Source organism: Marmota flaviventris, chromosome 1 (assembly GCF_047511675.1).
Source record: "Marmota flaviventris isolate mMarFla1 chromosome 1, mMarFla1.hap1, whole genome shotgun sequence".
In the NCBI taxonomy this organism is placed as follows: Eukaryota; Metazoa; Chordata; class Mammalia; order Rodentia; family Sciuridae; genus Marmota; species Marmota flaviventris.
The window spans coordinates 29,676,805-29,965,162 of record NC_092498.1 but is presented as its reverse complement, the minus strand read 5'-3'; the positions used below and the strand labels follow the sequence as shown (position 1 = coordinate 29,965,162).

At 35.9% G+C, this 288,358-nt stretch overlaps 3 protein-coding genes, 1 long non-coding RNA gene and 1 other non-coding gene across 14 annotated transcripts; 2 read left to right on the top strand and 3 right to left on the bottom strand.

Annotated features, from left to right (window-relative positions):
* The first annotated feature begins 10,584 nt into the window (after positions 1-10,584).
* Positions 10,585-34,854, top strand: Cyp51a1 (cytochrome P450 family 51 subfamily A member 1). Its single transcript, XM_071612228.1, has 10 exons — positions 10,585-11,183; positions 12,989-13,087; positions 17,556-17,732; positions 19,171-19,297; positions 20,804-20,978; positions 22,722-22,841; positions 23,253-23,448; positions 31,407-31,502; positions 32,056-32,224; positions 33,476-34,854. The coding sequence occupies exons 1-10, from the start codon at positions 11,010-11,012 to the stop codon at positions 33,652-33,654; spliced, it is 1,512 nt and encodes a 503-aa protein (XP_071468329.1). The 5' UTR covers positions 10,585-11,009; the 3' UTR covers positions 33,655-34,854.
* On the bottom strand, positions 15,316-17,692 carry LOC139705764 (uncharacterized). Its single transcript, XR_011707575.1, has 2 exons — positions 17,604-17,692; positions 15,316-16,046 (listed from the first exon to the last, which is right to left on the bottom strand). It is a non-coding gene; the product is annotated as an uncharacterized lncRNA (long non-coding RNA).
* A 15,135-nt stretch (positions 34,855-49,989) lies between the features above and the next one.
* On the bottom strand, positions 49,990-188,337 carry Akap9 (A-kinase anchoring protein 9). 10 transcript variants are annotated; one of them, XM_071612189.1, is made up of 46 exons: positions 188,073-188,337; positions 168,020-168,265; positions 167,453-167,497; positions 164,001-164,054; positions 163,451-163,624; positions 162,347-162,502; positions 161,385-161,582; positions 153,406-155,763; positions 145,565-145,778; positions 143,682-143,844; positions 126,873-126,972; positions 125,640-125,732; positions 124,616-124,822; positions 122,717-122,941; positions 121,521-121,661; positions 120,946-121,049; positions 118,285-118,490; positions 112,900-113,132; positions 99,262-99,424; positions 97,717-97,929; positions 95,012-95,244; positions 93,898-94,017; positions 90,859-91,035; positions 90,398-90,502; positions 84,720-84,872; positions 84,204-84,383; positions 82,745-83,815; positions 74,466-74,606; positions 73,499-73,987; positions 73,041-73,104; positions 72,792-72,913; positions 71,745-71,936; positions 71,335-71,523; positions 67,958-68,102; positions 63,858-64,077; positions 63,016-63,166; positions 60,875-61,540; positions 60,439-60,638; positions 60,025-60,130; positions 58,008-58,190; positions 56,712-56,912; positions 55,568-55,797; positions 53,387-53,472; positions 52,308-52,437; positions 51,653-51,792; positions 49,990-50,541 (listed from the first exon to the last, which is right to left on the bottom strand). In XM_071612189.1, the coding sequence occupies exons 1-46, from the start codon at positions 188,118-188,120 to the stop codon at positions 50,504-50,506; spliced, it is 11,073 nt and encodes a 3,690-aa protein (XP_071468290.1). In that variant the 5' UTR covers positions 188,121-188,337; the 3' UTR covers positions 49,990-50,503. The 10 variants fall into 10 exon arrangements, with proteins under 10 accessions (XP_071468290.1, XP_071468292.1, XP_071468318.1 ...); XM_071612191.1 differs by having other exon boundaries at positions 52,308-52,392; XM_071612217.1 differs by having other exon boundaries at positions 73,829-73,987.
* A 53,086-nt stretch (positions 188,338-241,423) lies between these two features.
* On the top strand, positions 241,424-249,447 carry LOC139705756 (transcription termination factor 1, mitochondrial-like). Its single transcript, XM_071612187.1, has 2 exons — positions 241,424-241,517; positions 246,868-249,447. The coding sequence occupies exon 2, from the start codon at positions 246,899-246,901 to the stop codon at positions 248,048-248,050; it is 1,152 nt and encodes a 383-aa protein (XP_071468288.1). The 5' UTR covers positions 241,424-241,517; positions 246,868-246,898; the 3' UTR covers positions 248,051-249,447.
* On the bottom strand, positions 245,229-245,354 carry LOC139702939 (small nucleolar RNA SNORA28). Its single transcript, XR_011705509.1, has one exon. It is a non-coding gene; the product is annotated as a small nucleolar RNA SNORA28 (small nucleolar RNA).
* Positions 249,448-288,358: the final 38,911 nt, after the last annotated feature.

Here is a 288,358-nt window from a genome sequence, read left to right as displayed (position 1 = left end):
TGAGGTCCAATCCTGCACTTCCCGGTGTTCCCCTGGGGAGTTCCCAGATAGAAAGGGGTTGGTCAGGGGGAGGCGGCGGAGACGCCCACTCCCCGGGGCACTATTTCGTCCCTGCACTGCCCCGTACACTTTGGCTTCCGGGGCCCGGGGCGGGCCCCTGCTCCCGTTTCCCGAAGGTATTGGGTTACCCTGGATGTCAAATTTTGACCTGCACTCACTACTCCAATGATTTCCTTTATGACATCGAGGACAAATTCCAAGCATCCCTCTGCCAGCACCCTCGCTCCTTTCCGGGCAGTTTCTCCTTATATGTCCCTCTTTCCCACACTTAAAACACCCCTTAGAGCGCGTTCCCCTGTTATCAGATTTTTGCATTCCAGTCTTAAGGGCAGCAGCCAAAACCTGACCAGTAATATGAGGCCCATCTATATCTTTGCATGCTTGAATCATGTCATCTATACTTTTGGCCCGGGAGGACTTAATAGCATTGTGGCAGTAAGTGTTAGCGTTTTCATATGCCAGTTGTCTAATAAGTAGCATAGCCTGTTCCAGATTAGGGAATATTTTTCCAGCCGCCTGCATTAGGCGGGCTATAAAGTCCGAATAAGGTTCAGAGGGCCCTTGAGAGATCTTGGAAATTTTTGCTTCAGTCTTAGAAACGGGCAGGGCTTTCCAGGCATGGACCGCAGCTGAGGCTATTTGAGCATAAACACCTGGGTCATAACTAATTTGTTGGCCTATGGTGGCATACTGCCCAGTTCCTGTTAACATTTCAGCATTTCGCTGTTGATGGCCCGCATTCAGGTTAATCTGAGCCAGCTCGCGGCACCTTTCATGATATTCACTTTTCCACAATAAGAAATCCCCTCCAGATAACATAGCCCTGCGAAGCTGTTGCAAAACTAAATCCCAATCATTGTTATTGAGAAAACCTCCTGTCAGAAACCAAGGACAAGCCTGGGCGATAACTTCAACGAATTCGGTTGCAGTCTTAGTTTTTATTCCTGTTCCTTGTGTATTTAACAGCTCTTTTAATTCGTTGGCCAGAAGAACCTTCGCTGTTGAGTTACCCATGGTACGTACCCTGTCTCTTTAAATTATCTTTAAACCAATCCTCCCCCTTCTACCTTTAGAAGGTGAGCCCCGTCCGCTTACCCCTACTTTCCCGATCTCGGTGCGAACCTCCAGATGCCGCGTCCGGCTAACGGAGCCGAGTCCGGCGAGGGACGGTGGGGTTAAAAATACACAGGACACCAAGGTTCTTCATCCAGGAGGGAGCGTGTGCGCGCTTTATTGCCAAATTTGTTCCCCTTATATATCTTTTTAACAGCTGCGGGAAATCACTCAAAAGTGAGGAGGGAAGAGTAATAACTGCGTCCTTGGGTTACCATCATGTCACGTCACCTTCCCCTATCGGGAGGCTCGAACAGGTCAAGATGTTCCCGAGAGACACATATGCTCGAGGCAGATAAACAGGGAACCGCAAGCCTGCGTCACGGCCTTGTGAGCTGGCCACATTGACATGCATAACAAAGAACTGGGGGTTGAGTCCCCAGGGGCCAGGGCGGGCCTGCTACCAGCAGGTGTCTAAGGATATACAGAAAAAGGCATCCTTTAAATCTAACACAGTGAACCAAGCAGTGGCTGCTGGAATCTCAGATAACAGAGTGTATGGATTAGGAACCATAGGGTGGAGTGGAACAACTACATCATTAATTATTCTCAGGTCCTGAACTAGTCACCATTCCCCATTGGGTTTTTGAATTCCCAAAATGGGTGTGTTACTTGGGCTGTTGCAGGGCACTAAAAGTTTCTGTCTTTTGAGGTTCTGAATGATCTTCAATAAGCCCTTTTTTGCCTCTGGACATAGGGAATATTGTCTCTGATGTGGAATGACAGAAGGGTCTTTTAAGACTATTTTGATTGGAACTGCACTTTTTTGCTCGCCCAATTTTGCCTTCAGTAGCCCACACTTCAGGGTTTATATTACATTCTAATAAATAATGGCCACCTTGGTCCTAAATTCATTGTAATGGACATCTGAAATTTTGAAAGTAAGTCCCTTCCCAATAAAGGGGTAGGACATTCTGGGACTATCAGAAATGCACAAGAAAACATCACCCCATCCCACTCATAACTCAGGGGAGGAGTAAACTTTCTGGTGATCAGCTGTCCAGGCACTCCTTGTATGGTTATAGTATTAGAAGAAAGAGGTCCCGGGTAAAAGGTGAGCACAGCATAACTGGCATCAGTATCTAAGAGGAAGTTGACCTCTCTGCTCCCAACAGAGAGGCATATCCAGGGCTCATGTGTGGTGATACAGGAGCCAGAGTTGAGCCTGGGCCCGTCAGGCCTGTGTGGAGGAGTCTTGCTTCAAGGACCTATGCCTCTGAGGACAGTCACTCTTTTAGTGATTGCCTTGACATTTAGGGCAGGGCTTTTGAGGTGGTCACTTGGCTCTTGGGCAATCCCATTTGAAATGTCCTTCCTCTCTGCAATGGAAACAAGTCCCTTTTGTGGATTGAGGAGCATTTCATCTTCCTCCTTCACCCTGGGAGCTTACTCCTCTAAGAGCAAATACTAGTGCTTCAGTTCTTTTTCTGTCTCTGAGTTCTTTTTCCTTCTTTTCCTCTTGATCTCTATTATAAAAAACAGAAGTAGCAAGTCAGAGAATGTTATCTAAAGATTGATTAGGGCCATATGTCAATTTTTGTAACTTCCTCTCAATGTCTGGGGCTGACTGAGTGATAAATTTGTCCTTTAAAAGTAATTGGCCCTCTTTCATCATGTGGGGGCAGGCCTCAAATTTCTTAATAAGACACCTATAGCACAAGAGTTAAAACCAAGAATTAACAAATGGGATGAATTCAAACTAAAAATTTTTTCTCAGCAAGATAAATAATATGTGAAGTGAATAGGGAGCCTACATCCTGGGAACAAATTTTTACCCCTCAAACATCAGATAGAGCTCTAATCTCTAGAGTATACAAAGAACTCAAAAAGTTAAACAACAAAAAAGCAAATAACCCAATCAACAAATTGGCCAAGGACTTGATCAGAAAATTCTCAGAAGAGGATATACAATCAATCAAAAAATACATGCAAAAATGCTCACCATCTCTAGCAATCAGAGAAATGCAAATTAAAACTACTCTAAGATACCATCTCACTCCAATAAGATTGGCAGCCATTATGAAGTCAAACAACAATAAGTGCTGGCGAGGATGGGGGGGGGAAGGTACACTCATACATTGCTGGTGGGACTGCAAATTGGTGCAGCCAATTTGGAAAGCAGTATGGGGATTCCTTGGAAAGCTGGGAATGGAACCACCTTTTGACCCAGCTATTCCCCTTCTTGGACTATACCCAAAAGACCTAAAAAGAGCATACTACAGGGACACAGCCACATCAATGTTTATAGCAGCACAATTCACAATAGCTAGAATGTGGAACCAACCTAGATGCCCTTCAATAGATGAATGGATTAAAAAATGTGGCATTTATACACAATGGAATATTACTCAGCACTAAAAAATAATAAGATCATGGCATTTGCAGGCAAATGGATGGCATTAGAGCAGATAATGCTGAGTGAAGTTAACCAATCCCTAAAAAACAAATGCCGAATGTCTTCTCTGATATAAGGGGGGTGACTCAAAATGGGATAGGGAGGAAGAGCATGAGAAGAAGACTACCACTAAATAGGGAAGAGAGGTGGGAGGGAAAAAGAGGGAGAAGGGGAGTTGCATGGAAGATGGAAGGAGAACCTCATTATTATACAGAATACATATATGATGTTGTAATGAGAAAAAGAAAGAAAAGTGTGTCACATTAGATTGGATAGAGAGAAAGGATGGGAGAGGAGGGGAGGGGTAAGGAGGATAGGAAGGACAGCAGAATAGAATTTACAATATGATTGATGTATGTACATTCCATGTATGTATTATATGTCAAAATTCATTCTGCTGTCATGTATGACTAAAAATAAAGAAAGAAAGAAATAATTAAAAAAAAAAGTAATTGGCCCTCTGTGGATTCAGGATCCATGGTGGTGTGTTTTCTCATTGCCTCTCTGAGTTTCTCCATGAAAATAGCAGGGCTTTCTTGGGGTCCCTGAATAATTTCTGAAAACTTAGAATAGTTTATGGGCTCTTGCTTGATTGTCCTGAGGACCTCAAGGATCAACACTTGGAAATGGCTAATTTTCCAAGCATCTCGCCCATCCTTTGGGTCCTGCTGGTAGCAGGCCCGCCCTGGCCCCTGGGGACTCAACCCCCAGTTTTTTGTTATGTGGGCTTGCGGTTCCCTGTTTATCTGCCTCGAGCATATGTGTCTCTCGGGAACATCTTGACCTGTTTGAGCCTCCTGATAGGGGAAGGTGACGTGACATGAGGGTAACCCAAGGACGCAGTTATTACTCTTCCCTCCTCACTTTTGAGTGATTTCCCGCAGCTGTTAAAAAGATATATAAGGGGAACAAATTTGGCAATAAAGCGCGCACATGCTCCCTCCTGGATGAAGAACCTTGGTGTCCTGTGTATTTTTTAACCCCGTGGTCCCCCGCCGGACTGGGCTCCGTTAGCCGGATGCGGCAGGGTCCCACTCAGGATCATTTCTGGGAACTTCCTGTGCTCCAGATGGGTAATTGGGTTTCCTCCTAGTCTGTTCTGCTGGGGAAAGAGCAAGGTGTAGATCATCCCCAAATTCCTCAGCTGCTCTTAGGGCTGCTTCCTTCTCATTAAAATTCAAAGACTGGTTGAGTAATAGCATAATATCTTTCCAGGTGAAGTCAAATACCTTTATCTGGGTCCTCTGAAAATCTCCCCAAGTCTGTTTTTATCTCCCTTAGGTCTTGAAGGGAGAAGGGGGTATGAATTTTGATTGATCCAAATTCTCCTCCTGGCATCTCCTGGAGAGGTAATGTATTTGATCTGTCTATTGGGGCAAATGCAGAGAGGCCAGGATATGGAGGACAGGAGGGCTGCTGTTGCACACCAACAGCAGATGGAGATTTTGTGGGTCCTCCTGATTCTTTCTCCTCAGTAGGTGAGTCCCCAAGATTTTCTCTCTTCATGGCAGATATCATAGCTAAGTCTACTTTACATTGTTGGCATAATTTAGGGATTTCCCTTAGGGCAAAGAAAACCTGAACATATGGCACCTCACACCATTTCCCTTCTTTTTTTCAAAATTTATCAAGCTATAAAATTATATTAAAATTGATACTTCCCTCTGGTGGCCAGGTTTCTCCGTCAGGGAGTTTGTATTGAGGCCAGGCCTGGCGCAGAAGAAAATGAGATGCTTTTTCTTGAGCGTCTGAGGGTCAAATCTATCCCAATTTTTCAATATGCAGGTTAGTGGTGCACCTGGCATATTGGAGAGAGAAGCTCCCATCTGAGTGAGAAGAGAAAAAAACAGGACTCAGGCGCCCGCGCTGGAGAAAACTGTTCTCATTAGGGACGTCTCCCTAAGCTTGAGTTTCCTAAAAGGTCCAGAAAACCCGTCTCTCACCTTGCTTTGCCAAGTGTTTCTGGTCCCCTTTGGCAAAGTGCTAGGGTCTCAGTTTGCCCTGTGCCAAAGACCCTGGGAGGATTCAGACTTAAGGGCATTACTGCTTTCCTCCTTGCCACTAAGAACCCACAGTAAAAGAGAATCGTGCGCTCTTCTTGTTGCCTTTGCTCTGTAGACTAAAGGAACCTCCTGAGGGTAAGGGATACCTCCTGGTTGTGAGATAGCGCTTTCTATTGGAGAGACTACCAGAAGAGTTGATTCTAAAAATGCCTCCCTCTTGCAGCTTAAATAGAACACAGCACATTTTAAACATCTGAGCGGTAAAACAGACTAGTAAAAGTTACCTATGCACATTAGGGAACCTGGGAAGCTGTAGAGCATGATCTAACATTGGTGCATATTGCATCAGAAAAGAGGAAACCTAACTTGCTACCCGCTTCCAGGTCCTGGGACCATATGTGGCTAAGATAGCCGCCTAGGGATCAGCCAGAAGGTGTTGCCTGGGTTGTGATGAAAAATCAGATGACCTCTAGGATAGGCTCAGAACCCTTCTGCCCTCGTGGATAGCTCATGTCACCCATTACGGCCTGTAGGATGGGTATACACGTGAACTCTCTCCACCCTGTTGACCTTTATCCTGATTGGCTCCTGTAAATTATATTAGCTGTGTGTGTTTTCTCACACAGCTTTGACTGGTCTCCCTGACGTGTCTGATTGTCCTCCGGTCAGAGGTCAGTCGACCCTTGACCCTTTCCTTTCTTGGTTCGTCCTGGTAGGGGCTTGCTCCCCCAATCTCTCTCGCAGGTCAGGAGGGAACGGGGGCTAAAAACCCCAATAGGCAGCTTTTACTAATCATCCCATGTCTTTCTCTCAGTCCTACAACCTGAATTGCTAACATTTCTGACCTACGAAGGAAGGGGAGCATCCAGGAGGGAATGGATGCAGGGTTGGGAGTGTTGTGTAGCCCACATGGAGGCAAATGTGATTGGGGATTTCCCTCAGTGCCATTCATCTACCGATCACCCTAGATACCCCTTAGGGCTGTCGGGAGGGGGCTCAAGAGAAAGGAATCTTAGGAATAGGTCTGAGTGTAGCCCAGACCGGAATTCCACAGTTGTTCCAAACTCCTTCCTCCACCTCCATGCATCTGAGGTAGATTGGGATTAGGGATACTGTGTACTCACGCCAATTGCTCTCTGGGCCCAGACAGAAAAGTGGGAAGTGGCTTTGGCAGAACCCAACATGCCTGCTCTGAATTGAACAGGTGATTCAGAGCTGCCTAGGCTGGGAAACCTCTCACCTCAGTCTTGAAGAGTGGCGGCTGCACTAATTGTGTCTAAATAGCTGTCAGGTGCCCACATCACCCTCCAGAAAGAGAGAGAAAGATGCACCTCAGACAGACGTTGGGTGTGTGGAGAGGCGCTTACCTCGGTGTAGATCTCGATGGGGAACTCCAATCTGTTACCGCTGTTTAACGGTGAAGAGTCCTTGCTTCCCCAATGTTGAAGTATAACACCAGAGAAGCACACCAAGGCAACTTTAGAGTGGAAAGTAGAAGCTTTATTAAAGGTCAGCAGAAAAGACTTCTCCCCAGAGGAAGAAGGGGACTCAAGAGGTGGAATCTGTGGAAGGGTGATGTCTCCCGTCTTTTATAGCTAAGGTCTTCTTTCAGCTTTTCCGCATTTCTGTCCCATTCCTGTCCTTTGTTCTGTTATTTTTCAGTGATGGAATATAGGTGGGAAGGCCCAAAGGGTGGGGCACACTTGGGCCAAAGGAGTAATCTGGGCAGGAAGGATTTTTGGATTAGCATCTGCCATGTTTGTTGGGAGTTGTTTCATTAACATTTCTTTGGGATGGGCTCTGGGGCTTGGGAACATTAACATTGCAAGTGTTGTTCTGCTTTTCTGGGACTCCATTCTCAACATGGCCTTCATTTTCGATTTTACTGGATAGTAGACCCATTTACCTAACTACACTAACTACCCATCTTTAAATCTGGCTTCAATAATAAACACTCATCAAAATTTTAAGAATTTTTTTTTTGGGCTGGGGATGTGGCTCAAGCGGTAGCGCGCTCGCCTGGCATGCGTGCGGCCCGGGTTCGATCCTCAGCACCACATACAAACAAAGATGTTGTGTCCGCCGAAAACTAAAAAATAAATATTAAAAATTCTCTCTCTCTCTCTCTCTCTCTCCCTCCCTCTCTCTCTCTAGCTTTAAAAAAAAAAAAAAAAAAAAAAAAATTTTAAGAATTTTTAATGGCCTTTTTAAGCTTTATCATTCACGGACCATTTTGATGTCCTGATAGCTGTTGTATGCAATTATAATCCTAAAGTTCTTTGTCTTCATGGATTATTCAGTAGATTCAATGAAAGGAATCTGAAAAGTTTCTAACTTCAAGATCTTATCATTGTACTAGGCAAGAATTTCCAGAATGCTAATGAAGAAACTGGTTGTTTCACATAACTGCTAACTCAACATCAAGCACAACAAGAATTAATAACATGGGATGAATGGACTGCTGAACTAAAATTAATTTTCATGATCTTTTGTTTGACACAGTTCTGATTCTTTAACAGATTTAAGAAAAACATTTCTTTTTTCTTCCTCTTACGTTATCTAGATCTTTTAGGATTTTAGATCTTTCATGATTTTCAACATTTGGGATTATGGTGTTCACGATTATGTCTCTTGGGATTATGCCCAAACCCACTTTGTCGAGAAGTATCAGGATGAAGACAGGTCTAGAAGTAGGAAGCTCAGATACATTGTAGTAATGCCAACAAGAGAGGATGAGGGTTTTAACCTAAGGCTGTGGCATAGGAATGGAGAAATTTTAACGTGGGAGAATTAAAGGATTTGATGACTGATTAGACATGAGAAAGCGGGATGCAACAATTTGGTAAAGCATACCTCTGTGAACAAGATAAAATAATTATTTTTTCTCTGTGTCTTATCCCTCTAGGATTTGGAAACTATTAGTGAGATTCTTATTTTCATGGCAATATAATTATTTGTGTAAGTTTTTTTTTAAATATTTATTTTTTAGTTGGACACAATATCTTTATTTATTTATTTATATGTGGTGCTGAGGATCGAACCCAGGGCCTCGCATGGGCTAGGCGAGTGCTCTACCGCTGAGCCACAACCCCAGCCCCTTGTGTAAGTTTGATTACAATGCTTCTCCCTATAACAGGACACAAATGGAAACATTAATTAAATTCCAAGCCTCTGATTGAAATTTAACGATCAAGAAAGTTGGCCACTTGTTATGAACTATCTTCACTTGATAATCTGTCCCATAATACATTTTTTTTTCATTTTTCAATTTATTTTATTTTCAAATTTCTTTGTTTTAAATTTTCAACATTATTTTTTACCACTTGCCACACTATGTCTTTCATCTTTGCATTATTTCTAACCCTGAAGATATAAGATATATTGACTTTTAGAAAGTTTTAATTCATTTTATGCATTTATTATTATTTTTTGCATATTTGACTCTGCAAAAGCAAATTACACTTTGACTTTGTGTGTAAATAATGTGTGTGTATGTAAGTATCTTGAAACTTCCTCAATGAATGAAGAGATGTCCTTTGAGATCTTGGCTCTTTGAACCACACTGCACATGCAGTGGTAGCTAGTAACTCATAGTTTTTGACCAATTTTATCAAGACTTGAGTTGTCATTATGGCATTTCAGATGACAGCAGTTATAAAGTTGAATGTATGTACACAATTACCAATCATAATGATATTCATTTATAGAATTCCCTTTTTTTTTTGTTTCTTTATGAATATCATCCATCTGCTAATAATTGTTACAACAGCGCAACTGTCATTAGCATACCTGAATGTTTATGCTTGCAAAAATGTTATTGACTATTTTATTCTGTAGTCTATGAAAGTTCTGTCCTGTTTTTGTTTTCCTCAAATAAATTTCTCTTAAATGATGTAAACAAATGTGTTTTTAAGAATTTAAATTTTTTCCCCCAGAATTACATTTTTTAGGGTTTTGATCTTTTAGGATTTTAGATCTTTCATGATTTTCAACATTTGGGATTATGGTGTTCACCACCATGTCTCTTGGGATTTGGCCCAAACCCACTTTAGTGACTCAAGAAGTGTCAGGATGAAGACAGTTCTGGAAATAGGAAGCCCAGATACATTGCAGTAATGCAAATAAGAGAGCATGAGGGCCTTAACCTAAGGCTGTGGCATAGGAATGGAGAAATTTTAACGTGGGAGAATTAAAGGATTTGATGACTGATTAGATGTGAGACATGAAGGAGGAGGAAAGCAGGATGCATAGAGGTCTACTTCCTACAGAGACATTATAGGAGGGCAGGTTGGCAGAAGGGTGGGAGAAGACAAGCAGTTTAGCTTTAGATTTACTGACTCTGAGAAGGATGTTAGATCTCTAGGTAGAAGTATTTAGTAGGCAATTGGATATTCTTATTCATTCCCTGAGGGCCTTGCTGTAACCCTAGGCTTGGCACAAAACCTAGCTCTTAACCTTGATGGAATAAACAAACGAATCTAGTCAAGTGTTAGTAATTCGTAAGAGTTCAATTTGGTGGTCACCTTAGAGCTTATGGGACATCACAGGAGTGAATGAGATCAGTTTGATGATGGCTTCAGGATTGAACTCCCGCTTCCCAATCTTTCTGGATAATAAACCCTCGGAATGACGGGCAATCTTGGAAATGTGGCCTCAAACAGACCACTACTTTTTATAACATCTACGTTTATTTTAAAGACTTATCTTACCTAATAACTTTTGTTAACTAATATCTGTGAAAGTGTTTTTAATTGGGATGGGGCGGGGTTGACCTCCCTTCAGGTGCTGTCGGCATCTGCACGCCTCAGCTTTTCACGACTCCGAGTTCCAAACGCAATTAGGGGCTGTCTCCCAGTGCCCGGGAAGGGATACCTGAGGGAGCTAGGAGCGGCCGTTCCGCGAGCCCAGGCAGGAGGCGGCGCTTGACCCACTCCGCCTGCTGACGCGACATAGGCTGAGATCACCTCAGGGGCGCGCGGTGCAATCACAGAGCGCGCCTCCGCCGCCATTCGGCAATCACACCTCCCGCCCCGAGATCCCTCCGCCGAGCCCCTCCCGCGCCGGCTGCCGGCTGGCCGCACCCCAGGGGTGCAGGCCCGAATGGCTCGCCGTCCTCAAGGAATGATCGTCTCTTAAGCCGACTTCTGTTTACTCCCTGGATCCCTTGTGCCACAGACGCAGCCCGCTTCCTCAAGTCCTATCTCTGGCGCAAGGAGACCTCGGTGTCGTAGAGCACCTCTGAGGGCGTGGTCAGATGTAGGCCCCGCCCCCTTTGTGACGCACGTGGTGGCGCGCGGGCGAGCGGTGGGTGTGGGTGGTGGGTTTAGTAGGAGACCTGGAGGTCTGGCCCGTCTGTTAGCTGCTCTCGCTCCGTCTGCTCGGAGGAGCGGCGGTACCTCGGCCTCCAGTGTCTCCGGTGGAGCGAAGCGGCGGCCAGGATGGTGTTGCTGGGCTTTCTGCAGGCTGGCGGGTCCGTGCTGGGACAGGCGATGGAGCGGGTGACTGGAGGCAACCTTCTGTCCATGCTGCTGATCGCCTGCGCCTTCACACTCAGCCTGGTTTATCTGTTCCGCCTCTCTGTCAGTCACCTGGTCCCACTGCCAGCCGGGGCGGTAAGTGCACCCTAGGGGACAGGGCGCGATCAGCTACCTCGACATGTACCGTGTTCGCGGCGCTGACCGGCTCCCTGGCCAGGGCTGCGGGTCTCGGGGAGGCAGTCGTCTCGTGGTACTGTCGCTGGTGGCGGCCGCAGTGACGACATTGCTGCTGGTGTCCGTGGCGGTCTCTACCGCCGTGGCCTTGTGCTGGGGGCCGTGCTGGCCATCGTGATTCCAGAGGTGTCCGTGGCGGCTCTGGCCGCGTGTCTGGTACTGGCTGGTGTTGTACTTGCTGCTTGCTGCATTTGTGGGCATAGTGATAACTGTGTGGGCTGCAGCCTTAATGGTGGTGGCTGGTCTGCAGCCCTGGCCCTGGCCTCGGCTCTGAGTGTCCTGTGGCTCTGCTGGCCTTTATTGCTGCATTGGGGCCCTTGGTGGGGGCCCTTGGTGAGGGCCTTAATGGAGATGCTATTGGTAGCTGCCCTGTTCCAGGAGGCGGCTTTGTGTGGTTCAGTGACTATGGGGTGACTAGAATGTGGTAAAAGCTTTCCTTTACTATCAAAATGTCAATTTCTCGAATTTAGCGACTTCTTTGATCACTAGTTTAAGATCTCCCAAATAGTTTTTAGATTTTTTTTCGTGGTTGTAGATGGACAACATACCTTTATTTGTTTAGTTTTATATGTGGTGCTAAAGATCGAATTCAGTGCCTCACACACGCTAGGCAAGCGCTCTGCCATTGAACTACAGCCCCAACCCTCCTCCCAAATATTTTTGATCAGTGTACCCTTAACAATTGAAAACTATTCTGATAATGCATTATATAAACTAAGTACATTGTATTTAGCACTAAGTTCTAAATAGCTTTTAAAATAGTTTACCATAACAGGTAGGAGGCAGAGTTACTACTGCTATTTTTCTTAACACAGGTGATTTTTGAGGAAGTGGTATTTGTCTTTGGAAAGACAGGTGAGGTGGTGGTGCTCTTTTCTGTTTGAGGCCACCAAATATCTGAGGAGGATCATCTTTTTCATCAGTGAAGGTTTGTTTTTCAGGAGATTTACTGTTGTTTCTATGGGTCTCACTTTGTGGCATCTAAAGAACCTTTTATGTTAGAAAAAAGGTAGGATTGATCTACTTTATAAATCAGAAGCTGGGCATGTAGCTCAGTGGTAGAGCACTTGCCTAGCATGTGGATTGAACCCTGGGTTTAATCCCCAGTAACAACCACAGCCTGTCCCCACCCTCCCCCACTATAAATTAAAATTAAAAAAAAAATTAAAGTTAATGGATCTAGTTCATTTGCAGAGAGCAATGCATAAAATATATTCTTTTCACTGTAAATGTCACTTAAATAGTTCTCTAATTTCTATACCTCAAGTTACTGTTTGGCTTTTTCTATTCCTTCCTTAGGCAAGATTCTGGGATTAAAATTGTGAGTGGTTGAAGTGAAGAAACAATGACGTGATTTCCTTGTTTGCTTGCTTGCTTACTTGTTTTTTCTTTTTCTGTTAAATAATTAGAAATGTTGCCTGGAAGCCATCAGTACTGGACATACTTGATAGTGTCATTTAAAATTGTGATATCTTTCTGTTTCTCTAGTCATTTATCTTATACCATGTTTTGAGTTTCTCTTCATTTTAACTTCAGCTACTCTCCTAAGATATTGACAGTTTGGCTGTTCTTAAATTACTTTGGATGTTTCACTTTTTGGTGATTTTTTTTTTAAAAGTATTAACAGCAAATTTCATTTAATTGGTCATGAAACTAAAATGGATTCTTAAAATGAGAACTTATTATTTTTTTGTTTTCTCTTGCAGAAAAGTCCACCATACATTTTCTCTCCAATTCCATTCCTTGGGCATGCTATAGCATTTGGGAAAAGTCCAATTGAATTCCTAGAAAATGCATATGAGAAGGTAAGTCTTCCAGATAATTAGAGGAAAAAAATTAGGAAAATTAGATAAATAGATAAGTGTTGAGAGCCACAGCTTAGTCTGAATGAGGCCTGGCATTTTGCTAGAGGGAATGGTTGAAAGGTGACCCTGCTCTGGGATTAGGGCTGCTCTGGTATTAGGGCGGATCCTGGGGGGGGAAATAAGGCAGCTCCGGATTAGGGCGGATCCTGCTGGGATTAGGGCGGATCCTGGGCCCACTACTTTGGAGTTCTTGTGGGGTTCAGAGAGAATTGACGCACTGAGCTGGGTGGAGGGAGTGTGTTCTCGGGAAGTGTGTGTAGAGTGCCGGTGAGAGTTTGGGAATAAACGTTGCTGTTTGAACCTACAAGGCTGTGTGCCCAGCCAGACTGCGGCAGATAAGTGCTTTTCAAATTTTTTTTTTTCTTTATAAATGGCAGCACAGTGAAAAAAATGTGATCTTATGCTTATTGACAGTATAGAAATCATAAAATTGAAGCTGCTGTGATCTAAGGCATTGGAGAGACCTTTAAAACCTAAAACTCTTTTTAGTTTCTCCCCTTGTCCTGGGGGTAGTTCTCTGAGACACCATTAAGGAAACCTGTAGTTCTGATGACTTATGGTATAAAAATCACAGCTCTAAAGTTTGTTTGCACTGAATATAGTTAAAATTGATAAAATTGAGCCTCATTTTTCTTAATCACATATCTGAAGTTTTCTAATCTGCTCTATACATATTCCATGATTTCCTTCCCCCTTGGATGACCCATATGACATCATGGGCACTCATCTCTTTGCCCTTCTCTTTTCTAATGAGCTTTCCTATATTAATTCAATTATTTACTCCACAGTCCTACTTTATTTATTTTTTTTCACAGTCCTACTTTAGATCTATTAACTATTGCACCTAACAATCTTAATTTAGGCTCCCAAATAACATGCCTTCTCCTGATTTGCTTGTGAGTCTCCTTTGATTATAACCATTCTTTAACTTCGTTAGATCTTCTACTCCATTTTGTTCTCATTTACTCTTCTCATCTGTCAGCCTTGTTTCTTCCTTTTTCTACTTTGGGTCTGGGTCCCATCATTCCAGTTATGTTCTTTCTAATAGCTCAGTTTCTCTCCCCCTGGATCCTATTTCTGGGCTTACTTGGCAATATTAACTGGGGGGCTGGAGAGGCACTTATCATTTTGTTCTTTTCCTGTGCTAGATTAATTTCTTCTTATTGCCTACCTTGCATGAAATTTGAATTCTGCTCAACAATTCTGTGATGTTTCTGTAAATGCCTTAGTTTCCCATTCATCTCAATAACAAATTCATACCTTCACTTTTCTAAACTTTTGAATCTTTCTACCTTTCCAGCAGAGTAGATGACTTTGTCTCCTATTTAAAGAGTGATTAAAAGCTTTCCAATGAGCTGGGCATGGTGGCATATGCCTGTAATCCCAGCAGCTCAGGAAGCTAAGGCAGGAGGATTGCGAGTTCAAAGCTATCCTCAGCAACAGCAAGGCGCTAAGTGAAAAGTAATTCAGTGAGACCCTGTCTCTAAATAAAGTACAAAATAGGGCTGGGGATGTGGCTCAGTGGTCGAGTGCCCCTGAGTTCAATCCCTGGTCTGCCCCTAAGCTTTCCAGTGAGAGCTCACTTTTTTAAAAAAAATTTTTTAGATGTTGATGGACCTTTATTTTATTTATCTATTTATATGCGGGGCTGAAAATTGAACCCAGTGCCCCACACTTGTTAGGCAAGAGCTCTACCCCTGAGCTACAACCCCAGCCCGAGAACTCACTTTTGAACATACAAACCTAATTGTCTCTATTCTCTTTCTTTTTATCACAGTAACAATTTAAAAACATTTACTGGGTCATGATTTGATACTTTACATAATTGTTTTCACTGAAGTACCACAAAAACTCTTTCAGGTATATTTTATATAATTTGTTCTTGAACTCTTTGCTAGCCAGTGGCAAGTTAATATTTACACAAAGTCTGATTTCTGGGCCTATGCTTTTAATAATAATGATTGTAATAATAATAATCATCAAAAATAAGTCATATTTGCTATAGTCAAAGCATTTTTTTGTCCTCTATGTATAATTTATATAAATTATGAATATAACATAATTTTGGGCTAGGGATATATCTCAGTGATAGAGCACTGGCCTAGTATGTGTGAGGAATCCTGAGCACTGCAAAAAGAAATAAACAAATAAGTAATCTTGACAATAGATCTGTTAACCAAGTTCTGTTTTTATTATTACCATTTTCTAGATGAGGGAAACTGAAGCCCAGAGAGGTTAAGGTTTCTGATTTAAAGTCACACAGCTAATAAGTGGAGGACCTGGAACTTGAATCCAGGCAGTCTGGCTTCAGAATCTTGTGTTTTAGCTTACTATGTACCATCATCTTAATTTTATAAAACTGTTGCCTCCTATTGGAGGCCAATATCTTCATCCCTCATTTGTCTCACAACAGTATACTATTTCTTCTCTCAATATATATCTTTTCTCTTGAATGGCTCTTTCCCTTTTTCTCTGAAAAATTTTCAGTGACTTGTATCTAAAAATCAAAGCTTCTCTTAACCTCTGTCTTCTTTCATGTGGCTCCCCTTCCATGAGCTGTCTACTTGCTGTTTTCCCTACTTCTGTTTACCTAATTGTTGGTCCACTCTAGTCTCCTCTCACCCCTTCACCAGTGACCTCTGTTACAAATCCAGTGAACTTGGCTTCTTTGACTACTTTTTTCTCAGTTGTGGGTAGATGACTGGCTGTTTCCTGTTGGGGTTCTCCGAGGTTTGGTCCTACATCTGTTTTCTAGGAGATCTTGTCTTCATGGAGCTTCTAGTTACTGGCTATGTGTAGATAGCCAAATTAATTTGTGCACGTTGGGTCTTTTCTCTGAGCTATAAACCTGGATATCCAACTTTCATATGATTCCTTCTCTTAGTTGTCTCCAAGGCATCTGAAATCCAATATTTCTAATGTTTATTTAACCACTGACTTTTCTCTCTGCTATCCTGATTATTCTATTCTACTCTCTTATTAATTTTTTTATAGTTTTGTAAAGTACCAGAAGTATAAAATTCCTTCTTTCTTTAAATTTTTTTTAATTATAGATGGACGCAATATCTTTGTTTATTTTGTGCCTCACATGTGTGAGGCACTCTACCACTGAGCTACAGCCCCAGCACATAAAATTCCTTCTTGATAACTTTGCTCTCTATCAATCTACCACCATGTCTGCAGATTCTGTCTTTAGAACTACTTGGTTGTCTGTCTCTGTTTCCATTATTTCACTATTACTTTTTGCTAAGTGCTTATCATCAGATTTCTGCATGTTCTCTAACTACAGAAACCCTTTCTGCTCCTGTCCCTTCATTCTTTGCACTTAGCAGACACCTTTTCAAATGTATATAGATCAATGTGTTTTCCTCACAGTTTCCTATGCTTTCAAGGAAAACCGTCTTTAATATGATTTATAAGGCTCTTTGTAGTCTAGACATTACTTAACTCTCATTTCATCCTCTCCTCTTTTTCTCTCATCTTTATGTCCTTTGTGCATTTTTGACTGCCAAGCTAACTCCTGCTTATTCTTTAAGTTTCAGGTCAGGTGTCTTTTTCTCTTTAGGTGCTCCCTTTTTATAGGCTATCTCATCACAGAGAGTTGCTTTCCGTTGTGTAATGTTTGTCCCATTTGCAATTTTATATTTGTTAATATTGATTATTTGATAAGTTTGTGTGTTTTCCAAGGGAAAAGAGTCTTAAGACAATATATTTGTTTATGATTATATTCCCAGAGTATAGTCTTTAATAATAATAAAAACACTGCAAGGTAAAACTTTTAATACCTCACAAAATTTAACAATAGCAACAAGAAAATAAAATCATTCATGTTGATGAAATAGTGTAAAACTGATAACTAAATAAACTTTTAGAGTATTCACATAGCAAGTACTGTAGAAAATACTTTGGCTATCCCTGTAAGTTTATTATATTTTTTAAAAATATTTTTAGTTGTAGTTGGACACAACACCCAGGGCCTTGCATGTGCTAGGCAAGCGTTCTACCGCTGAGCCACAACCCCAGTTGTAGAATTATTCATAATAAAAACAAAAACAAAAAGAACCCTGATACATTATCCATATGTGCAACAATAATAAAGCAATTTAAGTTAACATTGTGATGTCTAATGATAGAAAGAAAGTAGATATCTAATGTTTTAGTGATAGAAAATATTTTCAATATAAACAGTGAAAAAAGCGGAATAAAAAGTTGTATTTATACTACATTTGCAACTAGATGAATATAATTATAAATTGGACAATGATAGGAAGGGAAAGTATGGCAAGATGAAAAAAAAGTGTTTTAAGGTTTATGAATGTTTTATGTTTTTTCTATAATGTGTGATTTAAGAAATTAATATCTTGGTGCTATGTATCTTTGTGTAACATGAGTACTCTTCTCTTTCTAGTATGGACCTGTATTTAGTTTTACCATGGTGGGCAAGACGTTTACTTACCTTTTGGGGAGTGATGCTGCTGCACTGTTTTTTAATAGTAAAAATGAAGACCTGAATGCTGAGGATGTTTATAGCCGTCTGACAACACCTGTGTTTGGGAAGGGAGTTGGATATGATGTGCCTAATGCAGTAAGTAACACTTATTTAGAATAAAGACCATTCTATACTATAATAGTTTTATGTAGTTTAATATTATACATTTAAAATGTAGAAACAATTTATTCTTTGGTTAGAAAATATGAATAAAGGGCTGGGGATATAGCTCCGTTGAGAGTGCTTGCCTTTTGTGTACAAGGCCCTGGGTTCAACCCCCAGCACCACACACACACAAAAAAAAAAAAAAAAAGAGAGAGAGAAAATATGAAGAAACATGATATATTTCAAAGAAGAATAACCGTATGTAACTCATAAGGAATTTTGCATTATATTTGCTGACATAAGCAAAATAATTATAAAAGGCTTCCTACACAAAGAAATGGAATCAACAATCACTTAGCATATTGGGATTTGCTCTGAGCAGCAAACAAGGAAATCCTATTGTTTCATCAAAAGGATTTCCTATCTACCCACTCCTGTCTGAAATTCTAGCCTAAGAACTTAGAGTTGGAAATTGCTGACGACTTCACAGGTCCCCCCCACCGCCCCCTTTTTTTTTAAACAGTGTAATGATGTGCTTTTTGTTTTTTTTAGTTGTAGTTGGACACAATACCTTTATTTTATTTATTTTTTATGTGGTGCTGAGGATTGAACTCAGGGCCTCGCACATTGCTAGGCAAGCACTCTACTGTTGAGCCACAACCCCAGCCCCACAGGTCCCTTTTTAATGCAGCTACTTCAGGTGTGAGATATGTTTGTGTTTTTCCCATCTAAAGTAAAAATTAAGGTGTTATAAGTTGGTATAGAACATGAATTAGATTAACTGGTCAGCTGCTTTGTGTAGGTTCTGGCTGTACTTTTATTATACATAACTCAGTACCTAAGTATAGTATTTAAGAATAGACAATAAAATGTTGTTTTGGGGGTTGGGGAAGTTGTGGAGGAATGAATGCTTCTCAAGTTCAAAAGCAAGGGCCTTGGAAAATCCTTCTGCTTGGATTTATGTATAAATGCCTTCGACGGTTTACCATTAGTTGTCATAGTATAAATTTATGTTTTCAGACTGTTCTAATTAAACTTCTGGAAAATAGTATCAGTGAGGGATGACAACTTTTTTGGGGGGGAAATAAAATAGGAGAGTATGCAAAGGAGGATAAAAATAATGTCAAAGTATAATGAGCCCTCCAGTATCAGGAAAAGGGTCTGTAAGAACAAGGGATTACCAGTAGATTTCTCTAGGATTCTGGAAGCAGGTACCTTTTTTCTACTTGTTACTTCAGATATATGTATGCATAGGTGTTCTAAGTTACTCACATCTTATATAGTTCAAAAAAATTCTTTAATTCTTTCTTATTTTCAATTTTCTAGAATACTATTTTACATGTTAGAATAACCTAATGGATCTTATGATAAAACAAGCACATATTTTAATGGCTTATATCCTTAATTTTTTTTTTTTTTTAATTTGAAGGTTTTCTTGGAGCAGAAGAAAATGTTAAAGAGTGGCCTTAACATAGCCCACTTTAAACAGTGTGTTTCTATAATTGAAAAAGAAACAAAGGAATACTTTCAGAGTTGGGGAGAAAGTGGAGAAAAAAGTAAGCAAAATGTTTTACATTTGTCCTATTATTCTACTTTTCTGTGAGTTATGTATGTGTGGATATATAAAGCAAAGTACCAGGTGTATAGAACTACCTTGAATTTAATGAGAGGGACATTTTTTGATTACCTGGAGTTGCAACTGTGAATCCAGTGTTTATACTGGCCTACAGTATGTGTTGCCTTCAGAGGCATTTGTCATATCTATAGCAGGAAGCAGCATCTGTTCACAGGGCAGCAGACTGCCTCTTCTGGGTTTGGGCTTCAGCTTCTACAAAGGGTCTAGAAATTTGTTTTATTTTTAGGATATCTACAGTCAATGATATGTATATGTATTTATACACACATAGCTCACATGTCATGTTATATATAATTATATATATGTTACATACAATTTTGCATATTAATACATAGGCACATACATATAAAATTATAGATGGCTTATAATAAGTATATAATGTACAATATATTAACATAGATAATATATTACTAAGATATATAACACATATTACATACCGATGTAATTGTTTTGATGTAATATATTTTATAACTATACAAGAAGCTGATGTGTACATTAGAATGCCAATTTCATAAATACATGTGAGACACAATATTTACTGATCTGTTTTTGGCAAATCTAATTGGAAAGCCAAATGCTAACTTGAAGTTCGTTTGGTGAATAAAGAATAGGAAATTTATTGGATTAATTTATGACTTGGAAGCATCATCAAATTGGATGCTGAATGCATGTCTCTGATGTTGGGATGTGCCAATGGGTGATTAAAGTTTTCTTTTATATATAGCCAACACTTCAATTTTTAGTCCTAATTTTCCTACATTGGACTCTGGAGAAATTAAGTCTTGGGTCTTTGACTACCATTCCCTGGGAAGTGTACCGCATTATTGTCCTCATATGTTCTAAATGACCTTTTTGTTGCTTTTTTTGTGTGGTGGTGACTTGGAAATAAGATAACCACATTTATTTTAATTTCCATTTTATCTTTTCAAGATGAAGAAGAACTCATGAATGAGGTTTAGAGATGCCTTTGTGGCTTCTACTTTGGATGAACAGAGGGACTAGGTGTGTCCCATAATTTAGTTTATCTCTTTCAGTGTTCTGCATAGCCATGTCATCAGTCAGAAAACATTTTTGTTACACGAATGGGATCTTGTTTGTTCTTGAGGTTTTTTTGGGGGGATACTAGGGATTGAACTCAGGGACAGTCAACCACTGAGCCACATCCCCAGCTCTATTTTGTATTTTATTTAGAGACAGGGTCTCACTGAGTTGCTTGGTGCCTCACTGTTGCTGAGGCTGGCTTTGAACTTGAGATCTTCCTGCCTCAGCCTCCAGAGCCATTGGGGTTACCGGCCTGCACCACTGTGCCTGGCCTGTTGAGTTTTTTAAATTCTTAATTCTCCTTCATAATCCCTTTACAGCTTCAAGAAAACAATATTTAAAGACTTTTTGGAAATAGTAATGAGAATGTTCTTTTAACCCCTAGATGTGTTTGAAGCTCTTTCTGAGCTCATAATTTTAACAGCCAGTCATTGTTTACACGGAAAGGAAATCAGAAGTCAACTGAATGAGAAGGTGGCACAGCTGTATGCAGATTTGGATGGAGGTTTTAGTCATGCAGCCTGGCTGTTGCCAGGTTGGCTGCCCCTGCCTAGTTTCAGGTATGGATAAAGAAGATAATCACACCAATTTAATTTTGTGCAATTACTCTAATGTTGGTATGCTTTTAAATTTGGGGAGAATATGAACTGTTATTCTTTTGTAAGAATTGAGAAAACAAAAAGTTGAGGACAGGTTTTTTTTAAATGGAGTGAACTCATTTAAAGTAAGTTTTAGCTTATTAAAAAGGTGATTTGATGTCTATTCTAATATTTTAAAGCCTAATTATCTGACATATTCCTTGTATTCAGGAAAGTCTCTGAATTCTGATTTGGCTCTCCTTTAAGTACTTGTTTTGAAGTTTTCTGATGGTTTTTTAGTATGTATATTATGACATTTCTTCTGAAGATCTGTGACTTTATTTAATTTTTTCTTTGTCTTCTTCCTAACTGTACTGTAATGCTAAGAAATATTGTCCTTAGGACTTGTATGTATCTTGCATATTAGTCTTTTTGTACCTTTGCAGAGTCATTTCTATTTAGGTGAGAGATGCGGGGGAGTTGTGAATTGGTATTTCCTTTTCCTTCTGCTTCTACCCCTTCTGTGTAGTTGCAGAATAAAAGAGGGTGGGACTAAACAGGAAAGCTAGGAGAGCTTCTCGGCGACTCTTTTTAACACTTCATATTTGTAAGAAACCTTGTAGTTTTTCGAAATGCTTTCATTCATATATATATATAAATAAAAGCATGTGTATATGAATGAACACACCCAGCACATTTTTTGGCCTATTGTAGGTTTTTCATAAAAGTGCACCCCGCCTATTTTTACCTGCCCTATCTTCTAGATGAGGTCAGAATCCTTGAGCTTAGTACGATAGCCTGCTTAGCTTTCTGTTTTACTTGAATCAACTGGTTTAGTCAGATTCTTTGATTAGCTCTTTAAAAATTTATGTATGTATTGGTTCTGGGGATTGAACCCAGAGTCTCACACATACTAAGCATGTGTTTGAGTTGCACCACCAGCCACTCCATTCGCTTTCCTAAACAGGCCTTGTGTTTTCCTGTCTCTGCTGTGTTCACTGTCTTCTTACTTTCTGTACGTAGTACTGCAGTTGATCCTCAGCAGGTCTTGCAAGTAAAATAGGGCAGGGCAGGATTTTTTATTAGAGGACTTGATTAAGAGGGGACGTGGGAGCGAGATTGACTGGTTTTTAAATTCCAGCTCCATTGTTAATTGGCTGTGTGATCTTATGCCACTAAATGTGAATTGAGGACAGTGCTATCTGTGTCACAGTACTTGTGATACACAGTGAGTACCCTCCCTGTTTAAAGGTTAAGTTTTGGGAGTTGAAGCTTGTTTTCTGACTATATTACCATTTTTCTCCTGCAAAACGAATATTGTTTAGAAAACGAAAGTATCAAATTATTTAGATGGACCCTTCTCCTTCAAGAATTGATTTGGTTAAAATTGGAATTTCATGTTAACTTGAAAGAGTGTTCTGTTTTCTGTTGAGCTGGAAAATGCTTCTAAAGGAATTTCATGCTTGTTTTAAGCTTTTAGTTAGAAAACAGTAAGTTAAGAATTTGAGCTATATATGAATATGCACTCTTCTTATATAAAAAATTTTAACCATATAAGATGTTTATGACTTTTTTCTCTTGGCTCTGAGTTTTTGCCAATTATTTTAGGGTCATTAAGTTAGTTAAAAATGGTTGCTTTAATAAACTAGGTCTGAGTTTTCAAAATGAATTTGGTCTTGGAAAGTGTGACTTTATTTTTAAAAAAATATTTTTATGTTTAAATAGACGCAGAGACAGAGCTCATCGAGAGATCAAGAATATTTTCTATAAGGCAATCCAAAAACGCAGGCAGTCAGAGGAAAAAAATGATGACATTCTCCAAACTCTACTAGATTCTTCATACAAGTAAGAGCTGTTCAGATCACATATTAAGTTAAAAGTTGTAAACTACACATTAAAACATAGTTAAATAACATTGCCAGGTAGAAAATAAGGATGTTGACAAAGTAAGTCACTAGCTATGACCTTTGGGATTTTTACAGTTGTTGAGATATATGATATTGAGGTCTCATGCCTTACTGGCATCCTATTGACTAGGCTGGTGAAAATTAATGGTAGGTAAGATGTTTGGAATCAAAATCATGTTTTCTACTGGTTGAGTCTTTGAGGGGGAAAAATACTCTGACTTGTGGTAGGCAGATGAAAGAGGTTTTTTTATACTTTTATAAAGTATTTGTTATGACCCTTTATTTAAAGGTTGAGGCATGAAATGTGTCTGCCAAAATGTTAAGTTTGTGCATGTGATTCATTCTGTAGGGATGGGCGTCCTTTGACAGATGAAGAAATAGCAGGGATGCTGATTGGACTCCTCTTGGCAGGACAGCATACGTCTTCAACTACCAGTGCCTGGTTGGGCTTCTTTTTGGCCAGAGATACAACACTTCAAGAAAAATGTTATTTAGAACAGCGTACAGTTTGCGGGGAGGATCTTCCTCCTTTAACTTATGATCAGGTTGGTTGGATTTTTCACTTTCATTGCTGCCTTGTAACTTCCGAGTATCTGTGGCTAATTTGTCCCCTTTAAAGGGGGAAGTTGAGGTTTTGTGTATTTACACTTCAGCTTAAATTGATAAGCTTCTCTATTTTTAGAAAATTCCCCCTTTCCTTGTCTACGATATCCTATTACTGCTGTTTTTCGTAAACTTTATCATATACGTTTTAGATGATTCCTGAGAGATATCTCTGGTTGTTTCTTTAGTACTTACTTCTTGACTGTATTGTAGAAGCCTCTGAACGACTTAGAATTCTGTGGTCTGGAAAGGCCTGTGCTTGAGCAAAGTAGTAATGGACTCTAGAACTCCACAAACCCTGCACCTGGCTTGTTGGCAGAAAAGAAGTGAGAAGGACTGACTTGAGGTTCCACCTTTGAAGCCGAATATAGCATATTACATTTATTTTCAGATATTCTTATTTTCCTGGGATAAATCCTACTTTGTCTTACGGTCCTCTTTATATGTTGCTGTATTCTGTTTGCTAGTATTTTAGAGAGGATTTTTGTAGTTTTATTATGATGTCTTTGGCTTTGGTATCAGGGTCTTAAAATGAATTTGGAAGTATTTCCTTTATCCGGTTTTTCTGAAAACTTTGAAAGATTGGTATTAATTCTTTTTTACATATCTGATAAAATTTACCCTTGAATCCATCAGTTTGTGCCTTTCTTTGTGGGAAGTTTCTTGATTATGAATTCAGTTTGATCTCTTTTACTTGTTATAGGTATATTTACATTTTCCTTTTTTGTGTGTGCATGCCAGATTTTATAGTTTGTGGCTTTTTAGGAACTTATCCATTTCATCTTGGCATACAGTTGCTCATAGTATTATTTTTATAATCATCATTATTTTTGAAAGATCAGTAGTGATATCCTCTTTTTCAATCTTGATTTTAGTAACCTTTTAAATACCAGATTAAGGGATTTAAATTAACACCAAAAATCTATCCATTTAAAGTATAAAACTTAGTGGTTTTTAGTATATTCAGAGTTGGGAAACCATCATCACAAACAAATTTTATAACATTTACATCATTCCCCAAAGAGTTAGTACCCTTTAACAGAAATGTTCTATTCCCCTGTCCCTTATTTCCAGCAACCAAGAATCTATTATTTGTTTGTTTGGGTTTGCCTATTCTGGACATTTCATATAAATAGAGTCATAAATATGTGGTATTTCATGACTAGCTTCTTTCACTTAGCATTTGTTTTAGTCAGTTTATTATAATGAAATTCTTGAGGTTGGGTACTTTATAAAGAAAAAGGATTTATTTAGCTCTCATAGTTATATATCTGTGCTTTTTTTTTTTTTACAAAAACGGGAGGATCAAAATCCAGATAGCATGCACTGGTTATGGCAAGGGCCCCCTTGGCTGTACTGATATATCATGGCAGATGGCAGCATCATGGCAGGAGTGTTAGGAGTGAGAACTCACATAGTGAGACAGGAAGCCAGAGCAGGAGTAGGACTTGTCTTGCTGTTTTTATAACAATGGTCTCAAGAATTAACTCGGGGTCTCTTGAGAACTATCTCAATCCCTTCCAAGGACAGTACTCCCACATAAATGTTTTTCAAACCATAGCAGCATGTTAAGTTGCATCCATGTGGTAGTGTGTATCAGTATTGCAGTCTTTATCATCAGTAATATATGGGTGTGCTGCATTTTGTTTTTCCATTTGTCAGTTTATAGATATTTGGGTTGTTTCTACTTTTGAGTTTTATGAATAATGTCATTCTAAATGTTTGTGGACTGATTTTGAGTGGACATTTTTAATTTTGTGGGGTGTATTGTGTATGAGTAGAATTACTGGGTCATCTGACATTTTTTATGCTTAACATTTTGAAGAACTACTAGATTTTTTTTCCAAGAGATTGTACCACTTTTGAATCTCACCAACAGTGTATGAGGGTTTTGATTTCTATATACCCTTGCCAAACTTGTTATTGCCTTTTTGATTATAATGGTGTAAAGTGGTATTTTATTCTGGTGTTGTTTGAGTATATTAATGTCCTCTTTGGCCTTAGTGTATCTTCTTTGGAGAGATGTCTGTTCAGATCTTGACTCTGTCTCTAAATAAAATACAAAAAAGGGCTGGGGAGGTGGCTCAGTAGTCAAATGCCCCTAAGTTCAATCCCTAGTACGCACCCCCCATTCCCTAATCAAAAGCTGCAAACCTTTAGTCCTATGTTTTCTTTTTAACATCTTGTAATTTCATCTCTTACCATTTGGGCCTTTGATCCATTTTGAGTTAATTTCTGTATATAGGTAAGGTAGACAACCAGCTTACTTTTTGTTGTCATATGGAAATCCAATTGTCTCAGCCTATTTGTTGAAAGGCCCATTCTTTATCCATTGAATGGTCTTTTGTAAAAAAAAAAATCAATCATCAATTTAGGACTTTATTTCTGAATTTTATTCCGTTGATCTATATGTTTAGCCTTATGCCATTAATTACTGTATTTGTGTATTAAGTTTTAATTTGGAAATGTGAGTTCTCTAACTTATTCTTTCCAAGGCCGTTTTTAGCTATTCTTAGTTCCTTTCATTTCCACATGAATTTTAGAATCAACTTGTCAATTTCTGCAAAGAAGCTAGGGTAGTGATTGCATTGTATCCACATGTAAATTTGGGAGCATTTGCCTTCTTAACAATCTTAATCTTTAGACTCATGAACATGGGGTGTTATTCCATTCTTTTTTTTTTCAGAGTAGAAATTAGAAGTTTATTAAAGGACAGCAGAAAAGACTTCTCCCGGAGGAAGAAGGGGACCCAAGAGGTGGAATCCGTGGAAGGGATGTTGTCTCCCCTTTTTATAGTTCTTTCAGTGATGGAATGTAGGTGGGAAGGACCGAGGGGTGGGACACAGGTGGGCCAAAGAAGTAATCTGGTCAGGAAGGACTTCTGAGTCAGCACCTTTTTGCTGGGGGCTGTTCATTAACCTTTCTTTGAGGTGGACTTTGGCCTAGGGCCTTTTCGGGACTTCATTAACATTCCATGAGTTGTCTTGTGTTTTCCCTGAGTCATTCTCCGCACGGCCTCCATTTTAGATTTCACTCGATATTAGACCCGATTTATTTATCTAACTACACTGACTACCTAACTTTAAATCTGGCTTCATTCCCCCCTCTAATTTGGGAACTCCTTACTGCTGTAAGGAAGGGGGACGAAGAAGATCTTTTGGGGTGGTAAAACAGACTAGTGAAATTTACCTGTGCATCTTAGAGAACCTGGGCAGATTTTACTAATTATCTCATGCCTTTCTCTCAGTCCTACAACCTGAATTGCTAACATTTCTGACCTGCGAAGGAAGGGGAGCATCCAGGAGGAATGGATGCGAGGTTGGGAGTGTTGCATGGCCCATATGGAGGCAAATGTGATTGGGGCTTTCCCTCAGTGCCATTCATCTACCGATCACCCTAGATACCCCTGAGGGCTGTCGGGAGGGGGCTCAAGAGAAAGGAACCTTAGGAATCATCTGAGTGTAGCCCAGACCGGAATTCCGCAGTTGTTCCAAACTCCTTCCTCCACCTCCACGCATCCGAGGCAGATCGGGATTCGGGACACTGTGTACTCACGCCAATTGCTCTCCAGGCCCAGACAGAAAAGTTGGAAGCAGCTTTGGCAGAACCCAACATGCCTGCTCTGTATTGAACAGGTGATTGAGAGCTGCCTAGGCCGGGAAACCTCTCACCCGAGTCTTGAAGAGTGGCGGCTGCACTAATTGCGTTTAAGTAGCCTTCGGGTGCCCACCTTACCCTCCAGAAAGAAAGAGAAAGATGCACCTCAAACAGACATGGGGTGCGTGCACTTACCTCGGTGTAGAATCTCGGTCTGGGACCTCCAATATGTTACCGCTGTTGACCGGTGACGAGTTCTTGCTTCCCCAATGTTGAAGAATAACACCAAAGAAGCACGCCGAGGCAAGGTCAGAGTAGAAATTAGAAGTTTATTAAAGGACAGCAGAAAAGACTTCTCCCGGAGGAAGAAGGGGACCCAAGAGGTGGAATCCTGTTATTCCATTCTTTTAGGTCTTTAGTAAACAAGACTTACACTTTCATTAAATATATTCTTTATTTTATTTTATTATTTTTTAAATTTTTTATTGTTGGCTGTTCAAAACATTACATAGTTCTTGATATATCATATTTCACAATTTGATTCAAGTGGGTTATGAGCTCCCATTTTTACCCCATATACAGATTGCAGAATCACATCAGTTGCACATCCATTGATTTACATATTGCCATACTAGTGTCTGTTGTATTCTGCTGCCTTTCCTATCCTCTACTATCCCCCCTCCCCTCCCCTCCCCTCCCCTCCCCTCCCCTCTTCTCTCTCTGCCCCCTCTACTGACATTCGTTTGTCCCCCTTGTATTATTTTTCCCCTTCCCCTCCCTTCCTCTTGTATGTATTTTTGTATAACTCTGAGGGTCTCCTTCCATTTCCATGCATTTTCCCTTCTCTCTCCCTTTCCCTCCCACCTCTCATCCCTGTTTAATGTTAATCTTCTTCTCATGCTCTTCGACCCTACTCTGTTCTTAGTTACTCTCCTTATATCAAAGAAGACATTTGGCATTTGTTTTTTAGGGATTGGCTAGCTTCACTTAGCATAATCTGCTCTAATGCCATCCATTTCCCTGTAAATTCTATGATTTTGTCATTTTTTAATGCAGAGTAATACTCCATTGTGTATAAATGCCACATTTTTTTAATCCATTCATCCATTGAAGGGCATCTAGGTTGGTTCCACAGTCTAGCTATTGTGAATTGTGCTGCTATGAACATCGATGTAGCAGTGTCCCTGTAGCATGCTCTTTTTAGGTCTTTAGGGAATAGACCGAGTAAATATATTCTTTAGTATTTTATTCTTTTTGGTGTTATTCTTCTGCCTGTTTACGTCTACTATTGAGTCACTCTAGTAAAATTCTTTTTTTTTTTTTTTTAATAAGGATTAGACCCATAGGTGCTCAGCCACTGAGTTACATCCCCAGTCCTTTTTATACTTTGAAACAGGGTCTTGCTAAGTTGTTTAGGGCCCCATTACGTTGCTGAGGCTGGCAATCCTCCTGCCTCAGCCTCCCTAGTCTTTAGGATTACAGATGTGTCCTACCATGCCCAGCTGTTGAAATTTTCATTTCAAAGTCCTTATACTTTCTAATTCCAGAATTCCTACTTAAGAAAGCAAAACAAGGGCTGGGCTTGTGGTTTAGTGGTAGAGTGCTTGCCTAGCATGCATGAGGCACGGGGTTTGATCCCTACACCACATAAAAGAATGAAGCTAAATAAACAAAATAAAGGTATTGTGTCCATCTACAACTAAAAATATTGAAAAACAAAACAAGACTTTATTAATACTCTCTATTTGCTGAGTTTTTGTTTCATACTTTAATTCTTTAGACAGTTTTTTGTTTGTTTTGTTTTTCCTTTTTTGGAACTAGGGATCAAATCCAGGTCTTTGAGAATGTGAGGCAAATGCTTTGCTGCTGAGCTATATCCCAACCCTAGTTTCTTTATTTCCTTAATCCTGCTGATAATAGCGCATTTAAATTCTTCTTCTAGTCAGTCTAATGTCTGAACAGTTTTTTTAAAACTATTTTTGTCCTATATTTCAGCCATATTTTCCTTTTTTTTTTTAATGTGTGTGTGTGGGGGGGGTGTATTTCTAATATTTTTGTTGAAAACTGTACATTTTAAAAATAATGTGACAACTCTGGAAATCAGATTCTGTCTTCCATTGGTTTATTGGTGCTAGTTTTTTTGGTAAATGTGTATATTCTTCTTTGTTTAGTAACTTTTCTAGATTAATTATATAAAGTCTGTCTAGTGAAATCCCTGAATTCTTTGCCTATTTACTGTAATGGTCACCTAATTATTAAGTGATTTCTAGTAATGTTTTGAATAGTAAGTCTCCTAACTTTTACTAAGGAGCTGTATGTGTTAGAGAAGATTTATCAACACCTTAATAGGCAGTTACAACTCTACTTACCCTTCACTCTTGGAAGATGACCGCTCTAGCAGATCTTATCTGGGCATGTGCAAAGCTCCCTATATACTTGTGGCCTTTCAATTACCTTATGTGGAACTTCCCAGTTTCCTGTAGGTGTCAGTCCCTAGTTTTTTCTTTTATTTATTTATTCAAGTTGTAGATGACACAATACCTTTATTTTATTTGTTCATTTTTTAAAAATGTGGTGCGGGGAATGAACCCAGTGTCTTACGCTCTCCTAGTTTTTTCTTTTAAGCGTTTTGCCCTTGTTAGCATCAACTGATATCTCCACCTCAGATACATGGCATTGTTAAACAATTTCTATAGGATGTTTTGAAATATTTGTCCTGGCTCCTGTATAGTTGTTAGGATGCTGTAGCTGCCATGCTCTTCATTTCTGAGGCTATCATGGATCTGGACATAGCATAAGTTATATGACCACAAAGCTTGTTCTTTTCACCAAGATCCAGCTTTTTTGTTCTGAATTAGATTATTATAAGCCTTTAGTTAATTTTCTAGATTTTTTTTTAACTGAGAATGCAATTTTATTTATTTTTTTTAAATTTTTTTACATGACCACAGAATGTATTACAATTCTTATTTTATATCAATCACATCTCCAGCTTAACACTTTTGCTCTGGGTGGACTTAGGAGATATTTATCTAATAATATGAGTGCTCTTAAGTTCTGGCAGATGATTTAATAACAAAAACAAGAACTAGAGATAATATTTAGCAAAGTAGCAGATGTTTTACAATATTAAGATACTTCTGTGTTTTATTTTTCCTGTACTTTGTCTTATATTGTTCTACTAATAGAAAGAAAATTTTAAATCTTAAATTCCAAGTGATCAATTTAAGATACCTTGATTTTTTTTTTTTTTTTTTTTTTTTGTAGCTGTATTAATTTGAGAATCATTCAAAACATGATTCAAAGAAAATAGGTTGGCATATTTGCCGAACTGTTTAGGAAAAACTTCCACTTAGTTTTTTTTTTTTTTTTAAATATTTAATTTAGTTGTAGTTGGACACAATACCTTTATTTTATTTATTTTTATGTGATGCTGAGGATTGAACTCAGGGCCTTGCACATGCAAGGCGAGTGCTCTACCGCTGGGCCACAACCCCAGCCCAATTTTCTATAGTTTAAAAACTTGGCTGGGCGCAGCGGCTCACACCTGTAATCTCAGTGGCTTGGGAGGCAGGAGGATCGTGAGTTCAAAGCCAGCCTCAGCAACAGTGGGGCACTAAGCAACTCAGTGAGACCCTGTCTCTAAATAAAATACAAAATAGGGCTGGGGATGTGGCTCAGTGGTCAAGTGCTCCTAAGTCTAATCCCTGTGGCACCCCCATCCCCCCCAAAAAAGATGACTTTGATTTGTTAATGTTCTCATTTTTTTTACATATTTTGTTTATTTATTTATTTTTTTTGTGGTGCTGAGGATCAAACCTAGTGCCTCACACGTGTGAGGCAAGCACTCTACCTCTGATCCACAACCCCAGCCCATGTTCTTAATTTTTGATGGAGTGAATTTTGTAGGTCCTTGCAATGCTGTTCTTCAGGGTGAAAGTTCCTCTTCCTGTTGGCCTGCCCTCCTTTTTTCTCTTGTTGATGGTAGACAGTGGTAGGACATTTTAATCCCAGCTCTCTTTAAACAGTTACCTCTGTACTTCTCCCAGGAATACAAGCTATCTTGTGTTAATCAAGAAGTGAAGGGCTGGGGTCGTGGCTCAGAGGTAGAGCGCTCGCCTCGCAGGTGCGAGACCCTGGGTTCGATCCTCAGCACCACATACAAAAATAAACAAGTGAAATAAAGGTATTGTGTCCAACTACAACTAAAAAATAAATATTAAAAAAGTGAAAATAATTTTTTTATGCTGCTAAAGTATGTTAAATATTTGTAAAAAATCAGGAGATTTTTCTTTTTTTTTAGCTCAAGGATTTAAATTTACTTGATCGCTGCATAAAAGAAACATTAAGACTTAGACCTCCTATAATGACCATGATGAGAATGGCCAAAACTCCTCAGGTAAGTCTCTTGACTAAATCTCTCCTTCTTTGTTCCCAGAATTTATTTATCAAAATGAAGAAATTTAAGTATCAAAGAGAATTTTTTAAATTAAAGTAAAATAATCATCAACTTCTACATAATTTTAACTTTATACTAAATATGTGAATTTTTTTACATAATTATAGATAGCATACATGCTAATTTTGAATGCCAATTATACTCTTTATTTTCATTTAACAGTTAAGGTTTTTCCCCCTTGGTTTTAAAAAAAAAATTTTCTTATATAAAAAAATTCTAACAGTATAAAGTATATAAATCAGATAGTAACATGCTCCCCCAAATTCCACTCTTCCTCTGAGGCATTACGAATTTGATTTGTTTACATACTTCCAACTTAATGTTGGCTTACTTGAAAATCATTTGGGATCAAAATAATTTTAGCTGGTCTACCATATAGCAATTTTTAAAATAAATGTATAACCCATGTATGTAAATACTTTATTATACAATGATTTGATTATTTGGTAGTATTTTAAAATTCTTTAAATGAAATATGTTGTTTTTCTTTGAGACTGTGGCAGGGTATACCATTCCTCCAGGACATCAGGTGTGTGTTTCTCCTACCGTCAATCAAAGACTTAAAGACTCATGGGTAGAACGTCTGGACTTCAATCCTGATCGCTATTTACAGGATAACCCAGCATCAGGAGAGAAGTTTGCCTATGTGCCATTTGGAGCTGGTAAGATAATGATTTCTTGGGTTTGAAATGTTTGTCTCCCCTATGATAGTCCATGTGAATTTTATTTATAAATATACTTCCTTTTCATTAAAGGGATATTCTTGCAGATTTTGGTAGGAGTAGAATCTAAGTTGGAAAAATGTATTTCATTTGTAGTAAGGGAAACTGACCTGTTAATCCTTGTACTATGCTGTATTACCTTCTAATCTAGATAGTTAATATTAAGTCTAATTTTATAGTCCATTCTTGTTTTCCCTTATAATTGTATTTAAAGCTCTTTGCAGTTTTTATTTTAAAGAACCATTGGAGTTTAAATATAATAACAAAGTATTTCAGAAAACAGATTTGAAGCTTTTCTGGGTTGTTTGTGAACATTTTTGCCCTCTGTGAATATCCTCCTAGTAAGAAGGTCTTTAAGTTAGGAAATTTGAGCATAGATTTGAAAACTTAATTTTCATAAGATTCTAGAACAAATCAGGCAGATTCTTATTCCTCCAATCTTTTTTCTCCATCCATTGGTACTTGGTATAAATTAAACTGTATTATATGGCTTCTTATTTGGTCTTTCCAGAGAGATAATTTAAGTGCCAGATGACTTTTTCATCATATAAAAATAGTCTAAAATTTGCTGGGAACTTCTGATCTTAGCTTTATTTAATAAATAACTTGAATAATGCAGTATATAACATAACATAAAAGAATAACCTGATTGTTAATAATTGGAAAATGCATTAGTTATGTAGCCCAAATTCTGCCCCAGGAGAGGAATAATTTCTAAACTGGTAATTATCTAGCATCCTCTTCAGGAAGTGGGTTGTTCAGCTATATAAACAGCAGCTTATTTCATTTTCAGCCAGCTGTCATTTTTAGAACTTTATATTAAATCAGTATTCTCTTAATAATTGTTCTTAATCATGGTCACTGAAACTATATTGTATTATCTATGAAATGTTTTATGATTCAAACCTTTTGTATGTTTAACCAAGATAGATGTTAAAACTCAAAAAAAAGTCATTGGAAAGGTCTTCATAATTACCAAGAACCATTTTCCTAAAAACATTGAAAATATTCTGTAATTCTAAATAAACTGTTTATATTCTTAGTTTATGTGAAGTAAGATTCATTTTTTTAATTATACTGTCTATGTATTTGCTGCTGATCTAAAATGTATGTAAACAAATATCACTTTAGGCTAAAAGAGATGAGGAAGAATTTGCATTGATTCTGATGAAAAAAATGTTTTTTAAATAGGACGCCATCGTTGTATTGGGGAAAATTTCGCTTATGTTCAAATCAAGACGATTTGGTCCACTATGCTTCGTCTATATGAATTTGATCTCATTAATGGATATTTTCCTACTGTGAATTATACAACTATGATTCATACGCCTGAAAACCCAGTTATTCGTTACAAACGAAGATCAAACTGAAAAAGGCTGCAAGGAACTAATGTGATATATTATTGTAAGCTGCGAAAACATTTGAAGAAAATGAAGTTTACGAAACAGCTCTCATAGTATACTGTTTGTAATTCTAAAAGCCAGTTTAATTTATGATTTTAATATTTTATTAACTGAATGTTTCTATCAAATCTAATGGCATTTGCAACATTTTATAATAGTTTTGATACTTACTACATGTGCTTTGAGGAAGCCAAAGTTTATTAGTAAAAATAATTGTTTTGGGGGATCTATGTAATTAGCAGACTCCAAAATAGTACAATTTCCAGCTACTAATTTTAAAAGCTATAGACAAATAGGTCAGGAATTTCAAATCTGGTACTAGTTATACAAGATACAGAAAGCCCAAGGAAATATTTGGAAGGTCTTAGTTATTCATTTATCTGGGAAGTTTTTGTGTGTAAGGATGGAAAAGTAGGGAATAAACTCACAGTTATAGCCTGGGATAAAAGAGAATATTATTAATAAGTTTTGGTATGATGATATTGAGCAGTGATAGAGATAAGTTATAGAAAAATACATCCTTTTTAAGTTTGAACTGGAAGCACTGTTGGAAGTTGAGAGAGATGTAGGACCATGCTTTGGTAATCATATTTCTGAAAAATAATAAATACTAAAAAAGACTACCCATGTGTCTTCATATACTAAATATTACATACGTCTCCATCTGATAAATAGGTGTCCTGTTCCACAAGGTCATATCTATGTGCAAGTCCAAAATCAAGTCTGTAGGAGATATAATTTTCGTTTTCTTCTTTGGCTCAGTGTTATTCCCTGCCTCCTCCAAAGTCCATTTATATATGTTTCTATTACTAGTTCCATTCATTCAAGTAAATAAACTTTTTAAAAGTACAGGATATGAGATCAGGGAACTGTGGCTTTAAGATAAGGTAATATGAAGCAGGTTCTTGGTATTATTGGTCATATTTTATGAAGCCCTATGTTCAGTAATCAACCTAACTCAAATTATAACTGGGGGCCTAATTATAATGAGATACCTGTAATTTGATCACATAATCTGCTTGTACTAGATGAAGCCAAAATATTTTCCCTTATGTATATTACAGTTCTGCTTAAGAGGCTGGAAGACTTGTGTTAAATTCTAATTGTTTAGAACAAATCTCTGCTGTTAAAAAGTTTTTCACATTAAAATTCTCCTTGAGAAAAATACAGTCTGTGTTCATGAATTGTGTGTATTTCAATGAGTTAGAAATCAGGAAATTGAGGAACCTGGAGGGGGAAAATTGTATCCTTATTTGCACCAATTTCAAACTGCAATTTAGTATTTTCCATTTGTTAAATTTAGGCAATAAGCTAGTCACATATTAGCAGTAACCTATAGATTTGTCAATAGAAATCAGATATTTTCATATCAAATTACACATCCTTCAGATCTCTTGAAGAATCTTAAGTCTCAACACTAATTTGAAGATTATCATAATTAGGCCCACTGGTAGATTCCATTAATGCCTTTTTTTCTTTGTATCAGGGCTTGAACTCAGGGGTGCTTAACCACACCCCCAGTCTTTTTTCTTATTTTATTTAGATACAGGGTTTTGCTAAGTTGCTGAGGCTGGCTTTGAACTTGTGATCTTCCTGCCTCATCCTTCCAAGTGGCTGGGATTACAGGTGGCTCACAGTACTTTAATGTTTTAATATATACTATATCACAATTTGAAGTAATTACTTAGTTTAGTAATTATTTGTGTATAATTGGTTTTCTTCACAATCATATGTATAAATGATATATTTATATCTATATTGTCTTTAAAAGCATTCTGAAAAGGATTGATAGCTTCACCAGACGGCTAAAGAGATCCATGGCAAGGGACTGGGGTTGTAACTGAGTGGTAGAACGCTTGCCTAGCATGTGTGAGGTACTGGGTTTGATTTCTCAGCACCACATATAAATAAGTAAAATAAAGGTCCATTGACAACTTAAAATTTTTTTAAAAAATTTTAGCTTATTTTTTATGTATACACAGCAGAATGCATTACAATTCTTATTACACATATAGAGCACAATTTTTCATATCTCTGGTTGTATACAAATTATATTCACACTGATTCGTGTCTTCATACCTGTACTTTGGATAATAATGATCACATTCCAACATCATTTATAACCCCATGCCCGCTCCCTTCCCTTCCAACCCCTCTGCCCCATCTAGAGTTCATCTATTCCTCCCATACTCCCTCTCCCTATCCCACTATGAATCAGCCTCCTTATATCAAAGAAAACATTCGACATTTGGTTTTTGGGGATTGGCTAACTTCAATTAGCATTATCTTCTCTAGCTCTATCCATTTACCTGCAAATGACATGATTTTATCCTCTTATTGCTGAGTAATATTCCATTGTGATATATGCCACATTTTTTTTATTCATTCGTCTACTGAAGGGCATCTCGGTTGGTTCCACAGTTTAGTTATTGTGAATTGTGCTGCTATAAATACTGATGTGGCTGTGCCTCTGTAGTATGCTGTTTTCAAGGCCTTTGGGTATAGACCAAAGGAGAGGGATAGCTAGGTCAAATGGTGGTTTCATTCCCAATTTCCCAAGAAATCTCCATAGTGCTTTCCATATTGGCTGCACCAATTTGCAGTCCCACTAGCAATATATGAGCGTGCCTTTTCCCCACATTCTTGCCAACACTTATTGTTATTTGTCTTCATAATAGCTGCCATTCTGACTGGAGTGAAATGAAATCTTAGAGTGGTTTTGATTTGCATTTCTCTAATTGCTAGTGATGATGAACATTTTTTCATGTATTTGTTGATTGATTGTACATCATCTTCTGAGAAGTGAATCTTCATGTCCTTGGCCCATTTATTGATTGGGTTATTTTATTTTATTTTTTTTTTTGGGTATTTAGTTTTTTTGAATTCTTTATATACCCTAGAGATTAGTGCTGTATCTGATGTGTGAGGGGTAAAGATTTGTTCCCAAGATGTAGGCTCTCTATTCACCTCACAGATTGTTTCTTTTGCTGAGAAGAAACTTTTGTTTGAGTCCATCCCATTTATTGATTCTTGGTTTTAATTTTTGCGCCACAGGAGTCTTATTAAGGAAGTTGAGGCCTAATCTCACATGATGGAGATTAGGGCCTACTTTTTTTTCTATTAGATGCAGGGTTCTGGTTGTATTCCTAAGTCCTTGATCCATTTTGAGTTGAGTTTTGTGCATGGTGAGAGATAGGGGTTTAATTTCATTTTGTTGCATATGGATTTCCAGTTTTCCCAGCACCATTTGTTGAAGAGGCTATTTTTTCTCTAATGCATCTTCTTGGCACTTTTGTCTAGTATAAGATAATTGTAGTTTTGTGGGTTAGTCTCTGTGTCCTCTATTCTTTACCATTGGTCTACCAGTCTGTTTTAGTGCCAATACTATGCTGTTTTTGTTACCATTGCTCTGTAGTATAGTTTAAGGTCTGGTATAGTGATGCCACCTGCTTCATTCTTCCTGCTAAGGATTGCTTTAGCTATTCTGGGCCTGTTAGTTTTCCAGATGAATTTCATGGTTGCTTTTTTTATTTCTATGAGGAATGTCATTGGAATTTTGATCAGAATTGCATTAAATCTGTATAGTGCTTTTGGAAGTATGGTCATTTTGATAATATTAATTCTGCCTATCCAAGAGCAAGGTAGATCTTTCAATTTTCTAAGGTCTTCTTTGATTTCTTTCTTTAGGGTTTTGTAATTTTCATTATATTTATTCCATTATAAAATACTTGGAAATCACCTCTTAAGTTGATTTCCAAGTATTTTATTTTGAGGCTATTGAAAATGGGGTAGTTTTTCTCGTTTCCCTTTCTGAGGATTTTTCACTGATATACAGAAATGCTTTTGATTTATGGATGTTGATTTTATGTCCTGCTACTTTGCTGAATTCATTTATTAGTTCTAGAAGTTTTCTGGTAGAACTTTTAGGGTCTCCCAGGTATAGAATCATATCATCAGCAAATAGTGTGAATTTGAGTTCTTTTTTTCCTATGTGTATTCCTTTAATTTCTTTCATCTGTCTAATTGCTCTGGCCAGTGTTTCAAGAACTATGTTATATAGAAGTGGTGAAAGAGGGCATCCCTGTCTTGTTCCAGTTTTTAGAGGGAATGCTTTCAATTTTTCTCCATTTAGAATGATGTTGGCCTGAAGCTTAGCATAGATAACCTTTATGATGTTGAGATATGTTCCTGTTATCCCTAGTTTTTCTAGTGTTTTGAACATAAAGGGGTGCTGGATTTTGTCAAATGCCTTTTCTGCATCTATTGAGATGGTCGTATGTTTCTTATCTTTAAGTCTATTGATGGAAGGGGCCCCAGCACTCCCCCTCTCTGTTTAAACAACAAGCATGTGGCTTAGGGACCGTGCCTGCCTTCGGTTGTCCACTAGTACATATTATCCTTACCCGTTAGGTTGGTACCATTGCAATTGGATCTTACCCATCACTGACTACCGGTCCAGTATACAGCCACACCTGTGGAGAGGTCTTTGTACCAGCGGGGGGGTGAGGTTCTTTGCCTTACCTCTGTTGGCCCCCAAATTTTAGCTGGACGATCATGACAAGCAGAAGGGAGGAAGATACACCAAGCCAATTGACGGCTCCTTTTGGAAAAATTGTACCACCGATGACATCATCAGCAAAAATACCCCAACACTACCACAAGTCGCTGCACCAACAGATAGTTCACAATGCATACAGGTGAGTTCACAATGTGTCCAGGCAAGTTCTGCAAGCAGTTCAGTGATGGCTATTGCAGAAGCTGTAGATTGGTTTTATCTTTGACTTCACCAGCACTGGGATGAAGATAGGAATTCTGGCAATAATGGCTAAAGAAAAAATTATGTAACATTACAGAAGGCACTAAAAGAAAACAATTTTCTTAACAATTTACATTGTATTCACCGGCACTGGGATGAAGATAGGAATTCTGGCAATAATGGCTAAAGAAAAAATTATGTAACATTACAGAAGGCATTAAAAGAAAATAATTTTCTTAACAATTTACATTGTCTTCACCGGCACTGGGATGAAGATAGGAATTCTGGCAATAATGGCTAAAGAAAAAATTATGTAACATTACAGAAGGCACTAAAACAAAACAATTTTCTTAACAATTTACATTATCTTTAAGAGAATTATTAAATATAATGAAAAGGAAAGGTGAAAGTAAACAAACAGATCTGTTAACCTCCTTATTTGTTTACATATTAAAACAATCCTCAACAGTTGTTTACCCAATTTAAATTAAACCATATAAATCACGTGAAAAAAAATATTTGGATCCATTTTATCATGAGCGCTCATCATATATGATATATGGACATATGTACATTCAAACATATAACACAAAACACAAGTGTGCACACATAATATAATACATACAACACATAACATAATAGTAAAGGCCTTATAACTTTTTACAGGTGAAATCTCCATTGCAATGTTTAAAAACTCTATAGTCAAAAAAATAGAACTGATCACCAAAACATTAACCTAGATCTGTATGAGCTCAAAAAACAAAATAGAACTTCATGATATGGCAAAGGGCAATAATAAAATAGATATTGAAAAAAGCACCCTGGTTCTGTCACAGATGTAAGAATAGCCAAACTGGAGTTTTGGATATCAGTTGTTATGGATTTGAGCCAAATCATCTTCTTTTTGGTCTGTAGAAATCGCTTTAGTTAATCTTTCTGGAATCCAAATCGGCTGCTGTTCTCCCTGTGGAAACACACAAACAGACCCCTGACTCCAGACAATTACTGGGTCAGGACCTTTCCATTGTCCTGTTAGAATATCTTTCCAAAGTACCTTGGGCTTATGCACATTTTTTGGACACATATGCCTTTCCGCAGCACTAAGTCCTGATGAATCCAAATTTAAAAAGTTTAGAGTAAAAAGGGTTATTTTAAGTTTATCTTTGGGGAATATATACCCCTTCCCAATTCCGTCTTTTTGCTTTAATAAGTACATTTTAATAGTTTGATGAGCTCTTTCAACTATGCCTTGTCCCTGTGGATTGTATGGGATTCCTGTTATATCAGTAATGCCAAATGATGAGCAAAATTGTTTAAAAGAGGTAGAAGTATAACCAGGGGCATTATCTGTTTTTAACTGTTTTGGAACGCCCACAGTGGCAAAATTTTGTAAGCAATGAGCTATAACATCTTTAGTTTTTTCTCCAGCATGAAGGGAGCCCATCAAAAATCCAGAAGAAGTATCAACTGTAACATGCAAATATTTTAATTTTCCAAATTCTGGCAAGTGTGTGACGTCCATCTGCCAAATATGGTTAGGTATCAATCCTCTAGGATTGACTCCAAGATTAACTTGTGGTACAAAGGTCACACAATTTTGACATTGTTTTATTATTTGTCTAGCTTGTTCCTTAGTTATTTTAAAACGCTTTTTGTAAAGTATTAGCATTGACATGGAACTTTTTATGAAAATTTATAGCTTCTTCTAGTGTAGAGAAAATATGTATGTCATGTGTAGTTTTATCTGCTAAATCATTGCCCAAACTAAGGGCTCCAGGCAATCCTGTATGTGCCCTGATATGTCCTATAAAGAATGGATCTTTTCTGTCCCAGATTAGACTTTGTATAGTGGAAAGCAAAGAGAAAACAGTAGAGGAAGGGGAAATCCTACCAGCATCTTCAAGGGATACTATAGCGTTAACTATATACTGACTATCGGAAAATAAATTAAATACAGAATCTTTGAACATCACAAAAGCTTGTAATACTGCATTAAGCTCTACCTTTTGAGCTGATTGTTTGGGTACTAAAAATGTAAAAGTTTGATCAGGTGTAACTATTGCTGCTGTACCATTATTTGACCCATCAGTGAATATATTTGGAGCATTCATGATAGGTGTTTTTCTTGTCATTTTTGGAAAAATTACAGGATGTGATGACCAAAAAGACAATAAAGGATTAGATGGTAAGTGGTTATCAAATGAAACATTAGATTTGCACATGATTATTGCCCAAGTATTTAACTCATTAGCTAACTCATCAATTTGATTCATAGTATATGGAGTAATAATTTTATTGGGAGAAATCCCAAACACTCCCTTTGCTGCTTTTATTCCTTTGAGTATTAATTGTCCTACAGCCTCAGGATACCTAGTAAGAATAGTGTTAGGAGAATAAGATAAATGTATCCATAATAATGGACCTTCTTGCCAAAATACTCCTGTAGGAATATTTTTTGTTGGTAGTACAATAAATAATAAAGGCAAACTTATATCAATTCTATCCAAATGCATATTTTCCATATATGTTTCAATGATTTTTAATGCCTTTCTTGCTTCAGGTGTTAACATTCGGAGTGAATTTGGATCTGATGGACCTTTTAGGATATCAAATAAAGGTCCCAATTCTCCTGTTGGTATACCTAAATAAGGCCTTATCCAATTTATGTCTCCTAATAACTTTTGAAAGTCTTTAAGTGATTTGAGTTGATCTACTTGTATTTGAATTTTTGGTGGATGGACCTTGGTTGAGGATAATAGAACTCCTAAATAATTAATTGGAAAATTTAATTGTACTTTATCTATTACTATCTCTAGATTATAATTTTTTAATAAGTTTGTAAGTGTGGCATAACATTCTAGCAATGTGTTTTTATCTTTGTGTGCTAATAATACATCATCCATATAGTGAAATATTTGTAGTTCAGGATTTTGATTTCTAAGTGGCTGGATTACTTTGTTAACATAAATTTGACACATAGTTGGGTTGTTAGCCATCCCTTGAGGGAGTACTTTCCATTCATATCTCTGATCAGGACCTTCATGATTCAGTGCAGGGATAGTAAATGCAAAACGTGGACTATCCTCAGGATGAATTGGAATTGAAAAAAAACAATCTTTAATATCTATAACTAAAACATACCAGGTTTTTGGCAAAGCAGACAACTGAGGAATCCCTGATTGAGCAGGTCCCATAATAACCATCTCATTATTAATGGCTCTTAAATCTTGCAATAATCTCCATTTACCAGATTTCTTTTTGATGACAAAAATGGGAGTATTATGGGGAGATACAGAAGGTTGTATATGTCCTTCCGCTAATTGTTGTTTGACCAGGTCATGGGCTGCTTGTATCTTTTCTTTAGTCAGGGGCCACTGAGGAACCCATACTGGTCTTTCTGATTTCCAAGTAATTTTTATTGTCTCAGTGGCCCTTTCTGAAAATCCATCCCATGTCTGTCTGTTCCTTGATCTATTTGTATTGGTGCTGCTATACCTTGTTCTTGTTTTTCTAATCTTTTTCCTTTCCTAAAACCTTGTCTAGTCATAATAGTGGGTGCATTTTTGTTGATGTTATTTGTTAATGTCAAACCTAATTGATCTAGGACATCTCGTCCCCATAAATTTATGGGAAGATGATCCAATACATATGGCTGTATAGTTCCTTCACATCCTTCAGGATCCTTCCAATCAAATACCATTGCACTTCTATGGGGATTAGTCGCCACTCCTAGGCCTCGAAGCGTTTGAGTGGCTTGTTGTAATGGCCAATGTTTTGGCCATTCTTGACGAGATATGATGCTAAGGTCTGCACCTGTATCCAGTAGCCCATTAAATTCATGTCCTTGAATATTTAGTTTTAGCATGGGGCGAGAATCTAAATTTAAAGAAAGCACAGCCCAATCTACACCTGTGGAGCCTAATCCCTTGGAACCTCTTTCTACAGTACGACTGGAAAATTTATCATGTAGGCTGGGTATTATTAGTAACTGTGCTATTCTATCTCCTGGTGAAATTACTGATATACCCTTTGGAGAAGTGGCTATAATTTTTATTTCACCTTCATAATCGGGATCAATTACCCCAGGACTTATCATAAGTCCTTTTAGAGTAGAAGAGCTGCGTCCCAATAATAAGCCTACTGTTCCTTTGGGAAGAGGTCCTTTTACCCCTGTGGGAATGATATGAACTCCCATTTCTGGAGTTAGTACTGCTCTGGCGGAGGCGCAGATTTCCAACCCTCCGCTCCCTCTAGTTTGTCTGATGAGGGATCTGATGGACAATGTGTCCTGGGCACTACCCTGATGGGGTTGCTGGGTTCCTCCAGTGCTCCGTATATTTGTGGTTTTGGGCCCCGGAGCATTGGGCCCCCCTGTCCATTTTTTGGCAACAGAGCCCGATGCCTTTCTCCACGATATCGTGGATAAACACCTGGTCCTTGTTCGTTTTTTGATAATGGAGTGCCCTCTATGGTGGTTTGAGAACGGCATTCATTAGCCCAATGTCTCCCTCTACGGCATCGTGGGCAAATACCTGGTATTCTACTCCTTTGATACCTAGTTTTGTTAAACCCTCCTCCTATGGGGCAATTGTAGCATGTTCTTGGCCTGGCATCTAAAGCCTGTTTTACTGCAGCTGCCACAATTTGCCCTTGTTCATTAATGTCTCTGGCATCTAAAGCCTGTTTTACTGCAGCTGCCATGACTTGCTCTTGTTCATTAATGTCTCTACATAATTTAATATATGTGTTTAAATCTTCATGTTTCCATGGTCTAATGATATCTCTGCACCAACGATTCACTTGCTCATAAGCCAGTTGTTTTAGTAATGGCATTGCTTGTTCTGTATTCCCAAAAACTCTGGTAGCTGTTTGAATAAGCCTATCTACAAATTCAGCATAAGGTTCATTAGCTCCTTGTATTACCTTAGATCATTGACCTTGTAAACCTCCATGTCCTTGTAAAGTCTTCCATGCCTTAATTGCATCTACAGCAATTTGTGCATATACACCAGGATCATATGCAATTTGTTGCTGCTGATCCTCATAAGGTCCCTTTCCTAACTACATATCTAGATTTCTCTGAGGATAACCAGCTGCTGCATTTTGCCTAGCCGTCTCCTTGCAAAATTCCTCATTGGCAACCTTCCATAACAGGTATTGTCCTCCATTTAGCACAGCTTTACACATATTAGCCCAATCTGCTGGCGTCATGTTCAGGTTGTTAATGGATTCGACCATGCTTACAGTGAAGGGTGCTTGAGGACCATAGGTTGTTACAGCCTCTTTTAGCTGCTTCACTGTTTTGAAATTTAAAACATGGTAAACTCGCTGCCCTCCTGCCTCAAATACAGGGCATGTTAATATTTGAGATCTTGTCTCAGGATCCCAACTATCAACTGCGGGGTTAGGGGGCCTCCCAGCATATGGAGGTGGCCTTGTTAGTTGGACACTTACGTCCTCTGGTGATAGAAAGGTGTTAGTAGCAGTCTCCTGTAGAGGTGGTGCTGTTGGTTGGACACTTACACCCTCTGGTGATAGAAAGGTGTTAGTAGCAGTCTCCTGTTGTAACTTTCCCCCTGATGGCTTTTTCTGCTTTACACTTTCTTTCTCTGTCTGACTAGCTTGAGAGGCCTTCTCTTTTACTTGAATCTTTTCCTCTGTCTGACTAGTTCGAGAGACCTTCTCTTTTACTTGAATCAATATGTCTTCTCCTTCCTCTACCTTTGTCTGAACTGAAGGTTTTGGACTAAGCAAACAAGATACCAACGTCCACAATGGCAATGTGCCAACTGGCAGAGTCCCTGGGCTTTTCTTTTCTATTCTTTTTAAATCTTCACCATGATGATTCCATTGTGATATATTTAACAACTCCTCCTTAAAAAGCCATGGGCTACATTTTTGTATTGTATCAACGTATGCCCTGACTGCTCTTGATTTTACTGGGATGCCTCCTTCCTCTAACAATTTACTTAACACTCTTTCAGTTTGTTTTTTACTAATTTCTGATCCCATATTTCTACTATAATACAACCCAACAAGATAATGCCTAACAAAACTGAAACAGAGTGAAACAAAATTGGAACAACACAAAATCATTATAATAGCCTCCTGAAATGTCCATCCGTCCTTTCTCCCTATCTGTTCCTCAGATGTGAGCGGTTTTTCTTCCATCTTACACACCTCCAGGGACAGGCAACTTAAAACAAAAGTGAAACAAAATAACAAAAGAAGAATCTTAAAATGGCTACCCATCCTCTCGCAGTTTACCTTTCACTTACCCTCAGTCGCTCCCCGTGGGAGCCACCAATTGCCGCAGTCTGGCTGGGCACAATCCGGAGCCACTTGTCAAAAGAAACTAACTTTATTTTTAGAACCACACACGCCAAACAAAACAGCCTCTCAGGAAAAACCCTCAGAGCCCCAACTGCCACCACCGTCTTCCCACAAGCCTCTCTCTCCAACAAGCCTCTCTCCACCTCCCACAATCCTCCTGCTCTTGAGGCCGATTGGCTGGGTCACGTGGGCGGAGCCAAAAAAGTCCCCCAATGAGCAGCTCCGTGGTCTGAAAGGGCAGGGAAACAGCCCAATGAGCATCACCGCAGAGGAGCCAATCAGCTAGATGTTGCTGGGGCCGCTGTGAGCCAATCATCAGCCGGCAGCTGGAAGTTTGCTGGCAGCTGGAAGTTTGCTGGGGCCCCTTCGGCTGTGGCTCTCAACAGTGATGAATTACATTGATTGATTTCCGTATGTTGAACCAACCTTGCATCCCTGGGTGAATCCCACTTGATCATGATGCACGATCTTTTTGATAGGTTTTTGTATTGGAATTGCCAGAATTTTATTGAGAATTTTTGCATTTATATTCATTAGAGATATTAGTCTGTAGTTAGCTTTCTTTGATGTGTCTTTGCCTGGTTTTGGAATCAGAGTGATATTGGCCTCAGAATGAGTTTGGAAGTGTTGCTTCTTTTTCTATTTCTTGAAATAAATTGAAGAGTATTGGTATTAGTTCTTCTTTAAAGGTCTTGTAGAACTCAGTTTTGAATCCATCCGGTTCTGGGCTTTTCTTCCTTGGTAGACTTTTGAGGGCATCTGCTATTTCATCACTTGAAGTTGATCTGTTTAAATTGTGTATATCATCCTGATTCAATTTGGGCAAATTTTATCACTCTAGAAATTTGTAGATGCCTCCGATGTTTTCTATTGTATGGGAGTACAACTTTTCAAAATAATTTCTAATTATCCTCTGTATTTTTGTAGTGTCTGTTGTGATATTTCCTTTTTCATCATGTATGTTAGTGATTTGAGTTTTCTCTCTCTTGGTTAGCATGTTGTTTTGTTCAATTGTTTTTTGTTTCAGTTTCTTTGATTTCATCTCTGCTTTTAATTATTTCATGTCTTCTGCTGCTTTTGGTGTTGATTTGTTCTTTTTCTAGGGCTTTGAGATGTAGTGTTAAGTCATTTATTTGTTGACTTTTTCTTCTTTTAATGAACTCCATGCAATGAACTTTCCCATTAGAACTGGTTTCTTAGTGTCGAAGAGATTTTGATATGTTGTATTTGTGTTCTCATTAACCTCTAAAATTCGTTTAATCTCCTACTTGATGTCTTCTGTAACCCATTGTTCATTCAGTAGCATATTATTTAGTTTCCAGGTGTTGGAGTGGATTTTATTTCTTATTTTATCATTGATTTCTAATTTCATTCCATTATGATCTAATGCAGAGTAGTATCTCTATTTTTTTTTTATATTTGCTAAGAGTTGCTTTATGGCATAGTATATGGTCTATTTTAGAGAAGGAATCCACCTGCTGCTGAGAAGAAAGTATATTCTCTCATTGAAGGTTGGAATATTCTATATATGTGAGTTAAGTCTAAATTATTGATTGTATTATTGAGTTCTGTAGTTTCTTTGTTCAGCTTTTTTTTGGAAGATCTATCTAGTGATGAAAGAGGTATGTTAAAGTCACACAAAATTATTGCATTGTGGTCTATTTGACTCTTGAACTTGAGAAGAGTTTGTTTTATGAATGTAGAGTCTCCATTGTTTGAGGCATATATATTTATAATTGTTAAGTCTTGTTGGTGTATGGTTTTCTTTAACAGTATATAGTGTCCTTCTTTATTCCTTTTGATTGACTTTAGCTTGAAGTCTACTTTATTTGATATAAGGATGGAAACCCCTTCTTGTTTCTGCAGTCCATGTGAGTGGTATGATTTTCCCAACCCTTCACCTTCAGTCTTTTTCTGAGACAAGGCTCTTGGACACAAGAGCATATTGTTGGGTCTTTTTTTTTTTTTTATCCAATCTGCCAGTCTATGTCTTTTGATTGTTGAGTTTAGGCCAGTAACATTCAGGGTTATTATTGAGACATGATTTGTATTCCCAGCCATTTTTGTTTATTTTTGGTATTTAATGTGACTTGAGGTTTCTCCTCTGATTAGATTTTCCTTTACTGTAATCCCTCCCTCTGCTAATTTTCATCATTGTTTTTAATTTCCTCTTCTTGGAATATTTTGCTGAGGATGTTCTGTAGTGCAGGTTTTCTAGTTGTAAATTCTTTTAACTTTTGTGTATCACGGAAGGTTTTTATTTTATCATCAAATCTAAAGCTTAGGTTGCTGGATATAAGATTCTTGGTTGGCATCCATTTTCTTTCAGAGCTTGGTATATGTTGTACAATCTCCTGGCTTTGGGGGTCTGGGTTGAAAAATCTGAGATATGGGTTGGTCTCCCCCTATCTGTGATCTGATTCCCCTCTCTTGCAGCTTTTAAGATTCTATCCTTATTCTGTATGCTAGGCATTTTTATTATAATATGCCTTGGTGTAGAACAGTTGTAATTTTGTACATTTGGTGTCCTGTAACCTCTTCTATTTGGTTTTCCAATTTGTTCTTCATGATTGGGAAATTTTCTGATATTATCTCATTGTAGAGATTGTGCATTCCTTTGGCTTGAAACTCTGTGCCTTCCTTTATCCCAATGACTCTTAGATTTGGTCTTTTGATGCTGTCCCATAATTCTTAGATATTCTATTCATGGTTTCTAACTTTCTTCACTGTGATCAATTTTATTTTCCAGATTGTATACTTTGTCTTCATTATCTGATGTTTATTCCAAGTGATCTAGTCTGTTGGTTATGCTTTCAATTGAGTTTTTTGATTTATTGTATCCTTCATTTGAAGGATTTCTGTTGTTGTTTTTTTTCCCCAGAGTCTCTCTCTCTCTCTCTCTCTCTCTCTCTCTCGGAGTAATCTTTTGCTACTTGTATTTGCTCTTATCTCATTGTTGGAAGGATCAATTTTTGCTTGTATTTGCTCATTTAGGTCATTCTTTAATTCAAAGATTATTTTATTTATTTATTTATTTATTTTTTGAGAGAGAGAGAGAGAGAGAGAGAGAGAGAGAGAGAATTTTAATATTTATTTTTTATTTTTCGGCAGACACAACATCTTTCTTTGTATGTGGTGCTGAGGATCAAATCCGGGCTGCACACATGCCAGGCGAGCGCGCTACCGCTTGAGCCACATCCCCAGCCCAAGATTATTTTAATTATGAATCTCTGAACTGCTTCTCTGACATTTCATCAACTTCACTGATATTATGGGTTCTGATAATACAGTGTCCTGGTTTGTTTGGGGGCCCTTTCCTCCCTTGTTTTTTTTTATGTTGTCTATGTGTCTGCCTTTCTTGAAGTGTGGATCCGAGATGTTACAGTTTCTTTCCTATATTTTTGTGGTACCTGTGCAGAATGTCTTCACCTCACCTTGATGTTGGGCTTCCAGACCCTGCTGGTGTCCCTCAATAAATGCTACTACATCCTGGATCTGGGTCCTGCTTAAGTTGGAATGGGTGGGTCTGGGCCGCTGGGCTTGACCTCCTGTGGTAGTCTGCTGGTTGGAAGGGGAAGTCCTGCACCAAAGGCTAGACTTTGGTGGTGTCTGACCTGCTTGTGGAGGAGTGAATCAGGACCACTGAGAGCAGGGATCCCGGGTAGGTTGGAGTGGGTGGATCTGGGCAGCTGGGATTACAGGTGGCTTATAGTACACTTTAATGTTCTAATATGTAAAAATATATCACAACTTGAAAAGTTTAGTAATTATCTGTGTATAATTGGTTTTCTTTGGAATCATATGTATATATATCTATATTGTCTTTAAAAGCATTCTGAAAATCAGGATAGCTTCCGCAGACGGCTAAAGAGATCCATGTCAGTGCTCCTGTCAGTGGTCAGGAGCTGGGATTAACTACGTGATAAGCATGAGTTGGTGGGTCAGGGTAGAGCTCAGTGGTAGAGCACTTGCCTAGCATGTGTGAGGCACTGGGTTTGATTCTTAGCACCACATATAAATATGTAAAATAAAGGTCCATTGACAACTTGAAAAAAGTTAAGAACCCTAGACAAAGCTGCTCTGTTAGTGAAGTTTGATTTCAGTTTTGCTTTATGGTGTTATGGCTTGAAACTAGGGCCTTGTGTATGCTAGGGGAGCACTACAGATTTAGTTTTTAAACTACAGACTATTGAGAATCATGAGTAGTGTGACTGCAGTGGCCTAATATAAGGAGGCTTAATGGTCAACAGTTGGAGAGAACTGCTGTTGCTAAGTACTTGTCCATCTGCTCTTTTTTAAATTTTTTAACATTTATTCTGATTTGTTATACATGATGGCAGAATGTAATTCATTTTATATTATGCATGTAGAACACAATTTTTCAAGACACTGGTTATACACAAAGTATTTTCATACCATTCATGTCTTATATATGTACTTAGGGTAATGATGTCTAACTCATTCCACCATCATTCCTATCCCTCTTGCTCCCTCCTCTCTTTCCCCCTCCCTCCCCTTATATCCATCTGCTTTTGTCATGTGTCTACAACAAAATATTCCTGAATGGCAATCATATTAGCTTCTGGTTCTTACCCACAACTCTCCCCCTTCCACTAGCTGTTTTAGGATACTTTTGCTAGGTTTAGAAATCCTCATACTGAAGCCCAGCTGCTAATATTGAAACTTCCAAGAATGTATAATTCGTTACCATGCTTATTTGTGTTGATCTAAATCATAGGACATCAAAATCCTCCAGACATCAGCAACAAATACAATTGCTGTTTTAGTGAGTTGCCATGTTATTGGGGAACACTCTAGATAAAGAAACAACATCCGTGACAGCTTCCCAGTCTGAATTGTGTTGGACAGCAGGAATTCTGTTTGATTCTGCTGAAATCTAATTAATAAATTTAGATTATTTGAGCTAAATGATTTTTGTGTCATAGTGGACCACAGATTGTAAAGACATACCATTAGATACATGTAACACCAAATGTAATTGAATAAATATGGTTTTTAAGAAATATTATACTTAGATATAAGTTGATGGAAAGGCAGAGGGAAAACCTTCATAAAAAACCCTAATATCCAATTATATGAGGACAACTTTCTGTTTGAATCCTAAGGTCTTGCATATTTAAGATAAGTAATTTATGAGGATATGCACCAGGAACTATATGGCTCAGTTAAAAATGAAGAAGTTTCAAATACAGTGTGGTGAAAATGGTGAAGTCATTTTTATTTTCAGTGCTTTGACAAAATACCCCATAAAATTCAAAACTTCTACCATTATACAAAAATAGGTGTGTACAAGTGATATCTTCTGTCTTCATCACCAGTAGCAAATATATTAGGCAGAAACATGTAATTTCAGTAGCCTTAAATGAAAAGTGCAGGACACCGCAAGCTACACATTCAGCAGTATCATATCGGCAAAAGTTTAATCTTTTCACCCATTTGATAAATACACAAGGTTTATAATTTAATCATTTAAATTAACATTCCGCAAATATACATGTAATTTAGTGATTACTGTGCATGAATACATACACAATGCTTGTATGTACAAATTCCAGTTTGTTTTCATGTGCAAGAGATCTGATACAATCATAAGCTGTGTTTGTTTTGGTCCCATTAAATATTCACAATATAAAAGCACAAAAGAATCTTCGATTTACAAAAGAGAATTTGTTTAAAATCACTTCAACTTTTGATGTTTTTAAAGTATTATCTTCTCATACCACTATGAAATGTAGTAGTTGAACCTGTAAGAGAAAAACAAGACATTTTGCATGATTTTAAATTAGATTGTTCTACATAAATTAGCTGGTATAGATATCAAAAAGATTACTCTTAACTCTCCATCAGAAAAAATGCCCTTTGTTCCTTAAACGTCTTATTCATAGTTCAACTGATTTTTAAAGAGATTTCAACTATATTTACAAGTCATGAAGAGTGGTTCTAAAGCAAGAAAGCGAGACTCATGCTAATATAAAATGTTCTAAAGGTTAAGTTCTATATATTTTTAGTATATCCTAAAAAATATTTTGGTCTTCAGATTCTGGGTCATGTGAAATTTGGATGCTTAAAACAAAACAAACCTTTAACCAACAAACAGACTTCAACTATAATAATGAGAGTTTCCTAGTACTACAAGTTGCTTGTGTTAAACAGTGAATTTTTTGAATGAATGAAGAGATAACTACTAACTCAAAATAATCTGATATTAGTCCAGTTTGTGGGACTAGTAGGAAAAGAGAATCATTAATAAAAGTTAAAAAAAAAAAACTGTAAAAGTAGACTGAATACAATCAGTTAAACTAAAATGATTCAGAATCTTTGGATCAGAAGTGAACTAAAGGAAGACAGGGAAAAGAAGTTTTCTCATAATGAATAGAGAATCCACTTCTGTTATCAAGTATGATATTGATATTTTTGAGGAAAGAAAAGTAAAAGATCATTGTTAGGATTTTTTTTGGATCACTCTTAAAAGCACCATGCAGTAGTAGGGATAATGGCTGTACTAAGTGCTCAATCCTCTTCCTCACCAGTATCTGTAGGCCTCACCACTTTCTACCATGCATTACCTCAGAGCACCTTCCCACATTAGTCTTCAATCATGTGTTTTCTATGAGCAATCTACTGAATGAAGAGATAGTAGGGGAATTATTTGGGGGTGGGCAGGATTTGAGGTGATAAATCATGTCTTGAATACTCTAAAGTTAGTTGTGCTGCTGGTTACACAGTTTAAGCTTTAGCTAACTTGGTAAGTGAAGTAGATTTTATTCTAAACAATGAGGGTTAAGGAGTTTCAAAATGAGGAGAGCTGTGGGTCTAGCACTATGGCACTACCAATAAGTGGTTAAACTTAAGCACCTGTCTGTACAGTTCCAAGTCTTCTTTGTAGTGCCTCTAGCCGAGTGATATAATCTGCCAGGGCTCTATCAGGATCATAATTCTGAAGGTGAGAGCACGCTGTGGAACCAGGATTTAAATCAGCTAGGGTGCCTGGGGACCTAAGGATTAAAAGCAATGTACATGAACCAAATTACCCAGAAACAATGCAATCACATTACACACCTGCCTCCTCCCCCACCCCCGAAAGGCAGGCCACGTACATATTATATGATCTATATGCCCCATGCTTCTAAGTTTGGGATGGGAAAGAAATTGGTCTTCAATAAATTCAAAGAAGCTAGGGCTTCATGAAAATGCCAAGTATAAAACCTGTCAGTTTGTCAGTAAGTGTTGGATATGTAAAAATGCATCTGTCATGCAGACTAACATTTTCTCTAACGGCCAGGGACTTATCAATTTTAATCAACACTTTTTCCAGTGTCTAACTCTTGCATATAGTAAGCAACATTTGATCAGCTCTGTTTCCTTTAACCTTAGAAACCATTTACAAATTTAAAAACTAGCTTTGATTCTGGGCCATAGGTTAAACAAATTACAACTAAACATGTCCAACTGCCAGAGTCCTATCAGTGTCCATCTTTCTCTGTTAAATATTAATACATTTAATTCTTACCTATTTTGAAACGGTAAAAGGCACCTAGGAGAATCCAGATCTGATCTTGAGCGGTATGTTGTATGTCTTGGTTCTCCATCTAGCTCTAGTTCACCAGAAGAATGATAAAATGGGTCAGTCTTTTCAGCACCTTAATGTAATGCAAGATGTTAAGAAACAAAGCAAAACACAACAAAAACTAAAAACCAAGCCCTTGAACATTTCTACAAAACAGTATTATACCATGTGAATATAGTGTATTATACCATGCTGTCTTACTTAAAAGACCTCAATCTTAGGGTTTCTGAATGTGTTATCATTTGGGGGAAAAGATAATGTGGATAAGAAAAATTAGACTAATGTAACCAGATCCTTTATGACTCCACTCTCCTTTTATAGGAAAAAAATTGCAATCAAGATTTGCTAATTTTTGGTATGACACAGATAAAAATTTCTCAGTGCAAGCATTTATATTTCAAAATACTTTCATGGAAATTTCCCTTTTCTCTGCTGCTAAGCTGTTGGTAGAATATCTCCAGGTAGATTCTCTGTACTCTGTGCTCTCCTGCTTTTGACCTCATCCTTATATCCCAAATGTTCAAGCCCTAATGTTCTTTCTACTTCATTCTAGGTGTAGAGAGAAGGAATTTTAACTGTTCTTATTTTTATACAATGTAGTAGTAAACTCAAATGATTTGAGTATTATTAGATCATGAAAACTTCAAACCATAACCGTTTTACATGACTAATAGCTATTCTCTCTTGAACCCAGAGCCTTAAGTGCCCCTACTGGGTAATCTGGGACAAATACCATGTGTTTTCCAGTGCTAAATTTTTCATCTGTAAAGTGAGAATAATAGTAATTGTGATTACATCAAATTGGCAGAATATATGAAAAAAGCAGGGCTTAGTGTAGACCAGTGCTCCATAAAAATCAGCAATTCTTACTCTCTTTAAAACAATGAAGTCCCTAACCTTGTTAGTTATAAGCTCCTTTATCTTTGGAAAACACTGGCTCCAGAATTTGCTATTTGGAAGATATTACATTTTCAGTAATTTTAGAGGGCTGTAAATGTAGAAAAATGCTATTTTGACTTTACCTGGATTCAGTTCAAAGCCATCCCTGTTGACATTGGTGGAACCAGAACCTGTGACTTGCTGCCACCGTTGAACCAAAATTTTCATTCTAAAAAAAAGATTCCAAGATAAGACATCACAGCATAAAATACACCTTCTACAAAAATTATTTAAATATGAACACAGATAAGATTTCAACATAATCACAATTTCCTAATCCAAAACTATGTACATGTGCCTGGGTTGATGGCAAAATTAACTGGAACAGAAGAACACAGTTGTAAGCTCCCCTCACTTCATTTCCAAGGGGAAGCAGAGGTCTTTGGTGTTACCAGAATCAGGTTCTAGCTTTACGGATTAATGAGACAGGAAGAGATGGAGGGCAAAACTACACAGAAAGAAAGTAGCCGCAGGAAACAGAATAGTGGATGAAAGGCAGATGAGAGGAAAAAAGAATAGAAGGACCCATAAGAGGGAGCTGGAGGATGAGTGAGGCCATGTGACCAGGAACAAAAAACAATGCTGGCTTTAAATGAATGGGGGCATTAATGTCATCATATAGCTGCATTAGGTTTGCTGCATGGCCCATCTTGGCTTAGAGAGCTTTCTGGAGTGCCAGGGCTCTGTCAGGATCATAATTCTGAAGGTGAGAGCACGCTGTGGAACCAGTCTGTTTCAAGACTCAATTTTAAGAGAGTCAAAATATAAGTCTCCCCAAATTCCTCTAATCAAAATGACTGGCTAACTCCTGAGACTTCACATGAGTGTCTCCTAAGTTCTGTGCATATGGCCCTTCCCCAACAGAAAGTGAGCTGTCTTTGGATTTTAGGCAGGTATTACATCTTTTTCATCAATGTATCTGCCAGTGCTTATCCTTTGTTTGCCAGACACAAGGTGATGTTGGGAATGAGAAGTGGGAAAGGAGAAACTGGAGTGTGAGACTACAATAAGGAGAAGAGGCAGGCACGGTGGAAGACAAACAGGTTAGACCTGAGCTGCTTTTAGAGAGCCAGCATGGGTGCAATAGAGAGACCAGGCTAATTGTGCCTACTGGGTTTATAACCCCTCCTTGTCCTCTTTTTCTCATTTGTGAACTGACATTTGGAACTAAGGAAACTCAAGTTTCCAGTTTAAAAACACAGAAACAAAAGCAAAACTCATATTTTTCAGAAGAAAAAAAAAAAAAAAAAGCAAAATCCTTTGAAGAAGCATCAAATGTGACCTGACAAGAACTACTTTAAGAAACAAAATTCCTTTGGGACTCTGCTGAGTTTCAGAGAAATAAAAAGGAGGGTACACATGGAGAAGCCTAAGTGTCTGAGTGATCTTTTAAAAATTTATTTTATTTTTTTAGTTGTAGATGGACACAAACCTTTATTTTTATGTGGTGCTGGGGATCAAACCCAGTGCCTCACACATGCTAGCCAAGCACCCTACCACTGAGCCTCAGCCCCAGCCCCTGATTATCTTATCTACTAGTTAGATTAGAGGACAGTAGTGGTTCAGGACTACAAGGTAGTTTCAACCACATACGGAATGAATGCCAAAGTTCCTAGCTTGGAACTACTAGGAAAAGAGTGACAAAAGCACTAGCAGAATCCCTGAAGGCCAACCTTGGACCTGAATGCAGAGGTAGACCAGGGCTTTCCAGAGCTGGGTACAAAAACAGGTTATTTTAGTAGGAAAGGAAGACAGATGTGTGCCAGCCTAAGGTGTGATTTTTCAAAAAAACTTTTCCTTTTTATGATGTCTCTTATGTCTATGTATGTATAAGCTAGTTCATAGGTCTATTCAAATTAAAAAATGACAATTGGACTGGATGTGCCAGCTTGAGTCACCAGCTGCATGTACCTAAGAAGGCCCTTTCCAAAGGGTATATTTACACAGTACAGAATAAAGAATCCCTGCTAAAAGGATGAAAACCCAGAGAGAAAGTTATATTTTAGGGATGGCAAAGAAATACTATACAAACTTTTTTTTCCCTCCCTATGGTACTGGAGATTAAATCCAGAACTGCTCTACCACTGAGCCATATCCCCAACCCTTTTTTGCTTTTTATTTTGACATAGTGTCTCAATAGGTTGCTGAGACTGGCCTCAAACTTGCAATGCTCCTGCCTTAGCCTTCTGTGTAGCTAGAATTACAGGACAAACATCCCTTTAGAGGGTCTCTGAATAAAATCAATTTTCTTTCAAGAACTTTACCGTGAAATTGCAATGGACACTCTGACAGCTGAACGAAATCTGGCTAAGCCCTTTGGGCGGCTGATGAACTCCAGATTGGTGAAGGCTGGCTGACCCCCCATCCGGGCAAGCAGCGTTATGGTGGCATCCTCACATTCTTGGAATTCGCCCAATAATTGCAGCAGGTATTTCTTCTGATAAATGAGAGCTTTACGAAAACTTTCTGCCCTCAAGTATTTACCATAAGTCCTCTACATTTAAAGAAGGGAAGAACATAAAGTCATTATTAAGAAGTCATTCAAATTGTTCTCTAGGGGATGATTATTACCTAGATTTAAAAAAAAAAAAAGCAGTTGTAGGATGGCAGGTACTGTTTTTAGCTTCATCAGCAAAGTTGAAGGTTAATGTAACTTTAACCATTATAACTTTGCCACTTTGTAGTCAATGGTATGTAAATATTATAGTTATGATTTTAGTTTGAGTTTTTTAGCCCCTGTTCATGATATTATTGTAAATATTTTTGTCTTCCTATTATCATTTGTGTTTTCTTATGTATAGAGCTATCTTTTTCATCTGAGAATTTTTAAAGTCTCATGGAGCTATTTTATTATTGTGGTCACTCATCTATTTAGCTTTTTAAATAAGCCAATTATTCTGTTACTGTATGAGTCATAAATTTATGTTTATTCCATAATCAGAATAAATATTCCCAATACTTTTCTTTCTCTTTATTTTGGATTTTACATTAAGTGATTATGGTAGTTTTACTACAATATTAATCTCTACACATTAGAGAGGCTACTCCAAGGGCTTCCCATCTTAGGGCACAATGTTCTTACACTGACAGTAGCAGTATGTTTGTAAGGAATTGAAAAGACAACAGTACTGTTTGTGTATTGAGACAGAAACTGTGGGCGGAAGGACAACCAGCTCTGGGTGTTGACACCGTGATTGAGCTTAACCTGTTACCAGTCCTCCCAGAAGAGGCATGCCTCTTCACAAACCTTCTGTGACATGCTAGAGACCTTGCAATCACAACACACTGAATGGCCTCCGGAGACAACCTGAGCGCCACCCACATTTCTTTAGTCTGTTTGAGTAAGGGCAGAGAGATGAAAAAAGGCAAAAAATGGAGGACTATCATTAAAAGGAAGATGTCACCTACCTTTAATGAGATATTTTCAGAATCAGTGTTCAGATTCTGAAGTAAAGTGTTATTTCTCAGTTCAGCTTTCAGTTTATATACTTCAGCTTCCGTTTTTTTTAAGGTTTTCTGAAGAGCTGATTTTTCTCTGTTCCATATTTCTTTTTCAGAAGCAATAATGGCTTCAAGGTTGGCATCACCACAGAATAAAAACCTAGAAGACTGAAGAGACAACAGCCTAATTATATAATTTCCTGCCCTTGTTGGTGGTACCAGGGCTTGAACCCAGAGGCACTCTACCACTTTAATCATGTCCCTAGCCCTTTATATTTTGTTTTGAGACAGGGTCTAAGATGCTGAGGTTGGCCTCAAACTTGTAATCCTCTTGCCTCAGTCTCTGAATTACTAGCATCATAGGTGTGTGCCACAGTGCCCAACTACTTACATAAAGAACATATCTCTGAAGAAAAAGCTGAATTAAAGATATTAAAAGTATCCCTATCATGGATATCTAGTCTTAGTTTCCATCCTCAAAGTCAATCTCAGCTGGTATTAAAAAATATTTACTCACTCCAAGTATATGGTCATTTTGCTGAGTATATTAGCTTTACTCCTAAAAGTCCTTGGTGAAAGCCTAGCCACAGAAAAGGTTTATCAGATCTAGCAGAGCTTTTACTAAAAATGTTGAGAGACTTAAGAGATGGACATGGGGGTCCAAATGTGGAGCCCTTACTAGAGAAATGGAGATAAAAAAGAAAAAAAATAACCCAGTACGAAGAAGGGAAGTGGTTTCCTATGGAAGCCATGAAAAGATGTTATCATCCATTTGACTGTATGCTTGTCTTACCGTTTCTTCCTATTTTTATACTGGGTAATTATAGAAACCAGCAATTTATTCTGTAGGTTTAAAAAAAAATGGAAATATTTAAATTCTCAGAGTGGTTTATCAAACTGAAATATATAATTTCAAAGCATCTTCCACTTGAGTCATAAACACAGTAAGTGGTAAATAATGAAGACAACAGTGAGGATTCACATTGAACATTTCTCTACACATGTCTGCTGACAGTCAATACTGTATCTGTCTTTGGAGATTCATAGACATAGATTGGATTATGACTTCAGGTCAGTTTTCTCAGAGTCTGGTACAGAGACGGCTCCCTCAACAAAATAATGGCTATTAATATTACAGTCATCCCTATAAAAATTTCCACAGATCCTCCTACACAACTGACCTGATGCTTTTACATTCAGGGTTAAGAACCAAAATTAGATAGCAGAAACTGTAACTTGGCACTACTTCTGAAAATGACGTACATAATCTCCACCAGTTCCTGTCTGTTGACAGCGCTTCAACTGCTCTTCCATCTTCACGACCACATTCCTCAAATTATTCTTTTCTTCAGTCAGTTGGCTGATATATCCCGTCAGTTCAGTATTTTGTCTGAGTAGTCTTTCAGTCAATGAACACCCAGAAGTACCTGGTAATACTAAGGTAGGCTGAAAAAATAAAATGGATGTAAGATCACACAAGCACAAATATATGTGAAAGTGTGACGAGGCACTGAGAGCAATAGATTTCACAAACTGTTGCTTGGTTAAATCATAGAAATTTAGCAAGCAAGAAAAAAATCTAGTAAACAGAAGAAAAGGCACATATAAAAGCTCAAAGGTTTATGCAAGAGTATATTGCTTTTAGGGAGCTGTAAATTGCTTGGTAAGGCTAGAGAGTAAAAGCTGCTTCACTTATGAATAACAGACATAAATGAGGGCAATGCAGAGTCTTTGTGAGCCATGAAAGGCTTTCAGCAGGAGCTTGCCACAAACAAAGTTCCTTTGGTAGCCATGTTCACAGTAAAGTAAATTAGGGTAGACACAATGTCCAAGTGTTAGGCAAACTCCTCGAGAGACAAAGAGAGAGAGAGAGAGAGAGAGAGAGAGAGAGAGAGAGAGAGAGAGAGAGAGAAAGAAGAAGGAGGAGGAGGAGGAGGGGGAAGGGGAGGGGGGGGAGAGAAGTTTTTAATATTTATTTTTTTAGTTTTCAGTGGACACAACATCTCTATTTTATTTTTATGTGGTGCTGAGGATTGAACCCAGCGCCCCGTGCATGCCAGGGAAGCGTGTTACTGCTTGAGCCACATCCCCAGCCCTGGGCAAATGGGATAGATATTTAAGGAGGTAGAAGACATAGAACTTAGTGACTGCTTAGATGTACAGGTCAAGGGTGAAGGAAAACAGTGCATGGTGACTTGGGTTTTATACTGGGTGATGCCAATGACCAGAAAGGGGGTCTAGGGCATGAGGGAGAAAGGGAAGATGATGTTCAATTTGGAATGTGCCTGGGAATTTCCTAAGACACTATGGGGTATATTTCTTCTTTTTTTTTAATATTTATTTTTTAGTTGTAGTTGGACACAATACCTTTGTTTTATTATTTTTATGTGGTGCTGAGGATTGAACACAGGGCCTTGCACAGCGCTAGGCGAGTGCTCCTCTACTGAGCCACAATCCCAGCCCTGGGGTATACTTCTTAAAGAAAAGGTGTTAATCATTAAATGAACTTGGAGTCCAGGTCAAAGGTCTATAATGGAGCTACTGTCTACTTGACAATAATCTTCATGAGGGTAAGATTTCTGTTAAATTTGTTCATTGTATCCCTAGGACTTAGTATAGAACATGGCATATAGTAGGTGCTCAATATAAAATATATTATCACTTGCTAAGTCTAGTGAGCACTCAGGCTATGGGAATGATAAAAATATGAATAGATAAAAACATGAAAAATGATAGAAGAGGAACATATGAAAGAAACCGATAAAGAAGCAGATGAAAGAATACTGACATAAAAGGCAAGGAAAGAGAAGGGTTCAAGAAGGTGGAAGACACTGAAAATGTCAAATTCTACAAAGTCAAGAAAGAAAGGGAGTGAGGAGATTTATCAAATTAGTCACTTGTGAAGACACTGGTAGGATTCTGCAGGTGGTTTTATGGAGTGGTGAGGGTACATCTCAGACTGCTCTTTCAAAAAGCCTGGTCTCTTAAAAAGAGGCCAATGTAACTTGGCAAATGTTATATTTAAAATTTAATAAAAGATCAAAATGCTTATATAGCATATACTGCCAGTTTCAAATGATTCATATATATTTTTTTAAGATGTTGATGGACGTTTATTTTATTCATTCATTTACATGCTGTGCTGAGAATCGAACCCAGTGCCTTACATATGCTAGGCAAGCTCTCTACCACTGAGCCACAACTTCAGGCCCATGATTCATAATTTCTATTAAATCTTTGCTCTTTATATTTTACAAAGAGTTTTAATTAAAAGTCTTACCTCTTCACCTGGTTGGTGAGTTAATTTCTGTAATTGTAAAGTAATTTCATCAATAGTTTCCTGTGCCCAAATGAAAGCTTCATCATCTGCTGTTTCAAACTGTAGTCTTCAAAGAAAAGACAACGTCAATACAGACCTCCTCAGGGATGCTTACTAACACAAACACCACAGATTAGGGGACACACTGCTTTGCTTATCACTTGTTCCTTAGGCTAAGTGTTCTCTTTTCCTGGGTTAAGTGTTAAGGTATTTTCAGACATATGGGCTATTTTTAAAGAATGATGTTTCCTAATGTAAATATGCATCATCTTTAAAATTTTAATTCTCTACTCTTGGCTACCTATTCATAAGGGACAGAGTCTACCTAGCCTGTCTAAGAATGCCATTTCTGAAGATAAGACAGAAAAGTCTAACCTATTAGAGGCTTTCTGGGCTAGATGGTGCAGTTTTGAAGCCACAAGTTGAAGCTTTTGTCTGAGCATTTCTATTTCATGGTTATAACCAGTTTCTCCTCCATTCATTTCAGGGTAATTTGATTCTTTTGTCTCTCCTTCTATTTTCTGTTGAAGAACCCAATTCCTTGTTCGATCATTAGTTAAGCTCCAGGTGGTTGGCTGGTGATTTTGGATAAAACAAAACAATAATTATAAACATATAGCGTTCCATATTCTTTCTTAAGAGGGAGCACAATTATTATTTATATTCCAAATAAGGTTTATAGAATTAATTTTGAATAATTTTCACTTTTATTTAAATACTTTAATCAATATCAAAAGTTTTTGCTCAAGGGGCAAGTAACTTGCTCAAATAACTTAAAATATATTTAAAAAGAAACAAAGTGTCAATTTACCTCATTAAGATTCTGATATAGAATTCGTCTACTTCGTTTTTCTTCTCGTTCTAGTTCTTGTGTCTGGAATTCCAGCATAATTCCCTGCAATCGCTTTCCTTCAAGGTCTAACTTATAAACTTGTTGCCTCTTCTCCTCCAGCTGGCGCTGAAGATCTTCAACTTTGGACTGGAGCTCACGCATTTTTTTCTGCCCCTCAGTATTGGCCTCCTGTTCTGTCTGCAACGTCTTCCTGTGAACCTGTCTATCTTTTTCCATTTGCTGTCTCATTTGCAAAGAATCCAGTTTGTATTTTTCAGTTTCATTTAACAACTCTACTATACGACGGTGTTTTTCCTCCAGCTGTTTCTGTAGCTCTATAAGTAGGTCATCTGAGGGTAATGATGACCGAAGCTGCCCACTACTGTCACTGCTATGTAGCTGTGCATGGAACTGCCGTTCCCTATCTAGAATACTACTCATTTCTTGAATACGAATTTTTTCAGACTCAAGAAGTACTTGAAGCTCCAAGTTTCGGCCCTGTACTTCTGATAATTGGGCATCATATAGCATTCTCTGTGATTCTGTTTTCTGCTGTGATTCATTTAGTAGTTGTCTCTGTTCTTCCAAAAGTAGGTTTAGTTGAATATTTCTCTGTTTTTGATCCTCAAGTGAAAATTTCAAGTCCTTGTGAGAGAAAAATCAAATAACTTAAAAACTTAAAAATCAAATAACTTCATTAAAAATGTTTTGTAGTGGCTGGGAATGTAGCTCAGTTGTGGAATACTTGCCTTGCATATACAAGGCTCAGGGTTCGATCCCCAGCATCCCCCACTCCCCCCCAAAAAAAGCTTTGTAAATACATGATTACACCTTTATTAATATTAAATTGGTAGTATTTGGTAATAGAAAATACAACTTTTGTTCAGTTTATTAAATTTTCTCTCATTTGTGGAAGGAGACAGGAGGAGACGGGGCAGGGGGGAAGGAATCTCATGAAAACAGAAAGAAGACCAGTAGAAGAAAGGCATCAAGATGGAGAGAGAAAGGGAGGCCATAGAGAAGTACTGGGGAATGAAATCTAATCAATTATGCTCTGTTCATGTACATACATAACACAATGAATCTCACTTTTACATGCAATTATAATGTACTAATTAAAAAAAAATAAAAGAAGGCAGACCAGTAGAGGAAGGGAATCAGAGGAGAAGAGGCGGATGAAAGGGGAGCTACTGGGGAATAAGACTGATCAAATTATGTTATGTTCATGTACAAATGTGGCATAATGAATCTCACTATTGTTGTTACAATGCACCCCTCCTTCCCCCCAAAAAAGCTTGGTAAAATAATAACACTTTTAATCTTAAATATTAATCTTACATAGTTAAATATGAAGCAGGGAACATTTCTCCAAATGTGTTTTTGCTTCACAGTTTCACTATATTAATAGTGTTTTTTTATTGTTAAGTACTTCTGTATGAATAAGTTTCTGAGAAAGCCTAATGTTGTTCTTTTTTTAGTTTTTTAAAAATATATTTATATATATTTATAGGTGGACACAATACCTTTGTTTTATTTTTTTTATGTGGTGCTGATGATCGAATCCAGTGCCTCACGCATGCTAGGTGAGCACTCTACCACATGAGCCCCAGCCCCAGCTCCAGCCCCCAATGTTCATTTTAAATATTCTTGAAGTGTAATAGAAGGGCTCCTGGTACCAGGAAAGTATTCTTTTTATCCAAAACTACTTTAGTATTAAACCGACACAACTGCCCTATTTATCAAAATGTGTGTGTACTAATTCATATCCCCAAAATATGGTGCAGCAGAGCAATCTGTCTGCTTCCTCGGATGTAACAAAAATTTATCGTACCATTAACATTTCCTCATAATTCAGTTTAGATAACACTACAACAATATTCAACACATACAAGAGTCTAAGGTTGTCATTTTTTTAAAAATATTTTTTTAGTTGTAGAGGGACACAATACCTTTATTTTATTTATTTATTTTTACGTGGTGCTGAGGTTTGAACCCAGTGCCCCACACGTGCTAGGCAAGCGCTCTACCACTGAGCCACAATCCCAGCAATTAAGGTTGACATTTTAGAGAAAAATCTCAAGAGTTTAGATTTTCAAAAAATAGAAGGGCAAAGAGAATACCTCAAGTTGTTCTTTATCTCTCTCTTCACTGCGTCCCAATTTGGCTTTTTCCTTCTCTAAGGCCCACTGGAGCTCTCTTGATTTTTTCTGTTCACTTGCTAGTGTATCATTAAGCAAACGTAGTTCATCTGTCTTGTCTTTTACTTCCAATCTAAATAAAATGAATAAATGAACTTTCATAAAACTATTCTATGTATTGAGAGAAACAGGCAACATTTTCACTAAAGGGCTGAGGCACATTATAAACTACCTAATAGAAAAATATAAACTATTTAGAGATTAAGGATTAACTGTGGTTTATTTCAAATTACCTGTTCCTAGTAGTACAACTACCATTATTTACCACTGTAACAATTATCCAAACTGTTTCTAGAAAAGAATATTAACAAAACATTTCCCTTGTCTTTTACTGAACATGGGAATTGTCATGCATTTTTACAAACGAAATACCTTAGTATTTATACCAACAAATATATCCTTTTCATAAGCGTTATATCTTCAAATACTGTGTATTTTAGCTAACTAAATTCTGAAACACATTGAGATCATAAAGGTTAAGTTCATATTGGCTGGAGGTAAAACAAAGATCACAAGTATATCTTATACAAGTCTCAAATAGAACTGAGGGCCACAATACAGATTGGGCCAAAACAATCTTAAACTTATAATTTGGAAAAATTGGGGATTTTCACCCTCTACTGTAGTTTTTTCCTATAAATAACAAAATCACATGCTACTTAAACAACATGTATTTTATTTTTATAATATCTGCATAATATTTATGACAAAAGTACTCCAATTCCTTCACTAATACACGTTTATAATAAGGAAGTGTGGTATACCTGAATGCTTCTAGTTCCTTTAGATGCTTATGCTGTGCCTTGAGTGTTGTTTCAAGTTCCAATTCCGTTTGTGCAAGTTCATTTTTTAGTTCAGCAACTACCATTTTTTCTGAACTCAGGTGTTCTTGAAGTTCACTTGCTTTGTCTTTCATATTGCTGAGCTCCACTTGCATCTCCAGAATTTGAGACTGCTTCTGCTGCATAGTATATTCCAAAAGTTCTAAAGAAAAAATGATCAATATTTATAATTTAACCTAGTAACTCCAATTTGGTTTATAAATATTTTATTGATAAGAACTGATTTGTAACATAGGACATAACTGCAAAGCAATCATGAAAGGATTACAGTCCCCAAAGTTTAATACAAATAAACTTTATGCATGTTTTCCTCATAGTGGTAGTGGCCAAGATTTCAGAAGTATTTATGAAAATGATAAAAGTTTAACAACAGGGGCTGGGGTTGTGGCTCAGTGGTAGAGCGCTTGCCTAGCATGCATGAGGCACTGGGTTTTATCCTCAGCACCACGTAAATGTAAAAACAAAGATAATGTGTCCACCTAAAACTAAAAAATATAAAAAAATAAAAAAATTTCTTTATTTATTAATTTTAGTTGTAGATGGACACAATACTTTTATTTATTTATTTTTATGTGGTGCTGGGGATTGAACCCAGTGCCTCACACAGTTAGCCACAACTCCAGCCCTCCAAGAACTTTTGAAAATCACACATAGTACTTGTAGGAGATATTCATGTATCTATGACTATAATGGTTGGCACTGTTTGCTTCTATTGTTCAGCCTCTCTTTGCAGACAGTCCTTAGGAACTTTACTTTTATAATTGTTCCAGAAATAGAAGTCCAAACTCCAGTTGAGATCTTGTTTTTTTCAATAAAAACGAACCAAACCCTCCATAATACACATTTGTTACAATGAAAACAAACTCAAGAATTTAAATCTCGGCCAGGTGTGGTGGTCAAGCCTGTAATCCTAGTGGCGCAGGAGGATCATGAGTTCAAAGCCAGCCTCAGGAATGGTGAGGTGCTAAGCAACTCAGTGAGACTCTGTCTTTACATAAAATATAAAAGAGGGCTCAGTGGTTGAGTTCAGTCCCTGAACTAAAATCTTATACATGTTAAGTAAAAACAGGTTACAAAATATGCATCAGGATCCTGTTTTTATGACAAAAAATATACTCATGTACATATGGACATTGAAAAGGTCTGTAGACATATTTACTTGGGTGTTAAATAGTCATTATTTTAGGATTTATGTGACTCAAGATGTGATTTTTACTCTCTTGTTTTTTCTATTCCACCATAAATATGTAACATTACATATTTAATAAGAAAAGTTTTTACTTAAAATTCTAGCAAAGTTCATCAACAGACATTACAATTAGTAAGAATGATATTACAAGAAGGACATAACATTGACTTTAGATGATAATCATGTTAATTTAGCTTTTAAAACGATTTCTTAGGGGTAGAGGTTAATAATTTACACATATAAACATGAATCTATAGAGATACTCATTAAGACTTCAATAGCATTCTATATAAACAATATTAATTACCTCTAAAACTTTTCAATTAAGCCTTTGTCTACAGGGATATGTTTAACTTATTATACCTGTTTTCTCTGAAGAATTTTAACATGATTCAGCTTTTCAATGACAAATTTTGAGCTTGTGTGGTGATTTTAAAGTCTGCAAAAGCACAGGTGTTTCTATCATCACTACATGAAACAGTTTCTAAAGATGCATGTGTCCTCAATAGATGAGAATTTAATAATGATGTCCATTTACAGTTAAATTAAATAGACTTTTATCAGAAAGTGGGGAAAAGATCCAAGCAAGCATATCACAAAAACAATAATCCAAATAGTTGATAATCATATGAAAAAGCACTAAGCCACTTGAATAATTAAAATCAATTAAAACTACAATTATGTACTGCACGCCAAACAGATTGGCAGCAAAGGTCTAACAATACTGGAAAGTTGGCAAAGTTGTATATAACAACTCACATATACTTCTAGTGCATGCACAAATTGACAAAACTACATTTTTTTAAAAAGATTTATTTTTTAGTTGTAGTTGGACACAATATCTTTATTTTATTTATTTTTATGTGGTGCTGAGGATGAAACCCAGGGCCTCCAATGTGCTAGGTGAGTACTCTACCTGTGAGCCACAACCGCAGCCCCTAACAAAACTACTCTTTAAAATAGTTTGGTGTTCTCTAATAAATTTAAAGATATGAATTCTATGACCCAGCAATTTCACTCCTAGAAAGACATAAGTACAATTGCATCAGAAACACTTTGCAACAGTGTCCACAACAGCAATGACTCTAATAGCTAAAAAGCAGAAACAATCCAAATCTAATCAACCACAGAATGAAATATAAGTTGTAGAATATCCAAACAAGAGAATTCTACATGGTAACAAAAATGAACTATAGATAAATGCAGTAAGTTGGGATAATTCAGGAAGGTGACAGAAGCAAGACATAAAATATACAGATAAAGTTCAAAAATAGAAAAACTTTAAACATATATGATTTTGGAATATATAAATTAGTAGAAAACTAAAGAAAAATCAGGATAACCTCTAAGTTACTAAAGAGGGGGCTTCAGGATGTTCTACTTCTTAACACAAGCGATGTCTCCTCCATAGACATTCATATAATAATGTCATACTGGGGCTGGAGTTATGTCTCAGCAGTAGAGTGCTCGCCTATCATGTGTGAGGCCCTGGGTTCAATCCTCAGCACCACATAAAAATAAATAAATTTTTTTTAAAAAAGGTATTAAGTCCAACAACAACTAAAAAATAAATATTAAAAAAATAAAAAAAAATAATGTCATACTGAAGAGTTGAATTGTTCACTTTTCTGTATGTTGTTAAATTTTTAAAAAGAGGGATTAAAAAAGAAATGGCTACTTTCATTATGGATTTCCTTTTCCTTTAGGTAGTTATCTTCTAGTATGTAAAACACCTTTCTTAATGTACAGCTTTAAGAGAGTTCAACATCTCTAGCAATTAGAGAAATGCAAATCAAAACTATTCTAAGATTTCATCTCACTCCTGTCAGAATGGCAATCAATCATCAAGAATAGGCAACAACAAATGTTGGTTGAGGATGTGGTGGAAAAGGCATACTCATACATTGCTGGAGGGACTGCAAATTGGTGCAACCACTATGGAAAGCAGTTTGGAGATTCCTCAGAAAACTGGGAATGGAACCACCCTTTGACCCAGCTATCCCATTCCTTGGGTTATATACCCAAAGGATTTAAAATCAGCATACTATAGTGATGCAGCTGTATCAATGTTTATAGCAGTTCAATTCACAATAGCTTATCTATGGAACCAACCTAGGTGTCAATCAACAGATGAATGGATAAAGAAAATGTGGTATATATACTCAATGGAATATTACTCAGAGCTTTAAAGGAGAGTGAAATTATGGCATTTGCCATAAAATGGTTGGAGTAGGAGAATATCATGGTAAGCAAAATAAGCCAATCCCATAAAACTAAAGGCCAAATGTTTTCTCTAATTTGTGAATGCTAATTCACAATAAGGTGGGGGGTAGTAGGGAAGAATAGGGTTACCTTAGATTAGGTAGAGGGAAGTGATGGGAGAAGAGGGGAGGGAATGTAGGGATAGGAAAGATAGTAGAATGAAACAGATATTATTACTGTATGTATATATGTGACTACATGACCAATATGATTCTTCAACATGTATACTCAGAAAAATGAGAAATTATATCCCATCTATTCATGATATATCAAAGTGCATAAATGCATTCTACTGTCATGTATAACTAATCAAAACAAACAAACAAAAAAAGAGACCATGAAATTAATTTGTTTAACTTGGTCAAGGTAAGGCTACTGTATTTAAAATTAGATACAGTTGTTTAAAATCAATTTGACAATCCTCTAGCCACTACAGTAATTAATATAATTAATGTTATGAAAATGAGAAATCAATACCACTAAAAGGAAATGTTTTAACTGAGTAATAATAATGTAAAGTGAAATATTTTCACCCATTTGTGTAATTATATGAGTCTGTTTTGTAACATACCTAGGTTTGGTTTATCATTTTCTTGTTCTCTTTTCAAGGTCATTTTCTTGTCATTAATTTGAGCACGTAGTACTTCAATTTCAGATAATAAGCTTCTTCTGTCTATTTTTTGGAGATATTCTATAGCTGCTTGATATTCAATACCCTTTTTGTAACAAAGGAAAAGAAAAAATCAAGTGAAGAGAGTTGTAAAGATAATAAAATTAACAACCAGAAGTCTGAAGAATAAATGAACTACACATGCAAAAGTTTTTTTCTTTTAAAAATTTCATTATTTTTGTCTAAAATGTGGGAGGATTTCTTGCAGATAGATGCTTCTTTACCTCTAAATACTGTAGTGTACTTCCTAAAAATAAGAGCATTCTTTTACATAACTGCAGTATAATGATCAAAAGAGTAATTAACTTATCATAATATTATCTGGTACAGAGAGTTTTTTCAAATTTTGCCAAAAGTTCTTTAAGAAAAAAAAAGTGATTCATAAGTATTCCTTTGTCTTTCGTGATCTTAAATTTTTTGAAGAGTACAGACAGGTTATTTTGTTGCATGTCCATTAATTTAAAAAAAACTTTTTTGGACTAATGTAAGTCAAAGTACTTGAGGGGTTCAGCCAGCTTTCCCCAATAATAGCTTATATAATCAGAGCACATTATCAAAACTAAGAAACTGACATGGATAAAATTCTATTTAAACTACAGGTTTTAATAAAATTTCATTTGTTTACATGTACTCATTTTTTCTCTTGGCATACAGTACTATGAAATTTCATCACTTGAACAGGTTCATATATATGTACCACAATAAGGGTAAAAATTATTTCAATCACCACAGAGACTACTCTGTAGTCCTACCCTCTTCTCCCTAACCCTAACCTCTGGCAACTACTGATGTGTTCTCTATCACTATAATTTTGTCATTTTTAGAAGTTACATAACACACAGGAAGTTTAGGGTACTGACTGTTGCTTTTTTAATTGTTGAATAGTATTTCATTGTATGAATATATCACAGTTTCTTCATCTATTCACTTACTGGAGGACATGTGGGTTGTTTCAAGTATTTGGTTATTACAAAGAAAATTACTGTGAGCATTCATAAATAGGTTCATAAATAGACACAAGTTTTCATTTCTATTGATTAAATATCTACACGTGTGACTGCTAGGCTGTGTAACAGATGTACGTTTACCTTTACAAGACACTGCCAGATTTAGTTTCCAGAGTAGCAGTCCTGCTTTACACTGCCTACCAGCAATGTATGTGACATGAAGTTTCTCTCCCTCTTTACCAGCATTTGGTGGTGTCACTATTTTTTATTTTGCCCAGTCTAATAGATGCATGGTGGCCTCAGTTGGTTTTGGTCTCATATTTTCCCAAGTGGATTCTGATTATGCATTTCATAGAAGTACAACAAATTAATTCCTTCGTATTAGGAAGTACTCGATGTCTTTTTTTCCCCATTACTGGTAATATTGATTCTGATCATTTGGGTGGGGTTTGCAAGGTTTCTCCAGTGTAAAGTTACTGTTTTTCCTTTTGTAGTTAAAAATGATCTTTTAGGGATTTTACTTTTCTTATCAACTTTTTCACATTAGTTTTAGCATCCACTGTTGATTATTGCTGAATTGATCATTACTACATTGTTGAATAAAGTATGATCTTATAATTCCTTTGTTCCTTCTACATTTAATAGCTGGCATTCAACTATGATAATATATATCCATCTACATGAGCTCATGAATTCTTATTTTACTCTTAACTTTAAAATCTGTCACTTTCATTTTGTTTGATCTTTTAATTTTCTAACTTTGGCCAGTGAGGGAACCTTCAACAGGCTTCTGTGACCTTCTGACATATTCCCTTATTTCTTTGAATAATTCTTTACATGCTGGCAAAATGAGGGATTCCAGGTTTACCTTATTGTCTTCCTACTCTATTCTTGGAATCACCAGATTCAAAAGGATTCCTAATTCTTTTTAACGGATAACGTATTTAAAAAACCAAGTCCTGGGTACTAAGTATTGTGAGAAGATTAAAAAAATTTTTTTGTTTTAGTTGTAGTTGGACACAAAACCTTTAATTAATTAATTTATTTATATGTGGTGCTAAGGATCTAACCCAGCACTGTACACTGAGTTGCAACCCCAGCCCTACTGATTTGATTCTGTTGTAGGTCTTTTGAGGTATTCTATTTCTTCCAGCATGAATTTTGATAAGTGATTTTTTTTTAAATTTCACCTCAATTTTTTTATTTGTATAAATAAAATAACTTATAATATTTTGTTATTTTATTTGTTACATGTTTAATTATGATCTCATCTTCATTTATAACATTTAAAAATCATAATGAATTCTCCAGAAAAGATTTTCTTATTTAGCATTTTCAAGGAACCAATTTTTAATGTTTTATCCTCTATATTGTACTGGTTATACATTTCATTAATGTTTTTTACTTTATTGTAGTTAATCCTCATTATTAATGGATCCTGTGTTTTCAGATTTGTCTACTTGATAAAAAGTTTTTGTAACCCTCAAATCAATACTTGTATTGCTTTGTCAGACATAGTTAGAGTAGTAAAAAATTTAAATTTCCTCATGCACATGTTCCTGGCTGAGTTAAACAAGGGCATACTCTACCTTTGTATTTTAGCTCTCATATTGTACACAAATGTCCTGTTTAGTAACTTGTTTTTCCATATTGTGCTTTTTATTTGTGATTTCGTGGTTTTAAATGGCCCACAAGTGAAGGGCTTGGTGATCCTAAGTGCAAGAAATCTGTGACATGCTTTAAGGAGAAAAGTGTGTTAGATAAGCTTCTGTATGATTGCTCTTGGCCGCATTAAACATTAATGAATAATATACAACACAGAAGGTATCTTTTTTCTTTTTTTAATGGCACTGAGTACTGAGCCCAGGGCCAAGAGTATGCTAGGCAAGCATTCTACCACTGGGATACAACTCTTCTCCCCTCCCCATATAAGATTTCTTTAAACAGAACCACACAGAAAATAAGATCATGTATTGACTGGTTGATGAAAATATTGTGATTGAGGCTTGCAGTAACCTATTCCTGTATTTCCTGTGGGAAATATAACTACTGCAAATAATGAGAAGTGACTGTATCTTATTCCTTCTCTTTTCTTTAAGTTTTACTCCTCTTTCTAACTTTCCAAGTTTGAGGACTCTCTCATTAATTTTAAGTTTTTCTTACTTTCTAATATAAGACAAAAGGTAATGTTCTTCTCCTAAATACTCTTAGTGGCCCCTGTTAAAAATGCTAATCTTCATACTTAAATTAAGACTCTAAAACAAATCAGCAACTGATTTTCTTATTACTATTAAAAATAGTATTCTTTAAAATAAAATTTTGTTTTGATACCTGTTCTTGTATTCGCTGTTCCAAACACTTTAATAATCCAACTGCATCTTTAGTGCCTAGAGCTGTCAGTTCAGTCTGAAATGCAGCTAGCAAAACATTGTGCTCCTTTAAGAAAACATGTTGGAGAGCAAGTAGAAATTCTCCTCGCCAGTCCGGGAGGCTCTCATGAGATTGAGAATTATCATAAACCTAGCAGAGTACGAATAACAAAAGTTAGGTTTCAAATAAGCATGTTTTAAAAACATTCTACTAACCAAAATAGGTATTTAAAAGAACGTATGTATTTTTGAGTCTGAAAATACATACAATAATTTATGTGAAAATTCATATAAAAAAGAATTTAATTTACAAAGTTCATTATTGTCATTAAAAATAACAATGCTACATAGAATATAATATTCTTTGGGTACCTCAGATTCCCTTTGCACTTGTATTTTGGTAATTAATTCCTTAAGAGATGAGATGATATTAAGGTAAGCTCTTCTCTCTTTTAGCCAAAATTCTGAAACCTGTTGAATAGAATGATCTTCTCTATCACCACATGGTGACTCAGTGAGAGAAAGCACCTGCATGCCCTCATTATGAACAGCTCTCAGTAATCCCTAGAAACCAAAATCCAAAAGCCAAAGTTATGACAACTTCTCCAAATACTGAAAAAATGAGAGCTACAAAGACAAATAAATATTAAGCAATATAGCATTATGAAGCAAAATAGATTTAGAAAAGCAACCACAGAAAAGAAATTCCAGGCACCTTTACTAAATGCCTTCTTCCTGTGGAGAGCTAAGTCAATTGCAATAGATGGTCTATGATTTCCATAGCTTTCATCTCTAAGTTCCTTCAGTTTAGCTAATGTACTCTTCCTAGATTTAATGATTAGCCATTGATTTGACCAAAAGAAATACTGTTGGAAAAACTTCCATTCCTTGAGACTGCTTTTATAATTTTGGCAAACAAAAACACCAGTAATAAAAATTATTTTTTTAAATCTTCATAACATAATTATTTAATATATTGTATTTTATTATTTGTGGAATATGGAAATAAAATGAAATAGATTCTCATGGATTTTTTTTTTTCTTTTAAGTCATTTATTTTAGCCTGTTTTCATTTGAAGCATGAGGTGAGTGCTACCCTTTGCTTCTATTTGATTGGGTGGACTGTACTAGACATTGTTTGAACAACCAGGGATGGTACTTCCAACATCCTTTTTCCTCAATATCTAGTTAACAGAGAATTGACAAAAAGATCTGGTCACTAATCCTGGAAGAAAGGAGGGAGTGGAGGGCAGAATATTTTCTCCCTCTCTCTCCCCCTTCCTTCGATCTTTCTTGCTATACAGTTTTTTCAGAGATCCAGTATATAACTTTAAATAAACTACTATGTTCAACATAGAAATTATACTGGCTAAGTTTACTAAAATATATTATGTTTCAGTAACATTTATCTTTTAGTACCTTTATTTTCTTTGGAAATGATTCTGTTAAATTTTCACCTTCTTCTCCTCGTCCTTCTAATGCTGTGTCAAATCCCTGATTTTGCGTAAGATAAACTCCCTGACTCCAGTCTGATCCAGAATCTAAAATAAAGAAAACAATCATTTGTTGTTAAACAAACAAACAAAAATAAAAAACATACCCTCTCCAAACAAAAATAACATGTTTTAATCAAGTACTATAAACATTCCAGAATTTTATATAACTTACCACTGGAATATATTCCTCTAGTTTGGTAAGCATTAGAATACGTTATTTCAGGAATCAAGGATCCCTAATTAGAAAAAAGAAACAACATACATAAATATTTTTGTTTTAATAAAAACAGAACCCAATCAACTATTTTGCTGTTATAATGCTGTAAAAATAAAAAGGAAAGAAAAAGAAAAAACTCAATCTAAGCATACTTGAAATGAAACTATCTTATGATTTATAACAATTTTTTCCTTATGGATATTACCATAGTAAGAAGAGATAGTTATTATTTAAGGAACCATAACAAGTTGCAAATTTACATAAGAACTCTATTATCTAATACAATGGGGAGACTTAAATTCTAATAGTATAAAGAAGAGATATTTCCCAAATTTCTTTTAAAATTTTTGCTTAAAAACAGATTGTTGACAACAGTGGAAACTCCCCCCACATGACAACAACAAAATAAATACCTCTTTAAAAGGTCTCAGACACTGTATCACTGCCTTCAATGTACCACACTCCTCTGTCAGTAACTCAACAGCAACATAATGTTCCCTCTTTAAAGTTTCAGTTTCTGAAATATGTCTGGATTGCATATCCAAAATTTCAGAGGCATGAAGTTCTTGTATGCGTTCAATTCTTTCAGTAAATTGCCTAATTATTTCAGAGACTTTTTCTGAGGAACAGCTAGTCTGTACATCAATTTGAATTCCTGCATTTTTAACAAGAATTTGTGGAGTCTGGTTGCTCATGTTGACCTTGAGTATTTGGTCCGTTTGGGATGCAGTGTTTTTACCTACTTCAATAGGAAGTGGCTCTAAGCAGATGTTTCTGTTTGTTGGTACTTCAGACTTATCCTCTTTTATTAAGAAGTGGGATAATTTCTTTTTTTCCTCACCAAGTTGATTCTTAACTTGGCTTAAATCTCTCTGAAGAGATGCCATATTTGTCTCTTTTACCTAAAACACAGATGAATTAAGTTGAAAATCTTGCACATCAAATGAAGAACTTACAGAGGAGAGGGAAAGAGTATAATTTCATTTATATGTTCACTTGCCTCAGAATAATAGGAAAAACACTTTGGAAATTGTAATACATATAAACTTTCGCATGTATGTATGATCACAGGTTACTACAAAATTGAAATAATTTTATTAGCCTTTACTTTTGTTTCTCAGGGGATTTAAGTTCTCTTTAACAGCAGTTTTTCGCTTCCTTTGCTAAAAGACTAGAGATTAAAAGCATTCTTCTAATATAAAGATTCCTAGCAAAACAAGCAAGGAGATGGTGAATAGATTTATAACAATGGAATTTTTCAAAAAGACCTGTAAATTTAGTTTTTAACTTATGGCTCTGGACTTGTTTCTATAAGACATTTTGAAAGAGAATTAAGATGGGTAGAAATGAATGAATTAGGAGTTATGTTACTTGTCTTACCAAAAGCTCTTTTTGAAGTTTTTCTGTCCTTTCTTTGAAAGTGGCAAGTTCTTCTTTGGTAGCCACTAACTCGATTCTAAGAGCCTCAAGTTCTTCAAAAAATCCACTTTCTCCACTGGCATTTATTAACTCAGTAGTTGTCTGGATACAGTAGAAAACATAAGAAATACATCATTAAAAAAAAAAAAAAAAGAGCTAAGTTCAAAGCATTTACACATTCTAATGAAGCTTTTCCAAGACTGACTGCCTAGGAGTTTTAGTGATAAATGCTCTTTCAACAAACAGTGAAACATTTTAAGAACCATCATTTTGTATTCTTAAGGAAATAAGAAGGATTTTCTGGGAATGAAAGACAAATCATGCCATTAATATATATAACATTTATAAATTATTGATAAAAATATTCTTTGTGCCACTCAAAAGTTTCATATTTATATTACTTTCCTCAAAAGATATGAGCTCAAAGATAATTATTATAAGTTATACCTAAAAAGTTATATTAATATTTTAATAATTATTACCTACAGAAATATGCAATTCCAATGAGCTAGGAAGAAAAAGTATAGTGAATGAAATTATTATCCTTTGCCAATATAAATTAAGTAGACATAAAATCCCAATGTATCAATTAATCTTCTGGGGCAGATAAGACTGAACTTCTGGTACTTGAAATTGTAAGTTTATTAAGTGAGGGAACTTGAAGGAAAAAAATCTTTGTCATGTCTGTCATACACTAAGAAATAACTGCAATTTCTGATCTTTATGTAAGTAGACTTAGGTCAGTTACAAATTTTTCCTAAGAAGAATAAAATCTAGAGAGCCGCCCCCTCCCCCTGCGCCTGCAGGGTAGGCGGAACTGTGACCACCGGCAGAACAGGCCCAGTGGCCTGCTGAGGGGCAGAGCCGCCCCCTCCCCCCGCACCTGCAAGGTAGGCGCAACTGTGACCACCAACAGACCAGGCCCAGTGGCCCGCGGAGGGGCAGAGCTGCCAACCACGCCTAAAGGTAGGCGCACCTGCGACCCACCAGCAGAACGGCGCAGCGGCCTGCTGAGGGGCAGAGCTGCCCCTCCCCCCGCGCCTGCAAGGTAGGCGGAACTGTGACCACTGGCAGAACAGGCCCAGCGGCCTGCTGAGGGGCAGAGCCGCCCCCTCCCCCCGCGCCTGCAAGGTAGGCGGAGCTGTGACCACCAGAAGAACAGGCCCAGCGGCCTGCTGAGGGGCAGAGCTGCCCCCTCCCCCCGCGCTTGCAAGGTAGGCGGACCTCCGAACCCCCGGCAGAACAGGCCCAGCGGCCTGCTGAGGAGCAGAGCTGCCCCCTCCCCCCGCGCCTGCAAGGTAGGTGGACCTGTGACCCACCGGCAGAACAAGCCCAGCATCCCGAGGAGGGGCAGAGCTGCCCCAAGCGCCTGCAAGGTAGGCGGACCTGCGACCACCAACAGAACAGGCCAGACCTGCAACCGACAGACAGAACAGGCCCAGCGGCCTGCGGAAGGGTAGAGCCGACCCCCCCACCGCGCCTGCAAGGTAGGCGGACCTGCGACCCACCGGCAGAACAGGCCCAGTGGCCTGCAGAGGGGCAGTGCCGCTGCCCGTGCCTGCAAAGTAGGCAGAACTGCGACCACCGACAGAACAAGCCCAGCGGCCTGCAGAGGGGCAGAGCCGCCGCCTGCGCCTGCAAGGTAGGCGGACCTGCTACTGACAAGCAGAACAGGCCCAGCGGACTGCTGGCGTGGTAGGCACATTGCCCCAATAGGAGGAGGGGCAGAGCCGCCGCCCGCACCTGCGAGGGAGACTTTGCAACTATACAAGAGCAATATAAATATATAGGGGGAAAATTCAATAGCACAACAGTTTCACCAAGCAGAAAGAAACGCGAACAGTATGAAGAGACAAGGAAAGAAAGGACCACAAGCAATGCAGATCAACTCAACGTTAGAAGAGGTAATATCTGCAGCAGATGGAATGTCAGATAAAGAATTCAGGATATACATGCTTCAGATGATCTGGGGTCTCAAGGAAGACATTAGACAGCAAAATCAGACAATGAAAGATCACTTCGACAATGAATTACACAAACAAATCCAGGAAGCAAAGGATCAACTATACAGGGAGATGGAGGTTATAAAAAACAAACAAACAGAAATCCTAGAAATGCAGGAAGCAATAAACCAACTTAAAAACTCAATTGAGAATACTACCAGCAGAGTAGAACACATAGAAGATACAACATCAGACAATGAAGACAAAGTATTTCAACTTGAAAAGAACATAGACAGCTCAGCAAGACTGTTAAGAAACCATGAGCAGAACATCCAAGAAATATGGGATAACATTAAGAGACCAAACTTAAGAGTCATTGGGATACAGGAAGGTATAGAACTCCATACCAAAGGAATGAGCAATTTATTCAATGAAATAATACGAGAAAACTTCCCAGACTTGAAGAATGAGACAGAATCCCAAATCCTAGAAGCCTACAGGACGCCGAATGTGCAAAATTATAAGAGATCCACACCTAGACACATTATAATGAAGATGCCCAACATACAGAATAAGGAGAGAATTTTAAAAGCTTCAAGAGAAAGGAAGCAGATTACATTTAGGGGTAAGCCAATCAGGATAACAGCTGATCTTTCAACACAGACTCTGAAAGCTAGAAGATCCTGGAATAACATATTTCAAACACTGAAAGAAAATGGGTTCCAACCAAGAATTGTGTATCCAGCGAAATTAAGCTTCAGGATGGAAGATGAAATTAAAACCTTCCACGATAAACAAAAGTTAAAAGAATTTGCAGCTAGAAAACCATCTCTTCAAAACATCCTCGGCAAAACATTACAAGAAGAGGAAATGGAAAATAACAATGAAAACCAACAGTGGGAGGTAGGACACTAAAGGGGGGAAAAATAATCAAAGAGGAAAACAAACCATGTTTAGTAACATAAATAAACAAACATGGCTGGAAGAACAACCCATATCTCAATAATAACCCTAAATGTTAATGGCTTAAACTCACCAATTAAGAGACACAGGCTAGTAGAATGGATCACAAAACAAGACCCAACAATATGCTGCCTACAGGAGACGCATTTGATAGGAAAAGACATACATAGGCTGAAGGTGAAAGGTTGGGAAAAATCATATCACTCATATGGACTTCGGAAACAAGCAGGAGTGTCCATACTCATATCAAATAAAATAGATTTCAAGCCAAAGTTAATCAAAAGGGATAAAGAGGGACACTACATACTGCTCAAGGGAACCATGCACCAACAAGACATAACAATCATAAATATATATGCCCCAAACAATGGTGCAGCTATGTTCATCAAACAAACTCTTCTCAAGTTCAAGAGTCTAATAGACCACCATACAAAAATCATGGGAGACTTCAACACACCTCTCTCACCACTGGACAGATCTTCCAAACAAAAGTTGAATAAGGAAACTATAGAACTCAATAACACAATTAATAACCTAGACTTAATTGACATATATAGAATATACTACCCAACATCAAGCAGTTACACATTTTTCTCAGCAGCATATGGATCCTTCTCAAAAATAGATCATATATTATGTCACAGGGCAACTCTTAGACAATATAAAGGAGTAGAGATAATACCATGCATCTTATCTGATTATAATGGAATGAAATTGAAAATCAATGATAAAAGAAGGAAGGAAAAATCATGCATCACTTGGAGAATGAACAATAGGTTACTGAATGATCAAAGGGTTATAGAAGACATCAAGGAGGAAATTAAAAAATTCTTAGAGATAAATGAAAACACAGACACAACATATCGGAATCTATGGGACACATTGAAAGCAGTTCTAAGAGGAAAATTCATTGCTTGGAGTTCATTCCTTAAAAAAAGAAAAAAACCAACAAATAAATGATCTCATACTTCATCTCAAAATCCTAGAAAAAGAAGAGCAAAACAACAGCAAAAGAAGTAGAAGGCAAGAAATAATTAAAGTCAGAGCTGAAATTAATGAAATTGAAACAAAAGAAACAATTGAAAAAATTGACAAAACTAAAAGTTGGTTCTTTGAAAAAATAAATAAAATCGACAGACCCTTACCCATGCTAACAAAGAGAAGAAAGAAGAGAGAGAACTCAAATTACTAGCATACAGGATGAAAAAGGCAATATCACAACAGACACTTCAGAAATACAGAAGATAATTAGAAATTATTTTGAATCCTTATACTCCAATAAAATAGAAGATAGTGAAGGCATCGATAAATTTCTTAAGTCATATGATCTGCCCAGATTAAGTCAGGAGGATATAGACAACCTAAACAGACCAATATCAATTTGAGGAAATAGAAGAAGCCATCAAAAGACTACCAACTAAGAAAAGCCCAGGACCAGATGGGTATACAGCAGAGTTTTACAAAACCTTTAAAGAGGAACTAATACCAATACTTTTCAAGCTACTTCAGGAAATAGAAAAAGAGGGAGAACTTCCAAATTCATTCTACGAGGCCAACATCACCCTGATTCCTAAACCAGTCAAAGACACTTCAAAGAAAGAAAACTACACACCAATATCTCTAATGAACCTAGATGCAAAAATCCTCAATAAAATTCTGGCGAATCGGATACAAAAACATATCAAAAAAATTGTGCACTATGATCAAGTAGGATTCATCCCTGGGATGCAAGGCTGGTTCAATATACGGAAATCAATAAATGTTATTCACCACATCAATAGACTTAAAAATAAGAACCATATGATCATCTCGATAGATGCGGAAAAAGCATTCGACAAAGTACAGCATCCCTTTATGTTCAAAACTCTAGAAAAACTAGGGATAACAGGAATATACCTCAATATTGTAAAAGCAATCTATGCTAAGCCTCAGGCTAGCATCATTCTGAATGGAGAAAAACTGAAGGCATTCCCTCTAAAATCTGGAACAAGACAGGGATGCCCTCTCTCACCACTTCTGTTCAACATAGTTCTCGAAACACTGGCCAGAGCAATTAGACAGACAAAAGAAATTAAAGGCATCAAAATAGGAAAAGAAGAACTTAAATTATCACTATTTGCAGATGACATGATTCTATATCTAGCAGACCCAAAAGGGTCTACAAAGAAACTATTAGAGCTAATAAATGAATTCAGCAAAGTGGCAGGCTATAAAATCAACAAGCATAAATCAAAGGCATTCCTGTATATCAGCGACAAATCCTCTGAAATGGAAATGAGGACAACCACTCCATTCACAATATCCTCAAAAAAAATAACATACTTGGGAATCAACCTAACAAAAGACGTGAAAGACTTATACAATGAAAACTACAGAACCCTAAAGAGAGAAATAGAAGATCTTAGAAGATGGAAGAATATACCCTGTTCATGGATAGGCAGAACTAACATCATCAAAATGGCGATATTACCAAAAGTTCTCTATAGGTTTAATGCAATGCCAATCAAAATCCCAACGGCATTTCTTGTAGAAATAGAGAAAGCAATCATGAAATTCATATGGAAAAATAAAAGACCCAGAATAGCAAAAACAATGCTAAGCAGGAAGTGTGAATCAGGCGGTATAGCGATACCAGACTTCAAACTATACTACAGAGCAATAGTAACAAAAACAGCATGGTACTGGTACCAAAACAGGCGGGTGGACCAATGGTACAGAATAGAGGACACAGAAACCAATCCACAAAACTACAACTATCTTATATTTGATAAAGGGGCTAAAAGCATGCAATGGAGGAAGGATAGCATCTTCAACAAATGGTGCTGGGAAAACTGGAAATCCATATGCAACAAAATGAAACTGAATCCCTTTCTCTCGCCATGCACAAAAGTTAACTCAAAATGGATCAAGGAGCTTGATATCAAATCAGAGACACGGCGTCTGATAGAAGAAAAAGTTGGCTATGATCTACATACTGTGGGGTCGGGCTCCAAATTCCTCAATAGGACACCCATAGCACAAAAGTTAATAACTAGAATCAACAAATGGGACTTACTCAAACTAAAAAGTTTTTTTCTCAGCAAAAGAAACAATGAGAGAGGTAAATAGGGAGCCTACATCCTGGGAACAAATCTTTACTCCTCACACTTCAGATAGAGCCCTAATATCTAGAGTATACAAAGAACTCAAAAAATTAGACAATAAGATAACAAATAACCCAATCAACAAATGGGCCAAGGACCTGAACAGACACTTCTCAGAGGAGGACATACAATCAATCAACAAGTACATGAAAAAATGCTCACCATCTCTAGCAGTCAGAGAAATGCAAATCAAAACCACCCTAAGATACCATCTCACTCCAGTAAGATTGGCAGCCATTATGAAGTCAAACAACAACAAGTGCTGGCGAGGATGTGGGGAAAAGGGTACACTTGTACATTGCTGGTGGGACTGCAAATTGGTGTGGCCAATTTGGAAAGCAGTATGGAGATTTCTTGGAAAGCTGGGAATGGAACCACCATTTGACCCAGCTATTCCCCTTCTAGGTCTATTCCCTAAAGACCTAAAAAGAGCATGCTACAGGGACACTGCTACATCGATGTTCATGGCAGCACAATTCACAATAGCAAGACTGTGGAACCAACCTAGATGCCCTTCAATAGACGAATGGATAAAAAAAAATGTGGCATTTATACACAATGGAGTATTACTCTGCATTAAAAAATCACAAAATCATAGAATTTTCAGGAAAATGGATGGCATTAGAGCAGATTATGCTAAGTGAAGCTAGTCAATCCCTAAAAAACAAATGCCAAATGTCTTCTTTGATATAAGGAGAGTAACTAAGAACAGAGTAGGGACGAAGAGCATGAGAAGATTAACATTAAACTGGGATGAGAGGTGGGAGGGAAAGGAAGAGAGAAGGGAAATTGCATGGAAATGGAAGGAGACCCTCAGGGTTATACAAAATTTCATACAAGAGGAAGTGAGGGGAAAGGGGAAAATAATACAAGGGGGAGAAATGAACGACAGTAGAGGGGGTAGAGAGAGAAGAGGGGAGGGGAGGGGAGGGGGGATAGTAGAGGATAGGAAAGGCAGCAGAATACAACAGACACTAGTATGGCAATATGTAAATCAATGGATGTGTAACTGATGTGATTCTGCAATTTGTATACGGGGTAAAAATGGGAGCTCATAACCCACTTGAATCAAAGTGTGAAATATGATATATCAAGAACTATGTAATGTTTTGAACAACCAACAATAAAAAAATTAAAAATAAAATAAAATCTATTATGAGGCATAAAATTTGCCAAGCTAATAACTTGTTACTCATATGTTAATTCAATACGAATATATTTTGATATTTTTATAATTGTATCTCACCTAGATAACTTTCACAGATTTTATGCCAAAATTATTTTTGCAAAAGTGTGGTATGACCATTTAATGAAGCTCTCCCCCAACCAAAAAAAAATTGTGCTGGAATTAATTAAAAATCATCTATTACTATTAATAAACTGTCTTTGGTGCAAGATTAGAATGTATAGAATACTTATGAATATACATTACTGTGGTGGTGATGATTATGGGGTGCACTATGATACTTAAAAGAGATGATGACATAACATACTTAGTAGAGGTACATTAAGGGAGAAAATATCCACAGAAATTCTAGAGGACATTTGCTAAATTTAATGTTTCCATATTTATTTGAACTGTTCTAATTAATGACAACCCTGATTGAATAAAGATGTTTGAAGATCACAAAATATAATTTGGGCCCATTATTCTAGTGATAATAAAATGACCCTATAGTATTAAATTTAATCTGGTCTCTATACCTTGAGTTTCTGTGTAAGAAACTGCAATGTAACTTGGTAGGAAAACAAATGAACAGAGTATAATCAACTACTAAGTCTCAGCCAATGATAGTAGGCAACTATGTTTCAGCCAGTCATAGGCAATCAACCAATCAAATCACATCCAAACAAGGTCTAGCCATGACCAATCAAGCAATTTCTGAATTTTATTTGTGAGTTCTGCCTCTAAATACCACCCACTGTTGCACAGTGAAACTGTTTCAATCTCTTCTGGTTCTGAGTGTTGCACAATGCATATAGCACTTTTTGCTCAAACAAACTCTTTAGTTTGTCTAAAGTTCTTTAAGAACAATATGATTTTTTTTTAATAAAATCCCATTATGTATAAATTGGTAGGTGTCAGCAGAACTGTTTGACTTAGTAAATTACCAATCAGCTTAATAAGCAAAGGAAAAAAAAAAAGAGTTTCTTAGGGTATTTATGTGAAAAACTCAAATACAAAACTAACCTTGAGAACAAAATCTCCGTGAGGGCTTCTTTTCCTTTCTTTTCCTTCTAGTTTTTTCTTACTGTCCTCCAACAACTTCTGCAGTTCTATCAGCTTCTTTTCTTTTTCCAAAGCATTTTTCTCTGCAGTTTCTACTTGTTCTTTTTTTGAAATCAAAGTAGTATGCATTTCAATCACTTGTCTTTCTAAGTCTGATATTCTCAAGGTTAATGCAGACATATCTGACTCCATCTTGTTTTCTGTTATTTGATTTAAATTCTGCATATTTTCCTTTTCAAGTTCTGATGAAACTACTCCTTTATCTTGATAGAATTTCACATATTCCTGAACTGCCTCAAGTTGGACTTGACTTACAAGAGCAGCAGCTACTTTCTCCTCAAGTACTTTCTGTAGGTTTACGATCTTCTTCTGAAGCATTTCTGTTTCAGATTGGCCTTGTTCTTTTATGTCTTCTATTTGTTTATAACACTGGATAAGTTCTAAGTCCTTTGCGCTAACAGAGCTCTCAAGCTGTAGCAGTTTTGTTTCCAAATTTCTGGAAACTTTGGTACTTTCTTCAAAAGATCTGAGATACATCTTGTTCTCAGGGGGTTTAAGAACATCTTCAATATGGATTACTTCCAGTTCGGGTTGGTCTTTGCTGAGATCATCTATAGTCATGCTAACACTTTCGTCTGGTACACTTTGGATTTTTTCCTTATGGTCATGTTCTCTCTTCAAGTTGACTAATTCTTGTGTTAGCTGATCCATTTTAAAATTGGTTTCTTTAAGTATATTTTTTGTGAAGGCCATTTCTTCATTAGTGATTTCTACTTGCTGTTCCAAAGCCAGCTTTTCAGCTATAACCTTTTCCAACTGATGTTTCAAGCTGTCCTCTTGTTCTGAGGGGGAACTGGTATCCACCAACATATTCTGTTCAATATATGACAATTCCTCCTGAAGTTTTTCAATCACTTCATTGAGCTTGTCTGTTTCTTCTTCTCTATTTTTCTTCAAACTTTCATGATCACTCTTCCGACATTCTATCTGGACTTCAAGATCCCTTATCAGTTCATTTTTTTCTTCAAAATCCTATTAGTTAATGAAAAAGGGAAACACAGAAACATATGTATTCATATTTTAAAATTTTGTTTTATTTTAGGGTAAAAACTTAAAGATGATCAGGCACAAAAGCTGTATGCTTGTCAGACACATTATGTTACTTTCAATATAGACCAACACCTCCCTTATCACATCAAACAAAGACCTTATTTAGAACATCATTCTGGAGGTTCTATTAAACATAAGTGGCTTATGCTTTTTTAGTATTTGATTCTCTATTAGGAAAATGTCAACACTAGTACATTTTATTGGAAAAGATAAAATACTGAATTAAGTCTATAACAGATGGCATCCAAAGCTAATTACTCTATTTAACTATATTAGATTTCAGATAATAACCAATTTTAAATGAGTATACCTTGTTATCTGTTGTAAGTCTAAGTTGTTGATGAAAGTCTCTAATTTGCTCATTTAATCGATCAATTTCTACCTCTTTTTCCTGTATTATTTGAGCAAATTTCCCAAATAGCATATGCTGGTCATGAGTAGAGATAGCCTCAGGATCCTTTATGGCAAATCTCAATTTCTCCATTTCATCCTAGTGACAAAAATAACCATCATAGTTGGATGTATTCATGACATGGCATTTTTCACAACATTGTTTCAATTAAGTCTTATAAAAAATACATTTCCTACAATGTACAAGTAAAAAAAATTAGACATAATGTAGATCAATAATTCTTGAAATATTTTCATAAAAGATCTCAAAAATTTAATTATGAGCAGAAAATAAGTTCCATGCAAATCTATTTGCTTGCTAGTGTTCTTCGAGTGAGTATTATTTAGATCTGGACTTAGTAAATGTTTATTATAACTACATAGGAGCAAAACTTATTATCTCTTTATAGAAAAAAGAATTTTCTAAAATAGTTACCTTGAATAATTTATTTTCTTGTTCAAGTTCCTGTAGACGGGTAGTGGATTCCTTTTTCTGTATTTCCAATTGCATATGTAGTTGCTGAACTTCTTCATTTTTATTTTCAAGCTCATCTCTAAATTGCTCTAGTTGTTCTTCTAAGTTTGTTATCTTTAATATCAAAATTATGAAAAGTAAAGAAAAAAAAACTTTATACAGATGTTTGTCAAGATAGAATTAAGAATGTTGGGGCTGGGGCTGTAGCTCAGTGGTAGAGCGCCTGTCGTGCACATGTGAGGCACTGGGTTCGATCCTCAGTACCACATAAAAATAAATAAAGATACTGTGTCCAACTACAACTAAAAAAAAAATTAAAAAAAAAGAATGTTGTATTTGCTTTACAAAGTACATATGCTTAATTCATAAGAATAAAGGAAAGTGGTTTTCTAAGCCAGCCATACCTGTATGGTTCCTAGACATGCTCACACTGCACATTCTTTTTTTTTCTTTTTTGGTTTGTTTATTTTGTTTTTGTTTTGGCACTGGGGACTGAACCCAAGGGAGCTTTACCATGGAACCACATCCCCCCAGCCCTTTTTTTCATTTTATAGTTTTTAGATAGAGTCATGCTTAGTAAGTTGCTTGGGGTCTTGCTAAGTTGCTGAGGCTGGCCTCAAACTTGCAATCTTCCTGCCTCAGACTTCTGAGTTGTGGGATTATAGGTGTGTGCCACCGTGCCTGTCACACTGCACATTCTTAAACCATCTTGCCCAAGCAGAAGACACCTTTAAAGAAGGACACCAGGAAACATTTTCTACCATAAGCAGAAAGAGTCACAGAAAGGAGTAGTCCACATGCTAACCCTTACGTTAAATTCAGTTAGAATTAAGTCAGTTGCTATTGAAAAGCTTAGAAAAATTGTAGAATTAATTTAGTTATTCTAGTATCAAATAAAACTAACTTAATATAGTCCCACAAATATCTAATTATAATCCATTGAATGCCCTGGCTGCTTTGTAGTTTGATTAAGCAGATGGAAGCAGAGATACACAATAAGGTCAAGAGATCCTTAGGTCTGAATTGCAGAGTAAGTTAACAAAATAATTTTAGTAGAAAATCAGAGAGCTCTTACTTATAGGAAAACAGAAATTTAATTTTTGAAGATGGATTATTAGTAACAAAAGTAAAATAATCCTCTTAGATGGTTACACACAAAAAATGAACCTGATGACGAATATTAAGAGCTAATTATTGCTCTATTTAAAAAAATGGGTTTGATTGAGGACATTAGCAGTCACTTTAGCTCACTGATTCACAGCTACTTAATATTTAATAAATGAATTTATAAACATATATTTATTTGATGATCAAAAATGTTGCATTAACAGCAACCTAAGATGCAGTAGCAGTGTTTAGTAGTAACTGGCTCAGAGCCAACTTTAAATCATTTAGTGCCTTAAAGTTGAAAAGGGGCATATTGTTGCTTATATACTGATACATCACATAATTAGAATCATTCTAGCACAGGCAAGGCAAGGCCTTAAAAATCAGCCTAAAAAAAGAAATCAGCAAGGAAAAAAAAATCAGCCTAATATTTCTTAAACAGAAATGGTATCAATACTAAATAATGGCTATAATTTATAGAGAATTACTGCTAGGCATGGGTACAAAGTGCTTTATATATTGTTATTTTTTAAAAAGCCTGTTACAACCTTAGGAGCTCTATTCTATGATTAACCCCATGTCAGAAGTGAGGAAGGGAGTTACTGCAAGGAGTAACTTTTCCTGAGGTCACATGTCTACTATGTGGTGAAACCACCTTTTGAACCTGGGAGTTCCAGTCCTAAACTATAATTTATCCTGTTTCTAACAACTAATGTCTAAGACCTCTATTTAAATTTTTTTTGTAACACTGATATTAAACTCTGTAGACACTAAAATACATTTAGTGGTTGTACATATATAATTTCCAGGTTAGTTTATTGAAAATTGTGATGACTGTATCTTCTTCAAAGTTATCTGACAGTATTTACACCTATTCTTCTCTTCTATAAAAATTTTAATGACAAGGTATTATAAAATCAACATACACATAGTTATTTAAGTTCAAAATTGCTGCCCCACCTCACATGACCTTTTTTTTTTTCCTTGTGACATCACTTAATAGTCTAATTCTTAGCTCTATGTCTTAAAAGCTCTGCTACTCAAAGTGTAGTCTCAGGAGCAGCAGAATAGGCATCATGTGAGAGCACGTTTGATGCACAGAATCTTGTGCTGCACTCAAGATCTGCATTTTGGGAGCTGAGGTTGTGGCTCAGTGGTAGAGCGCTTGCGTAGCATGCGTGAGGCACAGGGTTTGATCTTCAGCACCACATTAAAAAAAAAAAAAAGGTATTTAGTTTCTCTACAACTAAAAATTTAAAAAAAAGAGAGAGATAAAAAAAAAAAAAGACCTGTACTTTAACAAGGTCCCCAGCTGATTCATATGCAGAGAAGGACTGGTTTAAAGTACTAACATTTTTATTTTAAGTAGCTGAACTTGAGACATCACATCAGACTTTAATTTCTCCAAATGACACTATGGAACATTCTTGTTATTCAAGCAGACTCTAGTTTCAGGCTGTCTTATAACAACACCCAAACCAGAAGAACATTAGAAAGGTTTAAACTTGTTTTACTTATCTACCAATTGATATCTAGACTATTTGGATGACACTGATTTGTACCTATTTGAGTTTTATTTTATTTTATTTTTTAAGTGTTTTTTTCTCTTTTAAAAACAAAAAGTATAGGGGCTGGGGTTGTGGCTCAGTGGTAGAGCGTTTGCCTGGCATGTGTGAGCCACTGCGTTAGATTCTCAGCACCACATATAATCAAAAAATAAAATAAAGGTCCATCAACAACTTAAAAAAATGTTAAAAAAACTTACATATGTTCCACTAATTAGATAGCATATTCCTTGAAGTCTGGTGTTGATTTCACAACTGAACAAAAGTGCTCTACGTGCAGAAACAGCTTAATAATAAATGTTGAATGACAGTCTTTAACATTTTTCACTAACAAGCAAAATATATTCAGTGTTCTGGCAGTATAGTATCATAGGGTTCCAGAATCAGTTCTTTCTGTCTGTACTAAGTACTAACCTCTCTTAAGGATCAGGTCACACATTGGCAAATTAGGAGATTTTAGAACAGAACCTATTCCCAGGAAGACAGTTAAGGGTTAATGGGACAAGGCATTTAATATACTTTCTAGCCCTCAGCAAAGTTAACTATTATTTACTATTGCTATCTGTAAACTAGAGCTCATTAGTTCTACAGAGAGCTAAAACTTACTGAAGGAATCCTTTTCTCAAAATAACTATTGTCTCCACAATATTTCCTTCTCCTATGAGAAGCTGTTTTCTTCTTTTTATTCATCCCACATTTCTACATAGTCTAATGAACTTTCAAAAAAATGTTTTACACAAATTTAGGTTTTGGGAGTATTTGAACGTCTCAACTATAATGATACATAAGGATATCTTTATGTTTATACTCAATAGGACATCTGAAAACATTTGCCTAGTTTTCAGGATAGAATGCTTAAGTTATTTTCATTAACATTAAAAGACATATGTTTTAATTCTACATTCATACCTCTCATTATTCAGTTATAGGTAAGGGAGTGAGTTCTGATAGAATACTCATTATAGTTATGTAAAGCAAGTAAATGAAGGTCAGCTGTTATTTTAATCTGTATATATTCACTCAACATCTTTGGCTCTGGGTCTCTATCTGTAAAAACTGAAAGTCAGTTAACAGATGCTCTCTATGGTTTCTTATAGTTCTGAACTACTAGTACTATGATCCTGAGTAAAAGGTAGATGTTTATTAGAAACTTAATTCAGGAAATTAAGGTGTTAGTAGATATATATTACATTCAAAAGATAATAAAAATAATAGGGCATGGTGGCATATGAATGTAGTCCCAGCTACTCAGGAAGCTGATGTGAGAGAATTGCTTGAACCCTTGTAATTTGGAGTTTATAGCCAGCCTGGCACTATACTTAATGGCTTCCATCACAAAAACAAAAACAAAAAAACCTCTGTGTGTGTGTGTGTGTGTGTGTGTGTGTGTGTGTATGTATGTATAGAATTAGGGCTAAGGAAATAACTCAGCGATGGAATGCTTGTATGAGGCCCTTTGAGCCCCAGAACACACACACAAATGAAGAGAAACAACTAGTAAGCTACACCAAGTATTCTTAGTCAACTACCACTACTTTTAGATAGAGTTGTGAAGGTTCATTTTTGGGGGGAGGAGATTATTCAGTATTTAAGATAAATCATTAAGTATTAATTCCTTTCAAATATATAGAAATAGTTACACAAAAATAAATGTGCTCACTGCTTCAATGAAAACTCCAAACCTAATAAACAAGAACTTTTCAGATGTTACATAAAAATGGGAAAACGATCCTTCTCATGGATCATTTCAACTATAGTAATTTCTATGGATTCCTTTTTTCTTCTTTGAACTACACATTCGCTGAACTGTCATTTTAGCTGATATCTAAATTAGTTTTGTAAACAGATTTCCAAGTACTTATTAACAAATACTTCTACGATATTTAAGCAAAATAAGTATTTGTTAAAATAAATTTAAATGTTCTGAGAAAAATTCTATGGAAAGAGACAAAACATAATTAAAAACATCTTAAACATTTAAAATTATTTACTACTATACGATGTTAAGTATTATATGTTTTAGGAAAACTATTAGTAGACAAAGAAAGTTAAAATTACTATAGCTCTAAAGGTAAATTTTCTTTTCTTGTTCTCACAGGGGTATTATTATGTTGCCTAGGCTGACCTTAACTGCCTTGGCTCAAGTGATTCATTCTCCTGCCTCAGCGTCCTGAGAAGCAGGGACTACAGGCATGCACCACCATGCCTAATTGGATCCTTCTCTTTAAGAAGGAGGGAGAAGGGCAACACAGGATAACTTTATAGTTACTTTCTTGTTATTATTATTTTGTGGTGCTGCAGATTCAAACCCACATTGAGCTAAATTCCCATTCCTAGTTCATTATTAATCTTTTAAGCACAAGCTTCATATGTTGTAAAACAACACTATCAATTCTCAGGGAAAAGTTTAAAAAGAAAAAGGAAAGCAAGCAAACCCAAATTCACAGTAGAGAGGAGCAAAAACTCAACGCCCATAGCACGAACAGGAGAAAAGAGATGCTGCCTTTTGTCCTAACTACTACATTTCTCCACTGTCCTCTTCACTCAGCCCATACCTGCTAAATTGTCCTTTCTCCCTCTCTAAATTTCTTCTTGCTTCAAAGTGCTCACACTAGTTATCCTCTCAACCTGGAATAAACTTCCTTCATAAGCTTATCAGTTCACATGTTTATTGTCTTGAAGATCAATTTAGGCACTGAATTGAGAAAGTCTATACTTTGGTTTTAGACCACAAATTTCATTTTGTTCAAATGACATTTTCAAGGTAACTGATTTTAACATAACTCAAAACATATTTTGTCATTTAAAAATAAAGTGGTAGAGTGCTTGCCTAGTATGTGTGAGGCACTGGGTTCAATCCTCAGAACCATGTAAGTAAATAAAACAAAGATATTTGCCCATCTACATCTAATACACACACACACACACACACACACACACACACGAAAGGAAAAAAAAAGTCCTTACCTCTTTCTCTTTTCTGTCGATAGCATCTCGCTCAGCTTGCAGTTGCACTTCTAGAGACAATTCTGCTTTAGCTTGTAAGGCTCCAAATTGTTTCTGGTCCTCTACCTTTAAATATATAAGAATGTTCTCAAATTTTCAGACATTAAATACTGATTATTCAGAGTGTGTGTGTGTGTGTGTGTGTGTGTATGTTTCCTTTTGGATAAGTAGCAATTCTCTCTGACCAGTTAGGAGGACAAACTCTACATTAGTGAATATCAAAAAGTTACAGATATTCAGTCTTGAATACATTCATAGAGTCAAACAGGAACTTTTGACACTTAAAATGCATTTCTCAGATAAAAATGAAGGCTCTTTCCCATCTGCCCCCACCCTCAAGCTTTCTTATTCAAGCTCTGATGTTTGTGTATCAAACTTTTCTTCATTAAAACACTTAATAAAGTTAACTCAAAATGTCACACCTTTTGAAAATTGTCTGTGCTAACAAGTAAGGCTTGTTCCAGTTCTCTCACTCTGAACTCTAGCCTTTCAATTTCTTCATTCCTCTCTTGTACATCTCTCTGAAGCTGTTCTTTTGATAGAAGCAGCTCACTGCACTTGTCTGTTTTTTCTTTTAGATCATTTGTTAACTGTTCAACCTGAAAATATAATAAACAAAAAAATCTAAAAATTTGAAAAGTTCATAACTTTTAATTCATCTCAAAAATCATTTTTTTCCAAAAAACATTTTGAAATGCTATATTAATTTCATTTTTTATAAGAATAGCAACTATTATCTCAAACAAAGGTTGATATTTCCCAAGTTGATAAGAACTAGGCAGCACTAGTAAACAACAAATATTGCTTTTGCTCAACCCTTTTTAGAAAAATTTCATTCTCTTAAGACTAAGACTTTAGCTAGGAAGAGGGGAAAACCACATTTTGAATAATGTTGAATTATCTAGTAATGGTACAATCATACTAAGACCTATGACCTTAAAGATGGCAAATTTGTAGAGTACTTACTGACTTGCTCTCAGAATGTGAAGTAAGATAACCTGAAAAAAAATCTTTCATGAATTACCTTTTGATAATAGTTATTTACAAAGCACTTTCAACCTATACATTGCACCAACCCAGAATAGAGATGAGAATGGGTGGAAAGAGAGAGCTGTACATTTAGTGTCTTAATAGTTTCTCCTGCATCCAAAATAAATAATGACACATCTCACAACTTATCCCTGAAGACTGATATGCAAGTGCCTTCAATTCAATGGCTCTGTGATAGAAGAATACAGGAAGGATTAATAAGATAATTTATGAAATTAGTTCTGATCAAGAGGGAGAGGAGGTTCCTAAAAAGATAAGTGATGGTAAGAAATAAAAGAATACTACCTTTATTCAGTGAAATACTTGGAGGCAATTATACAAAATGACAATCATTATTCAGAACATTAAAAAAATGCAAGCTTAATTATAATTACAGGATTAAATTTTAACAGTAATAAAGCTACTGAGAATAACAGGTTGACTAAGTTTTGGATTACGTTCATGAGAAAAGGCTATAAAACAGGTACAATGAAATGGCATATTATAATATATATTCACAGTTGGAATTTTTGGGTCTTCAGAAAATCAGAAGTTGGGATTAGTTCTGGCAGGGTAAGCAGAGAACAAATGGGTCACAATGTTCCTGAGGAAACTCAAACATACCTTAAAGTTTCATGAACTAGATGGGTCAACTTTCAAATATTTTTTAAAAAATTATATAGTAGAAAATGGCAGTCAAAGTTCTAGATTTTGAATTATCTTTTGAGTTTCAATGAATAAGTCACTGTTTTTCATAAAGCTAAAAATACATTTGTTAGAAATAAGGGCAATGACTACAAACAAAGGGAATGATGACTTCTCTGCTACTCTAGCAGATTTAACATTTCATTACAATGAACTTATAGGCATTTTATACTTCTTTGAGGTACTTTTAAGAGAAATGAATCAAGTAAACTTCTTAGAAATTGTAGATAATTTTCAGCAATAAAATTATTTTCAGAAATAATAGTAGTTGAATTTAAGTGTTAACTAAGGGCCACACTAATACTGCTATGCAGTGGGAGCTATTACTGTCTTTATTTTCGAAATGAATAAATAGATTTGAAAGGTTAAGTAGCTTAGTTACTGTCACACATCTACTACATAGCACAGCCATGATCCACACTGGGATTGCTTATCTCAAGCATAATCTCTTTATAACCAGGACAAGCCATCTTTAGAAATATATATAAGTGATATACGTATAAATATATATAATATTTCCCATGTAGCATTTGTTTAATAAATGTAGAGTTTTCTGTATGAGGAAAATGGACAGTGGGAGTGACAGGGTAGAAGCAGGGAGACTGGTCAGGAAGCTACCTCACATATATAGGCAAATAATATGACAACTAAGACACAGGGAAATGAATAAAGGTGAAAGGAATAAAAAGATGTAGTATAAATCTGATCCATTAGTGGTTTGGGATCAGGGCTGAGAAGGAGTGGGACTGAGGAAGAATTCTAGAACTTAGCAAAGAAGATGATTTAGAAGGCACAACATTTATTGAGATGAAGAAGGAATAATTTTATTCTTGTCTTTTTGATAAAGGCTAATCAGGAACCAAGAATATGATTCCTGGATATGTTAAAAATGAGACATCTATGTGGAGACAGAGTAGGCAGTTGAAAATTCAAGTACAGAGTTCAACAGAGATGTTAGGAATAAAGGAACAACTGTGGGGCAATTTACAGATGACTGGGAAGAAAATGTAAAAACGGAAGAACAAGGACTCTAAGACTAAGTCATGAGGCACCCCTCATTTATTTTGGGTAGGCAGAAGACAAATAAATACTGGAGGAGAGAGACCACACTCTACAGTAGGTGTGTCACAGCAGTCAAGAGAAGGAGATACTTATAGAAGACTGTAATGAGTGTCTCCAAATGGTTGAGTAGTATTAAAGACAGAGAGGTGATTACTAGATACAGCCAAGAGGCTTTGGGTAACCTTCATAGGAACAGTTTAAATTTACTAAGGGGTATAAAATTCCAAGAAAAAGATGTTGGAAACTTCATTGTAGTGGACTGTAAAAGAGAAGAGAAAGGGAAATAATTAGTAAAGAGTGACTACAGAGAATTATCAGTTTTGTTGGGATGGGAGTAGAGAATTAGGCAGAGAAGTTTATTTAATACTAGAAAATATATAAAGATGGAAATAATTCCAAATTTCTGTACAACATTTTTATGTTTTGTTTTTGATGGTGCTGGCATCAAATCCAGGGCTTCAGGTACGCTAGGCAAGTGTTCTACCATGAACTATAACCCCTAGTCCAATACAAACATTTTTTAGGGTTTATGACCTCCTCACATTTAAGTAACATTCAATGTCCTGATTTTTAAGATTTATACCTTATTCACTTTTAAGTTTTTCATAATGTAACTCTTACTTCACACTCAAGATACAAATAGGAAATACCAATAAAGTTCTTACCTCTCTAGTTTGATGTTCACCAACAGGCTGGATTCGAGGCACAACCTTAAGTTGTTGTTCTAACTTCTGTATTTCTTGTTGGAACACATCTCTCTCATGTTCTCTGTCAATGGCTTGCTCCTGAAATTGAACAATAATAAAAACAATAGTAATTGAAGAAACAATATTTATTAAACCTATTATCTCTCTTTAGTTATAGGTTGTTAAGTTTGTTTGAAAAGAAAGGACTGATGACCATGGAATCACAAAGATTCAAAAATATTTTTGGTATGACACATTACTTATTTGGGTTCTTCCACAAAATTTAAATACTTAAAATTTATTTGAAGTACATTTGTTTTCATTTAGGTAATGTTAAACTCAGAATGAAATAATTCTCCTCCATCAATGAATGTACTTGTACAATGGAGAAATTACACTGCTAACTCAGTCATTAAGCAAATAAACAAACTGTCTGGTAAATCAATTTCTTTAATCTTAAGTTTTATACCTAAAATTATAAATAGTATAAGACTCTAATTCTCTGATATGTGAAGAGAAAATCTGGCTTATAAGAAATCTTAAAGAAGACTATCCATGTGAAATTAAAGATTTAACATCTTTTTGGAAGAGAGCAATGGAAGCTTGGCAACTATTCTAGTGCAAGTGCCACACTGTTGTTACCTGTGTTCACACCTTTTGAGGTGGACACAATGGTAGACAATTAGCTCTTGGAATTCTTACTTGCTTTGGCTACTGGTTAAATGAGAGACTAGTAGAAGATTAACTATGAATTTTGGAACGTTAATTAGTAGGGCTTATTCACAAGCTAGTGGCACAAGTTTTGTTGTTGTTTAGGTTTTTTTTTTTTTTGGTGCTGGTGATTCAACCCAGGGCCGGCCTCATTTCATTCATGCTAAGCAGTGCTCTACCACTGAGCTACATTCCCTGCCCTAGTTTTACTATTTTCATTTTGATTGTTACATAATAAATTATTGGAATACTCTCTCCATTGGTGGAATACACACATAAGCAAAAATATTAAGAGTCCCTATAATTTAAAATTAAAATAATATAGAACAGTATCACATAGTATTCTACTGAGAAAAATCAATATCAAATTGCAAATACTTACATCTAAAAATTTTCTCATTTTTTCTAATTGCTTTTCCAGTGCTTGGTTTTGCTGTCTTAAATCCATTACTTCAGCATTTTTTTCTTGTTCCATCTCTATAAACCAACTGACTTGTTCTTCAACATCTATTTCCAAAGCTTTCATTTGTTTTTGAAGTTCATCATGTACTTTCTCAGCTTGACATTGCAATTCTAGCTTTTCCTTCATTAATTTTTCTGTCTCATGTAGTAATTCTGTTTATAAATGCAAAAGCATTCAGAGTTAATTATAATTAATAGTGCTTCCAGTAAATTTTACCTTCATGAAATAAAGGCTGAGAAATATTTTAAATCCATATTAAAAAGTAAATATTCTCTTATGGAAATAACAAAATATCTTACTGCTCCACATACATAAACTAGTATTATTAAAATTATGCAGAATTAACAAAAAGAAAGTCCCATCACAAAAACACCATTTTTGTAAAAACATAGCAAATGACAAAAAAAGCCACTTTTCACTATTAAGAATAGAACAAAACTGAATGAAATTTAAGCATAGAAAAAGAACATTTTATTTACCTCACACAAAAATTAATTCATTCCAAACCCATAAATCACTTTCATATGCATACATAATATACACAAAAAATCACTGTAAATCTTTAAACAAGCAAGGAAGAGTTGTAGAAGAAGAAATATGACTATACCCAGAATTTCCTGTTATTTTTACTCCTTATTAGATCCATATTACTGAGTTGTTTTTGCATGCTCACATGTATGTGCATCAAGGGAAAACTGACATGTGAGAGGCAGTGTGGTTAGCACTAAAAACAGACTATGTCTTCAAATCCTAGCTTGCCTCTTTTGTTTTACATGATATTCAATATGATGATCCTTGGTTTCCTTATATGTAAAATGGGAACTATATCATTGCCAATCTCTTACAGCAAATTTGGAATCAAATGAGTTAAAATATGTAAAACAGTAACTGTAGTACAGTAAGCACTATTGTGTTAGTTAATATCATTATTAATATAATAATAAAGTATAAAAGAAAAAGTAAACCAATCCTCTAATAAAGAAAATAGAAAGAACTTATCTCTAGAATCTTTATACTAACTGATGTGCCAACACTATACTCAGGACAAGGAATCAACAGAAAAAAATTTTCCTTTGAAAACAACACTGATACTAGATGTTAACATAAAGTAAATCAATCAGAAAGCCTCTTACTAAATTCCATTGATCTTTTTACTACCATCATCTTATAAACTTCCTGACTTAGAAGAGGATTCTGGAAAGTCATAGACTACAAGATTTAATATATTTGTTTAAAAAAAATTTTCTTTGAAAAATTGAAATTGTTTTAAGTTTCATGCAAAACAGATAATAAGATGATGGTCATTATCAATCTCAGTTGTTAATTTCAAGTGAAAATGTGAACTTTCATAGTAAGACAAGTTGTTTTGTTGTTAAAAGAGAACAACTTTAAGAGTGAATCACAGCAGCAAAACTGCAAAATTAGAGACATGTTAGTTGGTTGAAAATCCAAGGGTTACTCAAAATTTGCATCTAAATCTACCACTCAAAAATAGTCCATGCAATTGTACGCACACACCTGCTTCAGGTGCTGCATCGACTGCAGCATCTACTAGTCCTATGAAAATAGAAAACAAGACAAGACACAACAAAAATATTATACATATTCTATTGGCTAAAATAAGATAATGCATGTGCCCACATATATATTAGAAGCAGACGCTGAAGCCACTGATCATCATCACTGGAGATTTTGAGAAGTTCCAATATTTCTTGAATATTTTACATGTATGACACAAAGTTTTTCCACATTTAAAAATTACAACCCTAAACCCATGTTAGACTAATTTCATCATTTTACAAAAAAATGTATGTTGTATTTCTTAATTGATCAAATGAAATTAGAAAAAGAGTTTATAATTCCAACTTATGTTTACTATAAAAGTGAGGACACAATAAATTGAATTTAAATTTTTACTATTATAAAGATTGACATTTACTGCTAAACAAACTTTAATGTCAAGATATTATTTAATTTCTTATCTAAGGAAAAATTAAGGTTATTTGTAAATTTAACTTCTCTTTGAACTCCTACTAAACTAGCGCCATTGATCTTTTCCATCTATTTGGCTTGCAAGCCCCAGACCTGCTTATTACTAAAACAAGTTCTTAGTTATTTAATCCGACAATACATTTTTTTGCTTTCTCTTTTCTATTAAAAAGCCTAAAGCTTACACAATTTATAAAATATTCTGCCCCATTATTTGTAACCTTCTCTTGAGGCAGATTTTTGGGGATAAGTAAAGAATTGTCTTTTCCTGTCAACAGTCAACATCTGTCAGAGATTTAAAAAGAAAGAAAAGAAAACCCTGGTTCTACTTGGTTGTCTAATAAGACAATTACCTATAAGGTATGTTTGGTTATAATTTTTTTGAATACACTTTTTTAGTTGTCAGTGGATCTTCATTTTACTTATATACAGTGTTGAGGATGGATCCCAGTGCCTCCCACATGCTAGGCAAGCGCGCTATCACTGAGTCACAACCTCAGCCCATTCTGCTATTATTTTTCAAGTTCCTATATGGTATATGAATAATGGCATTGAAAAAAAGGGGGAAAAATCACTCTTAATGTTTAAAGAATATAAATGAAAAGAAAAGTGTTCCAAAGTCTGAAAATACGTACGTTGTACAACTGGACTTGCTTCTGCTTTCATTGCCTCCTTCTGTCTTGACAATAATTCTTTTTCTGCTTGGATTTCTTGTTGTTCTGCTTCCAATTCTTGCAACCTATTACCTGCATGTAACAACTCCTGCTCAAGGCGATCTATTATATCAGTTTTTTCCTGAATTTGCCTTTCAAAAACAGTTTTTTCATCTGCGTAGCCATCAATGATACCTGTAAGATAAAATGAACAGGAAATGGAATTACAACTCATTTAAATTTGAACATTAATATGTTTTAATATGAACAACAAAAGAGCTGTTAGCAAAACTTTAAATCATTCCAACCTATTAAGAGTCTTGAATGAATTTGCTATTAATAGCAGCAACTTATTGACTTTTTTTTTTTTTTTTTAGTTGAAGATGGACACAATACCTTTATTTAGTATATTTTATGTGGTGCTGGGGACTGAAGCCAGTGCTTCATGTGTGCTATCAAATGTTCTACCACTGAACCACAACCCCAGCCTTTAACTTTTAATATGTACATTTGATTTAGTCGTCTTCTTCTTTTTTGAGTACCAGGAATTGAACCCAGGGGTGCTTTACCACTGAGTTACATCCCCAGTTCTATTTTATTTAGAAACAAGTCTCACTAAGTTGCTTAGGGCATTGCTAAATTGCTGAGGCTGGCATTGAATTAATAATCTTCCTGCCTCAGTGTCCCTGGGCATGTCACTGGGATTACAGGCATGTGCCACTGTGCCTGGCCTAATGCAATCTTCTTGTTTACCAACCTGACATTAATATGAAATTTCTCTAAACTTTCAAATACTTTGCTATACTGAAGTATCATCACATTGTATATGCATAATTCACTTTATTAAAAAGATAAAAATAGACAAGTTCCTAGACAGCTTAATGTAAATCAGATATTATAAATCGAATCACAATTCTAATAGAGTAGAGGAAAGAGAATGGGAGAGGGGAAAGAAGACGGGAGGGAAAAGAAGGGGATCATGAACTGAAATTGATTTCCATGCATGTATGAGTTTGTTGAGATGAACTCAGCTACTATGTATGACTATGAAGCTCTAACAAAACATTTTCTCTCAAGTTGGTATTTTAATTCTAGAAGGGCAAGGTCAATACCACAGCATGGGGGAAGAAGAGGCAAAGCCCAAGGCTTTAGAGGCTTAAAGCCTATGGTCACCATTTAATGGTTACCTTAAACAATTCAACAACATCTTTATCTTCGGTTTTCTCATTTTTTAAATTACAGGCATGTCTTAGGATGGTGGGATCATGGTAACAACTCTCCACCATCCATTTCTCTATTTTCTAAAATTCCTTTATATTTTCAGTAATTCTATAAGTTCCTTTTATATTTAAATGTGTATATGCAGTTTTAAAAACTGCTTGGAAAAACTCTGAAGACAAACCACAACTACTTCCAATGGCTGCTCTAAATTAGAGTAGATTTGTTTCTGAATTTGGCTGTACATCAAAATCTCTATTTTAAGACTGAAGTTCTGCTACTCTGACTTGCCAAAGGCAAGGTACTTACCCTCAGCCTTACTGAGCTCCACTGCCAGCTGTTCTCTGGCCCTAGACTCTTCATGAAGGCGCTCTCGCAGTTCTTCTTGGCATTTAAGGGACTCTGTTGCCTGTTGTTTCTGTTTGAATGACTCACGCATCAATTCTGTTTGTGTAACTTTTGCATGTTCAAGCTAAACAAGAAGGGAAAGAATACATGAAGGAAGATGAAGTGTTAGGAAAACCAGTGTCATTTTCCATTAAAGTAAGGATTTCAAATAAAAGACATATTACTGACTTACAGTCACTTAAGACAGATCTAATGCATGTTAACATTTGTGGGTAGGATAAGTCAACAGTAGACTCCACATTTGTTTTGAACACTTTAGAATTCCGAGGCATTAAAAATACAGCCTTCTTAGAATGCTATCATTGGCATATACTGACTCCATTTTTAAAATAGTTTTTAAGATGGTAATACACACTTGAGGCCAAAGCTCTCGATCAGGAAGTAGTTGAATCGCGATCACTTAATCATTTGTGTGAAATTACAAAAAAGCACTAACTTTGCTTTAGTTATCTGAGCTTTTATATGTCACCATCTACTTATCTTTTTTACTGAAACAACTACATGCAGAAAAAAAAAAAACTCCACAGAAAACAAAACTGAGCTCAAATGTTTCTAGTACTTAGCCCCAGAATTTTAAGAAATAATTGTATGTATTGACAACAGGCTTACAGCAAGTCTTTTAAATAAATTTTGTAAATTTACATAAGTTTGTGTATCAGAAAGACATTACTGCCATGTTTTAAGCTTAAAATGATAAAATGTAGTGGTTTCTAAGGTTTCTAATTAGACATTAATAATGTATTATAAAATTAAGATAATATTTAAAATCTTATTCTTAAAGACTTCTGCTCCTCACACCTGAGTGTTATTGACAAACCAAATCAATTTCCAAAATATTCAGTATGCAATTATTGTTTTTTTAATTTAATGTATTTTTTTTTTTTTTTTAGTTGTAGGTGGACACAATACCTTTGTTTTACTTATTTATTTTTATGTGGTGCTGAGGATTGAACCTAGTGCCTCACACATGTCAGGGAATCACTCTACCACTGAGCTACAACCCCAACCCCAATAATTGTTGTTTTAAAAGAATGTTTAAATTTTATTTATAACCTATTATTTAAAAATGAGCATAGATATAAGACTCATAATGGAAAATTAAACAAATTTTAATTTGTAAATAATTTCCTAAAATATCTGTGAAAATATATTGTTACTTTAAAAAGGAAAAATTTTATGAACATGTTCATTTTTAACTACCAAGAGTATTTTCCTTTAAATGTGGATAAATACTATATTTTAATTTTTACTATAAAGAAAATGACCATGAAGTATAAATGTTGTACACAACTACTCTCCTGAATTTAGTCAATACATTTTTTAAAATACATCAATTGCTTCAATATGTACATAATTTTTTATTATATACTAATGACCTAGAAAATATATGAAATATAGAGTTCAAAGTTATAACTAAAAAAAGATGAACTATTTTCCAAATTTACTACAGAAATTCAATAGAGTATTTACAATAAAATAAATATTTGCTTTAGATAAATTTAATAAGTCTTTGCCTCTATGCTCCATTTCATGACAAGATCTAAACCACCTTCACATACATTTATATATTTACCAGAAATCATGAAAAAAACCTTCAGTTTTAGAAACAAAGCAAAAACCTCAAGCAATCAAATAAGTAAGGGTAATATATTTTATTTACAATAGCAGTTGGGATCCACTTCATTTGGGATAAGAGTCCCCCTTAAAATTCTCATTTACATACTTTACATAATACCTTCTATCCAGTTAAGGTATGATTTATTCCTAATATCTATAATAGTATGCATTATATAAAAATTTTAAACTCAATATTTTCAAAGTATTTAGTAAACTCACCATTATACTTAAAGTATGGATAAGCTTTAGTAAAGATTATGACACTTAAAACAAAAGTTGTAGAAGGGGTAACAACACTATTCTAAAAACCATCTGGTTTGTTAAATATTAGCTAGCATGTACAGTTAAAGCCACCAAAGTCATAAAAAGTGCTGAATAACTTGTAGTCAATCATTCACAACATATTTGAGAATCAAATAAACCTGGAATACTGAATATGCAGGTATCTTTATGCTAAACACTTTAGCAATGTTTATAAGTTTCACATAAAAAACAGAAAAAAATATATTTCTCTACAGAATTAGTTGACATTTAGAAAACTGAAAATAAGTTCCTTATGGTGTAAGAAAATCTAGAATCCAAGTTTGTTTTTACCTTGCCTGGAACTACTGTCAGTATGTCATGGATGTAAACAATTTATTTAGCTGGTCTAGATATCACAATACCTATTCTCTCAAATATAATCATTCCATTTTTATTCCCATTTTTATTCAGGATTGGATTCATAAACATACAAAAACAAGAATCTTAAAGACAAGCAGAATATTTTTTAAACAATTCACCGGGCACTGGAGAAGTGTAATATTATCTCATTCTGCTTTCTGGAATTAAGAACACAGCCAAGTTGGGACTTTTAGATCAAATTGAGCCCTCTGATACATTTAGGATGAATGGGCAGCAGTATATACCAAACAATAACAAAATAAGGTTCTATTCCGTTAACCTTATTAACAATACTTAAAATTTCATTTCTCATTATACTTATTTGTTAAACTAAATTAATATTTTATACTTACTGAATAAGGAGGGGTAGGCAGTGAAATTTTAGAAATTAGCTTTAATATGTGCCCATTTCTTTTATGAATCAAGTGGAAAATAGAAGTATTAATAATTACTGAGTTATTTTCATCCAAATGTTCACACAAAGGAAAAGGATACGGTAAAGGCACTCGAGATTCAACCTCATAAATATCTTCATCTTGTTCTTCCAACCAAGAGCCATCAAGTTTGACAGTTGCCAAATAGGTCCTGTAAGAATCCATTCTAGAAGATGAAGGAGCCAAGCTTCTTCAATTATCAGTTTTCTACTACATTAAAAAGTTCCTTTTAGTTTATCAAGATATTCCATTCTGTTTAGTGCTATCAAATACATAAAAAAATTAATTCATACTACTGAACAATAAAAAGGGTGAAAATGTCTGGGTGGGGGGGAACCCTACAAATCTAAAAAACAAAAACAAAACAGAAAGACTCCTAAATGTCTATCAGTCTTTATCCGAAGAATCCAAAATAACACAACAAAAAACTGCACAAAAAACCAAAAGCACGCAAACAAAACACCACTGTTTTACCTAGAATAGGTAAATCCTTGAAGAATAAAAGAATGAAAACATAAATGTGTAATATGCTGAGCAATAAAACTGCTTTCGGTATCAAATTTGTCTGTGGTATTAAGTAAGCCTTCCAAGCAGAACCTGGCAGGGAAGGTCAGGTTTTAAATCTCCATAGTAGCAGTCTTGAGAATCGTAGTTGCAACATTATTTCCCTCGGTCTTGCAGCTTCGCCCTATTCAAAAGGAAAAGCTCTTCCAAATGGAGCTGCTCAAATAGCCTTGCAGGCTGAGCCAGAGGATTCTAGTCAGTGTCCCCTGAGGAAAAGGTCAGAACAGAGGGTGTGGTTTAATGTCTTTACCTATATGTGCACTGACAGGTGGAATGTGAATTAATACGCCCACAAAAAAGCCTGCCTAACAGGATCCAAGTTCCACGTCAGATCTTTGAAAGAGTTATTTAGAGAAGTTTATAATGTGTCTAAGATAAGCTGGTATTTTTCCACCCTACTAAAAATTGTTTTAATTAAAAAATGTGAATAAAATGTTTGAGTTTACATTACTAATCAGCTATTCAAGCATATCAAATAATCATAATTATTTCTGGAAATTAAATTAGAATTTCTTTTTGATAATTCCTTAGATGTAATACTTTTGAGCAGCCACTGAGGCTAAATATAGATAATTCAGTTATAACTTATTTTCACATTGACTTATTTATAGAGTGCATATTAAGGAAAAAATTCTTTTTAGAGCCACTTTGTATATAAGTCGATAATTACACCACTTAAGGTAGCCTATGAACCCTGACTGAAATGTAAAAGCAACAAATTGTCCATAATAGTTAGCTTCAGGTTGTTCCAGAAGCCTGAGCAATACCGAATGAACCAGCCATTCATAATTTTAAAAGATAAATAACTTACTTATTACTAATAAAAGACTCTCAATAATGAAAGTTGTTTTAAATAAAAGAAAAGACTTTCATTTTGGTGCCTTTTTTCCCCATCTGGTAACTGAATATCCTAAACCCACAAAGCCTTTATCTAAATGGAAAAAAACCATACTAAAGCAAGTGACAGGCTTAAAAAGGCCTTTTATAGCTACTCTGACTACATAGTTTCCAAGAGCTAGTACTTAAACCCTTCTCAGCAGACTAGTAACTGAGGCAGAGAAAATGAAATTGTTTTATATACAAGTCCCAAAGTTGCAAGGAGATGTAGTTGGGAAGGGGCAGTTGCTTCTTAAAGTTCTGAAAATTTTTGTTTATTACAGTTTCTTATATCCTGCAGTTAGTCTGTCAAGATGTCTTAACACCTATATGAGATGGAGGCCAGACCTTATGACTGTTGCAGCTAAATGTGATTTTTTTTTTTTAAAGAGAGGGAGAGGGAGAGAGAGAGAGAGAGAGAGAGAGAGAGAGAGAGAGAGAGAGAGAGAGAGAGAGAGATTTAATATTTATTTTTTAGTTATTGGCAGACACAACATCTTTGTTTGTATGTGGTGCTGAGGATCGAATCCGGGCCGCACGCATGCCAGGCGAGTGCGCTACCGCTTGAGCCATATCCCCAGCCCAAGCAGCTAAATGTGATTTTAATGAAGCTCCAGCAGACGTAAAATCATCAATACCCTAGCTGTTCACACATTATGAACTGGTGGATCCCACACCTAGCCTATGAGATACCTCTTAAAATACTCTTTCCCTGCTTCTTTTGCAAATTAGTTATTTTGATAATCATCCAATTTCTCTCATTTGAGGTAAAAACAAAACTGTGGGTAAGAAATAATTATTCATAAATAGCAGCATTTAAGTCAACATAAGAATTAACAACAAAGAAAGAAAGAAATAACTAAGGAGAAAAATAGACTCAAAGAGTAACAGATAAAGATGACCCAGAATGTGGCAAACAGTCTTTGTAATAATATATTAACTAGTGGCATACTACATTAATTGATATTCAGAAAGAATACAAAATAAAACAATAACAACAAAAAACTGCACAAAAAACAAAAACAAACAAAACACCATTGCTTTACCTACAATAGGTAATTCCTTGAAGAATGAAAGAATTGAAAACATAAATGTGTAATAAGTTGAGCAATAAAATACCTTTAAATTAAATGATATACTAATATTTCACCCCAGTTTTGGAAACACATAGAACTTATTTCCATTATCATAAAACAAAAATCTTTATAAGTAAGGTGTGTCCTCTTATGACTAGGAACATGGGTCATGGTAAGAAACTAACTACAAATTTAACTACTGTTAAAAATGAATGAAAAAAGACTCAAAAAGTAGTAAAGAAGAGTCTGGATGATGGCATATGGTGATTCTGACAATAATTCAAGTTATATTCAATTTTGCTTTTTCCTCTAGTTTAAAAGCATATAAACCTTTCTGCAACTAAAAACTTAAAATACAATGACTTCAATTTCTAGAAACACATTTAACTGTCCAGACTAGCTCCTTATCCTCGGGTTTCAGAAGATCATGACTTTACCATATACAGGAGGCTATTAATTGACAGCACTGAGCTACATTTCCCCAATGAAAAAGGTTTACATTAATCATATAATGTCAAGCCATTTAACCTTTTTTCCCTGTAAATTATTTCCTTCAAATTGTAAAACACTTCTGCTGCTGTCTTTCGGTCTTCACTTTACTTATTTCTCTAAATTATTTAATGGAGGGACTAACTCCTGCATACATTACCTGAACAATGCTAAGCACACTGGGGGCAATACTTGATGGCAAAATGTGTTTCAGTACTTATAATTATTATTAAAACAAAAAGCTTAGCCTGATCATTAATTCTCAGATTCCCCTTTGAGAAATTATAGAAGCATGTAGCTTGATTCCATTATTCTAAAAAATGAGAACTAGTAAACTCACAATAGTGCCTTATAATGAAAATCATTATGAGAGAATAAATTATTCATTAATTTCTTCCAAGGAATTGTTTTTTATTTGCATTAAGTTTTATCTTTTATTGACAAATAATGATTGAATATTTTGAGGTACAAAGTGATGTTTTCTTACATGCACTCACTGTGGAATAATCAAACACATCCATCACCTCAAATATTTATCATTTCTTTGTGGTTAAAATTCTCTCCTATAGCAATTTTGAAATATATGTTAACTATTATCACTATGCTGTGTAATAGAACACCAAAAATTATTTCTCCTCTCTGAAACTCCCCCCCCCCCCCCCCGCAAAGACTTCCTAAGAGAAATATTTTTTGGTAAATAATCTCCTTGGCTCTAAATAATAACCTCTGGATTCCATAAAACTTCAATTGTTGAAAGTTTAATTCCCGTAAAACAGACATTTCTATTTCCCCCTAACTGAAAAGTCAAGTGTCTTTGAACTGATTCTCAAAGATAATTTTTCTGCAGAATTGGAGAAAGACCACTAAATAAAGATTGTATTACAGAGATTATCTTTCTAAGGGCCTTAGAAGATTTTCTAAGCATGTTTCGTCACATTACGTTGAAAGCTATTCCAACAAATTGGAAAACTACCAAACTCCACTGAAATCGTTCCTGTTAAGTTTGCCAACAATCTCTGGATTTCAAAATTCATTTATCAGTTATAGTTATAATTAAAAACTAAAGAATAACTAAACAAAAATCTTAGTCTGCTCTTTAATCCTCAGATTCCCAGAAGGCAGAAGTAGTAGTGGTTAAGACCATGGATTCTGAAACTAAAGTACCTGGGTTCCCACTCTAACTCTCCTTAATTTATAAACCTGGGCAAATGACTTCTCTAACTGGTTTCTACGTTTCTGCTCTCCTTATACTTTCACCACCCTCTACCTACTCTATTCTATTTTTAAAGATAGTCAAAGTGTTTATTTTGGAAAATACAAGTTAGATTCTCTAACTATCTAAAGATGGAAACAATCTATATGTCTTTTAAACAGTAAATGGATAAACAAACTGCTGGAATTTCCCTCACTTATTAAAAAGGAACAAACTAGAGCATGCTACAGGGACACTGCTACATCGATGTTCATAGCAGCACAATTCACAATAGCAAGACTGTGGAACCAACCTAGATGCCCTTCAATGGATGAATGGATAAAAAAAATGTGGCATTTATACACAATGGAGTATTACTCTGCATTAAAAAATGACAAAATCATAGAATTTACAGGGAAATGGATGGCATTAGAGCAGATTATGCTAAGTGAAGCTAGCCAATCCCTAAAAAACAAATGCCAAATGTCTTCTTTGATATAAGGAGAGTAACTAAGAACAGAGTAGGGTCGAAGAGCATGAGAAGAAGATTAACATTAAACAGGGATGAGAGGTGGGAGGGAAAGGGAGAGAGAAGGGAAAATGCATGGAAATGGAAGGAGACCCTCAGAGTTATACAAAAGTACATACAAGAGGAAGTGAGGGGAAGGGGAAAAATAATACAAGGGGGACAAACGAATGTCAGTAGAGGGGGCAGAGAGAGAAGAGGGGAGGGGAGGGGAGGGGAGGGGGGATAGTAGAGGATAGGAAAGGCAGCAGAACACAACAGACACTAGTATGGCAATATGTAAATCAATGGATGTGTAACTGATGTGATTCTGCAATCTGTATATGGGGTAAAAATGGGAGCTCATAACCCACTTGAATCAAATTGTGAAATATGATATATCAAGAACTATGTAATGTTTTGAACAGCCAACAATAAAAAATTAAAACAAAAAAAAAGGAACAAACTATTAGACATAACAATATAGATGATTCTTAAATGCACTTTATTAAGGTAATAAAGCCTGACATGATGCACGTTTTCATTTATGACACTTTGGAAAAAGCAAAACTGTAGAAAAGGAAAGCAAGCCAGTGTTTACCACAGGCAGGAGGTGAGAGAGTGGCTGACTTATAAAAGAACAGTGCCTGGGAATGTTGGGGTGATGAAACATTATATCATGACTGTAAGTGATGTAGATGACTCTACACACCTGTCATAACTGAAAGAACTGTCCATAGAATGATTTTTTTCATATATTAATAAGAATTAGGAACTCAATGGAATAAAAAAAATCATAAATAAGTTATGACTGTTATATATATGAATAAAAATTACAAATGAGTTATGACTGTTATATATAAATATTCATGTATTATATTCATACATATTTGAATATATATGTGAATGTGTTTGTGTGTGTATGTGTGTTTGTGTATTCATATATGAAAAAACCACACCAACAGGGTGAGAGAGAAAAGAGTTAACCTAAGGTACTTGAAAAACAATATTTTGACTGTATATTATAAGGCTAAAAACAAAAAGTACTACACACAAATAATGTAGTCTAGTTAGAGAATTTGTTTTTCACAGGGGTGTAGGATAGCAATTCTGAAATTATATATGTGTATATTATGGTTGAGCAAACAAATAAAAATGCAATTGAACATGAGACTCTCCCTTTTTCACTGTTGGAGAACAAAGTTACTAAGAAAAAAAGGGCAGGGCAAAACAAATGCTGTGGTACCAGAACTGGAGGGCTCAGAATGAATTTATGGATTTTTAAATTATACATGTATACAGAGAGATTCAGATATAGATAGAAGGATTAGCATACAAAGATATATTTTTAAACTATCCACTAACAGGGCTTAGAAGTAATGACATCCTAGTAACAATGAGAATATCTAGTACGTAGATCTTGGTTTCTAGATAGTATTTTCCAATAAAAGAAATATGAATTTCATGAAGAAGTGATTGATTCTAAAGTTAGGGTAGGAAAAATACAAGATGGGTTTGAAGCTTCTTGTAGTACCAATACTCAAAAAAGCAAGTACACTTCAAAAGGATGTACCTCAAAAAGTTCTTAATGCCAAAGCTGAAACAAAACCAAGTATTAGGTTACAACTAAAAGGATAAATTAGTCATGAGTCTATACTGATATTGATTAGAAGTGAAGATATAGCTCATACAGCTAAATAAATAAATAAAACAATGAGGAAAGTATAAAATTATCATTGGAACACCATAGTAATAATTACTGCATACAAGATCCAACAATGGATGTAAGAATATTAGATGAAAGAAAGTTAAGGAGAAAAGGTTATTTGCAAAGTATCAAAGTACCTCCTCCAAGATAGTTATTCATTACAAAGGGGAAAACATTACAGTTGAGAAACCCAGCAGATATCACAAGCAATGAAGATTAACATTACCTGTAATAATGACATATTGACTCACGTAACCAGGCATGAAGCACAAGATGGGCACAGCATTTTTTTGGTAGTATCAAAAATATACAGGCTTCATGTAATCACAACAAACATCAAACAAATCCAAACTGAGGAACATTCTAAAAAATAACTGACCAAAAGACTAAAGTATTGTCAGAGACTGGTGAAACCAAAGATGACATGACAACTAAGTACAATGTAGGATCTGGGAATGAATCTTGGAACAGAAAAACGTCATTATAGGAAAAACCAATGAAATCTAAATAGTTTATACTTTAGTTAACAGTACTGCAGCAATTTTAATTTCTTAGTTTTATAATTATATTATAGTTATGCACTATGTTGATGTTAGGGAAAGCTGAATGAGTGGTTGGTACATGGAAACTCTCATAGTTTTAGAATTTTCTGTAAGCTTAAAGTTATTTTAGAATGAAAAGTTAAAAACTGTCCCCTATGACTCCAAATCTTATGAAGAGTTAAGGAGAGAAGAGGTCAGAGTATAATCTGGTTTTTCAGATACACTCTGACCTTCTCTCCCATGCCTCTCTCCACTGTCCTTGCTCCAGCTGCCCTGTCCTCTGTCAAGCACACCCCCTGGCTTTTGTAATTGCTATTCCCCTGCCTAAACATTCTTTCCCATTTACCTGTGTATTAGCCTCCCACTCTTCTTTAAGGAATATGAATTCATATCACTTTATCAGAGAGGCCTTTACTAATTTTCCTCGATAAAATACTCTCTTTCTTCATTATGCTGTACTTCCCTTTATTCTTTTACACAGCAGTTATTACCATCTATGCATCTATTTATTATTGGCCTCCGCCATTAAATTATGAGCTCCTGCGAGCAGGGATTTTGTCCATTTCCCTTATCACTGTATCTCTAATATTTAGAACAATAATTGTTATATAGTAGGCACTCAAAACTTCGCTGAATGAATGAATGAATGAATGAATGAATGACTTATCTCAAACATCAAATCAAAGCTTTATGGCCTGCACCTTACCCCAAACTGTCAGATGCTATTCAGAGTATCCTGTGCAGAGCTATTTGCCTGTATTTAACTGAAAGCACAAAGATATCACAGCAGTGCCATTTTGTTATAAAAATGAAGAAAATAAATCAAGGTTAAAGGAAGAAGAAGCAAATGATAATATATTAAAGAGGAAAATGGGATACTAGTTATTTCACAAAAATGTTACACTTAATTTTGTGTCAATTTAACGATTAAATGTATTCATTTGGTTCATAATATTTTAGTTATTAACAATATTCTGAAGAAGTCATTGGATTTAAATATTATCCATGGTTAAGATTAATAATTGTTCTGCAGTTAGTTTTAAAAACTGTCACAAAGCTCCTAGTCCCTTACTTTAGCACTTAACAAATTGAGACTCATTTGGAAAATACCGTGACCAGGCTCTTACTGCACCTCACTAGCTAGTCACATAAACAGAGAGTTGTCATGTGTTATGGACTTGACCTAGGGAACTGAGTGTTTCAGGAAGATCCCACACACTTAACTGTTGACCGATGGCAGTTTTAATGACTATGGCGAAGTTTTCTCTAGTTGTCTGTAAGAGCAAATAATCTGTAGAAACCACTGTTCACTTGTCATTTATTTGTCATTTTCCATGGTGATTATCAAAAGATAAATACTATAGTACATTAACCATAATGTGCATAATTTATAGTGGCATTGAAGAGCAGCAACACTATCAACAGTGGTCAAGTTCCAGGTCAAAAGTATGTTATAAGGATCAAGAAAGAAAAAGTAGGGCTGCAATTGTAGCTCAGTGGTAGAACATTTGCCTAGCGTGTGTGAGGCACTGGGTTCCATCCTCAGCACCACATTAAAAAATAAATAAATAAATAAAATAAGGTTATTAAAAAAAGAAAGAAAGAAAAAGTATTACCAATTGTTTTCCTGGTAGAAAAAGTATAAATCATAGACTATAAACACTAATATGACTGAAATAAGCATAAACAAAACAAAAAGAAGAATTTAATATGGAATTATCTATACTATACAACTTTCATAGAATAAAAGGGATAATTAAGATGCATATGCATTCAAGCTTTAAGTACTGACTCAGCTGACTCAGTGGACCCGCATACTCTAGAAGTGGTTTATGGATAAGCATTCTAAAAGAGAGAGAATGTAGGACTTAGGCTAATTATAAAAGACTAAAAATGTAGTAAATCTTGGTAAAAATGTGTATTTTTTAATGTTAACTATGGAATTTCACATTTCAACACAACATTTACAATGTCAATGTTTGAGTTTAAATAGTCTGCTCAACTTTGGGCTAAAGGAAAGGTGACTAGAAAATTCTCTGATCCAAGAGTGTAAAATTAATGTCTTAATAATACAAATGAAGCTGAATTTTATGGGTACCATTTCATTTCCTTACAAGCACTTAGGATGTTGATAATGAAAAATAAAATAACTCTTCAGACCTTTGAATATAGGACCACCACTGATTTTTTTTTTTTTAATTTAAATCATTTTCCCTACTCTTGGCAAATAACAAGCATTGGAGCTTTCAAGAATATTATATGTCTTTGGTTCTCTGTGATGCTCAAGTAAATTTTTGAGTTACTGAAATAGAAGCTTTAATCATTCTGTACATGCTACAAAAGAAAGCTCTAGAGAAACAAGAATTGCCCAAGGTTAGAAATTTCATCTGCTATTTAACTACAGGCCTCAGAATTAATCTATGAAAACATTTTTGGGAACTACATAAGGCATATGTTTGCTTTAGTTTGGCCAATCAAGGTGCAAACCAGAAGATATCTAACTATTTTATTTATCTAACTATTTTATTTATCTAACTATGTATTCCCCATCCTTTCCCCCAGTGCTGGGGATAGAACTTAGAGCCTTGCATATACTGGGCAAGTGCTCTACCACTGAGCCACATAACAGGAAATACATTATGATGAATTTCCCTGACTAGTTAGTGAATTCCCCTTACAATATGTGGTATCTCAAGAGTCTTTTCAAGGTATAATTCATATTCTATCATAGAAAAAAGGTTTAGTTTGTTTCCAAACAGAAAAGAATACCTGGAGAAAATTCTGGGTGTCATATCTGAAGACCAATCAAAGAACAAATATTTCAACAGAAATGTATGTTATTTTGATAATTCCTTCCTTATTGAATCCCAGCAGCATATTAAAAGTATCAGGGGGTGGGACAGTAGATTGATATGAGAAGTTAACCAACTAGTAGGGAATAAATGAATCATTTTAAATGTCAATAATTGAAGAAATAGCTTAAGTCAATAATTTAACCCTAATAGAAATGAATCAGGTATTAAAATGCAAAATATATATTTGTCATAGTTACTATATCTAATAGTCACTGCTATTGCAGAAACATATGCCATATTAAATAATTTATTAGAGAAAAAAGTACCAAAGAAAAGCCAGTCATAAGAACAAGAGCTCAAAGACATTCTTTCAACTTCTCAAACTTAATATTTAAAGAACAATATTTTTTTTTAAAGAATTTTAATATTTATTTTTTAGTTTTCGTCAGACACAACATCTTTGTATGTGGTGCTGAGGATTGAACCCGGGCTGCACGCATGCCAGGCGGGCGCACTACCGCTTGAGCCACATCCCCAGCCCATAAAGAACAATATTTTAAAGGAAAAACTGCTCAAACTAATTTCCTACCAAGAGATAACTGTATGGTGAATTAATCTACTCATATTTATAAAAAGAATGTAAAAATCAAGTTAAGGAATTGCAAGTTTGATATGTAATACAATAATGGTATGTTATGACATACTACAACATACAGTTTTAGACATTTCCACTACAACATATAGTTTTAGAGATTCCTTATAGTATTAAATAACATTTTAATGTAACATTTCACACAATAGTGAAGTTAAAATCTCTTTTGATATAAAAAAAAGTAATGTGTAACAATCTAGAAAATCTGGATATTAAAACATCAATGAGTTTTTGAACTGGAAGAGCTCATCATTACATTACCTTCACCACCAAAAACAAGACTACTAAAACTAATATTGGTTATTACAAACACAGCCAATTATTAAAGAGAAGCCCAAATAAATTTCTGTGGGACAGTAGAGAGAAATATTTACTCATTTATGCCTTATGCAATATTCAGTAGGTAGTAATAATTAAGGAGTTTACCTGACTACTAGTTTCACTTAGAGCTTCCAGTATTTTTTCAACTGCTGCTTGTAGTCGAGAACTAATATTCAGCATTAATTCTTCATTTTCAGGATCTATTTCAGTTCCAGCAAAACCAATCCTTATAAGGTGCTGCGATAATTCTGTTCCTTCCTCAGTTACTTTTGAACACATGCTATTATCAGTTCTTGGCATATCACTTCCAGAATAAGAGGGTATGGATCTGTCTATAACTAGAGTAACAAAATGTTAAAGGCATACATTAATAACAATAATTTCACTTTAAATTTTTAAAATCAAGTCAAATTGAAATCATTTTTCAAAGTACATGTGTTTTAATAACAGCATTGTAAAATTGCAGAATTTAAGATTTGGGTTATTTGGTAATTTTTCTTTAATAAAACTTTTGGGTTTTTTTTTTTGGGGGGGGTACTGGGGATAAAACCCAGGGCCTTGCACATAATAAGCATGTGCTGTATTGTTGAGCTATACTCCCAACCTGATAAAAACTTTTTAAGATAACTTTTAATAGATATTTATCAATTGTTAAGCATGTAGAGTTTGCTAAGAAATGGGGACACAAAGGAGACAAAATCTGGTTCCTATCGTGAAGGACTTTACAGTATAATGAAACAACACACATATATACATAAGGAAAAAAAAACTCTTGTGCAGTGGGATGTAACGGGTTATGGAAGAATAGAATAAGTGCTCCTAATTTGTTTGGAGTAACCTGACTTTTAAGCATTACATATTTGAACATTACCTGCTCTGGCTACAGATTAAAAGAAACAGATAATTTTGTAGCTTGGTATTTTTGTTAAAAGTATACTGGGAAGAAATTAGGATGATGAGCAGTGCTAAGTTAACTACAGACACTGTTACCATACTATCAACATTATTGTTACATCTTACATAAGAAAATCTGGTTGACATAGGCAGATGATAAGCTTTGCAACTGAACAGAGGAGTATTAATAGAATATGTGGAGACACATAAACTGTTAGAAATTTGGGTCTGCAGAATTAGGGGTCATCTGTAAAAAGGGAAGAGTTTAAACACTGAAAGTGGTTACATCTGTTTTAGGAGTGATATTTAGTGAAAGGAGGAAACAAAGTTGGAGCCTATGTATATCATAAGCTAACAAAAGAAGCCATATAAGAAATATCAGATAGACAGGAAAGGGATGTTCTAGAAGAGAACATTTCTAAAAGGAAAAGACTTTAGTGAAGTTATTTGCCTAGAAAGACAAACAGTCAAGGATTATGCTATGAATTTAATGACTAAAAAGTCACTGTTCTCAGAAAGAAGTGTTGGTACTATAAGAACAGAAACTAAAGTCAGTTAAAGCAAGAGTTAGTCTATTCTTTGTAATTTTTTATACCTTCATTTTATATATAAATTTTTTATGCAGTGCTGAGGATTGAACCCAGAGCCTCACAGGTGCTAGGCAAGCACTGAGCTATATCCCCAGCCCAGTCTCTTCTTGCTTATTCTCTTATAAAGTATACTGAAGTTTACCTTGCAGGATGTGTGTGTGTAAGTTAAAAGAAATAAATAGTTATTTTTATGAATATAAAATGAAATTTTATGGTACAATATGACATTTTGTGGTACAGAGAAGTAATCAATGGTGAGAAAAAGACTGAAGATTCTGTGTAAACATGGGAATAAAACTAAAACACAAATTACAGAAAACACAAGCACAAGGTGAAACAAAGCCATTTATAAATGATCACTGAGTGTTAGTTTTTTTTGGAATGGCAGCAACAACAACAAAAATAGGAAATAAAGCACCTAGAAAAGATAAAGATGTCAATCAGCTTAATGTATTTTTCAGGGCTGGAGGTGTAGCTCAGTAGTAGAGTGCTTGTGCTTGCCTGGCCTGAGTGCGGTCCTAGGTTCAATTCCTAGTGCGCGTGCACACACGCACACACTCACACACACACACAAAATTGAAGATAGAAATTATCTGAAATAATCTGAATATGTTCCATTAAAGAAACAAATTTGTTTGTTCCTATGAAACAAAAACGAAAGACAGCAAAATTATAATTACCCATAATGACTAGTCTGGGGGAAAAATCTGAGGACAAAAAAAAGAAGGGCTATTTTATAACATGCCAACAGAAATCAAGAACAGGCAATTTGGTGAACAGAATCACTTGAGTGGTGAACCAACCACTCAGATGTATGTTGAAAACAAAGCAAATAATAGTTATTCAAGTCTTTTAGTCATATACTTTATGAATTATACCATTCATTTCCTGATGCATAATGGTAAGTTTTTCAGGTTAAAGGAGGGTGAGCAATATCATAGTGTCTTCCCAGCCTCAGTGGCTCACTGAAGACCTCTATAGTTCCAATTGGAAATCATGAGAATCAAGCTTGACCCAAGGGTCTAACAGAGGAAAACTGTACTAAAAGATATGGAGTGGAGACTTAAAGAAATTTGTCCAAAGTCACATTAAGGCAGAAAAAAAAAAAATGAGGCTTTCTCATTACTAATCCAGTATTCTTTCTATAACTTCCCACTGCTTCAAAAGGAAGCTGAAGCAAACAAACTTCAATCCATGGACTCCTACAGGAAAGATGAGCATTCTACCCCTAAACTATCACACTGCAGACCTAAAGGAAATTTTCGTTCAACAACCTAGGGAACTCATTTTTATGAACTGATCTAATATCCACTCAGGTTCAAGTGATTTGACATTTGGCCAAAATTTCCTTTCAATTTCATAAACTAGTTTGCTTTTATGAGGAAGTGAATATTAGCACAATCATTTATTATTTTCAAGTGTTAACAAGTTCATATATGTTTAAAGCCTAAACAAGTTCAGGCTTGAAGGCTGAAACTACATCACAAGTGATACTTTAAAAAAAAAAAACAACAAAAGTTGATTCACAATCAGATTAAGCCTTAATTTTTTTTTTGTTATGGTAAATAACACAAATCTTTCAAAGGTGCATTTTAGTTTTTACAGAAATGCTTCCATTAAGAATGTGAAGAAATGTCAAAAGAACTTCTTACATATGGGGCATATTGTCAATATTTAAAGCCAGTATTTTCATAAAATAAATGTTTTAAATCAAACTCTATTAATTCAATATATCCTTAAAGATGCAAACTAGGTAAGTATACCCCAATGATTTAATTTTATTAGTAAAAGTAACATAGCCAGGCATGGTGGGGTATACGCCTATAATACCAGCAACTTGGACAGGAGAAGTATGGGAAGTTTAAGAGCAGCCTTAGCAACTTAAACCAGGCTCTACACAACTTAAGATAAAAAGGGCTGAGTTATAGATTAGTGGTTAAGTATCTCTGGGTTCAATTCTTGGTACCAAATCAAACCAAAGAATTATTTATAAATACAAAAATATAAGATTGAGTTAATTAAATGGACCAGCAGAATTATCTGTGCCACAATATTTTACACAATGTATTTCTTAACTTTGGATTGAATTTTTCTTCTAATGTTTTCTGAATCAACAGTTGATTTCAACAGTTAACATTTTTAAAGATCAATAATAAGAATCATAATCAATTCATATATGTACAAAATGGTTGTAAGTAAAATATTAAGTATGATTTAATCTTCCCTTGAACAGTAATCTCAGTGTTTCCTTTACTAGACTATGAACTACTGTAAAACAGAGACAATACAGAAATTGCTGAATAAGTGTTTATAGAATTGAACAGATAAAGTTGCTTATAATTAACAAACTATTGCTAGATATGTTAAAATAGACACTATCTATGGATATAGATAGTGGATAGAGGATCTGCTTTCTCCAAGAAAATGAACATAAACATTATCCTCTGTGTTTGCTTGATCTCAATTACCAATTTGTCTTTATAATTCAGCATACTGCTCCTTAAGTAGTTGCTGTTGTTTGCTGAATATTCAGTAGCCATTTTAAGAAGTATCTATGAGAAATGCTAACAAAAAGGCAAAAAATATTTTTGCAATGTACAGAACATTCCTTAGAGTGTCTTTTGAATATGGAAGTCAATCTAGTACAGTTCTTACCAACAGAACAGCAAAATTCCTCCCTAGATGATTAAGTGAAACCAGGTAATTACCTTACAAATTTTTTGGTAGTCACTTTTATAAGTTTTAGGTATTTTCAAACATTACCTAATTCTTCTTAATACATCAAGATCCATATATAGACATAATAGTCCTTCATTGAGAACTTAACCAAAAGTAAGTTAATTTGAAAAATATATCTACCTAGTTTGAAAAGAGTAAATGTGGAAGGAAGGGTTTAAAAGTCAGGATTATTTCATCTTGTATTTTACTAAAAATGGCATTGAAAATTATTTTTGAACTCACCTGAAGTGTCTTTAATTCAAATTTATTTTAAATTCCAAATCAATCTTTTCTCTGTAGTTAAAATGTACTGCTGGCTAACTAGTACTTAAGCAAACCTTGTGTAACTGGAATACTTTCTATTTTTCCCCATGAAGCTTAAAAACTAGAATGTTTCAAAAATTGTAAAGCTCTGGCATTTCAGAATATTTCCCTCTACCTGGGCAGAAGTGGTTGGATGTGAAATGATAGTGAACTATAGGCTTGACCTTCTAATTTAAGAATCCAGGGCCTATTTCTCTGGAAGCACCTGACTAACCTTTCCCCTCTTTGATTTCCTGATATCTTCTCCAGCAAGGAAAAAGGAACAAAAAAAAACAAGACAGATTGGAGGTCAGCAATGTGATGGTAAAAATTTAAAATAAGAGTGTACAATCACAGATATAAAAAATTGTGTTCTATATGTGTAATATGAATAGTAAAACATTCTGCTGTCATATTTAACAAATTAAAATTTAAAAAAATAAAAAAAGAAATTAAAAGAAGAGCCCAACCCACACAGCTACAGGAAGATGTCAGAATTAGGAAAAAAGCCATCTCATAACAGGACCTAATCTTTATATCTACACACAAAAACTGTCAAACCACTTTTCCAAAAGGAAGAAAGGACCTAACAGAGGATAGTCTTTGGTTTCTTATAATCACATTCTTCTAACTATCTCAATGAAAACTGGTGCTGGATTCTTAACAAGTTCTTTATTTTAAGCTTTCCTGATTTACAGGGTGGTGATGTGGAACTTTTCCTTTATAAGTGGAGAAATGAAAGAGTCTTCTGTTTTGCGTAGGCATACCAAGGTATATAATGGCAACTCTAAAACATTCACTTGCAAATGCTATACAATAATACATATAGTGCTTTGAACACAGTGGCTTTGTGTTTGGAGGTGCATTTGTTGAAAAATACTTGAATATTCTCTCTCCTATATATTCTACACACAGAAAAAGTGCCTTGAACTCAGAAAGATGATTTGAAGATGATTATTTCACAAGCGTATGAAACTAGTATTACCTCTTATGTGTTCCTCTTGGATACCTGACTTTACAGGTGCCTCTGATTCTGACCTCCAAATAAGGCTGACAGATGACTGGCCTTTACTAGATCTATCTAAAATCCCGAGAACATGGCGGCCAATAGTTTCTTCAACAGCTATGGTAGTCTTTACAACTTCTAAGAGGATCTTCAGAAGTCTGTTATTAGTTTTCTGGAGTGTAAACCTATACAGATTTAAAAAAAACACATTTATTAAAATATTTAATCTCTTTATAAAACATTTAATCTTAAAATATTTATTTATTAAAATATTTAATCTTTTTACAGTATAAAGCCTTTGCTACTATCTCACCAAAAACACAATGCAAAATATGTGTTTGGTGAAAAATATCATATAGATTTGCTCTATTAAAATAATACAATAGCACCTACAATGAAGTGCTTCTTACTCTTAATTTATTTTTTTAAAAAAGTGATTTGTTTAGAAAACAAATGTATAACATTTTTAAAGGTGCATTTTATTGACCTGAAATAAATCAAATAATTATATTTTTTAAGATAGTAATTAAATTGGAAGAAAACTTTAAGGAGACATAAAACTTAAGTTTCAAAAAGTGTGGTAATACCAATATCTACATAATTGCGTTGGTTATACTGTTCATGTTTATATACATATAAGGTTTATCTTTTTATGTGTCAGACAACAACATTTTAATATATAATTAAGAATCCAACTAGAAAAAAAGTGGTAGTATTTGTATAATTTCTTGGTGATAAACTAGATGTTTCAATTACAAGAACTGGCAAAGACCTGCTTTTAAAAAGGCTTTCAGTGAAACTACTCAGTCAACACCACAGGAAATATCATAGGCTGTTATTATACCTGCTCCAAAGACAAAAATATCTCTAGTTACACACATTGCACTCAGCCAGTAGGAAAAAAAACATATTTTCAAATAAGTAGAAATAATAGCTTGTCTTTTTAGAGATAAGAAATACATTCTAATTTTAAAATGAGAAAATATTGTTAATCAGCCTTCAAAATATCTTAGCACTATGAACATGTTAATGCCTATATTTCTAGACTTTTTTCCTCCTCTGCTTCACTCAAAAATATATACATTTTAAAAACAAAAACTGATCATACTGGACAATGTGTTTTGTAAGCTTTCTTTTTAGCTTAACATGAACATTTTACCATGTGAAAAATGTGCTTCCATAAATGATGATTCAAAAGATTATATGATTAATTTTATGAATAACTAAACAACTCACTCAACAGTTTAATTCAACAGAGATACTATGGTTATAAGCTTTATATTTAATACATGTAAGATACAATAAGAAACTTTCATAGTAGGGTCCCCTGGCCTAAGAGACTTCTCTCAACCTCACATGTTGTTTGACACATTACCAACAATCTGGTTGAAAGGGTATCTGTTTCACAGGCACATGACAGACCTATATTAAGATCAGGTAATAAATGGAGAAGTTTTCCTTTAGTATTTGTCAAGTGAAAAAGAGAGTTCTATTTTTGTACCTAGATCAAATTCTCTGCTTACATAACTGAACTCAAGAATGTTTAAACATAAAACCCCAAATAATTTAGTTAGCGGAAAGTAAGGGTTTTAATTCCTTAACTTTTATTTATAGAAGTTTTGTTCAAGTCCTAAATCCCAGGAGTTGGATAATGTGATTAAAACTGATATAATGGTAAAAAGAAATAAAGATGAGCAAGATGTTTATTTTATATTGGCATGGTAACTCTAATTTTCATACACTGTCTTTCTTGTTTGAGTTCCATACTGACTATGTTCTATACTGATGATCCAATGGGGAAGCCAAAATCTTAGGGGCCAAATTCCTCCATGCAAGCTGAGGAAGGAGGTTAGGAGGACCCAAAAAGGTTGACAGTCATAGAAATTGGAAAAGGAGGAAATTAAGTTAGTAGATATTAGTTCTAATTAAAATTTTAAAAATTATTTCCATTTGAACAAAATAAATTTTAGATACTGTGCTTAATATTAATGTGGGATAGTTATAGTATAGTTTTGTACATTTTAATATTAACATCTACAAAATGAAAGTAAGGAACGTTTTGTTAACATTGGGTCATTAATTTATTACTTTATAAAACTAGGATATGTATTAAAAGTTCTCACCTGTTATGCTATGAAAGCATGAAAAAAACTAAATGTTGAATATCTACAAATGCAGTAATTTTTTTTCTCAACATAAACAAACCAGAGAATAGCTCACACTGAATCCATGCCCATACACTGAAGGAGGAAAAAAGAAATAAAGCTCACAGGTAGAACTGTTTTGTTTTTTAGGTTACAAAACAGCATTAAGAAGAATAAAATTAATCAAGAAAGGTTTGATGTCAAAACAATTCTAAACATTTAAAGTCAAGTTTATGATCAATAGCCAATTAAAATTTTTATTACATAAAAAGATTCAAAAATTTGTAATTTAATGTCTAAAAATTGATAATCTTTTATATATTACACATATATGGACATGTTTCATACATAGAAATATATGACATGTTTCATACACAAGAGAGTATTTTTAAGAAAATACACATGTACAAGATAAAAATAAGGATGAATAAAGTTTATTACATTTGAACAACCATTTTAATTGACTTTGCATTGAAAAAATACACATTTTGTATACCTTTCACTGGACAGACTATCAGGAGGTACATCTTCAGGTTTTCTGTCCATTTCCTTTTCTTTCAACGTCTGTTCCTCAATTTCCCTTTGGTTTTCATTTTCATTCTGTTTAAATTTGTGCAACGGCAGAGAGGACAAGACAGAAAGAAAACCTTTCATCTTAGAAACAGCATATCATTCTTCTATACTGGAATGATGTGAAACAGAAAGTACTTGAAATAATATTTAACTACAATTTATCAAGAGATCAGCATTATCAAAAAAAGGATAAAACATTCAAGTGTAGAGATGAAAAATGTTTTAATGGCTTCAAACTAATACACTCTATACAGTGTGACAATAAGGGTTGTCAGGTTGCTCCTTGGTAGAACAACAGTTTCTCCTACAGCAATGCCAGATTCAAATTATCTTAAATAGAAAGCAAGGCATTTTGACTCCACCTACCTTACATCTAAGTGATCACCAATATGTTAAGCTTAGTAACTATAAAAATACGTCTCCCACCAACAATAAAGACAAACAAACCCTACTGCATTGTTGATCTACTGTTCCTAAATGCACCAAAGTCAATACTACCTGTGTTTGCGTACTGCTGCTGCGCAGCTCACAACACAGCTTCTCTCTTCCAGCTAAAGACAGCTGCTTTAGTGCTTCCAACTCCTCTAAAAGCACCCTTTCTCTTTCTGAAACCAGGTTTTCGTTATTTAATGAGGATCTCTAAATAAGAAAAAAGGTCATGGAAGAATATTGATTGTGATAGAGGTAAAAAGCAGAAACATCAAGCAGATTTCTTTTAACCCCTTGGGACCAAGAGACCTTGGTTCTACCTTATATATTTCATTATTAGGGATTAAAAGGCACATATGAAGTTCAATGCAAAATTTGCAACTTTAGAAAAAAAGTTATTTAAACTTAAATATTCAGGAATTTGTATAGTTCGAGTAATATTTTCTCTGTCAATTTTTGCATTGAAATTTTAGAAGAATAAATTCACAAAATGCAATGAAGAAAAGCAAAACTGATTTTTCAAATGATATATTTTATTCTCAAATATCAATTTTCCTATTATTTTATATTTTAAAAATACACGTTGTTTTAGTTTTCAAAATTAAATTCAATAAATTTGTTTTCATAAGAACTTTCATGTAAATATTTCTTGCTTTTCTGCAATAATTTTGTGAGTATATTTTATATAGCAGTTGACAAGAATATAGCTCCCAAATACCATGAAATATTTAAATTTAGAAAAGAATGTTATATAAATTTGAATTTCTCTAATCAACAAGAGATGTGTCCTTGGAGAGAGTTCTAGAAACAGATTACTTCAGAAGATTTCCATTCATGATTAAAAAGATGGATTAAATATAGATAAAGATAAACCTTGGAGATGGTAATTGGTAGACTCACAGAACTATACTATAAATGAACATGGAAAAAGTGAATGACAGCAACTGTATACTCAAGTACCTCAGTATAATATTTCCAAAACTCTCAAAGTGCTTTAGCTATGTATGATCAATAGAATTTTAAAATTTATATTGTAGTCACATTTCCAGTGCCTGAAAGGCAGTTAAATAAAATGATAATGCACATTATACCAGTTGAGTTAGGTGTGCCTAACAAGGTCTAAAGTTGATGCCAGGAACTTCCTGATGTTAAGTATTTGTAATTTATTTGTATCTAGGAAAAATAATTTTGACTTAAAAAAAAAAAGCCACATAAAAAATACCATTATTTCAATTGAGGAGAAAAGAGACTCTAAAGTTCCATACCTGGGCTAACTGTCTATTAAGTCTCTTAATCTCTTCTTGTAGCTGCTCCTGTTCCTCTCGCTGTCGCTCCATGTGTCTCATGTGTGCCTGCCTCAACAGTTCTGTGGCCTGTTGATGTTCTTCATACTGTCGTACAAGTTCTTGCCTCATATCTTCCAACTGTTCTTCGTTTGACATCATTTGTCTAGAAGCATCCATGCTTGATGCGAACATCTTACCATGAATCTTTGATAGGAAAAAACACAAGCAAAAAACTCAATCATAACATATTTTGTGGCAATTAGTCAGCATTGATATTTTAACTGAATATGAAAACAATTCTATTAACAACATAAAGCATCTAAGTTTTAGTTTTATTATTAAACAAAAGCGTAAATCATTTTTTAAAAAACTATTTTTTAGTTGTAGATGAACATAATACCTTTATTCATTTATTTTATGTGGTGCTGAGGATCGAACCTAGTGCCTCATCCATGCAAGGCAATGTACCACTGAGCCACAACCCCAGCCCATAAATCATTTTTTTTAAAAAAGTATTTTTCTTACTTATAATTCCAAAACAACATGAAGTTAATTTATTACCACCATATATGTTATTTTCCAAAAGGAAACAGCTACTTACCAGATAGTTTGACTAAAATCTAATTCTAACAGAGAAAAACAAAATACTCAAGATTCTTTATCCACCCCCTCCAACCCCTACCCCATCCACTTTTTTTTCCGCCCGCACTAGAGATTGATCCCAGGGCCTCACACATGCTGGGCAAGTGCTCTACCACCAAGCTACATCTCCAGCCCCTTCTCTTAATGAAGTTATAACTCCTTTATCTCTCTTGATATTTTATAATGGGGAAATAATATAAACAACAAAAACAAATATATACACACATACACACACACACACAGTTTATAGGGCCAGGGTTGTGCCTCAGTGGTAGAGCGCTTGCCTAGCATACATAAGGCACTGGGTTCAATCCTGGGAACCACATAAAAATAAACAAATAAAATAAAGGTATTATGTCCATATACAACTAGAAAAATATTTTTAAAAGTTAAGTTCACAAAATATAAGGAATTTTGCCTATTTAATTTTTATTCATTGGTCATCACAGTATTATAGAAAACTGCTTATTCAGAGAAAAATTATAATAAATTTTATTTGGAAATAAATGCTTTACATTTATGAGTTTCTCACACTCAAGACAAGTCAATAGGTTCTATGAATACTTCAATCCCTTAAGATACTAATTAAAATCATTCTGCCTTGAACAGTTACAGCTAAATTAGTTTTCATAAACATTTCACAAGTTTTGCATTACATAAAAAGCTGACAGTTTTATTTGAATACTCCTCTGAACAAGATATATCTATCGTGAACATATAAAATAAATTTGAAATTCAGATAATTTTAAAAGAAGTAGAATTTATTGTTTTCTGATAAAGGCTGCAATTAGTTGGGGTAACAGATCCTCAACTAACAAGAAAAAAGAATTAGTACATAGATAATAAGATACTTTGAATTGTCTTCTTGAATTCGTAGCAATTTCCTTTTATGTTCTTACATTTAATTGAGCAAACCTTTTGGTCACAGGTATTACCTAGTTAAAATATAATTAATCTTCAATTAGTTTAAATAAAATTAATACAGGTATAATTTACAATGAGAACTTAACATGTACTATGTCCATAAGACAACCAAGAATACTATGACCTGACTTATTTTATACTTCACACCACTATTGTTTCACTTAATCAAATACCTTATAATTAATAAAACACATTAAAGTCAAGACTGGACTTCATACTTTCATTCTCTATTAATCAGCATTATTGCTACTGTTTTAAACTGAAGATATTTTTATAAGTTTTTCTTTTTTATATTCAAAGAAGCATACTTACAGATTCGCTAACTATAAATGTTTTGTCTTTGGAGAACATTTCTTCTGAAATAGTTAGTTGGTGGACCTCTGATTCTACTACATCATCAAGATGATCACTGTTTGGTAACAGAACTTCTCCATCTTCTCCTAACTCTTTACTAAGTGGCTTAAATTCTTCTTTAAATTTCATGTCCAATGCATCAGAGGTCTGAAGATCAATTTGATCCTGAGATAATTTCATTTCATTAAAATAATGTTTTTCATTTTGCTGACAGAAAGTAAGTGCTTGTTTTGATGACATAGTATTTTCTTTTCCCTTTGATAGTCTAGATAGTTCAGTTTGTTGAGCAAATGCTCATTACTCAAAATTATATGAATTAGAAAAAAGCCTGGCCTCATAGTTTTAAAAACAAAAATAAATCCTCTGATAAAGTGATACAGAGATAGGCTATTTTTCAATAAATTTAACATCAAAGTGTTTTACTGCCTGCCTTTTAAAATAAAACAAGCAAAACTTTTCTAACTATAACATCAATAAATGCTCAGTACAAAAATAAAAAAAATAAAAGTCTTTATATTTCTTCCTTCCAAGAAAATTCACTTGGCCATGAGTGATCATGTTCCGTGATAATCCTCCATCAGTATCTGTAGTTATTATCTAACATTACAATAATTTATCAGGGTAATACAACCACTTTTTCTCTTCATAACTTTTCCCTCATTTTTAGAATGCCAAACTCCTTTACAAGGTAACTATTTACAATGTAACACATATATAAAAAACTTGTGGCATTCTGAAAAATTGTAATTACTATTCTATATCAAGAAAAAAAATGTTCTTCTCAATGAAAAGCACCGCAAAACATTCTATGAAGCAGCAATTATAGTTGATGCTGTTACACAACTGTTTGATGGACTATATATGAAACTTACAAATAAAAACAAAGTACATACCATCTATAAAATCTATGCTTTTTTTGACAGTTCAAAGATCAAGAAAATCTATAAACCAAGAAAATCTTCCAGATAAACTATAAACTTACCTTAGCTATTTCTTCTTCTAATCTTTCTTGGTATTGTTTTTCCAACAATTGAACCATATTTGTTTCTTGTTTCATTCCACATTCATTAGAAAACTAAATTAAAGAGTGAAATATGACAATTTACACTGATTTTACACCATTAATTTTAAGGCTGTACTCAATATTCCAAAAATATCACTATTTTTGGACACTTTCAAATAAAAATAAATTTCAGTTATCTTTTAACTAAAAACATTTAATCTAATAATCCCACGAAATAATTACACTTATTATAAACTTAAAGATGCAAAGAGAGAAATATATTTACATATCTGTAATTATTAGCATAAATTCTAGGGTGGGTTAAGGATACTTAAATATAATTAATAAGACATATGTATAAATGTATATTTATTTTAAGTAAAATGTTAACAAGTGGCTATGTTTGATAATGAAATTATGAGCAAATTTTCTTCTTGGTATTTATTAAAAGAACACAATTTTCCACATACAAATTATTTTTATCAATTAAAAAAATAAATCTTCTTTTAGAAATGTAGATATACTGTCAACATGAAAGTATTTGTTTATTTACCAATTATTTGAATTTCATCCAACAGATATTTAATAAGGGATGAGTGTGGCTCATATCTCTTCTTAATATCCAGAATGAGAAAGGGCAATAGGCAGTGATTTTAATTTTTACTAGAATTTAGAATTATTCAGTGAAGATGAAGATGCAGTTGGGGGTTTGAAAAAAGTTTTGAATAATACAATGTTGAGGAGAGGCAGAGAGTGGTTCGGTGGCAAGCACGGTAAAAAAAGCGTTTTTCTATCATTACTTCTGTTGGAAGATGGCCTGATCCATTATTCCAGCCCTAGCACCTTGGATTTTAGGGAATCCTAAACACCATTCTGAAGATATCCTCTGCTTCCATAAGGGGAAGAAAAGACTATGTTGGCCATGGTACTGAAGCTGATTTGTTACACAGTTCATAAAGAAATGTTACAAAGAAAAAATTTAAACTGTAATAAGGGAGGAAAATTCTCAAATTTAACTTTCTCTGTGTTTTTCCTATGCTATGAAAATATTTCTATAGACATTCTGGATCTTTTACATAAGGTATTATCCTCATGCTTTATGCTTAATCTTAGCCAAATATTTACTACATAATTACAAAACTGAAGACATAAAATTGATAGTAAGAAAAAGTGTACATAACTGTTTAAAAATGAAGATTAAAAATAACATACCTCTATTGCATGATCAATATTCTTTTTTAGATAATTTCCAGGATGTACTACTGATTTCTGTACATCAGATTCTTTAATTACCACTGAATCAACAGAGAAGCTAAATATAAATAAAAAAGTATGAAAAAATTAGTGTTGTGTGTTTTATCCAAAGTTTCTACCATGCATAATGTGTACTGAGGCAGTGGGGAGACAAAAATGATAGTTACCCCAGGGTTACAAGTATTGTAACTTAAAACATTTTTGACTAAGTTTTCCATTTTAAAGTAACAATGAATATTATGTCATTTAATGAATTTCAGTATAAATGTATGATAAAAAATTTATTATGTAAAAAACATTTTTAATAAGTCTTTTAAAAATAACATCTTAGATATGCTTATATAGCAACAGTGTACATAATATAACATAACTATATACACTGATACTACACACTACTTATATACCTAAGATATATAATACATATTATTCATATTACGTGGATATCTAAATTACACAGATGCTTATATAGCAACAGTGTACATAACATAACATACTATATACACTGATACTACACACTACTTATATACCTAAGATATATGATACATATTATTCATATTACATGGATATCTAAATTACACAGACACAAAACATATAATAATATAGAATAGATTATATTGAATTAAATATATTAAAAGAACCAGGTACAGTGGTGCGTGCTTGCAACTCCAGAAATTTGGGAGGTTGAGGCAGGAGGATCAAAAATTCAGGACGAGCCTTAGCAATTTAGTGAGACTCTCTTTAAAAAAAAAAAAAAAAAAGGGTTGGAAATGCAGGAAGATGGCTGAATAAAGTATTTGTTTCCCTGACAGATCTGTGGAGTGAACCAAGAAAAGCAGAAAGGCCACTTTTCAACAAGATGGGTGAATGGTCCAGAACTAGGAAGGACTTAACTGGAATTTAATACTGGATACTCAAAACAGATCATGGACTCAAGAGATCTTGTATAACAAAATAAGAGGGAAAGATCCCCAGATCCACAGCTGTAAAATAGCTGGAAGTACAAACCAGAATAATCCCTATGTGAATGTAGTAAAGCAATAATAGAACTAAAGGAACCCCCATTCCTAGGAAAACAGAGGTGTTTTGCGGTATGGAGAGCTTAAGAGCTCAGAGATACTGCACAAAAAACAAACAAACAAACAAACAAAAATCCCCAGTAAGCTGTGCTGCACAGCATCTGTGTATAGGAGGGAAGCCACCAGCTTTCTTGGCGGCATGCATGGAGGACAGCAGAAAGAACCACTGTGAAGCAGTGGCTGGGGGCCCTGCAGCTAGGTGAGTCAATTATTGGCAGACCAAAGTCTGGCACCAAAAATGTGCAAGGCAAATCCATAATGTGTGATAGAGAGTGTTCCAAAGTGACCAGGAGAAAATCAAGCATGGAGGGACATTTACACAGGAGAATACTGATCAAGGAAACCCACCTGGCTTTCCCCTCCCCATCCAATCAGCTGCTTGCAGTACTGGCTGGAAGAGAAGTGCCTGACTGTGAATTTGAAAGGACAGGCAAAGGAGAGATCAAGTTTGGAGACCAAATAATGACCAGGGTTCATGGGGTCTGCAGGCAAAGTAGTGGGCTAAGAACAGATTCCTACATCACATGTGTAGAACCTAAAGGAGGTTCCCGAGGTGCGGTCTTCCAATGTGGACAGACAATTGCTGAGCCTTGGAGGTGTGATGACTTAAAATCTTCAGACCAATAGGCACGCAGTGAAGAGATTGGAACGTACCTAAGCCTACACCTTGGCTCTAGTAGTTCCGCTTCCAGGACTAACCCTCTCACCCTAGCAACCCTAACTACCCTGAGGGTAGAGCTAGCATCAAACTCCAGACAACATACCTAACTGCTCAGAAGAGAAGCTGAGAAACTTTTGAACTGCAATGGAAAAAAGTGTTCAATTTTTCATCCAGATTCCTTTTTTTTCTTCTCTCACATATCTACCATTTTTGAAACCAAGTATTTTTCATGGATCAGTTTATTGAGGACTGGGATATCTGAATAGTACATTAAAGTTTTGTTGTTTATTATTTTCTTTTATATATATATACCCTCTCATTTATCTGTTTCCTTGGATTCTCTTTTTCACTTTTCTCTTGCTAACACCCAACTTCTATTAAGTCCTCCCTTCATTCTTCCTATAATTTTTTAACTTCTATCTTTTCTGATCCTTCCTCATAAACATCACACCCTACATGACTTTTGTTCTCTCTGTCCACCAATGGAAACCGTAAACTTTTTTGCAAACTTATTGTTTATATTGTAGACAATAATTGAACACATCATTTCAGTTTAATGGAACAAAACTGTGAATGCCTTAATAGGAGCTATTTGGTTTAAGGCTGTTTATTGTTTGTATTGGATGCAGTTATTATTTGTCTCTTCCTTAAAAGGTGAGGTACTAGAAATCTTCAGGGACACTATGAATCTACAGGGTAGAAACTGTACTGCCTGAAATCCACACTGCTAGAAGGACAGACATAAGAACAACATGCGAAAACAATAGAACAAAGTGGCCCAAACAAACCAAGATGATCCAATAATTAAACCCATAGACAACACAGTAAAAGAAATGTAGAAAAGGAGTTTAGAAAGTACATATTAGACTGATCTGGTACATAAAGAATGATATAGGGAATAAAATCAGAGATAAATTTGAGGAGGTAAAAGATCACTGCAGAGGCAGAGATTCTCAGAAAATGACAACAACAACAACAACAACCCCAGAAATCCTCAAAATGAAACAATCAATAAACCAATTAAAAATTCAATGGAAAGTATTATCAATAGACTAGACCATTTGGAAGATAGAACCTCGGGCAATGAAGACAAAATATATAATTTTGAAAATGAAGTTGACTACACAGGGAAGATGGTAAGAAACCATGAACAGAACTTCCAAGAATGATGAAATAACAAGAAAAGACCAAATTAAGATTTATTGGGATAGGTGAAGGCATAGAGATACAAACCAAAGGAATGCCCAATTTTTCAATGAAATAATATGAAAAAAATTTCCAAAATCTGAAGAATGAAATGGAAAATCAAATACAAGTGGACCTTAAATGTACAAGATCACAACAGACCCACATCAAGACACATCATAAAGAAAAAGGTCAAATATAGAAAATAAGGATTGAATTTTAAAGGCTATGAGAGAAAAAATATCAGATTATATATAGAGGGAAACTAATTAGGATCTCAGGTGATTTTTCAACCCAGACTCTCAAAGCCAGAAGGTCCTGGAATAATATATACCTAGTTCTGCAAGAAGATGGATGCCAACCAAGAATTCTATATCTAACAAAATAAAACTTCAGATTTAAAGATGAAATAAAAACCTTCCATAATAAACAAAAGTTAAAAGAATTCACAACTAGAAAATCTGTGCTATAAAACATTATCAACAAAATATTCCATGAAGACGGAAAAAAAAAAAAAAGTCAAAATCAACAAAGGGAGGAGCCATACAAAAGGAATAATCAATCAAAGGAGAAATTAATTCAAAGTAAAAAGTAGAAATAAGCTAAAATGACTGGGAACACAAATTATATCTCAAAAATAACCTTGAATGTTAATGGTCTAAACTAATAAACCCAAAAGACATAGATTGACAGATTGGATTAAAAAAAACAAAACCCCAAAATCTGTTGTCTCCAAGAGACTCACCTCATAAGCAAAGACATCCACAGAGTGAAAATGAAAGGATGGGAAAAAACATATTACTCACATGGATTGAGTAAACAAGCAGGGGTTTCTATCCCCATGTCAGATAAAGTGTACTTCAAGCCAAAAGTTAATCCGAAGGGTCAAAGAAGACATTTCATACTGCTTAAGGGAATTATACATCAACAAGACATAATACGTTAAATATTTATGCCCCAAACAATGGAGCATCTACATATATCAAACAAACCCTCCCTCAATTTCAAGAATTAAATAGACCATAATACAATAATACTGAGTGACTTTAACAAACCTTTCTCACTACTGGATAGATCGTCAAACAAAAACTAAACAAAAAAACTATAGAACTTAATAATATAATCAATAATTTATACTTAACAGACATATAAAGAGTATTACATCCATCAACAAATACATGTTCTTCTCAGTAGCACACAGACCCTTCTCTAAAATAGACTATATATCTTATGCCACAAAGCAACAATTATGAAATAAAAAAAAGAGATAATACCCTGCATTCTATCAGATCATAATGGAATGAAATTAGAAATCATTGATACAATAAAAAATAAAAACTACTCCAACACCTAGAGACTAAATAATACGCTATTGACTAACCAATGGATAGAAGAAGAAATCAGGGATGAAATTTTTAAAATACTTACCAGAGATAAATGAGAACTGATACAACTTGTCAAAATCTCTGGGACACTATTAAGCTAAATTCATTAAAAGAACGGAAAGTCAATGAGTAAATGACCTAACATAAGATCTCAAAGCCCTAGAAAAAGAAAAACAAATCAACACCAAAAGCAGTAGAAGACAGGAAATAATTAAAATCAGAGCTGAAATAAATGAAATTGAAATAAATGGAACAATTAAAAAATAAATAAACAAAAAGTTGGGTCTTTGAAAAAATAAATAAAATTGATAAACTCAATTGTGCTAATGAAGACAGAAAACTCAAATCACTAAAATTCATAGTCACAAAAAATATTACAACAGATACTGTTGAAATACAGTAGAGAATCAGAAGCTATTTTGAAAATTTATACTCCAATAAAAATGAAAATTTTAAAGACATCAACAAATTTCTAGAGACAAATGAGCTACCCAAATGGAATTAGGAGGACATACACAATTAAACCTGATCAATTTCAAGCAATAAAATAGAAGAAGCCATCAAAAGCCAACCATTTAAGTAACGCCCAGGACGAAACAGATTCTTACCCAGTTCTACAAGACCTTTGATGAATTAACACCAATAAGCCTCAAACTATTTCATGAAACAGAAAAGGAGGGAACTCTTCCAAACTCATTCTATGAAGCTAGTATCACCTGATATCAAAATCAGACAAAGACACATCAAGGAAAGATAACTTCAGACCAATATCCCTAATGAACATAGATGCAAAAATTCTGTATACAATTCTGGCAATTAGCATATAAAAACATTAAAAATATAGTTGTTATGGTTTGGTTGTGAGGTATCCCCCAAAAGTTCACATAAGACAATGCAAGAAGATTCAGAGGAGAAATGACTAACCCAATCAGTGAATTAATCCCCTGATAGGAATTAAATGAAGTGGTAAGGTATGGCTAGAGGAGATGGGAATTGGGGGGATGGCTATGGAGTATACATTTTTTATCTGGAGAGTGGAGTCTCTATATGGGGTATATATTTTGTATCTGGAGAGTGGAGTCTCTGTCTCTCTGTTTCCTGATCACTATGTGAACTCCTTCCCTCTGCCACACTCTTCTTCCAGATGTTCTGCCTTACCTCAAAGCCCAACGGATGGAGCTGGCCTTCTATGGACTAAGACGTCTAAACACCATGAACCCTCAAATAACACCATGAGCCCTTTTCCTCTCTTAAAATTGTTCTGGTCAGATCCTTTAGTAACACAAATAAAAAAGCTTACTAAAACAACAGTGCACCATATTCAAGTGGGATTCAAGGTTGGTTCAACATACAGAAATAAATAAATGTAATTCATCACATCAACAGACTTCAAGAAGAATCATATGATAATTTCAATAGGAGCACAAAAAGCATTTGACAAAATAAAGCACCGTTTTATGTTTAAAACACTAGAAAAACTAGGGATAGTAGAAACATATCTCAACACTGTAAAAGCTATACATACTAAACCCAAGACCAAAATCATTCTAAATGGAGAAAAACTGAAGGCATTCCATCTAAGAACTTTAGTAAGATAAGAATACCCTCTTTTTACCACTTTTATTCAATATAATCCTGGAAACTAGCCAGGGCAAGTAGACAGAAGAAAGAAATTAAAGGGATATGAATAGAAAAAGAACTCAAATTATTACTATTTGCCAACAATATGATTCTATATTTACAAGACCTAAAAAATCCACCAGAAAACTTCTAGAATTAATGAATGAAATTTAGCAAAGTAGTAGGATATAAAATTAACAACCATACATCAAATGCATTCCTATATATCAGTGATAAAGTCACTGAAAAAGAAATTAGGAAAACTACCCCATTCACAATAGCGTCAAAAAATAAAATAGAATATTTGGAATCAATCTAACAAAAGAGGTGAAAGACCTCTACAGTGAAAACTACAGAACACTAAAGAAAAAAACTGAAGACCTTAGAAGATGGAAATATCTCCCATGTTCTTGGATAAGCAGAATTAACACTGTCAAAAGGGCCATACTACCAAAAGCATTATATAGATTTAATGCAATTCCTATTAAAATTCCAATGCTATTCTTTGTAGAGCTAGAAAAAGCAATCATGAAATTCATTTGGAAAAAAGAGACCCAGAATAGCCAAAGCAATCCTTAGCAATTAAAGTGAAGCAAGAGGCATCATAATACCAGAACTTAAATTATACTACAGAGCCATAACAACAACAACAACAAAAACAATGGGATCACACTGGCACCAAAACAGACACATAGACCAATGATACAGAATAGAAGACACAGAGACAAACCCATATAAATACAGTTATCTCATACTAGACAAAGGTGCCAAAAATACTCACTGGAGAAAAGATAGCCTATTCAACAAATGGTGCTGGGAAAACTAAAAATCCACATGAAGCAAAATGAAATTAAACCTCTATCTCTAATCTTGCACAAAACTCAATTCAAAGTGGATCAAGGATTTAGGCACTAGAACAGAGACCATGCACTTAACAGAAGAAAAAGTAGATCCAAACTCTACCATCTCAGCTTAGGAACTGACTTCCTTAACAAGACTTCTAGAGCACAAGAACTATAAGCAAGAATCAATAAAAAGATTCAAACTAAAATGGTTCTTCACATCAAACAATCAATAACATGAAGAGAGTGCCTACAGAATGGGAGAAAACCTTTACCACATACACCTCAGAGCATTAATCCCCAGGATATAGAAAAAACTCAAGAAACTTAACACCAGGGGCTGGGGTTGTGGCTCAGTGGTAGAGCGCTTGCCTGGCATGTGTGAGGGACCTAGGGTTTGATTCTCAGCACCACATATCAATAAATTTAAAAAAATAAAGGTTCATCAACAACTAAAAAAAAAAAAATTAAAAAACAATAAAAACACCAGAAAAACAAACCAATCAATAAATGGGCTAAGGAACTGAACAGACACTTCACAGAAGACATATAATCGATCAACAAATATGTGAAAATACGTTCAACATCTCTAGCAATTAGAGAAATGCAAATCAAAACTACAATGAGATTCCATCTCACTCCAGTTAGAATGGCAACTATCAAGAATACGAGCAACAGGCCTAGGGACATTGCTCAGTTGGTAGAGTGCTTGCCTCGCATGCAGAAGGCCCTAGTTCAATACTCAGCACCACAAAAAAAAAGAAAGAAAGAAAGAAAGAAAAAATATGCAACAATAAATGTCGGCAAGCATGTGGGGGTAAAGGTACACTCATACATTGCTGGTGGGACTGCAAATTGGTGCAACTACTATAGAAAGCAGCATGGAGATTCCTAAGAAAACTTGGAATGGAACCACCATTTGACCCAGTTATCCCACTCCTAGGTTTATACTCAAAGGACTTTAAATCAGCATAATACAGTGATGCAGACACATCATGTTTATAGCAGCTAAATTCACAATAGCTAAACTACGGAACCAACCCAGGTGTCCTTCAACAGATGAATGGATAAAGAAAGTGTGATATATATCTCCCCAATGGAGTATTACTCACCCTTAAAGAAGAATGAAATTATGGCATTTGGTGGCAAATGGATGGACCTGGAGAATATCATGCCAAGCTAAATAAGCAAATTCCAAAGAACCAAAGGCTGAATGTTTTTGTCTGATATGCGGATACTAATTCACAATGAGGTGGGGGGGATAGGGAAGAATAAACATACTTTGGATTAGACAACGGGCAATGAGGGGAGGGGAAGGTTTATGAGGGAAGAGAGGATAGTAGAATGAATCAGATATTATTACCCCAGGTGCATATATGATTACATCACATATTCTACATCATGTACAACCAAAGAATGAGAAGTTATACTTCATTTATGTATGATATGTCAAAATGCATCCTACTGTATTAGATAACTAGTTAGAAGAAAAAAAATTGCTAGAACTAAAAAAAAAAAAATAATTAGTTATTGAAACTACATATATAGAAATAATAGTTCATTAAATTTGATTTGTCTAACATTACCCAACTGGTATGTGGTAGATCTGAACATGAGTTATTTTAAATAAAAACAGTAGTTCTGCAGCGGCTCGCCGGCATGGTGGACACATCGCCCCAATTGGAGGAGGGGCGGTGCAGAGCCGGCGCCCACGCCTGCAAGGTAGGCAGACCTGAGACCAACCGGCAGAGCAGGCCCAGCGGCCCGCCGGCGTGGTGGACACATCATCCCAATTGGAGGAGGGGTGGAGCAGAGCCGCCGCCTGCGCCTGCAAGGTAGGCAGACCTGTGACCAACCGGCGGAGCAGGCCCAGCGGACCGCCGGCGGGGTGGACACATCACCCCAATTGGAGGAGGGGCGGAGCACAGCCGCCGCCCGCGCCTGAAAGGTAGCCAGACCTGCGACCGACATGCAGAACAGGCCCAGCGGCCTGCCGGCGTGGTAGACACATCACCCCAACTGGAGGAACGGCAGAGCCGCCGCCTGCGCCTGCAAGGTAGGCAGACCTGTGATCTACAGGGAGAACAGGCATAGCGACCCGCCAGCGTGGTAGACACATCACCCCAACTGGAGGAAGGGCCCAGCTGCCGCCCACAAGGTAGGCAGACCGCGCATCCCGGAGAAGGGGCCCAGCGGCCCGCTGACCTAGTTGAAAGATCACCCCAATTGAAGGAGGGGCACAGCCACCGCCTGCGCCTGCAAGGAAGGCAGACCTGCAACCTGGAGAACAGGCCCAGCGGCCTGCCAGTGTGGTAGACAGATCATCCCTATTGGAGAAGGGGCCCAGCCGTTGCCCACAAAGTAGGCAGACCACGTGACCTGGAGAAGGGGCCCAGCGGCATGATAGACAGATCACCCCAATTGGAGGAGGAGCACAGCCGCCGCCCGCCCCTTCAAGGGAGACTTTGTAACTATACAAGAGCAATATAAATATATAGGGGGAAATTCAATAACACAACAGATTCACCAAGCAGAAAGAAACAAGAGCAATAAAAAAAGACAAGGAAAGAAAGGACCACAAACAATGCAGGTCAACTGAACTTTAGAAGAGTAACAGCTGCAGCAGATGGAATGTCAGATAAACAATTCAGGATTTACATGCTTCAGATGATCTGGAGTCTCAAGGAAGACATTAGACAGCAAAATCAGACAATGAAAGATCACTTCAACAATGAATTACATAAACAAATCCAAGAAGCAAAAGATCAACTATACAGGGAGATAGAGGTTATAAAAAACAAACAGAAATCCTAGAAATACAGAAAGCAATAAACCAAATTAAAAACTCAAATGAGAATACTACCAGCAGAGTAGAACACTTAGAAGATAGAACATCAGACAATGAAGACAAAGTATTTCAAATTGAAAAGAACATAGACAGGTCAGCGAGACTCTTAAGAAACCATGAGCAGAACATCCAAGAAATATGGGATAACATAAAGAGACCAAACTTAAGAGTCATTGGGATACAGGAAGGTATAGAGGTCCAAACCACAGGAATGAGCAATCTGTTCAACGAAATAATACGAGAAAACTTCCCAGACTTGAAGAATGAGACAGAATCCTAAATCCTAGAAGCCTACAGGACGCCGAATGTGCAAAATCATAAGAGATCCACACCTAGACACATTATAATGAAGATGCCCAACATACAGAATAAGGAGAGAATTTTAAAAGCTTCAAGAGAAAGGAAGCAGATTACATTTAGGAGTAAACCAATCAGGATAACAGCTGATCTCTCAACACAGACTCTGAAAGCTAGAAGATCCTGGAACAACATATTTCAAACGCTGAAAGAAAATGGGTTCCAACCAAGAATTGTGTATCCAGCGAAATTAAGTATCAGGATGGAAGATGAAATTAAAACCTTCCACGATAAACAAAAGTTAAAAGAATTTGCAGCTAGAAAACCATCTCTTCAAAACATCCTCAGCAAAACATTACAGGAAGAGGAAATGGAAAATAACAATGAAAACCAACAGTGGGAGGTAGGACAGTAAAGGGGGGAAAAATAATCAAAGAGGAAAACAAACCATGTTTAGTAACATAAATAAACAATTATGGCTGGAAGAACAATCCATATCTCAATAATAACCCTAAATGTTAATGGCTTAAACTCACCAATTAAGAGACACAGGCTAGTAGAATGGATCAAAAAAAAAAAAAAGATCCAACAATATGCTGCCTACAGGAGACGCATTTGATAAGAAAAGACATACATAGACTGAAGGTGAAAGGTTGGGAAAAATCATATCACTCATATGGACTTTGGAAACAAGCAGGAGTGTCCATACTCATATCAAATAAACAGATTTCAAGCCAAAGTTAATCACAAGGGATAAAGAGGGACACTACATACTGCTCAAGGGAACCATACACCAACAAGACATAACAATCATAAGTATATATGCTCCAAACAATGGTGCAGCTATGTTCATCAAACAGACTCTTCTCAAGTTCCAGAGTCTAATAGACCACCATACAATAATTATGGGAGACTTCAACACACCTCTCTCACCACTGGACAGATCTTCCAAACAAAAGTTGAATAAAGAAACTATAGAACTCAATAATACAATTAATAACCTAGACTTAATTGACATATATAGAATATACCACCCAACATCAAGCAGTTACACTTTTTTCTCAGCAGCACATGGATCCTTCTCAAAAATAGATCATATATTATGTCACAGGGCAACTCTTAGACAATATAAAGGAGTAGAGATAATACCATGCATCTTATCTGATTATAATGGAATGAAATTGAAAATCAATGATAAAAGAAGGAAGGAAAAATCATGCATCACTTGGAGAATGAACAATAGGTTACTGAATGATCAATGGGTTATAGAAGACATCAAGGAGGAAATTAAAAAAATCTTAGAGATAAATGAAAACACAGACACAACATATTGGAATCTATGGGACACAATGAAAGCAGTTCTAAGAGGAAAATTCATTGCCTGGAGTTCATTCCTTAAAAAAAGGAAAAACCAACAAATAAATGATCTCACACTTCATCTCAAAATCCTAGAAAAAGAAGAGCAAAACAACAGCAAAAGAAGTAGAAGGCAAGAAATAATTAAAGTCAGAGCTGAAATTAATGAAATTGAAACAAAAGAAACAATTGAAAAAATTGACAAAACTAAAAGTTGGTTCTTTGAAAAAATAAATAAAATCGACAGACCCTTACCCATGCTAACAAAGAGAAGAAAGAAGAGAGAGAACTCAAACTACTAGCATACGGGATGAAAAAGGCAATATCACAACAGACACTTCAGAAACACAGAAGATAATTAGAAATTATTTTGAATCCTTATACTCCAATAAAATAGAAGATAGTGAAGGCATCGATAAATTTCTTAAGTCATATGATCTACCCAGATTGAGTCAGGAGGATATAGACAACCTAAACAGACCAATATCAATTGAGGAAATAGAAGAAGCCATCAAAAGACTACCAAGTAAGAAAAGCCCAGGACCGGATGGGTATATAGCAGAGTTTTACAAAACCTTTAAAGAAGAACTAATACCAATACTTTTCAAGCTATTCTAGGAAATAGAAAAAGAGGGAGAACTTCCAAATTAATTCTACGAGGCCAACATCAACCTGATTCCTAAACCAGACAGAAACACTTCAAAGAAAGAAAATTACAGACCAATATCTCTAATGAACCTAGATGCAAAAATCCTCAATAAAATTCTGGCGAATCGGATACAAAAACATATCAAAAAAATTGTGCACCATGATCAAGTAGGATTCATCCCTGGGATGCAAGGCTGGTTCAATATACGGAAATCAATAAATGTTATTCACCACATCAATAGACTTAAAAATAAGAACCATATGATCGTCTCGATAGATGCGGAAAAACCATTCGACAAAGTACAGCATCCCTTTATGTTCAAAACTCTAGAAAAACTAGGGATAACAGGAATATACCTCAATATTGTAAAAGCAATCTATGCTAAGCCTCAGGCTAGCATCATTCTGAATGGAGAAAAACTGAAGGCATTCCCTCTAAAATCTGGAACAAGACAGGGATGCCCTCTCTCACCACTTCTGTTCAACATAGTTCTCGAAACACTGGCCAGAGCAATTAGACAGACGAAAGAAATTAAAGGCATAAAAATAGGAAAAGAAAAACTTAAATTATCACTATTTGCAGGTGACATGATTCTATACCTAGCAGACCCAAAAGGGTCTACAAAGAAACTATTAGAGCTAATAAATGAATTCAACAAAGTGGCAGGATATAAAATCAACATGCATAAATCAAAGGCATTCCTGTATATCAGCGACAAATCCTCTGAAATGGAAATGAGGACAACTACTCCATTCACAATACCCTCAAAAAAAATAAAATACTTGGGAATCAACCTAACAAAAGAGGTGAAAGACTTATACAATGAAAACTACAGAACCCTAAAGAGAGAAATAGAAGATCTTAGAAGATGGAAAAATATACCCTATTCATGGATAGGCAGAACTAACATCATCAAAATGGCGATATTACCAAAAGTTCTCTATAGGTTTAATGCAATGCCAATCAAAATCCCAACGGCATTTCTTGTAGAAATAGATAAAGCAATCATGAAATTCATATGGAAAAATAAAAGACCCAGAATAGCAAAAACAACTCTAAGCAGGAAGTGTGAATCAGGCGGTATAGCGATACCAGACTTCAAACTATACTACAGAGCAATAGTAACAAAAACAGCATGGTACTGGTACCAAAACAGGCGGGTGGACCAATGGTACAAATAGAAGACACAGAAACCAATCCACAAAATTACAACTATCTTATATTTGATAAAGGGGCTAAAAGTATGCAATGGAGGAAGGATAGCATCTTCAACAAATGTTGCTGGGAAAACTGGAAATCCATATGCAACAAAATGAAACTGAATCCCTTTCTCTCGCCATGCACAAAAGTTAACTCAAAATGGATCAAGGAGCTTGATATGAAATCAGAGACACGGCGTCTGATAGAATAAAAAGTTGGCTACGATCTACATACTGTGGGGTCAGGCTCCAAATTCCTCAATAGGACACCCGTAGCACAAGAGTTAATAACCAGAATCAACAAATGGGACTTACACAAACTAAAAAGTTTTTTCTCAGCAAAAGAAACAATAAGAGAGGTAAATAGGGAGCCTACATCCTGGGAACACCTCAGATAGAGCCCTAATATCCAGAGTATACAAAGAACTCAAAAAATTAAACAATAAGAAAACAAATAAACCAATCAACAAATGGGCCAAGGACCTGAACAGACATTTCTCAGAGGAGGACATACAATCAATCAACAAGTACATGAAAAAATGCTCACCATCTCTAGCAGTCAGAGAAATGCAAATCAAAACCACCCTAAGATACCATCTCACTCCAGTAAGATTGGCAGCCATTATGAAGTCAAACAACAACAAGTGCTGGCGAGGATGTGGGGAAAAGGGTACACTTGTACATTGCTGGTGGGAACTGCAAATTGGTGCGGCCAATTTGGAAAGCAGTATGGAGATTTCTTGGAAAGCTGGGAATGGAACCACCATTTGACCCAGCTATTTCCCTTCTCGGTCTATTCCCTAAAGACGTAAAAAGAGCATACTACAGGGACACTGCTACATCGATGTTCATAGCAGCACAATTCACAATAGCAAGACTGTGGAACCAACCTAGATGCCCTTCAATAGACGAATGGATAAAAAAATGTGGCATTTATACACAATGGAGTATTACTCTGCATTAAAAAATGACAAAATCATAGAATTTGCAGGGAAATGGATGGCATTAGAGCAAATTATGCTAAGTGAAGCTAGCCAATCCCTAAAAAACAAATGCCAAATGTCTTCTTTGATATAAGGAGAGTAACTAAGAACAGAGTAGGAAGGAAGAACATGAGAAGAAGATTAACATTAAACAGGGATGAGAGGTGGGAGGGAAAGGGAGAGAGAAGGGAAATTGCATGGAAATGGAAGGAGACCCTCAGGGTTATACAAAATTATAAACAAGAGGAAGTGAGGGGAAAGGGAAAAAAAAAACAAGGGGGAGAAATGAATTACAGTAGATGGGGTAGAGAGAGAAGAGGGGAGGGGAGGGGGGATAGTAGAGGATAGGAAAGGCAGCAGAATACAACAGACACTAGTATGGCAATATGTAAATCAGTGGATATGTAACCGATGTGATTCTGCAATCTGTATACGGGGTAAAAATGGGAGTTCATAACCCACTTGAATCAAAGTGTGAAATATGATATGTCAAGAACTATGTTATGTTTTGAACAACGAACAATAAAAATTAAAACAGTAGTTCTGAAAAAAAAGAAGAGGGGTGAGGATGTGGCTTGGTGGTTAAGAGCCCCTGAATTCAATCCCTGATACAAAATAATAATAATAATAATAATATATATATATATATATATATATATATATATATATATATAAAAATAAAAATATATGTGTGTGCATGTATGTATGTATGTATGTATGTATATAAAGATATATCTAAGATATATTACTGAGTTAAAAAAGCTTGTAAATTCACACTTGCATTAAAAACCTGTTTTAACATATATGTCTATATAAATAGGAAAATGTCTGAAAGAATACATATCAAAAGTAACAATGATTGCTTATATTGGAAATGAAGTGTGGCAACAGTAAAGAGAAGGTTCTTAACTTACAGTTAGTTTAATTTTAACTTACAATTAGTTTAATTTTAATTTTATCTACCCACATATCTTTTGGTATGTATGTCTGAATTCTGTATTGTTATATAAGCATTCACTACTTTGTAAAAATGTTTTCTTAAAATGTCTAATCTTATAACAATAAGGTAAGATTAGTATTTAGCAATCATGTGGATTTAGAATATATCAGTGACTTAAATAGACAAAGATAAGCTTAAATTCCTAGGCTGGGGTTGTGACTCAGTGGTAAAGTACTTGCCTAGCATGTATGAGGCACTGGGTTCAATTCTTAGCACTGCATGTAAATAAATAAATAAAATAACAACTAATAAAAATATTTTTTAAAAAGGCTTAAATTCCTTAATTGAAGACAAACAAAATGAAACAATACTTCCTCTAAATTTATATACATTTGGATATATAAAGTGCATACATACATTATTTATACATACACATACATGCATACACACAATGATTATAATGTATGTGTACATACAAAACAAATAATTTAAAGAAAAAAATGAAGTAGAAAAGTAAGACACAGACTCTTTGGGGACAATTTTAATTTATGTAAGAACATGACATCTACGTAAAGATCCAAATGAGATGAGGGTGTGGGCATACAAATACCTGGAGAATAATCATTCTAGGTAGAAGAAAAAGCCAATGAATCCCAAAAGCAGAAGCGTACTGATATGTGATATATTTGAGGATCACAGTGGGGATGTATGAGGGTTTTTTTAATCTTTTAAAATTGTTTTTAGTTGTAAATGGACCTTTACTTTATTTATTTACATGTGGTGCTGAGAATCAAACCCAGGGCCTCACACAAGCCAGGCAAGCGCTTTCCGCTGAGCTCCAACCCCAACCCCATGGGATCATATGATTTGAGAATAGTAAGTGATAAGAAAGTCAGTAGAAAATGAAAGTCAAAGATGTCATGGTCCTCAGGACCTAGTGAGACTGTAAAGAGCAGAAGAGGATTAGAGTAACATGATGTAACTGAAATTATAAAAGCAAAGGTTCTGGCACTTGTGTTGACTATATAGAGAACAGACTGTAAACAGAAGTTTAGTAATCCAGGTGAAACACACAACAATGGCAGGGACCAGTGGAGCAGTAAGGAGTGGCACAGTTTTGATGTACTTTGAAGGTTAAAAAAAACCAAGATTTTTTCATAGAATGGCAGAGAGTTATGACAGAAAGGAGTCATGATGGATGAAGATGGCTACAGAGAAGGAGCAAATTTTAGAAGATCCTGATCCAAGAAAACATAAATAGTGGTAATTCAAGATCATTTCTTCTCTCCTCATAGATCAGGGTTCTATTTAGGACATGATGAATTTGAGCATTAGACAATCAAATGGAGTATATTCAAGTCACAGTGGAATGATCATACTTAGACTATTTAAGTATTCACCACATCAACATATCAAAGCCTAGGCATAGAATAAACAAGTAAATGTCTACTACCTGACTTATTTTAATTCAGAAAATAGATTAATAATAACATCTTTATAAAAGTATAAGTAAAATTCCTATAATAAAATGTCTTTGGTTTATACCAACATTTATTTCACACATTTCAAAGATACAGAATTATCTCCTGCTCTTATTTCTTAAAAATGTTACATCCTATCTCTTTGTTAAAGTTATATTTTATTCATAAAATAACCATTCCAGATGATACTATCATTGTTACTAAGCTACAAATACCGCTGAATGAAGTTTTAAGTAAATAGATACCTTGGGTCCACCGTGGCCTCACTAATGGCTTGCAGCTTCTCCTGTAGAGAATAAATTTCTGCCCTATGATTTTCTTCAGTTTCTTTCAATTGTTGGCGCAAAAAGCATATGAAGTTTTCTAATTCTTGAATTTGTTCTTCAAGTTGTTTAATTTTTTTGGTATCTTACAGAGAAGATAACAGGAAGAGAAGACAATACACATTTCAATACAAACTTCTCAGTGAAATAACAATCATTTTATTTCAATGTATAAAAATATTTATTCTTTGAAAAATGTTTTGAGTGAAACTCAGGTTTTAATTTGACTCATTCTGACTGATGAAAACAAGAAAACGATATGATTCAAGATCATTTCTCCTATCCTTATGGTATGGTATCTCTAAATTCAACAATTTTATATCTTTAAAACAATTCAGAAACATGAAACAAAAGAGGTGTTGAAAAGGGACCAGAGGAGAGTAGTTCACACCTTTCAGTTTCCTCTTTTATTTTTATTTCTAAAAAATGCTGATAGTTAATCACTAAACTAACTTTTTTGCCAATTAAATGAGCCATTAGTTAACATGCAATTTGGGAAATAGTGGACAGACTACCTCAAGAAGATATCAATTAAAAAAAATACAAACTTAAAATATTACTATATTCAAAGAACCCCTGAAGTGAAAAAGCATGGTATTATCTGATATGCTTGAAATTCTATTCTGTTCACCAAAGCAATTCCAATAATAAAACTCATTCCTAAAAGCAAAAGTGAAGGCCTAGAGATACCTTGAACACAAGAAGTCTAGTTAACTGGCCAAATAATCATGAAAGAAAAACATTAACTGTGACTAATTGTTTATGGTTTATTGTATGGTCCCTTAACATTGTTGCTTCCCATTATGCCATCTTGGTCTTTTAACTCACTCTCTAGTTTCCCCTGATAACTCATTCTTGTCCTTGACCTTTTGTCCTTGACATTCACGCTGATTATAAATCTTTACCTCATACTTAAATTTTTCTCCCAGGTTTCAGACTTCTATTTTCAACTAACTCCTATATATTTTTTCAAAGTCAATAAGTATTCTATTCTTAACTCAATATATTTAAAACTGAATTTATTATTTTTTTCACAAATTGGTTCCTTTCTATGACTAGAACCATACTCTAGTTTCTTAAGCTAGAAACTTGGGTATCATTCTTAATTTCTGCTAACATTAACGACAAACTAGAGCCTAACTCTAAGTGTTGAACTTAACTTTCTATCATACTCAATTCAATCTGACTGGTCTTCCCTTCAATAATTTCATCCCTTCCAACTGATCCTAATGGTATCACCTTAAAATAAAAATCTTATTGTTATTCCCACTATTTAAAATCCTGCTGTAGGTCTTATCACGAATAGCATAAAACATAAACATGTTTTATCAGAGTACATAAAACCTTTCCTGATCAAGCTCCTTCCAATCTCTCCAGTTTTATCTAGCTAACACAACCTGAACTCCCAGTTCTCCCAAATGGATGCAATCTTAGATAGAGCTCAATGCTTAAGACTCCATAGCCTTCCCCAAATTTCCAACCCAATTACTCCTGCCCATATCCTCATCCTACTCATCTCCCCAGGAAAGACAAGACTCTTTTTTCTCCCTCCATTATCTACATTTCAGAAATTTTCAGTTTATTTTATATATGCTTTCCCAATGGATTATGATTTCCTATGGGAAAATGGCTCAGTAATTTTAGTTTTCTCTAGCACTTGAATGAATATTCAATGATTATATGAACAAATAAGACTAGGGCTTAGATACACAAGTCACCTTCCCCTGTGAGTTCTAAGGACAGAATTATGAAATGGTGGACTCTAAGTGATGCTTCATGGTAATTATAAGTCAGAAACTATTTACCTGTTTCTTGTGTTTTTACATTCTGTAGTTCTAACTGGTATATTTTCTGAAGTTCCTTGATCTTTTCCTCTTGAGTAGAAATAAGCTCCTCTTTAAGATTGCAAAGAGCTTTATCTTTTTCATTTTCCATATATTCACGAACCTGATCCACGTGAGCTGAATAAACCAGTGAAAGGCATATGCGCTGAGCTTCCATCTGTAGCCTTAAATCATTCTGAAAGTGAATATATATTAGAAAAATTTAAAATAATTTACTATAAAATAATTTGCTTTTTGCATATACTAAAACAAGAGGAGAAATAAAATATAGTTTAAAACTTCATAAGAGAACCAATGACATTTTTTTCTTCATTCTTCATTCAGTTATACTGAGCTACTTCTTTTTTCAAGGAGAGTAGTATCATTACCTCAATTTTGTAGCAAATTTTGATATTTGGTATAGCTTATGATTTGTCCATATTGGAGAGTCTTTATTCTGACTGTCCGGGACTGCTCCCTACAGGAACAAGTCGTCTCTGAAGGAAACAGCCTAGAGCCTCAACATTTTAGGATATTTAAAGGCGAAAACCACATCCAGATTGACTTGGCAACCACCAAGCAAGCAAGCAAGAAGTAGTACAGAAGCTGAATAAAGCCATTAGCTAAACAATGCAATGTCTTAATCAAATTTTCATCTCATTCATTTCTCCTGGGATTTTTTCATAATCATAATCAAAAGAGAAATGGATCAAAGTGACCCTAGTTGAATACAAATTAAAGAATGGCTACTAACATCTAATCAATTATTCCCCAGTAAGGTACACTGCCCAAGGAAAATGGGAACCAAAGAGAACAATTTTACATTGTGTAAGAATTGCTATTCTGTATTGCAAGTAGGCTATGCTAGGCAATTAGTATGTGGTACAGTGATGGGGCTTTCCTATGGGAGAAGCTCTTCTTACGTAATATGGAGTCTCAAGGTAAAATGAAGTTTGTTTGGTCATTGCTTATATAGTCTGGCCTATAACATTCCCCACTGGTTTTATGGAACTAATCAAATCATTAATTAATCATCACTGGTTTACAGCTACTGTAGTGAGTATGGAGGACCATCAGTTTTACAGAATGTATTTTTTGTTTTATATATCTTATTAAATAAACAGTTAAAGATGCAGGGTCCAATTAAAAACCCTAAGAGGACTAACAGCAATGGATCCGCTACAGCTGTGTAAGAGTAGTTAGCCAAGGAGACCAGGAGAACAAATTTTCATACCAATTTCTCTCATGTTGTCTTGGCTCTTCCTTATCTTTCATTTTTATTTTCAAATAATATTTTATTTTCATGGCACTGGGAATTGAACCCAGGGGTGCTCTCTACCAGTGAGCTACATTTCCAGCCCTTTTTTTTTTCTAATATTTTCATTTTTATGTGGTGCTGAGGATCGAACCCAGTGCTTCACATATGTGAGGCAAGCGCTCTGCCACTGATCCACAATCCCAACCCCAGCCCTTTTTGAGGCAAGGTCTCAACAAGTTGCCAAGGTTGGTCTTGAACTTAGAACCCTCCTCTGCCTTAGTCTCCCAAACAGCTGGAATTACAGGCATGCACCACCATGCGTGGATTTAAAATACTATTTTAAATATGGAAAAATGCAAGCAATAAACTCAAAACCCAAATTAACAAGTACTATAACATTTTGTCTATTTTTTTCATTCCCTATATTCCCTATACACTTCTATGTTCTCATCACTCCTTCCTCATAGGCAACCATAATCATAATTTGGTACAAATCCAGTCCAATTCTTACATTATCACTTCTCATTACAATACATTTTGCATTCTCAATGCACTGTATATTTTGTATTTTTATGGACTTACACAAATAATATTAATTTTACAAATTTATTTTCTCATTCAATAGGTCTCTGGTATTATTCCATGTAGGTAACGGGGGGGGGGGGGCGGGGGGGGTTAATGTCCAGTACCACAAACAAACAAACAAACAAACAAAAAATTAGCAGCATGTAGGCAACAGGTTAATTCATTTTAACTGTGGTATTATGACTATATCAAAATTTGTCCATTTCCTTTCAGGAGATAAACTGGTTTATTCCTAGTTTTTGGATATTTAAAAAAATACTGCTGTTAAATTCTTACACACACCCTTAGATAAATGTGCTAATTTCTTTCTAATTAGTGGTTCTCAAATGTAACATGCATCAGAATCACTTGGAATGCTTATTAAAACAGGTTACTTTAGGAACCTATCCCCATCCCCACGGTTTCTGATTCGGGAGAGGTCAAAGAGCTTTGAATTCTAACCCGTTAGCAAGGAATGCTGTGCTTCTGGTCAGGAACACTTTGAGAACTACTTAGAAATATAACTGCTAGGTCACAGATAGTGCATTTTTAACTGTGCTAGATTTGATCAAATTATTTTTATATAACAGTACTAATTTACAATGCTACCAGAAGGTTGAGTACTTATATACTCACATCCTCACCATTCTTTATATCAGACTAACTTCACCAACCTAATGGGTATAAAATGTTATTTTATTTTTACACTGAATAGTAAGGTTGAAAGAATATTTTCATGTTTATTAGATACTTTGATTTCCTATTCAGGCACATGTCTTTCACATCTTTTGCCCATTATTATTTTGTTTTTGGACCTCTTGTTACATTAATTGTTCTTTCTATATTCTTGATAGCTTTTGTTTGCAACTTACATACATGGCAAATATCTAGTCCCAGTCCTCAAATCTGTTTTACATTATTGTTTTTAAAAGACACAATTAAAATTTTAAATCTTTTCCCATGCTTTGTCTTTATTAAAAGTCTTTCCCTATCTTAAGATTCTATTTTCTTCTTATGTGTACATTTTTAACCAACCTGATTTTTTTCCCTAAAGCAACAAGGATCTAATTCCCTAACTTCTAACCTCTAGTATCAAAAGTCAATTGTGCTCAAAACAATTTTGTTTTTTTTCCTCCCAAACAATTTTGAATACTCTAAGCTTCTTCTGCTAATTTGGTTTATTTTTTTATTTCCTTTGTCTCTGCTCAAATATCATCTCACCAAAGTAGTCTTCCTTGACCTACCCTATGCAAAAAAAGCCCTACACTTAGGGAGATCTTATTCTTCTTATCATACTATAATTTTATTCATAGCACTTAAGACCACCAGAAATATTTGTTTGTATTTTCTAATGTTCATTTAAACCCTAAAAAGTAAACTTTATTCTTCCTTGACCATTTTTATTCACTGTTAAATTATGAATGACTTGAACAGTGCCTGGAATGTAGTAGAGATTCACTAAGTGATTCATTGATTTGTAGGGCCTTCTTGCCACATACTAAATTTTTACAAGATACAGATCTGTTCTGGGCTTTTCATTATATTCCACTGATCTACTTAACCATCCTGGCGTCAAACCATATTGTTTATAATGATTTTGTAATAAGTTTTGATAACAAATATATACTTTTTAGGATTGTCTTGAGTATTCTTGGCTATTTACTCTTCTATATCAATTTTAGAATCAGTATTCCACATTCATTAAGAAACCTTATTGTAATTTTGACTAGAACTATTAATTAGGAGAGAACTGATATTTTTCTTTGTATCTTTCCATTATGGATATGATATGTATTAGCACACAGTCAGGTCTTTCTGTCCTTCAATATTTTATAATTTTCTTAACAAAAACTCAAAACATCTTATCTTGGGTTTAAAGTTTTGCCTCATCTGTTCATATTTTTTCTCATTTCCTATTCTTGTCATATTGCAAGAACTGGAGAAGCATTCACTAAGAACTACAAAACCATGTTGCAATAGTAATGTTGACAATGGGTATGTATCCTAGTCCTATACTTGATTCTAATGGAAATGCTTCTAAATTTCACCATCAGAAATATAATCTGTCAACATTTTGATGAAAACCAGCATCATGACTAGAAAATTTCCCTGCTATTCCTGATTTCCGAAAGCTTTTTTTTAATTTATAAATGGGTTGTCAATTTTTTATGAATTTTTTTCTGATATGTACTAAAATAATCATGGATTTTGTCTTGCTACATAAAAATGCAGAGATTACAGTCACAGATTTTTTTTTTTTTCCAAATGTTTAACTATTTGTCCACTCTTGGTATAACTTGCTAATACTTTATTTGGAATTTCTGCAACCACACTTACAAGTTAGATTACTCTACAATTTTATTTTCTTTACAATTTCTATCAGGACTTCATATTAACATTGGCCTTCTAAGGTGAACTGGGTGGTTTTTCTTTCTTCAGTTTTTCTTCTTTCCTTTCTTCTTCCATTCTCTCTTTAATCCTATTTTAGTGGACAATTTCACTTTTGTTCTTGGAGAGTTAATAAGAATCACTAGTAAAATGGTCTTAAGTCTAGCATTTTGGTTTGAGATGAGGCAAAAGGGAAAACTTCTGACCACTACTTCAAACTCTTTAATGATTACTGACTTATTCATTTCTATTTGCATTAGTTCTGGTAATTTATATTCTTCCAGAACACCATCTCCGAGTTTGCTTATATTTTCAAATCTATTGGCAGCGATTATTTATAGCATTATTTATGACTTTTAAAATTTCTTGTGGTACCTGTACTTATGTCCTTATTTCATTCTTGATTTTGCTTATGTATTTTTCCCCCTTGGTCATATATCTTTTCAAATAATAAACCTCCGAAGTTCTTAAAAAATTTTCCCACTTGTTTATTACAAGTTCTCTTATTTTTGCTCTTTATTTCCTTCCTTCTACTTCCTTTGAATGTAGATATTCTTGACACTTTTCTATGCTGTTGAATACTTAACTCATTTCAATATCTCATTTATTAAATTGATAATATTTAAATCTAAAAATTATTTTTCACATATCATGTTACATACATTCTACTTTAAAAAAAAATATTCATGTCTCTACTTGTGCATTTACTCTTCCAGATGAACTATAAACCAATTAAGTCAAATTTCCATAACTTTTTAAGTTGGATAAATCTAAAGATAACTGACATTCTATAATATAAAAAATTGCCCACTCAGAAATGAGACTTTTCATTTATTCAAATATTTTTCATTAAAGTATTCTAATTTTATTTATATTGGTCTTACATATTTTTGGCTAATTTTGACATTTATTTTACATTAGGTTTTTTGGGTTATTTGCTTAGATTTTTTTTCTCAATTTCTTAATTACACCTGTGAATTATTTATTTCTATTTATGCCATGTATCTTTTTATCTTTGGAATGGTTAGGGCTTATAGAACAATGCTAAACAGCAAGCGACAAAAGCTATTCTGATTTTCATTCTAACACGAAGGCCTATCCTGATTCACTGCTGATTCTTGATAAAACGGCTTTGTTTATTTCCCCTATTCACCCCTCATTCGTCCATTCATAAAACATTATTAACTGCTGATCATGTGCAAAACATTATTCTTCTAGGTACTAGGGATATAGCAGCTGTCTATATAGCCTATATAGTAGTGTCTCTTCACTCACAGAACTGATATTATGGTTCCTGTTGAGGTTTCTAAGCTCCAGTATATGTTTCTAAGCTCCAGTATCTCTTCCAATACCAATAATTACCTCCAATTTTAAACACACACACTTGAATTTATGGCTTCTCTCAGCATCAATAATTAGCCAATATCTATAATGTTCCTGCCACTCCTTATTTCTTGCACCCCAATGTTGAAAAGACTCTCTGGTAATCTGGAATTATACTCCAAAACTTCATTTCTTTCTTTTCAGTTAAAAAAATTTTTTTTCTTTTTTGGTACTGGGGATTGAACTCAGGGCACTCGACCACTGAACCACATCTCATCCTTATTTTGTATTTTATTTAGAGAGAGGGTCTCACTGAGTTGCTTACCGCCTCACTGTTGCTGAGGCTGGCTTTGAACTCACTAGCCTCCTGCCTCAGCCTCCGTCAGCTGGGATTACAGGCATTTGCCACTGCAGCTGGCCAGTTAAAAATTCTTAACAGCCACATTTATTTTGGTTTCAGTGAGAAATATCTGCTCTAATTACTAAGTTTAACACTGAGAGTAGGAGTATTTTGTTGCCTCTGCAGTATTTCAGACAGGTAAACAGTATCACTATGTAAGTCACCGCTCAATTTCTTCTGTGAGCTTCCCTCCACCTGCATACATACCTTACCCCCCTCTGTATCAATGATGGGGTTTATTTTAGTAATGATAAATGGGAGCAATTTACAGACTTGCTTCTCTTCACTTTGTTTAGTTAATTTCAAGGAGAGAGTATCTAAATACCATTGCAAGTATCTTCAATACAGAAACAAAATTCCTATTAAGAAAATTTCACCAATTTGACAAATGTGCTTCAAATTCAGGTCTTCTTCAAATAATGCTTTTTAATAAAATTTAAATTATGTCTGACATTTTTTAGGAGTAATCACCACCACTTATAGTTTTAAAAACAATTTGCAATATTTAACATAGCAATAGTAGTTAAGCAATTTGAATTTCTTGGCTCTATTCAAGTTATTAAAAACGTAAAGTATGACCACATTTGATAAGATCATCAACATGAACATGTCATTAGAAATAAAAACAGAAAACTTTCCGATGACTTCCTATTGTACTTAGGGATAAAAATCTAAACTTACAAAGTCTATAAGGCTCCCTATGATTGAGTTTCTTCCTTCTTCAAACTCTTCTCAAACTCAACTACATAGGCCTTCAATTCGGTTCCTCAAACTTACTCATGATACAACTGCTCTAATTTCCATAATGCAGCCTCCTCCCTCTCATTGGAATCTCAGTTCAAGTGTTAATTCCTCCAAGCTCCAGATCACCACCCACCTCCACCCATCACTCTCAATTTCTTTTGTGAGCTTCCCTGTTTTATTTTATCACAATACCCTGTTTTATTTCTTCATAGACTGTAACAATATTTCTGTCTTATTTTCTCATTTATTACCTGTCTTCCTCACTGAAATATATACTTCTTAACTTCTTCTCTCTTTCAACACTAAACTCTTATATCTGCAAAAGATATTTATTACCTAAGTTTTAGAAACACATAAGTTTATTTAGCAGGCTACAGTTGTGGCTCAGTGGTAGAGAGCTTGCCTAGCATGTGTGAGGCACTGGGTTAAATCCTCAGCACCATATTATAAATAAATAAAATAAAGGTAAAATGTCCATCTATAGCTAAAAGATGTTTTTAATTATAAAAAGTTTATTTAGCATTATCATACTGAAGATACACATCAGACTTTTCTGTTATTTCTAATATCAATAGCTGACATAAAAGGAAATAACCTATTATTTTATGTGTTTTATTTCTTTAGCTGTACAGAGAATTAATACTATTTTTTCCTCCTCAGGTATAAGACTCTAAAAACTCTAGGACTTAAGTGTTTTTCTTGCACAAAGGAAAAAGAATTTATAACTATTGAACAACTGCATAAGGTTCTAAAACACTCAAGAGTTTGTTTACAATTGTGGAACCTTGAAAAAGACCAGTAGGAAATAAAAACTCTTAAAAGTCTTTGAAATTGCAACAAAATACTAAGTTATAAAATCAATAACTTTTGTAAAGTTGAGATTCTAAACAATATTATTTAAACTATTGTCTTAACAAAGAAAATATTGCTTTATTTCCTGAGCAGAATATATAATAGATTAGCTAAAAGAAAAACAGTGTTTAAGAAAAAATAGGAAAATTAAATGATAAATGATAGATCCAAATGAGAATTACATGATTCACTTTCATTCTCTTTTATGAATTTGTTTTAAGAAGGTGAAAACTCTTTTTAGCATGAAATGTACATTTTCACTATGCTATACCATATGTAAATAAGTAAACATACCTGTTCTGATTTAAGTACATAAAGTTCCTGATGGAGTTTATCATTTTCACTTGATTGATCTGTCCCAGGTGAGGATTCATTTGTTACTGATGGTGAAAATAACTGTTCTTGCTTGCTTTCTCTTCTAATAGCCACATTTTCAAAAGAAATTTTCTCTTCCACTACTGTTTTTGATTCTTCTCCAAAATCTTCACCTACATTAGATAATGATCCTTGAGAATCCTTGCTTATAATAGTTACTATTCCATCTTGTAAAGAGCTTAAATGAACATCACACATGTTTATATTTTCTGCTCTATGATGGTTAATTAGGAGTTCTAGCTCTTGACATCTTAATAGAATTTTCTCTTTTTCTTGCTTTAAAGATTTGACTTCTTCACTGAGAAAATTAACCTCACCATGTTTCTGTTTTAATTGTTCAGAGAGATCAGACAGTTTCTCTGACAATTCTAGCTTTTCTCGCTTGGTTACCTCAAGTTTTTCCATAAGTTCTGTTGTATCTTTCTCAACAACTTCACAGATTTCTAATGGCTCTGCGACAAAAGCTTTGTCAGTATCAAGCATGGCACTTTTCACTTTGATTGTAGCTGGATTTATTCTTTGTAAATGAAGCTCTTCATTAAGTGCTTTAAGTTTACTTTTATACTCTAATTCTTGTTTGTTTTTACTGTCTTCTAAATCATCTTTTACCTTGAGAAGGCAAGTATACTCCTCCTGTAACTCTTGATAGTTAACTTCAAAATTTTTTTCAGCAAATGAAAATGTACTTCTTTGCTTTTCAATTTCTTCATTTAGCTGAATACACTGTTGCTTGAGGGCCTCATTCTCTTTTGTAAGCATTTCCATTTCTTTTTGCCAGCTACAATCTTTGGATATGGACTTGCTGGAGTCAATGAAAATCATTTTTTCTTCTTGTTCAGCAGGAACATAAATTTTCAACATGTCCTCAATAGCTTTTTTCTCATTTTTAAGAATGTTATTTTCTGCTTCAAGTTGTGAAAACTTTTCTTTAAGGTCATCCTCTTTTTCCTTTATTTCTTTCTCCAATAATTCAATTTTAAGTTGTAATTCCTGAACTTCTTGTTCAAGCGTACCTTTTTCTTTTTTTTCTTGTCTTAATATTTCAATTTCCTCTTGGAGTTCATGCATCTGAAGGGTCATTTCTTCTGATTTTGAATCCATGATGGACTTCTGTAAATCTTTTAGTTTTGAAATTTCCAAAACCAACTGATTCTGCTTAGTTATCAAATTGTCTTTTTCAAATTGCATTGTTTCTATCTTTTGACTCATTTCATTTTGTAAGCCATATATCTGCTGCTTATAGTGAATGCCTAAGCTATCTTTAAGTTTTTCAATATTTATTCGATGTTCAACTTCTAAATCTTCTTTTAGTTTTGAAAGTTCTTCTTCATGACTAAATAGAAGCTGTGTTCTCAGCCTCTCTAATTCAGCTTCTTGTGATTCAGCCATTCTGTCTAATACAGCATTTTTTTCTTTTTCCAACATTTCAAGTTTTATCTTGTAATTTGTAACTTCTGCTTCATGTTTTAACTCTAGTTCTTTCCTAGATTCAGATGCCAGAACAATCTCAGCTTTTAAAGCTTCCACTGTACTAAGGGACTTATGTGCTTCATTCAGTTGACTTTCTTGTTCAGCTATTATCATTCTAGCTCTCTGAATTTGGTCCCTTAAAAAGTTCAATTCTTCAAAAAGGTCATCAAGTCGTCTCTGCAGAGTAGATTTTTCTCCTGAAACTATTCCTAGTTCTTCTTGGAGTTTTTCCTTTTGAGCGTTAGTATCTTGTAATTTCATATTCAGTTCATTTATTGCCACGTTCATTAACTTTATTTGATCTTCATTAATTGTAATATTTAAATGTGATTTTAAAACACTCTCAATTTCCTCCTTATGTTGTGCTTTAAGTTCCTCTATCTGTGACATGTGTTGCTTTATTAACTCTTGTTTCATCTGTACTATCTGTTGCCCATACATTTCATCCATCTCTGCTTGGAGTTGTTCTAATCTTTTCTGCATTTCTTGTTCCACCATTCTCTGTACATCAGATTCAAACTGGCTATCTGTGTAATGATGTCTTTTCTGAAGGTCTTCAACTGTACCCATAAACTGTTTTATTTCTTCAGAACATTGTTTTTCTTTTTGCTTAGAATTAGCCAGCTCTAATTTCATACTTGCAATTTGTTCTTGTAATTCTCTCATTAATTTTTCAGTGGCTGTGACTTGATCTTTTAGCTCAAGATTCTTTTTTTCTTCTTCTATTATTCTTATATTTAACGCCTGGATGATTGTCTCCTTTTCCTGTAATTCTTTTTTATTTGACTTTTCTACTTCATCTTGTTCCTTTAAAAAGAAAAGAAAATGAAAAATATAAGAATGACATTTTTAGCTTCTGGCAACTTCTTATGGGTGTCTCCTTTTTATATAATTCTATAAAAAGCAACTGTTGGGCCTACCCCCCGTTTTTCCCAGTACAAGGAGACTAGGACTTATCTACCTGACAGTACATATGAGCAAACAATATAACAGTTTTACCCTTCTTGGAAAGAAATTTCTCTTACATTGTGCTGTGATTAAATATTTAAATTTAAAAATGCAATCTAATTTGCCTAGCATGTGTGAGGCCTTGGGTTTGATCTCTAGCACCACCAAAAAAGCAAAACAAAACAAAAACCAGTCTGACTAAAATATCTATATAAACTATCACATTTTCATTTTTCTTATTAACTGGTCAACATTCTAAATATTAAGCATTTCTGATGGGTAGTTATAATACTACATACTCTCTAGACACTCTCAGAAGACACAAAAATATAAAAACCGGTCCTCCCCTGGATTCTCAGAAGAAACAAAAAAAATAAATACCAGTCCTCCCCTGGATTCTAGTGATTTGAAGGTATTTCATGGACAAGTGCTATAAAATGAGAAAAACAACAAGAACTAAAGTGGATTCCTTTAAGTCTTCCTTAACTTCATTCCTGGGGTTTTAAGTGAATCAGAAATTTAGGGATATGCAATGCTTAAGTGACTGAACATCAAGTGACACCTAAGACCACTACTGTATATTTACGGCATACCAACTTGGGCTTAGACCCACAGTTCAAACAGAAATATAAAAGACCATCAGATAATTTTCCCCAGTTCCTATCTGGAGACTCAATTTTGGAACTGGAGATTAGGCTAAGACAAGACATATTAACGCATATTCATTAAACAGTTAAGAGCTGTTTTCCCAAAGCCAAGGAAATAAGTGAAATCCATATAACTGATGAAAATATAGGTAAGGAAGTAAAGTTATCTTAAGGAGACACGAGTCCTTGCCAAACAGGACTTCTAGGCGCCTTGAATGAATGTACTAAGAAAATGTAGGCATTGATCAATTGAGTATAGTTCTTGGAAGAAGACCAACGCACCGTCAACCTTTGAGAAGTCTGATCCCTCTCGAAAAACCATACTTAATGCAGAAAACAATGTTGGGAGTTACAGCGAGGAGCATTTAAGAAGTTTAGTCTACAGACATGAACATTACTACTCTGAGATGGATGTAACAGGTTATCTCAACCTCATGCCACTGAACATCTGATTCCTCCAACACCCTTTTCATCTAATACTTAATAAACAATTTTTTAAATTATTACCTGGCTTTTAAAATTCATCTGTCCATAGAAAGAAAATAAAATCCAATGAGCTTAAAATCTGAAATTTGTGATAATTATTTCTTATTGTAAATTCACAGTCTTATATTTAGACTTAAACATTAACCTCTTGAACTAATTCACCTCTGATATAGCTCAAGAAAAAAAATATGACTTCTGAGCCCAACAAATAAAGGCCAAATTTTGCACTACATAAACCAAGGTTATCTTGTGCAGCCTCTTGAGTGAGACTATGAGCTGTTGTCTTAGTGTCACATATTCCTTTTCCAATTACATCATATGTTATTACCAAGTGCTGAGCCTTCTTAATTTCTACACTAGAATGCAACAATAGTAAATTAGTTTAATCTGTTAATCCTGTTATTTCTGTCTGTACAATAAAGATAAATTTTCTCTATCTCCCAGAACGTGTTTGAGGCTAAAATAATTAAGGTATTTTATTTTTACTGAGCTTTATACAAATATATTCATATACTAGAAAGAAATTTATAAATCATTTGGAACCTATATAAAATGTAAAATCAGGACTGGGGCTGGGTCTCAGAGGGAGAGTGTTTGCCTCACGAGATGTATGAGGCACTGGGTTCAATTCTCAGCACCACATAAAAATAAATGAATCCATAAAGATATCGTGTCCATCTACAACTAAAAAAATTTTTAAAAAAGTAAAATCAGTTCATGATGGTCAATTTTAGCTAAACTGTTAAATAACAACTAGTTTTGAAAAATGTTAACATTGATATAAAAATCTGTTATAATTTTATTTCCTGATTTTCTATAAGATGAAAGGAACACTCCTCATAAAAGAAAATAACTTAATTCAACACTGTCCAACACCTAATATGATTAATAAATAACTAACCATAATTCTTCATTCAACTATTAAACACCACAAATTCACCGTTTTCTTTGTTTAGCTTTTTTCAAATTACATGGTTTTAAATCACTTGTTCTATGTTACAAAACTGACAGCCCTTCAGAAAAGGATGTAATCCTCTATTTTTAGAACTACACCTGAAAGAGTGGGGAATAATATACTTCCTGTTTGTGACTACTATAACACAGGAGGTTTGGAGGATTAGGATAATGAGCCTTTGACTATCAGTCTGACAGAACTACTTCTCAAAGGGATTAAATTTTTTGAAAACTGAGAAATTAAAATATAATAATAAGAACAATAAAAGTATTATTGCTAACATTCAAATAAACAGTTTAAATAAAAATAAAAATAAAACAAATAAACAGTTTATTTTCATTACAAAAATGAATTACATAAATTTTAGATAATCTGAAATTATACTGCCTAGTGACAATAAGAAATAATAAAATCCTAGATCCGGGCACTTTCAACCTAGGCCTCGATTGCCTTTCTACGCTTACTCTCCAGAAAGACACTGCCAAAGCCTATTGCTTTCGAAGTAAATTATTTTTTGCTCCCTATACATTTTCAACATTTCAGCCTGGGTCTTTATGCCCACTCCACACCCCACAAAGAATATCCTGCCTATCTCTATTTGTCATGAATTCATAAACAATTCTCTTGATTACCAAATAGGTATTGAATAGCTGAGCTGTTCCATATATTATGTTCCATATATTATACCAATTTATGGGTAAACAAAATATAAATAACACATTATTCCAATTTATAGATCTAACTCAAATATTACCTCTCTGCTGATGTCTACCCTGAATCTTTTCCTCATAAAGCAGACCTCGTCAAAACATTCATAACACTTGTTACCTGCACTTACTTTTTATTTTGTGGTAACTTGTGTACATGCCACACCTCTCCATGGGTTCAGTGAAGAAAGGGGACATCTTAAGGTTCATCATATATCTTTTGCAAGGGTTACTACAGAATAGGTATTCTGTAAACACTTGCATAATCTTTAAATTACCTTAGTTGAAAAGCATGCCCTTCTCATAATTTTAATTTGTACATTTCCTATTTTTCAAAGAGGAGTCTCTGGAGTCAGATAACTGAGCTTTGAAATCTGGCTCTATCAATACATCACTTCTGCACCTGGATTATTTCCTTCATCTTGAGTTGTCTTGGTACCATCATTTGTAAAATGTAAATGATAAAGGTACCCTTATCTCATAGGGTAGTAGTGATGATTCAATGCATTAATATGTGTAAGAGGCTTTGAATTCTGCCTGTTATAGAGTAAGTATTTAATAAGTGCTAGTTAACGCTTTTGTTATCCAAACAATACTCTTGTCTTGGTAATTTCTCAACTTCCTGTAGAATCTTCTAAGTTTATAAAATATGCTGTATTATATGTATTCTCCATCTTCATTATTCACAAATTCTGTATTTGCTTACTTGCTCAAATTTATTTGAAACCCACAAATCCATACCAATGGTGCTTTCATAGACATTTGTAGACACACACAGAGTGATGGCAAGAAATTTGAGTTACTGTAAAATGATGTTCAGCTACATTCAAACATGGTGATCACACTGCCTTGTTTCAGCTCTCATAGAGCAAAAAAGAGGACAGAGATGGCAAGGATCAGAGTGCAGTGTAGTGCAAGGAGCTCAGAATTTCAACTCTGGCACCTGTTAATGGGGCAGCTTCAGGCAAATCACATCTAAACTTCAACTTCTCAAAAAAAAAAACAAACAAACAAAAAAATGGAATCTACTAGCATGAATTGTTTTTAAGATTAAAGATTACAATCCATGTGATACATTTCCTACCAGGAGCACTTATTGACTAAATAATTCCCCCAAACTGGAATATAACTCAAGTGAATAAAAAGAATCAACCACATTTTTTTCTAGTTTAAATTTACAAAATTTCTTTTTCAGAATTTTATAATCATAGCTAAAATAAGAAGAAATACATTTAGTTGGGGGAAAAAGGATAGAAATCCTAGTTATAAAAATAGATTCTCCTGAGACTTCAGTTTAACATAGGCAGATCACTTTTAAGGACTATTGCCCTTCTCGGACTATTCCCTGAAGACCTTAAAAGAGCGTACTACAGGGATACTGCCACATCTATGTTCATAGCAGCACAATTCACAATAGCTAGACTGTGGAACCAACCCAGATGCCCTTCAATAGATGAATGGATAAAAAAAATGTGGCATTTATACACAATGGAGTATTACACAGCACTAAAAAATGACAAAATCATGGAATTTGCAGGGAAATGGATGGCACTAGAGCAGATTGTTGAGAGCCACAGCCGAAGGGGCCCCAGCAAACTTCCAGCTGCCAGCTGATGATTGGCTCACAGCGGCCCCAGCAACATCTAGCTGATTGGCTCCTCTGCGGTGATGCTCATTGGGCTGTTTCCCTGCCCTTTCAGACCACGGAGCTGCTCATTGGGGGACTTTTTTGGCTCTGCCCATGTGACCCAGCCAATCGGCCTCAAGAGCAGGAGGATTGTGGGAGGTGGAGAGAAGCTTGTGTGGGAGGTTGAGGCTTGTGGAAAGCCGGTGGTGGCAGTTGAGGCTCTGAGGGTTTTTCCTGAGAGGCTGTTTTGTTTGGCGTGTGTGGTTCTAAAAATAAAGTTAGTTTCTTTTGACAAGTGGCTCCTGATTGTGCCCAGCCAGACTGCGGCAGCAGATTATGCTAAGTGAAGCTAGCCAATCCCTAAAAAACAAATGCCAAATGTCTTCTTTGATATAATGAGAGCAACTAAGAACAGAGTAGGGAGGAAGAGCAGGAGGAAAAGATTAACATTAAACAGAGACATGAGGTGGGAGGGAAAGGTAGAGAGAAGGGAAATTGCATGGAAATTGAAGGAGACCCTCATTGTTATACAAAATTACATATAAGAGGTTATGAGGGGAATGGGAAAAAAAAAAAAAAAAACAAGGAGAGAAATGAATTACAGTAGATGGGGTAGAGAGAGAAGATGGGAGGGGAGGGGAGGGGAGGGGGGATAGTGGAGGATAGGAAAGGTAGTAGAATACAACAGTTACTAATATGGCATTATGTAAAAATGTGGATGTGTGACCGATGTGATTCTGCAATCTGTATTTGGGGTAAAAATGGGAGTTCATAACCCACTTGAATCTAATGTATAAAATATGATATGTCAAGAGTTTTGTAATGTTTTGAACAACCAATTAAAAAAAAAGGAGCAGAGTAATGAGTAGTATCATCTTTAAAACTATTACTAAGAAATTCTCAATGCTTTTGAAATATTTTATATACTCAAAGAGTTTGTCTCAATTATGAAATTTTGTGGTGCATATGCATAAAAAAAGATAAACACCTCCATTAAAAACTTTAAAGTTAATTACAAAGCTGCTACAAGTAGGTTGACTTCCTTAAGATACACATACCATTTCATATACTTTAATTTTCTCCTGTAAGAAATTAATTTGCATTTTGAAGTCTTCTTTCTTTTTTTGATAATCTTCTAATAGATGGTCTTGTTCTTCAAGCTGTTGTTGATGAGTGAGAATCTGTTGTTTGGCTTGCAGTAAATCTGCAGCTGTGTTACTGTGAGTGCTGTTTCGTAGAGTTTCACTAGCCTGTAACTTGAAAATAGAAAGAAACCTCAAAATATTAAATTTTGAAGTGACACTTTATCGTACCCTCAGCCCACAGGGGTTCTCTGGAAACTATGCTCACTTCATAGGCTTACGATCTCAGTCAACATGTTTCCATGCTGTCAACATGCTGATAGGTCATGTGCACTTTGGGTAATGAGCCAAAGAATTTACTTTTCACATTATAAAGCTGAGAAAATAGGAGAAATAAGACAGGCAGAGAAAAATGCGGACTGAAAGTTCTTCCTGGATTCCTGATGACTTTTCAAACTCTAGTTCCAATTTCTCTTAGAGTTCTGATTGTATTTCTGCCCTTAAGTTCTATAAACAAGCCTGTATTCTTACCTTAAATTCCTCCCTTTTGTTTAATGCAATTAGATTATAGTTCCAACTAAAGATAAATGGAATATATCCAGTTGTCAGTCTAGTTATAATTGAGAACCTAATTAACATAAAACCATACCAGGGTTGGAAAAAGTAGGGTGTAACTGCAGGTTAATTTCTGCAAAAATACACCTGATAAGACTTTGTAGAATTTTTAAATAGAGACAGGGAAGAAGTACAAAGAAAACAACAGCAAGAAACTACCCAAGAAGTATAAATTACATTCTTGATTAACATAACACTTATTCACTAGTTTTTCCAGCACGAATAAACAAATGGCTTTATAACAGATTTGTTCTAGAAAGTGAAAAACTTAAAAAATTTGTTATAAAAATCGAGTTAAGTCTTGTTCTACTTGTAATACTTACTTGTTGGAATTGAATCTGCAATTTTTGACTTTGCTCCGTTAACTCTAAAAATTCTCTCACCGTTTCATCCCTTTCCCTTCTTGCCTGTTGTAAATTGGCGGTGAGCTGTGTGATAATACCATCTCTTTGTTTAACTGCTGCTTCAAATTCTTGTAACTAAAGGAAATCAGTGAAAAGAATTACATTCTAGGCTTATATTTTACATAAAACTGATTATCATTATTACAAGCAACTTTTTAAAAAATATGAGATTCAAAACACATTAGTGGAATTCTTACAATTTGTATGATATCTCCCACATTTGAAAGCTATGAGCTTTAAGAAATTTGTTTTATTTCCAAATCAATCTGAAAGAAATTAATGTGCACATGCAAAAAATTTTCACTTGTTCTGGCTTTTCTATATATCTAATTCTAGAAGCAAATGCCTTTATATTGGGGAGCTCCCCCAATCTGTTACCAGGCAACACCACCAACTTGTTTTTGGAGAGGATGAAACTGAAATCTATTCTGTCATCCTCATTAATGTCCTATTTTCTCTTGAGTTCACAACTGATTACTTAATACAAGAGATGTCACTCTAACTGCAGAGAATATTTACAGGGACTTGCTGACATTCTTAATGGGTTTAAGTCATCATTTTTAAAAAAATGTGATTTATACCACAATTTTCTTTCAGGCTTATTAGAAAAACATCTGTCCTGAAATCACTAAAGTTATTCTACTCTATCTTATTAAGTTAAATAAACAAAGTAACATACATGTTACCCCTATTAGTTGAATTCTAGGTGTAAAATGGGATTCTTAATACTATGTGCAAGAACCCCATTTTTCTCGTGAATGAGATAATCTTAAGTTAACACCTGTAATTCTCATTAAATACAAAAACTATTATTAAAATTTCCTGGAGGGCTGGGGATGTGGCTCAAGTGGTAGTGCATTCGCCTAGCATGCGTGAGGCACTGGGTTCGATTCTCAGCACCACATAAATGTAAAATAAAGATATTGTGTCTACCTAAAAAAAATGAAAAAATAAATATTTAAAAAAAAATTCCTGTTTTTGTTTTTGTGAGTAGCAAACAAAAGCCACAGAAGGTAAATGTACCTGATGCAATCCTTCAGTCCCATAAGTGGCCCTCATTTCTTCCAGTTCTCTGTTCAGTTCTTCGGGCTCATGTTCAGGTTTCCCAACTAATTCGTTTTCTATCAACTCTAGGCGAGTCTCACTATAGTGTGCGCCTTGTTCAGAATAAGAATCAACGACACCAAATTCTTCTTCCTAAATCAATCCAATATTTTTAATAATTCAGTACTAGCAACATTCCTGAGAGAGGAATTCGAATATTGAATTCCATAGCAAAATCCACTTTAAAACATCACTCTTCACTTTGAAGTTCACTTCTATGGCAATCTGGTTTGCTATTAATGTGATATTACCTTAAAAGCACCTAAACAGCATATCTGCAAATTTTCTTCCAATTCCATGTTATAATGAAAATGAGGTAACTTTGTTTTGTTAAGCAGTAAAGAAGATCTAATAACTTTTAGAAATCACATACAGAAAGAATTACATACAGGAGAAAGCTTGGTTAGTAAGTCAAATGGTTTTAAATAATAAAAAACATTAGAATCATGAGTAGTTTTATATACTGTACCATTAATAAATTGGTAGGCTTTCTTGTTTTCACCACATTACAGCAATCATTTACCTGTATAAAAACAATTTCCTGATATATTATGATAGACCAAATTTTATTTACCTAACAATAATATTTCTACTAACTGTGTACCTTTTGCATCTAGGGAAAATGCCTTAATAGCAAAACAAATATGGTGATTATATTTAACTGAAGTATCTAAGAGGCATATCAAATGTCAATCATTCCTCAAACATCTAAGTTCTTACACTGCAAAAGACACTTTCATTTAAGTAACTGAAGTTCTAAGTGCAGTTCCTATTTAGTCTTCAGAAAGATAACTAAAAGCTTCAAGTTACTAGATCTTCTTTTACAAAATGCTTCCTTAAAATTAGCTAAATATATTTTTAAAATTAAGCCCTATTTATTTTCAAATAAAACCATTTACTGGTAATAAATTTTATTAAAGGCTAGTAAGCAAGCCAAGGGAAATAAAGAGGTAAAGAACACTCCCCTAAGAACTTTCCTCTGGGGATAGTACTACTGCAAGTCATGCCAATCCAGACAGATGTGGGGGCTTTCTTTAACATATCACCACTTGTCTGTAGCACAGATATTTTGTAGTAAGAGAAAGGAGGATGATAGACTATGTATATAGGGTTTATGGAGTGGGAAATTAATTTCTTATCAATTAATCATTTAATTGCCTTTTTACCACTAAGAGTACAAAAACCAACTTCATTCCTGCCCACATTCCTGCCCATATCTTAAGCCTTCACAATTCTATGTTAATAGAACCCAGGAGAATGAAATTGTTAACATTGAAATATGTAGGACAGACTAGTCAGAATGTCTAGAGTTAGGGTTAAGTCTGTATGAGCCATGACACATTAAAAAGTAAAAATCCTAGGACTGAAGATGTAGCCCAGTTGTAGAGCATCTGCCTAGCATGTGCAAGGCCCAATACCCACAACTGCCAAATAAAAGGGGGAGAGGGTCCTAACTAAGAGACTTTTTAAAAATCAGTTTGATTGCTCTACTTTTATTCTAAGAATAATCTCTGAGAAATAAAGCTAAAGGGAAGGCAAAAAAACAACTTTTGTTAACACATTATTGTAATTGGTGAAACACCACAAGAATGTAGGAATACTAATTCTAGATATAAAGTCACTTGTGATAATTTTCAAATTATAATACTTCTAAATTTCAATTAGTTTTTCATGACTCAGAAATGACACATTCTGATTTTAGTACACACTAAAATTTCTATTTTGAAGTAACAGTGTAATAAAATGAATATGTGTAAATATCATCAAAGATCATTTCAAATATCATGTTATCGGTATTACATAAATTATTTATCCAGTATAATAGTTATATCTAATACCTCTATAGCAAATATTCAGTTAGTTCTCCTTTAATTCAGTTTAAACATATTTATAATGCCCCACAATGAGTTGGTTAGGATCTATCTCCAAGTACTTTCTGGCCATCATGTTGCCCATTGTAGAGTTGTCTTGAAGGGCCTGGACTGTTATGATCTGCTGAGTTCGCTGTTCAGCCCTGAGTGCTAGTCACAATGCAGCAGGTTGAAGACAGCCTACTGGAGGATTGTCACAACCTTCATAACTAATATTCTCAACTTCTTATCTAAGATTTCTTTCATAAGTTTGCAGAAGAGTTCTCAAACTTCACCTCACTCTCCATTTCATTCTTCTCATCCTCATCTTTAGTTAGTTGCAGGCCTTCCCACCAAATTCCCCAAGCTACAGCATGCAATACTCATCAATACACAACCTGAAAGCCCTGTTTCTCCACTCCACAAAAGCAGAGTTGCTATCTGATCTTTTCTCTCATCATGATGAGACCTGAGTCTTCTTCAGGCAACAGACATTTTTGACAGAAAAGTGATCTCACCTCCAGACTGGGAGGTATGATAGTCAAGCAGCTCAGAAAGGCATCAGTAGTTATTGGGAGTCCTCAGAGCTTCCAGGTTTTAGAGAGTTTAAGAGAATGCCTCTGACATTTTTTTTCCCTGTAGTTTTCTTTATTTTGTTCCAGCTCAGAAAAAAGCTCAAGGCAAATTTTAACAATCTTTGTGAATGACTTTCAAGATTTTGCTCTGCTGGAGCATTTTCTTGGGAGATGTTCAGAGGCAGGTCCTCAGAGTCAACCACACCATGGATAACGTTGAGATAATTCTGGTTTGCAAGTACAAGGCTAGCCTGAGCAACTTAGAAAGTCAGTTTCAAATAAAAACAGCTGGCAATGTAGCTCAGTAGTAGAGCGCCCCTGGGTTTAATCCCCAGTAACATACACACACCCACATCCAAACAACAAAAATAAAAACTGTAATATGTTAATTTAAGAACACAGTTTTTCGAGCTGGGATTGTGGCTCAGCAGTAGAGTGCTCGCCTAGCATGGGCAGGACCTGGGTTCGATTCTCAGCACCACATTAAAAAAAATAATAAAATAAAGGCATCATGTTGTGTCCATCTACAAAAAAGATTCATATTCATTCTCTCTCTCTCTCTCTTAAAAAAAAAGGACATAGTTTTTCTATTAGAAGCCTACAATAAATTCAGACTTATGAAATATACTAAGTTGCTTAAACATTTAGAGTAAAGAATAATTTTCCATGTACTCTAAATTTAGGAGCAAAGAAATGACAATCATATCTAAAAAGAATAAGATAACAAAGTGATACTTATTGAAAACATATAAAGAAGGCAGGTATTTCTTAAGAGACCAATGCCTATTTTATAGTTTATCACCTAAAATAAAAATCATCATTGTCAGGCATGGTGATACACACTGTTAATCCCTTCTCAGGAAGCTGAGACAGGAGGATCACAAGTTCAAAGATAGCCTGGACAACTTAGTGAGAATCTATCTTAAAATAAAACTGAAAAAGGGCTGGGAATGTAGCTTGGTGACAAAGTGCTTTCCTAGTATGCACAAGGCCCTGAGTTCAATGCCCAGTAACACACACGTACACACATACACACACACACGTACAACACTACAGCAACATTAATTCCAATAAACATTTATACACACACACACACACACACACACACACTAGTATTCAAACATTTGTAAAAAGCATTACTATAAAAATCATACTAATTATAAAATTTTTACTGTGCTAAATGGCTATCTTAAAATGGTCATGGATCCTAGAAATGCAGACTCAACTTTCCTAAAAACCAAAATAGGGCTGCTATATAATTAAGGATTAAGCAATTCAAACAGTTAAGACTTTAGCTAACGACTGGAAAAAGATACAGCAGTAAAATATAATTTTCAGTTTTTCAATCCATTTATATTACATTATGTTAACTTAAATTATATTAAATATATAGAGAAGCATATAAATTTATAAGAAATAAAGTACCAACAATCAATAATTTCAAAAAAATATCAATTTTATCTATGACATTTTTAATTGGGATATGTTAGTCTTACCTCCGAAGTGTAATCATCTGCTGTGGTTGAAATCTCACTTTCCGGCTAAAACAAAAGTAAAACATGATTACAATTATGACATTTTTCCCCTGCTAAATATCATACTTTACAAAAAAAAAAAATCCTGCTTTACTAAGACGTTGCTGTTAGTAACAATGATAGAAAATTCACAAAAATACTATTAAAAAACTAGTAAAAATTATCCAAATCTTTAAAAATTTCATTTCATTATGAATTACAATGACTTATAATAATGCATATAAAATTTATCACAAGGCATTGTTATAAATACAAAAGTACCAAGAACTTTTACATATATAGTAGATGTCATCTGTAAGCCAAAAGCATCAAAGACACCATTCCTCTAATTCATGTAACTCTTTTAAATAAAACTAAATCCTTAACATGCCATCAGAAAAGTCCAAGTTCTTTAAAAGAATCATCAGTTCTTGATTTTAAAAAGTCAATGACTTTGTCAAGCTTCCATCAGGTGGATACTAATGACTTTTCACTGCCACTACTTTCTAGTTAGAGGTAGAATGTTTTAAAATCTGGATGAATACTTACATCAACAGAAAAGACCTGCTCATGCTTAAGCATTTCTTCATTGTTTAGAGTTCTCATTATTGTGGATTCAGGCATCACGGCTGATCCAACACCCTGAGAACTATTTATGAACATCTCCTCACTCTTTGATTGATCAATATTCAAGCCATGAACATCATTTTTACTGCTTGAGGTTTTCTTCTTTTTTGGCTTCTTATGAGGGTTTTGTCCATCCAATCGAGCTCTTCTTTGTCGAAACTGGGCAAGCTACAGGAAAAAAGTATCATTAACATCAATGATAATTTTTCTTTGGGATCACTTTCTTTAAAAGATCAAACTATCACCAAGTTAAAATGATGATAATAATATAGATGACTTCACAGTTTCAGAATAACTATTGGATTGAATATTCGGGTTGTAAAGGTTGTAAAACTAGGTACTTGTGAATGAACTTATTAAATATTGAGGGGTAAGAAATGAACATGTCAAGTCTAAAGAAGAGGAAATTAGCTGAGTTAGGGGAATAACTATTCTATAACTAGAATAGGGGAATAGAGGGACTCTCATTCACAGTATAATCTCTGGATTTAAGATTATATGAAAATATACACAAAAACAAGGAGCTCCAAACACACTTGTTCTGTTCTACTACTTTATACAAAAGATATCGTCTATAATTATCTTTTATACAAAAAAGATAATTAGCCTATTAGCTATACAAATGCTCACTGCAGCCATATTTATAGTTGGAAAAACTTACAAGTAACTTAAAATTTTAAACAGCAGTGTTTTCTACCCTTTATCATTTGTCTGTCATCATCAGAATTTGTACCAAACTCTAGTCTAATCGATACTTTATCATTTACTTAATATATTTTAAACAGTGTATTTTCTTTAAATTTATTTTAAAAGGAGATGGAATCTCTGGCATAAATTGAAAGTTAATATCACTTGTTATTTCTTTTAAGAGATAAGTTGAAAATAAAAGAAATGATAAATCTATTATTGAAATTTTAGTTAGAGGTTGCTGAAGGCTATGAAAAAAATGGACAAAATAAAAGACTGTTAAAGACAGACAAGCATCAAACAGATTTTCGTTATCATAAGCAGAAAGAAAACTGAAAAAGGTAAAAACTTTCTTACTATACTATCCAAAGTTTTTTAAGACCTAAAATATTTTCTTACCACCTAAAATCAGAAGTACATATTATATACCAGGTAACACTAGACTAATTATGGTGAACTTATATTAAAAATACCAATGCAAGCAATTGCTATTAAAGACTTTGTGATATAATAGCAGGTATAAAGTAGTATTGTAGCATATCTATTTCTTTTCATGAAAGGAAAATTACACTTCATTTTTAAAAAGATAAGGCAAGTCTCAGGCTCATAGCTTTCAATGATTATATCCAGTATGAATTTAAACATCATTATATTCATAGGCATAGGTAAATTCTGGAAAACTACAACCTTAACAACTTTTGTTGACATTTGGAGTTCAGATTTCAGGTATTTTTCCTATTGCTCACTTACATTTTATTTATTTATTCTTAAGAATTTTTTTTTTGATGGACACAATACCTTTATTTTATTTATTTTTATGTAGTACTGAGGATCAAACCCACAGCCTTGTACGTGCTAGGCAAAGGATCTATTGCTGAGCTATTACTGTATTTTTAAAAATACAGTAAGTTTTCTGATTTTTATATAAAGCAACTACTGACAAAGACTTCTTAAATTTAATTTGAGCTCCTGAATCACTCTTAAGAGGAGAAAAAAGAAGACCACATGTAAGTTCCTTTCTGCCTTAAAAAGAGGAAATATCTGCCTAGAATTACCATAACTATTAACCAGACCAATTACAAAGACAGCAAATAAGTTTCTTATTATCTAAAGTATTAAAGCAATCTTGCTAATGTTACTATCAAAATATGCGGCAAATACATTATTTATAAATAACATTTTATACCTAAATTATCTGCTATAGATGAAGAAAATCATATAAACATGTCCTATTCCCTTAATAAAGATATTTAATTCATAAGTCAGAATAGCTCATGATTATACTTACAGAGTATAAAAATATATCACATTTAACATTTTCCCCAGTTATTTAGTAACTACACAGTGTGTTGAGGAACAGGTGCAAGACCAGTTGCCTCTATTTGCACATTATTAAGCTGCTGGAATGTACTTGAACTACTTGGAGCACAGCAGATCATTCTTAAAAATAAACTAACTAGAATATTGACAAATACTTTATCTATAAATAGAATCAGAAATCCAGGAGCATTATTTAAAAACATCCCTTAGAGAGAATGCAATGCCAAAAAATAAATACTAATAATGACATTTATAATATTTATACTCAGAAACTTATTGAAATATCATGTTTCTGCATTAGAATATATTTAGTCAGCAAAATTTATCAAGGCAAAGATGAAGATTTTGCTTAAAATTCCAAGTGTTAGATTATATCAATAATTTATATCTAATATTTATTCAAATGTCAAATATATAACAAAGGAAAAAATTATTAACTTTGCATTATAGAAAGAATGACTTAGGTCTGGGGATGTGGCTCAGTGGTAGAGTGCTTGCCTAGGATGCACAAAGGGCCCAGGTTCAACCATCAGCACAAAATGAAAGATAAATAAATAAAGAATGGAAAGTTTGATTTAAACAACAACAACAATAACAAAATAACAAAAAAAACCTCCAAAATAAGAATATCTGTTACTAAATGCAAAAAGTAGCACACTGATATGGAATAAAAAGTAGAAATAGTTCCATTATAGTATTTAGAATGAATCACTTCTACAGAATAATTAAAAAGATACTGTTCTAGGCCTATATTACTCATTATATGAGTCATATTATTTTTTCAGAAAAATTAACCAGAAGGTAAACCCCATGAGGGCAAGGACTTTTTTTCCTCCCTACTTCTATATATTAAAAGCTTAGAGCAATATTAAATAAATATGTTGAATTTTTAATCTATTTTTTTGAGAGAGAGAGAGAGAGAATTTTAATATTTATTTATTTATTTATTTTTAAAATTTTAATATTTATTTTTTAGTTTTTGGCGGACATAACATCTTTGTTTGTATGTGGTGCTGAGGATCGAACCTGGGCCGCACGCATGCCAGGCAAGCGCGCTACCGCTTGAGCCACATCCCCAGCCCTTAATATTTATTTTTTAGTTATCGGCAGACACAACATCTTTGTTTGTATGTGGTGCTGAGGATCGAACCCGGGCCGCACGCATGCCAGGCAAGCGTGCTACCGCTTGAGCCACATCCCCAGCCCCTATGCCAAATTTTTTAAAAGGATAGTTTATCTTTTATTGAAAAGTCACCACACTAAGCAAGATCATATAAAAGGCATATCTAATTCTACTTTATTAAAATGTTCCATGGTTTCAAAATTAAAATGAACAATTTTCAAATTACTTGAATCACTCTTAAGAGGTGAAAGATAAAAGAATGAGATTAAGTAAATTTCTTTGTTCCTTAAAAAGAGGAAATATATGATTGGAATTACTGTAACTATTAAATAGACCAACTACAAAAATGGCTAATAAATGAATAAGAACATAAAAAGAATCCTTCTCACTATAACCTCCCTCCTCCACCAAGAAAACTAAAACAGAACAAAAAGTTTCTCATAAAAATAATATCCACAATAGCTTTCTGGCAAGACTACTGTTTTATAAAAATTTGAAAGGAATAATATCGTATCATGTATTCAATTATTTACAGCTATTTAGTTTTATTTTAAATTTGAAAAATGGCAAGCTAGCAGATGAGCAAAAAAATCTGAATCAATTAGATAACCATCTGATACTGAAATTATGCACTTTAAATTACTGAGAAAACATTTATTCTAAAACATGCTGAAAATTCAGACTACAGCCATCTGTGTTTGTCATTTGGAAGCCAATTATAAAAGTGTTAACATATGTAGTCACAGAAATAGTTGCAAGATTTACTGGAAAGATATTATGTTCACATATTTATCTTTCAAAAGTAGACCAGATCACAAGTAAATGTCTTATCTTGACCAGAACATGAATAAACAACTGAATATAAATATATTGAGTTCCTTAAACTCAATATTTATAATTTTATAAATGATCATTCTCAATAAAACAATACATTTTCAAAATGTTATATACAAAAACATGCCAAGTTTTTATAATGTTCCTTCAAAAATAAATGACTAATTGAAGTCTGTTTCGGTTTTTGTGTGTCCACTGACTATTTACTACATGCCAGGCACTGTGCTAGACATCAATGAAACACATGGTCCCCAAAGTAGAGCTTCACAGTATAATGCCAAACTCTATTATTAAATGGAGTGAGAAATAAGGGTTAGAGCACAATTTCTTAAGCCTGACAATCGTTCATATATACGTATATGGACAGCGAGAAGAGAGAGAAGAAGTGTGTTGTGTTATAGGAAACTGTATTGTCCTGATTTTCTTTAAAAGGGCCTTCCTAAAGAGATGTGTTGTAGTTTTATGCCTGGAAAGCATAAAAATTGGATTTATATCAGGTTGTAAGTATATAGTTCAGTTATTTAACAAATACTTATTGACTGCCTATCATGAGCTATGACAGGGCATGTAGTGATAAATAACACATAAGAACTCTCATGAATTGTAATCCAGTAAGAAAGATAATTTTAAACAAATAAAGAAATATGTACATTTAAGTTATAAAAAGTGCTTTGAAGAGAAAGTATATGCATTAAAGACAGCATACAATGGAAATTCAATTTGTGGGACTGTGGGGAGAGGTCAGAAAACATCTTACTAAGACAAAAATGTAGAAGCTGATATATAAAAATCAATTTGTTAGGGGCTGGGGTTGTGGTTCAGCGGTAGAGCGCTCGCCTAGCACATGCGAGGCCCTCAGCACCACATAAAAGTAAATAAACAAAATAAATGTATTGTGTAGAAATAAAAAATATTTTAAAAAATCAATGTTACCTGATCAATATCATAACCAGTGGCAAAACAAAACAGAACTAGAGTATCTGACTCCAAATCCAACCTTTCATTATACTAATTTGCTTTCTATGTATTTTTAGGTCCTTTTTCATTGTATTTCACAATCCTAGAACATTAATTTTAAAGACATGAACAAATGAAATCGCCAAACTGACAAGTGTTTTTTGACAAGAGGAAAAACAAACGTGAAAATGCACATACCTCAAAGAGAATGTTACAAAAATATGTAATCTGGTAATCTCTATAGTATTTAAAAATAACTATAAAAAGTGATTTTTATGTTTTTCCTGTAGAAAATGGAAGAAATCCCAAATAATTCTAATTATGGTGACTATTTGTTCTTTTCAGGGCTGTCATTAAGCCTTTTTAATATTCCTTTATGGATGATAAACAAGAAGCTATATAAACTATCACAGAAAAACTTTGGTGGCCTAACCATGGAAACAAAAAGATTATAACGACTAACCTAAAAACCAGCTGAAGAAGGGCAAATGAGAGCAAAGATAAAAGCAACATTTTAGGATGCTCTGAATCATATTTTCCAAAATAACAAAAAGGTACAAACCAGGCCTAGTAGAATGCCTGTAGTCCCAGCTATTTGAGAGGATGAGGCAGAAGGACCTCTTGAATGCAGGAGTTTGGGGTCAGCCTCAGAATCAATTGCAAGACACACCCCCCCTCCCCCACTCAAAAAAAAAAAAAAAAAAAACTGTAAGAAAAAAACAGTGCTAAATAAAACCAAGGAAATCAAGAATGGAAAAGACCACAAGACTTTAAATCATTGAGCGACCAAACCTATTTATAGCCTATAATCTCATTCAATGCGATCACCTTCATGTTTAAAAAGAAAACAGATTCTGTAGCTTAAGGAATTCATCTTAATTTTGTGTACTTCATGGCCTGGGTATACAGACAACCCAAATATTTCTTGAATTTCAAAACAATATGGACTACATATAATATAGTGCTGGGCTGTCATATAGTACTAGCTATGTGACAGTGGACAAGCCACTTAACATCAGGAGAATTCAGTTTCTTCAACTGTATAATGAAGAGATACATTAGAAGGATCATTTAAAATTTCCTCCAGGTCTTGGGGTTTTTTGAGAAAATTTTTCAATTATTTCCTTTCCTTTCTCCTTTCTTTACCTGCAATTCTAAGGAAACCAGCATTTTACTTATGAAAATTTGTAAACTGTTGCTTGAAAATACAAGTCAACAAACAGTATATAGCTATTACTAAATAATCCCAACTGAAAAATGGTATAGGATACAGAAAAAGTGGAATGATTCAGTGTTCACAACGAATCACATCTAAGTACATAAAATTACCAAAACATTATTTTATTCTCATGTTATTAAGTATCATTCAGAACAAATTACTAGAAAGTTCCAGAAAGGTGGGGATTTTTAATAAAAATCAATCATTATACACTCCAAGTCTAGAACAGTGACTGCATATAAGCTCTGAATAATTGCTGAATTTTTAAAAACTGATTTTTTGTGGAAGAGGCACCTCTAGGCATTAATTATAGGCATTATTTCTCAGAACTTCAGAACTCCTACATAGTTTCTTTAACCAAAAACAAACAAACAAACAAACAAAAAACAAAAACAAAAACAAAAAACCCCTAAGATGATACATTCAGGTCCATGGCTACACATGGCTATATTACTTAATGCAATGTAATGTTATGCAGCTGTCAAAAAATATTTTCAAAAAATTCTAATGTGGGAAAATGTTCTCAGTATAAAGCTGGGTAAAATAAGAGCACAAAACTGCATAGAATGAATCAAGTGGAGTTTTAAAATAAACAAACTATTAAAATTAAAACAAATTATTAAAAATAATTACTTGTAGATTATGAGACTACAGGTAATTTTTTTCTTCTTTGAAAGATCTTTACTGCCTTCTACCCCTACATATCTTTAAGGAATATTCACTGATAATATTATCATGGTTCCATGTGTTACTATAACTATTTTTTATGGTGCCTATGTTTTCCATTTACATCTGCTTATTTTATACATATAGATGCATGTAAGTATATATGCACACACACAGAGAGATCTCTGTATCTAATATGCACATATAAACATACACAACAAAAAATTTAGGTCATGAAACAATCTTTTCAGTTTCTTCCACGAATCAATACAATGATATTAGCACTAGAATACCAAGACAGAGTGAGGAACAAAATGATAAATGCTAAAGCAGTGGCTACAGTTTCATATTGGAGTCTCATTTCATTTTACTATCACATTGGTTCCTATGTTTATGATGAAAACCAAGAGTGTTTTCTTTTTAGCCTGAAGTCAACTGAATCCAGTATTCCTGGCTCTAGGGCAATCCAAATCAATGTGAGAGTTTCATTTCAGATGCTTGATAGAAAATGTCTAGCAAGAATATCATTTACAATTGCTGCTTGGGATAGTGTACTCAGTCTTTGTATGCTTACTCAGGCTGTCTTCTCCCGCCACTGCCATTCCACCTTCAATAATAACTATTTTTTTAAAGAATAATAAAACTATATACCTACTAGAAATCACATCCAAAAGAGTATTATTCAGATACCACCCACCTCTGCTTCATTTCACTGTCATGCACGCTATTTTATTATTTATTAACTTTTAAGTTTAGGTTATAAATGATTCCTTCTGGTAAGCAGTAAGCATATAGTTTTGGCAGGAAATATCAACTCAAAAATACAAGAACTAGGCTGGGGTTGGCTCAGTGGTAGAGCACTTGCCTTGCATGTGTGAGGCACTGGGTTTAATCCTCAGCCCCACAGGAAATAAATAAAGATATTGTGTTCATCTACAACTAAAAAAAAAAAAAAAAAAATAGAAAAAAAAAAAAAAGAACTGCTACCTCTGTTCAGTTCAGTGATTCATGTTAATGGTCAATGGGTATCCAGTGTTCATCAATAGTTCCCAGGGATGTCTGTTTGATGATTTATATATTGAAACCATGTAGATAATATTAACAAATACAAGTTTTGCTTTTTTCATTTTTTAGTTGTAGATAAACACAATTCCCATTTTATTAAGTTATTTTTGTATGGTGCTGAGGAATAAACCCAGTGCCTCATACCTGCTAGCCAAGTGCTGTACTACTGAGCTACAACCCCAGCCTCACCAGGTTGCTTTTGATTTCACTCCCTCTTTCTACCTCATTTTCAAAGACACTCTCTAGTACTCAAGGACTAAGGGAACACAGGATTCGTGATTTCTATACAACTCTAAACCCTTGGCACTTGTAGACAAAACCTAACACAGTAGTAGTATTTATAACAGTAACAAAACTGGAAATGACCTAAATGCTCACTGATGAGAATGGACACTGAGATAAATTTCTATAATGGAATACTATTGCAGGAGTGAAAATGCTCTAATGATATTGAACAAAAGGAAAATCATTGAAGACTTTACATAATGACACCATTAAGTTCAAAAACAGAAAACTAAGTATAGTTTATGTACACATATGTGGTATAAAAAGCAAGGTGATGATAAATTCAGAACTATAGTTAGCTCAGGTGCTAGGGGTGGAATTAGATAAAGATTTTAATGCATTGGTACATGAATGTTTTTAATCTAAGTGATAGGTGTAGAGGTCTTTTTTTCACTTGTTTTAATCATATATATATATTTACCATGCATTCTTCTGTAGGTGAAACACTGAAGTACTTTTAAAGTATGTAGAACTTCCTTCTGAGGGAACTGGCCAGTACTTACAACTCCTACCATCCATGACATCTGTTTTCACCCTCTTTTGATAAGAGGAGTGAATCAATTAGATTCTTATCTTGAAAGTAGGGAACAAGAAAGTAGCAGAGCTGTCCAGAAAGGTTATAGAGAAGAGATATCTTGTATGAAGGATTCTAAAATTAGTGCATAATTTGATCCTCATGTAATTACAACCACACCACTAAAATGACCTCTAAATTACAGTACACATGATCATCCTACAAGATAAATTGCAGCCCAAGACACTTTTCTCTATATCCAATACAGCCAGTTTTCCTTCTGGCATTAAATAATCCTTACAGAAGTACACCAAGTAAAGTACCTGGCTTATAAGAAGTCATAATATATAATCACTCAAGTATTGCAAAATCATGCAAAGTGGCTCTATCAATGGGTTTTAAACTTTTCTGCTCTTTGAAAATCTTTTTAAAATAGTGAGACTTGGTTTCCATCATTTTTCTGATTTTGGCATGGGGCGTGTTCTAAACAGTAAAAAGAATTTTTAAAAAGCTTACCAGGAGCTTCGAGTGCACAGCAAAATTTGGGAACCACTGGACAGTGGTTTATTTTATGAGATTTGCTTCCACTGTTTATATATTGGTTTGGTTTTTTTTTCTTTTGGCCTTTTAAAAAAATTTTTAAAAATGTATTTAATGGGAAACCACTCCACTATATAGCATAGGTTTGGAAATTCATCCTATAAGTTTTGTTCCTACACAAACTGATGTGTAAATAAAGGAAGTTAATATACAAAAATATGGAAATGAGATAAGAAATGGTGGCAAGAATGGCATCAATTTCCCATGGCTTTTCAGATTCTATGAGGCCCTACTACACTTCTCCGCCCTTCCTCTGAAATCTCTGCATTTTTACAACAATCCTCTCTTACCTCATCTTAACTAATCTTAATTTTTGTTTTGAAACAAAGAAGTCCTACCAGAATTAGACTGTTTATATTCAGCGATCTTAATCAAATCAATACTTCATTTAAAAAAAAAATGATAGTTTTATTGCTTCATTTGTACAACAGTAACACATACCTACGACCTGGTGGCAGCATACCTACCTAAAAATAATAAACTATTTGGAAAGAACCCTTTCAGAGGTTAAGATATAACACACTTTAAAAAAAAAAAAAGTTTTCTGCTATATTTAGGTTAAAATTCATACTACTTTTAAGTGATACATACAGCCCCTCATTATCTGATCCCAGCATATTTCTCTACTCTAGTTTTCTGCTATATAGCTTTAATCTTCTAAATTCCAACATGACAATGATATTAAGAATGGCTAATAATTCTTTAAGACTTTTTACAGCCTGACAATATTCTAAAGTATTTTATACTAAAAGGCTAAATCTTCACATCAACCCCAGTACCAACATTTACAGATGAGTTACTGAGTTACAGAGAGATTAAGTATAACTTCATAAAGACATATAGCCACTAAATGACAAAGTCACACTTAATGCCAGACAATCTGGGTTAGCCACTATAGGTTATACTTTTCTCAACAAAATTTTTGAAAAATTCCACTTAGATGTCTCATAAGGAACTTCTAATACAAAATATCCAAAACTGATTTCCCAATCTTGCCTGAAGTCAACAACTGAAACTGTTCTTCTTTTTCTCTTAGTGATAACACCAACCTTCTATCCATGTTCTCTCCTTTACCAACCAATCACATTCTGATTTTATCCTCTCTATATTTCTTGATTATCCCCACACTTTGACTCCTATTTTACTGTCTCTCAATTGTAGTTCAACAGCCTCTAAATAGTTTTACCCTCAACTCTATCCTCCATACAGCTGCAAAATGGATCAATCTGAAACTCAATCTTTTTCAGCTGCAAAATGGATCAATCTGAAACTCAATCTTTTTAAGTATCAGTTAAAAATAATTTTTTTAAATGTAAGAATTTAAATGAATGAATGTATTTATAACCATATTACTCCTTGTCTTAAAACCCATCAACATATCCCACAACCTTCAGGATAAAAATCTCCTTAACATGAAATTCAAGACCCTCAGGATAGAGCCCAGACCTACCTTATTTAGCTTCATCTCTTGCCATATCTTGCTTATACCTTTATACTCCAATAATACCAAGCTCTTGTACACCTTCCCCCAAGGAATTCAAACTGTTCCATACCTCGGTGCTTTACTCTTCCTGTCTCATTTTTCTGAAGTTTCTACCCACACCTCTCTCCTTTTTCACCTAGTTTTTCTCAAAACTTCAAGGCTTCATTCAGAGTTTATCCATGCAAGAAGCCTTCTCTAACTGCCAAATGGAATCAGATATTCCTCCCTTGTGTTTTTCATAGAGCCAGAATTATATTACACTCCTAAATTTATAAATATCTGTTTATGTTTCTGCCTACTAACTAAATGAAGCTTGCATTTATCAGATTCCATGTCTTTCACATTCTACAGTCTAGCACAAGATATAACAAGCAATAAGTGCACAAATGTATTTATCAAATGAGTAAATAAATGATTCTCTGCACTTCACTTACTGTATTGTGGTTGACTTTCTACTCTATTAGAATGTGAAAACATTAGGGAAAGGCCTGTGGGTTTTTTTTTATCTCTGAATCTACACCGACTTGCATGGAGGTCAAATAAATATTAAACAGATTAATAAGACTGAAAATACCTGAGTAACAAAATGAAAGGAACATTTTAAGATCATGATAGTGACAATGTACAGAATCAACTTGAGAAAATTAAGAGAGTCAAAAAAAAAAAAAAAAAAAAAAGCACATAAAAGGTGAGTTAGGCCTGATTTTCTTAGGGTGTGAGACAGGAATAGAATGAGGCAGATTTTGAATTAAAAAAAAATTAGGTTTGGGATTTGGCTATGAGTATAAAAAAATAATCCCATAATGTTCAAAGGATTTTTCAACCAAGATGCGTCCCAAAATAGATACTACTCTGCATAGAAAATATGATGGTGCATGAGATAGAGAAAACTTAGAACATTAAAACAATTTAAGTTCATATCCTAGGAAAAAAATAAATATAGACTCTTCTTTCATAAAATTAAAATCTTGAGACCTATTTAAAATATTTCATCCTTTTAATTTACAAAAAAATAAATATCATATACAAAAATAAATCTCAAATTAAACTTTTTCTGTCAAACTTTATTTTAAAAATTGATATTGGTTGTTTGAAGCAGAAAAATGAAAGTCATTAGAAATACTCAGACATGTAGTTCACTATAAAAGGAATTTATGCAAGTCAAAAGTAAACATTAGTTTGACAAATATAAAAGATTTCACACCAAAAATATTTATCTATTAGTACAAAATAGAATTTCTGTGACTTTTAGCTAAAACCCATTATTTCATTTAAAAAATGTCCTCCTAGTGCACATTTGTTAATGCAGTTTTTACACCTTTTCTAATACCTTGATCTTTAGAGCATCTACTAATTTATTCAACTTTCAAGGAATCAACATATACACATGCACTCAGTAAAATATCAATGATGCAGGAAGTTAACTGAGATCATTGACCACACCTATGGCAACCACCCCCCACATCTCCCTCACACACTTTTCACACATTAAATTTGATTCTTGAACTAGTATTTTATTTATAATTGGTTCCTTTTTCTATCTTCCCTGGGGAAAACAACTAGTAAAGAAACACCAACTTGAAGAAAACTGAGACCTCTGAGGAATAAATAAAACCTAATTACTGAGCCCCCACAATGAACAATCCTTAGTAAACAACAAGGAATTTTATAGTATATGCAATATCAAGAAATAGAAGGCCTAGCATGCATGAGCCCCTGGGCTCAATCCCAGGGTTGCTGAGGGGCTAGGGAGTGGCTAGAGAAAGAAACTGTAGATCTTGTTAGTTTTTCAGAAATCTGTAAGTCAGAAAATCTAATCAATCAATACAATTTATAAAGTCAAATTTTTAAATAGGACTTTGTATAATATATAGAGTAGTTCTGAATCGTCAAAATAACTTGAGGCTCTAAAAAATGATCTCTAAAAGGGGAAACACACCAACACACACACAAAAATCTTAGAATTACACAAAAAAATTTAGATTACATAAAAATCAGAGCAAACAGTAACCCAAAAGAGGACAGCAACTGCAAACAAGCATTATATTGTTCGTGTAAGAAAAAGGAATTTTACATAGAACAAAAGAATATAGATTTAAATAAATAACCTAGGCAAAACTACTCCTGGAACAATGCTAAATTTTTGAACAGTCTTAACGTTTAGCACTTTTGAACAGTGTAAAACCCATGAGCAAATTAACCAAGCTTTAGGAGGTGTACCTAAATGGGCATTAAATATCCTAAGTTCTATTTTGGTGAAAACTACCACAAAAAGTAAAAGAGGAGTCGATATGACAATAAAAATCCTTTGTACTAGTAGAATACATACAAAGGTCTATCGTGTTCACACAGAAAAATGACAGGGCTTTTTGTTATGGAAGACTAAGTCATTTTTCCCCCATAACTGATATGTACTGGTAATGATCAAGCCAAAAGGCCAACAGGTGCCCATTTGACCAGCTGTTTGTACTTATCGAACAGCTGGTCAAGGAATGGAATGACTCACTGCACCACAAAAAAACTCAAACTTCACCATCATGCTGTAATCAACTCACCAACAACTTATTCAAAGGAAGCACCAGTTTAAATTTTGGTGAGCCAAACAAGCTTTAAAAAAAAAAAAAACGAGATGGAAGATAATCCCACTGGAAATGTGTATTTCTGTCTGCTCCTCTCTTGTACATGATCATACATGCTCTCTCCCTCGATGCATATATATATATATATATATATATATATATATATGTGTTATATATACACATTAATAATAATATGTAAAACAAGTTCGTAACAAGCAAATTACAAGATGGGTAAAGGACTTGAATAGTCTGAAGATCTACAAATGGCTAAAAAGCATACAAAAAGATACTCAGTGTCATTAGTCATCAAGAAAACAAGAATTAAAACCACAGTGAAATATTCCTTTATGCCCACTAGAATGGCTATGATTTTAAAAAAAGAAAACAAATTTGTTGAGATACAGAGAAACTAGAATCATCATTCATTGTCAATGGGTATGTAAAATGAAATGGTACAGTAAAATGGTAAAGCCACTATGGTAAGCAATTTGGAGATTCTTCAAAATGTTAAACGGAATTACTATAAGACCCAGAATTCTTAATCCTAAATATACTCCCAAGAGAAATGAAAACAGGTATTCAAATGCTTCTATACAAATGTTCAAAGCAGCACTATTCACAATAGACAATACATAGAAACAATCTAAATGCCTATCAATGGATTAAAGTGTGAACACATTACTGTATATACACACACTAGAATATTATTCAGTCATAAAAGGGAATGAGGCATGGACACATGCTACACCATGGCTGAACCTCAAAACATTACACTAAGTGAAAACAGCCAAACATGTAAACACCACTGCACCTGGCCCTTTTTATTTATTATTTTGAGACAGGGTCTCACTACGTGGCCCAGGGTCTCACTAAATCGCTGAGACTGGCCTAGAACTTGTGATCTTCCTTCCTCAGACTCCTGAATCACTGGATTACAGGCAAGCATCACCATGCCTGGCTCCCAATTAAAAGGATGCTAACCAATTAAATAGAATGTCTAATTTTAATTTTAGAAAAATCTTACTAACAAATAAAAATAATGTCCCTTATCACTAATGTTTCACAATTTACCACAACTTTTTTCTATTTGTCATATTAGAAGAAATTAATTCACATTTCAATCAGCAGCAGCCTAAATTAAATGTTTAATAGTCATAGTTTAGCTCTTTCTACAAACCTTTTTATTTAACAAAAATAAGAAATGTTTTTGTTTGAAAAAATTTTTGTCCCACTCTTGTCATAGTCCAATCCTTTGGATGAATCCTATCTTTTTTGTTTCCTCGTTGCTGTGTGTTATCATTCAGTAAGGATGTCTGTGGTGTTCTGTCAATAAAACTGAAAAGTGAAAAGAGGAAGTAAAATAAAAGACACATCCAAGGGACTAGATGAGAACAGGAGTGGGATAAAAATTGTTCTTAAAATTATCTCTTCATTGGATTTTACTGATGCTCTGTTTTCCTGCCTTGGAGAAATTTCTTTAACATACATTTCAAGAAGCCTATCATGTCTATTCTTTCCTCTCAACACCATGTTTTCTTTTATTTCAGCAAAGCCCAAAAGTCATGAATTAGTTTTAAATCACAGGAACGCACCAGTCTCTGATGGAGGAATCAAATTGCTATATCCAGAAAAAGCTTAAAAAATGGTACGTTGTAAAACTGTTATCAAATGTAACTTTGAAAATTAAGTAAGATCTGTCACAAGTATAAAAAACTAGAAAGTTTAAAAGAAATCAGAGAGGGAGAATAGCTTTCTTTACTGTGGAGCAGAATATCTGAAAATGCAAGGAACAATTTTATACCATAACTAGCTTGCCTATCACAGCAGCACAGTAATTGAAAAATCCTATCAATAACCTAATAAGAGAGCTTACACAGAACATTGTACACAACACTGGCATTACTCTACAAACTAAAAATGCTTGTTAAACAAACAAAAAAAAAAAAACCTCATATAATTCCAAGTTATTGAATGTAGTAAGAATTTTAATTATTCAATAAATAATGACACTTATATAAAACGCTATAGAGGTATAATACTTTGGTTTTGCTGAATTCTAGTACATTTGAAGAACTTTTTAAAAATATAGCAAAAGTGATTTATAGGACTAATTTCATTCTAAATACACAACTGTCCTTTATTTAATTTTGTTCACTAATAAGTGACTACTTTGTTTATATAATCATAAATAATTTTACTTGGAAAAAATGAAGTCATTTAAAATGGAGTTGAAATAGTTTGTTTGATTCACTACAAGGATAGCCTATGTGGTGCCATCTCTGTCAGTAACTTGTAAATGAGGTCAAGCCCAGCTCTGAAAATATTTAATAATGTAGTTAACATCTCCAATTATTGGGCTTCTTCCAACATCAATACTGAGGAGATAGTTGAGGACCCAACAGCAAACCAAAGAACTACCAAGCATCAGAAAAACTGAATTGCCGCGAAGTCCTTTCTACTAAGTTCCATTAGCCCTTGATTCTTATAAATCATTCCATTAACCTCAGTTTCTGGATTCTTTTGTTACAACAAATCTAAAGCAGCAAGTTAGGGGAAGAGGCAAATGAGAAAATACAAAGCTGGACAAGCAAGTTCACAGGAAAAACCAAAAACTGACAGCAAGGAAAATGGATAAGAATGACAAAAATAAATGTCCAATAATATAGAATTCTGACTACATAATACAAGCAGTACTGGAGTAAGAATTAGAGTTCCAGAACTACACTAATGTAGGAGATCTAATTATTTTGCATTTCATGTTCTTATTCTGTAAGAGAGTCATACAACATTAACCTGTTTATCATACTGCATGTAATGTCTTTTTTTTAAAAATGATACCTGAACATTGTGCCTGATCATAAAAGAATAATGTTGTAGAGAATTTGTAAAATAAAGTATAAAAAAATTAAAATAGCCTATAACCCACTACCCAGAGATAACCACAACTGACATCTTGGTGCATGTTTTTTCAGATGTCTTCATATATAAATACTTACACGTACCTTTTTTTTTTTTAACCTGACATTATCTGTGGGCATTTTCCCAACTTGAAAAGTGTTTGTAGAATTATTTTAATGGCTACATAAAATAATTCATTCTCCTATTACTGCAGATTTTAGTTAATATGAAATACTTTACAAAGTATACTTCTATACTGTAGGGGTTGGGGTTGTGGCTCAATGGTGGAGCACTTGTCTAGCAACATGTGAGGTCCTGGTTTCAATCCTCAGCACCACATAAAAATAAATAAATAAAATAAAGGTACTGTGTCCATTTACAACTAAAATTTTTTTTAAATTATACTATACTGTATACATGAGAATTTTAAAATGATCATTTATTATAAGGTCTTGAGAAAGAAAATTTAGAGAAATCTAGAGAGAAAGGAACAGAAGACCAATTACCAAGAAAAACATTAAAAAGTTGTATGTTGTAAAACTGTTATCAAATGTTAACACTTAAGTCTTATGAATAAATGAGATACTTGGAGAACCAAGTCTCTGAATACATTTTGGGAAATGATCATTTTAGGTGGTTTCTGATACCAGCAATAAGAGACTTCTGATTAAGAAAATTCTGGATTACTCTTATTAAATTCCAACCTAGCTGGTAACACTGCACTCATTAAGAACTTATTCATTCTGCTCCTTCATTCAAGAAGCAAATGTCAGGGACCGCCCTGTGCATGAGCTAAGCCCCTCCAAAAGCCTTGAGTAAAGGAGATATTGGACTGGCAACATACGCCACACCATGTGTTATACCAAGCAAGTGGCCTTTACCCCCACTCATCAAGGAAGAGCCTCAGCTCTGGGCTTGAGCGGTACCCAACAGGATTGGGCAACCCCTGCTGAAACACTATCCCCTGCCTTATTGGGGTGGAACATTCTATCAAATGTCTTTTCCCTAATAAACAGAGGGGTTCCAAGTGCACTCGCTCTCTTGCCCTCTTGCCCTCCAGCGTGGAAGAGGACCCTTGAGGTGGCAGAGCAGGCCCACCCTCCACCTGAGAAACTCATGTCTGCGGGTTGCATGATTCTTCGTTGTTTCCTTACTTTCATGTTGCAGCCAGCTCTTTTGACCAGCTCAGCTTACCAGCATACACAGCTGGAGAGAAGCAAACACTTATTGAATACTTGCTGTTTGAAAAGCACTATGCTAGGTTGCATTTAATTGATAGAGAGTTTTCCTTATAAAATATTCTAGAAAATGAGTCGGTAGCATTTTAAATATTTTAACAAAATGTTGGGGTGGGGGGTAACATCCAAAATCCTACTGTATCTAACCTCTCACTGTACTTATTACCCAGGAGCATCTGTCTCTCCTACTTTGGAAAGCAGAGACTGTTGCCATTTCTCTATTTCTACCTCTTGATCTAAGTTTGCTGATTATGTGGTCTGTTCAAAGTTAACTATGTTTAGTAGAACTGCTTTATAAATTTTGTTTGGTGTTGGGGACTAAACCTAGGAACTTGTGCTCTACCAGTGAGCTATACCCCTAGCCCATGAATAACTATATTTATAATAGTTTTTCAATCCCATTCTAAAAGCACATGTTTATACAAATAAAATAATGTACATACTTTGTTTAGTTTTATTTTTGCAGTAGTGGAGATAAAGGGCAGTAGTGCTCTACCTTTGACCTATAATCTAAGCTCCCCCCCCCCTTTTTTTCCCTCAGACAGGATCTTGCCTCAGCCTCCTGAGTAGCTGGGATTACAGGTGTATACCACTGCAACATCTAAACTATTTCTGATAATGTTGTTTTCACTCTATTTACCATGTCCCTCTCAGCCTTAATCCTTTTAATGATTGTATATTTTATATGATTTGTATATTTTAATATTCCATTGCACTTACATGGCTGAGGAATCATGACCTCAGTAAAGTATTTTATACCAGATAGCTAATGTTGCAGCAAACATATGTTGCCTTAAAGGCCTCAAGGACCTCTTACTGGAAACTGGGCTCATTTCTAGAGGAAAATAAACTATAATAAAAATTAACTTTAAAAGATTTTTACCCCATAGGTAGACTTTTGAAAGATAAAGAAATATATACATAAAGAAATCAAAATTCTACTTTGCGAAATCTACTTACAGCAAGCAATTTAATTATTATGAAATGTGACTGTTCAAAGTTAACTATGTTTAGTAGAACTGCTTTACATACATTTAAGAAAGATACATTTGGTAGAAGGCAGTAAACATTCTTAGGTAACAAATAAGAAATCTAACCAGAACTTCCATGCTTTTGAAAAGGTACACAAAATTACTTTCAATTCCTTAGATGCAGAGTGTTTGCTTAGTCCCTTGCGTTGCACAACTGTAAGCAATTTTGGGCTTCTGAAAATGCCAATGTTCCTTCATTTATATATTCTAGAATAAAAAACAAAATCTACCTGTTTACATACAAGCATTTAAGTCTTAACATTAAAAGGGGGAGATTATAAAAAAGTCAATTATATTTTAGAAATATGAAGCTGGTTAACATACACATTCCTTTAACACACTTCTGATGAACATCTACTATTGCATCTCTGCAGTAAGGCCTTTCTTTCATTGATTACTGAAATCATTGACCGGTTTCCTTTGTTTATATGGAAGAATGAAGAAAGAAAGGAAGAGAGGAAAAATAGTTAATTGTGTTTCAAGTATGATAGTTATCCATTAGCTCTAAAAAGAATATCACCTATAAAAAGTAACTCATTGTAGGGAGGAAGGGGGCCTTTCAGGCAAGCCTAAAGAGCTGCTCAAATATGTATTTTGTTTAAATGCTATTAAATTTATATTTTGTCTACGTTAAATTTTTCATGATGCCCCAAGAAGGATATCTATGCATAATACAATTTTGTAATGTTTGCGTTACAATTTCCATACATATACACACGCACACACACATAAAATCAGAACTTCACTACACACACACACACACACACACACACACGTAAAACAAATTAATTAAAGCAGGAATTCTAAAGCTTTGTTCTGTGGAATCTTTCCGTCTTCAGAACTTCCAATCCACAGGATACAAAACCAACTGCCATGACAAAGACCTCCAAACAGGAACGTACAAAGACACGCTTTTAAAAACGCCCCTAAAGCCAAGTTCACAGCAGGCACTTGTGGCACACTCAGGCCACTGCTGAGGCAGCTGTCACAGGCCAATCTCACACACGTCCTCGAGTGCCAGCGTGCCACCTATGGAAGACAAGCTGATGATCAGCGCACAAATTCCCCACTGAATAAAAGGAAAGCTCTAAATCCCCGCCCTGGAAAACACAATGCCTGCACCACCCATAAAACTCCCTTTAAAAGTGAAGGGCTGAAGGTTTAAAGGCTATTAATTACCACCTAATTATCAATACGGTTTAAAGAAAAAAAGAGAGAGAAGTGTTTTATTGGGGCAGCCGTGAGAAAAGAGCCACACCATTCAATCACCACCGAAGTCTCGTCAGCTAGGTAGCAGCACCGGGCTTTACGCGTCCTAGGAAAAGGGACAGGAGGGAGGGGAGGAAACCCCGACCCTGCAGCACCTCCCTCCGAGGGCAGCGCACCCGGCTGCAGCAAACTCGTTCCCCAGGCCTCCTCCCACCCTTTCCGGCCACCACCTCCCACCTCTGGCCCGGCGGTCCCCGGCTCTCCTACCTTCGCTTTGCCAGCTTCTACCTTTCTCCTTCTTTCTTCGTCCTCCATGGCTTCTGCGGGGTAGGCAGGGAAAGAACGGGGAGGGGGTCGGGGGTAGAAAGGAAAAATCGGTTCAGACCGAGGTGGGACGGCTACCTCCGCGACCCAGGCCGCAGGGCTCGGCCAGGAGCTGCCTCCCCGCCGGAACAAAACCAGTCAGTCGCTGCAGTCACTGGCGAATCGTCCTGGTCCACACGAGTACAGCGGTCGCCACCGCCATCTTCGTCTCCACGTAAACACAGAGTGAGGCGGGAGTCAAGACACGTCACAGCGCGCAGGCGCCTCCAACGCCGCGTTGCCTGGCAGGTGCTCCCGGGGCCCCGCCCCGCCTGCCTCGCTCCGCCGAGAATGTTCTAACCCAGTCCTCTGCGCGCCTGGGGGCTCCAGCCTGCCAGACGACCCCCACCGTGCAGGGGATTCAGTGCTTCCAGAATACTGGGGGCTTCCAGAACACTGGGGTTTTCCAAATTACACAAATTACAGATGCCTCTTGGGGCAATTGGCGAACGCTCCTGAAAAACCCCATGGGAAAGATGGGAGGGAGGAAGCGGCGGGATGCTAGCCTTCAACCTAGACTGACTCCCCCTGGACTCAAAGGATTGGGGGGAAACAGCTCCGTTACTTCCTTAGCCTGGGAGCCCCGCCCTTTTACCCCCACACTGGTTCCCGCCCAATTTCGGGTTCATCCTTCAAGGCCCACCCCAAGCGCCGCCCCCAGATAGCTCTGATTTCTTTGTTCTTTGCAGGGTGACTGGGACCTGTCCAGTCAAAATTTACTCCCCTCACACACCTCTTAGGGGCGTCCGTTCATCAACAGTGTTCTGAAAGAAGCCTGAACTTTGAAAAATAGGCAGGAAACAAAGCCGATCTATATTAACTTTCTAGCTTTAATGACTTAAAACAAATTACCTATCATGTCTGACCTTACCTGAAATTTTGGAAGGGTTGTTGGTGTACTTGACTGCCCCTGGTATACTAAAACATCTGACTTAATGTCAGTTTTTTTTCTCTCTCCTTGTAGTTTCTTCATTTACTCTGCATGCTTTTAAATAATACTCCAGGACTCCCAGTTTCTTGATGGCAGAGACTTATCCTGAGTCTTGACATTATTACTGAAATGATGAGCCTACTGCTTTGCATGCAAGAGACACTTGTTGGCTTGAAATGAAACGTGTTTATAAATTGAGCATTACTCTTCACCTGATCCCTTAATCCTTCTGTTTTTCTCTGTACTCTCCAATCCTCAAATCCATTCCTAGGGTGAACTACACATTGCATTGTCTCAGGTTGATAGTTTCTCCTTTTTTGAATCATGAGTTCAATCATAGAAGTAGAGTGAAGTGAAAGTTGGATTTCAAAAAGAAAAAAGGAGAATTTAAAGAACTTAAATGTACATAAACAGAGCTAGTCTGCAATAGTCCTAATTTTTAAAATTTATAAATTTTAAGATTTTGTTTTCTCAAGCTCCCCCATTGCCAACTTGTAACACCCAAGGGTATATTGCCCTTTTATCTCAACCTGAATTGAGACTTGGATGAGGTTAGACAATTTACCATAGGGAACAAAGAATTGATACACACAAAAAAGTTATTTACTCGGTTATATTTCAAACAGTGCAGAGATTTAAATACTGCCTGGACTAACGGATTGTGTTTGTAGATTCTGATTGCCTAGACGGAGGAAGCCCCAGGATATTTGATAGATATTCCTTTTTGTTAATGAATACTGCTTTCTCAGTGGCTGAGGAAGTCAACTATTTGTTCTGGTGTGTGCTGAAAATATTCAAGAACATCTGCTAAAGCAACAAGTTTATTTCAATATTTCCCTTCACTAATAGCAATCAACCAAATGCATTGTTTTACATGTAATGGGTGCTCAATGAATATTGAAAGTTGTGTGTTGACTTCTATTAAAAGAGGAAGCATATAAAATTGGTGCTCTAAGTCTTATTTATAGCATCTGTTCATTCATACCATGTTATACCATTCACACATTCGTGTCATGACACATCATTCATTTTCTCAAGTCATTCCCTAAAAAGATGATATTTCATAAAGAACTTGGAAAAGATGAAAGAGCCCTGGAGATAAGTGAGGGAAGAGCAAATCCAAAAGCCCTCAGCTAGAGTATGACTGATATATTAAAGGAAAAGCAGGAGGCAAGCGTGGGTATAGTGGACTGAGCAAGGAGAAAAATAGTAGAACAGAGAGGAAACAGGGCCAGATCCTGTATAATTCTGGAGGTTATTGTAAGAACTTTGGCTTTTACTGAGTGAGATCAGGAGCCATTGAAAAATTCTTAGCAGATAAGTGACCTGACCTGACTTATGTTATTAAAGGACATATGGCAACTATTAGGAGAAAGGACTCTGAGGGATCTATTTTGTTCTTATTGCAATAATTCAAACAAGAGATAATGGGAGTTTGAACCATAGTGTAGTAGTAGTAGTAGAAGCAATGATATAGGATCAGATTCTGAATGTAGAACTAACAGTGCCATAGAAGTTGTAGATTGAATGTGAGGTTTGAGAAAAGAAGAGTCAAGGATGACTCTGGTGTTTTGTGGTCTGAGCTACTAAAGTGATGTAGTTGCCAGTAACTTGGAGGAGGGCAAATTTGAAGATCAAGAATTCAGTTTTGATACAGCTTAGACATAAAAATTAGGCATCCAAGAAGTAATGTTACCCTTAGAAATCTGAGTTTGAAATTCAGGATGTACACACAAGGCATAGTCTCTCTTCTGTGTGTTCAAGTGTTCTCCTTATCTTGTACTTTTAACTTTTTAAAAATGCACTGGGTTGGGGTTAAAAATCAACCACCAAATGGATCCCAACACCAATCTGTAGCCCAGAAGCTCCAGGATGCCAGGTGTTCACATGTCTAAATCCCTTCTCAGCACTGACAGTGAGTCAATTATCTTTTTATAATTAAAAAAAAAAAGCACAAAATTGAGTAATATAGCATAAGAGTATCAGAAACTGCCTAAGTGGAAACCCACTATTTACATTTAACACCTGTAGTTAAAGCTGCATCCATGACAATGGGGAGGTCCTGTTTGTTGGCAAACACTAGTAGGAGGTCTGTCTTAACCTAGCTTATTTTTGGCGTACTCTCAGGAGCTCCCATGGGCCTAGTTCACAAGTTGTCATTGCTGTCTACCACAAGATCAAGCCTTGGGTATCCTGGAAGTAGTGATGTGGTAGCAGGAGGGTCTTGCAGACCTCACATGCCCCCGTGGTGAAGCTGGTGTTCTAGTACTTATTGGTCTTCACATGAAAAACTAGGTGAGAATGGTGGTCACGATTTCACCAAGCTTCAGTTGGTACATAATTGTCATCTTCCCTCCAGCATCCAGACCCACCATGAGGATGCACATTTCTTTTTTACCAAAAGGCCCTTGAAGAGATTTGCAAAGGTAGTCCCCATGCTCACAGGCTGATGGAAGCTACAGTGGCTGGTGACCAGCAGCAACTGCTCTGGGCCAGGTGTCAGTTTTTTCCCATAAGATGGCAGTACTCCTAAACCATGTTTAAAATGTTACCTTGTACTGAGTCTTATTCCTTCAAATATCTCATCAATAATTTATTGCAGCCAGGCATAGTGGCACACGCCTGTAATCCCAGTAGCTCAGGAGGGTGAAGCTGGAAGATTGCAAGTTAAAAGGCAGCCTCAGCAAAAGCGAGGCAATAAACAATTCAGTGAGACCCTGTTTCTAAATAAAATACAAAATACAACTGGGGATGTGGCTCAGTGGTTGAGTGCCCCTGAGTTCAATCCCTGATACTGATCTCTTTGCAAACATATACTCATTTTTCCTGCTTTTTATAAAGTATCTGTTGTGAAATTGAAATAACCAAATGTTGCTGATTACTTCCTTCAATTTTCCAAATCTAAATTAATATGCAGATGATCCATATAAAAGATCCTATGGTAATAAAACTGCTAGATGACTATAACCTAAACCAAAATTATTTAGAGAAAACTTCCATCTGTTTCTTTGGTTTGTAGATCAGAGTAATTATCTACTCAGTTGCTTAACCATTTTGCCCACTTTCATGGCTTTGTTTCCCCTTAGAAGACTTTGAAAGTACCATTTCCTCTGAACATTTCTAATCATCACCTGCAATGCAATGAGCTCCTATGGGCCTCGTTCACAAGCTGTCACTGCTGTCTACCACAAGATCAAGCCTTGGGTGTCTTGGAAGTAGTGATGTGGTAGCAGGAGGGTCTTGCAGACCTCCCATGCCCCTGTGGTGAAGCATCTTCCCTTAAACTATGCCCAACATCTTTTCTGCAGTGACAACACGTCCAACCTTCTCTATTTCAGTCAATGACCTTCTTCTAGTCTCCTCAACTTTTCATGTTTTGTTTCTCTCTTCCTCATCCATCATAGCTTATCAGGAACTATGTCCCCATTGTGCTTTCTTTCCCAGTGTCTCTTGACTCTTTCCCATATTGTCCTTTTTCATTGCAACCATAATAAACCAGACCCTTATTATCTCATATTTTGAAAATCACAAGAATTCAAGCTAGGACATCTGCTTCATTCTTCCCCATTACATTCCAGTCCTCATAACTCTATCAGATTAGCTTCCTAAAACACAAATTTCGCTAACTTCTCCCATTGTGTCCTACTGCCCATAAAATGAATCTCAAACTCCTAGATGTCATTCATGTGTCTCAGTTTAACTATGTGATCCTAACTCCAATTCCTCCCATTCATCAATTTCCCATTATAGTCAGACAGATGCTCGCTAGGCATTAATAACATTTTACACATTGCCAGAAATCCACATAACAATATCACAGTTTTCACAAGACAAAGATTTATGGTACATACAATTTAGCTTCTTTTGTAAATGTGACTGTTGTTCTTTGTAACTAAGGCTAAACTGAAGGGAAACAAAGGAGACATTAAATGCTAAAACCAACTATGATGATTTTTACTAATTAACATAAGTGAAAGATATAAATTAAAAAAAAATAGGAAGGAGCATAGTCGCACATCTTCCACATTTTATAGAATAAAAAACTCAAAGCATGAGAAGTTAAGTGACTTACCACCTTCCATGGTTGGGCAGCAAAAGTCCTAGCAAGTCCTAGTTCCAAACCATCTGATTTGAGTCTTACTCCATTTTGCCAAAATGCATCTTCAAACAAATAAATAGTAGACTTTTAAATTTATATGTATGAATATATAAATTATTTATATATAAGTATATATTTATACATATAAATATATAAATTTATATATATAAACATATATATATATATATATATATATATATATATATATATGTATATATTGGTCTATTTAAATTGTGTATATCTTCCTGATTCAATTTGGGCAAACCGTATGACTTAAAAAATTTTCCAATGCCTTCAATATCTTCTAATTTATTGGAGTATAAGTTTTCAAAATAATTTCTAATTATCCTCTGTATTTCTGTAGTGTCTGTTGTGATATTACCTTTTTCATCACGTATGCTGGTAATTTGAGTTTTCTCCTTCTTTTTGTTAGCGAGGCTAAGGGTATATCAATTTTATTTATTTTTTCAAAGAACCAACTTCTTGTTTTATCATTTTTTTCAATTGTTTCTTTTGTTTCAATTTCATTGATTTCAGCTCCAATTTTAATTATTTCTTGCCTTCTACTGATTTTGCTGTTGATTTGTTCTTCTTTTTCTAGGGCTTTGAGATATAATGTGAGGTAATTTATTTGTTGACTTTTTCTTCTTTTAAGGAATGAACTTTCCCCTTAGAACTGCTTTTATAGTATCTCAGAGATTTCAATATGTTCTCATTTATCTCTAAGAATTTTTAAATCTCCTCCTTGATGTCTTCTGCAACCTACTGTTCATTCAGTGTTCATGGACCTTTATATATTTATATGTAGTGCTGAGATTCAAACTCAGTGCCTCACACATGCTAGGTAAAGGCTTTACCACTGAGCCACAACCCCAGCTCAGTAGTAGACTTTTAAAGGAATAAATTCATGCTTACAGAATGTATTAAATACAACTCAGAACAAATTTGTTAGCTGTTTAGTTTTCAAATGGTTACCCTTTTGAAATAATAACAATGAAACTAATACTCCTTCAAAGTGTCCAATAATTGAATAAAATATTCTGGAAAATTTAAAGTGTTACTATTAAAGAGGACATAATTATAAGCATACAATTTAAGACATTACAATTGATTAGTGAATAATATAATATATGCATGGTAATTTCAGGTCTTCAAAGACTTTCATACCATTAGGTAGTCCCAGAATATAAACAAAATGTGTTCCCAAATAGTTGTCTCAAAGGCCTATATCATTTTTTATATTGAAGATGTATTTAGTTTAAATGTGAAGGAAAACTTCAAGTTGTTAGTCTTTCAGTATCTCTTTTGTTTCAGCCAAGATTCTGTGAAATGTTAAAAACCCACTAATTTTTGTGTTACTCTTCTCACAGAAACTCCCTGAAGGTGCTTTGTCTTCTGCTGGTTTTGAGTGAAACCAGCCTTATTATCCTGAGCTACAACTGTTTGGAGCACTGTAAAATGTGACACCAAGAAGACTAACCTGCTGTGAGTTAGAGCAGTATAACATTTGAAACAATTTTAGCACTCCATTTTGAATAGCATATGTGGACCTAATCATATATGCTATCATATATTCCCTTCTTGGGAAATCAGAGGTCTTGTGAACTAAGAGAGTTCAGGTCATTAGGGTTTAAGCATGATTCCAATTTTCCATGAGGCCTTCCCTGCTCTGCTCCTCAATCTTCAACGTGCCTGGAGTAACTCTATAACTAAGAAGATAACATCCTGGGCCACATTACATCCCACTATGTGCTTATACAAGACCTCCATTTCCAAAGGTGATCTGGATGTAATTTTTCTTTATATCTTTCAGGAGGCTAAAAAAATAGATCTTACATAGGCTATATACCATTTTTCTAAATAGGTAAAATAAGATAAAATATTTGAACTCTTTCTGTATCCCCAGAATTGATTAATTTTTATTCCCTGCATTTTTCATCCAAGAAACTAAAGAATGAAATCCACCATTGTAAGGGTACATAATTCTTTTTTTTGTTTGTTTCCAAAAAACAATAACAAGAAATTAAATAAAAATGGAAACAAAAAAATCCCTAAAAAAGGAAAAATGAAACAAATGAACCCCACTATATACCAAATTAGTGGCTTAACCCCACTGTGAAAATATAAGTGCAGAAGAATTGATAGAATTTAAAAATAATCATTTTTGTAAACCCCCAGTTTAATGAATCTGAACAACATTTATCAATGGGTGTTAAAACCATTAGTTGTAAGACTAACCAGGAACTTTATAATGAAGGGGTAAGGCTCTTCCACCTGAAACTACTGATCAAACCCATCATCAAAGTGGAATAAGCAGACAATGCCTCATGGTGTGATGCAACAGAAAGTGCAGTAGCACTGCCCATGCAGTGTTCTTGCCTTTAAAAAGAGAAAGAAATGGCTGACAGGTGTGGTGCTACATACCTGTAATCTCAGCAGTTCAGGAGGCTGAGGCAGGAGGATTGTGACTTCAAGACTAGCCTTAGCAAATTAGTGAGGCCTTAGGCACCTTAGTGAGACTGCCTTAAAAAAAAAAAAAAGAGGGCTGGGAATTTAACTCAGCGGTAAAGAACCCTTGGGTTCAATCCCCAGGAGAGAGAGAGAGACAGACAGAGAGATAGACAGGGAGCACATTGCCATCTAATTAAGCCTCTATATCCAAATGCTATTATATAGGAAATCCAAGCAATAAAAGAATAAGTTAAAGGACACCGTGGGACAGCAATCATCCAAATCTAGAACATGAGATATTTTGTGTGACTAGGTCTATGTTAAAGAATTACTGTTAATTTTGTTAGGTGAAGTGGAATATATAAAACAGAAGTATGCTTATGAGAGGAAAACTAAGAAAGGCAGTATTCATAGAATAGATTTTTGTAAATCAAAAGACATTTATTTTGACGGTTAGGGGAATTACCATAGATCACTTTTAGTTTCCAACTCTTGTATATAAAAACAACATGATAATTGTTGGTTGGAAAGCCTTTAGTTGAACATGTTGAACATGAAACTTTATTTACAGAAAGTCTGATGATCTGAATAGTTCTCCAAAAGCTAGTAATATAAAATATGTAACCCATTTTTATAAATGTATCTTTTTTTAATTTATTTTTTTTATTGGTTGTTCAAAACATTATAAAGCTATTGACATATCATATTTCATACATTAGATTCAAGTTGGTTATGAACTCCCAATTTTACCCCAAATACAGATTGCAGAATCACATCGGTTACACATCCACATTTTTACATAATGCCCTATTAGTAACTGTTGTATTCTGCTACCTTTCCTATCCTCTACTATCCCCCCTCCCTCCCCTCCCATCTTCTCTCACTACCCCATCCACTGTAATTCATTTCTCTCCTTGTTTATTTTCCCATTCCCCTCACAACCTCTTATATGTAATTTTGTATAACAATGAGGGTCTCCCTCCATTACCATGCAATTTCCCTTTCTCTCCCTTTCCATCCCACCTCATGTATCTGTTTAATGTTAATCTTTTCTTCCTGCTCTTCCTCCCTGCTCTGTTCTTAGTTGCTCTCATTATATCAAAGAAGACATTTGGTATTTGTTTTTTAGGGCTTGGCTAGCTTTGCTAAGCATAATCTGCTCTAGTGCCATCCATTTCCCTGCAAATTCTATGATTTTGTCATTTTTTAGTGCTGCGTAATACTCCATGGTGTATAAATGCCACATTTTTTTTATCCATTCATCTATTGAAGGGCATCTGGGTTGGTTCCACAGTCTAGCAACTGTGAATTGTGCTGCTATGAACATTGATGTAGCAGTATCCCTGTAGTACGCTCTTTTAAGGTCTTCAGGGAATAGTCCAAGAAGGGCAATAGCTGGGTCAAATGGTGGTTCCATTCCCAGCTTTCCCAGGAATCTCCATACTGCTTTCCAGATTGGCCGCACCAGTTTGCAGTCCCACCAGCAATGTACAAGAGTACCCTTTTCCCCACATCCTCTCCAGCACTTGTTGTTGTTTGACTTCATAATGGCTGCCAATCTTACTGGAGTGAGATGGTATCTTAGGGTGGTTTTGATTTGCATTTCTCTGACTGCTAGTGATGGTGAGCATTTTTTCATGTACTTGTTGATTGATTGTATGTCCTCCTCTGAGAAGTGTCTGTTCAGGTCTTTCGCCCATTTGTTGATTGGGTTATTTGTTATCTTATTGTTTAATTTTTTGAGTTCTTTGTATACTCTGGATATTAGGGCTCTATCTGAAGTGTGAGGAGTAAAGATTTGTTCCCAGGATGTAGGCTCTCTATTTACCTCTCTTATTGTTTCTCTTGCTATGAAAAAACTTTTTAGTTTGAGTAAGTCCCATTTGTTGATTCTAGTTATTAACTCTTGTGCTATGGGTGTCCTATTAAGGAATTTGGAGCCCGACCCCACAATATGTAGATCGGAGCCAACTTTTTCTTCTGTCAGGCGCAGAGTCTCTGATTTGATATCAAGCTCTTTGATCCATTTTGAATTCACTTTTGTGCATGGCGAGAGAAAGGGATTCAGTTTCATTTTGTTGCATATGGATTTCCAGTTTTCCCAGCACCATTTGTTGAAGATGCTATCCTCCCTCCATTGCATGCTTTTAGCTCCTTTATCAAATATAAGATAGTTGTAGCTTTGTGGATTAGTCTCTGTGTCCTCTATTCTGTACCATTGGTCCACCCGCCTGTTTTGGTACCAGTACCATGCTGTTTTTGTTACTATTGCTCTGTAATATAGTTTTAAGTCTGGTATCGCTATACCGCCTGATTCGCACTTCCTGCTTAGAATTGCTTTTGCTATTCTGGGTCTTTTATTTTTCCATATGAATTTCATGATTGCTTTATCCATTTCTACAAGAAATGCCGTTGGGATTTTGATTGGCATTGCATTAAACCTATAGAGAACTTTTGGAAATATCGCCATTTTGATGATGTTAGTTCTGCCTATCCATGAACAGGGTATATTTTTCCATCTTCTAAAATCTTCTTCTACTTCTCTTTTTAGGGTTTTGTAGTTTTCATTGTACAAATCTTTCACCTCTTTTGTTAGGTTGATTCCCAAGTATTTTATTTTTTTTTTTGAGGATATTGTGAATGGAGTGTTTTTCCTCATTTCCGTTTCAGAAGTTTTGTCGCTGATATACAGAAATGCCTTTGATTTATGCGTGTTGATTTTATATCCTGCCACTTTGCTGAATTCATTTATTAGTTCTAGTAGTTTTTTTGTAGACCCTTTTGGGTCTTCTAGGTATAGAATCATGTCATCCGCAAATAGTGATAATTTAAGTTCTTCCTTTCCTATTTTTATGCCTTTAATTTCTTTCGTCTGTCTAATTGCTCTGGCCAGTGTTTCGAGAACTATATTGAATAGAAGTGGTGATAGAGGGCATCCCTGTCTTGTTCCAGATTTTAGGGGGAATGCCTTCAATTTTTCTCCATTCAGAATGATGCTAGCCTGAGGCTTAGCATAGATAGCTTTTACAATGTCGAGGTAAGTTCCTGTTATCCCTAGTTTTTCTAATGTTTTGAACATAAAGGGATGCTGTACTTTGTCGAATGCTTTTTCTGCGTCTATTGAGATGATCATATGGTTCTTATTTTTAAGTCTATTGATGTGGTGAATAACATTTATTGATTTCCGTATATTGAACCATCCTTGCATCCCAGGGATGAATCCTACTTGATCATGGTGCACAATTTTTTTGATGTGCCTTTGTATCCGATTCACCAGAATTTTATTGAGGATTTTTGCATCTAGGTTCATCAGAGATATTGGTCTGTAGTTTTCTTTCTTTGAGGTGTCTTTGTCTGGTTTCGGAATCAGGGTGATGTTGGCCTCATAGAATGAATTTGGCAGAGCTCCTTCTTTTTCTATTTCCTGAAATAACTTGAAAATTATTGGTATTAATTCTTCCTTAAAGGTTTTGTAAAACTCCACTGTATACCCATCCGGTCCTGGGCTTTTCTTGGTTGGAAGTCTTTTGATTGCTTCTTCTATTTCATCTATTGTTATTGGTCTGTTTAAGTTGTGAGTATCCTCCTGACTCAGTCTGGGCAAATCATATGACTTAAGGAATTTATCGATGTCTTCACTATCTTCTATTTTATTGGAATATAGGTTTTCAAAATAATTTCTAATTGTCTTCTGTATTTCTGTAGCGTCTGTTGTGATATTGCCTTTTTCATCCCGTATGTTAGTAATTTGAGTTCTCTCTCTTCTTCTCTTCGTTAGCATGGCTAAGGGTCTGTCGATCTTATTTATTTTTTCAAAGAACCAACTTTTAGTTTTGTTAATTTTTTCAATGGTTTCTTTTGTTTCAATTTCGTTGATTTCCGCTCTGATTTTAATTATTTCTTGCCTTCTGCTACATTTGCTGTTGTTTTGCTCTTCCTTTTCTAGGGCTTTGAGATGAAGTGTGAGCTCATTTATTTGTTGGTTTTTCCTTTTTTTGAGGAATGACCTCCAACCGATGAATTTCCCTCTTAAAACTGCTTTCATTGTGTCCCATAGATTCCGATATGTTGTGTCTGTATTTTCATTTATCTCTAAGAATTTTTTTATTTCCTCCTTTATGTCTTCTGTAACCCATTGATCATTCAGTAACCTATTGTTCATTTTCCATGTGATGTAGGATTTTTCCTTCCTTCTTTTATCATTGATTTCCAGTTTCATTCCATTATGATCAGATAAAATGCATGGTATTATCTCCACCCCTGTATATTTACTGAGGGTTGCTCTATGGCATAATATATGGTCTATTTTTGAGAAGGATCCATGTGCTGCTGAGAAAAAAGTATATCCACTTGATGATGGTTGATATATTCTATATATGTCAGTTAAGTCTAGGTTGTTGATTGTGATATTGAGTTCTATAGTTTCTTTATTCAGCTTTTGTTTGGAGGATCTGTCCAATTGTGAGAGAGGTGTGTTGAAGTCACCCATAATTATTGTGTTGTGGTCTATTTGATTCTTGAACTTGAGGAGAATTTGTTTTATGAACATCGCAGCACCTTTATTTGGTGCATAAATATTGATAATTGTTATGTCTTGTTGGTGAATGGTTCCTTTTAACAGTATATAATGTCCTTCCTTATCCCTTTTGATTAATTTAGTCTTGAAGTCAATTTTATTCGATATGAGGATGGCCACCCCTGCTTGCTTACGAGGACCGTGTGCGTGGTATATTTTTCCCCAACCTTTCACCTTCAGCCTGTGTATGTCTTTTCCAATCAGATGTGTCTCCTGGAGGCAGCATATTGTTGGATTTGTTTTTTTAATCCATGTTACCAGCCTATGTCGCTTTATTGGAGAGTTTAAGCCATTAATGTTTAGAGTTACTATTGATATATGGTTTGTACTTCCAGCCATGTTTGATTATTTATCTTCTTCTTCTTTTTTTTTTTAATTTAGTTTGTTTCTCCATGGTTAGCTTTCCCCCACCCTCTGTCTTTATAGAGGCACTTCCCACTGATGGTTTTGGTTATTGTTTTTCATTTCTTCCTCGTGTAGTGTTTTGCTTAAGATGCTTTGCAATGCTGGTTTTCTGGCTGCAAATTCTTTTAGCTTTTGTTTATCATGAAAGATTTTTATTTTGTTGTCGTACCTGAAGCTTAATTTTGCTGGATACAGAATTCTTGGTTGGCATCCATTGTCTTTCAGTGTTTGAAATACGTTGTTCCAGGATCTTCTCGCTTTCAGCGTCTGTGATAAAAAATCCGTTGTTAACATTATTGGTTTACCCCTGAATGTAATCTGCCTCCTTTCTCTTGTAGCTTTTAATATTTTCTCTTTGTTCTGTATATTGGATATCTTCATAACAATGTGTCTTGGCGTTGGTCTACTGTGATTTTGTGTGCTCGGTGTCCTGCATGCATCTACAATTTGTATATCCATTTCCTTTTTTATTTCTGGAAAGTTTTCTGTAATTATTTCATTCAGCAGGCTACTCATTCCCTTGGTTTGAATCTCTGTACCTTCTTCTATCCCGATGACTCGTAGGTTTGGTTTTTTTATGTTATCCCATATCTCTTGGATGTTTTTCTCGTGGTTTTTAACCAGCCTTTCTGAGTTGGCTAGGCTCTTTTCAAGATGATATATTTTGTCTTCATTATCTGATGTTCTGGCTTCTACTTGCTCCACTCTGTTGGTGATACTCTCAATTGAGTTTTTAATTTGGTTTATCGTTTCCTTCATTTCTAGAATTATTGTTTGGTTTTTTTTTATAATCTCTATCTCCTGGTAAAGATGCTTAACTTCTTCTTTTATCTGTTTATGTAATTCATTTTCAAAGTGTTCTTTCACTGTTTGGATTTGCTGTCTCGTATCTTCTTTAAGGTTCCATTCCATTTGTCTAAGGTATTCCTTGAGTTCTTTATATGACCATTTTTCTGCTGACTCTAGGTCCTCCTGAATATTTAGGCTGTCCTTCATTGTTTGTACTCCTTTTCTTCCTTGCTTTTTTATGCTGCTCATGTTACTTCTTGTTCTGTTTGACTGCTGAGTTTCTGTTTACTCTTATAGATTTATTTGATGCTTGGGAAGAAAGATATTAGAAGGGAAGGGAAGAAGTCACTAAAGAGAATGAGAGTAGGCAGGTAGAATTCAAGGAAGGGGGAATAAGAAAATTGAAAAGAAATGAAAAGACAAAAGAAACAAAAATAACAAAGATTAGATAATAAAGAAAGAAAGGACGAGAAAAAAAATTTTAACAAAAATAATAATGATAATAAAAAAATGAAAATGAAAATTAAAATAATAATAATAATAATAAAATAAAAAAATTTAAAAAAAATTAGAAATATTGAAAAAAAGTTAAAGAACAACAACAAATAAAAATTGAAAATGAAAGAAAAAGAAAAAAAATGATAATAATAATAATAATAAATGCGGTCCTAGAGTTCTATTAACTTCTCTTCCAGTAGGTGGAGCTGTGCCCACTGGGCCAAGCTTCTCCTCTCAATAGGTGGGAACCATTCACTGTGCAGCAGCTCTTTCTCCTAGACTGGGCGGGTCTCCAATCCTGAGTGTCTAGGGCCTTGTCTTGTGTTTCCTCAAGCCAGGCCGTGCTCACCTGTGGCGCTCACCACAATGCTGGCTACACGCCAGGTCTGCTGCTCCTGGGAGCCCTGTTTTCATGAACACCTGGGCTCACTCTCCCTGTTTGCCTCCCTCAGACCCTAAGTTTGTAGAGCTTGGGGCTGAGATCCCCCAGCGAATTTGCTTGCCCTCCTGTAGCCACACCCCCGGTAGCTGGTGCAAGAGACCTCAGTTGTCAGCACTGGTGGGAGCGGTAGCCGGAAATTCCGCGCCGCGAGTTCCGCGCCACTCCTGATTCCCTCGGTCTGGTTATTGCGTTCACAGGAGAGCTGGGAGTGGCCCTTAAGGTTTCCCCGCTGTGTGGAGAGAGATGACTAGGGGATTGCACACCTGTCGCGCTGGTTTCAATGCAGTTATCTCCTCCGCCCGTGACGCCATTTCTCTGCCATGGTGGTTTCCCATGCAAATGGTGACCGTTCGTTCCCTTTGCCGGGTGACCAATGCAACGGGTGGGTCCTGACTGTCTCTCCCAATCCCTGTTTCAGTCCTGTGGCCACTGCCTATGAAGGCTCGGTTGGCTTTTACCTCTGTAAGTTCCTAAGGGCCGACCAACTATTTCAGTGGGATCGTTAGTGCTGAGTCACACGAAGCAGGCGAACCGGAGCTTAATTGCCTCCGATTCGGGCTCTGTGTGTGTGTTCTGAGGGGCCCAGCCTGTACACCCCAGATCCACGTCAGCTCAGCATTGCCTAGTGATCCTGAGCAAACAGCATTTAGACAGTTTACGGCTCCCTATGCCCGCGCAGTTGAAGATGTCAGAGACTTGATCTCTCTGTGCCTGCCACCATGTTAGATCTCCTCAGTGATATTCATGTTGCCCTTACAGCTTCCTGGCATAAGCAAGTTCTTGGGATTATACAAACTGCTGCTTCTGTTTCCAGTCCAGATTTCTAGAAATGAAACCCTGCCGCCGTCGCCTCCATCTCTGGGCCACGCTCATGGGTGCTGCACTCCTCTGTGACCGTAGCAGAGCCGCCCTGGCCTCCGCAGCTCTTCAGCCCAGTGCCCGGCCCCTGGGGCCCAAGCGGCTGCCGCCGTGGCTCTCCGTCCCCCTCCTCCGGAGCACGGGTCCCCTAGCAGGGGGGTGCAGAACCACCCCAGAGCAGGCTCTGCCTGAAGGTGCAGCGGCGAACAGGCCACCGAGGCTCTCGAGGCTGCAGTCCAGCCTTCGGAGGACAGGGCTCGGCACGCAGCCCAGCTCCAACCTCTAGGTGCGGCTGCCGGACAATGTATACAGAGCCATCAAGACAGCAAGCAGAAAGCAAATGGCGGCTCCCGCGGAGTGGATTTTCGGCACAGAAACCACAGCCCCGCCAACAATCCCAATCCACAAACTCTCCCTGTATAAAAAATATTCAAAAGAAAAAAAAAGATAAAAAGGCGGGGTGCACTGAGCTTTCTTTGCCTCGGGTACTTACAATCCACTGCTGATTACACATTCAGCTTCTCTGCCCGGAGCGAAGCGAAAGAGGAAGCAGATGGGAGCAAAGCGCCCGCGGCTCTGAGCAGCCAAGCGTCCGGGAGCCAAGCGTCTCTTTTTCAATCTCTTTGTTCTTCCTGCTGCTTGGCAAAGTGGTCCGCTAAAGATTAACGGTGAAAGGAGCTCTAACAGACTTTGCGAAATCTCTATTAAAGCCGCTGTTCTGAGCACCCCGATCAGCACTTCAGCAACCCCCATACGCAGCGGCCATCTTTTCCTAAATGTATCTTTAAGATGTTATGTACTACATGTATTGTTATAAGCAACAATTTCACAAAATTTGTTCTTGTTTATGGTATGTACATTTGATTAGTTTTGCATTATTAAACAATAGGGAATGTGAGTTTGCATATCAATGAAATTTAAGGCTGTGAGGCTGACCAAGGGATTGATTTAAAAAAATACCTTATGTATGATGACATAAAATTAGAAATGGATCATACACTCTGTTATCAGTATTACTATACTTTTTCATGAATATTTTTCTTTTTATTACCTATTCAGTTATTGAAAAATAGAAATTGGTGTTCAATAAATTTCTTGTGACAATTGCCATTCTGTGTATTTTAATTTCCAAATTATTATAGCAATATCTGCAGTCCTTAGGATCTAGAGATAAAAACACAAAGAATGAATAAAATGAATCCACAGAGCCTTTTATATAGTTTTGATCTTTTTTCTTTAATCTCATATTTCATTATTGAAAATTGATGAAAGTTATATCTGTACAATATGAGCTAAAAAGAATTAATAAATCTAGACTTCAGTAGAACAACTGAACCATTGGTATAGTTTAGATTTGGAATGTCTGCTAAAGGCTCCTGTGGTAAATACTTGGTGCCAATGTGGCACTATTGGAAGTGGGAGAACCTTTAAGAGGTGGGGCCTAGTAGGAGGTCTCTAGGTCATTGTGTGACTTGCCCTTGAAGGGGATATTGGTACCCTGGACTCTTTCTCTTCCTCTCTTTCATTCCTGGCCCTCAAATAAACAGGCTTGTCCCATCACATGCTTCTGCCATGTCATATTGCCTTGCCATAGGCTCAAAAGCAACAGGCCAACCAACCATGGATTAAAATCTCCAAAAGGGTGAGCCCCAAATACCCCACCCCAACACACACAACACTCTCTTTCTGTTTTCTCCTTAGGAGACAGGGTCTCTCCTTACCCAGACTGGTGTCCAACTCCTGGGCTCCTGACCTTGAGTGATATTCCTTCTTCAGCTTCCCAAGCAGCTGAGACTACAGATGCACACCATTGCTCCTGACCCTTTCTTCTTTTTAAGCTGATTATCTCAGGTATTTTGGTATAGTGATAGAAAGCTGTCTAACATAATCATCTAGCTAATGGCTTCAATTTTCTCCTTCCTTCCTTCCTTCCTTCTTACCCCAAACACTGTAACTTAAGAGAATCTCCCACATATTCTGTAACACAACCCCTATCTTTTGCTTCCTCCTTCATTCTCATTTATCTCTCAAATCTTTCTATTGTGCCCTTTAGACCTCACAAGCATAATCAGCAAAACCCCAAATATCTCTAGTCTTTTCTCTCTTCTTTCCATTTACTTCTTGATCTGCTAAAACTTGGCTCTCCCCTACAACATCACTTTCCCCATAGTCCTCTTACTTGGGCACTATTGCTTCCTGAAATGCTTTATGTTACTGGAGGTAGAGTGGACTAAAAGTCCTCTTGTCCTTTTCTGTGTCCTAGACCATAATCCTATCTAAAATTCATGCCATTAGATAGATGTACCACCTCCTTATTGTAGATCTCAACCCCTCATTTATTGAAGATTTTAGGCCTGCCTCAATGACTCTCTCTACTGTACTTTCTATCATAATTCTCATGATTTCAGTATTGTAGCAACCCTTCCAGTACCCTGACCTCTCAGTTACTTGATCTTGTATCTTCCATTGATCTTGTCCTTTATTCCCTCTCAGTCATCCATTTAGTGTTACATTGCTGACTTTGTCATTACTAACACTTGCACTTGTTCCTTAATAATCTCAATTAAAAGTATCCCATTCTCCAATATATCTTCTTATTTTTTCAGCTGATTTTCTTGGGGACTCCAATTCTCAATCATTCTTTTCATCACAATATTTAATCCATTAACCACCATATCTTCATGCATCTTATCATGTTCTTAATTCCTGTCTTATTATACAGCTTAGATTTATGGCCTGTCATTATAATAACTTCTTAAATATACCCTAACTCCTTCAATCCTACCTCTCTCCCTCCCTAATCTTAAATAAAATTTATGCTAGCAGTTGAACCTGGCTTAACACAGAATACTCAATTATGCTACCCAGTCTTACTTTAAATTTGCTACATTTTCATAGTTAATTATCTTGTCTTTGTTAACTCAATCCATATCTTATCTTCCCTTACTTCCAATACTATTTACAAGATCCTCACTCTTAGATAATAATTTTTATTCTTAATTGCTTAGAAAGTAGATATAACTCTAATAATAAAATGTTGACATTCTCCCTCTGCCATATCAGTCAACAAACCTGCATAGTACTCATATTGTACAAGTTCCTTTCCTCTAACAGTGATCACCTCACTCCAATTTATGGTAAATCCTTCCATTGGTTCCCTTTTCCTCTTTCTGCTCTAGGGTATTGTTTCAGTAATTATCCTTTTTCACCTGCAATTGACTCTTAAATGAATCATTACCATTAGCATATAAAAATGACATATCTCCTATCTTAAATAACAAAACAAAAAAAACCTCTATTGACTCTATGCCATCTAACTATCTCAGGCACTTTCCAAACACAGAGCCATCCCCCGGCTACTTCTGGCTAAGAGCCTGGGATCCTCCTCTCTCCACCACTTGTACATATAGGTCTAGGGACCATCAGAGTCTACATTACTGCTATGAAGATCCTCTTGTCTTTTGACTTCCTCCCACTGTGGCCCACCACAACTGACCACTGATTCCTCCTCAGATGCTCCTGTGCTCAACCCCAGTCCTCTTCACCCTTGGACTCTATCTCACTGGTTTCCAGGTCCTCCAACTGGGCCTCAAGAAAGGGGCCTGCATTTTCCCAGTGGGGGCACATTCTCAGATGGCAGGCCAGAAAGAGGCAGCATCCTGTGTCACTTCATGACCCAGGTCTCACCTAGTTGGAAGACAACATCTCAGAAAGTGTGAGAGGGCCCCTATATAGCAGATTTTTGCAGAAATCACCAGAACTGTGACACCCCGCCCCCTGCAGAAATCAGAGCCTCTGCATTTGAGTAGGACTCCGGACTCTAGACCCAAATCCCACAGTTCTACCTCACGCACGGCTCTCTTAGCAGAATCACCTATCAGTACCTCTGCAGAACTCCAGACTGTGCACAGCTCCCACGCAGGTCACATGGCTGCTACCTATCCACAGCACAAGGCCATCGCCCAGCTCCCCCCACCTCACCAGACACCCCAGCACTGGAAGAAGACCAACTCCATCTTGGAAAACCTTTCTCGCCATATTTGGTGGGCATGGCTCTTGGATGAGATCTCCATCTGAGCAGGTACCTGGTTTCCAATTCCCTCCTCCTGGAGGCAACAACTCAGCATAATGACCTCCCAACACAAAAACAGCTCTCAGTTGGGCAGGTGCAGTGCAACCAGGGCACCGCCTGCCTAGTGTGAGCCTGGGGGTGAGAGGTCCTGCAGTTGGGATCTGCTAAGTAAAAGAGGAGAGGGTGACTAAAGTTTGGAGCATAACAGAGATACCAGGATCTGGGAAATCTCCAGGCAAGAGAGGGAGACGATACCTGAGGGCTCAAGTCAAATGAGTGGTCCCAAAAAGAGACCCATGAAGTGCAATTTCCCTGCTGAAACTGGTGGGTGGCATTCCTTGCTTCCAGATGCTCTACACCAGGTCCAGTCTTCTCACTCTGGTTACCTACACCATCCTGAGGGCAGAGACACCAGCTTAAAACAGACAACCCCACCTACTGGATGAGAAGAAAAGCAGGAAAGAAACGGGTCTCTAAAACTAGCAATAACCCTAGTTTATTTGAATTATTTTTTTTCTTCTTACTCTTCTACCCTTTTATCCTCTGGCCCTCACATCTTCAACATATGTGATGAAAGAATCCTCCACGCAAGACAACTCTACAGGGAGAATTCCAATTTTATTGCAAAAGGCTGTGTGGTTATATAGATCTAAGGAGAGATGGCAGGGCTTAGATAAATGGCAGGCCACCCGTTTATTGGCAAGTTCTTCCAGATATCAGTTCCGGAGCCCAGGAATTAGTTCTTATTGGGGCTAAGTTTCCCCGCCAGCGAGATTTGAAATTGGCGCCAGTGGGAGAGTTCACACTGGCGGGAACTTTTCACGCCAGTGAAAAAAAGGGGAAACTAGGAAGAGAAGGTCATTAGGTGCCATGTTGGGGTTTTTCTCTGGGGTGCAGCTGCTGTTATACTTTTCCCAACATGTGAAACCAAGAACTTTGCATGAAATAGGACTTTGAGGACTGAGTCACTTGAATAATATAATATATAGGAGTTGCATAAGCCTTTTTTTCCTTTTTCTTCTCTCTTTTCTTTCTTTACCTTTTTTCTTTCTTCTTCTTTCACCCTCCAAATTTTACTATTTTTACATCCTGTATTTTTCTAAATACATATGTGTGATTGTTTTATGTACTCTACTGTCTTCTCACATACTTGTCTACCCTAAATTACTTCCTGTCTATTCCCATGCTACTAACCCTCTTCATTATATTTTTTTCACATTTCCTAAGATATATTAACTCTATGCCCTCACATCTTTTCCCCTTAGCATATCATCCTATACCCAACCCCCAGTTCATTGTCCACCACCAAAAACTATAAACCTTTTTATGAAACTGCTGGTTATATTTTAAATAATAATTGAACCCAATATTTCTGGACATTGAGACTAAACTGTAATTGTCTTAACTTCAACAATTTATTCATAGGTGATGTACTGTTGATATTGGGATCTGTTAACATTGTCCTTCCCCACAAAGGAGGGATCTTGGAACCCTACAAGAGCACTACAAATCTATAGGGTAAAAACAATAACAAACCAGACTCACAGAGCTAGAAAGGAAGACACACGGGCAACATGAAAAGACAAGGGACAAAAGTACTATAAACAAATCAAGACAACACATCATTAGAATCATTGGCAGCTACAGCAGAAAAAATGACAGAGAAATATTTCAGGACATACATGGTTAAAATGTTCTGTGAACTCAAGACATAAGAGAACAAATACAAGAAGTGAAAGATCACTTTGACAATGAGCTACATAAACAAATCCAAGAAGCAAAAGATCACCTCAACAGAGAGATAGAGGTTCTAAAAACAAACAAACAGAAATCCATGAAATGAAAGAAAATTAAAAGCTCAAATGAAAGAATCACTAACAGAGTAGGACATCAGCCAATGAAGATAACATATATTATCTTGAAAGGCACATAGATCACACAGCGAAAATGGTAAGAAACCACAAGCAGAATATTCAAGAAATATGGGATAGCATAAAAAGACCAAATTTAAGAGTTATTGGGATAGAGGAAGGCATAGAGGTCCAAACCAAAGGAATGAACAATCTATTCAATGAAATAATATCAGAAAACTTTCCAAACATGAAGAATGAATTGGAAATCCAAATTGAAGAAGTCTCTACAGGACACCAAATGTACAAAATCACAACAGATCCACACCAAGGCACATTATAATGAAAATGCCCAACATACAGAATAAGGAGGGAAATCTTAAAAGCCACAAGAGAAAGGAATCAGATTACATATAGGGGAAAACCAATTAGGATAAATGGCAAATTTTTCAACACATACCCTGAAAGCTAGAAGATCCTTGAACAACATATATCAAGCTCTGAAAGGTAATGCGTACCAACCAAGAATCTTGTATCCAGCAAAATTAAGCTTTAGATTTGAAGATGAAATAAAAACCTTCCATGAGAATAAAAGTTAAAAAAATTTATAGCTAGAAACTGGCACTACAAAACATCCTTAGCAAAATATTTCATGAAGAGGAAATGGAAAACAGCAATGAAAATGAGCACAGAGAGGTAGTACACTACAGGAAAAACTAATCAAAGAGGAAAACTAAGTCAATTTAAATAACAAAAATAAACAAATATGGCTGGGAATACAAACTATGTCTCAATAATAATCCTAAATGTTAATGGCCTAAACTCATCAATCAAAAGACATACTCTAGCAGATTGGATTTTAAAAAAGACCCAACAATATGCTGCCACCAGGAGACTCATCTGATAGGGAAAGACATACTCAGACTAAAGGTGAAAGGTTGGGAAAAATCATATAATTCACACAGACTGTGGAAGCAAGCAGGGGTTTCAATTCTTATTTCAAATAAAGTAGACTTCAAGCCAAAGTTAATCAAAAGGGTTAAAGATGGACAATATGTACTGCTCAAGGGAACCATATACCAACAAGACATAACAATCATAAATATATATGCCCCAAACAATGGTGCAGCTATGTTCATCAAACAAATTCTTCTCAAATTCAAGAGTCAAACTGACCACAACACAATAATCTTGGGTGACTTTAACACACTTCTCTCACCACTGGATAGATCTTCCAAACAAAAGTTGAATAAAGAACTCAATAATACAATAGAACTCAATAATACAATCAATAACTTAGACTCAACTGACAAGTATAGAATATTTCAACCTGCATCAAGCGGATACACTTTCTTCTCAGCAGCACATGGATCCTTCTCTAAAACAGAATATATACTGTGCCACAAGCAACTCTTAGCAAATACAAAAAAGTAGAGATACTACCATGCATTTTATTAGATCATGATGGAATAAATTGGAAATCAATGACAAAATAAAAAATAAAAATTTCTCCATCACCTGGAGACTAAGCAATATGCTACTGAATGAACAATGGGTTGCAGAAGACATCAAGGAGAAGATTTAAAAATTCTTAGAGGTAAATGAGAACAGAGACACAACATATCGAAATCTCTGGGACACTATGAAAGCAGTACTAAAAGGAAAATTCATTGCATGGAGTTCATTCCTTAAAAGAAGAAAAAGTCAACAAATAAATGACCTCTCACTACATCTCAAAGCCCTAGAAAAAGAAGAACAAATCAGCAGCAAAATCAGTAGAAGGCAAGAACTAATTAAAATTAGAGCTGAAATCAAAACAAAAAAAACATTTGAAAAATTGACAAAACAAAAAGTTGGTTCTTTGAAAAAACAAATAAAATTGACAGACCTTAGCCATGCTAACGAAGAGAAGGAGAGAAAAAATTCAAATTACCAGCATACTGATGAAAAAGGTAATATCATAACAGACATGACAGAAATACTGAGGATAATTAGAAATTACTTTGAAATCTTATACTCCAATAAAACAGAAGACATTGAAGGCATTGACAAATTTCTTAAGTCATACGACTTACCCAGATTGAGTCATGAAGATATATACACAATTTAAACAGACCGATATCAAGTGAGGAAATAGAAGATGCCATCAGAAGCTTACCAACCAAGAAAATTCCAGGACTGGATGGATACACAGCTGAGTTCTATAAGACCATTAAAGAAGAACTAATACCAATATTCTTCAATTTATTTCAGGAAATAAAAAAAGAGGCAGTAATTCCAAACTCATTCTATGAGGCCAATATCACCCTGATTCCAAAACCAGTCAAAGACACATTGTAGAAAGAAAACTTCAGACCAATATCTCTAACGAACATAGATGCAAAAATTTTCAATAAAATTCTGGCAAATCCAATACAAAAACCTATCAAAAAGATTGTGCACCATGATCAAGTGGAATTTATCCCAGGTATGCAAGGTTGTTTCAACATACGGAAATCAATAAATGTAATCCATCACATCAATAGACTTAAATATAAGAATCATATGATCATCTCAATAGATGCAGAAAAAGCATTTGACAAAATACAGCACCACTTTATGTTCAAAACACTAGAAAAACTAGGGATAACAGGAACATATCTCTACATCGTAAAGGCTATCTATGCTAAGTCTCAGGCCAACATCATTCTAATCAGAGAAAAATTGAAGGCATTACCTCTAAAAACTGGAACAAGGCAGGGATGCCCTCTTTCACCACTTCTATTCAACATAGTTCTTGAAACACTGGCCAGAGCAATTAGATGAAAGAAATTAAAGGGATATGTATAGGAAAAGTAGAAATTAAATTAGCACTATACACTGATGATATGATTCTATACCTAGAAGACCCAAAAAACTTCTCCATAAAACTTCTAGAGCTAGTAAATGAGAAGTAGTAAATCAGATCTTCAGCAAAGTAGCAGGATATAAAATCAACACCCATAAATCAAAGTCAATTCTGTATAGCAATGACAAATCCTCTGAGAAGGAAATGAGGAAAACCACCCCATTCACAATAACCTCAAAAAAAAAAGATATTTGGGAATCAATTTAATGAAAGAGGTGAAAGATCTATACAATGAAAACTACAGAATCCTAAAGAGAGAAAACAAAGAAGACTTTAGAAGATAGAAAGATCTACCTTGCTCTTGGATAGGCAGAATTAATATTATCAAAATGACCATACTACCATAAGCACTACACAGATTCAATGCAATTCCCATCAAAATCCCAATGGCATTCCTCATAGAAATAGAAAAAGCAATCATGAAATTCATCTGGAAAAATAAGAGACCCAGAATAGCTAAAGCAATCCTTAGAAGGAAGAGTGAAACAGGTGGCATCGCTATACCAGACCTTAACCTATACTACAGAGCAATAGTAGCAAAAACAGCATGGTATTGGCACCAAAACAGACTGGTAGACCAATGGTAAAGAATAGAGGACACAGAGACTACCCCACAAAATTTCAATTATGTTATATTAGACAAAGTTGCCAAAAACATGCACTGAAGAAAATATAGCAATTTCAATAAATGGTGCTGGGAAAATTGGAAATCCATATGCAACAAAATGAAATTAAATCCCTCTCTCTCACCATGCACAAAACTTAATTCAAAATGGATCAAAGACCTAGGAATTAAACCAGAGACTCTGAGTCTAATAGTAGAAAAAGTAGGCCCTAATCTTTATCATGTGGGATTAAGCTCCAACTTCCTTAATAAGACTCCTATAGCGCAAGAATTAAAACCAAGAATCATTAAATGGGATGGAATCAAATTAAAAAGTTTCTTCTCAACAAAAGAAATAATCTGTGAGGTGAACAGAGAGCCTACATCTCAGGAACAAATTTTTACCCCTCACACATCAGGTAGAGCACTAATCTCTAGGGTATATAAAGAACTCAAAAAGCTAAGTACCAAAAAACCAAATAACCCAGTCAACAAATGGGCCAAGGAGCTGAACAGACACTTCTCAGAATAGGATGTACAATCAATCAACAAATATATGAAAAAAATGCTCATCATCTATATCAATTAGAGAAATGCAAATCAGAACTACTCTGAGATATCATCTTACTCCAGTCAGAATGGCAGCTGTTGGCTGGGGTTGTGGCTCAGCGGTAGAGCACTTGCCTAGGACGTGCGAGGCCCTGGGTTCCATCCTTAACATCACATAAAAATGAATAAATAAAATAAAGGTATTGTGTACAACTAAAAAATGAAAAAAAAATTTTTTAAAAAGAATGGCAGCTATTATGAAGACATACACCAATAAGTGTTGGTGAGGATGTGGGGAAAAAGGTACACTCATACATTGCTGGTGGGACTGCAAATTGGTGCAGCCAATATGGAAAGCAGTATGGAGATTCCTTGGAAAACTCGGAATGGAACCATCATTTGACCCAGCTATTCCTCTCCTTGGACTATACCCAAAGGACTTAAAAACAGCATACTACATGGACACAGCCACATCAATGTTTATAGCAGCACAATTCACAATAGCTAAACTGTGGAGCCAACCTAGATGCCCTTCAGTGTATGAATCGATAAAAAAATGTGGCATATATACACAATGGAAATTTACTCTGCAATAAAAGAGAATAAAATCATGGAATTTGCAGGTAAATGGATGGCGTTGGAGAAGATAACATTAAGTGAAGTTAGCCAATCCCAGAAAACCAAATGCTGAATGTTTTCTCTGATATAAGGAGGTTGATTAATAGTGGGGTAGGGAGGGGAAGCATGGGAGGAATAGATGAATTCTAGATAGGGCAGAGGGGTGGGAGGGAAAGGAAGGAGGCAGGAGATTAGCAAGGATGGTGAAATGTGATGGACATCATTATCCAAAGTACATGTATGCAGACACAAATTGGGTGTCAACATACTTTATATGCAAACAGAGATATGAAAAACTGTGGTATATATTTGTAATAAGAATTGTAAAGCAAAAATGTATATGTATAAAGACATGAATTGGCATGAACATACTTTATATACAAAGATATGAAAAATTGTGCTCTATATGTGTAATAAGAGTTGTAATACATTCTGCTGTTATGTACTTTAAAAAATAAAATCAATAAAAAAAACAGGTAGTCCAGACAGGAGCAGGAGGACCTGGACTCCAGGAGGGTTAAGAAGGAATAAGGAAGAAGGAAGGAGAAAGAAGGAGGAGGAAAGAGGAGGAGGAGGAGATGGGGACAGAACCAAGAGTTTGCCTTTTATATTTGTTCATAAGGGGAGAATTTCTATAGTCCTGTTAGTGAGTTCATGAAGAATGAGTTAGAAGTAAACAGAAACCAGCTGGTGTGGTGGCACATGCCTGTAATCCCAGAAGCTTGGGAGACTGAGCCAGGAGGATCACAAATTCAAAGTGAGGTGCTAAGCAACTCAGTGAGACCCTGTCTCCAAGTAAAATAGAAAATAGGGCTAGGAATGTGGCTCAGTGGTTAAGTGCCCCTGAATTCAATCCTGGGTATGCTCCCAAAAACGTAAACAAAAAACAAAGAATACTATATGTCTTAGTTATTAATAATATTTTTATTTTCATAATAAAAAAGGAATCATTTGACAAAAATTATAACCTTGGGTTGAGAAGAAAGTGAGGAAGTTATGTACAGGAGTCAAATTCAAAATTTTCATAATAAAAAGCTGATAAATAATTATCTGAAATGAAATAATAAAAATAGTAGTATAAGCATAGTAGTTGGAATTATGAATGTAAATAGGTAAAGAGAAAGACATAAAAGAATAGAAAAACATTGCAGCTGTGGACTGGGCATAAAAGATTGAGAAGAAGGAGCTGGGATTGTGACTCAGTGGCAGAGCACTTGCCTCGCACATGTGAGGCACTGAGTTCAATCCTCAGTACCACATAAAAATGAATAAACAAAATAAAGATATTAAAAAAAGATTGAGAATAAGAGGATACTCTGAAGTTCCTGTCTTCATTATAAGCATTATAGTTACTATTTGACTTTTTAAAGTTATACAATTTCAGTAAACATACAATTTTAAATTTAAAAATTTCCTGTGGATTTAACAAAATTATGCTGTGTGCATGTATAAGTATACCACAGTGAATAATAAACATTCCACCATTATATATATATGTATATATAAAGCACTAATCAAAAATAAATGAATAAGGAAGTGAAAGAAGACCAGTAGAGGGAAGAGAATAGGGAGAGGGAGGTGGGAGGGAAGTGGTTGGTGGTGGGACTGGGGACTTAAATGAAGTAAATCAAATTCCATACATGTATGATTTTGTTAAAATGGACCCAACTATTATGTATAACTATAATTCACAAAAAAGAAAAAAATCAAGTAATAGTATTGTAGCAATGTTATTTAGAGTCATGGAGGTGATAAAAGAACAAAGAACAGTTGGTAAAAGCCAATGGTTACCTCTGAAGAGTGGGATTAAGGTCTGTTTTTTTAATGATCATAGAAATGAGTGCTTTATAATAAAAATAAATTAATGATACTAAAATAATAAAGGTTGGCTTATCAGATATTTGTGAGAATTGGATAGGGCTAAAAAATAACTGTGAACTAGTTGGCTCTCATTGAAGACACTTTGACAGAATACATATTTTAATAGAAACTACTATTTTGAGAAAATGGATATGTTCATGCTTTACCATGATGATGTCACTACAGTTTGCCTTTCTAATAACTCAATCTAGTTTTTTTTAATATCAAGGAGTGTTGTCTGTTGGCTTAATAGGAGTTACCCAAATGCTGAAATTCAAATTTGTATACTTGAGTTGAAATGACCTTCCTGGAAGAATTAATCGTTTTGGTCTTTTGTCCTAATCTTATTGTAGGCACAGATTTTATCTAATACCCAGTGGAGTCATTTGAGTTCTGACACAGAAAGAGCAAAGAAATGGTATTAAATGAACATTCAGAACTTCTGCGTGTACCATGGCAGCAACCCATCCAGTCATGAATTGCTGGGTGAAATTATTGCTGGTGAAGTTAGTGAGGGCGAAATCCTGTTAGCTTTTATTTTTTAAAGGCATTTAGACAAAGATTTTACAGTATCTCTTAAAAATTCATTTGAAATTTTCTTTTAAATATGTTTACATAATATTTTAATAGTGGAAAATGTAACATACATGTAAGGGAAAGTATGAAGATATAATGAAATGAAATTAGCCCACCACCTAATTTAAGAATGGGAACGTTACCAACAACTTTGTAACTCTTGAGCGTTCTAATATCATATCCTCTTTAATTATAAAATAGCAATCTCTATAGCTATCTTCAATACTCCCTGTCATGTTTAAAATTAATATCCTCTGATTTTGTTCTCTGGAGATAAATATTTGTGACATGTTTTGGCTTGCACTCACTAATAAGTGAGCATAATATTTTGGAGTTGGTAGATCTAGTTGCAAGTCCAACTCTGCAACAATCTCACTAATAGTATAACTGTAGAGATGTTATTTAACTCTTCTGACCTACAATTTCCTCATTTGTAAAGATAATAATTTCTAATTTCTAGGGCTATTGTAAGACTTAAGTGAACTAATGCATATAAAACACTATTTTATAGAAACACTATTTTATAGAAAATGAATAATTGTGATCTTAGAATCTTTTTGAAAAGAATGAAGGAAAGATAATTAGATGTTTGGCTGATTACTTCTTTTGTTAAAATTTGCTTCAAAAACAATTAACCATAATCTGGAAAGGACAAGTTTTACCTTATCTTTTCCTAGATATTTTAGTAACTGAATCCAGTCATGTACATGAATGACTTTTATTGATTGTAGATACTGGTTGTCAGGTCAGCTAAATATCCTATTAGTTAATGAATTCAATAACTTTTAAAAGATTAGCAGAAGGATGATGTAAACCATAGAAATTTGTACATGAGTAATGTATATGGGATATTAATTTAGTTTAGATCTATGTTTAGCTGAGACAGCATCATAGGCACACAAAAAGAGAGGCTTTGACTTGGGAAACATTTCACTTTAGTCTTTAAAACCATTTTTTTCTGCTTTAAGAAATAACAGAATGAGCTGTTACAATAAAGCAGGGCAGACTGTTGCCAGTTAGTCCATCACCATGGTAGCAGCATCTGGGGAACATTCAAGATGAACCACTATTCCAGCAATCCAGAGGATGACTCCTACATTTGTACAGGGAGGCTTGTTTAACTAAAGAGATGTAAAATCATTTCTTGTATACTCTTGAGTTGTGTATAATGTTAACTTTTTTAAAACACTAAGGTATGTAAAATTCTGGAAGAAATTAAAGATAGACAACATTATGCAGCTGCAGAAATTAAATCTGTGTTGAAAAGACAATAGTATGGAGTATTGACTGTTTAAGCTTAAAAGTACTTAATGCTTTGTTATCACATATAATGCTGATGCTAGAAACTATAATAATAACAATGATGATGATAATGACCATGCTATTGTGAGCAAATTAGAACAGGATACTTGATGTTAAAAACACAAGTGTTGGGCTGGGGATGTGGCTCAAGCGGTAGCGCGCTCGCCTGGCATGCGTGCGGCCCAGGTTCGATCCTCAGCACCACGTACAAACAAAGATGTTGTGTCCGCCGAAAACTAAAAAATAAATATTAAAAAAAAAATCTCTCTCTCTCTCTCTAAAAAAAAACACAAGTGTTTATTTTGGTGCATTTCTTGCTCATTCTTAAAAAGCTGTTGCTTCATTTTCATGTGATATATATTCTGTGTTGTAGTCATGCTTTTGACTTGCATGTTGTAGTGAAATATGCTATAGAGTTATATAGTTAGGTTAATTTTTTAAAGACACTGTAAAAAAGGAGGCTTTTTGCTTTTGGAGTTCAGGACTAAACATACAGCATGATAAATATTTGGGTGAAGTATGAAAAATTCATTCAAATGTTAGATTAGCACATGATGTTAAAAGATTCATTTGACTGATTTTACATTTAGCATGCTTTACCAATAGTTGCTTTCTTTGGAATGTTTTAGACAGAATTTAAATACAACAACTAGCTATGTGGAAATTTGCTTAAAAACTATTTGTGTAGCTACTTTTAATCAGAGTGTCAGTCATGAGGTTAGTCACTGAACCATCTAGTCCAATCCTTCTCATGTGATCAGAAAAATCTAGACAGTGATATTGACTTTCTGGTGAACCTGAATTTTAAGGAATAAAATATATTTGGGATGAGAAAAGATGGTTGAGAATTATTCGAGAATTCTTAAATAAAGGGAATTTGATTTCTTTCCAATTTTTAAGATTATAATTCATATTGTTGTTACAAAATGCTATAGAACTGCCACTCTGATAGTCATAAATCTTCATAAAATACATTTTATCTATTAACATCAAAAATATCTAGAAACAACAACCTTCTAGTTATTCAATGCATAACTTAGTTTTCCTTTTAATTGAGTAGTCATTGGTACCCTTAGAAATCTACCTTACCAAGAAAGGAACTCTTTTTTTTTTTTTTCAAACATTCATTTTACTTAAGGCTCTAACTTCTAAAACAAAGTGCTTAGTCTTTTCTATTATTTCTATTAGCTTATAAAACTTTTTTCATTTTATAAAGTAATAGTATTTTATCATCTGGTCAGAATTTTTATATCCCTATTAAAATTATTATTATTTTCCTATTTTTTGAGATGTATATCCAGAATACCTACTTATCAATTTGAGGGTTAGTTGTAGTATTATAATGACTATTATAATAACAGATTAAAAAGTCACAGTCCCAATTTTTGCTTATTTAGATTTTTTTAAAGTATCTTTTTTAGATGTTGATGGATCTTTATTTTATTCATTTATTTATATGTGGTGCTAAGAATCGAACCCAGGGCCTCACACATGCTAAGCAAGCGCTCTACCACTAAGCCACAATTCCAGCCCCTTATTTAGATTTTTGATATCAAAATTTTGTCTGTACACAACAACCAAGTTATGGAACTAGCCCAGCTTCCCATCAATAGATGAATGGATTAAGAAAATGTGATATATATACACAATGGAGTTTTACTCAGTCATAAAGAAGAATGAAATCATGGCATTTGCCCATAAGTGAATGGAAGTGGAAAATAACATGCTAAGTGAAATAAGCCAGACTCTGAAAATCAAGGATTAAATGTTTTCTCTAATATGCAGAAACTAGAACAAAGTAAGGGGAAACAAGGTGTGTGGAGGAGAATCAAGTATCATAAGAACAGAGGGAAGATTAGTGTAGTAGAAGAAACAGAGGGAGAGAGGAGAGATAGGAAAGACAAGAAAATGTGGGATGAATTTGACAAAATTACACTATGTGCATATATAAATATACTACAGTGAATTCAACCTTTATGCATATCTATGAAGCAAAAATTAAAAATAAATAGATAAATGAAAGATCAGTAGAGGAAGGGGAAAGGAAGAGAAAGGAGGGGAATGATAGAGGAGGCACCAAGGACTGAAATGGAGCAAATTAAATTCCAAACATGCATGATTATGTCAAAATGAACCCAAATATTATACATAACTAATAAAGGCATAAAACCACAGCAAGATACTACTACATACCTATTAGAATAACTAAAATGAAATACTACCAATACTAAGTGTTATTGCAGATATGGAGCAAGTGTAATTCTCATGAATGTCAGTTAGAGATCTAAAATGGTACAATCATCCTAGAAATAGAAAACAGTTATCAATTTTTTAAATAGATGTTGATCATTAGACCTAGCCCTCATACCATCAGGTAATTACTCAAAAGAAATAGAAGTTAATATCTGTCAAAAAATGTACATGAATGTCCATAACATCTTGTTACAGTCCCAAACTGAAAACAATCCAATGTCCATGAGCAGGAAAGTGAATTAATAGACTGTGGTATATCCATATAAAGGGTTACTACTCAGCCATAAAAAACAATGAGCTATTGATACATATAAAAACTTGGAGGAATTTCAAAATAATTGTACTACATGAAAGAAACCAGATCAAAATTTCTAACAAGCCAGTCACAGTGGTGTGTGCCAGTAATCCCAGCAGCTGGGGATGCTGAGAGAGGAGGATCCAATTTCAAAGTCAGCCTCAGCAAAAGCAAGCCACTAAGCAACTCAGTGAGACCCTGTCTCTAAATAAAGTACAAAATAGGACTGGGGATGTGGCTCAGTGGTTGAGTGCCCCTGAATTCAAACCCCGGTACCCATAGAAAAAAATTCTAACAAATGCAAACTCTAATGACAGAGAGAAGATCTGGTTACTGTCTAGAAGCAGAAAGGTGTGGAGAGAGGAATTACAAAAGGGCATGAAGAAATTTTAGGGACAAAGAATATGTTCATTATTTTAATTTTGATGATAATTTCATGAGTGTGTACATATGCCTAAATATATCAACTTTTACACTTTAGATATGTATAATTAATTGATACCAATTCTAATGCAATAAAGACAGAAAAGTTTTTGTGTGTACAATGATTTTTTATCATTATCTAGAATACTAGATAATTGTACCATAAATTTTTTCTACACATAATTTTAATAATAGCATTACCAAAAGAAACAGAAAGATTTAACTATTTTCATGATTTTGAAAAATATAATTAAACACCATTTCTTGTAATATGACAATTCTCTTTTGTAACAAACTGAAATGATCATTTTCTTACTGTTAAATTACTTTATATTTTTTTATATTTCAAATACTAGGTTTTTCTGACATTTATAAAATAAAAATAATATTTTGTTCTTTTATTTCTTTTGTATACAAATATGAAATGAGTTCTACTAAAAAACACCAATCCTCTCTCACATATTACAGTTAGGAGTATATTGCCTCCTATGGGGGGTGATTTGATTCTGTAAATCAAAATTAAAATGCTCATGTTCTCTGACTCAGTTTCAACTCCTATGCATTTATTCTATAATCTTTCATATGTGAAATATAAAATATATGCACATGAAATATTTGTTACCGCCTACAACTAATAGTATAAGATGGAAACTAAATGCTTTATCATTAAGAGACTGTTTATAGTATATTTCTACAATGGATCACTATGCAGACAACAGCCTGAATGATGTCCTTTTATATGTGGTGATTTAGGACAATTTTCAAGAGTTTCAAGTCAAGAATAGAGCAAAGAATATGATTACACTAATGTTTTTGGTGAAGAGAGGGAGAGAAAGGGGAAGGGAGGAGGTGTGTGTGTGTGCACAAGGCAGGGTTGGGGAGGGAGGGAGAGGGAGAGAGGGAGAGGGAGAAAGGAAGCGGGTATTTTATACGTATGATGGCAAATGCATGGATTTTCTTTGGGAGAATCTCCAAGAAACCATGTACAGTGTTTCCTCCAAAGAGGGAACTGGGTAATTGAGGAAAGACAGAGAGATTTATTGTATATGATTTTGTATCTTTTTATCAAGTATATGCATACACACAATTTTAAAAATTAAAAGAAATATAGGCTCATGATATACAGTAAAGTGTTACTATTTTTCATTGCTTCCCACCCATTCCATCACTTGAAGAGGACTGAAGTTCTTTTTTTGTTAGCTGACAAAAAGCAGACATTTCTATCATTACAATCAGCCTACACATCATTGCCAAGTTATTAGAGAAAACCTGGACCTTTCAACTTTAACATTTAAAGTGTTTGGCTTTAAAAATCTCCAATCTAAAGAGAAGTGATGATTTGATGGTTGCAAATGTAGAAGAGAATCCTCTTTGGGGGTTGGAATTGCTTTTTGTCCAAACTGGGTAACTGCTAAATTGCTTCAATGTATTAGGGTACAGAGTCTCAGAATGATTATCTAGTGTAATACTGTAATTACATCTCTTAAGGTGGTTGATTTTGTATCATATAAAATGTGTAATATATTATAAAATGTGCACTATATGTGTAAAACATATTTAGAGATTAATGGCAAAAGGTTTGAAAACTTATTTAGAAGTTTTGAAAAATTTTTTAAACTTTAAAACAATGATGTACAGTATTCATTAGAAAATAAGTTTCAAAGTTTAAAACAGAAAAAAGAATTATAAAGATCCTATGTTTTGTAAAATGATATCTTGCTCATAGGTGATGACTCTTAAGTCCTATATTTTTGGCCATTCCATTGATTTCCAATGAAAAACAAGTTAACTAATCTACATCAAAAGAAATCTTAAGCAGACTAGAAAAAAAATTCACATTCTCATATGCATTCTTACAACACAGGCACAAATACATGCAGATCAGAGCCAGTTTGTGATGTTTCCTATCCCCAGGAATTCATATCTGTTTTTCTTCTTCAGATAGCTACAGATGTTTACACAACTCTATAGTCATACAAACGAACTAGCACTTAATCCCTTAGAAGGATTGTTATAATACATACCCCCAGGAGAATGATGTCTTTGTTTCTTTGATCTTGGAGTCATACAACATATGGTCTGGCAGATTTTAAGTTCCAAATATCTATTTTTAGACATGATGGATCCTTACCCTTATCTTTTAATAAAAGAGAAAGTATTTGTTGAGCTGATACTCGCTTTCACAATGGCACTCTAGGCGAGAAAGCAAGAGTCTTTGTCAGTTTAGAAAGTTTGGTGAGATGAATAATTTAGTCTGTAGGAGTAATGTATCTAGGGAAGAAATTTAAGCAGGGATTTAGATAATGCAGGCAAGTAATTTAATGATCTTAGGATATTTGATTCACAATGGCTTATTTAAATATGTACTAAAAATACATACAGATCACAATTCACAATTGTGATATTCTCAAGGGCAATACAGAACACATACTTCCTTACATAATAGAGAAAAGTTTAGTTGTTTTATGTGCATTAAACATTTAAGAACTCTTCTTCTTTTCCGTCTTTGTCTTTTGCAAATGTTCACAGAGGATCACATTGCCTGGTCAAAACAGAGAACAGAGTCAAACTTAGGGTTATATTTCATACCAGGAAAAATTGACATACTTTTGAGTTCTTATCTTTAATTAGACAAATATGTTAGTTGTAAAAGCAATTTTCTGAGAATAATTCTAGGCATTATAATAGGGATTATTTTCTCAGATTGTCATAGTAATTGATAGCAAAGTATGTTATATCATGAAACTCACCTTGGCATTGGGAAAATCATACATAGCACATTCTGCTGGGCCAAATAAGAGAATAACTTCCTCTGTCTCATTTGTGACTGGGGAAGTCATTAGTCTTATCAACAAAAACACATGTCATTAAAATCTGCCTTCGTGTCCTTTGGCAAATCTTAGAGGCTGTCCCATCTCATACTAGAAAGGAGAATTTCCCAGTATGGAGTTACACGTATTCATTCAGTTCTCGATTTACAAATGGATTGGGTTTCAAAACTTTGACTGCTACATAGAGTAGAATTCCAATTTAAAACAATGTTCTAGATGGCACAACTGTTCTGAGGATAACCCACAAAATGAATTGTTGTAAAAAATACTAATAAACAAAACAGTTGCAAAAACAAATATCAAAACAGAAAGCAACAAATGGATTAAAAATAATTTTTATGATGCTAGGGATGTAGTTCAGTGGTACAGCACTTGCCCTGAATGTACCAGGCCCTGGGTTTTGCAGTACTACAAAAAACAAAAACAACAACAAAAAGCTTATATTATTATGTTGTGTTATTGAATACTGGTTTCTGAAGAAAAATTTTCATAAAAGAAGACAGCCTTTCAAAAACATTTTTATTAATTAGCTATATATATGATAGTGGAGATCATTCTGATATATTCATACATGCACAAAATACAAATTGCTCCATTTCAATCCCTTGTATTTCCACTTTCCCTCCCTTTCTCCTTCCCCCTATTTCCCTTCCTCTACTCTGTTGGTTTTCCTTCCATTTATTTATTGTTTTTTAAGTTGTTGCTTTACAGATACACACAAAGGTGGAATTCACTATGGTATACTAATATGTATACATAGCATAATTTGGTCAATTTCATCTGGCAACTCCTCCTTTGTTCCTTCCCTCCTCTCTCCCTCTCAATTCCCTTCCTCTACACCACTGATCATTCTTATATTTTAAAGAATATAGACTTTTATGGGAATTTTGAAAAGAGTTTATTAGTACTTTTATGAACTCTAAAGGTTGTTTTTAATTTTCAAATGCCAAAATTCCACTTTTAAAAAATAAGTAGCTTTTCTTTTCCTTGGTTTACACTGATAATAAATAGTCTTACACTTAAGGATGATAACAATGAGTGGATGGAGAGATTTGTAAAAAGGAATCAAATAAGAGTAAAATTTGGGATTGACTGGGTGCAATTAAAAAAGGGAGAAGACAGGATTAAAGATGAGGTATCTCAGAAAGAGGTTATTAGGAGGAGTTTGTCATAAAATAAACAGAAATATCTGGCAGCTTGACATAAGACATAACTAAAGACAGATATTTAGGACAGATATTTTCTATCCATAAAGGTCATTAAGTGATCTTGTTTACAAGGGAGAACTTTGTTAAAATGAGATGAGCAGAGGGGATAGGAAGCAGAAAGAAGTGGGAGAATACTAGAGTAAACATCTGCTGCCCAGCAACTGTTGACCCTTTTGCCCTTCCTGTTCCTTTGGGGCAAGGGCTTATTCATGATGAATAGCAACCACCTATAATTACTGGAACTGGGAGTCCAGGCCACAGTGGGATTAAGCCCTAAGTATTGAGCTGCTGAGCTGCTAGTTTAAGAATCCTTGAATTCTCCCTGGATAGGAACAGAATTGGGCCCAGAATCTAGCATTGAGACTTAACCAGGAGATGAAAATTAAGCAACTTCTGTTTCAAAGGTGTAGTTGTTCTCAGTTCTGGCTATATATTAGAGTCATCTGCTGGGGATTTAGGAAAAACAAACAAACAAAAAACCAACTCTGAACTAAAACTAAAAACAGACCAATGCCAGGACCTCATGTTAAACCAATTAGATCAGAATCCCTGGGGGTAGAAAGATAGGCTTCAACATTTTTAAAAAGCTCCCTTGGTGATGCTAATAAGCAGCTAGGATTAAGTTCTGCAGGATATGAGGTGCACAGAGGTGAAAAAGTCAAGCATCTACCTCACAGGTGAAAGTTAAGAGGTAAGTTCTTAGAAGCAGCTCTGGAACAGGCAACATTTCATATTTGGTTGGCATGGCTATTGTCAAAGTAGGATTTGGAGGACATAAGTTGCCTAGTAGATATTATAGTTAGTAATGAAGCGAGAAAGTTAGAGGGGAGTAACCCAAAGCTTCCCATTCCTTGTTAGTTGGCTGCTTTGGACATCGCTATATCCACTCCTTTGGTTATCTGACAAGTAGTACTTGCCTTCTCTCTAGCACCTAGCAAGGACAGCAGTTACTTAAAATTTATAAAAATTTAGGTTTATTTGCATTGATTTGAATCTTTAGGATAGGAAGAAGAATGAACAATCTTTTTGATAAACACAACTACCACTATGTTACAAAGAGAGCAAAGCTCCCACTCAATATAATCTCTGCCTTTTAGACCTGGAAGGAACTTTTAGACTGTATTTCCACCAGACTTATAGAAGAATTAAGAGTGGTGAGGCCATAATTAACTAGACCAACTACCATGAAACCTCCCATACAGATGGGGAGAAAAGAGTGATATCTACTTGGTAGTTGATGAAAATGGCTTTGGGTCATTTATGCCACTGAACAGAACAGTGGAATGATAGTTATTAGCCATCTGAATCCATATACTCTTTGATTTGAAGCAATGTGGAAGACTGCATATGACAAATGTGCTGCATCAATTGCTTTTATGATATATAGACTCCTTTTTGTGGTCAGGTCAGTTCATCAAGACAATGAAAATTAAACAGGCAAGAATGCAATCAATAATATTTATGATACTCAATTAAACTGAGGAGAATATGTAGATGTTCCCTTCCCTAATCAATATATTGCTACAGTGGATTCCAATCCAAGAGATAGCTAACTCTATGTGTGGAACAATAATTTTATTTTATGATACTCTCTGGAGTTAAGTCCACCTGATCCTGCCTAAGAGAGATTCTGGGAGACGTTAGATGCAAGGGGGATAAAGCAACCTCAGACACAAAGGGGAATGACGGTTGAACGAGGTTGAACTATCACATCCCAAGGGAACAAGAGGAACTGTCTCGCATCTCTGGATGGTTCCCACTGGAACATGGAACCCTAAGTAGCCCAGATCTTAGCAACTGTACTTCATACTGGGTAAATCAGTTGGCTTGGAAACTCAGAAGTGTAGAAAATGCTGCTAGTCTTGCCAATTAACTGGCTAAATATACCAAAGGTCCCATGTTTTCAGGGGATGTGAGTTCTTCAGTGAGACTGATGGAACAACTGGTGGACATCCTTGATGTAATGTCAGGTTGCTTATTTGTTGACTTTTTCTTCTTTTAATGAATGAGCTTAAGGCAATGAAACTTTCCTCTTAGAACTGCCTTCATAGTGTCCCATAGATTTTGATAAGTTGTATTGGAGTAGGCGATGGCTGCAGTGTCCCAAGATGGAGGTGGGCTGGGCCTGGGCTCAGGAATGGGTTTGCCAGTCAGAGGGTGGTCCTGTGTTTAATGTTGGCCTAAGCTTCCATGTAGGTCAGTGGGTCGGCCCTGGACTTGGGCCTGGGCTCCAATGTGGGTCTGATGGTAAGTGGGGCTGTCGCCTCAGAAAATCATCATTTCAAAATTAGTGCACAACAATCTTCTGGGCATTAGTAAGACTCCCAACTTCAAACTCACACTCCCAGTCAAGACTGTGATGGGAGGCAGCATTAGTGAAGATGATGCTCTTGTAGCAGATACTTCACTTTAATACGTGGAGACAACTCAGGGAACAGAGCTCCTTCAAAAGAACTCAAGGCTCAGCTCATTCCTCAGAGAACTCACTCCCTTCTCTACCAACCCCAGAAGAAAGACAAGAGAGTTATGTCTTCTAGTTGACTGCAGAGGTGGAAGTTATATCTTCAGCTCCCAACAGAGACTCCCTTCATACAAGCATGCCCAACCAGAGACTCTCCCTATCAGAAGAGAAATCCCAACATGGAAGAACATCTCTCTCCCTCTAAGAGGAGTGAATGAGGATATTTACTATAAAAGCATACCAAATCCTAGAGCTGGACAGCAGCTTTAGATGTGCTACTGTCAGCAGGGGCAGTGATGATTATGTAATTCCACTAACAAAGATGGGTGTATCCTGGAAGGAGATATTAGAGGAGGACAGATGCAATTGGTAACAAGTCTTAATAATACAACTAAGGAATTCCAAGTGCCACACACAAGTATTAATAAGTAAATAAAGTCACAATTGGTTTGATGCAGCTATCCCTAAACTCTGGAGGAGATGGCTCTGTTGAACTGTAGCTCTCCAGTGTAAATAAGATGACTGAATCTTGCAATTCTATGAATTTTTATAAAATATACAAAAACTTTGAATATATACAGAATATATACTAAAATGAATTATTTATTATAAAGAAGAGAGATGTTTTAAAATTCTGCTGCTGTACAGAGAAAATTTGAAAGAAGCAAAACAAAATTTCCAGCTATTTTTCTGTAGCAGTTTGTGAATTAAATTTGTAAATATGGCTACATTATTTTCGTAGACCTGAGTTGCATTATATATAAAACTTAGGCTTTAAAATCCTGTGGGGCAAATTTATTGTATCTTATTGTTCCTGACAAGACTTGGAAAAGTAGGAAAGATATTCTGCATCAGTTTGTAGTTGATTAAAAATCTTTTACATTAGGGCAAAGATTGAAAACATGTTTGGCCACTAGCAATCAAGCCATAGGCTTTATTTTGTACATTTTTTTAATTGTACAATGAACTAACCTCATGAAAAAAAACAATATTTTGTTCTTTTGATAGGGTATAAATAAATACATTGTGTCTAACTGAAATATAATTTTCTTTCTTTTTTTTTTTTTTTTTTTAAATTTTTTATTGTGGGTTGTTCAAAACATTACAAATTTCTTGACATATCATATTCCACACTTTGATTCAAGTGGGTTATGAACTCCCACCTTCACCCCATACACAGATTGCAGAATCACATCAGTTACTCATCCATTGATTTACAAATTGCCATACTAGTGTCTGTTGTGCTCCACTGCCTTTCCCATCCTCCACCCTCCCCCCTCCCCACCTCTCCCCTCCCCTCCCCTCCTCTCTCTCTACCTCCTCCACTGTATAACCCTGAGGGTCTCCTTCCATTACCATGCAATTTCCCTTCTCTCTCCCTTTCCCTCCCACCTCTCATCCCTGTTAAATGTTAATCTTCTTCTCCTGTTCTTCGTCCCTACACTGTTCTTAGTTACTCTCCTTATATCAAAGAAGACATTTGGCATTTGTTTTTTAGGGATTGGCTAGCTTCACTTAGCATAATCTGCTCTAATGCCATCCATTTCCCTGTAAATTCTATGATTTTGTCATTTTTTAATGCAGAGTAATACTCCATTGTGTATAAATGCCACATTTTTTTTATCCATTCGTCTATTGAAGGGCATCTAGGTTGGTTCCACAGTCTTGCTATTGTGAACTGTGCTGCTATGAACATCGATGTAGCAGTGTCCCTGTAGCATGCTCTTTTTAGGTCTTTAGGGAATAGACCAAGAAGGGGAATAGCTGGGTCAAATGGTGGCTCCATTCCCAGCTTTCCAAGAAATCTCCATACTGCTTTCCAAATTGGCTGCACCAATCTGCAGTCCCACCAGCAATGTACAAGTGTACCCTTTTCCCCACATCCTCGCCAGCACTTGTTGTTGTTTGACTTCCTAATGGCTGACAATCTTACTGGAGTGAGATGGTATCTTAGGGTGGTTTTGATTTGCATTTCTCTGACAGCTAGAGATGTTGAGCATTTTTTCATGTACTTGTTGATTGACTGTATGTCCTCCTCTGAGAAGTGTCTGTTCAGGTCCTTGGCCCATTTGTTGATTGGGTTGTTTGTTTTCTTATTGTCTAATTTTTTGAGTTCTTTGTATACTCTGGATATTAGGGCTCTATCTGAAGTGTGAGGAGTAAAGATTTGTTCCCAGGGTGTAGGCTCCCTATTTACCTCTCTTATTGTTTCTTTTGCTGAGAAAAAACTTTTTAGTTTGAGTAAGTCCCATTTGTTGATTCTAGTTATTAACTTTTGTGCTATGGGTGTCCTATTGAGGAATTTGGAGCCCGACCCCACCGACTGTAGATCGTAGCCAACTTTTTCTTCTATCAGACGGCGCGTCTCTGATTTGATATCAAGCTCCTTGATCCATTTTGAATTCACTTTTGTGCATGGCGAGAGAAAGGGATTCAGTTTCATTTTGTTGCATATGGATTTCCAGTTTTCCCAGCACCATTTGTTGAAGATGCTATCCTTCCTCCATTGCATGCTTTTAGCCCCTTTATCAAATATAAGATAGTTGTAGTTTTGTGGATTGGTTTCTGTGTCCTCTATTCTGTACCATTGGTCCACCCGCCTGTTTTGGTACCAGTACCATGTTGTTTTTGTTACTATTGCTCTGTAGTATAGTTTGAAGTCTGGTATCGCTATACCGCCTGATTCACACTTCCTGCTTAGCATTGTTTTTGCTATTCTGGGTCTTTTATTTTTCCATATGAATTTCATGATTGCTTTCTCTATTTCTACAAGAAATGCCGTTGGGATTTTGATTGGCATTGCATTAAACCTATAGAGAACTTTTGGTAATATCGCCATTTTGATGATGTTAGTTCTGCCTATCCATGAACAGGGTATATTTTTCCATCTTCTAAGATCTTCTTCTATTTCTCTCTTTAGGGTTCTGTAGTTTTCATTGTATAAGTCTTTCACCTCTTTTGTTAGGTTGATTCCCAAGTATTTTATTTTTTTTGAAGATATTTTGAATGGAGTGGTTGTCCTCATTTCCAATTCAGAGGATTTGTCGCTGATATACAGGAATGCCTTTGATTTATGTGTGTTGATTTTATATCCTGCCACTTTGCTGAATTCATTTATTAGCTCTAATAGTTTCTTTGTAGAGCCTTTTGGGTCTGCTAGGTATAGAATCATATCATCTGCAAATAGTGATAATTTAAGTTCTTCTTTTCCTATTTTTATGCCTTTAATTTCTTTCGTCTGTCTAATTGCTCTGGCCAGTGTTTCGAGAACTATGTTGAACAGAAGTGGAGAGAGAGGGCATCCCTGTCTAGTTCCAGATTTTAGAGGGAATGCCTTCAGTTTTTCTCCATTCAGAATGATGCTAGCCTGAGGCTTAGCATAGATTGCTTTTACAATATTGAGGTATGTTCCTGTTATCCCTAGTTTTTCTAGAGTTTTGAACATAAAGGGATGCTGTACTTTGTCAAATGCTTTTTCCGCATCTATCGAGATGATCATATGGTTCTTATTTTTAAGTCTATTGATGTGGTGAATAACATTTATTGATTTCCGTATATTGAACCAGCCTTGCATCCCAGGGATGAATCCTACTTGATCATGGTGTACAATTTTTTTGATATGTTTTTGTATCCGATTTGCCAGAATTTTATTGAGGATTTTTGCATCTAGGTTCATTAGAGATATTGGTCTGTAGTTTTCTTTCTTTGAAGTGTCTTTGTCTGGTTTAGGTATCAGGGTGATGTTGGCCTCATAGAATGAATTTGGAAGTTCTCCCTCCTTTTCTATTTCCTGAAGTAGCTTGAAAAGTATTGGTATTAGTTCTTCTTTAAAGGTTTTGTAAAATTCTGCTGTATACCCATCTGGACCCGGGCTTTTCTTAGTTGGTAGTCTTTTTATGGTTTCTTCTATTTCCTCAATTGATATTGGTCTGTTTAGGTTTTCTATATCCTCCTGACTCAATCTGGGCAGATCATATGACTTAAGAAATTTATCTATGCCTTCACTATCTTCTAATTTATTGGAGTATAAGGATTCAAAATAGTTTTTGATTATCTTCTGTATTTCTGAAGTGTCTGTTGTGATATTGCCTTTTTCATCCCGTATGCTAGTAATTTGAGTTCTCTCTCTTCTTCTCTTCGCTAGCATCGCTAAGGGTCTGTCGATTTTGTTTATTTTTTCAAAGAACCAACTTTTAGTTTTGTCAATTTTTTCAATTGTTTCTTTTGTTTCGATTTCATTAATTTCAGCTCTGATTTTAATTATTTCTTGCCTTCTACTTCTTTTGCTGTTGTTTTGCTCTTCATTTTCAAGGATTTTGAGATGAAGTATGAGATCATTTATTTGTTGGTTTTTTCTTTTTTTAAGGAATGAACTCCAAGCAATGAATTTTCCTCTTAGAACTGCTTTCAATGTGTCCCATAGATTCCGATATGTTGTGTCTGTGTTTTCATTTATCTCTAAGAATTTTTTGATTTCCTTCTTGATGTCTTCTATAACCCATTGATCATTCAGTAACCTATTGTTCATTCTCCAAGTGATGTATGCTTTTTCCTTCCTTCTTTTATCATTGATTTTCAGTTTCATTCCATTATGATCAGATAAGATGCATGGTATTATCTCTACTCCTTTATATTGTCTAAGAGTTGCCCTGTGACATAATATATGATCTATTTTTGAGAAGGATCCATGTGCTGCTGAGAAAAAAGTGTAACTGCTTGATGTTGGGTGGTATATTCTATATATGTCAATTAGGTCTAGGTTATTAATAGTGTTATTGAGTTCTATAGTTTCCTTATTCAACTTTTGTTTGGAAGATCTGTCCAGTGGCGAGAGAGGTGTGTTGAAGTCTCCCATGATTATGGTATGGTGGTCTATTAGACTCTTGAACTTGAGAAGAGTTTGTTTGACGAATGTAGCTGCACCATTGTTTGGGGCATAAATATTTATGATTGTTATGTCTTGTTGGTGTATGGTTCCCTTAAGCAGTATGTAGTGTCCCTCTTTATCTCTTTTGATTAACTTTGGCTTGAAATCTATTTTATTTGATATGAGTATGGACACTCCTGCTTGTTTCCGAAGTCCATATGAGTGATATGATTTTTCCCAACCTTTCACCTTCAGCCTATGTATGTCCTTTCCTATCAAATGCGTCTCCTGTAGGCAGCATATTGTTGGGTCTTGTTTTGTGATCCATTCTACTAGCCTGTGTCTCTTAATTGGTGAGTTTAAGCCGTTAACATTTAGGGTTATTATTGAGATATGGGTTGTTCTTCCAGCCATATTTGTTTATTTCTGTTACTAAACATGGTTTGTTTTCCTCTTTGATTATCCCCCCCCCCCTTTACTGTCCTACCTCCCACTGTTGGTTTTCATTGTTATTTTCCATTTCCTCTTCCTGTAATGCTTTGGCGAGGATGTTTTGAAGAGATGGTTTTCTAGCTGCGAATTCTTTAAACTTTTGTTTATCGTGGAAGGTTTTAATTTCATCCTCCATCCTGAAGCTTAATTTCGCTGGATACACAATTCTTGGTTGGAACCCATTTTCTTTCAGTGTTTGAAATATGTTATTCCAGGATCGTCTAGCTTTCAGAGTCTGTGTTGACAGATCAGCTGTTATCCTGATTGGCTTACCCCTAAATGTAATCTGCTTCCTTTCTCTTGTAGCTTTTAAAATTCTCTCCTTATTCTGTATGTTGGGCATCTTCATTATAATGTGTCTAGGTGTGGATCTCTTATGATTTTGCACATTCGGCGTCCTGTAGGCTTCTAGGATTTGGGATTCTGTCTCATTCTTCAAGTCTGGGAAGTTTTCTTGTATTATTTCATTGAATAGACTTCTCATTCCTTTGGTTTGGAGCTCTGTACCTTCCTGTATCCCAATGACTCTTAAATTTGGTCTCTTAATGTTATCCCATATTTCTTGGATGTTCTGCTCATGGTTTCTTAACAGTCTTGCTGAGCTGTCTATGTTCTTTTCCAGTTGAAATACTTTGTCTTCATTGTCTGATGTTCTATCTTCTAAGTGTTCTACTCTGCTGGTAGTATTCTCCATTGAGTTTTTAAGTTGGTTTATTGCTTCCTGCATTTCTAGGATTTCTGTTTGTTTGTTTTTTATAACCTCTATCTCCCTGTATAGTTGATCCTTTGCTTCCTGGATTTGTTTGCGTAATTCGTTGTCGAAGTGATCTTTCATTGTCTGATTTTGCTGTTTAATGTCTTCCTTGATACTCCAGATCATCTGAAGCATGTATATCCTGAATTCTTTATCTGACATTCCATCTGCTGCAGCTGTTACCTCTTCTAAAGTTGCGTTGACCTGCATTGCTTGTGGTCCTTTCTTTCCTTGTCTTTTCATACTGCTTGCGTATCTTTCCTGCAGGTGCAGGCGGCGGCTCTGCTCTCTCCTTATTCCAATTGGGGTGTCGTGGCTACCACGCGGGCAGGTCACTGGGCCTGTTCTGGGAGCTGGCGGCGGCTCTGTTCTGCCCCTACTCCAATTGGGGTGACGAGTGTACCACGCCGGCAGGCCACTGGGTCTGATCCGCCGGTTGGTTGCAGGTTTGCCTACCCTGCAGGCGCGGGCGGCGGCTCTACTCTGCCCCTACTGCAAATGGGGTGACGTGTCTGTCGTACCGGCAGGCCACTGGGCCTGTCCCGCTGGTCGGTCGCAGATCTGCCCACCTTTCGGGCACGGGTGGAGGCTCTGCTCTGCCCCTACTCCAATTGGGGTGTCGTGACTACCCCGCCTGCAGGACACTGGGCCTGTTCCTGGCACGGGCAGCGACTCTGCTCTGCCACTACTCCAATTAGGGTGGTGTTTGTACCATGCCGGCAGGCTCCTGGGCCTGATCCGCAGGTCTGTTGTAGGTCTGCCTACCTTGGAGGCGCGGGCGGCGGATCTGCCCTGCCCCTCCTACCACACCTGCGGACCCCTGGGCCTGATCTACAGGTTGATCACTGGTCTGCTCACCCTGCGGGCACGGGTGGCGGTTCTGCTCCGCCCCCGATTGGGGTCACGTGACCACCACACCGGCAGGGCCTGATCCGGGCGTGGGAGAAGGATCTGCTCTGCCCCTACTCCAGTTGGGGTGACGTGTGTACCACACTGGCAGGCCACTGGGCCTGACCCGCCAGGCTGTCACAGGTCTGTTTACCTTGCACGCTCATTCGTCACAGCGCGAGCCGCGGCTCTGCCCTGCCCCTCCTACCACGCCCATGTACCACTGGGTCGCGGGTCTGCCCACCTTGCGGTTGCGGGTGGCGGCTCCGCTCCGCCCCCTCTCCAATTGGGGTCACGCGGTCACCACGCTGGCGAGCCGCTGGGCCTGCTCCGGGCGCTGGCGGCGGCCCGGCTCCTTCCCTCTGGCTCGACGACAAATTGAGGAGACTCGGGTGACTGTGCCTCACCCCCCCTACCAGGAGACCAACTGCTTATGTCACCACTGGTATTGATGAAGTTCCCTCCTCCGCCGCTTTCTGCAGACATCAGATCTCTGCCATGTTGGTATCCTATGCGAATGGCAGCATTTCGTTCCCCTTGCCGGGCAACCAAAGCACCGGGTGAGTCCTGACCGGCCCTCAGCAGGACCCGGACCGAGAAGCAGTTTCCGCGGGCTCCTAGCCCCGGGCCAGGGAAGTTCCGGGAGCCGGAACTCGGCCACTCCGTGCTCGGTGTAAGCTCCTATAAATGTAAGCTCCAAGAAGCAGTCCCCGCGGGCTCAGTTCCGGGAGCCGTAATTCGGCTGCTTAGTGCTTGTTGTATGCTCTGGTAGGCGCAGGGTCCAAGAAGCAGCCTCCGCGGGCTCAGCAGCCCTGGGCCAGGGCGGTTCCGGGAGCCGGAACTCGGCCGCCCCGTAAGAAGCACCCAGGCGCTGAGCCCTAGCAATCTGTCTGCAAGCCGCAGGCGAATTGCAGCCTGAAATTACCTGTTCTATGGCTGAATGAGCTGCGGTCAGTCGAAAACAGCGGTGGTGACGTCAGTTTACCAACATGGTGGCTGCTGGCCTCCTCTGTGGTCTGACCGGTGTGGAGAACCGAGATGGACCGCTTCCTTCCCCCGTCTCGAACCCAGAATTCAGCCCTGAGTACGGTGCTTGCGCGGCTGGCAGAAACTGCAGCGCTGTAACCCTGCGTCTCTATCCCAGCGCACGCTGCAGATTCTAGCCTCGGGCCGATTTGCTGAATAAGCAGTGCGACAAACCTCTCGCGTTTGAGTCCCCGTAGCTGATCCTCGTGCGATGGAAATCCTTCCTCCAGGTTCCGGAGCACCCCACTATTGCTGGAAATTCCTAACAAGATATCCTTTAGCCGTCCTGACTTGTCATACTCCCACACAGTGAAGCAGCACACAGGGGCAATGCACTCCCCTCGCCGCCATCTTTCCCCTCGAAATATAATTTTCTTTAAGATAATTTGAAGAAAATATTGAGAAAAGTTCCTCGTTGCACATGTTATAAAATGTTTTTTCTTACCCTTTCTTATGGTAAATTCTATACATTTTCACTTATTTGTTTTTTATTACCCTTTCTTTTGGTAAATTATATACATTTTCACTTGTTTACAGTGTTCTCCTTTGACCAGTTTAGTGTTTAGTCTTACATTTAAATTTCTAATTGCTTAAAGAATGTGTTTTATCGGGAGAAAACTCTTTGAAGTCAGTTATGCCATCCCTCACACAAATGTGCTGAAATCTAAAAAAAGACTATGTCATCCCTTTGTTTATTCAAAGAGGGCACTGAGCACTTCTCACAGACTTTCTAGTAAACAAAAGGTGACTATTCTTTTTTTAAAAAAATAACATAAATATAACACTTCCTTCTGTCTATATTTTGTAATTAGTTTACTTTATGATAAAGTTTGAATGAAATGTAAATTGTTTCAGCAAAATTCCACTTTTCAGGGGCTGGGTTGTGGCTTACTGGTAGAGCACTTGCTTAGCATGTGTGAGGCACTGAGTTTGATTCTTAGCACCACATATAAATAAATAAATGAAAGGTCTACTGACAACTAAAATAATATTTTTTTAAAATTCTGCTTTTCATTTCATGCCTTTGTGTAAACCTGTTAATAATGAGCATTTCACTAATATCTAATATGCAGTGTAAAATTTAATGTTGTTTGACATTAAATAAATGTAAATTTTCTCAAGTAAAGAAATAATTTAATACATGATAAATGTGACTTTTCAAACTTGTGCAAAGAAAGCATTACTCATTAAATAATTTTAGAACAATTAACTAGGCATTTGGAAAACAAAATAAAACCTCTACTTCATTTCTTGTCTCAAAATAAAGTCCAGATCATTCAAATATTTAAAGGAAAAACAAATAAAAATAATAATGAACCCATACATTTATAGTCATCCGATTCTTGACAAAGGTGCCAAAAATGTACACTGGAGAAAAGATAGCTTTTTTTTAATACCAGGAATTGAACTCAGGAGCACTCAACCCACTGAGACATATTCCCAGCCCTATTCTGTATTTTATTTAGAGACAGGGTCTCACTGAGTTGCTTAGCACCTCACTTTTTGCTGAGGCTGGCTTGGAACTTGCGATCCTCCTGCCTCAGCCTCTGAAGCCACTTGGATTACAGGTGTGCACCATGGGGCCCTGCTGAAAAGACAGCCTTTTTCACAAATGGTACTTGGAAGCTAGTTATTGCTATGTATAATGCAACTAGACTCTTACCTTTCAAACTGCACAAAAGTCAACTCAAAATAGATCAAAGACCTCAGAATTAGATCATAAACCATGCATCTCCTAGAAAAAAAATGTAGGTTAATGCTCCAGCATATAGGCACAGGCTATAACTTTCTCAATAGGACCACTAAAACTCAGGAAATAATGCTGAGAGTTAATAAATGGAATGGCATCAAATTAAAAACCTGCCCCCCAAAACTAAACAATTAGGAATGTGAAGAGAGAACCCACAGAATGGGAGAAAAATCTTTGCTAGCTACTCTTATGACATAGGATTAATATCTAGAATATACAAAGTATTTGAAAACTATAAAAAATCCCAATTAATAAATGGGCAAATTCAACACACACACTTCTCAAAAGAAGAAATCCAAATGGCCAACAAATATATGAAAAAATATTCAGCATCATTAACAATTAGGGAAATGCAAATAAAAACTACACTGAGATTTCTTCTCACACCAGTCAGAAGGGGACTCATCAAGAATGCAAATAATAAATGCTGAGGAGGAAATGGAGAAAAATGAATATTTTTACACTACTGGTGGGATTCTAAATTATTACAACAACTATGGAGATCAGTATGGAAGTTTCTCAAAGAACTAGGCATAGAATCACCATATGACCTGCTATACCACTCCTCATTATTCGTCCTAAAATCAACATATTATAGTGCTACTCATGTTTATAGCAGCACAATTCACAATAGCCAAACTATGGAACCAGCCTAGGTGTACATCTACAGATTAACGGATAAAGAAAATATGGTATATATACACAATGGAGTTTATTCAGCCATAAAGAAAAATGACATTCTGTCATTTACAGAAAAATGAACAGAACTTTAGACCATTATGTTAAATGAAATATGCTAAATTCAGGTGAAGGGTTTTATGTTTTCTCTCATATGTGGAAGATAGTGAAAGAAAGGTGGTGTGGTGGGGGGAAGGATCTAATGAAAATCAAAGGGAGATCAGTAGAGGAAAAGGACCAGGGGTGGGAAGGAAGTGTTGGGCAGTGATATTGCTCAAATTCTATTGTTATATTTTGTGCATACAGGAATATGTAACAACAAATCCCATCATTATGGACAATTATAATGCACCAATTAAAAATGTGGGAAGAAAAAAAGTAATGAAAGTACTGGTAGAAGATATGAGTAACTGCTCTTTATAAACCCAGGGGCAGGGCTGGGGATATAGGTCAGTGGTAGAGCACTCATCTTGCATGTGAGAGGCCCTGGGTTTGATGCCCAGCACCACAATCAAATAAAATAAACAGGAAGTTAACAAGATTACAGCAAGTAAGTAAAAATGGAAATGCTCTTACCAGAGGGTAAGAACAATTTCTAGTTCTATTACCTGTGTGAGCTTAAGTACTTAGTCTTTATTTCAGTTTCTTCATCTGTAAAGTGGAGATACTAATACTTCCATCATAGAATTAAATAGTTAATAATATAAGTGAAGTAATAAGAATAGTACCTGGCAGATAGTGTTGGATGAGTGTTTTCAAATATTATTAAATATTTTCCTCTTTTATGTTCTTTCTCTTAAGATTCCTATTCTTTGGATGCCTATAATACAGTGGTCAACACACTAAGCTACAGTTATATGAGTGTAGCTCCTTATAGTTTAGTGCAGATGTTGGCAGACTATGGCTCATGGGTAGGCCACCCTCAAGCTAAGAATGGTGTTTACATTTTGAAAGCATTGTTTAAAAAGAAAGAAAGAAAGAATATGCAACATAGACCTTCAAATCTTAAAATATTTATTATGTGGCCCTTTGTATAAAAATTTTGCCCAACATTGGCTTAATACATTTCCCCTTTCAAATATATTTGAAATTTGAAATCACCACAGTATAGATAATAAGGAATAAATCTTTAAAGGAAGAAGGATGATTCTGGACAAGAAAGATTTTATTTCATTTTTTTGAATATTTGGGGAATTCCCAGCTCTCTGGTGAGATAATTTTTTCTACCAATGATTAAGAATCACTTCAGGGTGATTAATAGCATGGTAGAATAAAACAGTTCCAAAGGCATTTAAACTTGAGACTGAATGGAATCTCAAAAGATGATCCTGTTTCTTCTGGACAATTCTGTCCTGATGATGTTGGCAATCCAACTTCCATGGGAAGCCAGGATCATATTGGTCCAGAATCAGCAAGTTTGCCAGGCTAAGTATCCAGTTCTTTGCCACAGACATTTGTGGTAGTGAGTGTGGGAGTAGGAAAGCTGACTCAGCAAGTCTTTCAGAGAAAGAAATTTGCAGGAAGTAAAATCATTAGTAAGGTTGTTAAAAAGCAACTGTTTTGAAAAGGAAGGCAGTTTTGAGCTATCTTTTTTGTTTGTTTGAAAATAAATAGTGTTAACTACTTTAAAAAATCTCTGGGCAACTTTTACCTACTGCTTTAATCAACCTTGACCACCTTGTAGATTTATCATTTGTTTTCATATGTAAAAAAACAGCCACAGGCAAGAGAAGAGACAGTAGGTAGAGTCCTGGGTAGAGATAAGACATTCCTCTGAGGGCACTCAAGTGAGACTGTAGGAAGCTGACAGATGAAGTTGATGAGGAGGTAGGTGATACATTTTTTATTGAATCCAGGAGTCCCATCAGTGTGCAATATTAACAGCGTGGGCAGTGGAGGGTGACTTCCTTTCTGACCTTAATTGGGTCTTCTGAGATTCAAACATGAGTGGTCAAATGAGGATCTGTGAACCTCTGTGGCAGAGCAAGACAGGTAGGCACATTGGACACAACAGAACAGTCTTTAGTTGTAACATGGCAGGAGGCAATTTAGACTATAGCACAGATTCTGCATGTGAACTTGACTTTTGGCCTAGCTCCTGAGTTCTAAATCCATTTTGGGGATGGTGAGCTGCTGATACTGACTTTTTTTTTCCCCCCCAAGAAAGGTCATTTAAAAAACAAATACCAGGGCTGGGGCTGGGGCTCAGTGGCAGATCACTTGCCTAGCATGCATGAGGCACTGGGTTCTATCCTCAGCACCACATAAAAATAAACAAATAAAATAAAGGCATTCTGTCCATCTACTGCTACAATAAAATAAAAAAATAAATACCATATAAAAATACCACTGTTTCAGAAAAGAAAAATATTTGTAAGGGAGATGTAATATGATAATATAAATTTGAAATTAAAATTAGAATTGTTTTAGCCTTCATAAAACACTCAGAAAGATGAAGACTTTAGAACAGTCTGTAGGAAAAACTCTTTTTCACCATGTTCCTATGAGTTTGTTTCATCCTGTTTTCCTCTTTGTTCCTTCATCTGTTACTCTTTGCCTTTGGTCTTTCCCCCAGCCCTCAAATGTTTCCATATTTAAATCACACTTTCTTTTTCTTAATTTCATTACTTTAGTAGAGACTTGAGTCAACTATTGGAAGGCAGATGGGAGAAGCAAGTAGAGGAACAAGACACTCAGTCTGAGAAGCTAAGGTCCAGAAGGGCAGGAACTTTGTTTTGTTTTCCACTATATATAAAGGCTTGTAAGCCTGGAAGCAGGGCCTTAGAATGCAGGTGCTTGATAAATGTTAATTGAATAAATGAATAAAATACAGGCAAGGTATATACATTTCTTTTGTAATGCTCCATAAATAACAGAAAGGTATTAGTCATTGCTCTTACTAGAAGTAATGAGCACATTTCAAAAAATCATTGCAGAAATAGAAGAAAAATTCCAATTAATAACATACCATCTTAACCCAGCCATTACTCACTTTTATTGTTATTTCAATATTTTATAATATGTAATTATAGCATATCTGAACTCAGAAAAATTTGGATGGAATATGAAACTTATTTTCAGAAGAACCAATTTCCTTTATGCACAAGAGATCACAAAAACAAAGTTATACCTGTTACCTGATCTGAAGAAATGTTTTATAATCTGTCAGTGTAAGAGGGCATGTGGTATAAAACACAGAAGACATGCCCCATCTCTCTGTGTGGTCCTGGGAATTGAATCTCAGGCCTCAAGCATGCTAAACAAGCTCTTTGCCACTGAGCTACAGCCCCATCCCCAAAGCATACATTCTCTTGCTGGCTTCTAAAGGGTTTCAATGTTCCCATCTGTAACATGAGAAGACTGTGGCTCCATAGTCGCAAAGGCCTTCTTTAAGTATGGAACTTAATGATTCCTAAAATAGATTTTGTTTTACATTATGATTGTAAAGCAATTTATATACCTAAATTTATATATTTTTATGTAATGGTAAACGTTAATGCAGACATAGGAATCACTTCCACGTAGAAGTAGACTTTAGAAATGCACACAGGAGTCATTTCGAATTTTTTCAGTATCGATTTTTTTTAAACCTGGAGAAAAGCAGTAAGTAGTTTCACTTACTAGATAAACTGATTGTTAGTGACTCCATTCGCAAAGATAAATCTTCATCCTACAAACCAACAAAACAAAGTTAATTCAAAGTGACAACAAATATGAGAAATCTAAGCGGAAGATAAAACAGAATTGGTTCATTGATGAGAAACAGGTTGGCCTGTGGGTAGCTTCCGCCCTGTCACGCCCTCAAAACCGGCCCAGTCACGCCAATCCCGGCACTCACAACGGTCTCTTACCGCCCTCTGCAGGGCTCTTCAAGTCGGGCTACTGAGGACTAAAGCACGGCCGGCCGTCGGGGCGCAGGGCCGATGACGTCACATATGCGCGCAGCCCGAAGCAGGAAGTTAGTCTTCTCCACTTCCTCTCCTCGGTCCAGTTTAGGATTCCTGCCGCGGAAGTAGATGGCGTCTATGGTAATCCTTGCTACTGTGTACAGTTCAGGTGAGATGGGGGCTAGCCGGTTTTTGTTTTTGTTTGAAAGCGTGCCTGGGTGTCTTTGGTTTAAGCTCAACTCCTTGCCGAGCTTCCCTTGGGGGAATAAGAGGGATGAGAAGAGCCTCTGATGTGTCATTACTGTGGTTTTTGAGTGAAGAAAGATGAAGCGGGGTTCAAACTCTCTACGCAAACTAAGGGGTCTGGGTGCCCTTTTAGATTTTGTAATTTTAGAAGTAATACTTTTTAGGTTGTTGTACATGGGGGTTAAGACAATGTGTATGAAGCATTTAGCTCTGGTTTTACAAAATGTATTCGAGATTTCACTACCCTTCCCCATCACGTTAGTCGCATACTAGCAGTTTTCTTCTTAGTTGACTGAGAGATATTCAGTTTACATGAGGTAATGCATCTTACAGAAGTATCATGCGTTGTTCTTTATTATGAATTCTTGGCAGTGTTTTGCCGTTTCTTTTTTGGGGGGAGGGGGTGCCATGTATAGAAACAGTGATTTCTGCTTTTCTGGAGGGATGGAAAGTCCAATTAAGATCAGTAAGGGGAGAAATGCATTGTTCCAAAGAACTCCATATTTACTTAGCTTGCTGTGTCAAAAGAAGATCAGCTGGAATGTGTTGCCTTAGGGCCTGTGATTAGCCATTTTCATTAGAAGCCCCTTAATAGGCCAATTGTAGAGAAGAAGGGAACATAAATCCTCTTCTTTTTTTTAAAATATTTTTTTAGTTGTAGTTGGACACAGTGCCTTTATTTTATTTATTTAATTTATTTTTATGTGGTGCTGAGGATCGAACCCAGCGCTCTACCACTGAGCCACAAGCCCAGTCCCAATCCTCTTCTTTTATTTCTTAGACCTCACAAGTTACAAGTACAGAGATTTTCAGTGTGTTAAGTTTGAACATTAGCCCTTAATATATGGTTTTGAGAAATTGAATCAGTTTGAGAGAGAAATTGAAGACAATTATGAAATATTTATTATTTTTGTAATTTGTTGATTGAGGAAGTTAATAACTTAGGCTGTGTGAGTCACTATGACAAAATACATGAGAAAAGCAACTTAAAGGAGGAAAGATTTGTTTTGTTCATTGTTTCAGAGGTAAACCATGATCACTTGGCTCCATCACTGTGGGCTTGGAGTGAGGCAGAACATCATGACTGGGAGCACCTAGTGGAGAAAACTGCTCCTTAGAGCAGAGGAGGGTCTTGGAACAAAAATATGTCCTTCAAAAATACCCTTCCCCACACTGACTTATGTCTTCCAGCTAGGTCCTACCTCCTGAAGTTTCCACTACCTTCCAGAAACTGCCACCAGCTGGAGACCAACCCTTTAACACACGGGCCTTTGCTGGGGCGTTCCAGATCCAAATTGTAACAGGCTGTTTATTTACCTTGCTAGATATTATATGAGTACTTGACTGGAGAAGAGCTGCTAATGTAAAAATCATTGGTATTTTTGAAGTCTGATATTTTTTGTGTTATAAATTGAAAAATAAAGGTAACACAGTTTCCATTGCATAATTCACCCCTAGACCAGTTTAATTTGTTTACATTTTTTGTCTGATTGCAAAATAACATATACTCATTAAATAAATCATAATATTTCTGAAATGATAGAGCCCCCATTAATCTTTCAGAAATGTAATTTCACTTTTTCCTTTTGCTGTGTGTATTACTGTTTCTTTCCTTTAAAAGTATAATCCATTCTTATGCAGTTTACCACTGAGAATATCTTGGATATTTTTAATTGCATTAGGTATGCTACGATTTTCTTTAGCACCTGTATGGTATTATATCACATAGCATACCACAATTTGTTAAATAATTTTACTGTTGGTGGGCATTTGGGGTTCTTTTTGCTATAGCAAATGTTAGGATGGGCATACTTTTTTATAACAATATTGTTATATTTTTGTCATTTTTTCCCTTTGTTTAATTCTAAAGAAGTGGAAATGTTGAGTTAAAAGATGAACATTTAAAATTGTGATAGATGGGGCTAAATTATCCTCCAATAATAGTATTTGAGACTTTCCTGTTTTCTCATATGTTCACTAATGGTCAGTACTGTTAATTACCATTGATTTTCGGTTTAGCAGAGAACTGCTCATTCAGTTTTTGAGGTCACTATTTCATTTTAGTGTTATAATCCAGTTCATATTTCAGTTCTGTAATAATAAATTATTATCAAGTGATTCATTTCAGCAGTAAATATTTTAAGTTAAAGATTTGAGGGAAAACTATTTACGATGGGTAGATATCAGGAATATGAACCTTTCTGAAAGAAAGGACAGCTTAAGCAAAGATAGGGGGACTAGAATGGGTTCTGAGATCTGAGAGGTGATGATGCTAGGCAGTGAGTTTGATTGAAGATAATAGAAGAGATAGCTGGAAAAGTAGTTTGAACTAAGTGGTGAGGGCTTCGAAGGTGGAGTCTATTTTTTTTCTGAGAGGGAACTGAAAATGTCTTTAATTACAGAATGAGGGACATAATCAGATCTTTCTTTTACAAATATCAGTATTGTGGCAGTTTTGAGTGACTGGTGTAAGAAGCAAGTTAGTTAGCTGGTATGGCTTGGGGAAGAGAATATGAAGACTTTTAAGAGCATGAGAACAGAAAAAGGTAGAGAGATTGGAGTTCAGAGATGAAGATGAATCTACATGATTTGATGACGGTTGAGGAAGAGGAAGAAAGCAAAGTTCAATTAGATTTTTATCATGGGTGACTCTCTGAGTTTCACTCAAATAGATGAAATTACTTGTGAAAGATTTGTTACTTTTTAAAGACTCAGCATATATTTTCTCTTATTTTTGAATTGCTGTTAGAATTTCTGCTGAATGTTCTGTGCCTTGTTCAGCTCTGTTTATGTTAGTAGTACTTCAACTTGTACATACTATCAATAAAAAAGTTCACAAATAGTAATTCATACCTGTCTTATAGTGCCATTATGTTGTATACATTATACAACATGTAGAAGTGTACATTTTCAAAGGCTAAGACACGAATACATTAGAGTTTTATTATTTTTTCCCCCTACATTCCATTGGATTATCTTGCACCCTTCTGTAGAGATGTTGGTCTGATATCTAGCTGACAGTGTTCTGTCCCATTCTCCAGTAGAGGTCATCTTTGAGTGTGGAAGAGAGAACAGGCTGTTGAGCTGTGAAAGGTCGTCTTTATTCGTGAGTTAGAAGAAGGATCTTATTTCTGAATTTCTAAATTAATGCATTTTTGGAAGAAATGTTGTTATAGAATAGTATGTGGAGTTATGGAGAACTGAAGAATAGTAAGCTCAGTAGAGTTTAGATTTGTTTTTATTGTTTGATGTTTGCTTTGTGAATGCTTTGCCTTTGAGTTTGAATGTTACTTGAGTCTAAAGTTTTAGAATCTTTTCCTAGTTCTTTTGAGAATCTGTAGACTATGTGAGCCACAGAAATGTTTCTAGCATGTAGGCACAATCTAAGTTTTTGTTCAAATTGGAGTAATTGAAAAAACACATACAAAGAGGTTTTCATTGAAATTGATCCTAAAAGCAGTATGTTAAGCAAGAATTTTAGTGGTGGGTTGGAATTATTTATCTTTATTTTCTATTTTATGCATAATTGAGAGAAGGGGCAAAGGGACATGCCTCCTGTAAGTAAGATACCGTTGTAAGGAATTAGAAATCAAGAACTAAATTTGTTGCAGCCATATATTCTATTTTAAAAAATACTGCTTAAGCCTATATAACAGCTTGTCTCATGGAAGAGAGAACACTGGAATAGGTTACACTTTCTTGCTATAGCAGGCTCAAATTGTATCAGACAGTTTCAGTAATCTGTCATAGAGTGTTGCTTGCAAGCAGCCATATATTCTAAAAAAGAGAAAATAGTTTTTTTTTTTTTTTAATCTATGTGTTGTATGATTCAGAACTTAAGTAGTTTAGGAACAAATCTATGTGTTGTATGATTCAGAACTTAAGTAGTTTATAGGAACAAATCCTCTGATAGATTAAGAAATAGAAGAACGATTTTCTGTTGCTTTCCTAAAAAAATATTTCCTGTGAATGAAGGTGCTCATTTAATAGGGACCTATGATTATAATCATATATAAGTTCGTAGTTATTAAGGTTTTATGGGGCTCGGGATGTGGCTCAAGTGGTAGCGTGCTTGCCTGGCATGCGTGAGGCACTGGGTTCTATCCTCCGCAGTACATAAAATAAAATAAAATAAAAATACTGTGTCCACCTAAAACTAAAAAAATAAAAAATAAATATTAAAAAAAGGTTTTAATCCCATGATAGAAGCTGAAAGTGTTGTCAAACAGGTGTAGACAGTCCTGGGTTAGTCTTGTGTAATATGGTGATAGGGTAGAGGAAAATGGTAAAAATTGCATTTGAATGTTTATATAAAGCTGGGCACATTGGCTTATTCCTGTAGTCCCAGCTATTTGGGAAGCTGAGGCAGGAGGATCACTTGAACTTGGGAATTTGAGCAATATAGAGAGGTCTCATTGTGGAGTATGTGGATTAATTATCACAACTAGATTTTGTGTGTATTTATGTGCATGTGTGCTAGAGATTGAAAACCCAGGGCCTCATACATGCTAAGCAGGTACTCTATAACTGAGGTACACACCCAGGTCCCTAACTGCATATTTTTGAACATAAAAATTGTTTTAAATTGTTGCATTACAACCAAGGGGACAATCAGGTAAAGTGAATGAGATGGATATTAGAATCAGGAGCTGTTGACCAGAGGTCTGTATATGGTAAGAATTAAAGCTATAAAGCCTGCATGGATTTCAAGGATAGCATAAATCCAGTAAAATATATTTAGCTAGAAATCAGATAATCTGAGGTATTGGCTTTCAGGGCTGGATTTAGAAGTTGAAAATAGGAGACCAGAGGCAAAGAAGCCTGGTATCTAAGGGCAGGGAAAGATCAAACACCTGGGAAGTTGGAAGACAAGGCAGAAATGAAAATGTCATTTATTAGGAATAAACCAAAGGTTTAGAAACCAGGAGGACAAAGTAGAGATGGAGAAGGACTCCTGGTTTTGGGTAGAGAAGGCAAGTAAGGTCAAATAGAGAAAGAAAGAAAGAAAAAAAAAAAAGAATAATTCTAGGGCAGTGATGGTGCCATCACATTCTTCTTTATGTTAAAAATGATAGCAGCCTTGGGTTACAGATAACCAACAGAAGCAGTGAGCTAGAGAGTGAAGAGTGCTGAATTATTACCATTAGCACCAGGAGAGCTAAAAGTATAGGTATTTTCTTATAAAAAGGACCGTGATGCTTGTAGGATGATAATATGGTCATTTAGTTACTTAATGCAGATATTTGTGTAATTTTATGTGTTATTTTATGCAGCTTTCCAAAAGGTTTGGGATACCTGACCATTATGACATCAAGAAACCTCTGGTATATGAGAAGTAACTTTTTCTTTGGTTCAAGATGTTGGATGATTCGCTATTCAGCAGAAATCCTCAAATCAGTTTCATTTAGGCTTTTTGGTGTGACATGTAATAATGGAGACAATGAGCCTTTGGAGAATGAGGACCTATTGAACAACTTACTTACTATGGGAGTTGATATTGACATGGCAAAGAAACGACAGCCTGGAGTTTTTAATAGAATGGTTACGAATGAGCAGGACCTAAAGATGTTCCTTTTGTCCAAAGGAGCTAGCAAAGAAGTGATTGCTAGCATCATATCAAGATATCCACGAGCTATAACACGCACTTCTGAAAGTCTTTCAAAACGGTGGGATCTGTGGAGAAAGATTATGACATCAGACCTTGAAATTGTAAATATTTTGGAACGTTCTCCTGAATCCTTTTTTCGGTCCAATAACAATATAAATTTAGAAAATAATATAAAGTTCCTCTACTCAGTTGGATTGTCCCAGAAATGCCTGTGTCGATTATTAGCCAATGCCCCTCGCACCTTTTCCAATAGTCTTGATTTGAATAAACAGATGATTGAAGTTTTGCAGGAAGTCTGTTTGTTCTTGGGTCACAATAATCCCACAGATTTTGTCAGGAAGATAATTTCTAAAAATCCTTTCATCTTAATTCAGAGCACCAAACGGGTGAAAGCTAACATTGAATTTTTACAGTCAACTTTCAACTTGAACAAGGAAGAACTGCTGCAACTGCTATGTGGTCCAGGAGCTGGAATTCTAGACCTTTCTACAGAATGTGCCAAAAGAAATTATACAAATATCAAAGAGAAGCTGTTTTCTCTTGGATGTACTGAAGAAGAGGTACAGAAATTTGTCTTAAGCTACCCGGATATGATGTTCTTGGCAGATAAAAAGTTTAATGATAAAATAGACTGCCTCATAGAAGAAAAAATTAGTATTTTACAAATAATTGAAAGTCCTCGGGTTCTGGATTCAAGCATAAGTACTTTAAAAAGTCGAATCAAAGAATTGGTACATGCTGGCTATAACTTGAATGTCTCTAACATTGCTCTTCTATCTTGGAGTCAAAAAAGATTTGAAGCTAAACTGGAAAAAATTAAACGGCTAGAACAGTGCCTGGGGAGTTAAAAAAAAAAAAAAAAAAGTCTTGGGGCTGGGGTCATGGCTCAGTGGTAGAGTGCTTGCCTAGCATGTGTGAATCACTGTGTTCGATCCTCATACCACATAAAATAAATAAATAAGGTATTGTGTCCATCTACAACTGAAAAAATATTTGTTAAAAAATTCTTATAATGTATTTATATTATTTAATTTTGAATTTGATTTCTTCACCACAAACATATATGTAATAATCCTTTGGGTATTTTATTTTAAAAGTTCATAAGAACTCAATATTGGCATGCTTAAGTGTAGTCTTCCTAACTACTACTGTATTTTGAATTAATGGCTGCTATATAGTAATGGTAGTTCCTGAATGCCATGTAAAACAAATGCAGAAAATAAGCTTTTGTGGTTTCTGTTTGGATTGAAAAATCAACAGATTTGGGCTGGAGATAGAGCTCAGTGGTAGAGTGCTTGCCTAGAATTCATAAGGTCACGTCCAACACTGATCCCCAGCATAGAAAAAAGAAATTGACATTCATTCAAATAGTCTTCTTCCCTCATGGTTTTGAATGGCAAGCTATTTCTTCTGTTATTCCAGTGCAATTAATTATGATTCATCAGTAAAAGTCTGACAGAATAGAAAGGAGGGATTTTCTCGGTTCCAAATTCCATATTTTCTGTTCAAACCATTAGTGTGTCTCCCAACCTAGGATTTACCATGAGTTTGTCCTGACAAGGGCAACTATGGTAGATAGAAGAATAATGGCCACCTAAAGGTCCCCAGAAACCATGAGTATGTTATAGTGCAATGGGTTTTGTAGATGTGATTAAGTTAAATATGATTAAGTTAAGGGTCTTGAGATGGGGAGGTTATCTTGATTAATTGGGATGGGCTCAGTGGAATCACAGGATCCCAAAAAGTGGAAAAGAGAGGCAAATAGGAGGTCAAAGTGGTGGAATGTAGAAACACTTGACCACTTTTGCTGGCTTTGAAGGAGGAAGAAGCCATGAGGCAAGGAATGCAGGTGGCCTATAAAAAATGGAAAAGGCAAGGAAACGGGTTCTGCCCTGGGGCCCTTAGAAAGAAGTGCAGGGCTGCTGGCACCTTGATATTAGCCCAGGGAGAGCAGTATCAAACTTCTGATGTGCAGAACCATCAGAATAAATTTGTGTTATTTTAAACCAGTGAGTTTTTGATAACTTGTTACAGCAGCAAATAGGTTAATAACTGATTAGTTGTATTTAAAGGAGGATGTCACAAAATGTGGTCTTTTTATCATTTCTTTATGTCTTCCTCTTATAAGAGTAAATTATATTAAAATTTACTTCTCTGGAATTTCTAATGTTAGTGTTTATGACTTCTAAATGTGTTGATAAAAAGCTAAGTGTAAATATCTAAATAAAGGAATATTTTTGCCTAATGAATGTAGTTTAAAGAAATGGTGGTCATGTATATTTATATTTTGTTGGCATTTCATTTAATATAAATAAACAGGAATTTCTGGAGGCATTGACTTAAAAATGACAAATTAGATCATGACTATATTTTGAACATATTCATAATCTAGCTCTGATAGCAACTGAGAGGAGGAACAAGTTTTATGACTAATTACTTTAGATTATTTTCCAAAGTAATTTGGTTTCTAAATATGGGTTTTGAATTGAGTCACATAACTTCATGGTATTTGCTATCATTAATGCCTCAAAACAACAACAAAAACCCACCCCACTAATTTGTACCATTGGTAGAAACAAAGTGCCTGCTTTCCCAAAGCCATTTATATGTATTGTAATGATCTCCAGTAAGGTATTTGGTAGCAAGCTTGGCATAATTTAGAAACCATGATCTTTGTAGAGACATTTCTTCAGAGTGATATATCTTTAACTTTGTGTAAATAATTCACTAAACTTGTTTTCTTATAAAATTAAAAACCGTGCAGAGTTGGTAAAAATCAATGTATATAAGGTATGTAAGATTTCTTGTACATAATAGCTGTTCAGTCAAGGATAAGAAAAATAAGTTACAGTAGTATTTTTTTTAAAAAACAGCTTTATTGATATCTAATTCATATACCATGTAATTTATTAATTTATATAATTCAAGGTTTCAAAAATATCTATTCATTTAAATTATACAATTTAAGATAGCGCATATGATCATTACTACATTATAATTTTTAGAATTTGTATCCTCTAAAAGAAACTGGTACCCATGGGCAGCCAATCTTGTTTTCCCCCTTCCAGCCTCATAGCACTAAGCAAAACCTAAATCTTGGTGTCTTTATAAGTTTGCTTTTCTGGACATTATATATAAATGGAATCATACGTACATAATTTCGTGACCACTTTCACCTAATCTTTTTAAGTTTCATTCATGTAGCTCATATCAGCATTCCTTTTTATTGCCAAATAGTGTTCTATTCTATGGATACAATAGTATTGCTGGGAATTAAATTTATTGTTATGGCTTGAAACACAAAGTATTAATTAATTAATTAATTATCTTTGGAGTTGTATGGAAGAATTTCCCAAGGTATCTCTCTTGGGAATCTTTTTTTTTTTTTTTTTTTTTTTTAAAGAGAGAGTGAGAGAGAGGGGGAGAGAGAGAGAATTTTTTTTTAATATTTATTTTTTAGTATTTGGCAGACACAACATTTTTGTATGTGGTGTTGAGGATCGAACCCGGGCCGCACTCATGCCAGGCGAGCGCGCTACCGCTTGAGCCACACCCCCAGCCCTCTCTTGGGAATCTTAACAAATTTATATGGAACTTGAGGGAGATGGGCAGAGAAGGTAAAAGTTTTTTGGCATAAGCAGGTCATGGGGATTTCACCTGGGTTGAGAGAAATTGTATAGCAACAATAGTTGCAAGTGCCCAAGGAGAATGTAGGATGAACAGAAATATAATACAACACTTGATCATTTTAAAAGTAACATTTTTTTGTCAGAAGTGAAAGGAAAATCCATGTTAATAGGAAAATAAATCACAAAAAAGAAGGAAAAAATCTCCAGAGATAATATTTTGGTGGCTCTTCCTATTGTTTTTCTTTGCAGAACTTATCTGTACCTAGATGTAATATGAGTAGGTATGTAGTATATATATTTAAGTTGATATTGGACTATTATAGTTTTTTCTTGTCCTAATAAATCCTAAACATATTACATAATTTTCAGTATTAAAGGATCAAGTAAGTATTCACCTGTTAACATGGTTTTTAATGGTTGTATGATGAAATTCTGTTGCTGGATAAACTGTAATTTCTCAATCTCTCACCATTGTGCAGAGCAAATGAATTTTAGTAATATTTTAAACATCTCATCTGGATTATTTTAACATTCCATAGGTTATACTGTCATTTTTAATCCATTGGCATTCTTTATAAATTAGAAGTTTATTCTAGAAAATATAAAGGTTTAATATTGCATTATTGTACTGTTCTCTAAATGTCAGTTTCACAAAACCATTTTTTAAAAATTTTAATTTGTTATATATGACAACACAATGCATTACAATTCATATTACACATATAAAGCACAATTTTTCATATCTCTGATCACACAGTTGTTGTAAAGGCTTATTTAAAAGCTTTTGACTTGTATCTTTTTGGTAAAAATCATCATAAAGGTTTCACTTAGTTAATGCATTTTGATAAATGTAACTGCATGGGTGAATCTCAAATTATGCAGGAGCCAGAGTATGAAATGTGAAAGGAGGCAGAGTATAATCTATATAATTACATTTATATGAAATGTAAATTTCATAGAAAATTCTCACCCATCTGTAATGACAGAAAGCAGATCATTGTTAGGGGATCAGGGTGTTTGGATGGGAAAGGATACTTTGGAGGGACTACATAGAAGCACAAGGACACTTTTGGGAGCGATGTATATATTCATTGTTTTGATTGTGGTGCTGGTTTTGTGATTGTATACATATGTCAAAACATCAAATTAGATGGTTTTAAAAATTTTATTATTATTTTTGTGGTGCTGGGGATTGAAACCAGGGCCTTATGCAGGTGAGGCAAGCACTCTACCAATTGAGCTATATCCCCAGCCCTCAAATTATATGTTTTAAATATGTATGCTTTAGTATACTTCATTTATACCTCAGTGAAGTTGAACAATTCATTCGCTTCATACTGATTTAAAGTTCTGTCATTATGCTGGGTATGGTAGCACGTGCCTGAAATCCCAGTGACTAGTGAGGCTGGGGAAGGAGGATCACAAGTTTGAGGTTAGCCTTGGTAACTTATCAAGAACCTGTTTCAAAATAAAAATATTAAAAAATAAACTAAAAATAGGGTAAGGATGTGACTTAGTGGTAGATTGTCCTTGGGTTCAATCCTCAGTACCATACAAAAATTATTTTAAAAGTTCCATCATTATCTGATAATAGATTAAATGTCTCTGTGTGCATGTTTCTGTATCTTCTTCAACTATCTTAATCAAATATATTTGAATTTATATTTCTATGTCATATCAAGAATTAAACAGTATTAGTAAAGATATTGGGAGACTGTGGAAGCCATCTTGAAAAAATATTGATTGATTTATACTTGTTTACCAGGATAAACTCCCCCCAAAGCAGCTATGAGTCCAGAGGTTTTCCTTACCTTGGCCTTATCCTGAATGACCTATACTCAAGTTAAGCCTTGGCATGAATTAGGTGCAGGGCTCCTTTTCATTCTAGGGGATTTCCTGGACCTTGATTAGGACCAATGGGATGGAATTTACATGGAAAGCAGGTGCACCTTTTTTTGCTCTCACTATTCCTGGATTTCAGATAAAGTTAGACTTTGATCTTTCTGTCCCATGAAAGCAAGAGCTCGCTCGCTCGCTCTCTCTCGCGCGCTCTCTCTCTCTCTCCCTCCCTCCCCCCCCTCTCTCTCTTTAAATGTGGATGATTTACCTTTTATTTTAAAAAGAATTTTTCCAAAATACATTTTGATATTAGTTTTCATTGCAAAATAATACATGCTTGCTACCACATATTCAAATAATACAGAAATGAATAAATTAAAAAGTGAAAGCTGGTCCCTGCCATTCTCCAACCTTTTAAAACTTACAAAATTCAATATATATTCATTATAGAAAGTTTGGAAGACACATAAGTAAAATGAAGAAAATTGATCCCCCAGTGACACCTCACAAAGACAGCTACTATTATTAACATTTTGATATATTTTCAGTGCTTATGGATATAAGAAAATTTTTGTCATAATTGTCTTAGAGACTCACATACACACACACACAAATAGCATAGACCATCTGAGGAAAAATTGGAAAATAAAGATATACTAACAAAAATATTTAAACACCAAACTTTCACCACCCAATGATAATCACTTAATATTCTGGTGTGTGTCCTTACAGATTGACATCTTTTTATTTACACATAGATATGCACATATGCGAACATAGAATCATTCTAGACATACTATTTTATAATTTTCAGTTTATAATACTTTGTGACATCTTTCCATTTTTTCCCTTTTTAATTGATTTTTTAAAAATAAATGACAGCAGAATGCATTAACAATTCTTACTACACATATACAGCACAATTTTCATATCTCTGGTTGTATATAAAGTATGTTGACACCAATTCGTGTCTTCATACATGTACTTTGGATAATGATGTGTACATTCCACCATCATTGCTAATCCCCTGCCTCCTCCCTTTTCCCTCCCACCCCTCGATGAAAATTGAACAATTGTTTTTGTTGGAGTTCAGATGTTTCTCAGCTTCTCTTCTCAGCAGTTAGGTGGTGTTGGAGTTTGATGCTAGCCCCACCCTCAGGGTAGTTGTGTTTGCTAGGGTGAGAGGGTTAGTCCTGGAGGCAGAACTCCTGAAGGTGGGGTTTAAGCTTTGGAATGCTCTGGTCTCTTTGTTGGGAGTCTTTTGGTCTGGAGATTTTAAGTCAGTGCACTTCCAAGGCCTAGCAATTGTTTGTCCATGATGGAAGACTGCACCCCAGGAAACTCCTTTGGGTTCTGCTTATGTGGTTTAGGAGTCTGTTCTTAGCCCACTGTTTTGCTTGCAGACCCCACTATTTATGGTCTGTAATTCAGTCTCTGAAATTGATCTTTCTCTCCCCCACCCTTTCAAATTCCTGATCAGGTGCTTCTCTCCCAGCTGGTCCTGCATATTCCTATTGTCGCGACCCCTTGCCCGCAAGGAAGACGCAACTCCGAAATCTTCTCTCAGTAGTTTATTCGGGCCCTTGATATTTATTATTCTTTCTTCTTCTCCCTCTCCCGGATGCCCTCCCAGCCTTAATAAAGCATCCCAAGCCCCAATGCAAAGCTGCCGCGTGGAACTTTCTCACAGGGTGGTGAAAAATCATGTGCCAACTCCCTCAGATAAGGAGTTGTTTGTCACATACCACAGCGGAGCCAGCGCCATCTCGTAATGGCGACCATAGTCTGCAGAAACGGCAGAAGCGGCTCACCACAGTTCCCCCTTTCTGTTTTATTAAAACAATACAGGCGAGAGTAGAGGTCCTATCCCACTGTGCAGAAGTGGCTGCATAGTATGGCTCAGTCCTAAGGAGGGCCCTTCCCCAGATCCGAGGCCATATCAGCCGACGCCTTTTTTCGTGGGGCGGGGCGTGGACGCGTCTAACCCGCATGCAATAGGACATGCTCTCCTTGAGGTCCACGTCAAGGATCACTCAAGTGCAGTGCCTTGCCTCGCATCCTGTATCGTGACGATGGTGGACGAAGGGGGATAGCTGAGGCTGAACTGTGGCTGTATTAATGACAAACAAGTTGACAGCACCCTGAAAGAAAGGCACGGACTTTAAAGCGATAGTAAAGCACTAGTGTGGAAACCCATCTGCATGCAATGGCAGCAAGACCAGCAGAGTGCAAGGGCTTTCCAACACTAAGAGAATAACAAGGAAAGTCATGTCGATCCCAGTGCAATGTTATAATAACTTGGGGTGCAACGACCATGACAAAGGTTTACTGTTTAAGATGCGCAAGCCAGACTTGAGGTGAGTTGCCATTTTCTAAAGCTGCAAGAGCTTGTATGATCATAGCCTTTTCTTGTGCATGGCGAGTTTTAAGGCAACAGAGAAACCACAAACAAAGTATAACACTGAAGCAACACATTGCACCAAAAATGCCTACTCCCACCCACTCTTTGAAGAAGGAAAAAGCAGAAGATATCCAATCGGTGAATTGACCCAAAGTCACTGGTTCGACACGGGTACTGTTCAAGACAGCAATCTGAGTTAGTTGAGACTGGATCATGTCTTCCGCTGCCATGGACCAATTTCCGGCCAAATATTCGCCAATGATGCGGGAGGCATTCCTGGAATCATTAAATCTGACAGAGGTTATGCATAAATGTGCACGTTGATCAACACAACCCAAAAGCACTAAGTCAGCCAATTCTTCTACCTGAGCTTGGAGTAAATCTATCCTTTGGTTGGCAGCTAAAATCCCTGACAAAATATGTTGATTAATTGAATTTTGGGATTCAAGTATGGTGGAAGTTTGTTGAACAACTTGATTAATAGTGGCAGCAGTTTGTACTTGACTGGCCATGGCTACTCCAGCTGTAACTGCTGCAGCAGCAGACACCGCCACAGCTGTCACTATAGCTGCCGTAATTCCAAAATCTCTACGGACTCTAAGTAGTTCAACAATGGGGAATTTATCTGGGTCCGCAGTGACTGGGATTGGGACAAAGGTTGGAATTTTCATAACCACTGCTACAGTCCAAGAACCATTCCAACACTCAGATAAGAGACAGGTAACACTAGAACAATCCAGCATCCCCGATGAGGTATTATTAGCCAAAAGGAGCAAGAACGGGGATTGGACGCAGACCATTGCAGGAGGCAATGTAGCATTATGTAGCAAAGAGTTGAGCGAAACAGATGTGAGCCTATTACCTCGTTCACTTTTCCTAACAGTGCCAGAAACATTAGCCAGCCAGGTTTTGGCTCCTAGCAATTGAGCCAATGCAGAAATATCAGCTGAAGCCCCCTTCTCATTGGAAATCAGCCATTGAAACCAGGACCAACCTACTCCTGTAGAGGAGTTGGCACTATGGTTAAAATTATAAACATACCTCTTAAGAGAGGGGGAAAAGGAGAAACCCTTAGTAACTTGAAGTTTCTCCCAAGAATGATCCTGACAAGGCGTAAATGTTGGGGGGAAACCAAGATTAGGGGTACAGTAAGGAGAGGCCTTGAAATGAGTGGCATTGTAAGTACTATTAGAAGAAGGAGGCACTGGGATTAGTACCTTGGAGATCATAGCCAAGGTAGTTATGTTTAAAGCAGAGCTATTTACAGGGGTCCCTGAACCTGATTGCTTCCCCGAAACTACTTGGCTCAGTACAGCATTAATAATACTCCCTGAGACCTGATTGGACCGCAATGGGTCCTCCCAGTTAGTCAGATTTTTGGTCTTAAGGCTAATGCAATTAGCGTTTCCAAGGCTGAAACAAAAAACTCCTGTGAGATTAACCTGAGATCGATTAAAAATGCTTTCCACGTCCCCTCTAGGAGAGGAACAGGGAGCAGACATCTCACATGAGGTAGAGAAAAGAGTGGGGAGGACACTAGAACTACCATGAACCGGCATCGGTATTGGCCAAGCCCGTGCCACTGCCCACCACTGCATTGGTGTCGTCTGTGCCATCGGCACCAGCACCAGAACCAGAGCACGTAGCAGAGTGAAGATCCTCATCACAGGGTTGCTGTGGTATCTCTTGTTGCTGGTCGGTTGATGTCAAGACTCTTCTTGTCAGGCGTTCAGGGACCCACAACGGCTCCGTGCGATCCTGGGGAAAAACACATACAGATCCTCGTGCCCATGTCAGCACGGGGTCGGGGCCGTTCCATTGGCCTGTAAGAACATCCTTCCACTTAACATAACCAATCACAGAGGGCTGAGGGGACACATGTCTATCAGCCACAGAGTGACCATGAATATCCAAATTTAAAAAATTAATGGTAAAGAGAGCTAAGGACAGGCGTTCTTTAGGAGTGTGTTCAGCTCCTATTCCCCCTTTTTGTTTTTGTAAAGTTTCCTTTAAGGTGCGATGAGCACGCTCAACAATGCCTTGTCCTTGAGGATTGTAAGGCAGACCATGAGTAAGTTGCACTCCCATGGTAGAACAAAAGGATGTAAATTGTCTGCCAGTATAAGCAGGTCCATTATCAGTCTTAAGGGATGCAGGAGCACCCCATGCTGCCCATGCTTCTAGGCAATGAGTGATAACATTACGTGCCTTCTCTCCCGACAAAGCAGAGGCATGAATAACTCCAGAGCACGTATCAACAGAAACATGTACATACTTGAGGTTACCAAAGTCAGGTATGTGCGTCACATCCATTTGCCAGACAACCAATGGTTTTAATCCCCGTGGGTTCACTCCATAAGTAGGGGGATGAAGAAATGTGACACAATGGGGACATTGTAATACTATCTGACGAGCATCCGCTCTTGAAATGGAAAAACGCCTGCGCAGCGTTAAAGCATTAACATGGAAATTTTGGTGAAATAATTTAGCCCCCTCTAAGGAGGAAGCCAAGCATATCAACTGGCCTCTAGTGGCTGAGTCCGCACAGGCATTACCCTGTGATAACGGACCAGGAAGAGAAGTATGAGCCCGTATGTGCATTGGATAAAAGGGAGCAGTGCGGCTACAGATAAGTTGTTGAAGCTGATTAAAGTAAGCAGATACATTATGGGCATTACTAATAGCTCCCACGGCCTCCAGGACTTTGAGTGCTTGTACCACATAAATGGAGTCCGAGATAAGATTAAAAGGAAAAGAACACTGTTTAAAAACCTCAATAACAATTTGCAATTCAACCCATTGTGGATTACCAGGAGCAAATTGATGCTGAACAGGGGGAGAATCATTAATTACATAAGCTCCCATTCCAGACTTGGAACCATCAGTGAAAATATTAACAGCCCCCGGAATTGGATTGGGTGAAGTTACCTTAGGGAAAATGATAGGATGTTCTTTAACAAAATGGAGTAATGGATGGGAAGGGTAATGATTATCAATAGCCCCTTGAAACGAGCAACATAGAATAGCCCAGTTGTCTAGAGTAGCACACAAAACATTAAGTTGAGCCTTAGTATAGGGTATAATAAGAGAAGAGGGTGATTGTCCGAAAAATTGAATGCTTTGGTGAATCCCTTTAAGTGCTAACGCTGCAACAGCATCAGGATAGTATTCTAAAGATTTTCCTGGGGATATATGTGGGTGGATCCATAGTAAAGGCCCATCTTGCCACAGTACTCCAGTAGGCTGCCGCATAGTGGCAAGCACACATAACTGGAAAGATTTATCACTTTGGAGCCTGTATAGAGTAGCATGTTGTATAGCTTCTTCTACTGTTATAAGGGCCGCTCTAGCCTCTTTGGTGAGGCTACGAGGAGAAGCAAGATCTGGATCACCCTTAAGGGTAGCATACAAAGGCTGGAGCACACCATTAGGAATATGTAAATATCCCCTTATCCAATTAATATCTCCCAACAGTTTTTGAAAATCATTCAGAGTTTGGAGATCTTGAGTTCTTATGGTGATTTTTTGTGGTTTTAGTTTATCATACCCAATTATTGCTCCCAAATACTCAATAGAATTCCCCGTTTGAACCTTTTCAGGTGCAATATGTAGCCCATATTGAGCTAACAGCTTTACTAAGTCTTTATAGGCCTCATTAACTATCTGTTCTAATTTAGCGGCCAATAACACATCATCCATATAATGAATAATCTTGATGGAGGGATACTTATGTCTGAGAGGTGCAAGTGCCTTTCCCACATACATCTGGCACATTGTGGGACTATTAGCCATTCCCTGTGGTAACACTACCCACTCAAACCTAAGATCTGGCTCCTCGTGGTTACACGAGGGAAGGGTGAAAGCAAAACGTTGTGAGTCTTTAGGATGCAAAGGAATAGAAAAGAAACAGTCTTTAATGTCAATAGCAATAATATGCCAGCCCTGAGGAATAGAGGAGAGCAGAGGTAGCCCTCTTTGAATGGGCCCCATAAGTTGCATTTGAGCATTAACTGCTCGTAAATCATGTAGTAGGCGCCACTTTCCTGATTTTTTCCTAATAACAAATATGGGAGTATTCCATGGAGAAGTAGAAGGTTGGATGTGGCCCAAGTTTAGTTGTTCTTTGATTAAATTATGGGCCGCTGCCAATTTAACCGAGGGAAGAGGCCACTGAGGCACCCAAACAGGCTCCTCGGTGAGCCATGTTATGGGTATTTGAGCCCCAGTGGCCCCTAGGAAAAACCCAGACCAAATCTGTTAAGCTTTTGATGACCTTGCACAGGATGCCTACACCCCTGTAGGTGTTTTCCTAGTCCTAGACCTGGCCTATACCCCATATTTTGCATAATCTGTTGAGACACCGGAGAATAGTCATTACTAAGAGTAAACCCCATGTCTTTCATCAGATCACGACCCCATAAAGAGATAGGTAAATCAAGTACATAAGGCTGAAAGGTGCCATTGTGTCCTTCTGGGTCCTTCCAAGATAGATGTCTACAGCTGATTTGAGGGGCTTGGGCATATCCCAAACCTCTTAGTGATTGATCTGAGAGCTGCACCGGCCACCCCTTTGACCAGTCCTTTTGTGCTATTATACTACGATCTGCTCCAGTATCTAACAATCCCAAAATTGATTTGCCTTCTATGGTTAAGTTTAAAGTAGGACGGTCATTCATATCTAAGGACAAATAAACAGAATTCCCTCCAGTGACTCCAATCTCATCACTTGTCCTTGAAAAGGAATCAGCAGGAAAGCGGGTATGCAGACTGGGTAGAATTAGCAATTGAGCAATCCGGTCTCCTGGGGAAATGGACACAATACCCCTTGGAGCTTCCACCATAACCTTTACTGATCCTACAGTATCAGGACTAATGACTCCAGGAAAGACATGAAGACCTTGTAATATAGAGGATGCACGTCCAATTAGCAAGCCTACAGTGCCAGGTGGTAAAGGTCCTTTGAATTCAGTTTCCACCAATTGGACTCCCATCTTAGGTGTTAGTACGAGTCTGGAGGTGGAACAGAGGTCCAATCCCGCGGCACCTGTAGTGGCTCTCCGCGTCTCATGGGATGGCGTAGAGATGGCCATGTCTCGGGTTTGGGTGTGACATTCTCCATTGCCCCATATATTTGTGGGCCCTGAGGTCGGGGGCCCCTTCGGCCGTTTTTTGGCCCAGCTGAAACAGGCTGTCCATAGATGTCCCACACTGATCTACACTCTTTTGCCCAATGCTTTCCCTTTTTACATTTTGGACACAGCCCCGGTTGACGAAGGCCATTGGAAGGGCCACCGCGAGGGGGTCCAGTAAAATTATCTTTTTTAGGACATTCACGTCTGAAATGACCAGGTTGACCACAATGGAAGCATGTTCCGGCACCAGGACTGCCCCCTTTTGCCATCCGAAGGACAGCAGCTGCAAGACCTGCATTAGTTAAAGGTCCTCCAATCTCTCTACACACTTTCATCCATGCTTCTATGCCCTTATTTTTATAAGGAGTGATTGCTGCTTTACATTCCTTGGTGCACTGCTCAAAGACCAATTGCTTGATAAGGGGCATGGCTCTATCAGGATCCCCAAAAATCTTTCCAGCTGCATCCACCATCCTTGCTACAAAATCTGAAAAGGGTTCTGTAGGGCCTTGTAGAATCTTGGTCAAATTACCAGACACCTCTCCTCTATTTGGAAGCGACTTCCATGCCCGAATGCAAATGTTGTTAATTTGATCATATGCCTCAAGAGGAAATCCTGTCTGTTGATTTGCAAATCTACCCTGCCCTAAGAGCATATCCTTGTCCCAATGGGGATGTCCCGCCGCATGGTTTTGGGCGGCCTGCTCTATTGCGCCCTCTAGCACGAATGCTCTCCAGTCCAGATATTTACCCGGGGAAACGCAAGCCCGAACAAGGCTAGCCCAATCAGAGGGAGTCATACAGTATCTAGATAGATTCTCCACCTGAGTCAGTGTGAAGGCGGCATCCACCCCATAAGTGCGCACAGACTCCGCCAGGGTCTTTACAATTTTAAAATCTAAGGGTTCATGGACTCTTCCCCTGTTGTCATCCTGAAAAACTGGATAAGCAAGACCCATCTCAGCGTGAACAGCCCTCCATGTTTGGGCATGGAAAGCTCTCCCCGAAGTGCCCCCACCATACGGCGGTGGATCCGGGGGATCGTTTTTCCTGAGCTCCTGTTTCTTTTTGTTCCCTTCTTCTGTAGCTAAACTCCCTAGCTGACAAGACAGCCTCCCGAGCTCTTCCTCCTCATCCTCCTCCTTCTCTGACCCACTTTCGCATGGGGGTGTACGCAGCGTACTGAGATCTGGATACAACCGTCTCCTCCCCCGTGTCATGCTCCGCACACTCCCCTCTTCTCGAGTCACTTAGCTTTCTGCCGTCTCCGACTTTTCCTCATGTAATCGCTCTAAAACCTCCTGTCCTTTAGCAAGTGCTTCCTGGCATCTGCCATCCGTAAGGCAACCACGGACCATTTTCCAAAGGGGTATCACCCCACCCTCTAACATGCCGTGCTCAGATGCAAAATCAAGATCTTTGCCTAATTTATCCCAACTAGGCACAGTAAGGCTGCCCGAAAATGCAAACCACGGCGCAGCGATATCTACCTTTTGTAAAAATCTCTGTAGTGTACTATGCTTCACTTCCAGTCCCTTGGAACGTAACAGGCCATCTAGGGCCAGAAGAAGCGGACTTGAAGATGCGGCACCCATGACACAACGACAAAAAAAAAACAGACAACAGAAACACACTGACACAGCGAAAGAAACACAGAAAGCAAAAGCGAAAGTAGAAGCAAAAGTACACGGCGCGGCTGCAATAAAATGCAAGGCTTCCTCTTTCATTACAGACAGAGGAGCTGCCCCGCTTTCTTCGCGTATCCCACTTACCTGGGACTAACCCCGCTTTAATCGCGGATCCCCCTTACCTGGGGACTGACCCCGCTTTGAACGCGGATCCCCCTTACCTGGGGACTGACCCCGCTTTGATCGCGGATCCCACTTACCTGGGACTAACCGGTGCACCACCCCTGACTACTGAGAGTTCTGATTTCCCGGGTTTCGGCACCACTTGTCGCGACCCCTTGCCCGCAAGGAAGACGCAACTCCGAAATCTTCTCTCAGTAGTTTATTCGGGCCCTTGATATTTATTATTCTTTCTTCTTCTCCCTCTCCCGGATGCCCTCCCAGCCTTAATAAAGCATCCCAAGCCCCAATGCAAAGCTGCCGCGTGGAACTTTCTCACAGGGTGGTGAAAAATCATGTGCCAACTCCCTCAGATAAGGAGTTGTTTGTCACATACCACAGCGGAGCCAGCGCCATCTCGTAATGGCGACCATAGTCTGCAGAAACGGCAGAAGCGGCTCACCACACCTATATGTAACCCTCTCTCCATGGTTGACTTTCACCTAACCACTTAGGTATACCCTCTGTCACACAGCGTTGGTTTGCCTGGCTCATTTTTGGGGGGCCAGACTCAGGTCTGCCAGCAATCGGCTCACCCAGATGCTGACTTCCATGCTGTGGCTGCAAAATGGTTCCTTCTGCTATCCTCTGTGCACGCTGCCAGCTTCCTTGCTGTACATGGGTACTGTGCAGCACAGCTTACTTTTTTTTTTTTTTTTTAACAACATCTCTGATCTCTAAGCTCTCTGTACCCTGACACACCTCAATCTTCCTGAGAATAGGGGTTTCTTTAATTTTTTTATTGCATGCATGTAGGGACTGTTCTGGTTTGCAGCTCCAGCTGCTTTCGCAGCTGTGGGGCTAGGGATCTTTTCTGCTTGTTTTATTATATAAGATCTCCTGAGTCCCTGATCTGTTCTGAGTGTCCAGTATTAAATTCCAGTAAAGTTCCCCCTAACTCTGGATCATTCACCCATCTTGTTGAAAAGCTGCCTATCTGCTTTTCTTGGTTCACACCATGCATCCACCAAGGAAGCGACCCCTCTATTCTGCCATCTTCCCAGTATCTCACAAGAGGTCTTTTGAAGCCCCTGCCTAGATTTTCTCTTTAATCAGCACACATATTCCTTTTCTAAGAAAAGTAGGATGCAAGGACTCAAGTCAGAGGCAGTCCTTTTTTTTAATATTTATTTTTTAGTTGTAGTTGGACACAATACCTTTATTTTATTTATTTGTATGTGGTGCTGAGAATCGAACCCAGGCCTTGCATGTGCTAGGCAAGTGCTCTTCCACTGAGTCACAACCCCAGTCCCAGGCTATTCTTTTTGCTTTTCTGCAGTTAGGGAACACTGCTTGTTGTACCCTGAGTATTAACTAAAGTGTCTGTAACTAAATAAATGCATTTAGGTCCACATTATCCCTCTCTGCTTACTATATGGGGCCGTATCTCTCAGAACTGCTCAGTTTCTTCAGAATACCTGTTTCTCCTGACTGAGGCTATATGACTGCATTTCATATATGACTACAGGTTGTCATTTTAGCTTAATGTAATAAACTATTCAAGAATTAAAATTGAATTTAGTGTGTGATGAAAAACTCATAACAAAATTTAACAAGTTATTACTGATTACTGATAGATTAAAATTAGACCTCAATCACCCTGTGTTTATTTGTGCACTGAATTTCATGAACTGAATGGGGAACTCTAGGCAGCAGTTTGACTATACAGTTTTCTAAAGTCAGCTAGCTATATGTCTGGCTGATGATTCATACTAAGAAACATCTTTTAAATACCAAGAGGGTTGGTAGTAGGCTGTTTTATCTGTAGGTTTTGTCAGCTTTGAGCTGAAAGAGAATACAGTGATATTCTCATATTTTCCCATGTTAATTTAATGCCTGTTTAAAGGAATGCAAAAATTGTTTTCTTTTAATGATTATTTATTGCTTTTTAAAAACAAAGACCACTTTTTAATTGGAGAGTTCTGAAATGATGTACTTAAGGGTGCTTTTTGCATTTTTATGTAGGTTTAAAACTCTTTTTGTTTATTACATAATCTTAATGCTTAAAAATATACAGCAGTGTGCTTACACTATGTGCTTTCAAATTCTTTGCTCTTAACTCTCACCTTAAAACGTCTGGTATTTGTTGTGTTTCTTTGTACAAACCCCAACATAAGGTGGCATATTCTCTTCATCATTAGCAGTTATATTACCTTTTTCACTTTTTTTAAGAGATTAAGAAGTTTTTTTTAAAAAAAATAAAAATTTTAATTGTGATATCTGAAGTGTGGGAATCAGATTTTGTTGTGAGAATGTTATAGAACAAATAGACCCATTATAAGATATACTTAATTTCTCCATCACTTAGAAAACATTGCAAATACAAATGTGTATATTCTTGAGTCTCTCATGGCATCTAATATAGCTGCTTTAATGACCTTGGCCCACTTAACTATGATTGAATGAACAATTCTAGAATGATCAAATTGGAAATTAAAGTAAAATATCTGTATTATAAAGCACCATAGGAACAAAGCATGTCCTAGGTGCTTTGCAGCTACATAGAGGTTGAAACTGCTGCAGTTAAATAATATCATGTCTTACTGTCTGCATTAAACCCTCATCAAGTTGAATTTTGGTCACACTCTACCTGAAGCCTTGACGGTAGACTCTGGAATGGAATAGTCATCGGATAGAGAAGGTTCCTTTTCTCCATACACCTGTCCCCCAGGCTGAAATCAGTACTTAAGTAAAATTTACCTTTTGCTCCTTTATTTTCTTCCCTAGAGGTAGTGAGCAAGGGAGACCTCTTTGTCGTAACTTGATCAACTAGGACCTTCAAAGAACCTAGGTATATCCTCTTCCCCTTTCCATTTCCAGTTAAACTGATACAGACGTTCCTTGACTTACATTGGATAAATAATAAATTAATATAGTAAATTAAAATGCATCTGATATATCTCATCTACAGAACATCATAGATTTGCAACACAGTGCATTGTTGAGTATCTTGGGTCTCACGAGGTGACCACATGTCTCACTGGGAGATTTGACTTGCTGCTGCTGCTCAGCATTGCAAGAGAGTATTAATGCATAGTTAGTCTGGAAAAAGATCAAAATTCAAAGCCTGCTTTCTGCTAAATATGTATCATTTTCATACCATTGTAAAGAAGAAAAATGACAAGTCAAACCATCTTAATTTGGGCATCATCTATTTATATAATTGCCACAATCTGAAGTCATTGTTATAATTAAGGATGTTGGGACTCTTAGTAACTTGGATAGTTTACTAGTTTATTTATAAAAACATTTTTTCCTGATTGTAAAGTTATCATATGGTTATACAACACTGGCAAATACAGGAAAGCAAACACATAAAAAATACTTATAATCTTAATACCAGAAATACCACTTGTTAACATGGTGTTATATAACTTTCTTGTCTGTTTTTCTATACATTACATTTAGAAAATGTGTATAATCTCTTTCTTTCTTTTTTTTTTTCCATGTGTGGGGAGTAGTACTGGGGATTGAACCCAGGGTCACTTTACTACTGAGCTGCATCTAGCCCTTTCAATTTTATTTTTAAATTTAGGACAGGGTCTTGCTACATTTCTGAGGTTCTCGCCAAGTTGCTGAGTGAGGTTGGCTTAGAACTTATGATCCTCTTGCCTCAGCCTCTAAAGTCAATGCATTTATTGAGTCATTGTACCCAGCCTGTAATCCCTTTTCTAACTAAAATAGTTAATTGAACACATATTTGTTAAACTATGCACTATTGTATTTAACAGTGAATTGTTATGTAATTATTTTAAACCTATTTTTATAAATATATGATGAGCATTCTTCCATATCACACACTGTTTATAACCTGTTTTTAGGTATATTGGAGACTTGACAATCTTGGTTCACAGTGGTTAAGGAAATGTGCCATTTGAAAACAATAGGGAAGAACACTGGCTTCCTAGGAGGCCTGTGTGAGATTAAATGGTCATCATATGGTATTATGCTCTGGGCTTGTTCAGGGGATTCCCATCTTGTTTCTACCATGACAAAAAGAATGGTTGGATCCTTTGGCTAATCTTGGACTATTTAGAAAGAAAATATATTAGAGGGCTGGGGTTGTGTGGCTCAGTAGTAGAGAACTTGCCTATCACGCATGAGGCACTGGGTTTAATCCTCAGCACCACACAAAAATGAGATAAAGATATTGTGTCTGCCCTCAACTAAAAAATAAATATTAAAAAAGAAAATATATTAGAATGCTGGATTGCATATTCAAATCTAATTTCTCCAGTAATGATCCAGAATTGAAGTTTCTAATAATTTAATTTTTAAAAAATTTAATAGAAAAGTAAAAATTATAAATATTTATGATAGAAAATATGATGTTTTCATATAATTATACATTGTAGAAAGGCTAAATCAAGTGAATTAACATATGCATGAGCTCACACATTTATTTTTTGTGTGGCAAGAACTCTTAAAGTATACTTTCTTGACCATTTTAATAACACGTTGTTATTAACTATAATTATACAATGAATCTTGAACTTACTCCTATCTAAATGAAAGTTTGAATCTTTTGACCAATAGCTCCACAATCCCCACTCCTATCTGCCCAAGTCACCATTCTATTCTTTGCTTCTATAAGTTTGTCTTTTTTTTTTTTTTTTTTTTGATACTACGTACAAGTGAGATCATGCAGTATTTGTTTTTCTGTTCCTGGCTTATTTCACTTAACATAATGACCACCAGGTTTATCCACCTTTTCACGAATGACAGGCTTTCCTTCTTTTTAAAGACTGAACAATATTCCATTGCATATGTACACCATATTTTCTTTATCCATTCATCTGTTGATGGATACTTAGGTTGATTTCATATCTTGGCTATTGTGAATAATGCCGCAATGAATATGGGAATGCTAATATCTCCTTGACATACTGGTTCCAGTACCTTTGGAAACAGACCCAGTTAATTGGGGTGATGCCCAGCGTCTCCTTGCAGGTTTCTTCTTCCTGCTGAGGAGAGTGTAAGCCATCTGAAAACTTAAAGTTTAAAATAATTAGTGAGGAACAAAACACAAAGAGCCAGAAATATGTTTATAAAAGTGGAGCCATATCCAGTCCATACAAGAACTGGAACTAGACAAAGGAAAGATGCTCCGGTGGTTTATTTAAGGGGGTGCATCAAAGGCAGCAATAAGGTTTCAAGGGCAGAGTCTTGCTTCATGATGTCTTGCAGTCAGCAGGTTGACTGGAATCTTGGCAGGTGATACCCATCTCAGGTGCTGTGTGGTCATGGCAGAGCAGGATAGAAATTCACAATGTCTTGGGCCAATTGACTAGAGAAAATGTCCACTGGTCATTCCCAGACACCATATGTTTCTATCCACTAGACTTCAATGCATGGTGACCCACACATAACCCATGGACAGTTGGTGACACTCAGTAGTGGGGTTGCTGGATCATCAGTTAATTCTAATTCTTATATATTTTTCTAAGCATTTTTTATTTTTTTTGCCCCCACTCTCTGATCTTTTTATCTCTAACCAATTCCTACTGTTATGGTTTGGATATGAGGTTTCCCCCAAAATGAGACAATAATGTGAGAGGGTTCAGTGAGACAATGGGAGAGGGTTCAGAGGGGGAAATGATTGGGTTATAGCCTTAACCTAATCAGTGTACTAATCCCTGATGGGATTAACTGGATGTTAACTGGAGACAGGTGGCGTGTTGCTAGAGAAAGTGGTTCTTTTGTGGCGTGGCTATGGGATCTATATTTTGTATCTGGAGCATGAAGTCTCTCTTTCTCTCTGCTTCCTGATCATCATGTGAGCTATTTCCCTCTGCTACATTCTTCTGCCATGGTATTGTGCCTCACCTGGAGCCCCGAGGAATGGAGTCTGCTGTCTATGAATGGAGACCTTTGAAATTGGGAGCTCCCAAATAAACTTTTCCTCCTCTACAATTGTACTGGTTGGGTCTTTTACTTGCAGCAGTGAAAAAGCTTACTAAAACACCTACTTTTATGTGCTCTTTACAGTGCCCTTCTTTGAGTAACATCGGGTCTGAAATGGTTGGAGGAGATCTGTCTTGTTACTATGGAGCTTATAGTCTAGCATAGGAAGACAGACAATAAATAGTTAAATATACAAATAAATATGTAACTATGGATTGAGAAAAGTGTTATAGGAAACAGAGTTCTGGGGAGAATAAAGGGCAGAAACCCTTGGACTGGCTGATTAGGAAGGGCCTCTTAGGGAGCTAACTTATAGGCTGAGACTTGAAGGATGAGAATTAGACAAAGGGCCAGGCAGAGCATCATAGACATGGGAAATAATTGGTATGAAGGCCCTGTGGGTATTAGCTTAGAATGTATTAGAAAACTAAGGGATGCCTGGTGCTGCTGGAGAAAAATGAGTGATGGGGAAAGTATAGGTTAGAAAAAGTGGTAAGGTTGTAGACAGCTAGATTATTGTATCATATTCAAAGCACAGGAGAGGTAAATTGGATTTGAAGGACCAGGAGAAACCATTAAGATATGTTGAAAGTATGAAATATAATGGGATTTATATTTAAAAAATATTTCAATAATATGAAATCTTATGAGGAGAATCATTTGAAATGGGACAGTTGAAAAACAGGAGATCAGTAAAGAGGCTATTGTATAGTCTAGGAAAGAAATGGTGACATAAATTATGATAATGACAACAGACTAGGGAGAAGTTGCTGGAAATACTCTGTAGCAGCACCGTCCAGTAGAATATAATGAAAGCCATAAATGCAAGCCAAATGGGTATCTTAAATTTTCTTGTAAGCACATTAAAAAAGGGAAAGGAAATTAACAGGTGAAATCAATTTAACCCAATATATAAAAATATAACTTTAATACATAATCAGTATATTTTAGTCAGATTTTCATTGTTGTGACAAAATACCTATTATTCTTTAGATTCATTTGTCTGCTTAGGAACCACTTGCAACAATAGTTCTAAAACCTGGCCATTCAGATCATTACAACCATCTACTGAGCTGTTTAATTTTTTTAAATATATTCCTGGAAAATTCCAGTTATTTTATACTCCAGGAAATTTTTCACTATCTGTGCCTTTTCATAGACTCTAGCTTTCTGTTGTATCATTCATCTCTCTAGACTCTAATTCTTTAGTGTCTTACACCTCTTTTCCAGGTTCCAGAGGACAATGCCAAAGTTTGTTATTTGATTCTTAATTGATTTTGAACATCTATTTAAATCATCATTGTATGAACAACTCCCATTGAAGCTATGCCCAGAGGATCTCCTTTTTTCATAAGCCATATGGCTCAAACTGAAACCAACATTGATAATACCCATATTTTCCTTTCCACTGGACAAATTTCAGTATTTTCTTGAGGAACTTTCTGTGGCATTTGATATTGTTTGAATAGATCATTACCGCCCATAGAATACATTTCTGAAGGTACAGATGGATTTAGAATGCAAAGTCTCCCTCATCTCTGTCTTCACCTAATTCCTCTTTCCATAGGTAATTCTTTGCAGTTTATTGTGGAGTCTTTCAGAGGTAGTCTATCTTTACACAAGACATATGTGCCTATATTAGTTAACTCCCAAATCATAGTATAAAATATATGTTGTTATTTAATCGACATTGTAGTATAGAATATACTGTTGTTTTAACTTGCTTTATCAAATATTAGAGATTATTTTATTTTAGCATATAAAGAACTACTTCATAATTTTTAATGGATGCATAGTTTTGTGTGGATGTACCAAAATTTACTGAACTTGTCCTAATTAGTGGTCCTATTATTGAATTTCTATTGAAAGGAGTATAAGAATAACTTTTTTGTATGCCACTTTAAAAATGTGTAGGATATAGTTTTAGAAATAATTTGAGACATAGAATGATGTTAACTTCTTCCATAGAAGACTTATTTATGCCAGTTGCCAGTCTGCACTAGGGACCTGTGATTACTGCAATCTAATTTTAGGGACTGAGACAATTTAAAACTGTGAAGGTTTATTTAGTTCAGGTTTACCTTTAAGACTAGGATATCTTCTTGGTCTGAAAAAACAAAAACAAAAACTAAGAGTATTCATCAGTCCTCTTTTCCCTCTAGGCTCTGTAGTTTAGCTTCTGTCCCTAGACTAGTGTTGTCAAAGCTTTGCTTGGCTTCTCAGCTGCTCCTTTCAGAATAATTAAATACTTCTAGAAAGCAACCACCCTCAAAACAAGCAAAGCTCAACTCTGAGTGAGGCTGCCAGACCCTAGACAACTTTATTGAAAATAGAACTCTTTTTTAAAATTTATTGATTCTTTTAAATTATACATGACATTAGAATTCACTTTGATATAGTTACAAAAGCATGGGATATAATTTGTTCTAATTCAGTTCCCAGTACTTCAGTTCCCAGTACTTTCCCTTCCTTCTACTTTACTGATCTTTCTGCTATTTACTTATAGTTTTTTAAAATTAGTATAGTGTGGATGTTCATGATGATGAGATTCACTGTGGTATATTCATATATGTACATGGGAAATTAGGTTAGAATCATTTCATTATCTTTCCCCATCCCAACCCTCCTCCCCTTTGTCTTCCCTTTATTCCCTTTTGTCTATTCCACTGATCTTTCTCCTATTCTTATTTATCCCTCCCCTTATTTTGGATTAGCTTCTGCATATCAGAGAAAATATTAAATCTTTGTTTGGGACTGGCTTCTTTCACTTGGTGTGATAGTCTCTAGTTCCCTCCCTTTACCAGCATATGCCATACTTCCATTCTTCTTTATGGCTAAGTAAAATTCCATTGTGTATTATACCACAGTTTTTTTTTTTAATCCATTCATCTGTTGTACGGCACCTAGGTTGTCTCCATAACTTGGCTATCGTGAAAGTTAAGGAAGTCATTTCCTGTGTTACTATAAACATTGATATGGCTGTGTTACTGTAGTATACTGATTTTAAGTCCTTTGGGTATAAACCAAGGAGTGGGATAAGTGGTTCAAATGGTGGTTCCATTCCAAGTTTTCTAAGGAATCTCCATACTGCCTTCCATAGTGGTTGCAACAATTTGCAGTACCAACAGTAATGTATGAGTGTAACTTTTTCCCTCTACATCCTCACCAACATTTATTGTTACTTATATTCTTGATCACTGCCATTCTGACTTGAGTGAGATGAAATCTCAATGTAGTTTTAATTTGCATTTCTCTCATTGCTAGAGATGTTGAACATTTTTTCCATATATTTGTTGACTATATTTCTTCTTTTGAAGAAATTCTTCTTTCTTCCTTTGCCCATTTATTTATTGGGTTATTTTTTTGGTATTAATTTTTTTTTTGTGTATCCTGAATATTAATGCCCTATCTGAGGAGCAGATGGCAAAGATCTTATCCCATTCTCTTCACTCTCTTGATTGTTTACTTTGCTGCTGAAGAAGCCTTTTTATTTTGTTTTGTTTTTTGATGATGCTGGGGATTGAATACAGAGCCTTGTGCATGAGAGGAAGGCACTCTACTGATTAAGCTATATCCCAAGCCCCTGTGAAGAAGCTTTTGAATTTGATGCCATCCCATTTATTGATTTTTTATTTTATTTTGCTTCTTGTACTTTAGGAGTTTAGGAAGTCAGTTCTTGACCTTACATGTTTGAGTGTTGGTCCTGCATTTTCTTCTAGTAGGTACAAGGTCTCTGGTCTAAGGCATAGGTTGTTGATCCACTTTGAATTGAATTGTGTGCAGGGTGAGAGATGGGAATTAAATTTCATTCTACTACATGTGAATTTCCAGTTTTCCCAGCACCATTTGTTAAAAAGGCTACCTTTTCTCCAACATACGTTTTTGGCACTTTTGTCCACTATCACATAACTTTAAATAAAGTTTAATACATTTAGTTATATGACAGATATTTTTGGTCTTTGTTCTAACATTGTATTTCAGATTATAATTTCTGTTTATCACTTTGATTTTTTTTGGCCATATGGTTGGTATGTTTCCTTTAATTTAATCATTTATTTATTTTTATATAATCTCTTTTTAGCTATAAATTTATACAATAATTTTTTACCTGAGATTTAAGAGATAGTTTCTTCAGCTGTAGATACTATATTTCACTGGGTTCTTGTAAGAATTGATTAAAATAATATTAATAATTTGTTGTACTGCCTGGCATATGGTAAACCTGTTATAAATGTTGGCTCTAGAACTTACATTACAGATGAATGAATGATGAAGCCATAAAGCAGAGAGAAAAGAAGACTTAAAGGAGAAGGGATAGTAAAGCTTTCCTTCATCTCCTGCTATTGGTGGGGTCTTTGGGGCCTGGTGTGTTCTCTTCTGTACACCCTCACTCTCCATGTCATTTCCTCAGTACTCACATTCAAGGTCTTGGTTTGGTCTTCCCAGCAAACACAGATCATGATATAACTGGAAAACCCGAGGCTAGGCGTTCCTCTGAAATATATTTGGCAGGATAATTAATTGACATAAGTTTTTGTTCTTTCCACCATCCCCAGAAGCTATTATGTTCTGATTCTGGTCTTCCTAATTTCAGAGTGTTGTAAGTAGTCTTTATATGGTAGGCCTAAAAAAGAATTTGGGTGAAAATGGGAGTTTCTTGGTTCCTGGAATAAAATTCCAGCACCTAGGTTTTTATTTTGAATATTAGGGATGTGGGGAAAAGGGTAGTAATGGGAACATGAAGGTGTGGGGTTTTTTGGGGAGATGGCAGAAGATATGGCAGAAGTGGGATTAGCTTTCAGAAATGGGGGCCAATGTAAGTGACTGTTTTATGAGTGATTGGAACCTGCCCCTTGCCTTTGTAGTGAACTCCTTTTTTTCAGTTTTTTAAATTTTTTCTATATTTTAATTTGTTGTAGTAAAGTCTTAAGATGGGGAATTGAGTCAACTGTGTTGATGCTGTAGACAGTGAATATTTACAAATATCATAAAAGTAACTTAAAAGTTTCCTATCACAGAAGGATGGTGTGGCCCATTTTTGAGTGCACTGATGGGCTTAGGCAGTGAAATCACTCATGTATGAGCATGATGGCCTAAGGATCAGAAGGAGAGATTTACCCTGTTTTCACTGTAACACCCTGTCCCCCAGTTTGGGAATGCAAAAAGTGGAGAGAAGGTGGTCTCCTAGATGTGAGTTAAAATAACTTGATCCTCTGGCTGGTAGGGGCAGAGCCATATTTTTTTTCCAAATAGAACATAGTCACTTAATGTGACCTCTTTTGCTCTTGAATGTTGTAAAACAAATTCATACCTCCTTTTGTTCCCCAAAACTTTTGTTATCATCCAGGTGTACTTTCATCTCTCTCAACTTAGTATAAATAATACTAAAAAAAAAAAAAAAAAGACCTGGAAGGTGAATTTAGGAGAGTTCTTTTATCCCCTGACTTCTTTTGTTAGCAACTGTAACACTGATTAGGGAACTTCAAAAGAAGTAGGAACAAAGGAGAAAGCCGACACTGGTGTTCTGAGGTGTAGTAGACCAGGAGGAAGAGTGAAGCTTTGGTGGAAGCAATAAGTAGGAGCAATTGAAGGGGAATCAGAGCTGGTGGAAGGAAAGAAAGATGGTCTAGCATGGGCTGGACCAAGCAATGTGGCTGAAGTGTATGCTGGCTGGAAACTTCTCCCTAACCTTGTAGATGCTGTCTCACACCTTGACCTCTCAGGCCCACTCTCCATCTTCATTACCAGTTAAGAGAATACTCTACTATGCGGGCACCCTATATGTTTGTTAGCTTTCCATTGTTGTGAAAAAATACCTGAGAAATCAGCTTATAAGAAGAAAATGTTTATTTTGGCTCATAGTTTCAGTACATGTTTGCTTGGCCCTGTTGCCTTGGGCCTGTGGCAGCACAGTACATCATGACAGGAGCACATGGTAGAGGAAGCCTGTTCACCTCATGGCAGCAGGGAAGCAATGGGAGAGAAGAGACTACCATCTCCAAACCCCCTCAAAGGCACATTCCCTGGTGACCCAACTTTGATCCACTAAGCCTGACCTCCCAAATGTTCCACCACCTCCCAATAGTACCACAGGCTGGTGACCAAGCCTTGTCACCAGCTTGGGGGATTTGCAAGAGAAAGTGAGGAAGATATTACTGATTGGTATTTTTAATGAATTTTCTATAGAAACATTATTGGGTATTGTTGTATAATATTATTAGCACAGGTATATTTTGGTCCTATTAAACTATTAGCACAACTATGTGGTGGGTTAATTAGGCTTTTATGGCCTTTCCTAAAAATCTAACTGATGTGTCTAACGTTGTTTCTATGGTAAATGCTTTTAAAATCTCACAATAGACTGACAAAAGAACCTTTGAATGCAATCTGTTTGTCAGTTGGATTGGCCTGGTTGGGTTAAAGAGGCCCATCCTGCTCTTTAGTTTTAATATTTGCCCCTGTACAAAGATGGCAGTCTTTTATAGTGACAGACAAGACAAGCCACACATTCTGATAAAGATTATCTTCTGAAGGAGAGCCTGACTGATATAAGACAGGCCATATTTAATGAAATAAGGCACTAACTGGGTCTACTTTAAATGAGGCAGTATGTATAAAGTCTTCTATTATCAGACCATCTGTGTTTACTTTTGTGTGAAAGCAAAAGTTTCAGTCTTATTTTGAATAAAAAATGGCATTGGCGTGTGATAGGGGGTGTAAAAAATAAAGAGTAAATAAAAATGGGGGTGATTTTTTTTACTGGTTGCCATTTTCAATGGAGAATAAATGAAAGGTAAAGAGGAGGTGGTTGACAGTTTGGTCATGTTTTATGTAACACTTGTTTTTCTTCTACATGAACACATTATACCATCCAGCAGGATAAATTAATATGTCTTAGGCCTTTAAAAACTGTAAAAAAATAATTTTAATGGTTCCAATAACAGCTCCAGATGAATGCTGGAAAACAGATATTCCAAACTGTCAAATAGCATATGTATTGCTTGGCTCTGTTGTAACTGCAAGTAAATGCTGCTTTTGTATGAAGTTTCCTTGACTGCCAATGGAAGAACTGTAACACATTTATTGCGAACAGAATTGGAATGGGAACGAGACATGTTACAACAGAATGGCAACTAATTCCTTTTTGCCAGTTGGATTGAATTAAAATAATAAATCATTAGAACAATAAAAGGTCTTGGTTAAAAGGAAGAATCATTTAAAGAAATTTACAAAAATGGCAGGATCATATAAATATATTGCTTATGATTCAGAGATATTTTTTAAAATGTGGTTTTCTTATCCTGTGGGAGATATAATTAGATCCCAATTTATAGTGTGTATGTTAAATGGGAAAAATATCACATAAGCGTCAGAGGTGAATTTAACTATGGTATGGAGAGCAACTGAAAATCAGTGTTTACAACAAAGGCCAGTTCCAAGTGCTGTTTACTGCAGGTAAGGGGCTTCAGTATGCTGTCCTGTGTTTGAAAGGTGACTCATGCTATTATTTATTGCAGTTAATTGCTAATGTTTGTGAAGAGCACAGTATGTTGCACAACAGGACTGAGTAATCCTTGATGACCTTTTGTGCTATCAAAGCTTTATCAATTAGAAGCTCCTGATTGTAAATTCAGAGGACGCCCAGTGAGTGCCATCAAAAAGAAAGATTATACTTGACTTCTTATGCAATCTGATTTTTTTTTCCTTTTGGATCTTCTTCATTTAAACTGAACCCTCTCTAGGGCACTGTTTCCAAATCCACAGAATTAAGCACATTCAAAATGTTTTTAAACTTCAAGGAGTGGTTTTTACAAGCAATAGCAGGGAGTTGGGAAAAACAGTGGTTATATTTTCCTGATAAACTCCTTTTGTCCTTAAGGTCCTCACCCTGGCTTGCTAAATTCCTGGTCACTTTCTTTCCCATCCACTTTGTTCTGTTGATATTGGTCCTACGTGATATTAAGAAAACTTTAAATGTTTCAGAATTGTAAATGAAGTACCTCATTTCAATATACTTCTATAAGTGAGTCTTAAAATGTTTATTCATTTTTATTCACTGGTCCCAAGAAAGGATTTTTCAGTTCTTATTCTTTTTCATGTTGCTGCATTTCTGACAGTATCTAATACCTCCTTTTTGAAATTCTCTGCTCTCAAGTCTTCCATGACACTATCATGTCCTGATATTTTTTGTTTATTTCATCTTTTTTAAAAACTGACTTTTTATATATTCTTTTTTATATTATCTAATGTAGTCCATTACCCAGGACTAATAACTAAACTTTCTTTACTTCCTCTAATCTCTTGGCAAACTAACCTACTCCCAACTGTTTTCCAAGCTCCAATTTTTCAAACTGTTGTCAAACATCCTTACCATCTTCATCAAGTACATCCAAAATCATACTTATGATCTTCCCCTGCCAATATTTAGGACCTTAAATTATTATCTGAATTAGTCCCTTTAATCTCCTTGCCACTCTCCATTCTAGGGATTACTGCTACTAAGTTCTCATGATAGCATTAAATTGTAGTTCTGCTTCCTTCCACCTCCTGCCATCATATCTAGTCTATAAGGTAGCAGTTTTGCTATAGTTGCTACTTATAATCAGGTCAGGGTCAGTTGAAGTCTGAACCAGTGGGGTAGTCATAGAATCTGTGGATCAGTGAGGTAGTTATTCTGTTCTTAACTCGACTCACTTATGCATTTATGGCTAGCTATGGGTGGGGTAGTTGGTTCTGCTGACCCTGACTGGGTTTGCTCACGTTTTTATGTCTGCTGAATGTAGGTTGGTCTTTCATCCTCAAAGGCAGCTCAGGTTTGTTCTCTTGGCAGAGACAGGGCTTTGAGGTTATAAGCCTCTTATAACTCATCTGAACTGTAGTAGGAGGCCAGCTGGTCCATTAAAGGCATTGGGAAATGTTGTGTGGGAATGGACCCATAATAAGAGTTGGTATATGATGGCAGGACAGATCTTCAGAAGAGAGATCCAGCTGTAGAGAATAACTCCAGAATGGAAGCTTCCAGTGGCGGAAGCAGAGCAAGTTAGGAGTTTGTATGCAGAGGTAGTAGCTGAGGTGGATTTTGTGTATCAAAGGCACAATTATTGGTCTTTTGGTACCCACTGTGGTCAGTGAGTGTGGCTTTAAAGTTTTTTCCATTTGAGGTGGAATCTGTTTTCCCATTCCTTGAATCTAGCCATGCCTTTTGACTTTCTTTGGCTAGTAGAATGTAGGAAAAGCCACCGAGTTTTGGCATTCAAATCATGAAAGTCTCTGTGGCCTTCCTTTTCTCTGTTACCACAGATGGGTGAATTGATTTTGCTGAATGTTAAATGGTCAATTATGATAGAATGTTCACTTATTTGAACAGTCCTGAATTAACAAAGTTCTGGAAAAAAATGAGCAGGTATCCTGAAATTTGTTATAGGAAACCATTTTTTCTTAAACAAAATGAATATCACAGATTGAACTGTTTGGTCAAATGGTGTCATCTTAACTCCTTACAATTTGGAGCTCTTTCAGTTCTTCAACCAAGTCATGTTTTTCCTACCTTAGGGCCTATAAATTTCCTATTTTTAAAAATCCATGCTTGGATTCTTATCATCCTTTATATTTCCTGCTTAAATACCATCTCTTCAGTCATACCTCCCACCCACCTAGAGTTGGTTTCATTGTTTTCCTACTTTCAGTCCTTCTAAAAGGACTTTTTAATTATCAAAATTGAAAATTATTTTGTTTACTCTTTCCCCTATTTTTGTCTTTCTAGTTAAAGAGATTCATGAGGTAGGGGCCGTTATTGTCCTTATGACTATTATTGTGTTTGGCACATATTAGGGACTCAAGAAATATTTGTTGAATTAATCAACAACTTGGAGGAAATTATGTTGGGGATAGTGGACTAAACTGGGTCTTGGAAAGGCCAGTGCTCACATGGCCAGACTCCCTGAAAACCCCAGGACTAGTGGCCAACAGTCAAACCAGAGTAGCCAAACAGGAATGACTTACTCAGATGGGATGCTCATGTGCAGATGGTACTGTCTTAAGTATTCTATTTGGCACTGCTCTGAGTTGTTATTGGTCCCTAGTCAGTGTCTAGGGGAATAGACTAGAAAGCCTGGAATGGCCTAGGCATGTTGTTGTTACTCATCTCCCTTTCATCTAGGGAAAGAAGGGATCTGAGTTTAGGACATGACTTTATTTATTTTTATAAATAAATATATTTTTTTATTCATTTATTTTTGTTCTAAGGAACAGAAACTTTCAAGTTACCTCCAATAATGAGGTAGAAGGTAAATAAATCAGGAATCTCCACTAAGCCGGCAGGCCTCACAGAAATCTGGGAGAAGTTAAGACTCATGGGAAAGCAGTCTCACTAAAGCTGGAACAAAATCCCAGGTAGCTCTTTGGACCTCAGCACCAGGAGTTCACAGATCTTTAGACTAGATCTCTGCCTTTAATGAAACTTAGCAACCTTTGGTGACCTTGCTTTGCTCTCTCCCTTTTTGTACTTCCAACTATCCTCTTACTCAGTAGTTCTTGACTCTGAGTAGGACTCATCCATGGAGCTTTAAAAAATACATATGCTTAGTTCCATCTCTTAAATTCTCACTTAGAATATATGCTCAATGAATTTAAGGATTTTTTTTTTTAAAGTTGCCACTATTTTGCTAACCTCATCTGCTATCGCTCTTCCTGTCTTGCACTCCATTCCAGCCAGAGGAACCACCTTGCTAGTCTTTTACCACATCAAGCATCACATGGACTTTGTAGCTGCTGTTCTCTGCTGGGATACCCCTTCCCTGAAGACCTGCCTGGTTGTTCCTTCACACTTTCCAGTTCTCCTTGCAAATGTCATCTGAACAGAGATGTCTTTTTGATAATCCAACTTAATAAACAGTATCTTTCTTCTTGTAATCTGCCTTTTCTCCCTGTACACAGAAACATGTATTTTATTTTTTAATTGTGTATGCCCTCATTAGGTTATAAGCCTTAAAGTTTTTGATGTGGTTTTCCCCCAACAGTTCATATGCTGTAGAGTTGGTGACTAACATAGGATGGGACCCAGTAGACTGAGTTTTTAAGTACCTTCTCAAATTATTCAGGTTTGTGGTCAGGTTGATAATCCCCATAGTTCACTTGGTTTCTTTTACATACCTCACAGATTCATCTTTAGAATATCACTTTCCTAATGGCTTCTGCTTGATTTTATGGTCATTTTCTCTGTATAGGTTTAGTTTCATATCTCTCTATTATCTGCTTATTCTTTGTATTTTGCAATTCAAGTACCTAATAACTTGGCTCTGAGTGGTCTAACCTGCCTCTGTTTGAACAGAGTTTTCATCAAGAGTTCTATAGCGTTAGATGGTCAGCCTGGGTTTTGGATGCTCTTGCTTCTTTCTAGCCAATAATATGTAGCCAGGAAGGAGGGGGATAGAAAGGATAGAACCACATGATACAAAATATGATGGCCAAATAGGCTGAGTGTGGTAGATAATGTGATTGGTTTGTCAAGAAGAGTAGACTTAGCTGAGCCTCCATCTTTTTATGTTTTTGAATGCCTTACATGTCAGGCATGGGAAACAAAATAGCAAGCAAGAGAAACATGTAACCTTTCTTCATTGAGCTGCTTCTGTAGTAGAAAGGCAATTTCTACAGCAATTGGAATAAAGTGTGATATTTAAAAAGTGAATAAATTGAACCTCATCAAAATAAAATCTTTTGCTCTTTAAAAAAAAGGAAAGAAAAGGTAAGCCTTGGATTTGGAGAAAATATTTTAAAATGTATTTAATAGGGACTTGTGTCAAAATATATAGAGAAACTTATAACTCAAGTTAAAAAGTCAGAGAATCCTATCTGAAAGTCGGGAAAAAGATTTGAGCAGGTGCTTCACTAAAGATAGATGAATGCCTGGTGTGGTGGCACATGCCTGTTATCCCAGTGGCTCAGGAGGCTGAGGCAGGAGGATCTCAAGTTCAAAGCCAGCTTCAGCAAAAGCGAGGTGCTAAGCAACTCAGTGAGACTATGCCCCTAAATAAAATTTAAAAAAGGGCTGGGGATGTGGCTTAGTGGTTGAGTGCCCCTGAGTTCAATCCCCAGTTACACTCCCCTCCCCTGAAAAAGAAGACATATGAATGGCAAATAAATATGAAAAGATGTTAAACATCATTAGGCATTATGGAAATGCAAATTAAAGGTACAATGATATCATTTCACAAATACTTGGATGGCTAAAATTAAAATGACTCATCATACTGAGGATAATCAAGGAAGGTAGAGCAACTAGAACTCTCATATATTGATTAAAATGCAAAATGAAGCAACCACTTTGGGAAACAACTTGGCAGTTTCTTATAAAGGTAAACATAGTTAATATATAAAATTTACCATATGATTCAGCAATATACTTAGAGGTCTTTACTCAAGAAAAATGAAAATACATGTCCATACAAAGACTTGTAAGCAAATAGTCATAGCAGGCTCATTGCTCAGAGTCCCAAACTGAAAATAGTTTAGTAACAATAGATGAATTCATTCATAAATCGTTATATTCATATAATGGAATGCAAGACAACAGTTTTGCAAAAAGGAATTAATTATTGTTAAATGCAATACCATGGATAAATTTCAAAAGCATTATATTATATGAAAGAAGCTATCCACAAATAACTATCTATGTATTATATGATTCCATTTATATAATGTTCTAGAAAAGGCAAAACTATAGTGATAGAAGATCATTGATTCATTTGAAACCAGAGATGTGGGGTGAATTTAGATTTGAAAAATGCACGATAGAAACTTCTGGACTGATAGAAATATTCTACACATTGATTGTGTTAGTTGTTAAACAACTTATATATTTGTCAAAATGTATTAAATTATACACTTAAATTGGAGAATTCTGTTATATGTAAATTATATCTAAAACCTGATTTTTAAAAAAAAGTAAAGAAAAATTGAGATACATGTTTATATTGGAAGAAGTATATAGTGTGCTCTGATTCTACAATATAGGGTCACTTCATAAATCAGGGGTCTGAGGAGGCTTTTCATGGAATGAGCCATTTAACGTTAGCATGAGAAAAAATAGGCCCAGTGTACAAGGCTAGGTGGAAGGGAAGAGGATTTTGCATAGTCAGCAGCATATACAGTCTCAGAGGCAAGAAAGAAAAAAAAATTGGAAGTGCTTGGGAAGGAAGATGGAGGAAAAATGGGAATGGAGAGGTGGAACTTTCTATGTTAAGTTTGACTTTATCCTATGAATAACTGAAGGGTTTTAAGCTCATCATGGAGTTACATGATGCTACTTCTGATTTGTAGGAATGTATCTGGTTGTGCTGTGTGGAGAATAGTTGCATGTAAACACACCTTTCTAAAGAGGGCATCACACAATAGTGCCATTCATTAGGGGTTTTGTATGATGGATGGAGAGAGGCGGGTGGATTTCAGAAATGTTTAGGAGGTAGAATTTCCTGCAGGGGTTGAGGGGAAGGAGGAATTAAGAATGGCTGTAGGTTTCTAGTTTGATAACTGGGTGAATAATGGTGTCATTCCCTGAGATAAAGAATAAAGTAGTGAGAAAGGGCTTGGGGGCAAAGCAGGGATTTTAGTTTTGTACATACTGGTTTTTAGGTGCCTGAAAGGCACTCATATTGTGTTTATCTTCACTCAGCTGGAGATATTGGTCTGTTGCTTAGAAGACAGGTCTAGGTTGCAGAAACATATTTGCATCATCGGACTGTAGGTGGTAATTGAAACTACAGAATTGATAACTGAGGAGATGGGTGAGTAGAGTGCAAAGAGTAGAGGCCTACCGCAGAATTCTGAGAAATTCCAATGTTTAAGGGTGAGGAAGGAGGAAAATTAGGAGAGAGATTATGGAATCCACTAGAAGAAATGTGTGGTCAACCAAATCAAAAGGAATTGCTTCATTGAAAAATAGGATTATGTTTAAAATTCTTGATTAGTTTGTGTTATTAAATTTTGGGAGGTGCTTTTACTGTAAAAGATGAATCACTTTAAAAGGAAAAGAAAGTTAATGGTTTGGTAGCTTGTGGAAAAGACAGTGCATTTTCTACCTAGATGGAAGAACTCACATTTTGTATTATTTTATTTTATTATGTCCATTTCAGATTTACTTTCCTCCCCCATTAGAGACTTTTACAACGCTAAACATTAAAGAGCTTCTAAAAGATCCATTTATAAACATTCTGGGTGGAGAAACTTAATACCAGATAGCCTCATATTTACCAACTTATGAGCAAGAACATTCTTTTTGCAATGCTTGATTAATAAGGACTGTATACCTTAATTCCCCTTTCCCTTTGGTCTCTTTCATTCCTTAAATGAGTGTGACTAAACTTGAAGAGATCAATGAGAAACAGTTTTTGATCCCTGTTCTTCAAGCAAAAAAGGTTTGTCAAGTAGGTAAGGATCAGTCACTGCTGTATAGAGAAGTTTTTAAAAACTGAAGTCTCAGTTGCTTTAAAATGATCATACAACCATGGACATCTTCAGTGGTCTAGGACAGTATGCTGGAACAAAAGTCTCCATTTCTCTAGATGCTCTCTCTCCCTTTCCTTTCTACTCTTTCCTCTTCCTATTTGCCTTCTCTCCAAAAAGGAAGATTTATAAAGCCTTTGAAGAGCTAGAGTCTTACATTAAAATTATGAAAGATGTAATAGGATAATATTTTTAAGGAACCTATTGAAGGTCATGGTTACATGAACTCAGATATAGGCCTTGGAAATGGCTGTAGGACTCTTACTAATGGTTCTAATAAAGGAAAAGTCTATCTGCACCACTTATCAATTGTCTTTCAGTTCCAGATATACTTTTTAATACCTGGAATTATGGATTCGATTCATTAGGTATTTCTCTGTCACAGTGAGAACAATGTTAAGCTTTGTCTGCAGAGATGATGGAGAGAAAGAATTCCAGGAGGACAGGATTTTATCTTCCTAGTTCTTGTGTGCTACATTTTGCTTTTCCTTGTTCCTGCTGTAGAGTCTGTCATTGCTGTGTGTGTGCAGGGCCACTCACTGGTGCTCTGCCTCAGATGTGCTCCAGAATGCACAGTTCCTTAATGACTTTGCATGCCTGTCTTGGACCTGGTGGTTGCCTTGCTACAATCCTCTAAATGTGGATACTCATGCTGGCACAGTGGTGCCTGGATTTCTTCTGTGAATCTGCCCTCCAGCCTTGGCTTAGCTGTTCTCCAGAAGTTTGTTTACTGTAATGTACTATTGTGGATACCCGTGTTCTAGGCCTCATACCAGCAGAAGTGCCCCAACTCTCTGTGTGTGCCCACCTACCAGCTTTGGCTTTCCTCCTCCCTAGAGTGTTATCTCTTAGTAGAGATTTCTTTTCTTTTTCTTCTTTTTATGTTTATGTCTTGCTGTCCGGTAACTTTAGACCAAGTCTGACTTGGGCAACCCAACAACTCAATAAATGTCTCCACTTGCCAGTGCGCTGCAACCATATCTTTTCCAATGAGGTCTTTATTCTATTCTTTTTGAAGCTCCATCAAACAGAGTTTCCTTTAGAGTACTTTTACATCTTTATATTTACTACCTTATCATAGGAGATTCTCTGCTAATCTTCCCCTACTGAAATTACTATGTAGTTTCTGAATATCCTATAAACCCAAAAGGATATACTGTCTTTTCCTTAATCTATTATATATAACCTCTGCTGGATTAGTCTAATTAGCTCTGACTTAAAACACCAACAAAAAATTCTCCCTCCAAAGAAACAATATCAAAACTATTACTGCCCTAGAATGATTTACATTCTCTGACATTTAAGACTCTCCATGATCTGGCCCCTGCCTGCCTTTCTAATCTTATTTTGTATTTTTCCTAAAGTAACTGAGGCAGCATGGTGCAGTACAGAAAGCCCAGACTTGGGTTGGACTTTTAGCTCTACCACTTGTTACTAAACAGGCAAGGACATGTCTTTAGACTTATGAGTTTCTGTTTACCCATTTGAAAAATAGAGATACTAATAACAGTTTTGCCTACTTACAAGATTGTTGTGAGAATAAATTAAATAATGTATGTGAACACTTTAGGAATTTTAAGTTTCTGTCTCATGCCTTAGGTTTTGTCTAGTGATTTTTTTCCTAAGTATTCACATATGAAAAATTATGAAAATTTCTGACAAGTTTTTGTTTGGTACTTCTGGATTGGTTAAAAAGAATTAAGGCAATACTTTTCCTTAGAACTAAAAATTTTATCCTATTTTTATATTTTATGTTTTTAGTTTGCTTGAAGATGGGTGAAATTAGATGTTATAAATAACGTGGCTTGTCTCTTTCTCTTCTCCTTGCCATCACAATACAAATAGGTTGACCATGAAGTTTGAGGGCAGAGAAAAACAATTGTCTTTCATCACCTAGTCCTATGAGCATCCATTTATTACTTAAGTAGATAGACAAATTCATATATATTCATGGCTATATTCTTTCTTATTTACATTGGTTCTACTTGTGCTAAAGTATACCCAAGTGATTTGTAAATTATGAGATAGAAGGAAATGAATTTTTCTTAGGAAGTAAATCAGAGAAGGAAAAGCTTGCCAAGATGGCAGGGAAGTCAACCAATCCCCAAATTCAAATGGGGAAAGATATTCCTATTCTATAAGAATTTGTTAAAGGCTGAGGGCCTTAAATATGTGATAAAACATGAAGGATGCAATTTATTGGGTGGAAAGAGGCAGATTTCTCCAGTTTCCCATGGCTAGAGTCATCCTTGTTGGGTGTTGGGCCAGCTTGTGGATGTTTTCATCAGCAGGTGGTTCTTCTGAATTCCTCATTATCTTGCATATATAATGTCATGGAAAGCCAATTCCAGAAGAACTTGAAACATGAATGTAAAAGGCATTTAGAATTTTGCTTTAAAAAACTTCCTTAGGGAGGAAATATGGGGTTTCTTCTTTTGTAACCTGAAGAGGAAGGTGGTTCAACAGAAGATGAAAATGAAGTAGCCATTCCAGTCTCACTTAGACAAAATATCTATTATTTCACATTTCTATAGCTCTTTGTATTTTCCAAAGACCTTTACAAATGTATTTCCCCCATATAACAAGTTTATGATCAAAGCATTTAACTATTCATCTTTCGCTTTTCTAGATGAGAGAAAAGAGTTCCAGAGAAGTGAAGTCACCTTCACAAGTCCCAGGGTGAATCAAAGGTAGAATGAGGTTTTGAGCCTTTGACATAGAGTTCTTGGCATAATTGCTCGGCAACATGTTATTTCTTGTCTTGACTAAATCTCTACAAATTGTTTAAAAGAATTCTTAATCTAAGAAGCCAAATCTGAAATTCTAAACAGAGAATACTCAGTGGGGAGGCTTGAGGTTTTATGAAAACCGAGATGCTTTTGGGCTACAATTTTTAGAGGGCTGTGGTGAAGAAGCTGATGTGGTTCACAGACGTTAGAGAAGAAAGACCTAGACTTCAAGGAGGTGCTTATTCAGGTCCCCTGGGGATTATGGCTGCATCACTTTATAGGAGAAATGTGAAAGTGTTGCTGGTAGGATTGGCTGAAGTGGTTCAGCTTAGCCATTGAGGTTTATGTCCAGTTCTCAAGTATCCAGTCAGTCTTCATGTGCTTGAATTCTTTTTTCCCAGAGGAGAATGTGGCCAGTCTCCAATTTTGGACCCTCTAATTTGGGTTATTTCTTTGCAATGTGAATCTATTACAATATTGATGTAAGACTCTGACTCGTGCATTGCCAAATACCCAATAGGCACCTCAATAAATATTTATTAATGTTAATGATAAGAACAAGCCTTTTCAATATTTATATTTGAAATATGTACTCTGCCAATTCTGCAGCAGGGAAAACTTGCAGGATAATTACATTTTGCAGATATATCTAGTGATTTATTTCCTAGAGTCTCAAATTTTGTTAGAAATATGATTATGGTAATTTTTTTAAATCTTAAGGTTATTGGCAAACATTAGTCTTATTTGATAGATGGGGAATATAAAAAGGAGAGGGAAATGGATTTATAAAAATATCTCATAGTAGATTGAAGTAAAGTCAGGAATGAAACTCCTGTTTCCAAGTTTCACTAGCTCTGGAACTAAACTAGTTGTCAAGAAGTTGTAATAAGGCATGGTTAGCTCACATATATGGAATTGTCCTCTGGACTAAATTTAATTTTAAAAGTGAATTTTTCTTTTGATTCAACCTATGAGGTCTGGCAGGTAGAGGCTGTTTTTATTCCCCCACTGGATTTAACCTGTGGTTGTTCATTCCTGAGGAGTCAGAGGGTAATGTTATCCATTTATATTGCTGCTGTCTATTTTTTTAAATTAGCTTAATCTTATAGAAATTGACCAATATTTTGTTTTTGAATATACAGATTCATATTATTTTTTCAAAGTACAGAAGTTGAAGGTAGACTAGTTGTTGGTACTTACAATAGAAAATGACTTTAGTAGTTTTTTTTGGAAATAAATTCATAGATATTTTAGAAATGTACCACCTATTTATTCTTTCATGCATGAATAAAATAAGTAACATGTCTTTTATATTTAAAATAATAGAAACAAATGGATTTTGTAGCCTTTCCATGTTAAAATTCTGTCATATATGGCAGAGGTACTCTACAGGGACAATGTTTATAGCAGCACAATTCACAATAAACTGTGGAGCCAACCTAGGTGCCCTTCAGTGGATGAATGGATAAAAAAATGTGGCATATATACACAATGGAATATTACTCTGCAATAAATGAGAATAAAATCATGGCATTTGTAGGTAAATGGATGGCGTTGGAGAAGATAATGCTAAGTGAAATTAGCCAATCCCAAAAAACCAAATACAGAATGTTTTCTCTGATATAAGGAAGCTGACTCATAGTGGGGTAGGGAGGGGGAACATGGGAGGAATAGAGGAACTCTAGATAGAGCAGAGGGGTGGGAGGGATAGCGAGGGGGCAAGGGGTTAGCAATGATGGTGGAATGTGATGATCATTTTTATCCAAAGTACATGTATGAAGACACGAATTGGTGTCCACATACTTTATATACAACCAGAGATATGAAAAATTGTGCTGTATATGTGTAATAAGAATTGTAATGCATTCCACTGTCATTTTTTTTAAATCAATAAAAAAGAAAAAAATTCTGTCATGTAAAATCTCTCCAGAACTGAGGGTTGTAGCTTGGAGGTAGAGCATTTGCCTAGCATGTGCAAGGCCTTGGCTCTACAACTGAAAAAACAAAAAACAACTAAAATACCTTAAAGAATTAGGTATTTTTATCACTTGTATGAAACTATTAAACTATAATTCACCTGCATTAGAGGCACTGGAGATGTTTATAACAATTCAGAGACCAGAATCTCATCTCAAATCTACTGAGCAAGATTCTTAACACTGGGGCCCAGAAATCTGTACTTTAAATAAGCTTTTGGGTGATCTCAAGGTGTGAAGACTGGGAAGTAACAAGGTTACAAAGGGCATACGCTGTGTTCCAACCTTATCCCGAAGGTGATGAGGATTTAAAATAGGCAGCAATGTAAATTAATTCATTTGATTACTTTTACAACTTATTTATTTGGAGAGTTAATCCCCTATCAAAAAAGACAATGAGGCTAAATGCCTACAGAATTGTATTTTTTGGTAAGATTATTTCAAAGGCTATCATGTGTATATAATTTATTCTTCACCATTCTGGCATGGATGATTCCATTTGTGTGTGTGTGTGTGTGTGTGTGTGTGTGACAAACCATACAGACTGCCTTTATTTTCCTATTATGATTCATATAAAAATTAAAGCATGGAAAAAGAAATTCAGGAACAAACTGGTAATATTATTAATATACATTCATAATTACAGAACTACAGGTAATGAGTAACTGTCAATGAAGTCATTAAGCAAATTAAATGAAAAACAGTACTGCTGCAACTTGTTCAAATCTTGTGTACATTTATAGCATCCATTCAGGTAACAAGCTATACTGACTTGTGTATAATTGCAATTGTGGTATCTGCCTTCTGCATAAATAAAAAAATGTTGTAGTTAAGTTCAATGTTGAAATGAGAAACTTTAAATGTGGCTCAACCCAATAAAAGATGGTTTCTCACTTATGTTACAGCCAATACAGGTTATTGGGAGAAGGTTGGAACTTTACTCTAGGCACGGACCCAGACCTTTTATAATAAATCATTCTGCTCTTCTCTACAACTTTAACATTTAGCTTGAATCCAGCCTTTGGACAAAGTGGAGAGAGAGCATGAAGTTATGCATTCTCTTAACCACCTCACTGGAGGTGACATACATCTCACCTCCTCTACATTACATTGGTGAGAACCAGTGACATGATAACATTGAGCTGCAGGGCATCTGGGAGCTAATAATTTGTCAAGAAAGAATGGAGCCAGTCTCTGCCA

Excerpts from the sequence above, each read along its gene's own strand:
- Cyp51a1 (XM_071612228.1), top strand. The coding sequence starts at position 11,010 with ATGGTGTTGCTGGGCTTTCTGCAGGCTGGCGGGTCCGTGCTGGGACAG. Across the intron at positions 23,449-31,406 it reads CTCCTTTAACTTATGATCAG|CTCAAGGATTTAAATTTACT; the intron begins GTTGGTTGGATT and ends CTTTTTTTTTAG. Across the intron at positions 32,225-33,475 it reads CTATGTGCCATTTGGAGCTG|GACGCCATCGTTGTATTGGG; the intron begins GTAAGATAATGA and ends TTTTTTAAATAG.
- Akap9 (XM_071612189.1), bottom strand. The coding sequence starts at position 188,120 with ATGGAGGACGAAGAAAGAAGGAGAAAGGTAGAAGCTGGCAAAGCGAAG. Across the intron at positions 72,914-73,040 it reads TAGAGGAATATATTCCAGTG|ATTCTGGATCAGACTGGAGT; the intron begins GTAAGTTATATA and ends TCTTTATTTTAG. Across the intron at positions 55,798-56,711 it reads CTGAAAATATCTCATTAAAG|AGGACTTATGGTAAATACTT; the intron begins GTAGGTGACATC and ends CTTTAAATGTAG.
- LOC139705756 (XM_071612187.1), top strand. The coding sequence starts at position 246,899 with ATGACATCAAGAAACCTCTGGTATATGAGAAGTAACTTTTTCTTTGGT.